General features: G+C 43.2%; 13 protein-coding genes across 15 annotated transcripts; 4 read left to right on the top strand and 9 right to left on the bottom strand.

Moving 5' to 3' along the window:
* Positions 1-8,597: 8,597 nt before the first annotated feature.
* LOC138602948 (uncharacterized) lies at positions 8,598-12,296 on the bottom strand. Its single transcript, XM_069674586.1, has 4 exons — positions 12,209-12,296; positions 11,786-12,118; positions 10,221-10,339; positions 8,598-9,103 (listed from the first exon to the last, which is right to left on the bottom strand). Exons 1-4 carry the CDS (start codon positions 12,285-12,287, stop codon positions 9,017-9,019), a joined length of 618 nt encoding a protein of 205 aa, XP_069530687.1. The 5' UTR covers positions 12,288-12,296; the 3' UTR covers positions 8,598-9,016.
* Positions 12,297-20,387: 8,091 nt separating this feature from the next.
* LOC138603091 (jupiter microtubule associated homolog 1-like) lies at positions 20,388-34,707 on the bottom strand. The gene is made up of 5 exons (XM_069674760.1): positions 34,475-34,707; positions 32,012-32,154; positions 25,493-25,641; positions 24,460-24,490; positions 20,388-20,918 (listed from the first exon to the last, which is right to left on the bottom strand). Exons 1-5 carry the CDS (start codon positions 34,705-34,707, stop codon positions 20,788-20,790), a joined length of 687 nt encoding a protein of 228 aa, XP_069530861.1. The 3' UTR covers positions 20,388-20,787.
* Positions 34,708-35,717: 1,010 nt separating this feature from the next.
* Positions 35,718-42,075, bottom strand: LOC138602848 (small ubiquitin-related modifier 2). Its single transcript, XM_069674445.1, has 4 exons — positions 41,995-42,075; positions 40,709-40,840; positions 38,431-38,502; positions 35,718-36,382 (listed from the first exon to the last, which is right to left on the bottom strand). Exons 1-4 carry the CDS (start codon positions 42,013-42,015, stop codon positions 36,320-36,322), a joined length of 288 nt encoding a protein of 95 aa, XP_069530546.1. The 5' UTR covers positions 42,016-42,075; the 3' UTR covers positions 35,718-36,319.
* Positions 42,076-42,862: 787 nt separating this feature from the next.
* On the top strand, positions 42,863-48,932 carry nup85 (nucleoporin 85). Its single transcript, XM_069674517.1, has 19 exons — positions 42,863-42,974; positions 43,400-43,490; positions 43,603-43,759; positions 43,880-43,950; positions 44,040-44,083; positions 44,331-44,400; positions 44,500-44,621; positions 44,785-44,919; positions 45,295-45,417; positions 45,575-45,706; positions 45,796-45,902; positions 45,995-46,078; positions 46,176-46,241; positions 46,506-46,657; positions 46,759-46,876; positions 47,187-47,287; positions 47,838-47,989; positions 48,543-48,644; positions 48,738-48,932. Exons 1-19 carry the CDS (start codon positions 42,942-42,944, stop codon positions 48,834-48,836), a joined length of 1,959 nt encoding a protein of 652 aa, XP_069530618.1. The 5' UTR covers positions 42,863-42,941; the 3' UTR covers positions 48,837-48,932.
* A 649-nt stretch (positions 48,933-49,581) lies between these two features.
* Positions 49,582-59,172, bottom strand: gga3b (golgi associated, gamma adaptin ear containing, ARF binding protein 3b). Its single transcript, XM_069674063.1, has 17 exons — positions 59,112-59,172; positions 58,182-58,266; positions 58,029-58,104; positions 57,850-57,948; positions 57,646-57,769; positions 57,453-57,556; positions 56,303-56,383; positions 56,082-56,219; positions 55,784-55,865; positions 55,569-55,694; positions 55,235-55,483; positions 54,002-54,084; positions 53,763-53,902; positions 53,378-53,655; positions 52,959-53,128; positions 52,440-52,550; positions 49,582-50,923 (listed from the first exon to the last, which is right to left on the bottom strand). Exons 1-17 carry the CDS (start codon positions 59,149-59,151, stop codon positions 50,813-50,815), a joined length of 2,097 nt encoding a protein of 698 aa, XP_069530164.1. The 5' UTR covers positions 59,152-59,172; the 3' UTR covers positions 49,582-50,812.
* Positions 59,173-59,375: 203 nt separating this feature from the next.
* On the top strand, positions 59,376-61,397 carry mrps7 (mitochondrial ribosomal protein S7). The gene is made up of 5 exons (XM_069674794.1): positions 59,376-59,433; positions 60,110-60,301; positions 60,405-60,468; positions 60,561-60,728; positions 60,817-61,397. Exons 1-5 carry the CDS (start codon positions 59,390-59,392, stop codon positions 61,036-61,038), a joined length of 690 nt encoding a protein of 229 aa, XP_069530895.1. The 5' UTR covers positions 59,376-59,389; the 3' UTR covers positions 61,039-61,397.
* A 242-nt stretch (positions 61,398-61,639) lies between these two features.
* On the bottom strand, positions 61,640-66,473 carry LOC138603118 (MIF4G domain-containing protein B-like). 2 transcript variants are annotated; one of them, XM_069674792.1, is made up of 6 exons: positions 66,383-66,473; positions 65,546-65,698; positions 64,697-64,806; positions 64,270-64,425; positions 63,850-63,942; positions 61,640-62,950 (listed from the first exon to the last, which is right to left on the bottom strand). In XM_069674792.1, the coding sequence occupies exons 2-6, from the start codon at positions 65,655-65,657 to the stop codon at positions 62,723-62,725; spliced, it is 699 nt and encodes a 232-aa protein (XP_069530893.1). In that variant the 5' UTR covers positions 65,658-65,698; positions 66,383-66,473; the 3' UTR covers positions 61,640-62,722. The 2 variants fall into 2 exon arrangements, with proteins under 2 accessions (XP_069530893.1, XP_069530894.1); XM_069674793.1 differs by having other exon boundaries at positions 65,579-65,698.
* A 606-nt stretch (positions 66,474-67,079) lies between these two features.
* On the top strand, positions 67,080-69,975 carry slc25a19 (solute carrier family 25 member 19). Its single transcript, XM_069674590.1, has 7 exons — positions 67,080-67,166; positions 67,748-67,909; positions 68,115-68,270; positions 68,373-68,543; positions 68,724-68,904; positions 68,986-69,116; positions 69,198-69,975. The coding sequence occupies exons 2-7, from the start codon at positions 67,778-67,780 to the stop codon at positions 69,405-69,407; spliced, it is 981 nt and encodes a 326-aa protein (XP_069530691.1). The 5' UTR covers positions 67,080-67,166; positions 67,748-67,777; the 3' UTR covers positions 69,408-69,975.
* Positions 69,976-71,584: 1,609 nt separating this feature from the next.
* Positions 71,585-128,913, bottom strand: LOC138602950 (cytoplasmic phosphatidylinositol transfer protein 1-like). The gene is made up of 9 exons (XM_069674589.1): positions 128,328-128,913; positions 94,297-94,445; positions 88,993-89,081; positions 86,462-86,469; positions 80,764-80,835; positions 76,543-76,638; positions 73,879-74,034; positions 73,333-73,396; positions 71,585-72,807 (listed from the first exon to the last, which is right to left on the bottom strand). Exons 1-9 carry the CDS (start codon positions 128,373-128,375, stop codon positions 72,497-72,499), a joined length of 993 nt encoding a protein of 330 aa, XP_069530690.1. The 5' UTR covers positions 128,376-128,913; the 3' UTR covers positions 71,585-72,496.
* Positions 128,914-159,943: 31,030 nt separating this feature from the next.
* On the bottom strand, positions 159,944-175,351 carry cacng1b (calcium channel, voltage-dependent, gamma subunit 1b). The gene is made up of 4 exons (XM_069674785.1): positions 175,111-175,351; positions 164,488-164,562; positions 161,796-161,933; positions 159,944-160,176 (listed from the first exon to the last, which is right to left on the bottom strand). Exons 1-4 carry the CDS (start codon positions 175,349-175,351, stop codon positions 159,944-159,946), a joined length of 687 nt encoding a protein of 228 aa, XP_069530886.1.
* Positions 175,352-185,781: 10,430 nt separating this feature from the next.
* On the bottom strand, positions 185,782-201,104 carry LOC138602903 (voltage-dependent calcium channel gamma-4 subunit-like). Its single transcript, XM_069674523.1, has 4 exons — positions 200,882-201,104; positions 188,891-188,974; positions 186,906-187,046; positions 185,782-186,499 (listed from the first exon to the last, which is right to left on the bottom strand). The coding sequence occupies exons 1-4, from the start codon at positions 201,102-201,104 to the stop codon at positions 185,973-185,975; spliced, it is 975 nt and encodes a 324-aa protein (XP_069530624.1). The 3' UTR covers positions 185,782-185,972.
* Positions 201,105-203,256: 2,152 nt separating this feature from the next.
* zbedx (zinc finger BED-type containing X) lies at positions 203,257-205,969 on the top strand. Of its 2 annotated transcripts, none has more exons than XM_069674674.1 (2): positions 203,257-203,359; positions 203,826-205,969. In XM_069674674.1, exons 1-2 carry the CDS (start codon positions 203,336-203,338, stop codon positions 205,536-205,538), a joined length of 1,737 nt encoding a protein of 578 aa, XP_069530775.1. In that variant the 5' UTR covers positions 203,257-203,335; the 3' UTR covers positions 205,539-205,969. The 2 variants fall into 2 exon arrangements, with proteins under 2 accessions (XP_069530775.1, XP_069530774.1); XM_069674673.1 differs by having other exon boundaries at positions 203,257-203,523.
* Positions 205,970-207,451: 1,482 nt separating this feature from the next.
* aimp2 (aminoacyl tRNA synthetase complex interacting multifunctional protein 2) lies at positions 207,452-212,167 on the bottom strand. The gene is made up of 4 exons (XM_069674513.1): positions 211,928-212,167; positions 210,542-210,760; positions 209,924-210,158; positions 207,452-208,299 (listed from the first exon to the last, which is right to left on the bottom strand). Exons 1-4 carry the CDS (start codon positions 212,054-212,056, stop codon positions 207,911-207,913), a joined length of 972 nt encoding a protein of 323 aa, XP_069530614.1. The 5' UTR covers positions 212,057-212,167; the 3' UTR covers positions 207,452-207,910.
* Positions 212,168-212,424: the final 257 nt, after the last annotated feature.

Below are 212,424 nucleotides of genomic sequence, written 5' to 3'. Positions count from 1 at the left end.
ATGTGCCGAATATTGCTAAGTGCTACTCATGGTGATTCATGTTGGGCCTCTCTTAACAAACAGTCGGTCTAGACCTGCTCTTTTTGTAAAGTGTCTCGAGATAACTCTGGTTATGATTTGGCGCTATACAAATAAAATTTGATTGATTGATTGATTGATGGGTCTGCCCGGACCCCAGATCCTCAAGTCCACTCAGGCCTCGGCCCTGTCCTTCTATGACTGCATGTCCTGGCTCTGTTTATCACATTTTTAAATCTATCTATTTGATCTTATTCATTTGTTGTGGGTCAGAAGGGGTGTAACTGTTTGAAGGAAATGTAACTCTTTTTGTAAAGACAACTGAAAGTGAACTCTTGCTGGCTGTAAAACCTCTTCTTCTTAACATAGCTGGCAGCGCACACTTTCATATGTAGTCCCATTTAAGACAGTGATAATCTGGATTTGGACATCTTGAAAAGTTTTGGTCTGGATCAGGCTGATGTTGCTTTAAAGAACCAGAACAAAATTAAGATGGATTTGCTTCTGGAGAGCGAAAAAGTCTTCAAACAACTGGAGACAGGCAACAAAAACAACCGTACAGGGAATGTGTGTGTGCATGTGTGAAACATAAGTCATGAAGGAGCTCGTGCCATCCCCCACACATCCCCACATGTGTATTGTGCGGGCTGGCTCGTGTGTGTGTTTGGTGTGGGGAACAATCTGTTTGCAGTATAAACTGTGTGGCTGGGTGGATCCACGTGCTGAGTTAGCCCACATCTATTCAAACACTCAGCTCTGCTCTCGGCCTTTAACCTTTTTAAATTCTGCCTGTCATCCTGCTTCTCCTTCACCGGACCTCACTTCACATCCTGCCACAGAGAGCCGCAGATCTGAGCTGCAGGGACCTCTTGTGGCTGCAGCTGGTAATGTCCTCTTCTTCTCATACAGCATTTTGAGCCCTGGCAGATCTCTGGTTTATCGGACATTTTTAGCCAGAATACAAAATACAAGAGGCTGAATAGATGGCAGTGATATCAGTCAAAGGGATGTACATGCATTGTAATCAATGATTCTGCTGTGTGTAGACCACAGACTGTATAAAAAGATGGCCGACATGACAGCTCCCAAAAAGTAAAGCCACACCCTCTCTATCGCCCCCTGCTGACTGGCTGCAGTATAGGTCATAAAGCCCGCCTCCTCCATGTTAACAGATGGGACATGAGTCAAACTATAAAATCAAAATACACGTCAAATACATTTTTCTCAAACATGGTTTCTGTCATTATAATTAGTTCTTATCATGCTGATTTATGTCCAAGTGACTGACAAATTTACTTTTAATTAGTTATTTGATGCTGTAAAAAGGGGGTGTGACCTCATGATTGACAGCTCTGTTGACAAATCAGGCTCCTGCAGCGTTCTGTTCCCGAGTAGCAGAGTAGAGGAGGAACGGCGAGAGGAGACGTAACTAACACTAACACTACAGTCACTGAACTTTCCATAAGCGTGAATATCTGCTTCAGACCGACACAAGGAGCTGCTCTGCTGCAGACTGAGCCCACCTGAGGGCTCCAACACGTCAAGGCCACAGGTTAAACGTGTGTTTTGGGCAGAGTAATGTCAACACTGCGGCTCCACCAGCCGATCTCTAATGCACAGACTCCAAATGTGCAAGATGGCAGCGCCCGCTGCGAGGGGTGTTTTGGCTTCATTTTTGTACAACGAGAGGAGGTGGAGACGTGTCGTCCATCTTTATGTGGTCAAATTCTAAACAGTATGCTACATTTTTCCTCCTTTTTACTATCCAGTGTCTTTGTGGCTAATGAATGATTAACCGACCAATACGGCCTGCAGATCTGGAAAACAGCAGTACTATATTATAACAGCATTTTAGCTTCCCTGGCTGAGCATGGCGGCAGAGGAACATGGCCGCTGTGTGAATGTGGTGAAAAGCAAAGTCTGAAGTGATGTAACTATTTAAAACCAGTGTGCAAAAAATGTTTGGTTTAGAGTCAGTGGTAAACCATGAAGAACTCTAATTCAGAGACGTGTCGTCCATCTTTTTACAGTCATTGGTCAAGGTTAAGCACCTTAAAGCAAGACTTTATGGGTCAAGATTAAAAGTTAAGTTGTAGCATAAAGGTAGCACCAGTGGTAAATAAAGTCAGAAAACTAACTCAAACTGTAACTCTACAGATTTACGTAACATGCTGACATGAGCTAACATTAGCTGCTGGTCGTATAAAACCCACACAGGACTGTTTACTGCTTTAAACACCTGTGCCTTTTAAAGGTCTCTTTTTTTTTAAGTAGAACAAAGTGCTTCCTCTGTCAAAAACGCCACACAGTTTTTCTCTTCAATATAGGTGTGCAGGGGAAGTGGTGAAGAAAAAAACATGCGTCATCTCAATTCTCAAGAACAAGATGGATATGCGTGTGTGTGTGCGCGTGTGCGTGTTAGTCGAGTGCTTGTTTCTCATTATAGAAGATGTACAAAGCTTTTTTCTCATGCAGAAGATTGGAGGCTACCTGAGGACAATTTTAAAAGCCCGTTTCATTGATTGCACTTATGTGGAACAAGAAAATAAGATCAGCCCATCTTTAAAGGAGCATTATGTAACATTGACAGCTAGCGTCTAAAAAGGGTACTGCAGTCCAAATTCAAAATGGTGGAGAGCGTTGTCTCCCCGCGCCTCCTCCCCTGATTCAAATGTAAGCCTTTCCTGCTTCAGCGTTCCGACTGTGGTCGGAAATCACAGGGAAGACTTATCAGTCGGCCCCGGGCCGAAGCTGCCGCTAGCTTTGGGGCTAACTCCCGTCACTTTACACACACAGCAGCAAACAGGATGTGAGACACAGGAGCACGAGAACGTGGCTTTATTACACACTCAGCCTTACTGTACAGTCGTATTTTCAGTTGCCGATAACACTCTCTGCTGATCCACTCCGATCCCTGTTCACTCTCGTAACTCATGCGCACACACTCACTTCCTGTCTCTCTCTCTCTTGCTCCACCACCCACACTCACGCTCCCAGCTTTTCCCAAACAGAGCTACCCTTCTTCTAGTACAACACGAAGCTCACGCGGGTTGCCAGGTTGAAGACACTGAACCTACTCAAGCACAAGACGTTCGCTTTGACAATGACGATCTGAAGCAACGAGTCCTGTGCGGCAATTTGTTTCATGTCTGGCAACCTGGGGTGAAATGAGCAGTGTGCGAGACTACAGATCGTTCCTTTAAAGTGTCGAGTGTTTGATGTACAGTTCAGGTCAGTAAAGGCCTTGTTCAGTTAGTTTCTGTGTGTTTGCGACGGTCTGCTCGCCTGCAGCAGCCAGAAACATCGTCAGGCTCCTCTGCAGGAAGATGATAACAACATGTATAACTGCTGATTCAGAAGCTCAGCGTGTACGTGCTGCAGATTTAGCAGACTGTAGTGGCTTTGAGGAGCAGGGTCCCCAGAGCCCCCCTCACAACGCAGGATTTCTAAGTAACTGCTGCCTCCAACTGCTGTTCGCCATCTTATCACTTTCCTTTTCGTTGTCGAAAGCTGTACTCCCCGTCTGTCTTACCCCCCTGTTCCTTTTCTGTCTATCATTTCAAAGGAAGAGAGAGGGGGCCCAGGCCGAACTTGAAGACGAATTTAATAAACAAAAAGACTAAACAAAACAAAAGACTTACGGTTGGAGTCCATGGGTAGCAGGTGAGAAATAAACATCCAAAACAAAAGGTGACAACGTGCAGAAGGCAGGTGGAAACTCTGGTGCAGCCACGAGGAACACGTCCGCAGAAGGAGCAGGGGGTAGAGACGTACTGGTGCAGAGAAATACTCTCAGGAAGTGAGGGTAATCAGAACACAGGTGAGACAATCAAGGCACAGGTGAGGCGGCAGGAAGTAAAGCTACACACAACAGAAAGGAACGTGACAAATTAAAACAGGAAGTGATAATTAAACACAAACATGGACCCATGACACCTTTTGATGAGGCCTAAAGACATATAAAATGTATAAACTACCAGTGTATGTTCATGTAATCTGTGGGGTCGACATGGTGTCAGATCTCTGTAGCAAGATGATGGTCCTACACAGTTTGAACTACATGTCAAAAAGCATCAAATCCAATATTGAGTGGCGAGCCTGTGGCCTAGTTTCAGTCGAGATCTGTCAGAGGAAGAGTGAGCACCGCGTCACCACAAACATCAGATAACCACTCTGTGTCCTGATCTTTGTGCAAGGGAGCACGTGTGGAACAACCTGTTTTCTTAAACCTGTAACAAAATGTATTACACACGTCACTCTACATTAACACGTGAGAGAGACATAAAGCCGACCTGGGCGTCTGACCTCAGCAGATATATTTAAAGGCCACAAACAGGATTTCACCATCAGTCGGTCTGAGAGACATACTGGCAACAAGAGATCACTAACTTCTAAACATCACATGACTCATATGGAGATCTACGGAAGCCCTTAGAGGCAAAATAAATCTGGTGATCGATAGAGACAAAGAAACAAATGGCTGTCCAGCTATCTGATGGTAAATAAATCCGGGGTGTGGAGAGGCAGTCAACAGGCATTCGAGGCACTCTGGTGTGGATTAAAAATCCTTTATTATAACATGGATTAAGTCAACGCGTCAATCTGGTGATCGATTCTTAAAGTCTGATCTAAATTACTCTTCAGTGCAGGATCATCTTAAACAAATGGATAGTGTCGGAGACAGGGGGAGGGAGAATGGGAGGTGACAGGCTGCAGAGGGCCGAGGGTGGGAGTCGAGGGCCGCCGCATCGAGGACTGTAGCCTCCGTGCACGGGCCGCCAATTTAACCGCTGAGCTAAACCCACATCCATTTCCACCTCTCTCACCTTTCTTTTTTACACGATAAAATAAAGCAAGTATTAGGGCTGTAAAACAAATATTCCAAATTTGAATATAAAACTGAATTTCTTCAAAACAATATTCAATATTAAAAAGTCAGCACTACCGCGGCTGACTCGTGAGCTCTCGCGTGTTCTTGTACGTCCTTGCTCGCACTCTCTTGGTTACCGAGTATCTTTGAATGCATCGCAACGTCACTTTATACTATGATACATTACTTCTAACGAAGTCTAACTTGACCCAGCTTATACAACAGCCGTGTTTTGCGTGTGGTAATGATGCCGGAGTATTCAAATCCCAGCCCAGCCGGAGAGGTGTAGAAAGCCTATGTTGATCTTTTTAAAGGCATGTTTATGTTTAAAGATCTCAGTTTCGTTCTCTTTGGCAGCACCTAATGGTGATAAAAGGCAACTGCAGGCGCATACGTCCCAGATAACCAGACATCCACGGTTGGCTCCGGTTGTAACTCCTGATTTTCCTGGCTGACGGTCGCTTTCCTTTTTAGACTGTTTGCTTCATCTGAGCGTCGAGTTTGTTTCTTCTTCTTTGGATTTTCACTTCTTGTTGAAGTTGTATCTGTAGTCATCCATCTTTTCTTTGTTTGTTCAGCCATAGTAGATTACTGTTTACTCGCAACACTAGCAGAGAGCGGAAAAGCAGCTGCTTACTACTAGCAGCTACTCCTACCCTCTCTGGCAGACCAACCACAGCTGGCTGGTGGAATGGGCGCTGCTTGTGATTTTTTACGTGAACGTTGCCACAGACACCCAGTCTGTAATACTGCTAATGCAAAGGCTTTCATCAGTTCATTTTTGGCCAATTTTGACAGCACAAATAAAAAGAATCCTGCAAAACATTGTTTTCTTCTGGTGAAACTTTTCCCCTACAAAATGGAGCAAAATAAAATGTAAGAATGTGGAACAAACACAGGAGAGGAAGAAAATGCCTCTCACTCGCCTCTCTGGGCTTCTGTAAAAACCTCAATCAGAAAATATTTTCAAGTTTGGTTCAAATCCAAACACCTACCTACAACCAAAAGCACCTGAATGTCACAGTTTCCGCTTTTACAGCTGCCGCCTTTTAAAAAACGTTTTATTACTCAGCCTTGATAAACAGCACCTGTGTGTGTGTGTGTCTGTGTGTGTGTGTGTGTGTGTGTGTGTGTGTGCAGGTGCGTGTTGGTTATCAAACCTGATACCGGGGCCCCTGAGAGGTTAAAACAAGTCAGAAATACAGTAAAAGTGGAACTTTCCGCTTTGTTTCCAAACATTCAGCTCTTTAAACGATGTCAGATTTTATCTCTGCACAGTTTTTCTGTAACTTATCATTTAGTGCTTCCTGTGACAAGTTATGACAGGTACTGAAACTGCTGCAGTTGCACACTACCGACTTTTCTGATCTGGTGCAAAGGAAAATCGATCTGAATAAAGACGAAATGGTGAATAAAATAATGAGGGTCTTGGCTGTAGATGTGCTGATGTTGTTTTTCTTGTAAGAGGGGCCTCGGTTTCCGTTGTGTTGCCTTCACTCGCAACCACAAGTTTCCACTCTTCGCTGGACCCTTCAAGGGCGCTCTTACTGGTCCCCCTACACACACACCACAGCTACAACCTCATAGCACTGACGCTTACCCTGCCTACAGTACAAGCATAACGCACTTTCACACTTAGACGCTCGGGCATCCGTGCAGCTCGGCGGTGAGGGGAAAGAGCTTGTGACCACATTCGCACAGTAAACATTGTGCTGCCTCGCGTGCTGCAACCAGAGGAGATTGTTTTTTATGGTGACATTTTAATGGTGATTCACACTGAGTGTGCACACAACTTATGCTTGAAGAAGCAGTGTTTGCATTATGAACATGTAAACTACGCTCCACCTGGTACTGATAATACATTACTGTTTATTCTGTAAGTTTTTATTGTATAAATGACTTGAGTGTCGGTATTGTGATCCGAAAAACGTCAGAGACAAATCTGATGTGGGGTGTCGGTGGCTTAAGTTCTGTTAACCATAAAATACTTTCGAGAGTTTTGTCTTGTTTGCTGCTGTGACATTTTCTCTTTTGCAGTAAGTGAATGTCAGTGAAAGATTATCGCAGTCAATGACTCATTTTCAGCGTGTCAGTGATCCACATTTAGAGATCAGAGAGATCTGAGAGATCTGAGAGATCTGCGAGATAGACCGTGAGGTAAAATTGTTTTTTTTCTGGCTCAGAATTAGACTTCATGCTTTACCACTAACTATAAACGAAAAAATGTTTTGCCCACTGGTTTTAAATAGCCACATCACTTCAGACTTTGTTCACCTCACCAGATCTGCAGGCCGTATTGGCCGGTAATCGGACAAAATGTTAATCATTCATTAGCCACAAAGACACTGGATAGTAAAAAGGAGGAACAATACTTTTTTGGAATTTGACCACACATAAAGATTGACGACGCAGTATTGACATCCGGCCCTTTACTCTACTCAAAACACACGTTTAACCTGCGGCCTTGATGTGTTGGAGCCCTCAGGTGGCCTCAGTCTGCAGCAGAGCAGCTTCTTGTGTTGATCTGAAGCAGATATTCACGCTTATGAAAAGTTCAATGACAGTAGTGTTAGTGTTAGTCACGTCCCTCTCGCTGTTCCTCCTCTACTTTGCTGCTCGGGAACAGAACGCTGCAGGAGCCCCATTTGTCAACAGAGCTGTCAATCATGAGGCCACACCCCCTTTTTATAGCATCAAATAAGTAATTAAAAGTAAACTTGTCAGAAAAATGAACACTTGGACATAAATGAGCGTGCTTGAAAAAATGTATTTGACGTGTATTTTGATTTCATAGTTTGACTCATGTCCCATCTGTTAACAAGGACGAGGCGGGCTTTATGAGCTATACTGCAGCCAGCCAGCAGGGGGCTATAGAGAGGGTTTGGCTCCACTTTAAGGGAGCTGTCATGTCGTCCATCTTTTTATACAGTCCATGATTTGAACTGATATTTAAGACAATTAGTTACCTCAAGACAACAACTTAAAGTTCCTGTGTAGATTTTTTTTATCTGGTTATGAAACAGACTGAAATTAATTCTGATGACTCTATATGAGCTACAACAACAAACCAGACCCTCAGCGACATGATTGATTATTTCTGTATAGTTATTTTTAATGCCTGAAACTGCTGACGAAGCGGTTAACTGCATGCTGCCTTTGTTTACATTTTACAGGGCAAAATTTTAAAGCAAGTGATACATGTGACTGTTAAAGAAAGCAGGATGAGACTGATTGTTAAAAAAACACGTCTTAAGCATGTACAGGACAAAATCAGCAAAGATATGAGAGGTACGGCTTTGTCCACAGGGGGCGCCAAAATCAGGACAAATAGAAAGTTCCTCACATGAGCTTTAAAATCAAACCACTGCCCATCTTATGTTACCGCTGAGTCACATGATACGATAGGAAAGGCTTACGTTCCTAGCTAACAGTAATGTTACCTAGCTAATGCTAATGTTAGCAGGACTTGGTTGATTGCTAGCTTTTGTGACTCCGCTATTACCATATTTGTTGTCAAATATGTTTTTTAAGTTAAAAATTGGCCCAGATTTACACTTAATTATGTTTTTTAAGTTAAAAATTGGCCCAGATTAAACTCATTTGGTTTGGTAAAACCACTGGAGTGTCAAACTGTGAGCCGTCTGGTTTTCTTAATTGAAAAGTAAATTACTTCAAACACAACAACTAAACAAATGTACTTTTATTTATGTTCACACATTTACAGTCATTATTACAGTATTATCAGTCTTTAAAATTAACTTGGCACTTAGCGATACTATAAATGATCGGTAAAAAATTACATGAACTTTGTACACAACAATTAAAAAAGACATATTTACATAAACAAAATACTCATCGCACCATCAATCTTAAGATAAGGCAAACTGACACATGTGCTTCCCCTTCTTTTAGATGCAGTTGTGTTGTGAATGTTCATACAAACCATTCAGTGGCAGTGTGTTCACAGATTGTTCCTTTTGTAATACATACCCTTGTTGTCTTAAACTGTCTTTCAGTGCAGACGCTCTGTCTGAACTTGCTGAGTTGCTACATTGTTTAACATGCATCACTTCCACCTCAGCGGTGCAGAGATGCAGTTTCAGGTCGGTGGCTTGCAGGCTGGTATCTTCAGCGCCTGATTGTTCCACGCATGTCCTCATAAACATCATTGTTGGCGACACGTCTCGGTTTTGCTGTGGTGCGCAGATTCTTGGTCTAAGTAAACACATATTGCGGTCAGCATCTTACACGTGTTACACAATAACCTACATTGTTTGTTTCATTTTTTCAACTTCTGTTTACTTTGTCCTGAGTTAGTGTTTTTTAATCAGGTCACAGTTCATCTGTTTGTTTTCAGACCTGTTTTAAGACCTGACAATGTAAAACACACTGTTATATATACTGGGTTTGACTCATTGATTGATGTTTTCATAATCACCTTTCTGACTGAGCGTCAAAGCTGAAAACAACCAATCAGAGTTTTATACGAATAACAAACGGCGTCCCACAAGGATCAACTCTGGGCCCCCTTTTATTTCAAATTTATATTAATATTATTGTCTCTCTGATACCTGAATTTTAATATCAATCTTTACGCAGATGATACTGTTTTGTATTTTTGCTCAACTTTTTTTGAGTGCTCTTCAGAATGCACTTATCAGCCTTAAATTTAACACAGGAACTACATTTGTGCTTTTTTCGAGAGCAGGGGTATTTAACAGTCTAATATGGAAACTGTGTGGGAGCATGCACAACATGTGTTGGTATTTCCAACTTCCTGTTGAGGTGAAGGAAAAGTTTGGTTTAAGCAGTTTTTCTAACAGTTCTGTGATATAATCTACAGCCGGGCTGCTGCTGCACACTTAGACACTCTTCTTATTAAGACTTCTTGTTATGCATAAAGAGCACTTCCTTTTTAGATCCCACAGGACCTTACCAATCTCTGGTCAGCCCTTACTGTCTCCTGCTTCCTCATGTTGCGCAATTGTTGAGTTTCCTCCTGTCTTTAGCTTCCTTTTTTTGTATCTCAACATCATTGCAAATTAGGGAAACGTAAATGATTTTCCAGGCTTAAATAAACGTTCGAATCAATCAATATAACAACTGTAAGTATCCCTCTGTACAACTCAACAGCAGCATAAACTACAGCCTCCGAAATGTTCGTACAGCTGAAATACTCTATTGAATAGTTTCAACGCAAGCTAAACATTTTAAATTCACGAGCCAGAGAGGTACTGTTCAGAGTAACAGGAACATGGAAACTTTCAGTCAAATGACGAAAAACACAGAAACACCTACACACACACACCCACATACTTAAACCCACATGTACCTTGAGGATCCATATGCAGAAGGTCACGATGATGGTAAGCAGCACGACAGCAGTGATCACAACAGACACCAGGACCAGACTCTTATTAGAATCCTCACATTTCTTCTCTGTATCTGCATCTGTTAATGATAAAATAAGATCACTTTTTTAATCCTGAAGAATATTCAAGTGCAAGACTGAACTATAACAACTCAAAAAGTATAAATAAATATATAGTGTACATGGGTTGAATGCAAAGAGACAGTGCCTAATAGAATAGCAATACAGGTGTCTCTCTGTCTGTCTGTGTGTGGGCGTGGCTATCAATCACCCTCCTGCTGCCAATCCACCTGCACACCTGGGATCCCCTCATCAGCTCCTGCCGCCAACATAACTCCAGATCCACTTCTCATCTTCACCTCAACTTCAAGTTAAATAAATAACTTTAAACTGTCTTCTTCTGTCTCTGCTTTTGGGTCCAACTGCTACACACCCTGGCAACAAGTATATGTTTAATACAAAGCTAAGCTTGGCAATTAAACTGAGAGTAGTATTATTACTATCATGTGCAAAATGACTTTCACGGTTCTTTAGAATATAACTTTGCATAATTATCATGAGTAGTAAATAAGTTAAGTTAATCAATAAGCATAATTACTCCCTGCTTACTTTGTAAATAACTTTCAGTTCTCCGTTTAGTTACTGTCTCTTTTGCATTAACCCACATCCGTGAATCCAGTAACCCAGTGATGATGAGGGGGAATAAAAAAAAGGTGCATTGCACCAGGTGAGCCCCCACCCCCGCTGTTCCACAGCTCTACATCACATCTGCACATGTCTTACTGTCACCCACTAATGTGGTCTGAAAAGCTTTGCTCTATGCGCCTGAAGACATGAATGCGTCTTTATATATTTACATCTATTAGTTGTGTATATTAGAATATATCAGTATTATATCTTGTATACCATATTATTTCTATAAATATAAATGTTATTATTATTATTGCCCAACATTTGATTATGTTTCTGATGCCTTTTCTTTCTTAAATGGTATCTATCTATCTATGATAATGAAAAGCAATATTAATATGCAGACAAGAGTGCACATGATGATGCACGCTTTAAATACGACCCCTGATACTGAACATAATACACTGTGTGTATTGATGTGAGCCTGAAGCTGTACAGGTTTCATGTTATTCACATCTTTCTCAACACTGTAATGTTTTCCCTTCCAGCTCTGTATCAAACCAGTCTCCTCATACAACACACTAATGGAGAAAGTACAAACATTCCACTTAAAGTTATATACCAAAACACAGGTAAACAACTTCTGTACACGTCTGTTTGCAGAGCAGTAAACCTTGTTATCTAATTTAAGAGACGTGGGTAAAAACCACGAGTATTATTTTCATTACATAAGCCACAATGTGAGATTAATACGTGTTTGATTTACACATCTTCTACCCTGAACTTCCTGGACTCTGTAAATAATTACAATGCACTGCTGCACTTCTACATGCTCGCTGGATGAATCTCTGTTATATGATAATACTGAAGATGACTTTAAAGAGAGATGGGCTCACCTGCCACCACCAGAAGCACCGACCCCGTGCCGATCTTTATTTCAGGTTGTTTGGTCTTCTTGTTAAACGTTTCGTACGTGCACCAGTACGGCCCCGTGTCCTCAGAGGACAAGTTTTTGATGAGGATGTCCAGGTTGGGGAATTTCCCGTACACCTGAAGTCTGCTCCTGAATTCGGCGGTGATGGTGTTCTTTTCGGAGTCTTTCTCTCTGTACAAAACTTGGTCCTCACTGAGACCTTTCTTCACGGTCAGGTTATCTGGGTCTCCCTCAGTAAATCTGCACTGGATGGTGATGGATCCTTTAAAATCTTTCCTAACCACTCCATTGCTCCCTACAAAGACACAAAGACATGCACAGTTCTTAACTTACATTTATTACAACACATTTCATTTTGAGGCATTATGCATGTAAGCAGTCTTACCTGAGCCGGTCAGGGCCGTGCTGCAGAGATAAAAGATGGTTAGAAGCTTCAAGCAGACGGCAGACATACTGACTGTCATACAGTGCAGTTGAACTCTAACTGTTGGGTAGGAAATGTGTGTCCATTTCAACCCACATTACTCATCACAGACAGCACACGTGACCTACATTTAAGGTGTCTGATGTCGGGGTGGGACGTTCACACACAGCTTGAGGAAACTCTCGTCTGAGCTGAACCACTCAAGACAGAAGTGAACACCAGACTGTGTGGTTCCTCTCCAAAGCATCACACATGAGTTTATCATTGTTTGGTAGATTTGGCAGGATTTCAGTCGTGCACCTGACGTGTTAGTGGAGGATGAAAGGCCCCTGATGTGAAGCTACAGTGCCTGCTAGTGGCAGAAGAACGAATTTCCATCCATTATCTACAATACTTACTCCTGCAATGCTCCTGTTCAGGGTTGCAGGAATCTGGAGGCTATCCCAGTTGTCATTGGGTGAGAGGCGGGGTTCCCCTCTGGACTGATCGCCAGTCAATCACAGGGCTGACACACAGAGACAGACAACCTTTCACGCTCACATCCTCGGCTCTCGGCAATTTAGAGTCACCAATGAACCTAAAGAGCATGTCTTTGGACTGTGGGAGGAAGCCGGAGTACCCAGAGGGAATCCAAGCATGCACGGGGAGAACATGCAAACTCCACACAGAAAGGCCCACTACGTCTGAAGCGGGATTCGAACCAGGAAAAGAGCTGAAAACAAAACTGGTAAAGAGGACTGTGACTTCGCTGGGGAAGCTACTTTGGAGTTCTTTCTTTACAAGCTACCAATTACTGCAGAAAGGAGGAAGTGATGTCACAGCAAAGCTTCTGTAAGGAGAAATATAATTTGGTGAACGAAAACTACTTTCGTTCTAAGACATATAAAATGCTCTGCTTGAAATAATAAATTGTGTCTGATGGTTTTTCTGCAAAATACGTTTAATTATCTTGTAAAAATCCTCCCAAAGCATCTCCTCCTTCTGCCTCATTAAAAATTCCTGAATCTACATAGGCCCCGCCCACTATGCACATTTCCAACTGCCCCCTCTGTCGCGAAAACAGAACACGTCTCTGCCATCGTTTAGTGCCGACTTGTTGAAACTTAGCTAGCTTGCAATGTAGTAATTAGCAGTAGTAACGTTAACGTTAGTAGTCAGTAGTGAGTTTGCAAAAATGACGATGACGGTTACAGCTGGCTCGCGCAACGACGAAGTGGTTGCCATAGGTTACACATAATGATTTGCATAGCGTCAACCCGTCCATTAATGGGATTGGCTCCTTAGGTTTGTGACGTCTGAAACCTGCCAATCTGAAAACGTGTTGTTCAGGCTGTCCTTGGTACACTGCAGTTTAAAAGCAGACAGGCCCAGCCATGGAGACGACTGCTGATGTTGTCCCTGATAAAAATAACTTTATAGAAATAATCAATCTTGTCGCTTGTCTGGTTTGCTTTTGTAGGTCATATAGAGTCATCGGAATTAATTTCAGTCTGTTTAATAACCAGTGAAAAACTCCTCACAGGAGCTTTAAAGCAATAAAAGTGATTATTTATGGGGTAGTGCAAGATATCAGCCTCGGTGTCGCTGTAATTCTTCAATAATTAACACCTATGACAAACAGACACCGAGCTTATTGACATTTAGTTTTAAAAATTCAGACTGAAAACAACAACAACAAATAAAAGGGGAATATTTATTTCACAGGTAGGCTCCCAAAAAACATCTTTGTGGTTAATTGATGTAAACCTCTGTTAAACAAACCATCTGGGCTTCACAACAACAAACCTGCAAAGGAATTAAATGTTGAAAACCAGACCAACCACTTATATTAAGATCTTAATCACAAAACAGGTCAACACAAAGTCTATTCAACTGCCTCAAAACTATTTCTCCCATAACTCACTCTCTGAGTGAAGGAACAGTTCCTCTTTAGACTTCTCTAAAGCATCAGTCATGAGGAAATATGAGCGCTCAGAGCGGTTACTGCAGTGGTACAGTGTCAGTGCATATCTCACAGCAAAAGTAGGTCAGAAGTTTTGTTTTAGTAGAGGGAGGAGGGTGTTTGCAGTGCCCTCTAGTGGCAGCAGAGGGAACATGTCTGGTTTGTCCCCCTACAAGTGTACCATCCAGAACCCACCTCCTCAAAACAGAGTCGAATGAAAACTATAAAAAAAAAAACATTAAATCACATGGACTCACAAAGAAAATGAGATTTTAAGCCATTCAAAGTCATAACATTATGACCACCTGCCTAATATTGTGCACGCCCCCTTTTTCCACCAAATCAGCCCTGACCCGTCGAGGCGTGGACTCCACTAGACCTCTGAAGGTGTGCTGAGGCATCTGGCACCGAAGCGTCAGCAGCAGATCCTTTAAGTCCTGTAAGTTGCGAGGTGGGGCCTCCATGGATCGGACTTTTTGTCCAGCACATCCCACAGACGCTCGGTTGAGATCTGGAGAATTTGGAGGCAAACACCTTGAACTCGTCGTCGTGTTCCTCAAATCATTCCTGAACCTTGTCTGCAGTGTGGCAGGGCGCATTATCCTGCTGAAAGAGGCCACTGCCACTAGGGAATACTGTTTCCATGAACTTGGTCTGCAACAATGTTTAGGTAGGTGTCAAAGTAACATCCACATGAATGGCAGGACCAAAGAACATTGCCCAAAGCATCACACTGCCTCCGCCGGCTCGCCTTCTTCCCATAGTGCATCCTGGTGCCATGTCTTCCCCATGTAATTGACACACACGGCCATCCACATGATGTAGAAGAAAACGTAATTCATCAGACCAGACCGCCTTCTACCATCACTACATGGTCCAGTTCTGATGCTCATGGGCCCATTGTCGGCGTTTTCAGAGGTGGACAGGGGTCAGCAGTGGCGCCCACGCAGCCCCAAACTGCGACCCCTTTCTATCAGAACCAGCATTAACTTTTTCAGCAACTTGAGCTACAATAGCTCTTCTGTCTCTCTCCCCATGGGCATCAATAAGCCTGTCCCACCCCTGCAGACCGGGAACACCCCACAAGAGCTGCAGTTCTGGAGATGCTCTGACCCAGCCTTTACAATTTGGCCCTTGTTAAAGTCGCTCACATCCTCACACTCGCCCATTTTTCCTGCTTCCAACACGTGAACTTTGAGAACAAAATGTTCACTTGCTGCCTAACAGATCCCAACCACTGATAGGGGCCGTTGTAACGAGATAACCGATGTTATTCACGTCACCTGTCAGTGGTCGTAATGTTCTGGCTGATCGCTCCCATGAAACGGTTGCAGAGTGCTTTTTAATTATGCATATTTACCTGTTTCTGTTAAAAACAGGAAGCCATAGGGAGGGAAGTAATCGGGGTATTGATTGCCGTTAAGAGCAGCCAGTGGCTTTTATTGTAGCACTAGCTAGCTCGTGCATCATGAGGGAGGGACATAAAACATATGTGGGTGCAAAATAAATATTCGCCTTGAGCGCAGGATGAGACAAAAACCTTATTTTATGTTTTCCAGGATTTGACAAACAAAATTGTTGGTTTACATGTTGGTGTATAGGTGATAATCAGTGCTGCATATGTGATTAAAATGTGGATTTCATGGGAACTTTAAAACAAAAAAGTCAAATTACAGTCAAGGTTTTTAAAATGTTGTATACAAGATATTGACTGTTGTATTTTGAAGCTGAAAAGACCTCCACAAACTCCATTAAGTCGTCACCGTCCCGAGAGAATTGTAAACTCAACATCAATAACATCAATAAAAGCTTTCAGCATCTTTGGGGATGAATAAAAAAAGGAACAACCCCCACCCCCTGTGCTCTCCGTCTCCCTTTGCGACAGGGTGAAAAAAAATGGTCTCCTCTCGTCCCTCCATCGGTGCCCCTCCTCCTGTCTCATCCACTTATGTCTGTGTGCATTAGCAGAAAGCAAGGAGGGGCTTTTACTCTCCCTTTGTGGCTTCAGAAACAGGCCTGTCCGATTGCAAACAGTGCTTCCTGTTCAGGGCTTCTGCAGGGTGGGGGCGTTTTATTTTTGGAGGCTGCAACATGATTAGGAGGCTCTGCTTTTGGTCACAGAGAGGACAGGTTTTTATTCCCCTAATACTACAGCAGATATGTCTTGGTGGTGGGTTTATAATCTCAGGTGCATGTTATATATTTAATCCTGCTTTCTTCTGCTGCAGCAACATATTAAACTCCTCCTTCCTCCTCCTGCGTAGATTACTTGCTGAGTCAGTGCAGAATGCCTGGACGACTTGTATTGATTGACTGATTGCAGTGTGCGGCGTCACTCGGAGATGACTCACCTCATTTCCCCTCAATTCCTCTCCCCGCTCACATATCCTCTTCCTCTCCTGGGAACACACAAGGCCTCATCTGGAGCCCACATGCTATTACAGAGCCGTCAATAAATTGAAGTTGCAAATGAGGGAGGATGCTCGCACATTCATCACAGGCATCAGCTGGATAAGTTGACATATGGCTGTGGGGGAGGAAAATGGTAATCTCCCGTCTTTGTAGAAAGATTAGTAGGATGATCAAGGGGGATCGACAAGAGTCTGTTTCTAATGTGGTTTTACTGATTAGCTGTTGACCAGCAGGACAACAGAGCAAGCTGCAGGGATGCATCTGTTTGCTACAGAGCAAAAATGTAGTAGGGGAGACCGGGGCCAATCGTGACAAGTTTTAGTTTTCATATCCCTACTCAGAAACCTCTCGGACTATTTGGATACAGTTTTTATGCAGATAACTTTGATCTTTGTTCTACTTATTAATAGTCATCAAACTATTTTAAAAGCTATGTCACAATATTCAGTCCCTCCAGGATTACGCCGGCATTTTCTGTGATTCTTGCGGCCTAAAATTTTAAAATGACAGTTGCAGTTTTGCAGTTTTTTTCAGTGTGTAACACGTCACACATCCACTGTGAGCGACAGGGACAAACGCTGCAACAAAGCATCTATTGGCCGAGCAGACTGTCTGTCTTCTGACGTCACTTCTAGTTGATTTCTTTGTCAGGACTCCAAATAAAAAGTGAAGATTTTCATTTAAATAAAAGTCTGTTAAGTCACTATCTCTCCCCGCATGAGGTGACACTGGGGCTGTACCCTAATCAGATTTCTTTGGTTTTCTATTCGTTCTTGTTGTTTTTTCTTATAGCAGTGTTATGGTACTCTGATTAAATATATAACAGCCTTAGGCCCTGTGAATATACAAGGAGCGCTGAGAGAGGGAGAGCACGAGCACAGAGGGAGGGAGCTGGCGATCGCGGACCGAAGTGATGACGTGAAGTCGACTGAGGGGTCACAGACACAGATTCGACTCGTTGACTTTCAGGGGGCAGCCCTAGGTAACACAAAGGTGATTGAGCCTATGGCCCACTGATGGAAGCCTTTGCATTTGCAGTATTACAGACTGGGTGTCTGTGGCAGGGTTCACAGAAAAAATCACAAGCTGCGCCCAGTTAGAGACGCATTTTCCATCAGCCAGCAGTGGTTGGTCTGCCAGAGAGGGTAGGCGGAGCTAAGCTGCTGCTTTTCCGGTCTCTGCAAGTGTTGCGAGTAAACAGTAATCTACTATGGCTGAACAAACAAAGAAAAGATGGATGACTACAGATACAACTTCAACAAGAAGTGAAAATCCAAAGAAAGAAAAATCCAAGGAAAGCGACCGTCAGCCAGGAAAATCAAGAGTTACAACCGGAGCCAACCGTGGACGTCAAACATGCAGCACTGTCTGGATATCTGGGAAGTGTGCTCCCGCAGTTACCGTATATCGCCATAGGTGGCGCCAAAGTAAAGGTGAAGGTAAAGACAGAATTAGAAAAATATTGTAGATTAAAAAAAAAAACCTTTAAGCCTAAAAAAATTGTCTTTGCAGACATAAAATGTATCAAGTATGAGATATTAATTTGTCTATCTATCTATTATCTATCTGTCTGTTACTCTAAACATTTTGAACTCAAACTAGATCTCAGTATTCACTTGTTTCTCATGTTTTTGTATGCAAGAAAAGATTGATTAAAGCTTGAGAGGTCCAGGCTGACCCTGTGTCTGAGAGCATAATGAAAAGCACAGGACTTCCCCTGTGGGTACAGCACTTACTGAGAACAAGCCTTCATTGACTGCGCTCCAACATCCTGGCATTTCTCCAGAGCAGGAAGTTCTTTTCCTGATCTCGAGTGACCTCTGCATGCCTTTCGCAGCAGATGAGAGCTTGAACACAACACCATGCCACAGCGCTTTTTCCGAACGGTGGACGAGCTCGGCTTGTAGCTCAAGAGAGAAGATTTACTCTGACAGTCACTTTTATTCAGGTCTGTGGCAGGTCAGACTTATAATGCAGGCACAGCAGTGTAAATAAACCGGTTAAGCCCAAGGTGAGCACGGTAGATCTAAGAGCAAGTGTGTGGGTGTGGTCGAAACCTGCAAATGGCTTGGATGAATACCACACCCAGAGGACTCATAAAAGGTTATACAAACACAGCAACAATTTCTTACAATGGTCATTACTGCTCCACACTGAATGTTTTTTGACAGCAGGGTATTTCTCAGTCTATGCTTGTATTCTCCTTAATTTTTTTTTGTTTAAAATATGTGAAATGAAGCATGATATCCATAGAAGTCTGTGTAACTGTTGCACTCGTGCTTCTCAATAAAAATATTTGTAAGAAATAGATGTTCTCTGTTATCTCATCAAATCTAAGGAGTCAAAGCAAGAGCTTTACATGGGTTCTGTTTAATCATAAGAGACCTTCACAGCTTTGTTAAGTGTCTTTTAAAGCTGCTTGTCTGTGATTTTATTTATGTTTTATGACATCTTAGTTTGTCTTATCTCCTTGTGTTTCATTATGTGTTTTATAATGTGTTTTAGCTCGTTTTATTCTTTATTGAAAGCACTGTGTAACTGTTTTGGAAGGTGCTAGACAAATACATTTATTATTCTGAGAGCACCTTTTTGCATTTCGCACATTAGGAAGACACCTGAATACAGCTGGAGTCCACTTTAAGATTATTACACAGCTGTGTTAAATACTTGAATGTGATTGGTTAATCACGGCATTCCGAAGTCTGCTATTTCTTGATAACGGACCGTTGTTATGAAGAACAGACCGTTGCCAGGGATGCGGCTCTAATCAACCTGGAGGACTAACTGTAATCATATCACTCCACCGAAAGAAGTGCAGTGAATTTGACGTCGGTCTGTTTACAGAGGGAACAAGAAAAGAGAGGGAAACAGCGGAGAGAAAGCGATAAAGGTTAAAATACAAAAACCTGAAGACCGTTGCTATCGCAGAAGATAACCTGCTCACTATACATTATCTCAGACTTGTTTAGTTTACAGATGTAGCAACTGAACTGTCCTATTAAAACCCACATGGTAAATCGTTAAATCACGGTGTTGTATTTTGTCATTCATATCTACGGTGGCCCTGAGGGCCAAAATACAACTTTTTTCACATTAGTCCTTAATTGCGATTTGGAAAAGCCTGATTTTTGGTTAGAAAGTTATATTCATGAAAATCTTATTAATTATTTTTTACAATAAGAACATTTATTCTGGGATTTAGCTCGGTGGGTCGAGCAGGCGTCCCATATTCAGAGACCATAATCCTCACTGCAGCAGCGGCAGGTTCGCCTCCCGCCCTTGTCCCTTTGCTGCATGTCATTACCCACTCCTCTCTCTTCAGCTGTCCTATCAATAAAGGCAAATATGCCCAAAACATAATTCATTTTTTTCTATAGGAAACTATTCTCTCTAAACATATGAAACCAATATTAGATCAAACCAGCAGCTGCTGTTAAAGAAAGATCAGTGAGCTGAACTAGTTTGTTCCTCCTGGTGCTTAAAGAAGGCAAATGAGCTCGGACTGTGAAGAGCATTTCCATATAAAGACATCTGCAGACGGAGGACTAAAGTTGTTTCATAGGTAACGTTACATCCTGCATGAATCTCTTCAAAAATCCTCACAAAGGCTCTCAACAAAAAGAGACCCATCTTAAATCAGACACGCTGGAGAGGGAGCCAAATATCCTGCAAGTGATGTCATGAACAGACAGATCAGTTTCCCTTTTGGCTGAAGGTGAGGCAGCGTTTGGTCTCTGCTCCAAACAAAGAAAAAAGGAAAAAAGAATCAGCCACAGCAAATTCATATCAATCTTTATTGTATTTAGAAATCCACGCATCAAATCTTTTTTAGTATTTTTTCCTTTACCATTTACAACAGGGAAGAATGAGGGACAAGCTAAACGTCATGCCTTTCCCAGCAGGCGCGATGCACTACAGGATGGGCTGAAATGGAAGGGCGGGACAGAGATACATAAAGTGCTTTTGTCAACAGTTTTCTTCTTTTAATAGAAAATAGGATCAAAACAAAAGGTTTGAGGGTGGAGGGAGCGGACGCGCAAGGTCCATGGACGTGACGGCATGAGAGCATGTGAAGAAGGTGAAGGAGGGAAGAAGGTGACAAGATGATGAAGAGGAGAAGAGTGGTGGGGGTATTTATCTTTAAAAAATAAAAAAAGCGTTCGAATGAAAAAAAAAACAAGCGGTCTCAACCCAGGATGAGGCTGGACTTGCCACCAGGAGGGTTTCTTCGGCCGCCAGAGGCAGCGTTGGCACCTCCCGACGGGGCAGAGGGCTGTGGCAGCTCCTGATCCTCCTGTTCCACGTCGTCAGGACACTCTGCAGACGCAACAGAAACACATCTCGTTAATCCAAAGTAGCAATTACTTACACTACTGTGGTATATGTGATTAACAGCTTACAAACCGTAAGACCAAAAGTATGAGCTAACTATTTTATATACTAGTACTCCCCCACAACAGCTGAGAGCAGTAAAATCAAATGCCTTTCAAAATTTCAATAAATCATTAACCATTGAAGTGAGGTCTATTTGTAGAGCAGTCCTGAAACAGCTGGATGACAGCTCTGTTAACGGGCAGACCTTCGTTCTGTTGTTCCAGTTACACACTCACACACTCTCCAGCAGCTGCTTTGAGGACCACGGTACGTTTTTCTCTGTCAGCATCTGTTAGCTGAGACTGTTAGCATTTTTAATGCGGTCTTTCTGGGCTTGCAGTCTTCAAAGATTGCGCTCTATAACACTGTGTTTCTTGGCTGTCTGACAGTTGTTTAATGACTCTGCTGCATTGATAACAATTAGCTTAAAATTGGCATCATAACTCCGCCTCAGCTGTTGGTTAACTTGGCCGACTTTTGAGCCATTTTGGTAGAGAGAGGGCAAGCTCAATTGCGTAGCGGTGGCTTGCTGTGGCAACTACTGCCAGTAGCTCCTGCCAGAGCTGTAGTGACAGTTCTGGTGGCTACTGGGACCTGTCAGGGGAACTGCCGTTATTTACCGTGACCTGCTGGGACCTCAAACAATATAAACAAACTTATCACAGATAAATGGCGCTTACAGAACTAATAACAGAGCTAATAAAAGTCTGGTAACCATCATTACTGCCGCAGCAGCTCTGGCAGTTCCCCTGGCAGGTCCTGGCAGCTACCGGATGTGGCACGGCAAGTTACCGCTAGTACAACTGAGCTTGGCCTTGCAGTTTTATTATGGTTGATCACCGTGTCTCTCCATCTTTCATCCCCCTGGCTCTGTAGCTGTGAGTGATGGCCGGCTTCACTAGCTTTACAGATAAGTAGTGCAGTCTACTGTTGTGAACGTACATTGGCATTTAAAAGTCTAGACCCCGAATAGAAGACGATCCCACTTTTTCAGAAATATGTTAAGGAAAAAAGAAATGACCTATATTCCGACTAATGCAGATATCCTGTTGTGTGGGAGGAACCCCAAAGGACAGCCGAGCACGCACTCTGTGGATTGTCACATGGTATCAAACGATAGCCAATGGGGAAGCAAGCTGACTGAAGAAGGAAGCGCAACAACCGCTGCCATGGCGACAAAAGGAAACGTGAAGCATAAAGTAAGATGGACATCAGAATTTCTTTTTTCTTGCTGAATTTTCAGTAAAAAATCCAAAAACTATCATCGCCAAATCTTCCTGCCGTCCTGTTGAGAGCCGGACTCTAGTTGTTGCTGAATTAATCTGTTACACTCCTTTCCCACCAAAATGTAGCGCGTTGACGCAGGTTTTTCAGACCCGGGAAGACCCGCTTATAGATGCCAATTGTCTCTTTTCCCATTGCCAGTGGAGTATCCTCCAGTCGGTCTCTTTTCAGCTGCGTCACCGTCTGACTTCACAAACGCGCCCGAGACAGAGTTAGTAAACAGTGAAGATGTTACGGTGGTTAGACGACAAATTTGGAACGATGTTCGGGCGCTGCTCGGACGGAGATGGGTGGAATTTATAGCTGAGATGACGAGGAGTCGCAGAAGTTACCGACGGAGCATAGCATCGTTCCGGAGAGGGGGTGGAGTATAGCGTGTCGACACGGGCTTTGTGTTCCCATCAATGCCGATCGCAGACGAGGCGATAATTACTCGGGTCTGCTGCAGAGTCATTTGACCCGAGTCTGAATGCTGATTGTAACGTTTCCCACTAAGCAAAAAAGCCGGATGCTAGCGGATGTTAGTGGGTTTCTGCGATGTGATTCTTTAATGCTTAAACTGGTAAGTCAGACTGAGGTCTTCTCTAAAGTTGGACTTTATATGTAGTTGCTGCATTTTGGCTTTGACAGCTGGAGCACCTGAGTGAGGTTAGCCAGGTCTGTAATAAAATCACAGTGGGCTCTTGTTGTCCATTAGAGCCTGAATGACTGCAGAATGAGCACATTCAAGAAGACTTTTTGACTTCAATGTTACAGATAAGGGCAACTTTTTAACATTTTTTCACTGATTTTGTAACTTTTTGTCGACGGAAAGGACACTCAACTATTCAGAGCATGACATCAAAGCGACTGAACGGGCTGCTGCATTAATTATAGGCGTCTCTGGGCAACATTTACTAAAGCTTTCACACGTTTTCCAGGTGCAGTTGTGACTCATTCCACCTCATCTGTTCATCAAACAGACGCAACGGGCTGGAGTCGCAGTTTGCATGACATTTGTGCGAGTGCCTCTGTCCTCATTGTACAAACATTTACCTGCAAATAAAAGGAGGCAGAACAATGACGTATTCGGCTTCGTTTACCGAGGTCACGCCATTTCTGCAGGGACAATTCTCAGCCTCTAAAAAGGAGGCGTAAACACGGCACAGACGGGAGCGAACGTGACCCATTAAAGGTTTAAGTGGCCGGAATGAAAGTGCATTAAAAGCAGGCTTACGTGCTAAAAACGAATAACACGAAGCACTGAGCCTCTTTATTAAGTCAAGACAAAAGTGGTCGGATATTGTCGTTTGTGTTCTGTGAAACTGCAAAATAATTTGTCCGTTTAGGTCACTTAATCTCCCTTTTGTTTCCAATGAATGTGTTTATTGCCTCCTAATGCGGAGTATTTATTTCTAGTGGAGTTGTACACGCCAAAATAAATATTTGAAATCCAGATCTCTGCTATCATTTCCTCTCTTTACTAAATGATCTCATAGAGATCCTTCCTCTTAAAGGCGCTTACGAGCTCGCCTTCTCTGCCAGAGTGTGTCCTGGAGCTTCAGTATCAGGCGACGGAGCTGACTGCGTAATGAGCTGCTTTCTTTGTAAATCAGACCCTGAATAGACTCAGATTGTGATTGCAAACCCGATGAAAACAGAGCACCTTTAAGACGCCCCGTATTCTTTTTAATCCGGCCTCTGTCTGCACCAAAACGCTCTTTGATATATGCTTGTTTAAAGTACTAACAAATTTAAAGTGCACATACATTCCATTACCAACAACAGGGCAAATAAGAGCGCTTTAATTTGTAAATGTTCAGAGATGAGCAGTCAAACCCTCCATTATCTAAGGAGCCAGCCACTCTCTGACAAACGAGCACCTGGAGGTTCATAAAAAGCTTTTCATACTAAGTGAAGCCTGCCATCAAAGAACAGCTGCTCGACTACAGACCATCACGCTGTCATGACAGGGACAAGCCACATCAAAGGGATCATGTGATGTTGACTTAGAAAGGGAGAACGGGTTTCTTAAAAAAGTTAGTGATGGTATGAGAGCAGAAAGTGGGACGAGAATAGTCTGCAGAATCAGATGTTTTCGAGGCAGAGTGGAGACCGTGGAGGTATTCACTGATAACCTAAGTCATGCACTGCTGTTTAGACATAGTGAGAGAACTTTTAAAGCCTCTTTATAAACAACTGAAGAGTTCTGGATACTCACCATCATTTGCTGGTTCTTGGCCATTCACAACCTGCAATATAAAAACAAGAGGATCAGATTACCCTGCTGGAGTGAAATGACCTTTTAACCTGTACATTTAAATGTCTCTCTCTGTCTGAATCTTATTATTGACACCACAGTAACATTTTAAAATATGCTGAAATGCTGAGTAACTTCAGGTCGTAATATCGAAGATCTCCGTTTCGTTCTCTTTGGCGCCACCTCTGGCGATAAATGGTAATTACGGGAGCACACTTCCCAGATATCCAGACAGTGCCGCGTGTGTGACGTCCACGGTTGGCTCCGGTTGTAACTCTTGATTTTCCTGGCTGACGGTCGCTTTCCTTTTCAGACTGTTTGCTTCATCTGAGCGTCGAGTTTGTTTCTTTTTCTTTGGATTTTCACTTCTTGTTGAAGTTGTATCTGTAGTCATCCATCTTTTCTTTGTTTGTTCAGCCATAGTAGATTACTGTTTACTCACAACACTTGCAGAGAGCGGAAAAGCAGCCGCTTAGCTCCGCCTACCCTCTCTGGCAGACCAATCACTGATGGCCATAGGCTCAATCACCATTGTGTGAGTGTTAGCTCATTCGGCGATAGATGGTGACAAAGTGACATTTATTTACAGGAAAATCTTCAAGTTGATCACTTTAAGTATAGATTTTTGTTGGGTAAGCCATGCCTTAATTCTCCAAGCCCTTGCTCTTGCATTGTTAATGCATGTCTTGTAATAGATCCAGTGTCTTTCTTTCTTTATCCCTCAATTAAATAAGAAAAAATTCCCTCTAGGCCGAGAGGACTGTCACATTCCCATATAAAATTAAACCTCCACATGGATTAAAAGTGGAGAATATCTATCAAACAGCATCCTGGGTCTGATTCAAATAGATGGATAAAGTCAGCCATCCCCCCATGATTTTCCACTGAACTGCTTGGAATTATATTTAATCTACGACCATGTGCTCTTCAGCACCAAACTAGGCTGCAGCTCTGTTTTGGAAACAGCTCCTGTCGGGCTAAATCCGAGACGTACCTCTGGTTTCTGGTTCCACACCAAGGCTGCACCCGAGTTGTGGATGGTGGTCAGCTCCGGCTCAGGGTTCTTGGGGAAGAGAAGAGGCTGCTGGCATCGCCGGAGTGGGGCAGAGGGCTCCCCGCACAGGGTTCCTGTGGGTGCCCCAGCTGTGAAGAGACAAACAACTATCAGGAAATTGACTTTAATAATAATCAATAGAAGTATTGCAATTTTAGTGGCTATTGGTCCAAAATAACAAAGAGGATGTTATTTAAAAATATTTACGTTCGGCAAAAGGCTGCTGATTGTTTGAGTTTGCTCGTACTCAGGCAACAAGACGCTAAACGTCAAAGCAAACAAACATTCCCACGCTGCCTCTCATTGACCTAGTAGAAACCTGCGTCCCCATCCTGGTGCATCACCTGACAGTGACACACCTGCTACTTTATGTGAATCCTGCCAATGACTGTCAGGTGCTCAGCGGCCTCCCACGCCCACAATGAAAACAAACTACAAAAAACAACAGATAAGAATCGACGAGTGAAAATAACTCCTAAATTGTGTCTTAAGTACAAAAAAAACCAACTAACTGTTTAAGTACTGCAAAATTACGATACACCGGTGCAACCAGTATAAAATGCAGGGAGAGGTATTTTATTGTGTTACGGTATTTTACCCAGACGATGGAGCTATATATTCTAGCTCTAGCTATTATGGCGTCATAATCGCCAACGCAGCCGCCATCCTCGCAACAATCAATGCTAACGTAGGCTGTTAGCTAACGCACCAGTAGCTAGCAGGATTGCAAACTTGACAAGGTGGGTACAACACCAGTAGGCTTTAATTTGTGTGTGTCTTAAATGAAAATAAATTGAAATAGTGTTGAAATAACTTGTATACATGTTTTTATTAATAAATAACTATAGAAAACCTTTTTACCCTCTGGGACAAAAACAGACTGCGTCTTATATTCTGGTTTTTACGGTAATGCTTTGGCTGGTATGGTTTTTATTTTGGATTATATGAAACAGGATTAAGCAAACAACGATCTCCCGCAGACAGATCGTAATCACCTCCTGCCTGTCTTCAATAGTTATCACCTGTTCTGTAATGTAAATCTAATATAAAGATGTCATCAACAAAACAATGTGATAAGACGAAAAAGAATGAAGTCTAGGGCTATTACGGTTTGTAATTTAGCTCGACTGAAACAGAGGTCATGTTTCCCCCCAGAGGTCTGTGTTTAAACACTAGCCATCATAACTGCTTCATACTTTTTCCCTTTCTGCCCAATGGATTATATTGAAGTCAGACAGGAAACACCAGAGACAAATGACAAAACATGACTCAGGCTTCAGAGAGCGGAGTCATGCCATATGGACGCTAATCCAATTAGTCACCCCAGGCCCAAATGTTTCAAACCAATGCGGCAACTGTGCTCACCACAAGATTCATCATCTCAGATCTGATAAAACATCATCTTTATGAGGGAATTTCAGTGAAACAACACAACACAAATCACTGAGAACCAACAGGAGACATCATCAAATCCGCTTGGGCGTCTGCAACAGACCCAGAAACACAGTGGAACACTTCCAGGCAGACAACCCGGGTGCCAAAACTCACATAACCCTGTAACGCCTGCTTTCTCCTTTAGCAGAAAGAGCATTAAAATCCAGTGTTTGGCTCACTGCGAGGACGCAGGCTGTGCTAACCAAAGCCACATAAGGTAACAGACGAGCTCCAGCCACGAGGGCCGGGGAGGGACAGACAGGCCGTCTTTGTCATGAAGGGAACAACGGCTGCCGGAGGAGTGGAGGAGTGGTCATTGTTGCTAATGGAGTGAAGTGAATCAGCTCAGTTGAGAGCTTCGATCACAAGCTACAAAAGCTCCTTCATCACTGGCTCCATTTTTCTGAAGCTGATCAATTCAACAAACAGCAAATGGAAGAGGATTAAAGCAGATTCATGGGCCAGACTGATGCATTACATTATCATCACTCCGACACATAGCCTTCTACTTAACCTTATAGCCCCCCCGGGCCCATGATAAACACAGTGTCTATGATAACGCTGACCTCACTGGCAAACAGGCCCGGAGACAGGAACAGCAATCATGCTGCTGCTGGTAGTCTTGGCTTCCTCTCTGATTACAGAGTGCTCGTCATGTGGCGAGAGGCTGAGGGCACTCCAACAAACCAACAGCTCTGGAATCTGAATGCCCAAAAATCCTGACGAGGGCGAATGCTTCATGAATTACAATATGATCATGTGTCAGCAAAAACAAAACATCAGCACAAAACAGTCAGAACTGTCTTTACAGGATTTTTTAAATCATAACCAACTCCAAGTGTTCACTTCTTACGCTTCAGTAAAGCCTAAAGAAGAGCAAACTCTTTCCTAGGGCTGCAGCAATAACCATGGTGATGAGATGGTTTCTTTAATTCTATATATAAAACTAATATCAGGATTAATTTAGTTGCTATGTTGTGCCACCCTAAATAACTGAAGGGGAATTTCCTTCACGGCTACACAGCACTCGTTTGTCCATTCAGTTTTCACTTCATCCAAATCTTAAAAAACCCATTTCCTGCTGAAAGACAAGAGGATACTTTAAGTTTCATCTACTCTGGTTTTGAGATATTGTTATTTAAAGTAATAATCTCGAAGACTTTCATGTAAATAAATGTCTGTTAAGTCTCTATCTATTGCTGGCACAATGGTGATTGAGCCTATGGCCCACTGATGAAAGCCTTTGCATTGGGTGTCTGTGGCGACCTTCGCGGAAAAAAATCCCAAGCGGCGACCAAGTTAGTGATGCGTTTTCCATCAGCCAGCAGTGGTTGGTCTGCCAGAGAGGGTAGGCGGAGCTAAGCGGCTGCTTTTCCGCTCTCTGCAAGTGTTGCGAGTAAACAGTAATCTACTATGGCTGAACAAACAAAGAAAAGATGGATGACTACAGATACAACTTCAACAAGAAGTGAAAATCCAAAGAAAAAGAAACAAACTCGACGCTCAGATGAAGCAAACAGTCTGAAAAGGAAAGCGACCGTCAGCCAGGAAAATCAAGAGTTACAACCGGAGCCAACCGTGGACGTCACACATGCAGCACTGTCTGGATATCTGGGAAGTGCGCTCCCGCAATTACCGTTTATCAGCAAAGGTGCCGATTCTCTTTGAGATTACAACTTTAAATAAACAACATGCCTTTCCAGGACTAATGTCCTTTTAATGCTTGGTAATCTCCAGACACGGCTGTGAACGGTTCTAACTGGAAATACTTTTTATAGAAGAAATAGTCCCCATGAGAACAGAGAGGTTCACTGCGAGGCCTTTGGATAATCCTGCATAAACACGACATTGTCTTGACATTAGCTGAGGCTAAGCTAGGAATTAGATATTTTAATTCTTAATATCCACAAACTACAAAGAAAGCCCTGCTTACAGTCGACAGAAACCTTTGATCATGAAAATTAGGCCTTCCCTTTGGCTGACTTATCTTAGATATGTGCTACTTCAATGTAGCCGCTCATGCAAATACATAGTGGGGCCTTTGCATTCACAGCCTTTTACATGTGTTCCCTGTAACTCCAATATAAGGAAAAATGATACAAAGAAGTATCTTTTGTTAGTGTACACAACACTGCAGGAGAATTTGTCATTATAACGAGGCTCAAAGCTAAAACACATTGTTCAGGATGGATGAGCACAGTATTGAGCATAGAGAAGGTGCATTTAAAAGGATCTACACAACGTGGCACGCCAAAGCAAACAAGCCTGCTCATCTACACTCTGAGTTCATCTCCAGGTCAGACAGCTCACACAATGCTTATAGAGCCTGTTATAGTAATAAAATTGCTCATTCTGGCAGAAACCAAATTTCCTCATCCAGCTGTTTCCATTAAAGCGGTAAACTATCAGACGGCTCCCCTAAAAACTTGACCTAGACCCAAGTGAGACAATGCAGGCAGGAAGAGGCTTCACTGTCAGCAGCTGCCGGCTGGAGAGGTCACAGGCTGAAGTGGTGATTTTAAGGTAGATTCTTCATTGTCCACACTCAGGAAATTTGATACAGCATGTAACCGGTTTTCTACAAAATGGGAAGTGTGAAAACATGTGACCTGGAGCTTGTGAGTGACTTCACGGCCTCGAGCTGAAATGGAATCCGTCTGCTGCAGGGCAAGTTTCTCTCAAAAGCTATTCTGAAATATCTGAGCCTTAAAGCTCCAAGAAATTTGGCGTTAAATACAAAAATGTTTATAAATGTCAAAGTTTAAAGACTAAAGCATCACCCCAAAACATGAATACTGAAAATAAATGTTCAGAGCTTTTGGAAAACTCAGTTTAAAAACAGCTAATTTTACTGTTTAGACCATTTCCCAAGACCGTGTGGGCGTGGCCAATAACGATTTGACTGACATCTGCCTGGCTCCACACACAACATTGGCACATTGACAGCGTAGGAACAGTTTGTTTGAGTCGTCCTAGTCAGTATTAGAGGAAGTATAAGTAATGCCATCTGAAGATATACATTTACAGTAAAATTCGGTGCATAAGACTTTAAATAGACTTTAAATACATTTTTGCTGCGTCAGATGTGACCAATATACCAGTATCAAAAGCGGAGGGAGGTATATTAATGTGTTTCGGTATTTTACCCAGACAATGGTGCTATAATCTAGCTAATGCTTCATCACGGATATGCACAGTCATGATCGCCACCGCAGCCGCCATCCTCACAACCATAACCATTGTTACCGTAGGCTGAGCTCGACTACCACACCGCTAGCTAGCAGGATTGTAAACTCGACATGGCGTAAACAGATGGAAGGATGTAATTTGTGTGTTTTGAAAGACAATAAATTGAAATAGTGTTGAAGTAACTTGTATACACATTTTTAATAATAAGTAGCTATAGAAAACCTTTTTCCCTCTGGGATACACCTAAATACAGCCTGCGTCCTATATTCTGGATTTTACTGTAATTTGTCGCCTTTCGCCTATTCTACATTCCTACAACACCCAGCGTGCATTGCGCCCCTCCCTCTGAAAGGAACGGCCCAGCGAGAGACGCTGGAGTGAAATACTACCATTTTCCAGTCAAGGACATTGATCGCTGCAGGCAACGGCTCAGAGCGGTAATGAATCTGAAATACGACGAGAATACACCGGTGGATCGTCTAAAACATCTTCAGGTCTGCAGTCTACATTTCAAACCTGACGATTTTGAACGAGACATGACATCGAAGGCGGGCGTCCTAGATTAAGGAAGTGTAGTTTAGCGAGCTCCCTGACCTCTGCCAGATGGGCGTTGTACATAGTCTGGTGGAGGTTTTCCAGGCCCCATTGGAGAAGCGGATAGCGTCCTCCAAAGGCACAGAGCCAAACTGCATTATTTTTCTACCATAACGGCATTAGATCCCCATAATAGCATGATAGGACTGAGGTCGGCGAACTGACCCTTTAATGATAGCCTCTTAGCCTTAGCTAGTGCTATATTATTATGGAGCTAAACTCCCTCTAGCAACACTCACCACTCCCCGCGGAAGATAGACAATAGTGTTCACACTTAACACCTGCGACAGTCAATACTTGGCCCTAAAGAGGATGCTAACGCTAGGTGTAAACAACCGAAGAGCTGCTCTGTCTTTTTACTGTGATTGGTTGGCAAAATTAGTCACTTAAATACCTGAGCGTAAACACGCCCAATTCAAACCCAATATCAGAACCAAAAACTTAAATGACAGTGTTTTGGTTTGGGATGCAAACTAATTCTGCATTCCCTTTAGATGTTTACTACTATGTACATAAAATCCTAAATGTGATGGTAAGAAGGTTACTGTGGATTTGGGTTTCATTAAACACCCCCTAATTCATAAAAATAAAATCCATCTTTAATTAAAAGTAATAAAGAGAGTGCACACTTAAGTGAATTATGTTTGGCTAAAGCTTTACCTGTAAAACTACAGACATACTGGATCACACAAAACGTTGGACCACATGCATTTTTCATTCATGCCTCTGTGGCTCGTGTTCCCAGTGACCTTGTCAACTTAAAGCGGTATACGCGGCCCGTTTCCTCTGCTGCAGCTTTTCTCTGCCTCTCCCTGTGTACTGAAAACTCCCCTCGTGTCTATACAAAGCCACGCATTTCACCAGTTGACACATATTTTATCTGACCTATTTCTTTCCATTGAGAGCTGCTCCTCAACTCCATTTAATAAAGCCTGGCTTCAAATTACCCTTATCCCTGTACTCCAGGGCTTTTTGGCTCTTACACTTGTGGGATGTTCTTTCTGACAAGCTAAATGGAAAAATACTAAATAACACCCCGATGTTTTCCTTGCTCGAGAATTAAATCCACAGTGCTTTTTGCTTACTTAAGAATTCTGGTAGTTCTGTCTTGTCTGAGCTTGCCCATATATAAGCAATTATACCTCCCCAGTGAAAAACACTGCTGATGTTGCCTTGTAAATTACAACAGTATTGTTTTCATTCCTTTAGCTCTGAACTAAGAGAGATGTTAGATTGAATTACTGGGTGGATTGTTCCTCCGATGAGCATGGGGGTCATCAGGTCCTGCGAAGATGCTGGAGGCCATCTTGCTCTTGCGCTGGGGGGTTGTGTTTTCATCTGTGCCGAGGGAGAAGCTGGAGTCCCCACCTGGCGGCCGTAGTACCCTAGGGAGCAACAAATAATGAATTATAATGTGATTGAGCTTCTGCTACATCCTGCTTAGGCCAGGATAAAACAGATAACCTTTGTGTCACATGCTACCAATCAGCTGCCCAGGGCAACAAAAAAGAAAATCAATAGTCAAATATAACATGAAGACGCCTCGAGCGACTTACAGCCTTCTCCCTACTCCACCCTAAACCATTTATAAACACACCACTCTCACAAAAACACACAGGCTAGCAGCAAGGTCTCTGCTCTCTAAGCCCCGGCTGTCAGCCGGTCAGACAGACAGTCACAATCTCTGCCCGGCAGCTGACTCGCCTCGCACATAATCACAGAGTTAGCTGGCTAGCTGCTGCCTCTCCTCAGCTCAGATTCCTTAGCAATGACACACGAGGGGCTGGTGTCAGTTCCTGGTGGCATTGTTGTACAATTATTAAATGAGTAAATCAAATTATATACCCCTTTGGGTCAAAAAAAGACAAAGGAGGTGAAAAGTCTGTGGTCCATAGCTAATATAGGTCAGCTAATAAATAGACCTTTCTAGAACAATAAAGGTGACCTGCATGCAGACCAGTGCACGGTGAACAAAGCCCACTCTGCTCAGACATTCCTCCAGCCACAAGCCGAACAAAAGGGAACCCGATAATGAGTAGGGAAACTGTTTTTCCTTGCTGCGCTGAAGGACGGACAAAAACTGATGTGTTTGCAGAGCCCCTGCTGGACCCCTCCCTCTTTTTCCCCAGCAAACTCTCCTCTCCTCAGAGTCCCTGAAGCCACCAGCTGACACACTGAGCAGCTGTCCAAGGGCCAGGCGGGCAGACGGAGTCCAAAAAACAACCCAGCTCTTAAAAGAAAGCGACTAGAGGAGGGAAATCTACACAGCGTGGACTGTGCCATATCTTTTCATAATCAATTCTTATATCTGCACACCAGTGTCTGTCACACTTGGCTGTGACAGTAATGCCTATACCAGACTTCACCTCCCGGCCAGAGGGGATGAGCTCATGCTTTCCACACGGATTGCGATGGGGGAAAAGCTTTAAGCTGCCTGGCAGCAGACCCCACCCTAGAATGAAACAGCAAAAAATATCAATAAAAAAAGCAACCATGTTTAGGAGCTGAGCGGCAGGTGGAGCCAGGGCAGACATGACCGAGCTCTGAAGCCAAAGATGGCACGTCTGATAAGGAAGGGTGGGAGGCTTTTGATGGCCTACTAAGATTTTAGCCTAATTCTGCTAAAGTTGCTGCTGTACGGATCCCTTTGGTCGGCCAGCAGCAGCAGAAATGACCAGCAGCTCGTAAAAAGCGCTTTAAGGAGCAAAAGCAAAGAGCTAAGGAAAAATTTACAGGCTTAGCTGGCTCAAAGCCCCCACCCAAGCCCCCGCATCATCAGAAAACAGCATGCGGCTTCAAAACGCTTAATGACTGACCGAGATTTGACTTGCTGACTCCGAAAAGGCTAATAGAACTAGTTTTCCTCAAAATCAGGATTGTATGCTCTGAAATCAGTGAGGCAGCCGTAATTTAAAGTCATTTTCCTTGCATTGTTTTCACTGCAATGGGGCAGGAATGCATGCAGACGAGACGCATCACTTACTGGAAAGATATGACTTCGTGCCTGGAGGATGAGTGGCCCTCTTGTTGTTTTTCCATAAATATAAGAATTTAACAATAATAGACTACAGCGTTTACATGCATATAAATCTGACAATATATAACCCTACATTCGCCCTAACCAACACTGACCCATTTCTGTGATAATGACATATGCAGACCCAAGTGTCTAGTCTTGGATTCTTTCTGCAATCGATCACATACTCAGACTAAAGCTCTCGAGTTATTCCTTTGCTGATATTCATATTAAATATCCGCCTCAAAATCGAAGTTTGGTAGAGCATTGAATACTAGATGCAACATTTTTCACCACTCCAAAGAAAAGCCCCTATCACCGCAGGAGACGATGTTTGACTTGAACCACAAAAAAGTTATTTTGTCTGTTGTCGAGAGCTAACGTTAGGTAAATGAGCGTTCACCAGTTTCACCAAGAAGCGACGGTTAACATCTTTTCCTTTTAGTTTCTCTTTTCTTTCGTTAACCCCTAATTATCCTACAAAGCCCACACAGGCCAAACAACAAACTTATATGGCGCATCAGTCACCCAATAAGATTAACTTAATTAGCAAGATGTGACAGTTGAGCTAAATCCAGAAGGATCTCTCGCCAGCCATCAGCAGGCTGCCTTAGAGCAGAAAAAGAGGCGTTTGCTCGCTGAGAGGCACTTCTTTTGTTCCTCCGCGAGACGTTTTCAGCTTCTATTACCTGGAACTGCTTTTAGCACCAGGTTCCATTCCTGTAAAGTGTTTTGTCGTCGTCATTTTTATGAAGTAATTTCGATGTATCGGCAGGAACAAATAGTCTTTGAAAAAGTAATAGAAAAAAAGTCCTCCTCCTTCCCCCGCAGAGATGCGACAGGATGCAGACTCCACCCGACACTGAAAAACATAACGAAGACCAGATCCGCTGGTTCTGCGGTGCCAGCCCACGAGACCCATCCCACCAGCGTTCGGCCCGCTCTGATTGGTCAGAACGTCACAGAACTCCGCTCTGATTGGACAGAATTGCACAGAACTCCTCTCTCATTGGATTGAACCTCAGCGATCGGCTCTCTTGTTGATGGCAGGTCTTGGCTTCTTGTCAGTGATCAGACATTAGAGTCCACATCCCCGAGGACTTGATTTCTGCTATCTAATCCATATGTATTGATTATTACAGCCTTCAATGTGTTTTAAACTGCAATGTTAATATGTAGTATAAAACTGCTTGAACTTTGACTTCCAGCTGCAGACGATCTTGGGACTAACCGTGAATCTTAGCACAATTTAGGTTACATTCTTGCTGTTGTTGTATGTATAGAAAATGTTTTTAACTGCCATGTTAGCGCAGAGAAAGTACATGGGTGAACTTTGGCCTCCAGCTGTGTAATATCAAGGATCTACATCAATCACTCGTAAAATAAAAGGTGGGCCACAATCTGGATTCTAGAACTTGTAGTTCAACAAATGTATAAAATGTTTAAAACTACCTATGTAATGATATAGGAAAAGCCTGCTTGAACTTTGACCTCCAGCTGCGGACAATCTTGGGACTAACCTTCAGTCTTAACACAAATTAGGTTACATTGTAGCTGTTGTCGTAGTTCCACAAATATATAGAAAATGTTTTTAACTGCCATGTTAGTACATGGATGACATTTGACCTCCAGCTGTGCAATATCAAAGTTCTATAACAGTCAGTCGTAAAATAAAAATAGGCTAAAATCTGGATGCTAACACTTGTAGTTCAATGAATGTATAAATTGTTTTAAACTGCAATATGATATAAAAACATTTGTATGAACCTGCTGAAGATCTTGGGATTCTTATCTTCAATCTTAAAAATAAGGCAACAACAATTTTGATTCTTGCACTCGACATAGTTCAGCTACTGTATTTTATATTGGATGTATTTCCGTCCAGAAGAAGGGGAGGAATCACAGTGGAAAGGCAGACAAAATGAGTGGAAGTTTGGAAAAAGACAATAGCTTTATTTTAACAGGCATCTCAATAGATAATACAGATGTTTATTTGACTGGAACACTTCTCCAGGCTTCCCAAAATGTGAAGCTTGGCCTAGTCAAACGCATATTCAAAACATTTCCCTACACATCCATTACTATATAAAAATGTATAAAATCAAATATCTTTTCAATGATAACAGAAACAAATGACATTCCAGCCCCGTTCCCAAACTGGGTGTGAGCCAGTCCCAAAATAGCTTTACACTTTAAGAATAGATTTGCTGGACACTGAACGAGCCTATCCCAACGACATTTGATCCGCAAAGTCAGTTTTATTAATTCTTACTCCATCTCCCTTCCTTTCCGTCTGCAGCCATGAAAACACAAAACCTGAACGCATGGTGATTTGGATTATATACAAAAACAAAAAGAAACCAGGGGCGAGAATGAAAATACTTTACAGCAGTATGGGTTAGCAGAGAAATGAAAACTTCTTCTGCATGAAATTCTGTTGAGACATCAGGACAAGTTGCAAAGAAGAAGCCGCTGTGTGACTGATTGGGAAGGTTGGCTGTGTGAGGCAGGAAAACGGTGATGCACGTGGTTGATTAAATCAGGCCTCCCGTCTGTTGCTGAAACACGTCAATTGTATCTTCGTCTTCCATTTCCAACTGTGGAGGGAAAAGAAGTTATTCAAAACACATGACTTTTGGTAAGACTGGAGTTTTGTTTCTGTATTTGCTTGTAAAAAAAAATCCCAACATTCTAAATTTGAATTTGGCATCATAAAGCAGAAAAATGTCAAGTGATAGGAGATAATACTTTCTATATTAAATTGAATTCAAAGCTTTATAGGCATAACAATTTCATGCCCAAGCCTCAGTCCTATCATGCTATTATGGGGAGCTAATGCCATTACGGTAGAAAAAAAATGCTATTTTGCTCTGTGTCTTTGGAGGACGCTTTCCGCTTCTCCAGTGGGCCCTGGAAAACCTCCGCCAGACTACGTAAAACGCGTCATCTAGTGGAGGCCAGGGAGCTTGCTAAACTACACTTCCTCAATCTAGGACGCCCGCCTCCGATGTCATGTCTCGTTCAAAATCGTCAGGTTTGAAATGTAGACTGCAGACCTGAAGATTTTTTAGACGATCCACCGGTATATTCTCGTCTTATTTCGGATTCTGTTCCGCTCTGAGCCGTTGCCTGCAGCGAAACGGTATTTCACTCAAGCGTATTTCAGAGGGAGGGGAGCAATGCATGCTGGGTGTTGTAGGAATGTAGAATGGGTAAAACCACAAGCTGTTTTAAATATTATTGCTTCAATCGATTACAGAGAACACCAGCTTTGGCTGACGGTAGCTTTTCCCAGGGGCGAACTGCTCCTTTAAGCATGGACAGGACAAAATCAGCAAAGAGATACGAGGTACAGATTTGTCCACAGTGGCACCAAAATCGACACAAACCACAAGTTCATCACGGGAGCTTTAAATATTTTGATACTCAACAAGTAAGAATTATGAGCAATATCACAACATAAACAGAAAAATATTAAAATATAAAGAAAAAATACGGCAACAATGAAACCATCCAAATGTATAAGCAGCTGTTTGTATGTTGATACATATTGCTCAGCAAGATATGCCTTATATCCTTCTCTTGGACTATTTTCAATTTTAAAAGCTTAAGTTGTTTGAAACCTGAAAAAACAGAGATGAAGTTGCCAAAGTAAATGTTCTGTTTTTGCTCCTTTATTTGACTTCCAGTTTGGCGTCACCGAGCCTGTTTGGTTAGGATCTGAGATATTCCTGCCAATTTCTAATCTCTTTTATAGGAAAGATAATACAATTTAGCTCTTACTTCCTTTACATTTCAGTTTATTTTATGTCACTCTGATGTTTATAGAGTTTGGTAGTTGTGAGGGTGGTAAGAGAGTGTCTCAGAAGTGGCAATTAGCCACAGCACCAACTGACATAGGGGAGTCGTTTCTTGGCTCAGCTCTTTGGCATTGAGGGCTTTGGCATGGACGGTGTCTCAGGGGCTGGATTAAAGGTGGTTACAAAAATGAGGTCTCTTTTCTGAATGGTTATTATCAGTGGGTATCTGCCTATTTCTCCTCTACATGTATTTATTGGGCTGCATTCTGCATGCTAAGATTCTGTTGGATTTGTTGTCCCAATGGCCTTAGCCAGGAAAACTTTCCAGCACACTATGAAGTACTTTGAGCCACATTTTAAAAGGTTATTGTGAATTAAAAAATGTTCATTCTACAGACTGATTTCGTTCCTCAGACTTTCTCACCGTACACAGCTCACTGTGGGCTGATCTCCTATATATTTAACTTTTTGATTGTTTAGTCTGTCAGTACATGTATGCCCTACAATTGAACTTAAAGACACTGATTTTAAATTGTGTGAGCACGTCGTCATCATGCACGTAGGGCAGAAAAAGAGAGTACCAATAATCAAGAGCACCAAAATTAGGTTCTCCATGTAAGGGTACACAAAAAAAACATTAAATATGTCGCCCTCACTTGTAAGAAAAAGATAAAAACGGCACAAATGCATCAGAACGAGTGATGAAGCATGTGGAATCACATGAAGCATGTTTAAGCTAGCTATAAACCCCAGGCAGAGGCGGCTCTGTGAATTTGTATTCTTTTAAACACACTATTCAGTCTGTTTTTTAAGCCAAAGTCAATGTTTCAAAACTTCAAACTTACCTGTGATGGTGTATCTGTCTCGTTTATCGGCTGTCCATCAAATCTGAACCTGATTTGCCTCATTGCAAGTCCCTGGAGAGACAAACACAAGTAGCTAATCAAGCCTGAACCACCTAATTTGTGCTCACAAGACCGACATTATCTGCATTTCTAAACTAAGTTACAAAATACTTTACAGTCATTAAAGGAAACAGAGTTTAAAAAACAGAATAATGGATATCTGTAATACGTTGGGCAACACAAAGACAAAGTCTGAATCATGATGATGCAAAATATTAGTCAGACAAGCCAACAGACAAAACGTCAAAATGCAAATATTATTTCTAGTCCGTTGCTGAAGTTTGAGGGTCACAGAGACATGTTGAGGTGTACGGTCTCTGCAGTGAAACAGGAATAAAGGAATAATGAAAAACATCTGGTTCTGCCTGTAGGTTTAAAAACGAGCTGCTTGCCCTGCTTTGCTCCGGGTTTCCTTTCTTCCAGAGAGTTGAACGCTCATTTGACTTTCAGATACGGAGGAATGTCAGAGGTTGCTTCTCTTCTGATATTCTCCTCTTTGTTTTTACTCTAGTATGTGAGAGTTACTGTCAAACCTCGGGATTGTTTTACAGCCCAAACAGTACAGCTTTAAGGACCGAACTGGCGCTCATCCAAATGTAAACTCATTAGAATAAGTCAAAAGAATAAGTCAGCATTCCTGCATCCCATTATAGCAAGCAGCCTGGCAAAGGACAACTTCACAAGTGATTCAGTTCATAACTGCTGATGGAAAAGATGAGATATCTTTAGTGATACACACGTGGAATCACAGACGAGTAGATAAGGAGGTTTGGTTTTGGGGGGATGAGAGAGAGGTATGCTATGTTCTGCTGTTGAGGGAAGATGTGCATCGATGCTGCAGCTTGAACTGCATTCGAACAGGGAGGGTAGAGCGATAGAGCAGAGCTGGATCATAGCCAGAGAACGATGAACAATCAGTCCTTCAGGGGAAAATGACAACAACTCTTTAATGACGATCATCTGGCTTTTATTTGAACTTCTGCGGATGTCTTCAGATGGCTTGTATGTCACCTTACTGTTAAGTAAATATCTGCAGTTAAATTTGTCTTTAAATCACATAAACACAATTTAAATCCTCATCTGTAACTACATGTTAGCTCGAGTTTAACAGCATTTTTCAGAACAATTTAAAACAAAAGCTCAAATTACAAGATACGCAGTGCATGCTTTATGAGCGTAAAGGGCTGACAAGGACTCTCATCAAAGCCTTTCTTGTCTTCAAACAAGAATAAACATGTGCATACCTCAAAACTGTTGCCTTGAACCATCAAGTAATTACAATAATTATTTTCATGTGATGTAAATGCAGCATAACTGGGACACATAACTCCCCTTAGCCTTGCTCCACACTCGCTTCACAGTTGGAAAAAAACTGCTAGATTAAATTTGCAAATATTCAGGCCGTGGTGGTATCTGCCATGGAAAAAATATTCCACTTTGAAAGGCCCTTTCAACATTTTGACATGTTACAGCAGGAAAAGCTCTGGTGTGAGTAATAACTTTCACAGTGGCTGCGTTACATTTAGGTAGGAGTGCCAGTTCAAATACTGTTCCTGCTAACTTGGACACTAAAAGAGAAGTTTTGCCATGTTTGTGTGGATGTCCGACAAACAAACAGAGCCATGCTTGCAGTGCCTACATCTACCAAATGCATTGTGCATGAGCAGCAGCAGCTATGCGTCTGTTCACTGTTAGTAGAATAAATAAAGCTGAATATACAGTCAGCTGAAACACTAAAATGTCTCCTTGTCTATAACATCCTCTGCACTGCATTTTTGCATGCCCTTCATTGTGTAGTTTTGCTGCTAGTTTGCAATTAAAGCAAAGGCAGAGGCTAAAAATCCAAGCAGAAAAAAGCCTGTAATTCTTCAAGGCCACCAACTACATCAAATGATGGCGCTGGTGGCCAGAGGAATAACGGATTTTGCAGCTGTGTCCTGCTGCACCCCAGAGACGAGGAGAACATCTGCAGATGCTTTTCGTGCTATATACTTAAGTTAAATAGACAGATTCAAGGTTAAATACTGGCTAAATTGGAGGGCACCATCCCTAATGTTTTAGTTACACTTGCACTTTGTCAAAATGTTGTGCACCACATATGAAAGAGGCATGTTAAGAGATAGTTGTTATTGACCCCACAAATTGTTCCCCTCCAGTTTGGGAACCACTGATTTAAGATATAAACCAGTAACATCTGCAGATATTGTGCTATACCCACCTGTCTCTCGCAGTAGGCCTTCATGAGTTTATTGAGAGGCGTGTGTCTTTTAATCTTGAACTGCACAACAGATCCATCCTGACCCGCCACCTTCAGGTTTATGTGTTCGTTGTTTTCTGTCTTAACTCCTTCCTGCGGGATGAAGTCAGAGAGACACAACCGTTAACAGAGGTACTGAGGAAGCTTGAGCCAGAATAATTAGCTGATTAATTAGTCAAGAAGGGAAAATGACATTATTGTTCCTGTCTGAGAGCCAATTCTTTTTTGTTTTTCTCTTGGTAAATGAATACAAGGCATAATAAAAGAGTGATGACTTATGACATATGACTTACCGGTAAACGCATGACAACACACAAATACAAATGTTGTTATAATGGAGCACAAAAATGTATGTTTTTCATATTTTAACAAACAAATATAATGAAATATATGTGTTTCTGAGTTGTTTATTTGTTAACAATATTATTATTATTATTGTGTTATTTTGTTAGACAAGTGGTATAGCTATTGATCTATCCTACTGATATGGCAGCATATTTCCATTGCTTCCTTTATTTATTCATTCATTTCTGGCAGATAATAAATCTTAAAGTAATCTATTACAACACATACTTAATAAAGCTTGATATTTTTATTCTTCTACATCTAATTTTTAAGAGTTTCATGCCAAAAATAATGCCAAATGATGGCAGTTTGGAAAACAAGGCTAGTCATAATTATATTAAATAATTTAAGAGATATTTGTGCACGCATAGGTCAAAACAGTGCTAAATTCGATGGAATTACAAAGCAGGCTGTTAGTGTTGTGCTGTGCCTAATAATTTAGCCCTCTTAAAAGACCTGTTACTCCATCACTAGTTTAGGTATGTATGTAAATGGTCCCTAAAACAAGTAAGCACAGACCATTCTAAAAAGAATTTACGGTATTTTTAGAGGCATATATCAAATATTCCAGGTACACCACTGCTGAGTGCCCAAACTTTCTCCCACACATACACAAGCCATTCAGTCACACAAACTCTCTTACATACACATTGGTACAGTGAAGCATGCACTGGGGAAGACACCAGCTGTGTGTGATCAGGCAGAAAGCGACCTGCGCGCCTGTGGATGCGCGTTCACAAACCTTCCGGTCTATCAAAGTAGGTATAGCTAGTAGTTAAAATTTAGCTCTGAACTTTAACAAGGTAAAACAGACCACTGAAAATGTCCGTTTTTCTATGAGCCACTGTGTCACAGAGCAGGTTAAATTATTTTCAATGTTGTTACAACGTGGAAACACTCACCTTTGGTTTTTCATCAGCCATGGTCACTCTTTTGGCGCTTCTCTACACTGCCACACAAAGAATACGAGTACGCGCACGTACTCGTTCCTGTTAAAATCATTCGAACCGAACGTGCGCGTCCACGAGCCAGTGCGCGTCCACAGTACCATTCTTTGAATGGCTGTAGGTGGTCACGTGGGAGAAAGCGCGGTCTTGGCATGGGCGGGAGAGTCCCAATGCGCGTAAACGAGGAACCAAGAAACACGTGCACGCGCACATCGATGTTTTTCCTATTGTTATCAGGATTGTAGACGTGCGGTTATACAACAGCATCAACCTCATAATCCTGCTGAGCTCTGATCGGTGTTTTATTGTTCAATCGACATCAGCATAGTCAGTCAGTGCGTTACACAACAATAAATCTAGTATTGGCACTTTTTTTTCTCCTTTTCCTTTTTTTAACCCTATAAATCCCAGCGGCCATCTTGTTTTTCTTTCTGGTGATGAAGCTGTACTTAAAGTGTTTTAAATGAATACTTTAATATATATATAAAAAAGTGTGCATTTGCACAAGTCAAATGAAAACACTGATTCTTGACGGATTTCAGCTAAAAGATTTCTATCCATAGTTTGTATGTGGATAACAGAAAACAATCTTCATCTGTGTGAACCTGGTTACCCAGGGTTTTAGAGTTGTTGATAACACGTGTTAATGTAATTATTTATCAAATTAATTTCGTATCTGTATGTGTGTTACGGGAAAGAAACCCACCATGAGCCAAACACAGCCGACGGAAAAACAGGCGGAGATAGGGCAGCCCTGCCGTGATGTCATCACACATGCGTCGTAAGGGCTTGAATGACTGAGGCGCGTAAGCAGGAACGCACCTGTAGTTCATGGCGTGAAGGGTTTGAAGCTGTACAGTCATTCATTTCATATTTAATTGTATTTAACACCATTTTCCCTGATGGAGGAGGTAGACGTTGAGCCGGCAGTCACCGTAAGTTACCACTGCAGCATAGTTTTCTCTATTTTTCAACTAAACTGCTAAACATTGCTAACAAGCTAACTACACCGCAAAAATAGTTCGTTATGTTTTATATATACTGTTTTTTTTTAATCATAGAAGCACATATAGTATGAGAGCGTGTGTCCTAAACAGTTACTAAACACATTAAAGGTTAATAAAAAAGAAGAAATACATCCGTCTTTAAACCAGTCAACACTGTCAAAACAGTAAGAAAACACAAGATTGCGTTATAATGGTGTTAAACTAACTGCAATGCTAGTCACTTCATTGTGAGCAGGGTTTAAAAGCAATTTAAGCAAATAAAAATAAATTATGATTGTTAAGAAATCTGAGTTGATGTTTAAAAGCTTGCATAATGTCACTGCAATAAACCGTCCTCTATTATTTAAATGCAGAACATTCCTGCAGCCAGTGATGGGAAGCATTTGGGATTTGCATGGGGTCCTGGTGATATCCTTGCCTATGAGACTCTTTACAATGCATCAGGTAAGTGCAGATAACACAGTTTATGGTGCAGATATTAAAACATGCTTCCACATTTTCACATTCTCTCCCTTAAAATCACAATTTTATCTTCTTTTTTGTCTTGTATTTTCAGGTGTTACAGGATCTGGCAACTCCTTCATCCACGAGGTCAGGAAAGACGAGGACATTTATTCCCCCATCTTACGCAAGCTCTTCAACGAGTCGCATCACATCTTCGTTGGCCTGCAGACAATTAGGGAGGACCTCCCCAGCAAGAACAAAAAACCCCAGTAAGACCAGCTGACTCTTTTCGTGCATGTCACAGAGACATAAACCTTTGTAACACAAGGGAGATTAAACACTTCCATAAATTATTTCATATCAGGAACCACCTCTGTCTTGTTCCACAGGTTTGTCAGCATCAGTAAAAACTATAGATCTGTGATACGGGCCTGTATGGAGGAGCTTCAGCAAGCTGCTGGTAAGAATTTTGATTCACAATTTTGACATGAGAGTCTTCATTTTCATTTCTCAGGAATAATTAAGTTGACCCGGTTTTTTTTTCTGCAGTTTCTACAAAAGTTGCAGATGTGGCTACACAATATGGAAATCAAGTACGTACTACTGTATGTTTATCTGTGCCACAACATGCAGAGACATCACATCTGTATTTAAAAAGTAGACTTAGTCTGTGTATACTTTTATAAGTAACTAAGCAATACTTCTGTGTAAACATTTATTATTTGCGCATAAGCTTGTCTAGGTTAAGGGACAACTCTTACTAAGGTGCCAATGCAGAGGAATACATCATCATTTGTGACTGACATAGTCCTAACCTCAGCCTTTGTTTTGTTGTGACAGGTGTCCATCCTGTTGGCCATAGAACTGATCTGGAATCTGTGCGAAGTGTTGTTCATCGATGCAGCTCCAGGTTAGAGTTTCTCATAGTTAATCTCTGTGTACATGGTATAGCCTAACAGACTGTGCCTGTGAAAGAACCTAAACAACATGTGTGTGTTTGTGTCCTCAGCCGGTTCCCTGTTGCTCCACCTCCTGGACTGGGTGAGGTTACACAAGGCTGATGTGGATGAGAAGGCCAGAGAAGTGCTGCAAAGTGAGAGCCCTGCAGAGCACCGAGACTACTGGGACGTGGTAGGTGTCACCAACACACGCACATTTATCTTTGAAAGTACAGTATAAAAGCTATATGCACAGATAGCTCTGATGTTGAGCTTTACAAAACCACATTACAAACTGATTACCATCATTTAACCCTTCATAGAGCATGGTGTGAAATGTCATTTATGTTTTGCAGGTGGTGAGTTATGTGCTGCAGGGCAGGTTGGAAGAAGCCAGACAGATGCTGGTGAAGCAGGCCACCCTACAGCCCGCTGCCAGGAACATGTACAAGCTGATGGACACTTTGCTCAGCAAGATGCCCTTCTACAATGTAAGACCATCTTTTAATGGCTTATCTTATTGTGTAGTTTTAGTCCACTATAGCTTACTGATTATGAGTGCGCACACATGATTGGAGCTCAGCTATAAATGGAATAGCTTTTTATTTGTCAAGTAGAAAGGTGCACACACATTTTACCTGGTTAACATGTGCAGGCTTATAACAAAGAAGAGGAAAAGGTTTCTATGTCCCGCCAAGGGCCACATTTGTGCAGAAATCACACACATGCATTGTCTTATTATGACTTAATTGCATTTCTGTTAGCAAGGCAATACTGTATATCACAATTATTTAAAATCTCAGTTTAGGAAAACTATCGTAGTATAAAGAACACGAAACCTTAAAGTGTCTCTGATCACCCCTCAGCCTGGAGGCACACAGACGCTGACAGAGTTTGATGTGAAGTGGAGACACTGGCATGAGGAGGTGGACCGCTGCCTGCAGGACAACTCGTTTGCTAGCAACCAACATCTGGAGCTCATCTGCAAGGTCAGTGACACGTAGCCCTTTATGTTGTCTGTTTACCTTTTATATGTACAGAATCTTTAGTATACTGTTGTGTTACTCTTGTGCTTTTAGTACACTGTGCTAATATAAAGTTTTAATCCTTTCATCTTTCTCACCTGTTCTTTCAACCTCATTTCAGATCCTTGTGGGGGATGAAGACACTTTGCTGGAGCACAAGGGACTGCTGAGCACCTGGTACCACTTCCTGGTCACTAGACTGCTCTTCTGCCACCCGACAGTCAAACCAACTGAGTTACACTATTATGCACAGGTATGCTACACTAACGGCGCCGCACGCATGCACACTGCTACTGCATTACTGTTAGTCACTGTGGGCTTGTGTGTGTTCACTTGCTGCAGTCATGCATGACCATGTTTCTGGACCCGAGGAGCGTCCCAGAGCCCCTGGACAGCATCTTACTGGCTGCCTTTGAGTTTGACATCCATCAGGTCATCAAGGACTGCAGGTAATGCATAAATACATACGAGCGACATGCATGCTAATCGGTAAGTCTATCGTCTTTCTTCCAACACGCTATTCTCTTATTTCCTTATTTAGCATTGCCCTCAACAACTGGTGGTTCGTGGCCCATTTGACAGACTTGTTGGACCATTGCAAACTCCTCCAGTCTCACAATCTACAGTAAGGACTTGGTTTGGCAGCGTTTGCACCTCTAATCTGAAGATAACAAGATTAGATCATCTAACAACCTAAATGTCTTTGTGCTGTGTGTTTTCAGCTTTGGCTCCAACTTGAGAGAGTTTCTCCTCTTAGAATATGCCTCTGGCCTCTTCACTCATCACAGGTATGGTCATATGAAAAATACAATGTTTGAAAATTCTGTTTGTTAGACTTTTTAATAACTTTTTAAACTCTTTAAGTTATAGACGAGATATTTTAACTTGTTCAGTCTTGATTCGAGGAGAACTTTTCATCTGCCAATGATTCGTTCTTACGTTAGTAGTTTATTTATTAATCACCATAGTCGGAGTAATGAGCAGCACCATTATAATCTAACTGGCTTCTATAAATGCCTCGTCTTATACGATGTTTTTGTGTGTGTTTAAAGTCTGTGGCAGTTGGCCGTGGACTACTTCGACCACTGCCCGGAGTTCGGCCGTGTCTACCTGGAGCTGCAGATCGAGCGTGTTCCTTTGGACACGGAGCGCAAAGCACTCAAGGTGCTCCGAATCTGTGAGCAGAGGCAGATGTCAGAGCAAGGTAGATCTTTCTTTCTCACACCTTCTGTTATCTCCAGTATCCTCCTTTTTATATACAAACACAGACAGACGTTCAAGCTCTAACTTCTTGTCCTCACGCAGTGCGGAGTATCTGTAAGATCATGGCTATGCGCGCCCTGAGGAACAACAGGCTGGGCTCTGCTCTCTCTTGGAGCATCAGGGCCAAAGATGCTGCATTTGCCACCCTCATTTCAGAGAGGTTAGTTCCCTTCATGATGCACTTGTTCTTCAGAAACAAGTCTGAGTTGGTTGGGTTAAAGACCCTCACTTATTTCCTTCTCAAACTAGGTATAGAGGAATTTTGTGGGATGGTAGGTCTTAAATTGGAGACACTGATCTGCTTGATTTGGCCTTATTTCATATCTTTTATCTGGGGAGGCCATTGATAAAACAGAAAAAATAGTGTATAGAATTACATGTGGGTGATTGAAAGCAAGTTGATGTTATGGTGTCTTTGTAAAAGAGCTTTGTTGTGAGGAACTGTCTTTCCAAGCTGTTGTGTGTGTCAGGTTCTTACAGGATTACTGCGCCAAAGGGAGCTTCTCAGATTTGGACCTGATAGACAACTTGGGTCCAGCGATGCTGCTCAGCGACAGACTTACTTTCCTTGGTATGAACAGGGAGCACACACACACACACACACACACACACACCATGTGGCACCATGTATTGATTAGTCATCATCATATCGATGTGTGCAGAAAAGAGATGCTGCAGTGCCAGTTTTTTCTAATATCATGCAGCTCTAGTTGCAGCCTGACTTGTGACAAAGCCACTGTTGTGTTAATTCCCACGTCAAGTGAGGGAACATTCAGTTGGACAGCTTCCCTTACAGTCTCTATTAGACTGTCACATGAGACTCAGACACAGAGCCATGTGTGCACAGAGATATAAATAAAGTTGTGTGCTGCTTAATGCAGCAGCATGTGACGGCATGTTTTCTTACTGGAGGAAAATCAGTAAAAATAGATGAACCATTTTCACAAGCCTTCTTAAGTTCAAAGAAACGGCTTTGTGAGTGCATCAAACACCGTGTTTATTAAGGTCATTATCAGAAGGTTTTTCGTTGGTAAAAGCAGATGAGTTGTAAATAAGAGTGTGAAACTCATTTTCCTTTGCCGGTGTTGCAGTCTGAAAAATAAGCTGTCTCTCATTTCTAGGGAAGTACCGAGAGTTTCACAAGCTGTACGGAGAGAAGCGCTTCACCGAGGCAGCTAAGCTGCTCCTCTCCCTCATGACGGCCAAGATCGCCCCCCGAAGCTTCTGGATGACTCTGCTGACCGACGCCCTGCCGCTGCTGGAGCAGAAAGAGGTGAGTCACCAAAAAGTGATCAGGGGGATTCAACAAAATGTAAGTCAATATAATCACAAGAAAGTGTCCAGTAAAGATATATAACCAAGTTACACCTATAATAAAACATGTGTTTCTAAATAAAGGCTGCAACTAACCAATACTTTTGTTTTATTTTATTTTCTTGATTCATCATTTATTCGGTGTCATCATAAATGGTGAAACAAAAATTCAGATACAATGTCAGAGAGCTAGAAAACACAAAAAAAATCAGCTTACGGTCATGAAAGAATCAAAGAAATCGAGCAAATATTCAGACTAAGTTTGAAGCTGAATCCAAAAGGCCACTGGACATGGTTACGGTTCTTTAAGGCTTCAGTTCTAAACTGGTAGACTGGTTGGCGGAGCTAGAAATATAAGCCTCTGTCGGTCATTAGTATGCTAATAGATGTGTAATCGAGGCTGAGTCGTTAACCTGGTCTGTTGGCCTAATGGCAACGAGAGTCGCTGGCACCCTCTGGTGTTGGTGGGTCGTTGGACTCGCATGCTCACTAATTCTCTGTTTTAATTTCAGGTGATCTTCTCGGCAGACCAAACCCACGAGCTGATGTTTTGTTTAGAGGAGCTCACGTCCTCACTGAACACCACACCTGGCAGCGCAGACAAACCTATGCAGGTACGTGCTCCTGGGACTAAAAGTTCCTTGTACCTTTGGTGAAAACACAGCTATACAGACCACACGAGTTCTTATTTGTGTTCTTCATTTCAGGATGAAGACATAGAGATGACCAAAGTGGAGCTCCTGAGACTCGCTCTGGCCAGGAATCTGGCTATGGCTATCGTCAAAGAGGGAACGGTGGAAGCATGAAACAAAGAAAGAAAGAAAGAAAGAAAGCTCTTCTTTTGCATTTTTGTACTGTATATAAAACTTAAGTAAACAAACGTGATCTTTGATAATAAAACTCTTTTCATGACGTACGTTGTTTTAAATTTGAGTTATTCTGTATTTAAACTTGTAATCTCGAAGATCACTTTCGATTCTCTTCAGCAGCACCTGTGGTGGTAAACGGTAATTGCGGGAGCACACTTCCCAGATATCCAGACAGTGCTGCATGTGTGACGTCCACGGTTGGCTCCGGTTGTAACTCTTGATTTTCCTGGCTGACGGTCGCTTTCCTTTTCAGACTGTTTGCTTCATCTGAGCGTCGAGTTTGTTTCTTTCTCTTTGGATTTTCACTTCTTGTTGAAGTTGTATCTGTAGTCATCCATCTTTCTTTGTTTGTTCAGCCATAGTAGATTACTGTTTACTCGCAACACTTGCAGAGAGCGGAAAAGCAGCCGCTTAGCTCCGCCTACCCTCTCTGGCAGACCAACCACTGCTGGCTGATGGAAAACGAGTCACTGACTGGGCACCGCTTGTGATTTGTTCCACGAGACACCCAGTCTGTAATACTGCAAATGCAAAGGCTTTCATCAGTGGGTCATAGGCTCAATCACCATTGTGTTACCTCATTCGGTGATAGATAGTGACTTAACAGACATTTATTTAAATGAAAGTCTTCTAGGTTATCACTTTAAGGTAAAAAACGTCAACATTTCAGACGTCCGTTGAAAGAACTATTTATTTTGTCATGCAGCGAACACATGGCACATCATACAGTATGTACACTCTCCCAAAATCTACGCGTCACAAGTTCACATAACTTGTCTTACAACAAACGGTAGGTACATAACATTACATACTATGTACATTTAACACACACTTCTGTACATCCCATGTCAGGACGAGTTGAGGACGAGCAGAGAAGTTATCTGAGGGACGATCGGCTGGACTGATTTTATGAAAACTTCCTCGCAGCACTCCATCCCACCGCTGCACGCTGCAGCGTTACGTTCCCTTTCACGCTACCAAATTTAAACTCAGATATTTCAGTTCACATTTTCTAGGTTCAGTGATGCACTGAAATACTAACAGAAAATAAATTAAATACCAATAATGACACTGGTAGAGTAAACATCTTTAAATACAGGACAAAAGTATCGAGACCCACGGCTAGAATGCGGACACCCTGGATACATCAGCCGTCATCACCTTTAAAAACTAACCACATAAATAAACCTAGATGGACTCAGTGGCTTGACTCATAACGGCGTGTTTAGAAGTAAAAGAACATCTGAGTTGGATGCCTTTAAAAACAATTCAACATTATTGCTACACTAATCAAAAACGGGTCTACACCACGTCAAAGGTTGAAATAATCAAGTGATAAATAAAAGTCAACTATCTTCCTGCAGAAATGATCTTTTTACCTTTTAATTGTTCCATATTAGCTCCGTTCTAAGACTTTTATTAGATCCCATTCCCAATTTCTGGATATATTCAAGTATATTTTCCGTGTGCTCAGCCGGAGGAATAAATAAAAGCACTACTTTTCTCTTAAACTCCGTTAAGTTAGAGGTAATTGTTTTTAAAAGAGTTTGTTACGCGGCTCTACTGCATTAATTATTTATAATACATTTAAATCTGTTATATTCCTCTTGGGTAAAATCTTTATTTTTCTATCACTGACCTGCAAACAGCTCGGCCGTCTTAGTTGCCAGTGTAAATCTTGTGTGTTGGCTATCAGCAGAGAAGTATACAAGCACTGTATAAATAAACGTAGCCTCTCACTGCCTGCAATAAATATGGCCAAACAAATTATAAGGAATGTGAAGCTGAAAGTTAGAGAGTGGCTGAGGTCCTTCACCTTCTTCTTTCTCTCTGGGGTGGATGCAAACGAACACGCCCCGTCATGGAGTATGAAACCCTCTGTCCCTGCTGAGTGCTCGCAGGCCGGCACGCTGTTATAGATGACCCCACATCTCCTGTGGGGGGAACTGGTCCACCTCTCCAACCTCGTTGCACAGGAGGTCGCCGAGCGTGAAAGCCAGCTTGTAGCGCAGACGCACCTTGTCCTGTGAAGACGCACGTACATAGATCTTTATCGGCATCCATCCACTGCTACGACCAAACACTGTTAGGCTACAATTCTTATTAATGTTTCTGTGTTTTATTTAGGAGGAAATCCTACGGAAGCCCTAAGCGGACATGCATCCATGCATTTTATTTACTCCGTTTTCCCGTGATAACAAGTCATTTCTGGTTGTTTTCTCGAGATCTCGACGAGTTGCAAAAGCTCAAAACAAACATAGGAACATACGGAAGCCCTAAGCGGACATGCAACATACATTTTATTTACTCATTTTATTCAGTAATTTCTGCTTGTTTTCTCGAGATCTCAACTTATTTATTTTTGATTCACTTGCACCAGAGTAACGTCAGATGATCATAACTCAAATCCTCAGAGTTTCAAAAGCTGAAAATAAACATAGGAACATACGGAAGCCCTAAGCAGACATGCAGCCATTCATTTTATTTACTCCGTTTTCCCGTGACAATTTCCGGTTGTTCTCTCAAGATCTTGACTTATTTATCTCGTTATCTTGAGAGAACAAAACTGGTTTTCCTGGCTGCTCACTGTGATATCACAGAGCAGGACATGCCATGCTGTCATTGCTCACACTAATGAGGTCAGTTAAGAATGTTTCTATGTTTGTTTTGTGCTTTTGCAGCTCTGAGGATACGAGTTATGATCGCCTGACGTTACCATGGTGCAGCCTTTTTATCTCGAGATAACGAGATAAATAAGTCGAGATCCCGAGGAAACGACTGGAAACAGGAGTAAATAAGATGGATGGATGCATGGCATGTTCTGGTCTGTAATATCACAGTGACCAGCCTGTTGTTTTGTTTTCTTGATCGCCAAAGAATTATCCCGTTATCACGAGAAAACCAGCGTTAATAAAATGTATGGATGCATGTCCGCTTAGGGCTTCCGTAACTATCACCAAAGGCCTAATGATTTGAAATGATTACAACATTTTCGCCAGGAGGTTGCAGTTTCAAACAGTTTGCTCAGCATTGTACGGTGGCCATGAAGGTCAAAACACAAAGAAATTTCACAGAACAGTACATTTGACAAAGCAGAATGTGTTGTGAAATGTCTGTCTGTGTTTTTTCAACTGCAAATGAAGTGCCCGAATGAAAAGTTTATCACATCTTCTCAAGTTTTTAGTCCATTTATCTCATTTCAATCATTTTCGTTGCATCAAGCTGACAGAAAAACATTTTCATAGAAGCCTGTGATTAAAGAGTCCAACTCCACTGAGGGCAAACGTGGATTACTGCAAAGGTAAAATTACTGTCCAAGAGAAATAATGAAATAATGGCGTCTCCATCATTGCTATGACCGAGTTCCAACAAAACTCAGCGTCATCTACCGGACATTTACTTTCTACTTTCTACATTAATATTTACAAAAATGTTTTCAATAAAAAAAAAAAAGATTGGCTTTCATGAATTCAAACAACATTGACACACAAATATTGTCACACTGTGCTCTATCAGTTTTTGTGTTATTGTGTGACCTACCTTTGTCGGATTGGCCAGCAGCATGATCTGTGTGATGGAGGCTGGAGGTAGGATTGGGTTAAATGGTGCCAGTTCTGCTCCCGATGGCGGCTGCAGCTTCACCTTCATCGACTGTAGAGTGAAAGGAAGCGTCAGCGCTGTATATTCATGCCTTAATTAAAAGGAAAAGTCACATTTTTCTTAAGAAATAAATCTATCTTTGGTTATTTGTTGTACGGACATTGTTTGGTTGCAGAGGGATAGGGCCACAAACAGTAAAAATGATATAAGATACATACTAATTAGATTGACTTGAATCCTTTTATCAACTGTTACTGAACTGAAGAAAAGCCAAAATACTTTTATCTGAATTCTTGGTTGTAAGTCTTTAAAACAAGGAAACAAGTCAGGTCAAAGGGGTCAGGTTATTATGCAAGGCACTGTAGAGCAGGTCAGGTCCGTATTCTTACAAATAACCGTCTGCAGGTGAATGTGAAGAAGACATGACACATGAGTGAACAGAGGAGTAAATATATCTACCTTTGGGACAGCAGCTTGCAGTACCACACTGTGAACAGGCTGGGGAGCTGTATTGAGCATGGACACCACCATTACCAACACATCCGGCCTGCCGGGGGGACAGTCCGCGGCGAAGTTGAGGAGCATGCGGACACCATCCTTATCGTAGGCCGTCACAGGCAGCACTTTACCTGAGGACAGACGGGGCACAGCCAATCAGGAGGAGGCTGACATTTTATCTCCTAAGACCTGCTCAGTCAAAATTGGAAAATCATCTGAGGGGTACCTCAGGGCTCAATTCTTGGCCCCATCTTCTTTATATACATGCTTCTACTTGGTCATATAATCTTTAAGCACAGTGCTTCCTTTCATAGCTATGCGGACGACACACAGTTATGATCCCAACTGCCAAACCTAAATTATTTCTGCTCCTTGCTTACTTGGTCTGATTGCCTCCAGAGGGACGTGCACGTTGCCCAGGGAGACGTCTGTGGCTCTGGCCGGGCTGCCCTGGAGGGGAGGGTGGCAGGGGGACAGAGAGCGGAACAGCGGGCTGCCCGGGGCTGAGCCCAGGCTCTGGGCCTTGGTATGGGACAGAGCAGGAGAGCCGGGTATAACACCCTGGAGAAGAGAGGATGAGCCCTGCCCGAGTACAGAGGGAGGCACTGCTGCAGGTGTCCCAAAGCTGCTTCCTCTGGTCGTCAACTGGCTGGACAAACTGAAAGTAACACCTGATGGATCACCTTGGAAATACACTGTGTCTGCTATTATTAAACATGTTAGAAAGAGCTGATTTCAACTTTTCAACTGTGGATGACTCTGTACCTCTTGTGATCCGAAAAGCCCATCATGGCCAGGTCTTGCAGGTTCTGCAGACTGTGTGTGGCAGCAGCAGGTTCAGACGGAGGCACTGCTGGACCTGAATAAGTTACACCGCCAAAAATATCCACACTTGAAGCTGGGGCCTGCAGAGGAGACGTGAGGACACGATGATTTATCTCCTGTTAGATATACAACAAGCTGCGGTTCGGTTTAGGAAGCTCATAACGCTATGTTATAGGTACCTGTAAGGAAGTCCACTGATTGGACAGTTCGTTCAACTTGGGTTTTGATTGGCTGCTCATAGAGGTAGGCGGGTCATTCAGTCCTGAAAGAAAGTAGAGGCAGTTGTTTGTCAAAATGAAGAATCTTCCATCTTTAATCGTTTTCAGAAACCGATTTGTTTGAGCAATAGTTTAAATATAAATATGCTTATTGGCTGCCTGGTGGACAGTGTAAAGAGAAGGTCAATACCACCTTTACATCTGTCCATTTAGTAAAAGGCACCAACTAGCTTAGCAGTTAGCTAAGTCAAGCTTTACAGAAAAGGCTCTGCCTGATGGGAACAAATCGACCTTCTAGCAACATGAAAGTTCACTTTTATGGGGGATTATATTAAAGACTATTTATTGGCAAGGAGCACCAGCAGCATGCTGTTGTCCGATGAACATTTATCATGTCTCCCACGATGTTTTGAAAGGCATAAAATCAGAGCGCAATCAGCACCTGCAGGGCGGGGACAGCGCCAAGTTTCTGTCCGACACGTCAGAGTCGAAGGGAGAGCTCCTCATTTAGATCAAACAGCAAAAACGAAATCTCTCTCTTGTCTTTTCCTTATCCTGTAAACCGTTTAGACCGTTACTTTTACCGTTTGTTTTACTTTGAATTGAAGTTGGACTTTATAAACTTACGGCTGCTCCATCCCATGCGTGAAAGATACACCCTGAAGTCTAACTGCTGCACAGGGTGTAATTTAAAGTCTGCTGTAATTTTCAGCTCTAGGTAACAACCAGGCGTAGGCCCAGCTGGTGCTCCAGGAAGTAAGTGCTCTGGATCAACCAACAAGATATCAGGGGTTTTAAGCACAGACTGTACTGAAGTGGATGTAGACTGCTGATTCTTAAGTGCCTTAAACCTGCATTCTTTCTAATCACCAGCAGGGGGCGACTCCACTAGTTACAAAAAGAAGTCTGATTCTATAGAAAAAGATGAGATAGTTCCGCTAGTTTGCTAGTTTCAAGTCTACAGAATGATGTTCTTTTTGCGAATTATGTTCCCAAAAAAAACAAGACGGCAACAGCAATTGACAAACCAAATGGTGATGTCACAGTGGCAGTATTTACTTCTTGTTACAGAAGTAAGGGCTTTTCAGGTGCTTGCAGATTCTGATGGCATTAGGGGTAGAGCCAGGAGCCAAGGTAACTCTTAAAAGTCAAATAGTCCCTTATATTTTATTAGTCATAGTGGGGACGTCCTACCCAGAGACAGCAGCTCATCATCAAGTAGAGAGAACGATGTGGAGGCCTTGTCGAGCGGGGGATGACTCGGGCTGCTGTTCTGACTGCCGAGGGAGCCGGCCGGGCGTTTGGGAGGAGGAGGCAGGACCGGGATGGGGGAGGCCGTGAGATCGGTGGAGATCGGTAGGTTTGAGAAGGAGGGAGGGGCGGCATGTTGAGGAGGGCTCGGAGTGTCGATGCCAGCCAGGTCGATCAGTGTATCTGTGGTGTCTGTCGTGGGACAAAGAGCAGCTGAATTAATGACGTATTTTATCTCCTTTATGCAAAAAAAGTGCATAATTCTAAAATGTCTCACCACTTTCACTTTGATCAGCTGTAGACCGAGGCTCTTCACTGTCACCGTTGATGGGCTGCCCCTCCACTATCTTCTTGTAGGAGTTGATGACCCTGGAGAGGTCATCGCTGGCCTGCAGGATGTCACCTGAGGGGTCAAATGTCACAGATTTAACACAATGAAATTATCAAAATGCAGACAGTACTTATTTAGAAGAAAGTACGAAACAAGCGGACCTAAATTGGTGTCGTTGTCCTCTGTCTCAGTGGCCATTTTGAAAGCAGCACGCCTCAGCTTGTCACAGCGCTCGTAGAGTTCCTAAGAGGAGAACACAGGAGCAGCTGGAGAGTCTAAGTGCAGCTGGTTTGTGTGCAGGTGTTGGTGAAATTTCAGTTTATTGATACAAATGTCAACTAGACTTTTCTTGTGTGCTATGAGAGGGAACTATATCTGTTTTTCCTTGCAGGTTAAAGAGCTGATTAAAGTTTATTATCTCATTTGTGTGTGTGTATGTGTGTGTGCACAGAAACACACCTTAATGATCTCCCTGTCTGAGTCCGTGGAGCTGTCTTTGTTGTATTGGGACAGCATCTCCGTCAGCAGCTTGACGTTGATGTTCACCTCCTCCAGCGTGTGTATCCGCTTTGTTACCTTGTGCACGCGAGCCTCGTCCTGACAGAAGAAACGAGACTCACAATGTGCTGTACACTATAGAAAACTAAAAACAGTGTCCGTATAGTTCTGACATCTCTCACCTCTTTCACCATGTTTTTGATCAATCTGTTGGCTTCCTGCAGGTCCTCTGGGTTTTTACTTCGCAGGAGCTCAGCAAGCAGCTTTACACACACACACACACACACACACACACACACACACACACACACACACACACACACACACACACACACACACACACACACACACACACAAACAAAAACAGACATATACACATTAACATCAGTTTGCCTTAGAATTGTATAAATGCACTACTTACTACTACTACCAATAATAATACATTTTATTTATATAGCGCTTTTCATAATACTCAAAGGCACTTTTCATGGTCAGATTGTAAAACAACAGAAGAAACACAGTAAGAGGAAACCAGACTATTAAAACAATGAAAAAAAAATCAGCATCAGAGATTAAAAGCAGTTCTATTAAGGTGGATCTTGATCATTGATTAACAATTACAAACTAATAACTAATAAAACTATAAATAATAATTAAAAAAAACCTTGTTCAACCGAGACTCTTTGCAGTAATGGCCTTCGTTTCTCCATAAAAAGTGCAACTATTGAATAGCCAATTAAAAGTAAATTAATTTCCCACTGTTTTATAAATTCATAATTTCATACATTTTACAAGAAAAACATTTGATGGTTCCAGGATCAAAATTATGAGAATAAGCTGGTTGCATTTTTAAATTTCTCTAGTTAATGTGAAGTATTTTGATTGTGCACTGTTCGCTGGACAAACAAAGCTAATTCAAAATGTCGCTTTTGGAAGTTGATGTGCATTGTTCACAGTTTTGACATTTGATATATTTATTTGGTTCATTTAAAGAATTACAAGGAGCTTCCCAAAGGCAACAAATTAAAACAGACATGTAATTGTTAATAGATTAAATTAAAAGTAAATAGAAGTAAATAGATGGATAAATAGATAATACAGTGTAAGGTAAGCAAAAACTCAAAAGAAATAGCATACAGGTAAAGGAAACAAAAATAAGAAAAGACACTCGAATAAAAGTGTTTCTTAAAAAGGGACTAACTCAGATCGCTGACTCAGACAACCTAACCTACTCAGGCAGAGAAAACTTCAGCAGATGAATTAATAAAGAAACAAAAGTTGCAGCCTTAATTTTCCCCACTGAACAGATTTACTTCTCCTTCAATCCCTCACCTTGCCCATGTCCTCGTTGTCGAACACCGGATGTTTAGGTCGAGTCGGAGGAGAAGGAACCAGCGTCCTGTCCAGCGGTAGCTCCGGGTCAGTTGTTACGAGGCCTGATGAAGACAGCGAGGACTGAATTAACGAGCTTCCTTTAAAGGGCAGACGTCTTTACACATGATATATTCTAATCATCTCAACACACCCTGTCTCCTCAGCGTCTGGTAGGCTTCACTGATCTTTATTTCATTTGGGAAAGCCACCGTCCAGGTGTACAGCATCTCCACAATCTTCAGCTTCACCTTCTCGGGCGCGGTTTCCCCCATGTACTGGAAACAGGAAGTGATTAAAAAGAGGCGGTGCACTAAGACATACAGTGAGTGACATCAAGAATTTTGACACTGCTCACCTTTGGAGACACGACTTTGATAAGCTCGTTCAAAAATCTGTATTTTCCGACTTCATTATGAAACCTTCTCCCGCAGTTCTTCATACACGCCTCCAACACCTGCACACAAAACCATTAACAATAAGCCAAAGCGTTTGCTTCAGTAGTTGACGAAAGGTGCTTATGTGTGTATTTCTTACAGTCAGAGCCTGAAGAGCTTCCCATTCTTGCGGAGAGTGGATTTTGTGGACGAGCAGAGTTACAGCTATCTGAGGACTGCAAGAGGAATTCCAGATGAGGAGCTTTTTCCGAGGTGACCACAATTTCAGAAAACATGTATTTCACAGACATACCCTTCCAGCTCCTTGTTTATCTGATCGCAGAAGCCTATGATGTACTCCCAGTCCTCCTGCCTGTTTGTTGGATGGGTGGCTTTATCTGTTACAGAAAGACATGTACACTAAATATAAGAGGTATGTTAGCAGTGCAACGTAGGGGATACCGGGGGGAATGGTACAATTATTGGTTTTGATGATACTCAAAAACCAAAATCTATTGAAACACTAGAAGTCAAATGTTATGTCTGCCCCCATGTGCAGGAGGAAATGTTACTGAATATGGGGCCACTTAAAATACTGCAAAATGGAAAGAATTACATTCATACGTAAAAAAATAAATGCAGAAAAAATCTGCATAGAATGAAATGTCAGTTTTTCCTTTGTCAGACAGAGAGGGATCATAGACCAGGTGCATAATGAGATTCGTGGTTTCATCTTGGTTCTGATCTGCAATTTGAGATGATAAGTGCCCCCTTGTTACGCCTGACCCTGGTCTTTCCTACATCTGAATGCACATCACATTCTGCTCCCTGTGAGACTGAACAATGCAGTAATTGTTATCATTCTTCCTTGTTGTAATTGCTGGTGTAGTGCTCATTGTATTAGCAGTTCTGCTCAGTCATCATTTACTCTGTGTTTTGTCCAACCACTGCAAGTAATAAGCTCTACAGAGGGACAGCTATCAATACAGCTTCAACAATCACTGCACACACACAGCTGTCACTGATAAATGTCATCCACATAGTGTGTAATAAAGCTCTCCACCCATCCTGCTAATGATGCAGACACTGGGCTGTCAACCAGGAGCCTCTACTAGCTGTGAATGAGCAGAAGAAAGCGGCTGACAGCGTCTGCACTGACGGATTTACCGCCCTGCCGTCCGGAGAAATGAATCTAGCTAATTTTCCATCGTATTTAATTCATAAAACGGGATTAATCACTCACTGAGCCAAGATTCAAGCGACTCCCCTTCCTGGTACGCCATAGCACATAAAACATCGCGTGATGTCACCAGCCTGTGCGCGAGAGTACAAAATTATTGTTCAAAATATTTTCGAAAAAATAAATTATCTACTGTTGTAAAAAATAAAAAACTTTATTGTTTGGGTATTTTAAGTAACATCTTATAAATAAAAAAACATATTTTCAATTCCGTTTATTTATTTGAAGGCATCTGCGAGAGATACTAATCCGGGGTCCTAACTGACACTCACATTTCCAAGATGGCTGCGTCCGTTACAGGATTACTAAAACCTTGGACGCCAAGGTAACTATAATTTTTTTAAAGACATGAACAATTATTCTTTTGTGTTGCTGTTTGTCTAATATTAACGTGACAAGGACGCACATTTAACTTCAATCATTAATGTAATTAACGTCGTCAAACAGTGAGCTAGCTCTTATGTTACAGATCATGTAACACGAATATAACTTTACAGCACAATACAGCTGGAATAAACTTTTCTTTTTCATTGTCGATCCGCTTATATTATGTCCAACAATTTGTTATTTCCTCTATAAAGGTTCTTAAATAATAATGTATTGTAATTACTCGTTAACAGAACAGAACAAAACTCTAACTAAGGTTAATATTCAACATCATAGAGGTTTTGTCGCTCATTTAATCTGTTAATCCGTTGTTTTTCTAGTAATGGTGGATTCATCTTTGGTCTCAAATAATAACCGGCAATTTTACCGGCAATAAATCTCTGAAAATAGCAAAGAAAAATGCGAATTAATATGTTCAGACGTCCAACTTCCTGTCCATATTGTCTGAGTACAGTCCAAATCAGCACATATAACACAAAATAGTACAAAACCGTATATATATTTTTTATCTTTGCAAACTGATCTTATTATGTAAGAAAACCTGAAAACTTACACAGGTAATCTACTCAAGTAATTTTTGAATTTCTGCCCTCCGTTGTGGATTTTGTTTGCAGAGTGTTCCTGGTGAGATGGAGCAGATATAACCCTTATTATTTGGAGCCAGAGGTCAGGAAGGAGGCGTACAGCAGACCGGAGAGGGAGCTGAGTGCTGAAGAGAAGGAGCAGCGGGAGCTTAAAGCACTCAGACCCATCAAGGCAGCAGCCAATGGAGTCACCAGCTCTGTTTTTCACGACCCAGTCCTCAGGTAGAAAAAAGGAACCAACATTTCAGCTCACTGCAGGAGGTGTGACGCACCTTTTAGTCAAAGCTGGATGCTTCAGATTTTTTATTTGTCTCTCTTCTTACAGTAAATTTGTCAACATGGTGATGGAACATGGAAACAAGGTTTTGGCCAGACAGATCTTGACAGATGTAAGAAAGCAAACTATTTTCAATATCAAAGAGAAGGTGAAAGATTTGACTTATAATGTACAAATCTGCACAATTTCTCCTTCTGCTTCCAGACTCTGGAGCACATCAAGAGGAAACAGGTGGAGAAATACCACAAATCGCCAGAAAGGGAGAAGGGGGAGATCGAGTGTAACCCCTACACCATTTTCCACCAAGCTCTGGAGAACTGTAAGCCTGTCGTCGGCCTGGCCAGCATACAGAAAGGTGGAAAATACTACCAGGTCAGTGCTTTCTTTTTGACAATCCTGTGCCAACAAAGCATAAACACAAAGTCTAATTACGCTCTGTGTGATTTCTGATCCGACCCAGGTGCCTATCCCTCTTTCGGAAAACAGGCGGCGCTTCCTCGCCATGAGATGGTTGATCACAGAGTGCAGGGACAACAAGCACAGGCGCACGCACATGTATGAAAAACTTTCCCAGGAGCTGCTGGCAGCCTCGGTGAAGGAGGGCAACGTCATCAAGAAGAAGTTTGAGCTGCACAAGATGGCCGAAAGCAACAGAGCGTACGCTCACTACCGCTGGTGGTAGAAGGAAACCACTCAGGACTGAACCTCTGCACAGATGTTGTGTCGTGGAACGAATCAGTGACACGTTTTGTTGGTCGGAGCACTTTTGTAAATACTGAACAGTGTGAGGATCCTTTGGTGGAAGGACTGCGCTGTAAGAAGTGCTGACAGTGAGGCTAACATGGATGGACCTTTTGTATTGACAGACTGTATTACCAGTAAAGTGTAACTGTATTGTTCATTTACACACAAACACGTTAAACTGAAAAACTTCCAAGATTTATTAGAACAAATAAATTTGCAGCACATGTACAACCCAACCATAAAAAATGGAATTCAGTAATGTAAAAATGTAACAGTTTAATAAAATATATAAACATAGATTGCAGTCAGATTTTTGCCCCGTAGGGACGTTTATCGTCTACATTCAGACTTTACCTCTGTAGGATCAGTTCTATGAACTCTGATTTTCGTGACATGTAGCAAAGCTTGTTCCTAAATATTCAAATACAACTAGAAAATAAAGGATTTTGGGAGATATGGTACAAAATGTCCTAAATCCTGACTTTTGCTGGCTTTTAATTTTCATTTCTATCATTTGGGATTTATCCTCTGAACCGCTGAGAGGCTGATTTGTCTGACTGCAATGCGAGCCTATTTACACACATGTACCAGCTTTAAAAGTAATGACATTTAAGTCAAAGAGGTGTCATATTTTGTCTGTCTGATTCCAAGGCACAGCTCTAGCTAAGGATCGCAAAGATTACCAACAGACGTAAAACTGAGCCTAGCTACATCGTGGTGCGAGTGCTGGTGGATCCTGAAATCAAGCGAGAGACACTTTCTACAAGCGTCATAGTGATGATGGACTGTATATGTCAAACTCCTCCAGTAGTGTAGAAACTAACTAAGCACCAAGATCATGTCACCTGTTCTTGTTCTATTGGCACAACTTGTTTCACAAACAAAAGTTATGAAGCAGGAAATTTATCTGTAGAAAGTTTTAAATTAAAGTCTTGGTCTTTTATTTGTAAGTTGAGCTGCAACAAGAAAAATGAAAAGAGGATCCCTGAATTAATCAAAATGCTTCATCGGACAAACCGAACAGGAACGCAGGAATCCTTCAGAACAAACTAGGCAGAAAAACCCTCTGAACTGCATCTCACACCTTCTGTAAAATTTAAATATTCAACTAAATAAGTAAGATAAAGATTTGGAATTAAATTAAAACGTTGGTCACACGACAATAAAAAGCAAATACCAAATCAGCTCGCTTCTGACTGGAATGTCTGCTCCAAGCACTCTGGATTTGGTTAAAAAATAAGTTGGACTCTGAAATGTTTTTCTAAAAACAGGAATGCCGGCAAGATAATAGAAAACAACATAAAAAATATCCTCAGCTTCTTACGCTGTCAGCAAACTTTAAAACAAAGTATACCTGAATGTGGCTAAACCTCGTTAACTTAACTTCAACTTCTTCTGAACTATTGCACATTCCACATCCACGGCACCACGTCTCAGTGAACTTATCAAACGCAGGGAGAAATCCAGCAGTCTTTTTGATCAGTCTCGTGTTTCGCCATCTTCACTGATTTCCTGGAGGATGTCGCTGTCCTTCATAAGATTGCTGGTTTTATAATCAGTGGAGGTATCCAAGGTGCTTGAAGGTTGGCCAGCACCCCTGAAAAGCAGCTGCTCAGCACATCCTAGTCGGCGATTTCGCTGTAGTAGTACTTGTGGGCGGTGCTGCTGAGCAACCAGCCACCGGCTCTGAACTCCAGGATCTCCAGCAGCAGCAGACGGGCCATGGAGCTGAGCCCCTCCTGCAGCAGGAAGCCGTCCCGCAGCAGGAAGAACAGCTCGTCCATGCGCGGGCCGTTCGCCTTCTCCAGCTGCTCTCCGATGCGATGCAGCTGCAGAACCAGGCAGTCGACCTGCAGAGAGAGGACGAGGACAAATCAGCATCTCTCAGTAAACACAAACTTGATAAGTTTGTTTCTTAAAGGGCCAGTTCACCAATTTTCACCCTCAGTCCTATCATGCTATTATAGGGAGCTAATGCCATTATGGTGGGGGAAAAAATGCAGTTTCCCTCTGTGCCTTTGGAGGACGCTCTCTGCTTCTCCAACGGGCCCTGGAAAACCTCAACCAGACTACGTAAAATGTATCATCTGGCGGAGGCCAGGGAGCTCGCTAAACTACACTTCCTCAATCTAAGACGCCCACCTCCGATGTCTGCAGTGTTTAGTTGAAAAAACCACAAACCGTAAAATGTAATAATTTGTTCCGTGAGGTGCCTTAAAACGCTGCCTGCTCTGCTGTTATTCCTCCCAGACATTCCACATTTATAACTGAGTCATGTCTCGTTCAAAATCAACAAAATGTAGACCGAAGTCCTGAAGATTTTTTTTAAACGATCCACCGGTTTATTCTCGTCGTAATTCGGATTCTGTCCCGCTCTGAGTCGTTGCCTGCAGTGAAACGGTAGTATTTCACTCCAGCGTCTCTCGCTGGGCCGTTCCTTTCAGAGGGAGGGGCACAATGCATGCTGGGTGTTGTAGGAATGTAAAATGGGCGAAAACCACGAGCTGTTTGTACAAATTTCTCCACAGCTATGGCGCCAATTTCAAATATTATTGCTTCTATTGATTACAGAGAACACCAGCTTTGACTGACATCAGCTTTATCCAGGGGCGAACTTCTCCTTTAAGATATTCCCTCTTTAAATGTGGCGTTTTTGCATCTACATTTACAGATGAAATGAAATGGATGTTGAATACAGTGTAGGACAGCCTTACATGAAGCCATGATAGACTTATTCACATTCCCTCACCTCCTCCTCATTCATAAGAGCGTCTGGTTGGGCCAGCCTCATCAGACAGTCAAACACAGGATGGACCAGAGCCACCATCGGCATGTTGTTCACCTGAGTATCAAGACAAATGAGGGGAGAGCAGGATTAATACTGTGATGACCTGCCCAAAACAACAGCTTGACTTAAGTGTCAAACACTATACGAGCAATGTGTTGCATTGAAGCAGCAACAAGAGAGGCACAACGTATACAGAGGTAAGGACTGTGAGGAGTTTCAGGAACGGTACATCCTGCTCTATTTACAACAAGAAGTAATCAAACAATCACACAGTAAATAAAAGAAAACAAGAACACTGAGTGAGTTCATCCAGAGTTATTTAAGCTATAGACAATAGGATAACGTGTTGACATCTCTTAATGTGAAACAACGGTGACTTACTTTGAGGTAGTCGAAGATGTTACAGATGAACGTGACGTAGCACACCCACTCCTGCAGCGAGCGCCCCCTCGTCTCCTCGCGGTCCTTGAACTCCTGCTGCAGCCGGTTCAACAGGTTCCGCCTGAACACGTTTCCGTTGTTCTGCTTGGCCTCGGCCTGCGCCGGGTGACCGGGAGAGGAAAGGGCGAAGGTGGAATACGGACAAAAAGTCAGGAAACAAAGAGGAGCAGGTAAGCTGGCTTAAGAGCCTCCTGTGGCTCGAGTGTAAACTACCAGTTAGGCATTAATAAGGTAAGAGGATTAAGAATTCGGTTAAACAGACTCAATCAGATATTTAGGTCCTGCTCTGGTTTCTTAAATCCCTCGGCCCCAGTGGTGCTCAGTGTGAAAACAAACTAAGATAGACAACAAGCAGCTCAGTTCAGACCTGCACGATGGTGTAGCAGATGCGTCCGGCCTCTTTGCTGAACACCTGATCCTTTAAAGACTGATCCATGATGATATTGGACACCTTCTCCAGGTTAACTGAACTTGGATCTGAGAGAATCAAACATGCATTGTTATTATAGATTTGTCCATTTGAATAAAGACAGCTCTACGGGCTGGCTCCTTTAAGAATGATGGGAGCCTGCTTATGTCTACAAGCTGATTCCCTCTTTGCTTTTACATATTGTATAACTTAAATATCCAGAATCTCCATAAGAGAGGGTTTATTTTACATGTGTGATCACATAAACAGAGAGAGAACATGAGGATTTAACCTGCACATCTGTATTTTACACATCAGGCCCTGTGTGAACTAAATAGACAAAAGGCTTTTACCGGCAATTTCTGATTTTAAAGAAAAAGTTATGTGAACAAAAACAGATGTGGTACTGCATTGTGCTTGTACCACCGCTGTATTTAGTACTAGTACTGTATTGCACGATTTACAAGTAACATTGTGGTCGTCGTCTTGGGTGAAACAGTCCCACACGCTGCTTTTTGCTCTCCTCTCAGGCTCGGCTCAGCTCAGCTAACGACAACAAAACATGCGTTTCCCAAATGTATATGTATATTAAAAAAAAGATTATTTAACCGTTTAACTGGTAGTATGAAGTGTCCTCGAGCAAGACACTGAACCCCAAATTGCTCCCAATGACATAGCCCTCGGTGCGTGAATGTGATGACTGATTGACAGTTGGGCACTTTACGTAGCAGCCTCTGCCATCCGTGTGTGAATGGGTGAATGTGAAATGTAGTGTAAAAGCAGCTTTGAGTGGTCGCGTCCATTTACCATAAAGCTCATCTAAAGCAGAGACACTCAAACCTTTCAAGGCTGTCTTCAGCAACATCTGCGTGTCCAGGTCAAAAGCCTGGATCCTGTAGTCATCAGAGGAGTTCTCCATTATAGATGGTAGCACGCAAATGACACCTGAGAGCTGTCACTCTATGAAATCAGAAAATAGATCATATTAATACATGTACAGAGGCTGAAATACATTGGGTGTTTGCAACAGAAATCCCAGCGTTCCACTAACAGGGTTCTGCAAGGCTCTGCTTCAAGCCTGGAGCACAAAATACTGACTGAGAGCACAGAACAATTTGTGTGACAACAATAAGCACAAAATCCTGTGCTGTCATCAAACTGGCTGCTCTTTCACTGAGGGATAGGAGGGATTACATGGGCAGGTCAACCAAGAGGTCACCCAACATCCCAAATCAACAGATTTTACACACAAGACTATGACACAGTATTATTTTAATCAATGAGGAGTTAATACTAAACTATCAGCCATACACACTAACACCGTTAGCTTAACGTAAAGTCAGGTAACGTTAACTTTAGAGCGAATGGGTAAACACAAGCAAATGTAACGTTTATTTGTACAGTTTTACCGTCCTGTTGTCAACACACTGCTAGCTAACCTTGACTCTTACTGAATTAGCTAGTTGGTGTGCTTCTACTTAATTGCTGAATCCAAACGTTAGCTTTATGTTAAGACGACTTAACGTTAGCGTCAAGTTTCACACCTAACCTACATTTTCCTTACAACCGCCCGCCAAAACAAGGAAACGGTTCCACGCTAAGATAGTAAGTTGTTACATAATAAAGATAAAGGCCCGTACTTACATTAAGAAAATAATGAGCGTCTAAATGTGTCTATAATATAAGACAATTCTTTACATCTAAGCTGTTCATACCACTTGGGTAGATGCAAGCAGACGTTGCTCGGCACAGCCTTTTAAAGATGAAGTATCACGGCAAGATAAATCCCTGCACAGTTATGTTTGAGGTAATACTTCACGTATGTTATTTCCGGCGTGTTGACGTGAGGCAGTGATACATCTTACTGCGATATTTCTGCTTTGGAAGGTGGAGTACCGCTGCGTTTACGTGCTACTTGGATACTCAGAAATCCTAAGTTTGTCCGACTCGTTAACGAGTTTTAAGCATAGGTAATTAATCGTTATGAGGATGTATTTTATTTTATTGCTCAGAACCAATCTACATCACTCTTTGTGTATAGTAACCAACGTTTATAAACCAAATACCTATTACAATTGTAATTCATTTATGAAAAATTGTCTTTAAAATTTACTTTCGTCCGTCATTTTTCTAATATATAATATGATGCCAAGTTCGTCAACTCGAAGTCGGGTGCCAACATTTTCTACTTTTTGAATTTTTGTTTCGACCAAAGGGGACATTCATGTGAGCTTTTCCAGCCAGATGCTATTTCTTCCGATTATTTTGACAGCACATGAATACAGCCCTTCTTTCTGACCCGGAAGTACTGTTAGCAGTTTTTGGGCGTGCAAGGGAAAGCTACGGTTCTACTGTTTATGTTGTATTGTACGTGGTGGTGTTCAGTACTGTAGCTGTAGTTGTATTTATGAAGGAATTATATCATACGGTAGGTGTGTTTGCCTCTGTACATAGCAAAAAACTTACACGTTGTTGATCTTAGCTTAGCTTAGCTACTCCCAAGGTCCCATTGCATGTCCTCTACATGTTGGCTGTTTTCTGATGTTGTCATCATAACGTGTCATGTTTTGTTAGTATTGATATTATATAATTTAATTGCCCATCTTGTTAGCAAACTTAAACACATCCACACCAAACAACCCTTTTGACCTTTTGTGCTCTGTACGCCAGAATATTTCAGGGTGTTGCTGAGCCATTTTTTATAGCATGCACTATGACACTGGTGTAAATGCATCATACTACAGTTCTGCAAAATTACACAGCTAACACAATCTAGTTTCCTGCTTTATGTTTTTTCAATCTTCCCGCGTGAATAGCCTGAGGGGAAAAAACAGATCTGAGGAGCTGAAAACTTTACTTAGTGGATAAGCAAGATGTAACGAATGATCCAGAGCCTTAGTTAGTTTTATTTAATATTTACTTGTGCTTTTTCTTTCAACCTGAACAAAAGCTGTTTTTAAATTGAGCTGAAATTATTAAAGACAAATAATTCCTAACTTCTCTCTGCAGCGTTAACAGGAAACCTGAGGCTGTGGAGACATGGTGGGCTACGACCCCGGGGCTCAGGGTGTTGCCCTCTCCCCAGAGGAGGCGGCCCTGGCTGGGTCAGCTGCTGGGATGGTGACCCGAGCCCTCATCAGCCCTTTTGACGTGCTTAAAATCAGATTCCAGGTAGTAATGTTACAGTGTACTTACTTTGAATTCATGCTGACTTTTCAGACATTTGAACTTAAGGAAAAGTGACGATGTAGATTTAAATCATATATATTCTGTTGCTGATTGAGCGTTCTCTCTCAATCATGGGAAATTGTGTTGTAGAAATTCTTGTAATTCTGTCTGTTTCCTGCATGTTTATTATTATTTCTCGCCTCCACAGCTGCAAATCGAGCGTGTGTCCTCACAGAAGCGGGAGGGGAAGTACTGGGGATTATTTCAGGCGTCCCGCTGCATTCATTCAGAGGAGGGACTCTCTGCTTTCTGGAAGGGACACGTCCCTGCACAGCTGCTCTCCATCTGCTTCGGGGCTGTCCAGGTAGAGTAACTTTAAACTGCACCTCACACAAACAAGTCAATCTTACAAACATGATACCTGTATGAGAAAGGTTAAAATAGTCATCTCTGTGCTGCTTTGCAGTTTGCCACTTTTGAGTTGATGACTGAGGCGGTGCACAAGACAACGCCATATGACAGCCAGACAGCAGGAGTTCACTTTGTGTGCGGAGGTTTGTCTGCCTGCTCTGCCACAGTGGTCTGCCAGCCTCTGGACACACTGCGGACACGCTTTGCCGCTCAGGGAGAACCCAAGGTAGGACCTGCCACTTCTGATGTGCTCTGCTGTCAGAGAGCTATTTATAGTACACATGGCTTTTCATTTTCACATAGCAGAGAGGGGAAACAGAGAGTTACTGCAGACTGGTGTTCCTTGGGTCCTTGTATCTCCTCAGTTGCCCTTTCCCACACTGGGCTGCTTCACCTGTCTCCTCAGGTGTACAGGAACCTGCGACATGCTGTGTCTACAATGTGCCGCTCAGAGGGAGTGCTGACATTTTACCGCGGCCTGTCTCCGACTCTGATGGCCGTGTTTCCCTACGCTGGGCTGCAGTTCTTCTCCTACAACATCTTTAGAAAGCTTTTAACTCCATCAACCGAAGCTGGGAAATCAGGAGGTCGGTGGAGATCAAACTCAGGACAAATATACGTCGCATTAACAGTTTGAAGTCTTGTGATTGTCTATGTTCTTCTTCCAGGTAACTTGAGAAGTCTGATCTGCGGCAGTGGAGCCGGAATGATCAGCAAAACACTCACATATCCCTTTGACCTCTTCAAGAAGAGGCTGCAGGTCGGCGGCTTTGAGGCAGCCAGAGCTCACTTTGGACAGGTAGGCTCTCCTACAACATGTTTTTAGACCACATGTCTTGGTTTGAACCTGTAAGTATCATCTCCTGTGTCTCTGGTGCAGGTGCGGAGTTATAGAGGCCTGGTGGACTGCATGCTCCAGATAGCCCGAGAGGAGGGCGCCCGAGGCTTCTTCAAAGGACTCTCGCCCAGCCTCGTTAAAGCTGCACTGTCAACTGGCTTCACCTTCTTCTGGTATGAATTTTTCCTCAACGCCATGCGTAACCTCAGGGAGCAACAGAGAACAAATGACCTCACCAGAGAGGAAAGATAACGAAGGAAAAGAAAAGTAACATTGGCACAATCATGCACTTGGGAAGCAGACTCTCGCTTTGTTCTTCGCTTGCTGTTTGACAAACGTTTCAACTCGGTCAAAGTTTTGTTTACATTCAGAGGTGAAAGTGTAACCTCATTTTATCGTTCCTGTGCTGCCATTACTCGTGTGTTGCTGTGTTCAAGCAGTGAATGTTTTAGAGAGTATTTAATATTTGTGGGTTTTTAAGGTTTCTGGTTGTGTGCTTTTGAAAGATAAATGTTATTTTATCGTTTTATGCTCAAACTGAACTTTGCACATTTTAAACTCAGCTTTTATTTCCTGGCATATCATTAAATAAATTAAAGGGGACTTTTTAGCTAAATCTGCTTTGATTATGTATCAACAAAAACATAAACACTCTAGTGTTGTATTTATTTTATTACGTATTGTGTTTGGCCAAACGCTCCGCTAACGAAGAGTTCACAGTGAGTTTGTCCTGCCGAGTGAAACTCTGATGAGAGGCTGTGGATGTGCCGACGTGTCTGTCCAACACTTCAACCTTCAGGTCATTATTTTTACAATAAAATGTTTTATAAAGACTCCGAGGTCTGCGTGCTCCTTTCACCAGAAGAAACATGTTTGTAAATCAGTAACTAGTGAAGGTTCATGCTGACGTCTGAGGACGGGTGTTTTTATTTAAAGGATGTGCTTATACTTTCAGCGTTTTTGCATACATCATTGATTATACAGTATTTGAAGGATGACGTGTAATGTTCACTTGAGTCACACACTAGGACAGGATACCTAAAGTTAGGACTTGGCTTGACCTGACCTCCAGACCTGGAACTGGACAGAAAAAACTCCTCAGTGGAGACGACGGACATTTTAAAGTATCACATTTGCACACACTGGAAACTCTAACAACTTAAGTTCACTTAAAAAAATTAGGAAACTGAGGAAAACCTGATCAGTTAGTGCAACTCGAACCATCTGAAGAAGCCAACTCTTTTATTCATTAAGGTCCAACCATCCATTATCTGTACCGCTGAGAGAGGCGGGGCTACACCTGGACAGGTCACCAGTTAATCACAGGGCTGACACATAGAGACAACCTTTCACACTCACACCTACGGGCAATTTAGAGTCACCAATGAACCTAACGAGCATGTCTTTGGACTGTGGGACCCGGAGGGAACCCACGCATGCACGGGGAGAACATGCAAACTCCAGTTTCGAATCAGCAACCTTCTAGCTACGAGGCGACAGCAGAACCCATTCCATTCAGTGTCTTGAACCTAGAACAAGTGAGTGTTTTGAACTTATCAAATAAAGCTCCTGTGAGCTTTGTGTTGATTTTGGTGCCCCCTGTGGACAAAGCCGCACCTCTTATCTCTTTGCTGATTTTGTCCTGTACGTGCTTAAGTGTTGGTTTTTAACAAAAGATGTCATCCTGCTTTCTTTAACAGTCACATGTATCACTCTAAATTTCTGTCCTGGAAAATGTAAACAAAGGCAGCGTGCAGTTAATCGCTTCATCTGACACCTACCCCCCCGCCAGCTGATGGTCTGGTTGCGTTTGTAGGTCTAATAGAGTCATCAGAATTAAAGTCTGTTTAATAACCAGTGAAAAACTCCTCACAGGAGCTTTAAGGAAGATCTCAACTTAAAACTCTCCTGTGTTGATGAGGAAACCTTAAACCTGTTGAGTCGCATTAAAAAACAAATACCCTAAATTTTAATACATTTTTTTTCATCTATTTATAGAAATGTTGTGTTTTTTTCCCCAATAGCTTCCATGTCACATGACCCAGTGTCCTCAAATCAGTGTCAGATGGTAGTACTCACTTGGACAAATAAGACACACGTCATTATATATTTCTATTTTATATTTCTATTTGAAATATTTAAAACAATGTTTTTCTATATAAAAACACATTAAAGTCCGAGTTGTCTGACTGTTCCTTGTGAAGCACTTTGGGTTGCATGCTTGTATGTGTGAAAGGTGCTGTATAAATAAAGGTGAGAGAAAAGAGACTTTCATTCAACTTCAGAAAAGTTGCATTTATTCAGGATTAGTTTGAACCTTCTAAAAACAGCATTTAACAAATATTATATACACTGTATGTGTCTCATGTGCAGTTTATGTGAAATTCCATTCAAATAAATGTTACCGACAAAGACTCGTCACACAGTCGTAGATACAACAGGATTTAATCTCATGTACTGAATACAAAAACCATCGAGTGACTCCAAAATGAACGCAAATAAAATCGATACAGCAGCCGAAGAAACGTAACACATGAGCGGTCTGTAAAAAACACAACATCGAGTGCGAGGCCGAGATAAACAATAAAACATTTAATACATAAAGATTTAAAGAGCAGCCTCTGGAGTCAAATCATGCAGGAACAGACAGAATGCACTACAACGAACACTTAGAGGAGACGGAGCGAGCCGTCCGTTTAAATACACAGAAGGCCAGATCATAGCAGCATCGTCACTGGATATGATAATCTATGGACTCATTAAATCATGTTCAGTATTTACAAGAATAAACACCTGACTGTGAAAACCTCAACACTCAACTGATACGGTGGCCAACAAGAATCCATCGAAAAGTCCCAACACCAAAAATACTGCAGACACAACAAGCTCCGGTTAACAAAGGCTCCGATGTTTAAAGGTAAAAGCAGGAAGTAAAACGAACTCTGTACATGTGGAGTTTATGTGCAGTGAATGGATCGTGTCACCCTGAGCTGGAGTAAAGTAAGGTGATGCTCTGTGGGATTAAACTTTTTGGAGGAATGTACGCCACGCTCAATCTGACTAATTGGACTTTTTGATGCAGGATGCTGGCTGGCTTTTTATCTGAGGATGTGGAGCCTCCGTCTGCTTTTGTTTGACGTTACCTGTAAACCTCGCCGGCTGTGGAGATCAGGCTGCCTGCGTGCACCTGTACAGGCAGTCGGAGAGCTTTGCTGGGATCACCAGGACAGTGAGAAGTCTCCTTCATGTCGGCTGGCTTGAGGGGGGCGTTGTGGGATGTGCTGGGCAGGCATCCTCTCTTGATCGAGGGCGTTCGCCGGTGGCCGAGCTGCGCCGCGCTCTCATTCCGGCTGCGGACTGGAGTTCCAGGAGAAGAAGCTGGGCAGTTTGAAGATCGAGTCCCTGCGGCCCGGATCAGGAAGCGTCAGGGTTTCTGGGGCGGACTTCTTCCTGGGACGCTCCTTCGGCACTGACAGGAACTCGGGTGCTTCTGTGGATAAGGGAGTGGACGGGGCGCTGTTAGGGCCGCTGCGGGTGCAGGAGGGTAGAGGGGTCTCTGAGATGGAGATGGTTGGGGGGAACGTGCCGATCTTCAGGTTGGTGGCTTCTTGTGTGGCTCGCTCGTACTCTCTGACTTCCTCCATGGTCATGTCTGAAAGGATGGAGATATTACACATTCAGAACAAGGGACGGGACTGTTTGTAAGCATGTTTGCTTTAAAGTGCCAGTAAGCAGCATGAACACTCCAATGTAAAAAACATTCGGCCTCTCTGTATCACTCCGCTACACCAAACATGCGCAGCAAAAAAGAGATTGAAAGGAGGATACTTCACTCGCAATGGAAAAGAGACAATCAGCATTTATTAGCGGGTCTTCCCGGGTCTGAGAAACCTGCGTCAACGCGCTAATTTCGGTGAGAAAGGGGTATGACACAACCTCTGCTTGCGCTCTGCTGACACAAGTCACGTAGAAGTCGCTGTGATTGGCCGGTTACATGGAAAGCTAACCCTGATTGGTTGTTTGATTCAGACTGGAGATGTTTTAACAAACTAAATACAAAGGGGCGGACGCTCACAGTCACAGATCAGCATCAATATTATTTCAATTTAATGTTGTTGGGAAATGCAATGATCAAAATGTGATCTATTAACCAAATTCGTATGAAATAGAGACTTACCGATCCACTCATCCACCCATGCAAACGCCTGCCTGTGTCCTAACAGCAGGACGTCTCGAATCACCTGAGAAGAATAAAAAAAATGAGAGGGAAGTGAAGCAAAGGAGGCAAGGTCACAGAGGAGGAGAGACAAAGTTCAAGGAGAGGAAGTGAGTCAGAACGAAGGCACTCTGAAGGCCGTCAACAGTATGGAAACCTTTTAAAGTTGTAAATGTTTCCGTTCACCCCGAGAGGGATGTGATTAATATGAGTCACCTTATGAGTAATGGCTCTGTCCGTGTATGTGTGTGTGTGTGTGTGTGTGTGTATGCCTCGGGCAAGGAGAGGACAGTTCACCCAAAGGACGGATGCTGCACTGAGCTAGGCGAAAGGGATTTGGCAAATAGGAGATACAAAGTTCAAACTGTGCAGCCAAGATAAAGGGAGGAGGAGGAGGTGCGGGGCTTTCCGGCGATAACAGAACATCGCAGAAGAAGAATTAAATGCCCCTGCAGTGACACGGAGGGGTCAAAAAGTTTGACGTGTAAGACTTTTTTTCATCCCCACCTTGTGCACGAACTGCTCCACGCGTGTCTGCAGGCCCCAGACCTCGAACTTCACGGTGACCAGCTTGTAGGAGCACATGATGGGGTCCTGGCTGTCGATCCATCCTTCCTGCAGGAGGCCTCGGCTGGTCTTCTTTGACTGAAATTGCCGCAGGTCCTACAAGACGATAAGAGACAACGTTCATGGAAAAAGCCGCTGTCAGTCAATGCTGGTGTTTTCTGTAATCGATAGAAGCAATAATATTTGAAATTGGCGCCATAGCTGTGGAGAAAGTTGTACAAACAGCTCGTGGTTTCGCCCATTCTACATTCCTACAACACCCAGCATGCATTGCTCCCCTCCCTCTGAAAGGAACGGCCCAGCAAGAGACGCTGGAGTGAAATACTAACGTTTTTGCTGCAGGCAACGGCTCAGAGTGGATCAGAATCTGAAATACAACGAGAATAAACCGGTGGATCTTCTAAAAAATCCTCGGACCTGACGATTTTGAGCGTCAGGCACCGGAGTCGGGCGTCCTAGATTGAGGAAGTGTAGTTTAGCAAGCTCCCTGGCTTTCCAGGGCACATTGGAGAAGCAGATAGCGTCCTCCAAAGGCACAGAGCGAAATAGCATTTCTTTTGGCACCATAATGCCATTAGCTCCACATAATAGCATGACAGGACTGAGGTTGAAAAACGGTGAACTGGCCCTTTAAGATTTGCCTGAGCGTGTCTGTAAAAAAATCCTCTTAAAAGATTAAAAAAGTGTCCCATCATTTATCCCTCACACACGTCTCCTCCTCCTGCCTATAGGACCGGATCACCTGAATTCATAACGAGCCCCATGCAGGGAGCCGCCAGGCAGCTCAGTGGGAGTTTCTAATCACAAGCTTTATGTGCATTAATCACGGCTCCCTATGGACTCATTATGCTGTAGTACTCATTATTCTCGGGGTCATGCATCCGACTGTGAGTGTGTGCGAGGAAAGCACTTAAAGCGGAGGTGGAAGCGGCCTGTTGAATTTGTATGAGCATAAGAATGTGTCATAAAGTTTATTGGCTGACAAAGAGGAGGAGGGAGGGTGTGAAATGCAAATGAGACTTAAAGTCCTCCTTATTTGCTGAACCATTTTGTCTGGAATGAAAATGCTGGTTTTAAAAGTTTCATCGTGAATATTTAATAATTTATAATAGCAAAGTTTGATTGCTTGCGTTCTTGCAGCGACTTAGAGGAGAGTTTCAGTCTCATGTCTGCAAACATGCAGCTGATTGAGCAGCTGTTGAGCTTAGCTTAGCATAAAGTCTGGAAACTGGGGGAAGTCCTGGACAAAGGAGCATCAACATTTAAAAATAAACGTGTTATATATCATGTTTGTAACCGAGGTTTAAAGGTCCTTTGGGCAGAGGCAGACGAGCCGTTTCCACCTGTTAGCTGTGTTGCTACCAGGGCAGTATCTTCATATTTAGCATCCAGGCATCACAGAGGGGTCATGACAGTCGCCTCACAGCTAGAAAGTTCCTAGTTCGAATCCTGATTCTGTTGCAGTGGGCCTTTCTATGTGGAGTTTGTATGTTTTCCCCCCGTGTGTGCGTGGGTTCCCTCCGGGTACTCCTGCTTCCTCCCACAGTCCAAAGACATGCCTGTTAGGATCACTGGTGACTCTAAAATTGCCCGTTTGGTTTGTCTCCGCGTGTGAGCCCAGTGATTGACCGGTGACCTGTCCGCCTCTCAGGGTAAGCGGTATAGATAAAGGAAGGGGTATTGTAAAAGCAGACTTATTAACAGCCCTGTGGTGTCACCATGGAGACATCTTTACAGTGGTCTTCCTGGAGCTGAGTCTCTCTTATGTCTCTCTTGGAATTGCACCTGGGCTCAGTGTGCTGAAGGTACTTAAGCTCCTGCAGCAGGCTCCGACTCTCTCTCTGCTCTCTCCACAGGCACACTGCATTTTGGTTTTACTGATTCTCATCTCGTCTTGTAGATATTTCACTTGGTTTAATCTGGTTAAAATAAAGGTTATTAAAGTGTTTAAACAGGCAGATCTCTTCTTCACTTGACAAAGAAAACCTGTGGTGCGTTCAGTGTCCAGCATGTAAAGCAAAACAAAACAGCTGCTTTAATGCTTTTATGTGACCTCCCTCTAACTGTGATTCATTCATGTGTGAATGAATTACCCAGAGGGCTCGGTGGTGTGTTGACAGGTGTCCATCTGTCTCTAAATCAAACGATATTTACAGCCGCCACGTGACTTCTATTTTTAGCTCTGCGCAGATTCTCTGAGCTATTTTTAGCTCAGAGAGGAGACCATAAATCCCGGCGGGAGGTGTGTATTCACGTGTGTGTGCGTGTGCGTGTGGGTGTAAATAATAAAACTCTGCAGTGACATCATGACCCCTCTTGATTATTAATGGCTCACCGTCACACCCTGAAAGACGGAGGTACACACACGCATACAAATGTCCAATCAGCACAGCGACTGTCCGTCTCCTCCCCCACACATAAACACACACTCCATCACCCTGGGGAGGCAGATGGCCAGCGGGTGGTCAAAACATGAGCTGAGAAAGATAACACTCTACTCTGTTTATCTGCCGTCCTTTCTCCTTCCACGTGAGCATTAGCTTTTCCTCCGGGACACACAAACAAACATAAACAGAGCATCCTGAGGCCAGTGACTCCTCTCACCTCTGAGTCCTTGTAGTGACGCTCGGGGATCTCATCGTAGGCGATGTCCACCAAACACACCTCCGTTTCCTCCTCTCTGGGCTCGCCGCTGAAGATCTGAGGAGTAGCAGACAGTTCAGAGGTACAGCTAAATTAACAATGCTGGAAAGTTGGTTGGTTTGGTCAGGAAAGCAGAGGTTCAAAGAGGTGAGGATGTTTGACAATAAGGTAACATCCTGTTGGTCTTTAAAGTACAGAGCACCTTCCTTCCCTCTGCCTTCACCTTCACTAAATAAACTGTGAGGTTGAATGTGACTCACGCTGGACATGACGTGTGGTCGATGATTTCTGTGTCTGACTCACACAGGAACCACAAAGCATTGTATGCCAGATACCCGCTCCTTTCACAACGATTTCTTTACTCCTGCATCACAGGAAGTTGGTCTGACTTCCTTTATACTTCAAACGTTTACACAGGTGTGTTATCTTTACTTTAGACAACTTTGTACTTTTATCTCCTACATTTGAACACAAATATCTGTACTTTCTGCTCCTCACATTTTCAAAACAGGCTCTTTACTTTGGTTTTGATGGATTTTGAGGAAATTACTGATGCACAGCCTTCAAGACAATTTAAACTAAATGTACGGGACAAACAAACTTAGAAAAAGACGTGTCTTTGTCTGACTACACAGACACAACATGACAAAACAACCTTAAACACATTTTTAAAAATTTACAGACAAATGTGGGAAGGTTTACAGGACAGACGAGGTGCCAAGCTGTCGAGGTGTGAGGAGTGAACTTGACGTCCGTGACCAACAGGGCCTTTGCATTTGCAGTATCACAGACTGGGTGTCTGTGGCGACTTTCGTGGAAAAAATCACAAGCAGCGCCCAGTTAGTGACGTGTTTTCCATCAGCCAGCAGTGGTTGGTCTGCCAGAGAGGGTAGGCGGAGCTAAGCGGCTGCTTTTCCGCTCTCTGCAAGTGTTGCGAGTAAACAGTAATCTACTATGGCTGAACAAACAAAGAAAAGATGGATGACTACAGATACAACTTCAACAAGAAGTGAAAATCCAAAGAAAAAGAAACAAACTCGACGCTCAGATGAAGCAAACAGTCTGAAAAGGAAAGCGACCGTCAGCCAGGAAAATCAAGAGTTACAACCGGAGCCAACCGTGGACGTCACACATGCAGCACTGTCTGGATATCTGGGAAGTGTGCTCCCACAATTACAGTTCATCGCCATAGGTGCGGCCAAAGAGAACGAAACTGAGATCTTCTTTATTTTATTTACATACATTTTATATACAGTTAAAGTAAAGAACAATAATAATAACTTTATTTGTATAGCACCTTTAAAAAGAGACGTTGACAGACAAAGTAAAAGCAGGAAGTCAGGAAGACAAGAGAATTTAATCAGTCAACAGTCGGCCAAACAGAGAGAAGCCTTAACGCAAAAGGTCAGCAGGAAAAAATGCAAATACAAAGGAATAAAAGTGATAAAAGGTCATTAAAGCAATACAAATAAAGAGATAAATATAAGAATATAATAAAATGATTATAAGAAGACGACATCACATCAGAGGGAAAAAAACAGATAAATAAAAAAAAAAAGGTAAATAAATAAAAGAAATAGAGGACGGTAAGGACACGATCAGTTAAATAAAAGCAAGTCTGTAAAAGTGAGTTTAAAGAAGAAGTCACTGATCCTGCACGCCGTATCTCCTCAGGTCGGTCGTCCCAAAGTCGAGGGGCCCTGACGGCAAAAGCACGGTCACTTTGAGATTTGAGAATGTGTGTACTTTTGCCACCTTTGTGTAGTGAAAGGAAAAAATAGGCAGAGAGAGATGTGAAATGAATAGTCATCAAAAGAGAAATAAAAGGAAGAAAAAAGAAAGTGTGTAAAACTGTTGCAGCTGGCAGAGGGAAAGTGTAAACACTCCCTCTCGTTACCATCCATTCTTAAATGTGAAATTATGATCGTGAATGAAACCATCACAGTGGGTTTGCAACTCCCATGAGCCACCACTAGGTGGAGCTGCAGCCTTTTGTTTTCAGAGGCAGCGTGGATCGAGGCAGGATTGCATAACCTGCAGATTTGTGTCGAGCTGACAGAAGGAGAGGTGAAGAGCAGCCGAGTGTCAACGAACAAGAGCAGCTCGTCATGTTGCTGCACGCCAACTGTTTTTTTGTCTGCTATATTTTCTGTCTATAATAAGTGATAATATAATAATGCATTTGTGCTTTAACTTTGTGCAATAAGAACCTTTAAGACCTGCAAGCTGATAACTTTCATTAAACCGAACTGAACTGAACTGAACAGGTGATTCTGGGATGTCTGAGACTTCTTCTTTGCAGGGAAGGTGCTGAAGTGTTTATAATTCCTTCATGTTTTTGCTACTTGCGTTTCGCCTTACCTGCTGCAAAGTCTCCAGTTTAGTCACAGGAATGTTTTATTAGAACTTTTTGGGGCCATTTTTGCCTTTATTGATCGGACAGCTGAAGAGTGACGGGACATGTGAGGAGAAGAGAGTGAGTGATGACACGGAGCAAAGGGCCGAGGGAGGGAGTTGAACCAGCGGCCGCTGCATTGAGGCCTCTATGAGGAGCACCTGCTCTACCCAGTGAGCCAAACTGACACGGCAGTCACAGGAATATTTTAATGAAAAGACAAAAGAAAGAATTGAAAATAAAGGCTGTGTGCGTCTAAAGAAGTGATTATTCATGCGTTAAAATAATAATATTAAGGAAATTCTTGATCACAGTGTAAAAACTAAATTATCTACAAGATTTGAACACAGTAGACTGATACTCTTTAGATTGTTTATATAAAGGGGGGGGTATTTTGCTAATTTCAAGCTTTATATTTCACTCTGTGATACCTGTGGAGTAGCTTAGCATAATTTACAGTTAGATAAACTCCTCATGTTTCTCACACTGGTGCTCTGTGCAGGCCCTCATACAGCCTCTGCCTGAAACCACTCAGTCAGTCTCTTTAAGAAACCCCGCCCCTACACGCCCGCTTTCTTCTGATTGGCCCGCTCTCCGAATCCTCAGATGCTGCGTCCGGATCCAGGGGCTGCAGCCTACAAAGGCCTCATTTGCGCCGCTTTTGTCAAAGCGGCGCGTCGAAGGCTGTCATGATTCAAAGGCTCCCTCAGATGCGGCCGACAAATGCGTCCTCCTTTTCCCGGGCCGCAAAGGATCCATCGGGTGCATCCTTCGCGGCCCAACGTATCCCAAGATGCATTGCACGCCAATTCAGACGAGATGGCGGACTCTGGCGGAAATGTTTTGGTTTCCACTCAATCGAATAGCTAGTGATACAAATGTTTACAAAAACTAAAGAGGCCTTAAAACAAATTACCTTTAAAATAATAGGTTAACTTTCGTGATGTTAGTTTTGCTAGCTAATTAGCCTGCAAGCTACCTGTTGCTAGGCGACAGGAGCAGCGTTTGGTGACGGAAGGGTAACAGCTGGTGACGCAAACAGGAAATCCTCCATAGACCAGACTGTCTCATTTCAGTTCGGCTTATGAAGGGAGCATCCTCCATAGACCGCCTCCTTGAAGGCTGCAGCCCCTGGATTGGGACACAGCAAGTGTTTGAGGCACGCCTCCTACCCTGTGGCTGTGTTACAGAGTTGTCGACAACAAGTAAACATCACTTTTTGAAATTTTAAAATAAATGTCTGGTGCTCTCGTCCTTTGGAAAATGTCTTTCCTTCACAGCCAAAGAAACACCAAAACATTCTCAACCAACCTGACGAGCAGAGCCGTTGAGCAGAGTGGCAGACTGAGCTGCTGGGTGGGTGTGTCCTTGAACTGTGTGTCCACTTTGTGACATCACAAAGTGAAGTGCAGGCTGAGACGTTTTCAGCAGGGGATCACTCCATACTTTTACCTACAGATCTGAAACTTCACCCATGTTTTGTCTGGATATCCACCATTGTAACATATATGTCTTCAGATGTGAAACAGCATAATACCCCCTCTTTAAGAACAATATTTAACTATGAATGGAGAATGAAATGATGCCACACTGATGCAACAACCCTTTGCCCTGGAGGATTCATCTCTTCTGATTTGCAGGGTTCAAACGTGAGAAGATCAAGGAGAAGGGAAATAATGAGGCAATGAAACAGACAGGTGTGCAACAGGAGACTGGAAAAGGGGAGAGACTGTGCAAAACATTTCAAATCAAAAAAAGGTAAAAGGTAAACACAGCGCTTTACTCACATTATCATTGCTCCCTTTGTTGTCCTCGTATTTGCTCTCGATGTGGATGGAAAACTTGGGCAGGAAGGAGCACTAGAGGGGACGAAACAAATGAGAGAAACTGATCTGTGCGGTGCTAACTTTGTCAGATGACGATGTGGAAGATTTCTGTCGACCGGTTCACAGGATGAGACGTGAGAGCGAGCGCGTGTCTGTGTTTTATTGCAGAAACCAGACGAGCGATAATGATTATTCTCTCACTGTGTACATTTACAACAGCACAGCACAAGCTCCCTTTATTACTGAGCACTACACACACACACACACACACACACACACACACACACACACATCAGGGCGACACTTTTTTGCCTTCGGCTACTGTTCGTCAGCTATTAAACATCGCTGTTTGATTGGATTAAAGCTTTAACACTTTGATAATTATTATACAGCCAAAGAGGGGAAGACTGGTTACATAAGCTGCTGATGTACAAGACTGTGTGTGTGTGTGTGTGTGTGTGCACAGCAGGTCGGAGCTGCAGCACAGATAAAGAAGAGCAACACGGCTTGATACTGAGAGCTTATTCTGAAGGCAAGCGTGAATCTCTACGTGTGTGTGTGTTACTCTTGATATTGCTTTTATCTCTTGTGGTAACTTTTGCTCTCATTCAAACACTTCTAAGTGAGACTAGAGGCCTTCTCATCCACGCACTCCTGACAAACTCCTGATAATCTCAAGACAGTCTGGACAGGCAGGACATGTCGTAGAGAGTACGCTGCGGCCCCCGCAACTGCCGAACCACGTCGGCCCTCGCAGCCAGCTGTCCTGGATCTCTTCATCTCTCCAGTTTCACATCTTTGCTGTTGTTGTCCTGCAAACAATCCTTCTTCTTCAACCGCAGAAGTTTTTATTCACCCTGTCATGTGTTGCTCTCAAAGCAGTCGCACGGTTTACAGAGTTCCCACAGTCGCACCCAGAAGGATCCAGACAGACCAGGTTTCATGGGACGCTCTCCTCGTGGACTGAGAATGAGACTTTTCCTTGCTGCAGGTCATCCAGAGCTGCAGCCGCCTGCCACAGAGCTGGGCTGAACCACTCAGGAGACTCTTTGAAGTTGGTCGTCACACCTGCCCCGCAGCCTGGCTCTTGCCCGCTCACATAAAACATAAATCCAGCTCCAGAATTCAGGATGAACTCTCCGTCGACTGGCAGCCTCATCTCACGCACCGCATGTGTGGTCTCCACAAACACAGACACTTTCCTCTGAGCTGCAACCTGAGCTGTGTGGCTGCCACACGGGACAGCATGCATTGGTTCACCCCGACAAAATTAACCAGGAAGCTAGCAGGAAAAAGTCTGCAAAAAGTCGGGGTGAGAAACTTGGCCGTTTTTCAGCCCACTCGGACAATGTCGGGAAATATTCAGGAGTGCAGCGCATGTGTGAAAGGTGCTTAGATTTGATCCAGATACACTTTACAAGAAGGTTGATTCAGTGGTAGAAGGGAACTGCACCGCAAGGAGGTGAGGGAGGGATTGGAGGGAGGGGCATTCATGGTTAGATGGCGGCACACCAGAGTCACGGCTACATGCAGCTATCGAGTGGCAGCATAATAAGGGGGCAAAGACGAAGCGACAAGAATTTCAAAGCTCCTCAGATAAATGCCTGATCATGCAGGTGGTTTAGTCTTTTTTAGCTTTGGAAGATTTATAACTGAGTGACCAAGAATGACTTAAGTATCAGCCATGAAAACTGTCTGAAGAGGTGCTTTAGTGCTTCTTTTCTTTTGCATTGAAAACAGCACTTGACCATCCTTTTGTAACTAGAAGGAGCTAACCGCATCAGCAACATTAAAGCGATGCAAAATGTAACACCACCAGGCTGACCCACGTCAGTAGCTTAGTGTAAGCACAGCTGTGCTCCTGTAGGGAACAAAGATGTGAACATTTGCTACAAACAAAGTACAACTAAGGCTGAAATAACTGTAATTTGTTTGGCAGATATTTGGTTTTAAATCAAGTCTAAGACATTTTGCTTTCAACCTCATGACGGTGATGACGAGTGAAAAAAACAAACAGACAATGTTGAGTTCCATCCATCCATTATCTAAACCTCTTATCCTGTTCAGGGTCGCGCAGGGGCTGGAGACAATTCCAGCTGTCATTGGGCGAGAGGCGTGGTTACACCCTGGACTGACTGCCGCTCAATCGCAGGGCTGACACATAGAGACAGACAACTCACCACACTCACACCTACGGGCAATTTTAGAGTCACCACTGAATGTAACGAGCATGTCTTTGGACTGTGGGAGGAAGCTGGAGTACCCACGCATGCACAAAACTCCACACAGTAAGGCCTCCTACATCCGGACCAGGATGGGAACTAGGAACCTTCCAGCTGTGAGGCAACAACGCTAATCACTGCACCACCGTGCAGCCAAGAAATGTTGAAATATTTGAGTTAATTGGTGCATCGTCTATGATAGATGGACTGCCCTTTTTACGTTGGCCGACAGGGGCAATAGCGCATTTACGGTTTCCATTGGAAAAACCAGGCTGCAAATTCAGAAAGGATGCAAAATCCAAAACACAAGCAACGATGGAAACACGCTGCAAATGAAAAATATGTGCTGCAAAAAGCCGAAACAAAAGCATAAACATCAGACATGCTGCAAATACAGAAACGATGCAAAGTCAAAGACACAGGCAAAAGAAAAAGGCTGCAAATCCAGTTAACACAAGGAGCAATCATAGCACTTTTACACACACATTCATGCACGGTAGAGGCTGCTATGCAAAAGGCCAGTCTCCATTCAGGATCTAGATAACCATTCATGCACAGTCACACAACAGGAGCAATTTGAGGTTCAGAGTCTCGAGACTGCAGCAGCCGGGGATCGAGCCAACGACCTTTTCATTTAGTTTGGCAGGTATTTGGTCATAAATCAAAGTCACATTTTGTTATCAACCTCATGAAGGTGATGATGTTTGGAAAAAGAAAAACAGATCATGTTGACTTATTTTAGTAATCTGGTGCATCGAGTGGTCTGCACCTATAAAGCGTTTTTGATGTTGGCCGACCAGGGCAATGACGCTGCGTCGGCCCAAACGGTTTCCATTAGAGGAAAGAGGCTGCAAATACAGAAACGATGCAAAATCCAAAACACACGCCAGGAAGGAAACATGCTGCAAAAAAATGTGCTGCAAAAAGCCGGAACAAATGCATTTACATCATCACGCTGCAAATCCAGTCAACATGACAGAAGAGCTCCAGGCCTGGAGGGGCGCTCTTGTGCCCCGTGCATTTTTAGTCTTAGAGCAATTGTAGCGCTTTTACACTGCATGTCAAATTCACATTTTTACACACACTATCAAAGGGCCGGTCTCTATGCACAGTCACACACCAAAGGGCTCAGAGTCAGAGTTGGGGTCGGGGTTCAGAGTCTCGTCCAAGGACACTTTGACTGCAGCAGCCAGGAATTGAAATCAATAACCTTTCCATTGAAATCAGCAGACTCTACCGCTGAGCCACAGCCGCCCCTTTGCAAACATCACAGTAACAAAGCTCCATCTTTATTCAGTATGTTTGGATGTTTACATTTTCTAATTATTGCAAAAAAAAGTAGAACTGAGGCTGATGCGAATGTCTTAAGTCTGGCAGGTATTTGGTCAAGTATAGGACACTTGTTGGAACGAGCATTTCAAGTGTTGCATCGACCATCAGACCAACAGACTGAGAGCCATTACCACCCACCTCTGCGCAATAATAACAAACATTCACGGGCTTAATCAGCGCCATGATGCAGGGAGACTACACAAGCACCATCAACACAAACCAAAAGACTTCAGTGTGCTTATTCAACTCATGATGGTAAAAACCTGTTTTTCCAAGTGAGGGAAAAAGTTCACTTTGGCATCAGCTGACACGACCTCCCTCCAACATCCAGATGCTCCGTGTGTCTGTGCTCTCTGAGGGGAAGGATCGGCCTGCTGCTGTTTTTATTTGCGCCTCATTGATGTTTCCTTGCTGCCTTAGACATAAGGTGAGCCGGCTGATGTTCCTCTGATTTCCCAGAGCAAATCATTAGTGCTCTTTCTCAGCGACAGTCAATTCAAGAGCTGCAGGGCTTCTTAATGACTTCAAAGGGAAATTTGCCTGATTAGTGGATATTGACGTGCGGGTTGGTGCGGCGGGGATGCAGGTGATGCATCAGAGAATCGGTGAAGAGAGATCAGGGCCTGAAGGTGACAAGTCGATTTTACATTTCAACCTCTGAATGGTAATCAGGAGGAGAAGAAAAATGAAAGAAGCTGATTTCAGATTGATGCGGCTTAAATTAGATTTCTTCACTGGGTGTCTGTGTTCACCCCGAGGGACCTGAAGAGGAGGAGGTGAGAGTAGACCTGGTGCTTCTTTGCTCACGATTCAGATCAGGATTAGTCCTGGCGTATAAAACCAGGAGGTGACCCCAGACTGACCCACAGCTCTGGGGTCAGGGGGAGCGTAAGATGAATGAATCAATAGTTCAAGCTCATTATTGGGTATCCCTTCTGATTGACTGAACAGAATTATGTACAGAAATAATCATAGGTGAAAAAGAAGTGTAAAACAATCGAGGTCTCAGATCGCACTTTGTTTTTTGACTGATGAAAATGAAATTAGTTTCAAAGCCTGTTGTGGTTAAATGTCACTGAAGTACAAAAATCTGAGACGAGATGTTATTTCTGTTTAGCTCTTAATCTGCTGTGAGAACAATCTGATCAAAGAAGGTCAGAAACACAGAAGCAGAATGTCACACACACACACGAGTCTCTCTCTCTCTCTCTGTCACACACTCACACACCTGAATTTGTAGGCAGAGGCGTGGATTTTTAGTACGGGAAGTGTTCTGGTTTCTGTAGTCCGAGTAGCATTGACCAATCACGTATCAGCAGGCTGCAGCGTATGCAGGTGAAACAGTCCGTGTGGAGAGCAAAAGCAGTCCATCAGCGTCACCTGACAACGATTTACCTTCTTATGAATCTCCATGAACAAATAGCAAGTTTAGCTAACAATCTGTTCTAGATCTAAAATTCAACTTGAGACAAATTCCCTGACGCTGTGTCACGAAAGTCGTTCAGATTTCCTGACTTCCTTGAATGCATCAGAAATGCTCGATCCGTCCTCCGTTCAACATTAGTAGTAGTTTTCTTCTCCTCTTGAGGACAGACCTGACAAAGCTTCATGTTGACTTGTTACTAATCTGCATCATGTTGTTGTTCTTTCAGCAAACTGAAGAGCCGTTAATTAAAGTCGATCACAAGAAAATCTGTTTCTGTTTGGGCTTCATCCCGCTGAAGTCAGCCAGAGTGCAGCCTCTGTGTAACTTGCTGTTTACAGTGAGACTGAGACTCAGCACAAACAGAAGAAGGAGAATTTCACTTCACTTTGATCTGAACACACGGCAACTTCTTGAGTTGCTAACTGGACTGTGAACAATGTAGCGCACGGAAAAAAGAAGTCTTGGTGGGAAGTCTTTATCGCTAACCACTCGCTAAAGCAATCATGGATGCGCAGCTAATATAAAAACTGTTTTGCACAGTGAGACAGATGGTGCATGAAAACATTTGTGTCCCCCTCTGACCATGAATTCATCTAGAGACTATCAGAGAAGGAATCTAACACACATTTATACCAGCAGCATTCATGAACCCCTTCCAAAAAGACTTGCAAGTACTCACCGTGTACTCTGACCGTAGTCCCAGCAGACAGCATCAGAGTAATGGACAGAAAAGGGAGGTGTGTGACGGACGCAGACACGTAGAAGACAACAAAAGGAATCAAACATGACGGGAGAGAGAAGAGGAGAAAAAATACTTCAGTTCAGAATGGAAAACAGGAGCATTAAGCTTCAGCATACTACCTTACAATAGAAAACACATTTTCTGAACTCGTCTTTATCTATAATAATTTTCTTAATTAATGCCCTGATCAGATCATTATGAGTTTGCCCCTCTCAGGCTGCCGTATGCTGTGTTGAGTGTACAGCAGCAGACCAGATTAGCATGACGGCATCTTTAGGTTCGTTTCCACAGAGCATATGACATACAGTATATGCCTGTAAGTATGAGTGATTATCATGTTGTTTGCCAAGTAAGTAAAATACATCGTTTCTCAAGTCAAAATTAACGCGATGCTTATTTTAGCCGTTGTTGGCACGTGTTTGGAAACTGTTGCAAATGTGATGCCGATGTAAAATAAACAGCTCTTGTCAAACTAAAGGCTAATGACTGATTGTCATCAATTATAAGAGTTATTTTTTAATCATCGTTTTTCAGGCTTCTTAGTCAGATTTATGTAAATTGCTTTATTTGTGTTGCTTTTATCCCAAAGTGAAATCATAACCACCATCTGTTTAAATGAAACATTAACTAATGATTCACAAAGACATAATTATGTTATGACTGTACGTGGTGAGGCACGATTATTAGCTCACTATGAAGTGCAAAGTGGCATTGGTTCATTGTGGCAATTTACACATGAATATACAGTTTTAATTAACACTAGATATTAAAGATATAATCTCGAGGATTTTCATGCCTGTTAAGTCTCTATCTCTCACTGACTGAGGTAACACAATGGTGACTGAGCCTATGGCCCACTGATGAAAGCCTTTGAATTTGCAGTATTACAGACTGGGTGTCTGTGGCAACTTTCATGGAACAAATCACAAGCGGCGCCCAGTTAGTGACGCGTTTTCCATCAGCCAGCAGTGGTTGGTCTGCCAGAGAGGGTAGGCGGAGCTAAGGCAAGTGTTGCGAGTAAACAGTAATCTACTATGGCTGAACAAGCAAAGAAAAGATGGATGACTACAGATACAACTTCAACAATAACTGAAAATCCAAAGAAAAAGAAACAAACTCGACGCTCAGATGAAGCAAACAGTCTAAAAAGGAAAGCGACCGTCAGCCAGGAAAATCTAGAGTTACAACCGGGAAGTGTCCTTCCGCAATTACCGTATATCGCCATTCGGGGGCGCCCAAGAGAATTAAACTGAAATCTTCAAGATTGTCAGTTTAATAGGAAATTAATCAATTAACAAGATAGAATTAATAGCAATTAATATATTACTCAGTCTGTTAATCATATCGACTTTTTATTGCTGATGTGGTAATCAATAAGGCATGTCTTAGTTCTTCAGGAATCATACATTAACTTGTGATGATCTGAGCATGATTTAAATTGTGAAGCAGCTGCATAATCATTTAAAATAAAGGGGCATTAGACCGCGCTTAAATGATATGCAAATGAGCAAGCCCATTACACAGTCTATATGTGGATATATTATTTATATATAATATTATTTCTTGCTCGTGAGGCAGGTTTGGATCTAGAAATATGATCGATTTTCCACCGAGTTTCATGTCTGTCAAATCTGTTATCCTGCTTCCAGACAAACAAACTGCACTGAGAGTTTAACCTCCTGTGCAGAGGTAATTCAACACTTTCCAGGAATCTCTCCACACAACAAATTCAAGAGGCTGAACTTCATACAGGTAAACAGCCATTTGGCAGAGTCTCAAATTCGGTGTCAAGTTTGTTGTGGAACCTTCAGACCTGAGGGATGTTTCGCCGTGCCACTGCCAGGTGATAAAAACACCACTTAAAGGTAACACATAAAGAGCTGCAGATAACGGCTGTTATGCAACACATCACTCAAAGGTTTGACACCGAGACTGGTGCCGTGAATGGTAATAGGAAGCTGTTAGTTTCTAGTGCAGGGTTGGCAGATACTTGGGGTGCTGCTGTGCTCGATGTGAGGCGCTCTGGATTAAAGCGGAGAAACGGGGATGCTCAAATGTCAGACCCAAACTACAATCATGAAGCGAGCTGTGAGGGGGTTTTTAGACTTCCTGTTCAGCCGTTCTTCACTTTTTATCTTTCAGTTTAACCTGCCTGTGCTCTCCCCATCACTTCCACCTTTCCTCCTGACCTCTGACCCTCCATCCCCTCTGCTCAGTGTGGATTTTATTGGACAGATTAGTGCTTTAATATCTTTTTACCCCCTAAATAATAAATCGGCTGCCAACAGGTGAGCGTTTGCAGAGGTCTGCATAAATGATGTGTGTGTCCTTTAGCCATGCTGTTAGAGAGGGAGCTGCTTCTTTAAAGAGACAGTGCACTACGCTGCTCATAATCTGATGTTCTGTAGGTAGTAATGACAGGATGAACAGTGTTACTAAAGCACATGCATGTATAATCAAAGTATTACCTGTGATAGTGTACGGGTAATAGTTCCAAGCCTTCTCTGTGACGTAGAAAATCTTGGGGACCACTGCTCGGGCCCAGCTCGGCAGCTTGCTGAAACACAGAGAGATAAAAGCGGCTGCATTTGTAAAATGAAGAAGAGAAAGAAAAGTGACGTTGCTTCACTCTTCTCTTTGACCCCATCACCTTGAGAAGTACTGACAAACATCCAGCTGTGTGAAGCCATAATGGACGCCGTCCAAGGCGGCCATGTTGGCCCCTGGGGGAGTTAATAACAACGATTACACCCTGAACCCTACAGTGGAGTTTCAGAGCGACACAGAAGCTGGAACGCGCTTCGAGCGAGCTATAACTCAGCACAAATTGATTCTTAGAGTTGCAGACGAGTAGGGGAGAACCTTATTAGGCCTCTAATCAAAATGCAAATGACTCTGGAGGAAAGAGAAACCTGGGTTAGATGGAGGGAAGCCGCTAAGTCGCACATTTCAGAGATGCATGAATTCAGAGATGAACGGAGCTGATTTCTTTTGAGTTTAGAAGTAAGTGAGCACAAATACTTTATTAGAGGATTCATTTTCACTTTCACTCTGAACCTAACGAGCATGTCTGTGGGAGGAGGCCAGAGTACCCAGGCTTTGACTTTTATACCGTGAGGACATTTCTACGAAAGTGCTAAGCGGTCCATATCGTTATTTACTCGTCATTTCTGGTTGTTTTCTCGAGATCTCGACTTATTTATCTCAAAATAACAAATAATAATAAGCTGGTTTTCCCATTATAAAGGATTGATTGTTCTTGTGATAATCTTGGTACGATCTAGAAAACAGAACAACAGGCTGGTCTCTGTGTTATTACAGACCAGGACACGCCATGCTGCCATTGCCCACACTAATGAGGTAAGCCTGTTTCTATAGCCCCTTTTTACACGGCCAGTTCAAGGCGGGATTATTACGCCTGCAAAGGCCACAGACCTTGGCTCTGTTTGTTTTCCTGCCTCTGTTTTCTCCTCCCTGATTGCCTGGCTCCTCCCACCTCGTTGAGCGATTGCGCTCACCTGCTGTGGCCTTTAAAAGCTTGGGGAATCAAAGATGGCTTTCTCTTTCTCCCTCCTAGCACCCAGCTTGGTTTTGGTTTGGTTTGCTTGTGTTTAGGTTAGCCTTCGTTACTTATTAAATGTTAGCTAATTGCTGACTCACCTGTTAGTTTTCTTTTGTTGATTTACACTTAATAATCCATTTGTTTATTTATAACGCTGTTACTTTGTGGATCTCCCTTCTTTGTTAGACTCTTCAGCAAGCTGGGCATAACAAACGGGGGCTCGTCTATCTTATAAATCTTGGATATTGGTTGTCTGTGACTGTCGATTCGCCTCTGAGGCAGTAACAGAGGCGAAACGGCGTCTGTGTAAACAGCAGAGCCACCAGGGCGGAACAGCGGCTTGTGTTTGTGTGTTGTGCATTTGAAACTATTGTTTATACCGCGCATGTTTTGCTTCCGCAATGCCGGAACAGTATTTAGAAACACACACTGGGGCGGCTTTACGCTGGCGTTGCTCGGTCCAATGTAAAATGGCAAAGGCTGCATGACGGCAGCTGGAGTCATAAAAGGGCTTCTGCTTTTGCAACTCTGGGGGATACGAGTTCTCGAGATAAATAAGTCGAGGACGCAACAAAACAATCGTAAATGACTTGTTATCACTGGAAAAGTAGTAAATAAAATGTATGGATGCATGTCCGCTTAGGGCCTCCGTACATTTCAGAGCCTGTACCCTCCTTCGACTTCAGTAAAGAAGTCTAATCAGTTCTTCTGCTTTATTACACTTACACTGTCAGCACTTTCTTGATTAAGAAAGTGTACTTTTGCCTCCTCTGGATGTCTTTAAAACTTTCTTACAACAGAACACAAATAGAAAGAAACAGCGAGTGCAGACGGTCTCATTATTGAGTCTCATCAGAAAATCAGTTAATCGCAAAACCCGAATCACAGTTTGTCCAAATTGTTGCAAACTGGATATCAGCCAGTCGTGAACAGCAAGCAGCTCCATAATTGAACACGAGGCCATCATTGCACTGTACCAAATTTCACTTTGAGGACGGTTCTCTTTTAAACCAGCCATTGATTTTTTAAACTCCCTAATCATCACCCTCTGCCCTCCTGCATTTATACCCAGCGGCTGTAAGTGAATGCGGAGATTAAAGTGTGAGTGTGTGCGGAGCGCCGGGACACGAGGCGGACGGCTCCCTGTCGTCTCCCTCCGATGGACTGTCAAACCACCAAGGGAGTGTCCAGACGCTGCACACTTGTCGCATGTCCTCACACTGCCTTAGCTACAAGACACACACACACGCACAGACTGCAGCTATAACATGGTAACAGGTGGTTTGTGGGCGGAAAGAGGCAGGCGCAGCGTCCAGCAGCGTCCGCTCAAATTATCCATCACTTACACTGACCTCATCTCTCTCTGCGCCCGCCCACGCGCACACACAGAGGCACTAAACCCGACTCTCCTCTGAGTTTCTCAATGACGCTCCACATTTCCCAAAGGCCCCCTTACGTGTCACTCCTGACCGCAGACTCTTCTCCCTCTCACTTTATTATTCTCCGTGCGGCTCTCGTCTCGTCTCTGTCTCGTTGTCTTTCTCTTGGCAGCGAGTGGCCTAGTTTTGTGTGACAGTATTTGACTCTTCTTAACGCAGGATTTATCTTATCAGTCATCTTACCACAACAAAAGACGACGTGTCAGTGAAACAAATTGAGTGTTTAAATAAAGTAGATGAGAGGAGCAAACATCACTTTCATATGAATAAACGGGGAAAACGAAAAAAACTTAGCTTCAGCAGGTACAGGACAAACAGGCAGGTAAAAGTCCACAGAACACACACTCAGTGATGCGTGTGGCGACACAGTGAGAGTCTCCGAGCCACAAGGATCCACAGGTAAGTGACTCACACAGTGGTGTCGTTGTAAGGGAACGCCAAACAGGCAAAAGGAGAGGCAGACAGAAAGTAGGAACGCTGAAGCAGAACTCGGCTGAGTGAATGCTGGAGAGTCTTGCATGAGGCGGTACAGAACAACCTGACAATGAGTGTGTGCCCAGGAGAGGCTTATATACCGGCTTGATTACTGATGAGGAGCAGCTGTGTGCCCAGGTGAGCTGGTGAGGTGGGCGTGGCAGGCAGGCAGAGTGGAGCATGTCGCTTTAAAACAAAAACTAATGAAGATCTAAATAGAATAAATAGATTTAAAGACTGGGGCAAAAACTAGTAATTATTTTCTTTACCTATTAATGTAATTATGTTAACGATTACGTAATTTTTACAGAGAATTATACCAGATAAACGCAGTGTGTTTTCATGTCCATATTATCAATTACCAATCCAAACAATTACTTTTTATTTGGGACTTTTAAGTGTATTTTCTTCTAACAAAACAAAACCCCGTTCCTACTTTTATCACACGTGGTTTGAGCGACTCTGACGCCCACATGAAAAAGTAGAGAGAGTTCAGGTGGAGCGACACGTTTCTTTATACAATAAATACAAACAGACTTGTGGGCTGCAGTTGTGTTACTTCAACAGGATGTCATCAAACGTTTGTAACGGAGTTTAAATGTCATGTTTAAAGCTCAAAGTCTCCTACTTCCTGTCGGGAAGGTTAAGCTGCTACAAGCTAAATACTAGGCTACTCCTTGAACGGTCTGTATATGTAGCCACAGCATTAACAAGCACGGGGACAAGGTGCCGTCAATAACGGGAATACACTCACTTACAAGCAACTTAGTGTAATGGAGCATCTGCCTTGATCATCCCGCTAACAAGATCTGTGACGGCAGCAGTGTCGCGTGCATGTTAAGAGTTTGCAGGTAAGTGACACACAGACTCTGCAGCACAGCGGTCAGTTCATTGTGTGCTCTGATGAAGAGCTGCACTTATGTGATAACAGAAGAACTTTTCCTGCAGATTAGTTTTCGTTTCGCACCGAGCAGCAATAAAGTAGCAGCTTGACGTGTTTCACTTAATTTGCCTCACTATGGCACGTCCTGCAATGAGACTGTTAAACGATCGTGCAGCCCTTATTGATAAGACATATTAGGGAAATAGTTTTCTTTCAATAGATTTATTGATTAATGGATTAATCCTTGCATCTCTGTTTTATTTCGGGTGTTGCTTATTCTGACGTGAGCTAGCGTATGTAAATGCCGGCCTCCTATTTTCCCTCTTGTGTTTTTTTGTGTGAAACACAGCCTGGTCCCTGCTGCTTCTTGCCATTTTTCGACAGTCTGATAGTCCTGGAAAGTTCTGGAAAGTTCTGTTAACATTGCAGTGGGATGAGTTAGTAAAAAAGTTATGTCAAAGTTGGTGGATTGTGCGCTGCAGGACTAAACTGAGCTGTCTGCAAGGTTTCAAGCAAGACACTGAATCAGCATATGTACCGATCGACGGTAGGCCTACAGTTTCTGACTGGCCATGAGATCAATTAGTTATAACTGTAGAAGTATGCAGTGATTGAAACATTTATGATTTAGAGTTTTTGAAACAGAAGAATTTGGTCTGTATGTCAAGTCTGCCGATGATGTTTTCATACAGTACACTCAGTTCAAAGATTTCAATATGCTCTAATGCTTTTAACTTCTCTTGCTCTTAAAAATCCATGTTTTTGTCGCCAAGCTTTAAATTTACAGATTTAAAAAGGAAATCAATGAGCTGCTGATTCAGGCTTTCCCCTTGATTCCCCTCAGCAGTGTAGTGGATTAAAAGTCAGACTGTCACATTTTGCACATAAACAAGTCCTTTTTTTGCATTGCAGGTGTGTGACGTGCGAGGAGTAATATGCCTAAATGAGACTGCGCTTCACAGCAGTTGTAATATTCATAACTCAATTTCACGCTTATAAAGTTTTACAAAGAACAGGGTGAGTTTAAATGAAAAAATGGGCCAGAAAAGAGAAGAAAAGTGGCACAAAACTACACTTTCTTCTTGCTCATTCCTGTAACAGCAATGCTTCATGCAGCTTACGATATCTGAAGTTTCATAAGACAGCGTGCAGATGTTGCACTTGAGACATCTAACTGAAGGTTAATCTATATTTTAATGAACAATTGAAGCTGGGGATTATTTCAGTGAGATTAACTTTTAAAGAATAAAAAGTCTTCATCATAAGATGTGGGCTTTGATGTTTCTCTGGACAATCAAGGACCAGTTTCTCCTTTTTGGATCAAAGGAGGATATGAAACGAACATCCGTATGCATGGTAAATAATTCATAAAATCAAAGCTAACATGTGTTACATGGTAAGAGGAGACACTCACTTGTTGAGGTAGATTCTTTTCTCTGTGAACTGGCCTGATCCGTGCTCGGGGTCGTCATACGGCTCGTTCTGGACCACCTCCACCCCCTCCCCACGTTCACTCTGTTCATGGCTGTGTTTGCTGATCATGTAGAGCTGGCCGATCCGGTACTGAAAGAAACAGGAGACAAAGAAAACAGAAGCTTGATATTAGATTGTTTTATTCAATCTAGTGAGCTACTTGCTGGGTAATGCACTTAGCAACAATAGCCTTGTTTCCACCTAAAATACCCAGGACTTTTACGGCCAGGAACCTTTTTTTTCAAGTGTATAAAAGGTTCCTCCAGCCGATAGTTGTTTGTGTTTACACCTGGGTCTAAAGACCCGTGAAGACGAGGCAAATTAGTCTGCTGGAGTCTGAAAACACACCTTTTACACAGGTTTACAGAGGTTACACCCATGCCATTTCTCATTTCAACGCATTAACACATCACCTACAATTAGGCATCAAGATCTTTTCTTATTTCTAACGATATTAAGTATTTTAAGCAAGGTAAGGAACACATCCACACAGTCAAAGTACTTGCTGCTTAAAGGCCCACGCCAGAAGTCCCTGAACTTTACGAAAGTACTACCATTGGAGCAGGGGCGTATTTGGGCTTAAAATAAAGTCCCAGAACTTTACTAAGTACCTCGTACCTGCAGAGAAAACACACCACCACAACAAACTTACTGTAAAAAGAACATGTGTTGTTGTTGTTGTTGCTCTCTTTGCCTGTCTCTATCCTGCATCTCCCTCTATCCCATTTTTCGGCCCATACAGTCGAGGCAGACGTTCAACATGAATCTGGTTCTGCTCGACATTTCTGCCTGTTAAAAGGAAGTTTTTCTGCCACTGTGCCAAATATTGCTAAGTACAAGTAAAGATTGATTGATTGATTGATTGACCAAACCTACCAAAACTCCCAAGCCTGTGGAGAAAGTTCCTGTGGTGGGAACACAGCTAATGCGCTTTTGCTTGAAGTCAAACATCTGACTCAACAGTGTATTTTTAAAGCAGTCATAAAAATAAACGCAGAAAGGAAAATACCAGGATTACTGCTCATATACTGGGCTGTCCTAACACCTTGGGACAGTCCCCCCATAGCGAAGGAAAGCTGGGGGCTTAGGAGCTGTCCGCAGCATAGTGGCAAAGGCCTCATATAGGGCCTGGACCAAGCAGCACAACAATAGCAACGGCAGCAGCAGCAACGACTCTATCCCACGGCCCCTGGGGACACATCCGTCAACACACACATCATTCCCTCATCACCGACTGACCCACTTGGCCAAATGACAATGTCACTTTTGGTCGCCCTGACAGCCCGGACCGAAGTGTAACACGGAAACTATTTTCCATACATTTGGAAAACGACAAGCCTCGGAGTGAGAGTGCTCCAGGTCGGAGATTTCTGACTGCTCGTAGCACTATTTCCGGGGCCGGGGAAATCGATCTGGCCCTGATGGTGACTTTTGCCACTGTGCGGGAATGCCAAGGGTTCATGTAGGACTCAACTGCCACACATAAACGCGCACACACACACATACACAGAGCTGTGTTAAGCTAATGGAAAAAAGCACTGACTTGTGACTCCACATCCAGCCACAAAGAGGAAGGAATGGAGAGAGGAGAAATGTGATAGTATAATGGGGAAAAAGCGGAGCCAGCGAGTACCAGTAATAAAGCTCACACTTCTTTTATCACAGTGACAATTTTTTCCATCCACCGACCAAGCGGGAAAAGAAAGAGGTTGAGACAGAGTATTCCCAGCAGGAATGTTGATGGCGGAGTGTTTCTGACTGAGCAGCTGTTGGAGTCTGGAATAATTTTCCGGTGCAATGAGACAGTCACGACCAGGAATGATAAAAGAGGAACCTGTGTTTAGTCTCACACACACACAAGAGAATATAAATATCTTAAGTGCAGAGAATTTTGTAAGTAATTGTAAATTTCTACTTTACATTTTAGACTCTTGATTTTAACAAATACGTGTGTTTCTTCTTTATTTACTGTCCCTCACTGTTCAAGGACAGAAAAATCAATATCAACTGTACAAAACGGCAATAGTGTTTAATATGGTTTGAGAAGATGCACAAGGGTAATAGCCTGGAAAACATACAAACACAACAGCTATAACAGAAATGCAGTCCAAGGTGGAATGAATCACAAGGGATATTCCGAGGACATAGCAGTATAAAGTAGTTTACCATGGGCAGCACCCATTTTCCTATGGGGACAAGCCCTGCTTGGGAAGCTCACATGCGGTTTTATTGTTGCTGTGTAGCATTTAACTGCTTCTGAATTGATTATCACCTGAACAGTTAATGGATATTGGAAATCTGGAGGGACATCAGGCTATATTTCAAGGAAAACAACATATTTACTTATTCATTATGTGCAGAAAGCTAAGCTAAGTCACAAAAGCTAAATGGTTAGTCCTCGGTAAAATCACTGCTAGTGAACATTCCTGCTAGCTAGCCAACATTAACAGTAGTTAGGAATTTATGTCTTTTGGATATTGTATCACTAATGTTAATGTTAGCTAGGATATGATACACTTAGCTGTCATCTAATGGTAGGTTACGTTAATGTTACCTGGGAAATGCTACCACTGACTGTTACCTAAAGATAGGTTACATTAATATTAGCTAGGGAATGCTACTGTTCGCTGTCGTCTAATGGTAGGTTACGTTAATGTTAGCTACGAAATGCTACCGTTAGCTGTCACCTAAAGGTATTGTTATTTTAATGTCTGCTTGGAAATGTTACCGTTAGCTGTTGCGTAATGGTAGGTTACATTAATGATTGCTAGAAAATGCTACTATTAGCTGTTGCCTATTGGTAGATTACGTTAATGCTAGCTAGGAAAGGCTACCATTAGCTGTCATCTAATGGTAGGTTTCGTTAATGTTAGCTCGGAAATGTTTCCATTAGCTGTCGTCTAGTGGTAGGTTAAGATAAAGTTCCTAGGAAATGCTACCACTGGCTGTTACCTAAAGGTAGGTTACATTAATATTAGCTAGGAAATGCTACTGTTAGCTGTCATCTAATTGTAGGTCACTTTAATGTTAGCTAGGAAATGTTTCCATTAGCTGTCGTCTAATGGTAGGTTAAGATAAAGTTCTTAGGAAATGCTACCATTGGCTGTTACCTAAAGGTAGGTTACATTAATATTAGCTGGGAAATGCTACTGTTAGCTGTCATCTAATTGTAGGATATTTTAATGTTTGCTAGGAAATGTTACCATTAGCTGTTGTCTAGTGGTAAGTAACAATAATGATTGCTAGAAAATGCTACCACTAGCTGTTGCCTAATGGTAGATTACGTTAATGTTGCTATGAAAGGCTACCGTTAGCTGTCATCTAATGGTATGTTATGTTAATGTTAGCTTAGAAATGTTACCATTAGCTGTCATCTAATGGTAGGTTACGTTCATGTTAGCTATAAAATGACCATTAACTGTGGTCTAATCGTAGGTTACATTAATGTTAGCTAGAAATACTACCGTTAGCTGTCATCTAATGGTAGGTTGTAAGTTACCAAACATGGTGTTTTAACTATATTGCATAATTTCCCCTCTCCATCCACTGTCTCTTCAGATCATTCAGTATATGAAATGACTACAATTTGAAGGATTCTCTACACTTTTACAATTTGTAAATATATGGAGAATAATACTACAGCAGTACTACATTATAACAGCATTTTACTTCCCATCCTTTAGTGGTGAAAATGGCCTCCGAGTGTGCCCCTTAATTAACTAGGTTTGTACTGCATTTCAACAGTTCTGTGTTTATATTTAAGAGCTGTTAGTGAGTGATTCAGAATGGGGAAGATCATGACATTCAGACAAAAGAAGAGGGTCGCAAAAATCAGTAATTACACATCCAAAGATTCCTGTTTGAGCAAAACAAAGAAGAGACGGCTGAGCGGCATACATAAATCTCGCTGTTAGATGAAAGCATCATGGCAGAGTACCCACTCGAGGGGACCTCTTAGCACCGCTCTGATGACTAGCAGCATTAATGTATCAACATTACGCTCCATCTTTCCTGCGACCCTCGGCTCATTCAGGGTTCACACATAGTGTGTAAACTCGGCAGCTGTTGTGATGATCTTCCTATACCTGCCTTTGTATTCAGGCCGTCTGCTGTCTACCTGAGAGCTGTGGTTAATGAATGAGGGATGTTTTCAGTGTTGTATTTGTCAGGCTTCCTTGAATATAGGGGGGAGAAGAGCCCTTGCTCAGATTAAAGTGGCCTTGAAAACTCTTTGTAGCTCTTAAGAAAGTAGAGCCACTGGCAGGATCAAAAGCTGCTGTGTGCTTATAGCCCTGGTGTGTACATTTCTCTTCCACTTATCATTTGATTTATCTGCCTTCTTAATAACTTAATTTTCCTCCTTGTCCTTCTTTCTTGCTTCTTTTTATCCACTACCCGTCTCTTGCTTTCTGCCTAATTTCAAACTTTCGCGAACTCCTCTCACTCTCTCTCTTCAAACTTTGCAACTGGCTCATGATGATGTATAGTTTAGTCATCTTCAACACTCAGAGGGTGTCCTCATGCCAACAACTCTCTTCACACCTCGCATATTTTCAGTGGATAACTTGAAATTGACAAGTGGCAGTGTATCATTACACATGGAGCTCTTATGTTGTGCTGCAAGAGCACTTTGGAGAGAGATACTGGCAGGGTAGGCGGATCCATGAAAAATGATCAACCCAAAAAGATATCTTGATTTTGGTCCCTTGTGCGAAACATGAGCTTTGACCAGGTACGAAGATGGAAGAGGCCAGCGGCACACTCAGAGGGGGAAGGGAACAGTTGAGCATGGCTTTCCTAAGGCCCGTTTTTTTGCACGCTGAAAAGAATATGCCAATCCCAGAGGGGGAAACTCTGCTGTTTGTCGGCGACTCAACCCGTTCTCCTCTGAGGTGTGTGAGGTCCGCTGCTTCCCATCGAAGGGAGCCGGTCGACAGCAGCTCAATTTTTATTACTTTGTTTCAGGTTCTATTTATAACCTTCGATTTTCTGAACCATGTTTTGTACTTAGGTTTGGCGTCGTGCACCTGGAGCGCTCCGAGTTCGGAAGTCAGAAAACTTCTACTGGGAAGTTCTCGAGTTCCCAGTTGTCTGGAACGCAGCACAAGACCGAACTGAAAAGAGATGGTCTGGTCTACGGAGGATTTCCTGCCCAGCAACAGGTAACAAGCATGACTTAACCTGTTATTTCAAAGATAATTTGTTTCAAGGCCCCTACAAACATTCCGAAGTGTATTCCTTGGCCGCATCTGATGGATCCTCTGTGGCTCGGGAAAAGGAGGAGGCATCTGAAGGAGCCTTCAAAATGGGACCGCCTTCGACGCGCCGCTGTGACGCAATCGGCCTTCAAATACGTCCTTCGAAGGATGCAGCTCCTGAAGTAGGACACAGCTTTTGTGTTTCCCTCCTTCTGCGCCAGTTCATCTTTTTCTCTCATGGAAGCGTTCCAGTATTCCTTAGTGTTGTTGTAAGCCTTAGATTCGACCCTTCTGTGCCGTTGGATGTTGATCTGACCTCCTGTGTAATGACCCCTGCTTTGATTAAACAGACTTTGATTTGGCATCCTGTCTCTGAGGTTTGCATTTGGGCCCTCGCCTTGCTTCAGTATCGACAAGCTGTTTCTCCCTGTTTCCATTCATTATGCGAAGCTTAGCTAACCAGCTGCTGGCTGCGTTCAATGGACAGATATGAGAATTGTATAATTTTGGAGCTTAAATTATGCCTCTCTGGAGAACACTACACACAAAAGAGGAGCTGACGTGCTCATCCAAAGCCGTTTTAAAGAATTTAACGGTTGTTATGTGGGGCTTATACAGAGACAAACATACATCAATCACATAAACCTACTACATACACGTATAAAACAAACTGCCTCCTACGACAGCACCACAAATGAAAATAGAACAACATGAACACATTTACAATTCATCCCACAAACGCGCCGGTTGCACTAATACTATTATTTAAAGATGAAAGCGTGGAGCGAACACTGTGATCAAACTCTGTGTCTCTTTCTGCCTCCCTGTTATAACACAGCAGCAGGTGGTGGGGAGCCGCGGCCATTGTGCTGCAGCCAAGGAGTGTGTTAGTGCGAGCGCGAGATAAGAAACCCTGACAGCGCACACGCACACACACTTCCGCACATAAGACAATTCTGGGCACAATGCGAACATGTAATTAAAATTCAACCACACAGGCAGTAATTAGTGCTCTGAGCGATCGTATTCTTGGATGAATGACTGAGCTCCTGTTGAGATAAATAGCGTCTGTGTTTTGATGTCTATTGTAGGGCCGTGTGTGTGTGTGTTTGTGTGTGTGTTAATGAGACAGAGTGAGATGTGAATATGCTCTAATCTATGTGGGCAGATCGTCCTTAATGTAACTCAGTAAACAAAGGGGGTCAATACAGTCTTACATTAATGTGGCAGTTATTGGCCCACTTCATTTGGCTATCATGGTGTAATTATTGATAAGTTTTCTTTTCATTAGCAGTTATTTGGTTGACAGTGTGCCATACATGTACCTTGACATCTGTATAAACTATATGTATAACTCAGTCCCTCCAGCAAGAGCAAATTTAACCAGTTGCCGCAACTTTTTCTCGGCCTTGCAATTTTAGCCAATTGCTGGTGCTTTTATGCAAATATGCATCCCCTGCCAGTCTAATTTAGGCCATCAAACTCACCTCTTATATATTCAAAACATTGATCATCTTTGGAACGCTACATGCTAGAGAAGTACTTTTTTTTGCTGTGAAGCAGAGAGCTGATCCGTGTGATCGTCTCTCTTTCATGAGCTTCCTAATGCGGCCTCCAACAGTGTCTTTATGGAGACTCTATACAGTGAATCCACAGTAACAAATCCCTTACTCAGTGTCCTCTTGTGATTATTAATCCATGTTTCTGTGCTGAACTCTAAACTGTCCACTTAGCCACTTCCTGGTGCCTTGTGTTGCGTCGATTGACCCAGTGTTGTGACCAAGTCATCTTTGCTCAAGTTCCAAGTAAGTCTCGAGTCATTTTGGGCGAGACAAGTCAAGTCAAGTCACAGGTTATGTCACGTCAAGTTGAGTCCTTAGTTAAGGCAAGTCAAGTCACTTTTTCCACCCAAGATCCAGCACTCTTACCTGTAGTATCCGGTCTTTATAAAGAGAAAAGACGAGGTGTTAGCAGCTCGTCTAATGATATTATCAGCCAGTTTATATAACCTGTTCAAAAAGTATGACAATGAATTGTATCTGTGTTATCTTTGCACAGACGCAGCCATGACGATGGTCTGGTCTGAAACAGTATTGAGTAGTAACGAGTACGACTGATGAGGCTTCTCTTTGGGGGCTTTGATGTTGAGTGTTGCCATAGCGAGGAGTTTGACTAATAGCCAGTCCTCCAGTCATGACAATCACATACGGGGGAGCTTTTTGAGTCATCCAATCATGATTCCCAGTTTGCGCTGCGTACATACTTGATAGTTAGACAGGAAAAAACGAGTCTCAAGTCTCAAGTCATCAAAACAGTGACAAAGTCTTGACAAGTCTCAAGTCCACATCTCTGTGTTGACCAATCAGAGGCTCTGTTACTGATGTTTGTGTCAGCGCTGATTTAAAAGAGTCATTGAACAGTGAGATAGTAACCCCCCTGTCTCTTATCAATTGTTTAACGAAATAAGGAGTAGAACAGCGTAAATGTAATATATAATGCGTAGATTCTCCTTTGCACATGTGGATAGCATTGAGGGAAAATGTCTTACTGTAGTGTCATTCAGTTTTTACACATTACATTTGGCATCTTGACACAAATATCGATCGGAAGTGATCAGAAGACAAGCAGCTTGCTCAGCCAATAGATGGCATGATTGGAGCGTTTGTTGCAGTGGATGTGTACAGCGTGTTTTGCAACTCTCTAAAAAAGCTGCCGCAAAATCACATTGAAAGGACAATCACAGAAAATGTCCACGGAATCCTGAAGGGGCTGATAAAACAGAAGGGTTTTGGTCCTTCCCTACAAATCACCATCATTTGTCATAACCTTTACACCTGGTGAAATCCATTCATATTTTTTTATCTTGTCCGTCCATATGGTGGGTGAATTATATTAACATCAGAGGGCGCACAGATATAAACACGCTGCCTCTCAGCAGATGCACACAAACAGTGGCCAAAGGACGATTTTCAATATAGAAACAGAGACATGTTTATTTATGCTGGCAAAGTTTGATCCGAGTTTATCAAAGCACGTGCTTACAAAATTAAATACCTGGCGTGAATTACATGGGGCTGCAGTGGTTAGCTCTGTTGCCTAGCAGCAAGAAGGTTCCTAGATTAAGTCCCGGTCCCGGGCCTGTCTGTGTGGAGTTTGCATGTTCTCCCTGTGCATGCATGTGTTCCCTCCAGGTACTCCGGCTTCCTCCCGCAGTCCGAAGACATGCTCGTTAGGTTCAGTGGTGACTCTAAAATTGCCCGTAGGTGTGAGACGGATTGTGAAAGCCCCCTGCGACCCTGAACAGGATACGAGGTATAGATGACTGATGGGTGGATGAATAACATGCAGCAACACATGGGTCTTTATGGGACACTGCACACAATACTACATTTGGAGAATCACGCTGTGCACTGCGGACATGTTCCATAATCTAAGCTCATACTGAGAGGTGGACACGTAACATATGGATCTGCAGCTGCAACAAACTGACTCAAAATCTTCCAGCAGGTGAAGCAAAAAAAAAACCAGAAACACACACTGCAGCACCGCACGGTGCCTTCAGGCAGCGTGAGAGAGGGCAACCTCCATTTACTCGTTCATCTCACAGACTTGATGAAACCAACCAGCATCCAGATAAAAACAGAGAGCTGCTGCACATCATACATCACAGAACTCCATTAAAAACACAACCAGGAGGCCCAGCGGTCCCTCTGTGCTGTAAATGACATTGTGCTCCAGCATGAGCAGAGGCTCTGTCAGAGGTGTGGGAGTCTCACACAAGAGCTCTGCTATATGGAAATGTGTGAACAGAAAGAATGCACAGACATAAGGAAGACTCTGGAGACTCTTTTCAGTCAGGCATTTAAGGGGGAAGTTGCAGAGGAAGGGGGAATAGAAGAAGAGTTGAAAGTGAATGTTTTTTCCGTCTTGTCTTGTCTTGATAAACCCATAGACCATAATCGTTGTCGTGTCAGGTGCATTCTTACTTCAAAAAGTGATAATGAACATCAGAACTTTTTCAGTCACGACTTCATCATTTCCCAAACGTTTAATTGACCTGAGTCTCTCCGCATGTTTTCAAAGGTATCCATAATCATCTGGACGAGGCATTAGTATTCCTGTGGTGCTGCTGCTTATGTTTATGCATCATTCAGACCAACAACGCCTGAGGACACGACTAAGAGCTCACATAGAGAGGTCTGATGCACTGCTAATAGGTCACTTAAGGTCATTGAAATTCTAATCAAAGATAATGATGAGACGCAAGTTTCAAAGAGAGATGTTCTTTGATGTCTTTGAAGTATTTCTTTAATATCCAAATAGCACATCGTTACTACCAGCAGATGATCTCAATCAGGACGCTCAGCCAGAGAGAGGGACACAGAAACACACACATTCATCATGTCCTCGAGGACAGCCTCCTAAGCCTCTCCCTCTCTTTCTTTAACCTTTAAGTTCTTTCCCCCAACCGCACACTTCTGCTCACCTTGACTCAGATGAGGTTCCCTCACTTTGCAAAAAAAATCTCCTCACTCTCCGCCTCTAAAACTGCGCCTTTTCATCACAAGGACACGCATCACACGGTGCTGTGTCAGCAGAACTCTAGGCATGCTGTTGAGAGCGAGCGAACATGATTGACTGCGTTTGCTGCGTTCATGCTGATTCAGCACAACGTGAAGGTGGGTGTTAACTCCCTGTAATGGTTTGATAAATCCTCATGCCAGCGTTGGTCGTATACGCGTTGTAGGGGATTGTTGGGGAAACCAAAGGATGGCAGCCGGCTTGTGGAAGCAATATCTTGTGATAGCAAGGAAACTGGTGTTGGCTGTGCCACACAAGTGGACTGTGGCCTTTAATCTATGGCCTCAGTGCAGCAGCTAAGAGCAGTGGAGCATGACGGGTCTGAGAGGAGGATAACTCAGAGTCAGGGAAGAACACAAGGATTAGATTCCTCCACGGATGCTCAGACTTCCATCTTGCATTCTTACGGTGTTTTCTAGACTCTCTGCACGGTCAAACATCTGTTGCAGGAATTCATTATTCCTCTTAAACAAGATTTAGAGAGTCATGTCTCTTTGGTAATGTAGTTTAACTTAAATGCACTTTAGCCTGATAAAGGATAAATCGAACCGGCCACTTACAAGTCTGTAATGTATTTGAATAGTTTTCTTTAAGGGGAAATATAGAGGAGGTCAAAGTGGAGAGTAAACATCCATAGTTGTCATTCATCTGCATAAAACTGCAAAATCTGTAGACGAGGAACAAGCTTCTTGGTGTCGTTCTGTCTTCAGCTTTTAGTCCCTGTTGTATCGTCCACTAGTCATTCAGCGGGCTTTGGTTGCATGCAGGACAAGAGTCCATGTGGGGGGCAAAAGAGGTGGATTGCATCATCAGATCTCTGCATATAAGTGCAGCTAACAACCCGCTTGCACATGTTGTCTCTGGCTGTAAATCATGACACGCACACAGAAAAGGATAACCGCCGGCTGCGCCTGAAGTAGCGACAACACCGTCGCTCTCAGAGGCTTTAATGCGGTGAGATAGTAGCTGATGGATTCTGTGATTGTTGTTTCATTAAATCATCCATTGAAAGACGTATTTCCATGATATATCACACACTGTATAACAAAACCTTCTTTGTTTTGAGGCAGGATTTCTTCCTCAGTATAATCAGGGTGAATGGAAAGAATGTGTGTCAAAATACAATTAAGGATAAAGTGGCGATGACACCAGCACTGACACACACAGCGAGGTCTCCTGTAGCTTCTTGCCAGGAGCAAAAAAAGCACACGACATAAAATGTGCCGAAGGCGTGTGGAGGGGTGTGACTTATTAATGCCGATCGCTGCAGGTGGTTCCCTCTCTCCTCCACCCGTCTTTTCATCCTGCGTCTCCGCAGTGTCCGAGGTCACTGAACCACAGATTACATAACATCATGATCGCTCACTACGGCTCACTACACTATCATCTTAACTCCCTGCCTGGCAGCACGCCGGGTGGCCTACTGAAGAGCTGTGTTTATGTGCATGCATGAAACAGGAGAGAGAAAAGGGGGAGGATGGAGAGAGGATGGGATTGTGGTATCAGGGAGAGGTAGAAACGATGAGCAGGAATACGAGAGAAAAGAAGGCAGTGCTGTAGAAGAAAGATGGGACTGCTGTGCGATTACATAAGAGGACTTGATTGAGGACTGCTGTCTTTATCTGCCCCCCGTCCCTTTTACCATTTATTTGATGCAAATCAATTCCTCCTTCAACCTTTCCTCTGCAGACATTTCTCTTAGAAAGATCCCATCTTCCTAGTTTTTCTCATTTTCTTCACCTCCATGTCTTTGCCGCTTGTCTCCATGTGGCAGGTTTGAGAGCATCATTATGTTCGCTCTTCTTCTGCCAGAACACCATTCCTTACTTCAAACCCTGCAATAACAACCTTGACAATACAAAAGACCCCGACTGGGCTCGCAGTGACAGCAGTACAAAGTCGTGTTTCTTCATAGACTCGTTCATGCAAGACATATGTCTGTGTAATAAGAGTGACATCTTGTACTGTTATGGATGATTATGTGTTTATATGCAATTTAAGTCTTTCACACCTGTGTCTCTGTTTTGTGTAGTGTTCAGCATGTTAGAGATAACAGAAAAGAGGATTCTTTAAGCGTTAAAGTCTCAATCAAAGCAATGTTACGGCTGTTTCATTTTAAGGTATGTACTGGCATGGCTGTCGGATGGAAATATACCTGTGAGTCCAGCTGGTGCAGACTTACATATCTCTGCAAATGTTGGATTGATTGCCAAGACACAGTTTATGTTTAAACACCTTAGTTCTGATAGTAAGTCAGTTAAAATCGCCCTAAAATCAGCATTGGAAAAACTATCATTGATCATCCTTTTTTGTCAATATCTGCGTTCATCATGCAGTCAGAACAAGCCGATCTAATTGTTGTGAAATATCTCAACAGCTACAGGACGTATTGGTGAAATACTGGTGAGACATTCATGATTCTCAGATGATGAAGCTGAAAAACTAAATGTCTGTTAAGTCTCTATCTATCACCGAATGAGGTAACACAATGGTAATTGAGTCTATGGCCCACTGATGAAAGCCTTTGCATGTGCAGTGTTACAGACTGGGTGTCTGTGGCGACTTTTGTGGAAAAAATCACAACCAACGCCCAGTTAGTGACGCTTTTCCATCAGCCAGCAGTGGTTGGTCTGCCAGAGAGGGTAGGCGGAGCTAAGCGGCTGCTTTTCCGCTCTCTGCAAGTGTTGCGAGTAAACAGTAATCTACTATGGCTGAACAAACAAAGAAAAGATGGATGACTACAGATACAACTTCAACAAGAAGTGAAAATCCAAAGAAAAAGAAACACACTCGACGCTCAGATGAAGCAAACAGTTTAAAAAGGAAAGCGACCGTCAGCCAGGAAAATCAAGAGTTACAACCGGAGCCAACCGTGGACGTCACACATGCAGCACTGTCTGGATATCTGGGAAGTGTGCTCCCGCAATTACAGTTTATTGCCATAGGTGGCGCCAAAGAGAAACTGAGATCTTTGAGATTATATCTTCAACTGTTACATGGATTGTCATTAAATTTAGGATACACACTCATGTCCCCCAAAGCATAACTTGTAAAAACTTTAAGGATTCCTTGACCTTTAACATTGCACCATCATGACGTAAAATTTGACCAATACTTTGACATTTGTGTTTAGTGCTAATAAACAAATGTTAGCATGCTAACACGTTAATTAAGGCTGGTGAACACGGTAAACATCATACCTGCTATCCTTCAGATTTGCCATGGTGAGAATGTTAGCATACTGGTGATAGCATTTAGCTCAAAGCTGCTAGCATAGTTTACTTGATATTCTTAGGTCCTAGTGCACGGAGGACGGGATACTTTCTTTGTGTGGTGAGAGAAGAGGATGAGATTCCCACATCCCTGAGACACAAGCAGAGATAACTACAAGAGTCATGATTCAAATTTGAAATCAAGCTGCCAAAGATTTTAGTTCCTGGTCAAATAATGATGCTGGAATAAACCAGTTCCTCATACTGGTAAACATTTGTTGTGATGTTCAATTGTTGGCAACGTGATAAACAAGTTGTGTTCAACTCGCATATCAAATGGTCCAAGTTAATTAGGAACAAATGTTCTCCTGAAGACCTGAAGAGCTTCATTTAAAGTCGGTAAAAGCAGGAGCATGAGGAGATTAATCAGCCGCCCTGCAGGGAACAAGGAGGAAGCAGAGCCCTCAGCTGAAGCTGAAGTGTGATTTACATTAACTGCACTGTGCTGTGATTGATGTCTTTTGTGTCACTAAAACGATATGCATGCGTGGGCGCCATAGAACATGTATAGGAGAAGTTGATGTAGCCACCGTCACATCATCCATTGGTTTGTGGACTGCTGTTTCATCTCCGTCCATTCTTCATCTCTATTTTTTCTCTAGCGAGATCAGGGGGCTTTTTCCGAGGCCAAGTTCAGTCGGTTGATAAACACGACGTCTTCCATGTTATGTAAGCCGTATGTCTCTTCTGCTCCACTCTGGATTTTTCTGGAACAAGTTGAATTTCAGGTTTCTTGGGGAAAAGCAGGTCATTTATTATGCATGGAGAGAGAATGGTGTACTTCTGACAGAACCAGATGAGATACAGGGAGGAAAGAAAAGTGAGCACGAAAAGGGATGAAGAGCGAGCGAAAAGCAACGACCAAGTGGATCTTGCATGCAATCGCTTTCTTCTACCTCACTGTCATGGAGGAGCCCGGTGTGACCTGGGAAAGCTGCATCTTGTATCCCCACTGTGAAACACCCTAAAAGGATGGCCTAGTGAAAATCATTAATAAAGACATGGTTCATTAGCTCATGTTTCAGGAAATGGCTTTGGTTGTTGCAAAGCTTTACTCGAGGCAGAATCTAACACAATACCAGCAGTAGCAAAATAAGGGCGGAGGCTAATGACTGCGCAAAGGGCAGACTTTGTGGTGTTTTGGGCATTGATGTGGAAGAAACAGAGGATGGTTGTGCAGCAAATATATCTGCAAATTAAAGGTTTTTATTTTCTTGGGGAAAACAGGGTGAAGCTTCAGCTGAGGGTAAAATGAAAGCAACGTGCCTTACAGGAGCTGTGAGACGAGGAAGGAATCGAATTTGGGATTTTCAGCGCAATAAAAAACAAATCATCAGTAAGATTGTTCTCCTTTTTACCTGAGGAACAGAACCCAACAGTTTTTGTTCTCATGGTGATTGTCTGTATTATGTAAGAGATAATGTATTGTGAGCATTATTACATGGCTATTTACTTTTGAAATCAATAATTTGACACAAATTATTGATGAGGAATCAGAGCAGCACCTGATTGAGGTTTTCTGTCTCGTCACTGTCAGAGTCTGTTGACATTTTCTATCCCACTCCTTCTATCCCACTTTCGGCCCATCCAGTCGAGGCAGATGGCTGTTCAACATGAGTCTGGTTCTGCTCGAGGTTTCTGCCTGTTAAAAGGAAGTTTTTCCTTGCCAATGTGCCGAATGTTGCTAAGTGCTACTCATGGTGATTCATGTTGGGCCTCTCTTTAAATAACTTAACAAAGAGTCGGTCTAGACCTGCTCTTTCTGTTAAGTGTCTCGAGATAACTCTGGTTATGATTTGGCGCTATACAAATAAAATTTGATTGATTGATTGATTGATTTTCTTTTCTATTCACCGTCTTTAAACACCGCCGTATCCCGCACTGTGTTCAGTTTAATGTTTAATCGTAGCCTTCAGTTGTTACATCGTTTAACCTCTCTTACTTTCTCTCCACTGTTTTCGTCTCTTTTCTTTTTCTCTCTGTAAACAGACCGCGGTTCAATTTACCGGACTTCTATTGGCGGATTGATATGACTACAGTTAGTCCTCCAGATTGTGTGATTAGACCTGGATCCCTAGCAACGGTCTGTTCATCATAGCAACGGTCTGCTATCGAGACATAGCAGACCACGGAATGCTGCGATTAACCAATCACAATCAAGTATGTAACACTACCGTGTAATAAATCTTCAGCCTTTACACTATATATTTTTTAAATAAAGTTTTGCCAACATAAATGACTTACAACATTTCCTGACTGAAAGCAATACAAACGCGCGTACATCAGATAGTTTCAGTTTTTCATTTGAATGTCCAAACCTGCTGTGTGTGTGCAAGCAGACAGGCTGAGTAACACTGTCACTTGTGTGAAACACTCGCCCTGATTAACTGCAAAGTTTCACACACTTGTGTTTCACTTACAGAGGGAGGAATCAAAAGCGCAGCCAAAACACAATCTCATCCCCGCTCCATCATTTGTCTCGTTGCACGTTAGGCAGAGAGGTTATACAGACTTCTACGGGACATTTTGTGCTGGTTTCAGTTTAAGTTGAACCATAGTGTATTTAATAGGAAGAGCATTATTATGTGCAATATCCCTTTAATCCACCACCTGACACAGTTGTACTTTCTCTGTCGGCTTCAGAGTGAATGGAGGAAGCAGAGACATGCACAAGAACTGTATGTACAGTACTAAGACTTACGTCACAACAGCTGCTGAAGGTTTTACAGCAACCTCTAAATCACACACACACACACACACACACACACACACACACACACACACACACACACACACACACACACACACACACACACACACAAGACCAGACTCACGTGGTCTTCACCGGCGGTGAGCCAATGATGTTTTACTATGGGAGCAGTGTCCATGACCTCTACGCCAACAATAGCTGTCACTCACATGAAAAGGGTAAGCTGCTAAAGAAGAGTGTAAGTCAATGAAAGGCATCCTAAACTGACGTGTGTGTATGTGTGTGTGTGAATACAAAAAAGTGTGTCCGACTGTGTGTAAAGCTTCTAAGCACAGAATGATTTTGGACACAAGGTCACCATGTGTCATGTTACAAACTACAACACTAGAACATTGGGGTTAAGAGGATTTTCAGATGGGATAATTTATAACAGGAAAATTGGACTTGAAATAGACACATCACTGCGATTAAATAGCAATTTGGAGAAGATAAAATAACAGATCACTGGAGTCTGCTGACAAAAGCAACAGATGCCACAGAGAGAGAGAGGGGAGGACTCATGCTGCCGGCCACCTGCACACATGGCACTCACTCGCTGCCCAGCGCTGAGTCACAGAAACAAAGCAGGAACAAAAACACACAACAAATTAGACAGAAAGTGTTGGTGGAAATACAGAAAGAAGGACAAACAGTGTGAAGAATGAAAATCACCTCATGTTCCACAAAATGTGACAGCTTTCAGATTCCTATTGAGTGGTGAAAAAATCTATTTCTCACATAAAAACGTATTCAATTCATTTCTTACTCCGACTCTTTGTGCACGTTTGTGACATGCTTGCATCGCTCATTTCTCGTACTTTATTACACAGAAAAGATTTCCATGATTAAACCATAAGTTTTATTCTTGTTTCCTGTTGCTTAGGTACAGAAAAAAAGCATTCTTTATTTATAAAATGTATTTAGAAGAGCTGTAAATACGTTTGTGAGTGTCCTAAATGAAGCTGATTCAACTCAGAAGAAAAAACTGGCCCATGCTCCACTCGGTCTGAATGTGTGATCGTTTGTTTCTTAAGATTTGGAGTCATTCAGAAATATTCAGACAGAAAGTGAAGCAAATATTCTTCCAATACTCTCGAAAGTTTGACTGCCAAAAATTTGTATTTATACCAGATTTTTAAACACTACCTGCGAGTATTCAAGTCCTTGAGTCTGGGTTCATAACTTAATTTGAAAGCGCACACTAGGCCTGGGTTTAAAAAAACGCAGCACGACTCAGCGCATCCCCCCGAAACACGGCAGCGAGGGAGACATGCCCGGACTTGTTCACTGCACCTACTATGGAGACATCAGTGATCGCAGACAGACTCTTTTTATCGTGTGTGCGTCCATGAATATGTAAGTTAGTTTTGCATTGATGTTTATGTTACTCTCTGTTAGCGCCGGCTTTGGCCACGAGTGTATTTTTCGGCATTGTTGTTATACAGTCTGCCTTTCCCCATATCTCTTAGTCTTGTGTGGTTTTGTTCTTCGCGTTGTGAGATCTCGTGGCCAAATCTTGCGCAAGTTGAAGCCCAGTTCGTTTGATCAAAACCATGAGCCAGATCTGAAACTGGTAAAAAGTCCATAAGCTGTCTGATTCATAAATTGTTAATATTGTGTTCACTGCTGTGTGTTGGTCATGTTGAATAAAAAGTACATTCTTGGTAGTAACTTCTTTGGGGTCAATTCTTATTGTAAACATAAAAAATTGAGCAAATTTAGATTTTCTACCGTGCACCCGAAACGCCATTTTGAAACAAAGTTTGGAGTTGTGCGCGCTACAACTGCTGTATTCATTCAAAATGTTGCACCATAATAATGCACCAGGTTAGAGGTGCATTAACCAAATCGATATTTAATCGAATCTGGACCTTGTGAATTCGAATCTAATCAAATTGAGAAATCCTTATCGGTAGCCAGCCCTAGCGCACGCAGTTGAGTAAAGTTCACCAACTTCTCCAGGGACTGTCTGGACTAACTTCACTTCTTTTTCCAGCTAAATGAGAAAAGAGTTTTGTTTTTCCATATTAAAATAATTCATTTTCAACCACCGGGTGCCTGTCCATCTCTGGTGAGTTGCAAGACACACATAGGCTGCAGTATGGCTTACTGCAGCAGTAAGCAGCCAAAATAAGCAGATTGTCATGTGAGGTTTATGAAAAGGAAAACGTCGTGCTTTGCCTCGTCTGCTTGCAACGTTTAAAACGCTGATGGAATCCACCCGAAATTTCTCGCATGCGTTAAATATTTTTTTTAACTGTGTGAAAATGCAAATGACAGACTTTTGCATATTCACTTATTTGCATTGCACTGGACAACGCTTATTCCTGTCTTGCCTTTGACTCTGTATAACACACTTTCAGGATGGGTTACATATCCGTTGTATGTAAATGTCTAATTCCTATGTAGTGTTAAAAAACAAGACCTGCAGTAAGGCAAAGGAACACACTCCAGGTAAGTGATGGTGGGCACACATCGAAGCAAACACATACTCAGACCATCTGGTGTGTTAGATGATGCTCCTTTGCTTTCTATCTACCAAGTTAGCGGCCCACTTTCAACAGTTGCTCAGCACATGTTCTAATCTTTTAAAGACAAAAAGTGAATGTTGCTTTGATTTGATTTGATGTGAGATTAATGCTTTTAATCGTGAGCCATTCAGAAAACTCCTCCTTTGTTGTTTCTCTGCAAAGCGAATCATCTGTGTGGGTCAATTGGGTTCAAATCTACACACATGCGCACACACATGCACACACAGAAACCTTGACACGTGTGCTCACTGCGCACACACAGGAAGCCACTTCATCATCAAAGAGATTTCTAATCAGTTCCTAACTGCTGATGTTCCTGTAGCAACCAGGGACACATGTACCTGTTATTCTAGTGTGCACACTGTATCTGTGAATACACCCACATACTGACGGGAACGGACATACGTTCGTGTCTCAATACATTAAATTCCTGCTGTGCTGCATCTACTCTCAATGCTACTCTCCAATGTGAAGGAGCCCTCTGACATGCAAGAAGGTTAATGTTACCTGCAGATTGAGCTCCATGTTCATGTTTTTTAATGTGGTCTTGGTGGTGACCAGGTTTGGAGCTGATTGGGTCTATGCCAGTGGAGTGTGGCGTGATCGTCTCCTAATTAGCCTTTGAAAGCGAACCCTTTCAAAGGATCAGATGATGATTATACAGCTCATTGACTAAATCGCTCGCATCTCTTGCTTTGATTTGCAGAAGGAAACATTTTGATCGGCGGCCCACACACTCGTTCTCCAACCCCGTCAGAATAAGAGCGCCGCAGTGATTACTGTCTGCATCTGTGTGATTTTACGTTATAGAGGAGAGTAGAACTAAGAGAACTAAGTTAAGCGTGGTAATGGCTAGAAAAGTTATTTTGGAAAACATAATGATGTCACAGTGAGGTTGACCTTTGACCTTTTGGATCACTCATTTATTGCTATAAGACATTTCAAATACAGTCAGGAAATGCTAAGTAATCACATATGAATTGTCAAGTTATGGCCAATAATGTGTTTTGTGAGGTCACAAAACTTTGACCTTCGACCCATTAAATCTAAACGGCTCATCCCTGAGATCAATTTTAGGTTTGTCACAGTGACCTTTGCCATCAAATTTATCCGAATTCATTCATAATTCATCCTTCAGTTCAGCTGGACATTTGTGACAAAGTTAAAGAATTTCCCTTGAGGTGTTCCTGAGATACTAAGAGTAGAGAAAACATTCAAACAGGAAGTTTAATCGACCAATCAGCTGGCTTGACACTCCTCTTTGAGCCACAACACCTTTCTTTGGTTCACAAACACGTTTATGTCCACTTAACAGAAGCAATAATTTCGGCCTAAGACACACACTTGGAAGATTTGTTCCTCCCTATCAGTGTTGGGGGTAACGCGTTACAATCCGTTAGAGTACTCATATTACTTTAATTTGTTATTTAGTTTCTTTGTGAATAATAAATTGCCGTATTTCTCTTTTCTGTTTGTTGCTACAAAAACAGAAAAGCCCCGAAGCACTGTTTCCGTTTCTCTCCTACTTCTTGGCAGGTAGCTGCGTATCACCGGAAGATAAACGCAGTTGTGTCAGTGCGCATACGTAGCTAGCTAATTCAGCTAGCGAGGTGGCAGAGAGGACAGTGTTTACTTTGTGGAAATATTCCCATTATTTTGAATGTTTAGGCGAAAGGGACGAGAACAACATGACGGTGAAATGTGAGCTGTGTCTGGAGGAGAAGTGCTTGTCAGCTGTGAAGAGCTCGACTTCTGAAGATGCATCTGCAGCTAACACAGCTTCACAACACTGGTGGGACTAAGAGCCTGTGTTGTATTGTTGTCATGGAAACAGCTTTGCCTAACACTGTATGCCTCTGCCCAGTTCACACTGTCAGATTGTTAGCATAATAAAGAGCTGTAAAAGTTATACTGCGTCTGTCATTCCTGTTATTAGGCTGCAGAGTTACAGATTATGGGCCGTAAACAAGGCGATGCATTCAAAGGTAGACGTACAGTAGGCTACACGCCGTCCTGATAATATAACCCCCATGTGTAACAAGTCGCAAAGGGGGGTTAATTATTGGTAACGCAAAAGTGCTACTTCCCCAGGTGGTAACGCAGTAACGTAACAAGTTACTTTTAAAAGTAACGTTATCAAACAAGCTTAAATCACCTCCTTCTTGGATTGGTCAGTTTATGTTGTATTTTTAGTTCTGTAGCAGTTACCTGGGGAGAGAGAGTTATTTTGAATACAGCAAATGATTGATTCATGCCACTCCACATTTCCATATAATGAGCATACAGTCATCAATCAGAGTGCACAATGCGTCCTGATACATTGTGATCACATTATAGTGTGTCACGTCCAGCTGCTCCCCTTCTCATGCTGCATCTCTCCCAACACCTGCCCCATAACTCCACTGACACATTCACACTGTGTCAGCACAGCGGCTATTCTCAGCAGCCATTGTGTCTCCTTGTTTAGACAGGATGTTGACAGTAAGTGTGCTTTAGGGGGAACAGGAAGAGCGGGAGGAATAGAGGCGATTAAGAGTTTCCTGTTCCGATAAGATGAATGATGTTAGCTTCACATTAAACTGCTGCTCTGTGGCACACAATCATATGTAGGCATTTTTCACATCAGAGTTGTGGTCACCAAATATGACTCGCAAATGCCTCAAGTCCCAATTGGGCTAACATCCAGTTTAGCACTCCACTAACATTAATGGAGATCCAATTATTTGTGCAGCTCTTCTGTTTGTTTTTGGACCTAACTGATCAATTTCTGACAGTAAAGCGAGTCATTTGGTGGGGTTAGTGGTGCTCATTTTCCTACGATTGTGTGCGGAAAAGGTCATTTTGTGCCCTGTTGGACCAGGAAGCTGCAATTACACGGTTTAACCACTATGTAATATAAAAGCTTGGCGCTGTTCCTGGGGACTCAACTGGTTTCAGAGCTGCCAACTCCAGTAAGTCTGCTTAACAGACGAGTGATGGGGGCTCAGTGTGTGGCGTTAAATTAGTGTCAAAACTTGCGCACAGGACAGCATCCACAGCCGTAAAGCCGATCAGCGAGCGCACAGGACAGCATCCACGAGTGTAAAACTGAATGGCGAGTGCACAGGACAGCATCCACAAGCGTAAAACTGATCAGCGAGGGCACAGGACAGCATCCACAGCCGTAAAGCTGATTGGCGAGTGCACAGGACAGCATCCACAGGCGTAAAGCTGATTGGCGAGTGCACAGGACAGCATCCATGAGCGTAAAACTGATCGACAAGCGCACAGGACAGCATCCACAGGCGTAAAGCTGATCAGCGAGCACACAGGACACCATCCACAGGCGTAAAGCTGATCGGCGAGCGCACAGGACAGCATTCACGAGCATAAAGCGGATCGGCGAGCGCATAGGACAGCATCCACGAGTGTAAAACTGATCGGCGAGCGCACAGGACAGCATCCACGAGCGTAAAACTGATCAGCGAGCACACAGGACAGCATCCACAAGCGTAAAACTGATCAACAAGCGCACAGGACAGCATCCACAAGCGTAAAACTGATCAACAAGCACCCAGGACAGCATCCACGAGTGTTAAACTGATCAGCGAGCGCATATGACAGCATCCACGAGCGTAAAACTGATTGACAAGCGCACAGGACAGCATCCACGAGCGTAAAACTGATCAGCGAGCGTAAAACTGATCGGCGAGCGAACAGGACAACATCCCCAGGTGTAAAACTGATCGACGAGCGCACAGGACAGCATCCACAAGCGTAAAGCTGATTGGCAAGCGCACAGGACAGCATCCAAGAGCGGAAAACGTCACAGCGAGGGAGCATTTCTGCTCAGTGCACACAAATGCAGTCTCGTGAGCACGGGGCTGTGACGAGCAAAAGTCAGGTTCAGCTCTCCAGCTCTGAATGTAAATGCTTAGTTTACCATTTGGCATTTATTAACATGGAAAATACTAAGCTTAATTTTGAGAACCCGAGAGTCCTCAGTGTTAATAAGGGGACCCGACAAGACCCGTTGCATTTTGCATACGTCTTATCTTTCACCTTGAAGGACACCGCAGAAGTCTGCTAATTCCACTGAAAACATTATTTATTCATTTATTTTATAATATTTATCAGGCTCTATAAGCTTTAGGCCACTTTGGCTTCTCCTACATCTTTAATTTAAAAGGTAAAAAGTAGTGATGAAGTTTTAACCTCAGTGGAGCTGACATGACGAAACTTTAAGTGCTCCAACAGAGATGGAAGAATTAAACTTCACCTAGTTTAGGCTACACTTGTATACAGAAGCCCTAAGTGGACATTCATTTTATTAACGATGTTTTTCGGTGATAACGAGTAATTTCCGGTTGTTTTCTCGTGATCTCAACTTATTTATCTCATTATCTCGAGATAACAAAGCTGGTTTTCTTGTGATAACAGGATCATTTCCTAAGTTAAGCCTGTTTCTACGTTTGTTTGGTGCTTTTGCAACTCTGTGGATACGAGCTATGATCATCTGACGTAACGGTGGTGCAGCGTTGTTATCTCGAGATAACGAGATAAATACTTTGAGTATGAACAAGCTCTGATCTTGGAGATAGGAAGGTTTCTGCAGTCAGCTTAGGTAAGACAAAACTGCTTTGAATTGATATTGGAATCGGTCGTTGTCAGGCTTTGTTACCGCTGAGCACTTGAGTTTCCCTCTCTGAGCATCAGTTTTATTCTAACTTAAACCACAATAATTCACAGACAGAGAAATTAGGCTGACTTGATTATTGTGGAAGAACCTGTTTAATGGTGGTTTTACTGTAATGTGCAGTTTCAGCAGGATGTTCTTGTTAATGAGGGAAATTATAAATAAAAGTAATGTCCAAGAGAGAAAGAAAGTTAGCTGAGGTGATTTGAGTTAAACCATCCTCACTTTGCCTCGATGAAAGCTGCTGCACATTCCACTACATCCTGCAAATTAAATAATTCATCAATGTGGCAGCTTTTTCCTGGAATTACAGCAAATGCCATGTTCTTTGGTAGTGTCAGCACAATTTGTATGCAAGTCTGTGATGTGTATGTGTGTCACTGCCTTCCCCCACCACCCCCCAGGGCCTCTTTTTGAAGCTGCAATGTGTGGAGTTTCAAACGGTGCTGGGGGCAGCAGCAACACATGTCAAGCTTTGGTGTGACACAGGGTGGACGCTGCGGACTTACTGGAAGAGATTAAAGTTGTTTTACAACTATATTTATCACAGATTCGTTGACTTCAGATTTGAGAGGGGGTTGTCGTTTATTAGGCTCAAAGTCTGGTTTGACACCCGAAAGTTTCATGATGTAGAAATAATAAACGAGTGTGCCACGCTCCCTTAGTTTGTACTGTACACTCTCCCCCTCCAGTGTCTATGTCTGTCTGTGTATGTTGTGTTTTACATGCCCTTTAATTAACGTATATATTGTGTTCCAGTCAACATTAAAGGGCCATGCATTACTGTAACCCAAGCAACACATGTGATTTAGCCCAATGTCACAGTCATGGACTCTGTCTCCTTCCCCCAGGACACAATCATTTCTCACCTGTCCTTTAGTCGCCCCCGTTCCCACAACCTCCAGTCACCTGAGCAGCCGTTTCTGCACGACTGCTCTTAATTTAGTCCTCAGCTCTCAGCTATAAATAGAAAGCGGTTGACCCTAGATGTTTACCACATCATTAAAGTTGCTGCACATAAATTGCAGTCAGGCAGTTTGTGCCCGCTTGTATGTTGCAGAATGTAACCTTGTCACGCCGCCTCGGAAACTACCCTGTCACTGAGGGGGATTCAGACATGTCTTTAAAGGTGGACTCCGCCCAGCTCATTTTAAAGACACAACTTTTAAGAGGATTATTCCTCTGATTCAGGACACATGGAGACGGGTGAGCGTGTCCTACGGTTCTTCTTGGTGGCAGGTAAAAAGAAAAAAGCTCGCAACATGTGTCATGGAGGTAATGCAGCTCTGGTTAAAGAGTCAGATTTTCAACCTCAGTCCTATCATGCTATTATGAGGAGCTAATGCCATTATGGTAGGAAGAAAATGGAAAGAAATTTGGCTCTGTGCCTTTGGAGGACGCTATCTGCCTCTCCAATGGGCCCTGGAAAACGTCGGCCAGAATACGTAAAACACGTCATCTGGTGGAGGCCAGGGAGCTCGCTAAACTACACTTCCTCAATCTAGGACGCCCGCCTCCGATGTCATGTCGCATTCAAAATCGTCGGGTTTAAAATGTAGACTGCAGACCTGAAGATGTTTTAGACGATCCACCGGTATATTCTCGTCGTATTCTGTCCCGCCCTGAGCCATTGCCTGCAGAGAAACGGTAGTATTTCACTCCAGCGTCTCTCGCTGGGCCGTTCCTTTCAGAGGGAGGGGCGCAATGCACGCTGGGTGTTGTAGGAATGTAGAATGGGCGAAACCACGAGCTGTTTGTACAACTTTCTCCACAGCTATGGCGCCAATTTCAAATATAATAGCTTCTATCTATTACAGAGAACAGCAGCTTTGACTGACAGCGGCTTTGTTCCAGGGGCGAACTGCTCCTTTAAGATCCTACAGTTTAACAGATAATAAGGCAGGACAAGGAGCGCAAATCAAAAGGTGGGAAAGTAAATGGAAAAACATGAAAGAAGAATGAAAGTTCTACTGCAAACACCAGAACTACTTCCTTTATTTAGATCACAAAATCAGATCACCTGGGAATTGTATCTGGTACCTTTCCCACTATCCACCTAACAGATGAAAGGGCCCTATACACACTGCTGGTCACGACTCTGCTTCACACTCCTACACTATCCAATTACAGACCAAGTCAGAAAAAAAACTCTGTAATTGCCTTTTTGTCACATGAAAAGTCTGCAGGTTCAAATGTGAGGAGAGAGAACGAGAGGGGAAACATTGTAGACACGGATATTTAAGAGACGTCGTTCAGATCATGAATGCAAACACGGCTTTGCAGACGTCATAAAAATGTTTCAGCTCTCACTGCTGCATTACATCTCTGTGGGGACGTAGCACTGCTTCACTAATCCAGTGCAGCAAAATCTTAAACCTCCTCCTTCTTCTCAGAGGATCAATAAATACAAACAGTGATGTAGTGCATTAAGATTTTTAGTTAGAAGCCTGAAGGAACACGTTTAGCGTTAATTCCCGACTCCAATTTAATGAATTGATGAATAAAATGCAAATGCTGCAGTCCAGGATAATGCATTACAGAGAAGGAAACAACAGAAACTCTCATAAAGCTTCTCAGCTGGAGAAGCACAGAAAATTAGCTTTAAGAAAATGACCTTAATCTGAGAAAACATTTGTAAGCACGACTGGAAAAAAATACTCCACCAGGGTTTCAATAATGTGCACAGCAGGAGCCGTCCTGTGAGCCAGCAGGCCGGCAGCTGCATACGCATACAAGTCGGGCCAATGGAAACAATACACATCATGGTATGCAGACAAATGATCAAACACAGGAAGAAAACTGATTCTACTGAACTGAACGCAGCACATGCAGCCAAATACAACTGACTGTTATTGGAAGATACAATGTTCCCTCCAGGATTTCACGAGCATTTCCTGCGATTGTTGCGGCAAAAAAATGCCTGATTTTGCAGCCGCTTTTTTAAAAAGAAGCAATGCAAGTTGCTGTGTTTTTTTTGTCAGTTTGTGTTCTGTTAGCCCGTGAAACATCCACTGCGAGCGAGTGGGACAAACACTCCAATAAAGCCAGCTACTGGCTGAGCGAGCTGTTTGTCTTCTGACATCATTTCCGGTCGATTTTCATGTCAAATAAAAAGTGTAAAAACTGAGGGCGAAAATCTTTATTATTTATTACATTTACGCTGTTCTCTTTATTTCGGCTGCTGCAGCAGTATTAAACAGTTTATAAGAGACAGGGAGAATACTATCTAACTGTTCAATGACCATTTGTTACTGATGTTGGATGTCAAAGAGGTAAGTTTGGTGATGTAAACGACTTCACACGTGTGAGGAATAGGTTGAATTTGCGTGAATTTGCAAGAATGCAACCTGCAACTTCCTGGAGGGACGGATTAATGTTTAAATCTACACAAATCTACAAAGTTGAAAAGAGTCACTCCACATCAGAACTTGTTGGGCAAGTGACATAAGGTTCATTTAGAAAGCGTACAACAGTTGTTACGATGCGTCTGCCCTGATGAGTTTGGAGATTTGACATTTTTTTCTGGCAGCATTGAAGGAAGTTAATGATGATCCAAGGAAATCTAAGTAGTTTAATCACTAGTGGCCGTAGAAGTCAGCTCTATTTCAATGACTGAGAGGGATGATTTAAACCACTCTCTTCAGCAAGTGATGATAGAAAACAGACCTTTGACTTTTACCGTAACAGAGCAGAGATGGTTCTCTCGCTCCCTCAACCAGTGCTCCACAGCTTTTTACTCAGGAGCAGATCAATTAAGCAGTGAGAGTACTTCAGCCGCCGCTCAGGTGCAGAAAAAGACGCTCTTTGTTCTTGAACCGGTGATGGTTAATTAATAGCAGAGGACACTGTATGGCAATAGATAAGGCAGTGAAAGCTCTGCTCGGTGCAGCCTGAAAGTGAACGTCAGAGTGAATACTCCACAGCTGCGTGTGAGACTTTAGCTCGTAGGTGCTGAAGATATTGTTGGACGATTAGGAAGTTGGAGAAACTAGTTTGCAGTGCTCTGGAAATAGATGCATCCATCCATCCATTATCTATACTGCTTATGCTGGAGCCTATCCCAGCTGTCATTGGGCGAAAGGCGGGGTAAACCCTGGACTGGTCGCCAGTCAATCACAGGGCTGACACACAGAGACAGACAACCTTTCGCACTCACACCCACACCTAAGGGCAATTTAGAGTCACCAATGAAGCTAACGAGCATGTCTTTGGACTGTGGGAGGAAGCCAGCGACCCCGGAGAGAACCCACAGGGAGAACATGCAAACTCCACACGGAAAGGCCAACTTTGCCCAAACCGGGGTTTGAACCAGTGACCTTCTAGCTGCGAGGTAACCACTGCACCGCCGTGCAGCCCAGAAATAGATGCTTTGAATAAAATAATGAGACAGACACAGTGTTTACATCTTAAAAAAAGGGCTTACTGAAATTTGTTAAACAGACTTTAAGGACATTTATTTTGTTTGGAGAGAGATATTTCAGTTGGTATCTTTGTGTCAGTGAAGTGATGATATTGATATGTTATCCTGCCTACAGACTAAATTTGCAGCTAGAGCTAGCAGCTGTTAGCTTAGCTTCAAAACTGAAACCAGGGGAGACAAAAATAAATCTACCTACCACACCTCCAAAGTTCAACAAATAACATGCTACATCTCCTTTGTTTAGTCTTTACGAAAGAAAGTTGTTGATGTAACAATAAGTTAATTCAACATATTCCCACGGCAGCCATTTTCCTCTGACATCATGCTGAGCATGGGAGGCTAAAAGGCTGTTGTAATGTCGTACAGCAGCTTTCTGTCGTATAAATGCTGTTACGAGACAAATTGTTATTAGAATTGTGCTGCTTCACGATCTTTCAGCAACTAAAAAGACAATGGAAAGTAAAAACGAGGAGGGACATCGGCCATATTTCAAGGTCAAACGACATATTTGAAAACCAATTAGCCACTGTTAGAAAAAACAGCTAACATTAGCATCTTTCACTTAGCATCTGCGCTACCTTTCTAGGCACTATAACTGTTTGACAGTGTTACACACTTGATAGGAAAGGTATGAATTCCTATGTACCAGTAATGTTAGCTAGCTTATGGTTATTTTAGCTAACGGTAATGTTAGCTAGTTTAAGGTAATGTTAAATAGCAGGTAGTTATCTAGAGTGAAGACAGAGGAGCATGGCCGATGAAGTGAGCAACAGAGCGGTGCTGGTCGAAAGATTCTGTATTCATTTGACAAATCCAGGCTAGCCATTTCCTGTCCTTATGCTAAGCTAAGTGCAAGCACATGATGAATGTTGCCCAGTGTAATCTGTGTATTAAAATGCTAGTCATGGTTTGGGGATGTCACGTCTAAAAGTAGCTCAATATCTGTTTACCTAAACAGTTACTTAACACAATCAATCACCCTCTCAGCACACATGCATTCTCTCTCTCTCTCTCTCTCTCTCTTTCCATCCCTGGCTCATCCTTTGACGTCTGGCAGATCATGTGAGTAAGCATGCTTCTTTCCATCTGGTGTGTGTGAGCAAGGTCACTGCCTGGCTGAGCTGCAAGATTCTCAGGGCGAAGGAATGAAAGAAACGGATTTGCAGTAATCAGAGCACAAAGTCTCCTCTCAGGGGGCGTAAACATGATCTTTTGTCTGGGCCTTGATGTGCTGCTGGGCATCCTGGTCTGTAAGTACACAAACAAACATATGAAAACCCACAGAGACTGACCTTACACTGTCTGTCCGCTTAACAGAAGCGGGTTACTGTCTGTCACGCTGCTCATGGAAGGTGTCTTGTATTATGAGCGCAGGCACTGCTTCATGCTGCTATACAGAGATCATTGCAAGAGAAAGCCCCTGAAGTACATATCTAATATGATTTTTAGGATATACATCATTTATATTTCGCTCGTTGGTTCCAATCTTGACAACCAGCGCAACTTGTGTGGATATGACATTAGCTGTGTCTAAATTCAGGGGCTGCATCCTTCGAAGGACGCGGTCTATGGAGGATGCGTCATTCGTAGCCTGTGTGGACACTAAGGCCGAACTGAAACGAGGCGGTCTGGTCTGCGGAGAATTTTCCTGTTTGCATCAGCAGCTGTTCCCGCCCTTACCCTTGTGTCACCAAACACCACTCCTGGCGCCTAGCAACAGGAAGCTAGCGGGCTAACTAGCTAGCATAACATTTGTCACATAACTTAACCTATTATTTTAAAGATAGTTTGTTTCAAGCCCCCTTCCGTTATTTCAATATCTGTAGTTCTAGTTATTTGACTGAGTTGAAATTAAAAACTTCTACATTTAAGAGTGTTCCTCGGCCGCTTGCGAGTCCGCCATCTTGTTTGAATTGGCGTGCAAAGAATCTCGAGATATGTTGGGCCACGAAGAATGCACTCGATGGATTCTTTGTGGCCCAGGAAAAGGAGGATGCATTTGTCGGCCGCATCTGAAGGAGCCTTGGAAATGGGACAGCCTTCGACGCGTTTCTGTGGCTGCCTTTAAAGTGTTAATCTCGAAGATCTCAGTTTTGTTCTCTTTGGTGGCACCTATGGTGATAAACAGTAATTCCAGGATCGCACTTCCCAGATATCCAGACAGTGTCACATGTGTGACGTCCACGGTTGGCTCCGGTTGTAACTCTTGATTTTCCTGGCTGACGGTCGCTTTCCTTTTCAGACTGTTTGCTTCATCTGAGCGTCGAGTTTGTTTCTTTTTCTTTGGATTTTCACTTCTTGTTGAAGTTGTATCTGTAGTCATCCATCTTTTCTTTGTTTGTTCAGCCATAGTAGATTACTGTTTACTCACAACACTTGCAGAGAGCGGAAAAGCAGCCGCTTACCTCCGCCTACCCTCTCTGGCAGCCCAACCACTGCTGGCTGATTGAAAACGTGTCACTAACTGGGCGCCGCTTGTGATTTTTTTCCGTGAAAGTCGCCACAGACACCCAGTCTGTAATACTGCAAATGCAAAGGCTTTCATCAGTGGGCTCAATCACCATTGTGTTACCTCATTCAGCGATAGATAGAGACTTAACAGACATTTATTTAAATGAAAATCTTCGAGATTATCACTTTAAGTACGTCCTTCGAAAGATGCAACCCCTGAATTGGGACACAGTTTATGAATGTTTCGTTGGATGTTTTTGTTTCCTTCCTGTGGCTGGAAGATGACATGATCACAAAGCATGTCAGTCACTGGGGTTTGTATATGATGTGTGTTCACATTATGACAGATAAATCCTCTTGCTTCTCTCCCCAATGTAGAGAGACTGAAATGTTTTCTCGGCACTCGGCTCAAGTGGTGGGAATCGCAGGGTAACTCACGATACGATACGCGATAACGATATCACGATACAGCGATTCTGCGATAATTGATATATTGCAGGACAATCATATAATGATTGCAATATCTGATTACCTTTTCCAGCCACGTTATACCTTAATGATGTCATAAGCGTCACCAGGAGGAGTCCTGAAGTAGTGACGCAGTACGTTAAAATCGCAGGGAAATCTGTTTAGAGCGCCAAATATTTGTACATTAAAATATCAGTATCTGGCACATGCCTGATAACTGAGGTTTGCCGTATTGATACCCCGAGTACTTACTGTGAAACAGAGAGAAACACTTAATGAATAAACTTCCTTTTAGCTGTGATAGCTAATGTACTCTATCTCTGATAATGTAGAGTGCATTACTAGAAAGCCTAACACACACACACACACACACACACACACACACCAATTACAGGAGAAAAAATAAACATCAATGCCATTATCTAAGTTTTAAGCAACTCTAAACTGAAATCTAACTATATGATGTCACATATCAAACGATAAACTTTCAGTGAGACTGGAATATAAATGCACACACACATCCACAACTCTGCATTAAATTAAAGATAACTGCAGACATGTTTTTGTGACGAGCATTTTTGCTCTTGTTATAAAACAGGCAAAGCACAAGGAGCTCATAATGACAGGGTCTCAGATTCTCTACGCACTGCAGGAGCTTAATGACCGTTTGAGGCAGAGAGTGTCCTGAAGAGCCTGTTGAAGATTGTTGGGGATACAACTCTTGTAGTCGTGTCTTTGTGCCTACAAGCTGTCCACTTCACTGATACACTCATACTTATCTGGAGAGGAGCCCGCTGCCCTTCTGATGAGCTCCATTCAAGGAGATTTGGATTCGTGACTCTTCTGATGTGTTGTATAAGCCAAACTTACGATACAACCAGGACACCTGAGCACGGATGAATCATAATTCGTCACGAATTCAGGGAAAGGTACCGTACACTGCACCCAATTTCACATATGCAATTTGCACCAGTTAGTTTCAGTGGTTACAACAGCCTTGAATTATGAACAATAAATGGTTTTCCTTTTATTTCAATTTGTTTGCACTGGAAAACCAAAAGGGGACACATTTATTTCTTTTTCAATGAGTGCAGCAAGGATGACCGTTTTTGTGGGCCAACCAGGAAGCTAGCATTGAATTGCTTCCTTTGACGATAGGACATATTTTAGCAATGCAATCAATTTTCTATTATTCTGATGTGTTTTTGAATCACGTTGGTGAAGTTAATTTTATCATTTTTCAGAGCCTCTCCTTCCTCCCGAAACGAACAAGCCGTTTTGCCATTCAAAGGTCAGACCTTAGCCACGATTAGCTGACAGTATTTGGAGTGACTGCGTAGTCCCTCCTCCACGTGTGCGAACCCACGTTGGGGAGCGGCCGCACTGCGCTGTCACTCCAAAGTTGGAGAAAACACGGCTGCTCTAGGATCGGTTATTCTGCCTTATATGTACGAGCCAGAATCGCCAGGAGGTGTCGGGATGGTGAGTTGAAATCTTGACGACTTGACAAGCGAGTGCAAGAAGGCAGCCTGAGGTGAATGACGGTGAATGACGCCTCATCATGGCTCTAGCAGCTGCTCTTTTAAGACACATAAAAGCTTCAGAATTGATGCTAGTTATGGAACTATCACACCATATTTGACGTTACTGTTGACAAGTGTAGCATGTTATGTAACTTCAGCTTTAACTTTACTTCACACGGGAATCGAACCCTGGTCTCCTGGATGATCGGCCAGGGTGAGTTTAAACCATCCATCTCACCGGGCCCTCCTACCCGAGTGGACTTTGGCAATATTCATACTGAGTCACACGACTTCAACAGCACGACAAAACGATAGACTAAGGAGAGGTGTCGTGTTATTGCTTAGAGGTAAGTGGGAAATCAACTGGGCTTCTTTTCAGAGTCCACAAATGATGCTAATGAGGTACCTACTGGGTCCTATTTTATGTGTAGGGCCACTGACCGTGCTGGGAGCTGGACTTGGGAGTGAGCACACACCCACATGCAGATAACTAAAGTGATGATGAATGTATGGTTTGTGTGTATTTGTGCAAGGGGTGTGTACTAACATGCTGCAGAAATTACTAGACTACAAATATTCATCAATAAATGAGGCAATGCCTCTTCATCATCATTACAACAACAGATGTGATAGCCTTTAATCGGCCTGACTGAGAAAAACAGTGTCTTCCATCACCACCAGAGCGGAGCGAAGCAGAAGAGCCAATCAGCCTGAGGACGAGCTGTGATAAAGCAGCGTCCTGGTAATTATAAACATGAAACTCACAGGAAGGAAGAGGAGGCAGAAAAAAAGGTCCAAAGCGAAACGAGCGAGGGAGATAAGGATCAGTGGATTTCAGGGGAGGCTGCTAGAGAGGGCTCTCGGATTAAAAGTACAGATGAAGAACACAATGTGCTTTGCTTGACTGCAGAGAAGGATTGTTTCTGCACAGGCTGAATGAGATTGGTAGTGATTTTGTGAAGCACTTTGGTAGCACAGAGCACCGACTCCCTGTAAGTGGCAGCTCATAAACTGGGTTAAATGGAGCGTGAAGCCTGTATGACAGTTAAACTCAATAAAACAGTTCAGCTGGAACATCTGCCGTTCAGGTTCAGGTAACACCGGAATGAATCATCTGGAGAGTGTCTGCTTTACATTAGGGGTTTAATAACAACTGTATGAAGGGAGTACATACAGTAACACACTCTAATTAAAAGGTGACAGTGCAGCTGAAGGAGAGCCAGGAGCTCCAAGCTAAATCAAACAGTCACAACTAAACCGAGCGCTGAACGTTCAGGAAACATTGCATCTTATTTGCATCCTAAAACGTCACAACACAGCAGCATCACGGGGTCGCGGAGCTGTTTCTGTGTCAGTGTGACCTGAGGGGAACTTCAGCCAGCAGACGCTTCTCTGCCTCATCCTCTCGCACGCTACCCATCCCATGACAGAAACGCTGTGTGTGAATGTGACTCTGCAAATGAAATGTGGACAAATGTGTGCATTAAATCTGCATTTATAGCTCTGAGACGGAGTGTGTGCAGTGGTCGCAAAAGCATTCAAACAAAACTAAGGAGTTCAAAGATAACAGCTCAGAGTCTTCGTGATATGTGACAATGGAATACATGAACAAGCAGAGGTTTGTTTGCAAGAGAGGAAGAAGGCGAGGTAGTAAGCAATTTGCACATTCCTCTCAAACAGGAAGCATGCAATAACGATCAAAACACTCAATGTAAATTAGATGCACAACTTGTCCTTCTCGACCTATGGTAATCACACTGTTCCCTCTGCTGCTGCTGCTGTACACAATCTCTCTAAATGTAAATTGCACGTCTTCTGTAACAGCTCGTGGCTGAAGAGAGACAACAGCAGCGCCACCCCGCGGTGGCTGCCGGACCGTGCCTCTGTTGTGGAGCTCACTGTGTCCTTTGTTGCAGAATGAAACGCGCATCGCTGCTAACTTCTCAATGATCGGTCTCAGAGTCAAAACAACAGCATCTTAGAGAAGACGTGCTCACGTGCAACAATATGGCTGTGAGCGACTACTCGTACTATGATGGGAGAGTAGACAATCAGCAGACAGCAGGATGCAAAACATTAGGATTAAACAGAAAACTTCACCTACCTCCTCCACTGTGAGAGGCATGCAGATGCGGTACTCCTTCATCAACATAGTCCTTGCACGATGGTGAACACAAAGAAAGATGCAGGCTGGCACACTTCAGTCTTGGGGGCGATCGTCCTAACAGCAAGTCAAATTAGCCAAATTAAATGAAGCCAGTGAGATGCAAAATGTCACAAAATCCTTGCACAGTTCTGCATCAGCAGCTGCTCCTGCAGCGATTCAGATATGCGTCTACGTGAGTCTCTGCACACACGAGGTCCGAAGTACAAGGGGGGTCTTCCAGGCTACAAAAGCCCTGCAGTGAACCAAACTACTTCAACAGCATTCATGTATTATCATTATGGGGTCAGCAGTGTAGAAAGTGCGCGGAAATCACAACAAACTCCAAAACAAGTCGCTCCAACAACAACAACCGCAGCTTGTAGGAGCCGCTCGCGTCCCGGACAAAGATCGAGTCTTTCCGTCTTTCTCCGTGTCTTCGTTGAACAGTGTGCACTTAATGCAGTTCTCCAAAATCTATCAGCGTGTCTCCTGCTCCTCCGAGTATTCCTGACAGCGATGCCAGGGACGCGCAGCCGTGTGGAGTGAAGTGCGTCAAGTGAGAGAGAGAGAGAGAGTGAGAGAGAGAGAGGGAGCGTAGTACAGGAAATACGAGCATTTAACCCTCAACGTAAATCGTCAGTATAAAACGATCCAATCACTGGCCTCCCTTATAGAATTTGTAGGTACGAGTGTTTTATAGCGCATTAGTCGGGATGATCCTACGCAGCTATCGATATGTTCGATTAAATGTCAAAAGTCAGATGTCAGATTTCTACACACTCACATTAATCTGATGAAAGGCAACAACAATGTGCAGCATTGCATAACTAAATGTTTCATAATACATCTGACTGATTTAGGATTATTTCCCGTCTTTCTTATGAAACAGAAACCATGTATTTGGCTTCGGAGAACCACAGACGGTTCGTTTATCAAAAATAGAAAACACATTACATAAACGGTCTTTAATACCAGATATCTATATTTATCTATATCTATAAATACACTTCCCCCATGATGCTCTCCTCTAAGCCCCATGGTTCAGACCAGAGTCTGCTAACAGTCTGGTGCTGATCCTGATGATTTAGTGTTAGAGCTGACCTTGGTTTTGAACCGGAGCTGGCCATGGTTCTGAAATTTAGCCAGGATTGAAAGTTTGGTGCTGCAGTAAAAGTTTTCCACATCCAGCTAGTAATATGAGCAAACTACAGACACTAGAGCTGCAGTTTTGTTTCAGTGTATGTCAGCTTTATAAAGAGAAACAACTGGCTTTGTTGGTGTATGCAGGTTATAAAATCTCACACTGACTGCTGAGTTGTAAGTCAGGACAGTAATAAAAGGCATTCTTCTTTCTATTAAGCAAACAAGTCCTGTTTGAAGTTAACACCGCGTTATAAACATCGATCCCCCACAGGCCTATTAAAGACAGCAGCAAAGCCTTGAAAGTCAACTGTAGTTATAAATGTTAACACCTCACTAATAAAGGTTTATCACAATAATCAATGTCTGAAGTTGAACAGTTTTGTGTTCATAAATACATTCTTAGAGAATCCAGATGTTTTGCAGCTCTTTTCTAAAAGGTCAGAGGTCAATCTCTCCAGTAGAATAAACCTTTTGATTTCCTAAATACCTAAAAAAGACACAGCAAGTGTCCTGGTGGAGGATAAAAACCTGCCACAATCTGGAAACCTCAAAGGCATTTATATTAATAAATATAACTGATGTGAAAAGCATTTATTAACAATTTAGACACACTGAATTAACTTTTAGCTGCAATTCACAAACCTTTTATGAATGGAACCATATTATATTGCATATTGGAAGGAGCGGGCATTGATAATAAAATGCCTTTATATATTCTAACACTTGCTTGCTCTAAAGTTTTATACTTATCTAGCTAACAGGCAGTCAATGCTACGTTTAGTTATGCTAGCTAGCTAAATAGCTAGCATGCCAAGACTTTTTTGAATCTGCTAAGCTAAATGTTGGGTCAAGTACTAGGACATGTAAGTTTTTAATTCCGTTTTAACCTTCCAGTTTTTCTTCCTTTAGGTTGTTTACCAGTCTTTTCTGTTTTGTAATTGTTGTCGGTAGTTGCAGAAAACTTCTGAGCAAAACGTTAACATAACTAGCTATCGTCACACATGCTTCCAAACTCAGATCTTATAAATGAATCAGAACTATTAGTTTATATTTGTGAGAAAAAAGGACCAATTCAGAATAATTAATGGCAACTCACCAGTATCTGTCTTTGTTTGGTCTCAGAGGAGGGTCAGAGGTCAGTCTCAGTAAGGACCTGCAGCTGTCGACCTTAATCAAAAAAGCTGTAACCCAGGTTTAATGGTAATATTAATACATTCATTCATCAAATATTGTTAGTCTGCTCAGGGAATTAAAACATGTTTGTTATTGTTTGTCAGACTCGGGGGCATTTTAAAAACGACTTCAACATGATCAGTGTGGCAGAATATAATAACATGCAGTACTCCTTTCTGACGACAGGTGTCAGCAGAGAGCTTTGTTTCAGAGTTGAAGTGAAGACGAGCACATCACGTCATATCATAAATTATTCTTACGGTTTGTTTAAAGGAGATCGCACTTTTCAAAGATGGATGGGATTTTTTTTTGTACTTGTAATTTGTGCTTTCTTCTTCAGGACTTCTGGTTCTTTAATAATTGCGTGCAAAATACAGTTAATAGCAACATAAATCAATTAATATTTGTCTGTTTTTATTGTTGATTTTTAAAATAAATTCCGTTATTTAGAGACTTGAGCATATGCTTAGTACGAATTAACAGCAAGATGATAGTAATAACATTTGGCAAGTTAGCAGATGGTGTACACATTGTATAAACGTATGTATAAATGGTAAAACTGTCTCAAAATGCTACTTTTTTTTATCTTGCAGTCACACATACATTTATTATTTTCACTTTAGTAAATGTTATTGTAAGATGTCAGTTATGCAAGATGTTGTTTTGCTCAGACAGTGAAACATCAACTGATATAATTAAATTAATTAATTGTTTACATTAACTGTTGTTTAAAAAAACATCCTCAGAAGAAGATTAAGGTTTTTTTTTACCCCTAAGATAATAAACAATATGGCATGTTGCGTTTGTTATTCCAGCAGCAGTTTAAAAGGCCGGGTGCTCTTCCTGTCAGGTTATAACTACTACCACACATCAGTTTTACACAAGTCAAGCAACTTTGGTCCGTCAGTGTTACAGCTCTCAGGATTCAGAGTTGTTAAATAAACCCTTCACTCGGTGTTGTAAAGGACGGAAACAGAAGTTCTTATGTCTGGACTCCAGAGGGCGCCGTACACTCACATTTGTATCTACAATATATTTCTAACACTGTTGGTGTCACAGGACAAGACAAGCCAGAGACACCAGCACACACATAAATCAGAACAGTGCATAAACCTAAAAGCATGCACACAACCACAAATATGAAGGTGCATATATGCTCAAATTTAAATTACTCTAACACCGTTATTTAAGCATGCATGAACCACTGAACAGGAACTCTGTGAGATGTTAGGGACAAAACTAAAGGTGAGATTTAAGGAAAAACTGCAGGTGATGATTTAATATGATTCAAAAGTAAAACAACTTCAAATAAATTTCACGTCATACTTTTGGTTTGGTTCGACTGATGAGGGAAATCAAAGCGGGAATGTTGTCCATAAGATGTGCACTCACTTTAACACACAATCCAACTAACAGAATACAGGAAGTGCACACACAAATACACACATACATGATGTTCTCTGTTAAAGAGTCCAAAACCTCTTCAATATACTCGTATTAACTCCACTTAATAACACACATGCACACACAATTATACAAAAGGGATATTTTGCCACAGAACATTATGCTGAGCTGTTTGTTGTGTCAAACTGGTGAGACCATCTAGACACATACATCTGCTCTCACACACACACACACACACACACACACACACACACACACACACACACACACACACACACACACACACGCAACTGTTTATTCCAGCCGGTATCAGAGTGTCGGCAGAGACGAGAAACTGTTGCTAAGAGACCTGGCTTCCTCGCCTCTTTCCGCTCAGCATCATTAGTTGGCCTTTACTGTCACATTTCTAACCTCTCAGCCCAGTCAGTCCGCTGTTACCGAGGAGAAAGGAGCTGGTTCCTCAGCTCGTTCAATAGATGGGGGGGGTTGGGCTTCAGACAAAATTAATAAGGGGTTTATTGGAGACATCCATCTGGGGAAGGAAAACACTGGCGTTAGAGGGGCGTCACAGGCCGGCGTAATGATTGCATTATATGCAGGTGAATGGACCGGGAGGGAAAGAGGGGGATGTGGACGTCTTTTACGCTTCATTTGTGTTAACATTTTATTTCTTGCCACTCTACTAAGGCTTGATTTAATCCGTGTTAAGTTGAACATGGAGCTTTCAGAATGAGGCCGTTTAGTGTGAATATGGAGGCTTCTGGTTTAGTTTTCTTTGATCCTCATTGCTCGGTGGAAAATTTATCCGTGGGATGTTCTGCTTTTCATCTTATTCTGCTCTTGCTGAAAGAGAGCATTACAGAGCACTGACCAACTGTGGCAGCACACATTTAAAAAGGCACCAAAAATATTCTTTGAACAGATTCCTACTATGAGTGAAGAGGTCGTACGAGGGAAAAAATATCTGCCAAACTTTTGGTTCAGTAAATTCTCAGGAGAGATACAAGTGTTTCTGGTTTTTCTGTGCGAGTGTGAAGAGGGCGGGGCTTAGTGGAGGCAAATTGCTGTCACATTCTTCGAGAGCCAATCAGGATTAAGCAACATTTGAATCTGCTTAGACATGTGAGGGGTTTTTATCTGTCCATCACTGTCATAATCTGCACCCCAGTTACCCCTTTTCTTGCCCTCCCTGTGTTTCCAGGAACGACTTCCCGACAACAGATGGGGCCATTTTTATTTCCTGACCACATGACTGCCCCACCCGTCCACACACCTGTCCCAGCCTGTCATCAGCTATGGCTCTCTCTCCAGCTGCCTCTACACGCACCTTTTAACCCTGCCAGCTCGTTAAGTTGTCTTATTATCTTCTTTTATATCGTTTATTTCTTTTAATCCTAAGGCTTGTATCTTACCTGTATTTTCCTACCTGGTCGGCATGTTAACAGTTTTGCCAGTTACTCATCTTTGGATTCTTAACTTGCTTCTATTAAATCTTTTTTCCTGTGTCAGACGCTAACCTGCCTCACCATCCTGTAAGCCGTTGTACCCCTGTTTTGTATTAAACAAGCAATTCGCCAGTCACAGCTGGTGTTCTCTGTAATCCATAGAAGCAATAATATTTAAAATTGGCGCCATAGCTGTGGAGAAAGTTGTACAAACAGCTCGTGGTTTCGCCCATTCTACATTCCTACAACACCCAGCATGCATTGCGCCCCTCCCTCTGAAAGGAACGACCCAGCGAGAGACGCTGGAGTGAAATACTACCGTTTTCGCTACAGGCAACGGCTCAGAGCAGGACAGAATCTGAAATACAATGAGAATTTACCGGTGGATCGTTTAAAAAAATCTTCAGGTCTGCAGTCTACATTTCAAACCTGACGATTTTGAACGAGACATGGCATCGGAGGCAGTCGTCCTAGATTGAGGAAGTGTAGTTTAGCGAGCTCCATACGTAAAACATGTCATCTGGTTTGCCAGGGCCCATTGGAGAAGCGGATAGTGTCCACCAAAGACACATTTTTCCTACCATAATGGCATTAGCTCTCCATGATAGCATGATAGGACTGAGGCTGAAAATCAGCGAACTGGCCCTTTAATAAATCATTGAACTGAATCCTGCTTAACATCTGTCCTCTGCATTTAGCCCCCTCCCCTGTTTTTTTCTGTTACCCTGCTTGTACATACCATGGCACTCACATCTGACAGAGCCACACAGTCCTTCTGAAGTGTTAAACTCTGAATAAATGAAAACCAAAAGATGAGCAATCTCAGAACCCATCGACCATCGTCTGACTAGGATACATTCCCGTTTACCAGCGTTTAGGAAAAAGGACTTCGTTTTCCGTGTGCTGCATTGTTCACAGTCCTGTTAGCAGCAACTGTGTGTTCAGATCAAAAGTGAACGCTGTCATCTCTTGGTTCCCGTTCATCTCTTTGTGCTGAGTCTCAGTTTCACTGTAAACAGTAAGTTACACAGAGGCTGCACTCTGGCTTACTTAAGCGGTATGAAGCCGAAACAGAAACAGATTTTCTTGTGACTGACTTTAATGAACGGCTCTTCAGTTTGCTGAAATAACCACTTCATGATGCAGATTAGGAACAAGTCAACATGAAGCTTTGTCAGGTCTGTCCTCAAGAGGAGAAAACTACTTTAAGATGAGATGTTTGTTGACGGAAGAGCCATCATTTCTGATGCATTTGAGGAAGTCGGGAAATCTAAATGCTGAACAGCTTGCGAATTTATCTCAAGTTAAAATTTTTGATCTAGAACAGATTTATAGCTGTTAGCATGCAGATGTCTGTTTATAGAGATTAATAAGTAGGTAAGTCATACGCCGAAGCCTGCTGATACGTGATTGGTCAATACTATTCGGACTACAAACAAACTACAAACAGAAACCCAACAGGACACTTCCTGAACTGAAATCTGGTCGCGTGCAGAGATCATACCTATTTAACAGTTTACCTGCAGTGATACAAAATGTCTCGATGTGCTGCTTATTCCTCCACGACCACAGAAAGTTGTCGGCGAACATATGAAAGGTTCCATAACTCAATTTGAAATGTAAATAAAGAGAAATACACCTGACACTCTCTTTCTAAGGCGTGCTGTCAAATGCACACCAGCGAGGTGGCAACTGAGAGTTGAGAGATGACATCAACACCTTTGATGTTTTCGTGAGGTGAGGTGACGGTTTATCTGCAGATAAATTGCTGTTGTTACACTGGGACTTTCAAAATAGCACTTTTCTTTTTCAGCCGATGCACCTGTTCTTCTTCCTCGAGGCCGGAAGTCGGAATCCTAAAGAGACTTTTATCATTATTGGTGTTTGAAAGAACATTAATTAGAATAGAGATAAAAGGATGTCTAATGAAAAGAGGCAGCTCTGTTGATTAACCATAAATACAGGAAGTAAAGAGGCATTTAAGGACTTTTCACAATAAGAAGACTCATGAAAAGAACCCTGAGAATGCAGCATGATGATGGTGAGGACGCTTTACAAACATCGCTCGCAAACGCGCCTCTTTTGCCACATCCACACTCGTCCTTATCAATCATGCACATGCAACCTTTTCCAGCCGTGATTGACGTTTCGATGTCAAGACTGTTTCCATGGATACACTGGCATCCAATCCACTTCTCAGCTTTGCCTATTGCTGGTCGAACACCCAAACATGCAGGGAGTGGTGCTGCTTCAGGACCAGAATTACCATGAAAAAGAAAATGTACCACTGCCAAAAAATGAGGTGCCTTTTTATCCAGGTAATTTCAGTCCTGCCGTTTCCCAATCTGGCAGGTCAGACAGCCATCGTGGTGTCATGCACATTTCATTTAGAGCAGAAGATTGTGTCTTGCATAATGCATAATGAAATCTGAACTTATTGCAGGTGGGGAGATATTGCTGTGAGAGATGTGGCATCTTTTCTCATCTCGAGGCTCAGCTTGCATTTCTCCTCCAAGATTAAACGACAACCGCTCAATAAAACAGCTATTAGTGTGCGGCGTTGGAAGAGAGGAGGGTGCTTTGAGATGTGTATGTGCACGTGTTTGTCTAGCGTACGTGCAAATACATACATTAGTGTGTGTGCTAGAATTTCTGTTACTTTACAGACCAATGTTTTTGCTGTGTTACTGTGATGCCGTGATGCATCTGAGGGCTGCTGATCCTCCTCCTTAAAGCCAAGCTGCTGCCTCCGTGTCACAACGAGACACTGGTTGCATCAGAGATTTTAAAGTTTCCAGTGATTCTCTGTGTTGTTTGGTTTGTGCTAAGAAAGTCGATCTGTCTCTGTACGTGTAAGCCTCTTTCTGGGTCTGTTGGTTCCTCTTTATTAACAGGTTTCTGTCCGTGTTTCTCCTGCATGGCCGAAAAAGTCTGCATCTGTATCTGTAATGAAAATCTGGAGGGACATTAGGCCACACTTTCAGCGCAAACACTTCCTCGCTAACGTATTAGTTAAGGATCAGTTGAATGCTAACATTTTCTGTTGGCTGACAGTCGCTAATGAGGTAACAAAGCATTAACATGCATCAAAAAGCCGTAGAGATGGCAGATGATACAGAAGCTTGTTTCACTTGAACGAAGCACGCTGGTTCAATACAGTGTCGGAGCTTGTATCGAAGAAGACACGTGACTGACGACGCCCGAAGCTTCAAACGTCACCAATGCTTCTGAAAGCGCTTCACTTAGCTCGACAGGTTAGAAAGTTTTACAGCTAAAGAGTGTGATTGGCACATTTCTGAGACGATAAGAGAAGAACTAAGAAATATAGCAATACACATAAGAAATACACAAGTTAAGAAGTTAAGTTAAGAAACATGAGCCCACAGCAGGACTCACACAAACTACAGCAAAGAGGTCAGAAAATAAATATTAAATATATATGCACAAAAGTATATGGATAGTTGTACGTGCATGCTTTGGGACTTTCACTAATACCTGGGAGGTGTGGTGGTGCTTCAGCCTGTCTTTAAAGTGCCATTAAAGCCCCAAAGCTTCATGAAGCTTCATCACTACGGAGCATTAACATACATCCAAAAATGGTCATGCGGAACAAAGAAAAACTCACCTAAATAAGGGCATCCCCACTTGGCAGACAAAGAGGCAGCATGTTCCTTCATCCATCCATAAAGTTGCGTCACTGCTACCTTCAGGTTTTACTTTTCCTCATTTTCCAATTACTTTAAATCCATTCGCCCGAAGACCAATATCCACTTTCTCCCCTGTGTACTGTCTCCTCTTTCTAAATTACTTTTGATACTGTTCTCTACTCGTCCCATCTGTAAACCTCTCATCATTTCGTGTCTCTTTCGTATATATATTCTGTGCATGTTAGGCTACCATGATATGTTCCACTGTCCCTAAATTGTTGCATTGTCTACATAACCCCGTTGGATGTTTTCCTATTAATTGAAGTTCACTGTTAAAGTTAGGAGGCAGCATGGCTCAAACAACAGCTTTAAATACTTCCTGCTGAAAACACTTTGCTACTATCAAGGGTGAAGTCAAACAGAACCTTCCAGCTTTTAATTATAAATATTAAATATCTCTGCAACATATTAATCAAGCTGGAGTTAATCTTACTTTAATCTCTATTTCTACATAGAAATGTACAAGTAAAAGTAGGCAGGGACGTGGATTTCCGGGAAGACAAGTGTTCTGTCTCAACTACGCTTGTCGTCCCAGTAATATTGACCAATCACGTATCAGCAGGCTGCAGCGTACGCAGGAAAAACAGTCCGTGAGGAGAGCAGAAGCAGGCGGAACGTATCCCCCGTAATGACATCCCGGCTCCCATCAACGTGATCTGACGACGATTTAGCTTCTTATTAATCTCTATAAACAGACATATGCATGCTAACAGCTAACAATCTGTTCTAGATCAAAAATTTAACTTGAGATGAATTCCCTTGAAGCTGTGTCACGAAAGCCGTTCAGCGTTCAGATTTCCCGACTTCCTCGAATGCATCAGATCGATCCGACCTCCGTTCATCAAACGAGCATTTTAAAAGTTTTCTTCTGCTCTTGAGGACAGACTTGACAAAGCCTCAATTTTTACTTCTTACAAATCTGCATCATGATGTTGAAATTTCGGCAAAGTTAAGACCCGTTAATAACAAGTAAATCACAAGATATCAGTTTATCTTTCTGTAAGAATGCAGCACGCGGAACAGGAAGTCTTGACGGGAAGTCGTTTATCGCTTACCGCCAGGCACGTTCACCGGTGATCCGAGATTGATCTTACTTTGACTGGTTTTAAACAAAATACAAAAAGAAAAGAAACATTCTCCCCCATCCTAACGTCCAACTTGGTACAGTCCAGATTGTCTGGTGGAGCAAGGGGCGTTCAAGAGAGCATCATTCTCAACCAGGAAGTGAGACAATGATTAGAAATCAGAGCAAACAAGACAACAAACACTTTAATAACTCTATACTAAATAAATCACATGTATTAATCAACAAAAGTGGATTCTAACATAACGTATAAACACATTTCACAATAGCACAGCTGTGTCTTTGGGTCCATGAGTCCAAGGTGGAAAGATACATCCCCTAGAATGAACTGATGTGGTTTCATATTGTCTAAGTTCGGTGTTTCTCCTGTTTCCTGTTTTAAATCGTTTTTTTTAACAACTTGTGTGAATGTTTGACTGCTCATGCTGCTCCCAAATAAACACCAGCTGTGTTGTGATGTGGCTTCGTCCCCAAGTCTCAGCGGGTAACTTAATAAATGACAATGAAAGGGCATTTTGCCAGAAAAAAAGACCACACTAAAACCAGAATTTTCTGACCATTAAGAGGATTATTTTTGTTTTTCAAGTGACAGGAGAGGACAATGCCCGAACGGCAGGAAGAAGCTGAAAGGAAAACAAAAGAGAGAGCGAGCGGATGGGGATGAAAAGAGAGGAGTGGGAAGAGTTCAAACAGGGAAGGACGCTAGAGAGAAAGAGACAGGAAAGGTGAGTTAATAATCCCTCACATGGAGGTTAATGAGTTCCTCCGAGGGGCTGGAAGCTGCTGTCTAGATCCTGATGAAACTTAGAGACACACACACCTCCCCTCGCCCCCCTCCTCAGGCTCACCTGTGGAGTGGGAACAAAGACAGAGCATGAATTGATGAGTTCCTTCCTCCGTGATACTGATGTTAACAGCTTGTCTCCAGCTGTTCGGGCTCAGGCTCTGACAACTACTGCATGTGGATTCAAGGTTAAAGGTTGAAACCCAGGTGAGACAAGGACTGCTTTGCTCTTGTTGAGGTTAAAAGAGAAGTTCGGTATTTTTAAACCTGGGCCCTATTAGTACAAATGTGTGTGTCCAAATGACTCATAGGAACAAAAACGGTCCAGTAGATGGCCGCCGCCGTAGGTGTGATACGGCCACAATGGCTGCAACATAACCCAACTGCGCCAGATCAAAGTACGTCCACTAAAAGTGCTTGTTTTTGCCACTAACAAGCTGAGATAGTTACCCCAGGTGTCCGACAACATTACGGAAATGATGCATGTCAATATGTTAGGTCTACTTACTCGATAGATAGTTACCCGTTTGGTCCCTGTGGTCTTAGCCGCCTCCTCCAGTTTATTTTGGGCACATGAAAGAAAGTCTGCAGCACAGCCTGTTGATCAGAGGGGGGGAATCCTCCGACGTGGTTACAGCGTTGTGTTCGAGGTATCGTCCCCGGACATTGAATTCAACCGCCTCATCTTCATCGTCGAAATCAGGTAAATATTCAGCCATGGCTTTTGAAATATATTCCTGCTGGCAGTCCTCTACATAAACAAATCCTCTCTCCAACTCTCACTCACGCTTCCACCGTCCTGTTCAGGTAACATCTCACCACCCGCGGGACTTCAGAGCGAGACTTCTGTTATTGCTTACACTAAAAGCATCTGACGATCTTTGTAGGGATCGTTTCTGTCATGTTGTCGGACACCTGGAGGAACGATCTGAGCATGTCAATGGAAACAACAAGCACTTTTAGTGGACGTACTTTGATCGGGTGCAGTTGCACTGGATTATGTTGCAGCCATTGTGGCCGTATCGCGGCTACGGCGGAGGCCATCTGCTGGACCGATTTTGTTCCTGTGAGTCATTTCAACACACAAATTTGTAAAAAATAGCGGCCAGGCATAAAAATACTGAACTTCTTCTTTAATGTGCTGACTGAGAAAATGCATGTCTTTAATAAATGCTTTTTTCCACCTCTTTTCTCTTCCTTTTGTATCTTTGCTTTTAATTTGAGTGTTAGACCAATGCACCTTTATTGATTTCCATTTGACCCACATTTCAAAGGCCTTGACTTGTGTTTATTTTCATTCAAAAGACACCCTGAGAGAAGAACATGTTCACAAGTCTTGCAAATAAAACATCTTTAAATGAGAAAATGTTTTTTTTCACAGCTACACACCACTGATCTTTACTCTTCGCTTTCCATTTGCATGTATGCAGTTTAGGGTTGCAGCCCTGCAGCCATCTCCCCTAATTGTAAATGGTTTGTTGTCTTTGATAACCAGACTCACTCACCTGTATCATTCTCAAATACAGCAGATTAATAATGCAGACGCCTCGCTCCTTCGAGGAAAACCAATGATTGGATGGAAATCAGGCTCAGTGTGCTCCGCCTCCTCCGGGCCTCTCCAATTAAACAGACTGTAAAGACACACACACACACACATATAGGTGATCATGCATGTATCTCACGCTCAAAAGTACATGCATAGAGATGTGAGGAAGTTAACGCACATGATTCACACATATGCACAGGTGAATGTGACGGTGTGTAATGTGTTAATTTCTTCATGCACGTGCTTATTAGTGGAAATAATGTGCTGAATAATTGTGTGGAATTGAGTTCTTTTCACGTGTCTCCATGCATCACCTTTAATATGATATGATAAAGCATAACAGGACAGAAGAGGTAGCCTTTGTTACAGCATGTGATCTCAGCCGCTAACAGACGACGCACAAATCAGCCCTTCAGTTAGATTTTGTAACTTGAGTTGATTCATCTAAGACTCTTAGCGCGTTAATAACTGTTTCTATGTTTGCTTGTGTCAGTCAGTGAGTTTTTAGGCGTACTTTAATTTCATGCTGCACATCATCAGCTGCAGGTGTAAACTGAACCCCTTCAGCCGGACTTATCATAAAGTCCCGGAGACACTGAAGAAACCAGCTGTTGCAGGATGTTTCCATGCAGCTGTTTCAGAATAACTTTAACTGTATGTAAGGAATCTTAAAGAAACATCCATCCAGATCATTTTACACGAGTCAAACATGGTGCTCAAATGAATTAAGATATAGCCTCAAAAAATTCACTATAGTCCGTAAAGTATGCACAGATGTGAAGCCCTTCAGTTATAATAATCTACGTGTAAAGGATTCAAACATTTTAAAAAGCATTCCTGGTATTTCAAAGTAAACACAGTTGCAGTCTACTTGCAGTTTTAATGAAGCAGTACCAATAAAACAGTTTAAAACATACTGTTATAGGGGGAAATCAGATGTCTGAAAGTTCTCAATCATCTAGGTCACGATCATTCAAAAGAAAGCTGGACTCTAGAAGACGTTTCTTCTCTCATCCCAAAGGCTTCTTCAGGACTTCAACCAAGCCCAGTTTCCTTTCGGATTAAACCTTGAATATCAGTAAACAATATTTCAGTCAGACAACTCTTGTTGTGATAGTTTGAAATGTTTACTGCAGCAGCAGAACACAGCTTGTGTTTGGCGTCTCGGCTCTGACCTCATCACTCCTTGCAGGTTTATTTTACATGCAGAAACTTGAGGAGTGATGAGATCATATCTTAAACCCCCCGAGCCGGAGCCCGCAGGTGGACACTGGGGTGGTGGTGGGGCTGAGAGTATGAGCGCAGTGCTGGTGCAGGGCAGCGGTGAAAATGACAGAGCAGAGGGAGAGAGAAAGTGGGAGGAAGTGTTTGTCAGGTGATTGTGGAGAATGACGCAGCTCGAGTTGCCTGCCTTAACTAGCTCACAGGCGTCGCTCCATTAGCAGCAAAATGTATTAGAGTATCAGAAGTTAAAGAGCGTTGCCTCTTTGACTAATTATGTTAAGTTTTTTTACATTACAAGATAGTTAACATTAGTCATTAGTCAATAGTTGTAGTGGCTGCAGGTACAGCTAGTATTAACTTTAGAAAGGCCTACAGTAAGTTGTTGGGTCCAGTGGTTCCCAAACTAGTCTTCGGTCCCCTGCAAAAGATCCTGAAGTATGTGGCCTGGTATGTTTAAGTTTTTGTCTCTAAAGTTGTATTCTCGAAGATCTCAGCTTCGTTCTCTTTGGCGACACCTTAGGGTGAAGAATGGTAATTACAGGAGCACACTTCCCAGATATCCAGACAGCGCTGCATGTGTGACGTCCACGGTTGGCTCCGGTTGTAACTCTTGATTTTCCTGGCTGACGGTCGCTTTCCTTTTCAGACTGTTTGCTTCATCTGAGCGTCGAGTTTGTTTCTTTTTCTTTGGATTTTCACTTCTTGTTGAAGTTGTATCTGTAGTCATCCATCTTTTCTTTGTTTGTTCAGCCATAGTAGATTACTGTTTACTCGCAACACCTGCAGAGAGCGGAAAAGCAGCCGCTTAGCTCCGCCTACCCTCTCTGGCAGACCAACCACTGCTGGGTGATGGAAAACGCGTCACTAACTGGGCGCCGCTTGTGACACCCAGTCTGTAATACTGCAAAAAGTAAAGTAAAAAGTCTTTTGTTAAATATTTTATGATGTAAAATGTTTGACTTTTGGAGGAACTTCTAACAATTCAAGTTAGAAGTTCACCTGTGACAAGCGGGCCAAAAGTAGACATTATATAGTATTATATTTCAGGCTTACCTCATATTTTAATGTAAATTTTAACTTGTCATACATCTACACCTCTAGGATAAATGTAGTGGCATAATAAGTACAGTATTAGCCTCTGAAATGTAGCGGAGTAAAGGTTTTTAAAAAGCCTAAAATGGAAACACTCAAAGTACAGGTACCTCAGTACTAAGTAAACGTCCAAGTTTATTTCTGCCGCTGAGTCTTTGATGTTCTGAAGAGCCTTCATTTGTGTAAATGTCATCACGCTGCAAATAGAAAGTCCGTTTAACTGTCACAGTTTAAAATAACTCATTTTGTCAGCCAACATTTTAAAAGTCACAAAACGTCTTGTTTGTCTCTTTTCAAGGTTAAACTGTTGAGATTTTAGGAGAAAAAAAGAGTGAGTGCGCAAACAAAAAGCAGAGTGACACCTTTAAAAAGCACTTTGACGAGGCAGGCGGACCAATGGAATCAAACACATGTGAAAGAAGGAGCAGTGCACACTAACTCTCACGGCTGTGACGCACTTCATGCAAATTAAGACAAAGTAAAAATAAAACCAGAGCCAAACCAGGATGGATCATAGGTGGGCGGACAACCGAGCAGGGTAATGATGGAGTAATGAGCCACAATTAATCCCGTTCGCTTTTCTTTATTGATTAGCATCCAGCTAACAACTTTTGTCAACCCTGACCCAGATATGCATGTTGCAGGGGAAATGCCCTTTAGCTACGGCTGCGAAGGACCGCTCACAGAGCCACAGGAGGCGGAGGAGCGGCTGATGGATGTGATGGGAGCACGTCAAGATGAATCAGTGCAGAGCTTTAAGAGACAGCAGCGTCGGAGACACAGCTCTGATCAGCTGCAGGCGCAGAGAGTGAAGTTTTGTGTGTAGAAGAAGGTGTCTCTCTCCGTCTGTTTATTGAACAAAAACATGCAAATGAATGACGCTCAAAATTTTACTTTAAAAATCCACCAATTAAAAAAATCAACTGACACCTCTCCGCCCAGCAAACAGCCTGATTCTCCCCCTCCCGCCCCTCCTTCTCTCTCTCCATGGTGACGACGAAGCCCAGACAGTATACGCTTGCTGTCTAATGAGGAAAATCTAGAATTAAAACTGGAAAACTTTGGCCGTACTTATGTGCTTTCCTCCCACGTCGCCCATGAGTGAGTCACAGGCCCTTGCATCATGGAGACGAGAGTTTTTACTGAGCAAGTGAGAAAAAGCGGTCGTTCTGCAAGCGTCATTCAACGGTGCAGTTAGCACAGGAGCAGCGAGTCAGCGCACTTTGTTCTTATTATATGTACCATCCTTTTGGAAATGCTGGTTATGCCTCTTCTTTAGCTTTGAGACAAAATTCAGACATGCACATCACAGTCACCACAAAGCTGAGCCTGCCTCAACTAACAAAATAAAGTTGACGGCAGATTAAGGACTTTTACTTTGAAATTCCACATTGGACGAGATCTCAAGTCAAATATTTCTGTTCATAAGCTGCAGCATTTTGCTCGAAGTTTGAATTCAAGGCAGAATGGCGACGCAGTGGTAAGCACTGTCACGTCACAGCAAGAAGGTTCCTGGTTTGAATCCATGGATCTGTGTGGAGTCTGCATGTTCTCCCCGTGCATGCGTGGGTTCCCTCCGGGTACTCCGGCTTCCTCCCACTGTCCAAAGACATGTTCGTTTGGTTCACTGGTGTGAGTGTGAGCATGAAAGGTCGTCTGTCTCTGTGTGTGATTGACAGAAGATCAGTGCAGGTTTAACCCCACCTCTCGACCTATGACAGCTTAGATAGGCTCCACCCCCCTGTGACCCTGAACAGGATAAGCGACATAGATAATGGATGGATGAATTCAGGGTTTTAATTCCTACATACTAACTGGCTTACTCTCATGAAACTGGAGTGACATAAATGTGTTTCTTGTTTATTTGGTTCCTCGTTGGCTCCTTCCAGGGCAGCACCTTCTCTCACACATGTTAGTAAATCATCAAAATGTACAATAATTATGCGAGCGTTGTACAGGACTGTCGTGGTGAAGTGGGAGCTGAGCCTGATGGTAAAGCTTTCGACCACTTGACCTACGTTCCAACCCTCACCTGTGGGCATGAGCTTTTGGGTAATGACTGGGAGGAGACCCCGCGGCAGACCCCGACACATTATATTTCCCGTCTGGCCTGGGAATACCTCTGGATCACCCAGGAGGAGCTGAGAAAACGTTGCTGGGGAGAGGGACGCCTGGGACGCCTGGGTCACCTTGCTTAGCCTGCTGGCACCGCGACCTGGCAACAGACACAATACAAAAACCATGAAATAAAACTTATTTTATTATGCTAATTTCAAGCTTCATATTTCACTCTGTGATACCTATGAAGTAGCTTAGCATAATTTACACATAAAAAAAACTCTGAGCAGGCCCTCATACAGCCTCTGCGTGAAACAACTCAGTCAGCTCTGTCCCTTCAAGAAACCCCCGCCCTGACACGCCCACTTTCTCCTGATTGGCCAGCTCTTTAAAAGTGCAACGTGTAGAAAAAACTGTGTGAAACCTGGCGTTCACAGCAGACTGCAGACTGAGCTGGGGAGCCTGGGAATTACTCCAACACACTTTCACCTACAGATCTGAGACTTCACCCACGTTTAGTCTGGACATCCAGCATTGTAACATCATATATATGTCTTTAAATGTGAAGCAGCATAACACCCCCTCTTTAAAATGATAGAAATACAACATAAAACAGAATGTAACAAATAAGAAGTGACCAAGAAGGTGATTAATGATCATATAAACACGTATTAGAAGCAGTTTGGACTCCAAATTTCAAAAGATGCCCCGAATGAGACTTTCTCCAAAAATAAATGACACGAGGTACAGCGCTGAAATTAAAAACAGCAAACCTAAACAAAGGGAAACAACAGTTGCAGTATTTCTGTTTGCAGAAAGCTCCACACAAACACTTCTCCAAAATAGTTTGTCCCGGTCGTGATTACCCGTCCCTGTCTCCGTCAGCGCGAGGACTCATTTCTGCTCTTCCTGTCTCTGCTCCTTTCTTACATAATCGCAAAAAAAAAACATTACGCCAGTGCTCATATCTATTATTCCACAAGGGCCGGGCTGAATAAAAACGCCTCCACGCTCATCATTTTTTAACAATCATTTCCGGTGCGTGTGTGCTGCGCGTCTGTGTGCGTTTCGGGCAATTACTGCCTGACCTTTTCTCCCTCCTCTCCTCCCTATTGATTGTGAAAACAGACTTGGATTAATAATTCACAAAAAAACAGTGGGAGTTTTGACTACTCTTGTTGCCCATGGCAGCAAGACCAGAGCATGTGTTTGCATATTTGTGTGTGTTTGTGTGTTATAGTGATGATTAGTGTGAACCTGCAGGTGTTGTTGTATTTGAAATGTAAATTTAACACCAACTCAAACTCTCTGAACTCCCAGGCAACGGATAAAACGACTTCTATTCTCTACATGACCATTTCTAGGCTTCCCTGTGATTACTGTAAGAGGAAATATACATGAGTACTTTCATCTACTCACTGACTCCTCGGACCACTCGGTAATTAAACTCTGGTCTCCCGGATGAGAGTTCAAAGTTTGTTCTACACACAGGCCGTATAAAAAGATGGCCGACATGACAGCTCCCCAAAAGGGAAGCCAAACCCCCTCTATCGCCCCCTGCTGACCGGCTGATATAGGTCATAAAGCCTGCCTCCTCCATGTTAACAGATGGGACATGAGTCAAACTATAAAATCAAAATACATGTCACGTCACGTCCAAGTGTTAATTAGTTATTTGAGGCTATGAAAAGGGGGTGTGGCCTCATGATTGACAGCTCTGTTGACAAATCGGGCTCTTGCAGCATTCTGTTCCCGAGTAGCAGACGAGAGACGTAACTAACACTAAGGCCGGAGATATTCCTGCTTTTTTATCTTGTGCGTTGTTGCTGCGTCATGAACGTAACTGTTCACATACTTGTCTCTGCACTGCACGTGTTACTGGAGGATACCTCTAGAGGGCACACCAGAGAGCTCAGGCTGTATGCAACTACCGTATGTGCGGGATGTAAACAACAGACATGGCGACACTCGAGGAGGTTACTGCGATGTTCATTCTGAGATCACGGCAGAAACAACGACAGCTTTTGTGTGTTCCCACTCCAACATGTTCCTCCGTGCACGGACGTAATGATCCCTGAATTGTTTCCAAGTCGACTTGTAAAATGGAACTTCTCCATCTCCAGCTGTTTTGAAAGGCGTGTACAGACACATCATACAGATCATTTCGGACTTCATCTATCAGCTCTTCATCAAAACGTTCTGCCATTGTCGTCCCTGCTGCTGTGTTGACCCTGTCACATCCCCACTGCCTCTACACTGCCCCTACTGCTCATGTGCAGACTGCATCTTGCATACACTTAGCGTTAATTTTTGTTAGCAGCCACCATGCGTACACGAACGCGTAGTTAAAAACAGTATCTCTGGCTTAACACTGCAGTCAGTGAAGTTTCCATAACCATGAATATCTGCTTCAGACCAACACAAGAAGCTGTTCTGCTGCAGACTGAGCCCACCTGAGGGGTCCGCAGAAAAGAATACCGCGGCTCCACCAGCCGATCTCTACTGCACAGACTCTGGCACCATATATGCAGGATGGTAGCGCCCGCTCTGGGGATACTTCGGCTTCATTTTTGTACAAAAAGAGGAGCAGGAGCCGTGTCGTGTCGTCCATCTTTAAATTCAGTCCAACCTCCACCCAGGCAGGCTTATACCCTCTTCGTACTACATCACCTTCCTTAACGCCACCTCAGTCATCAAGAAGTCTTTTGCAATAAATTAATAAAAAGTTTGATATTTCTTCCTGCTGTTTGAATATTTTTAACACTCATCATCATTAGTCTGATCCTGGTTAAGGTCAAACACTTCATCAACATCTGATTGTCTCAGTGGGAGAAAGATGCCAAAGCATTTCTCCCGTCCTGCTGCGCTGAGACGTCAATCAAGTCACTATTGATTGTGCGCTCGTCTGACACAATAAGCATCAATGCAGGTGAATAACAACACTTGTAATGTGTGATCAGCTATTGACATGAATTCAATCAGCTATTCAAGCCCCCTCCCCCACACCATCTGACAATTTTTTGTTTCTTTCCAGAAGCAACAATCAGACGGTCGTGCCAACTTTACACGGCAGAGAGCTAGGTGTGTGGAGGCACAGGATATGCAGAACAGCAGCGGAGGAGCTGCAATTGTTCCTGAAGCTGGAGAAGGATTTTTACCTTTCTTTTCATTTTGAAGCAACTTCTTTCATTACAGCATCTGTGTTCAGAAAGAAGCGAGTCCAAAAGCTTCTGTCATTATCCCAGTTTGCAGGATTTATCTCATCTTTCCTCTAAAGACTGGGTTTTCACTCTCATTCGACTTCAGTGCAAAACCAAAAACCAGCAGAATTGTGTCTTCTTATCTTTACTTTTGGACGTTTGAGAACCCTTACATCATACTTTGTTAAAAGCTCATCCTATTTAGAAAAACATTAGGCTGAAATGTTAACGTTTTTTACTGATCTGGTGAGCAACAGAAGTTTACTCTGCAGTTTCCGCATCGAAACATAGACGGAGAATTGTATCGCCTACGTTGCATTGCTGTTAAAGCTTTGCAACTACACGCAGTAACTCTCTTCATCTTCTGCAGCAACAAAAGTTCGATGCATCAAATCTTAAACTTCAAATTCAGGCGATGAACAGAGTGAAGAGACAGATTTGTTTTCCCTGATGATTTGCTCAGTCGCGTCTTATTATCAGAGGGTTTATGATGTGCTTACAGAGGACATGTCTCTCTCTCTATCTGTCATATTAAAGCATGTTTCTAACTTTGTATTGTCTTGTCACATTAACGTTACTAACCATGTGTCTTCCTGGGAGTTTAGGAGCTCCCTTGTCTCGTAGGTTCGTCGGGATCGTTGCTGCAGACCACCTGCTGCCGTGAACCTGCTCGACTATTAATATCAGTCTTCTCCATTATCATCATTATAGTTGCTAATGGTAATAATAGACCTGTTGACAACTGTTACAATTATCAATATCAGTCTATTTGTACTATCATTATTGGCATTGTAAGCATAAGTCTGTTGTCTCTCTCTCTTTCTGCATCTCTCTCTCTCTCCCACTCTCTCGGCTCATCCAGTCGAGGCAGATGGCTGTTCAACATGAGCCTGGTGGGTTCATGTTGGGCCTCTCTCTAGTACGGAGCGTCTCTTTTTGTATATAGTGTCTTGAGATTTGTTATGATTTGGCACAAATACAATTTGATTAATTGACGGATTGATTGAAATGTCTTCTAAAGTCTACACGCGAATAAGCATTTAGTTTAACCAAGAAATTCTTACAAGGTTTAATAGATTCATCAGTAAACTTTACTGGCTGGTGCCTAGTTTTTGAGTAATATGTGCTTCTAAAAAAGCTAGGTAACAATTTCCACATAAAAATTCTCTGTAATTTTTACTCTTAAATTCTCTAAGTGGTAAGCCATGGTAAGTAAACTACCTAGAGAATCAAACATTTAACTAGGTCGGGCCAGTTAAAAGCTTGGAAAATACCAAGTATTTTTTTAATGCAATTAGTAAGTAAATGCAGCGGTAGTCTGAGTAAAATCTACTGATGGAAACCAAAATTTGCTCGTAAACTTTCCTGATGAATCAAGAGTAAAATGTATTAATGAAAACTGTTTTTTGCTCGTAAACTTCACTAGAATTTCTGAAAAGAACCAAGTAAAGGACCCAGGCGCACGACTCAAAAGTTCAACCGAAAAAATACTCTTTATTTGAGTAAAAAAACAAGCCAAAGTATTAACAAAAAATCACAGTATAGAACTGGCATAAAAAGCAAAAGTAACAAAACAAAATCACAGCAAGGCTGAAAATCTAGAAATGTCAATGACGAACTGGTCTTTAAAAAAAAATCCTAAAAAACAACCTGACTGATCTGAAATCTCCCAACATGACAAGACGAACAGGCACAGGACAAAGTGAGACACAGACTTTATATACACACACCAGGTAATGGGACACAGGTGGAAACAATGAGGGCGGGGACGACAATCACAAAGGCGGGAAACACATCAGGACAGGAAGTGAAGTTTTCTGAAACGAGAGGAGAGACATTCCTACAAAATAAAACAGGACTGAACTGAAAGGTGAGAACTTAACATAAATGACCAGACATGACAATTTCTTGGTTAAACTAAATGCTTATTCGTATGTAGACTTCACTGAGAATTTCCTCTGGTAAATTTGTTAGGAATTTTTGTGTGGAAATTGTTACCTAGGTTTTTCTGAGTAAATCGCACTCCCAATTTTTTCAGTGTATACTGCAGCCAGTCAGCAGGGGGCGATAGAGAGGGTTTGGCTTCACTTTTAGGGAGCTGTCATGTCGTCCATCTTTTAATATGTCTATGATTTAAATCATGGGAACCTTGTGATCATAATATTATAGCTATTTTAGTTTCAATTTAAAATCAGACACTAAAGCTGTTTATTTAACTGCTTAATCACCTTACAGCAGACTGGAGAAGGTAATGCACGACGTGCTGCTGCAAGATTTGGATGTAAAAAATGTTTGTTAAAATACAACCCCCTGTTTGTCTCTTAAATCCAACCACTTGCCTTCTTCTCTTCAGTATCAAAGCATTAAACATTTGTGATTTAGTCAAGCGCTCTCAACCCAGTGGATGTTTCATCTCCACGTCCCTGCTCCGTCAGCTCCTCCAGGCCAGAGTGCAGCGCTGCGGCGTACAGCACACACAGAAGCACAGGTAGCACGTTACACACTTGCACCGGGCTGGATTGCCTTGTTACAGGTCTATCTCCTCTCAACAGTCGCTACCAATCCAAGTCATTAGGCAGCAGAGTGCCTGCTTGAGAGAGCACTGAAGCAGAAAGATAGAGGGAGGGAGGAGGGGAGAGACAGAGAGAAAAAGCTGATAAATAGAAGTTGGAGATGTACTAATGGCTCATTGTCACTTCCTCCAGAGGAGAGCGTCAAAAAAGGAGAAAGGAAACGGAGAGGAGGAGAGGAGAGGATTGAAGAAGACTTAGAAGAGGGGAAACAAAGCAACAGGGTGGTGAATGAAGGGAAAACGGAGGCGAAAGGTGGAGGGCATAATCCACTGCCAGGAAATAAAGAGACACACGATAAAGATGAGGAAAGTAGGGTAAAAAAGAACAAAATATATGTCAAAGAAAAAGAGGAGAGAGAATTGGGATGTGAGGTGAAGAGAGAGTAGGCAGCAGAGGAAGACTTAAAAAAAGAGACATGATGATGAGGAGGGATTGAATCTGGCAGAGTGTCAGAAAGAGAGAGAGCGAGAGAGAGCGAGAGAGAGGCAGGTGACTGAAGGAAATACAGTCACACACAGAGAGAGACAGAGAGAGGGTGAACATAGTACTTCAGGCTCACTTCAGTGGGGTGCCGTTGTATCCCTGAGGTGAAGCAGAGCTTAGTTCAGTAGCTTAGATCAGATATCTTGACAAACGCTGCTTTCTGGGGCGAAGAACGGATGTCAGACACTGATAGCAGCATGAACTGTGCATCACTTCCCTCCGCTATCTGCCCCCTCTCAAGGTCTGACTCACATAAGATACTGTGCCGCTGATAACGAGGCCGATTGTGGTAACTGTCTGATTGCAAATATCCACGTGGCAAAGTATAAATCATTGCTTTGCATCAAGAACACAGTCTGCAGGACAGTGTCTGTGAGACGCTCAGAGGCCCGGCATGCTTCAGCCTTCACCTCTGCTGACACGATCACTGTGAAGTCTGGATCCGTTATAAATGTCTGAAGACGCTAATCATTTTCACTGTAACTCTTTAATGTGGCTGTTAGCGCTGTTGTTAATGAATTGGACTTGCAATAAGGCTCATTTGCATAAGAAGATGTATGCACACTGCCTCATCAAAGTACAAGCAAACAGCACCTGGAGCGTCATTACTTTTATTATTCTTTTATTAAGTTTTTATGATGTTTTGTTTTGTGCATATTTAAGAATCTTAATTAAATCTTTTAGGCTGTACTTGATTCGTTTCTATGGCTGCCAGTCTTGGTGTTGCTGTGTTTGTTTTATGTTTAATCAAGTTGCACTGAGCTATATTATTTTGCACCTTTGCCCAAGCCAATAAAGTATATCTAATCTAATGTATGAGTGGCAGCACAATCAGGGCTCTATTTCACCCATAGACTGTATATAAAGGTGGTCGACGCGTCTCCACCTCCTCTCGTACTAAAATGAAGCCAAAATACTCCCCCAACGGGAGCTGCAATCTTGCACATTTGGAGCCAGGGTCTGTACAGCAAAGATCAGCTAGAGCCATGGTTATTGACGTCCCGCCCCTTCCGCTAAACAGAACACACATTTAACTTACTGATGAAACGGCCCTCAGGTGGGCTCAGTCTGCAGCAGAGCAGCTTCTTGTGTCGGTCTGAAGCAGATATTCACGGTTATGGAAAGTTCAATTACTGTAGTGTTTGTGTCTCCTCTCGCGTTCCTCCTCTACTCTGCTACTCAGGAACAGAACGCTGCAGGAGCCCTGTTTGTCAACAGAGCTGTCAATCATGAGGTCACGCCCCTTTTTACAGCATCAAATAATTAAAGTAAACTTGTCAGAAAAATGAACATTTGGACATAAATCAGCATGATAAGAACTAACTATAATGTCAGAAACCATGTTGGAGAAAAATGTATTTTGATTTTATAGTTTGACTCATGTCCCATCTGTTAACATGGAGGAGGCGGGCTTTATGAGCTATACTGCAGCCAGCCAGCAGGGGGCGATAGAGAGGGTTTGGCTTCACTTTTGGGGAGCTGTCATGTCAGCCATCTTTTTATACAGTCTGTGATTTCTGTCTTTAAGAATCACACTGTTACTATTTGTCTTATTTGTGTAGGTTTTTGGGTTTGTGTGTTTTTGATCGTTTCTGAATCTGCTGCCTGTTTCTCCTCATGGAAATAATTTGGGCCATTACATCACATTTGGCCTCATGGCCACCCCACCTTTCGACCCCAAAAAAAATTGTTAGAATTGGACAAAGCAACAAAATTATCAATATCATATAAGCATTAATAATTTCATCAACAGCATCATCTCAGGATAAAGATGCTGTATAAAGGGAAGCGACTAAATCTGTCTGTCCCAGTAGTTATATACATGAATCATTGAGATGGACCCAAAGGAAACAGCAGCATTCAGAGAAACTTACATTTTAGTTTGAATTACAAACCAAAGAGTCCTTCCCTTAAAAGTGTATTTCAGTGTGACTTTGGGTTTGGCCTCAGTGCTTTAGCCTTCATCGTTTCCTCTGTGCTGCTGACTGAGCTTCACGGCTCTTTGCAGGATCATGTTCTGTCGACCGGTCTTCATGGCCGAGCTGCGTCCATCTGTACATTTTCAGGGTGTTATGCGTTTCTCTGTAGCTGTCATCACTTCTGCTTCACATCACGTCAATCATTTCCATTTCATTTCATGTTCTCTTTCTTCCCTGTCCACCAGACTCAGAAGAAATCTAACCCTGTGATTTTAACCCGGCTCACACATTCTCGGAGGGGCTCGGCTGAATGGAAAATGCTGGTACTGTACTGCCGTGTGCAGAGAATAGTAACAGCTTTGACAGCACTCAGTCAGAGGTCAGGAGAAGGACTGACAGCTTTACATTGGTAGCAGTGACTCAAAGGACCGGATGACTCCTGCAAACATCAGCTTTGCTCATCAGCAAAGTGACACAAAGGTGAGACGAACCGGTGGACCCTGCAGGACTGCAGCCAGGTCACATGTTCAGAAACTGTTTTTGTATCACAGCAAAATATTTTCTTCTTCCTTTCCAGTTGTATTCAGCGCTCACATGGTTGCAAAAAATGGAAAGGAAAGTTATTTTCCATAACTGAAATCTACGTGCAGTGCGGCCCTAAACATGATTTTGTTATTAGTATATTTAAGTCGTCTGAGTTGATCAGAGGAGGAAGCAGAAGCCCTGCGATCTTAAAATATTCTTTTCAAATGGTCTCTGAATGGTGAGATACAAAATGCGTTAGCAGTTAGCATCCTACGAAAGCCGTGTCTGGTACGCAGCTGGATTCGTGAGATCACAAGATCATGGGAGAACTACATTATCGTGCGAGAAATGTGAAATCATGCGATAACATCAATGAGAGCAACACACAAACTACATTTCAGTTTGCACCTCCGAGGTTGATTATCTGCTCATCTGGAGATCATTCTGTGATTTTTGTGCTTCACTACTTACTTAAAAGTGTTCTTTTTTTAAGATTTCAGTGTGTTGATCTGAAACAAAAAAAACAGGTGTCTGTACCGGTCTGTACATGGTGTTTTATTTTGAAATGACCGGATGCTGTATGCTGCTTTTGTGTGTGACTTCCCGTTTAGCGGAACGTAGAGACGCTTCTGGGACGCACAGGAGATGGACCGCGGCGCGTGCTGTGGAATCATGAGCATTGACTTGAATGGGCGCAATCGACTTCGGAGGAATTTGAGGGTTAGGCTCTGATATTTTCTGCTGGCCGTCACGTTAAAGTTCCCTTTTTGTATTATCAGGCGCATCTGGACGCAATTTTGTGTAAGGACGCGTCATAGTAACGAGTCCACTTAGCCTCTTAGCTGCATTTTTACCATCTTAGTCGCTACAACAGGTTTGGACCTTATCTTGATTACTATAGAGGCTTTTGTGGGTTTGAGTAATGTGGGTTTAAGTCTTTAACAAAAATAAAACTCTTATTTTTAAGTTTAATTAAACCATACTGCTGAATATAATCCAAACATTGTAAAGTTTCTAAATAAATTCAGGTTTTTGTCTTATTTCTGTCAGTTTTATAATCTGTTATGCAACTTATAAATTCTTACAGACCCACCTGTGCACAAAGTTAAACTCAAGGTAACATTCACTCAAAATCATCTCAAAGCCTCCAGCATTAACAAAATGAATTCACTTCCAATTTACATATTTTCTACCAACTGTTCTGTGCTCAGACGTCGACGATGCACCAGGTAAGACAGGAAAGCCTGTTATCAGCCACGAGCACAGCATCTTAATAAGTGTTACTTTAATAATATTGATCTCACATGTATTGAAACAGGTAATGCGTTTGAGTGTCAATAAACCATGATGAGGGGATTCCAGGGATACAAAGCCGTGTGGGTGGCGGAGAGTGAACACAGCTGTGTGTGCTCTTCTCGTGGCTCGCAGGTAAAGGTCTCATGAATGATTCAGGCTGCTTCATGCATCTATTACATCCACTCCTGAGGAGCCCTGACCTGCAGGCCTGTGGAGCCTTTCCAATACGTTTGTCTCTCAAACCAAACACATTTTCTGGCTGAGCGGTTCCTGAATGTGTGAGCGCCGACACAAGGACAAAGTCTGACGCTCTCTTCAAAGAAATTATATTTTCATCTCCGGAATAAATGTGCATCCATTGAGTCTCTCCCTCTGAGAGATCCAATATGAAACCATAACATGGAGCAAAGGCTGCAAACCTGCTTTGTGCGTTTATGAAATCTCACATTAAATAAATAAGAGGGGATCTAATATGATTAAACAAAATAAAAGCATACGTTAAACTGGGCACAAGAAGTCAAACAAAAACATCTTTATTGACTTTTTTATTGTTAAATTTGATTGTAATTCATTTGAAAAAAGACAAAGTCAGACTTATACTTACTCAAAGAATGAACACATCTTAAATAGAATAAAAATCTCTACAGTAAATACTAAACTCAGGGCGTAATATACTTCTACTCCTTTATACTGTATTAAACATCCAACCAAGTCAGCAGCTGGTTCCTGTCCAGCTGAGTATGATGGTAGGATCCATTTAATCACTGAATGTTATATAAAATAATAAAGAAACTTACAGGCTTTGTTTACACGTTACAAACCGGTGTGATGAGAAAAATGGAAACCTTCCTGTCAGACTGAACTCAGGGCGAAACGTTCTCCTTTCTTTTTGTGCTCCTTTGTGAAACGACGTCGTTTATGGAGCACCTGCACCGGCTGAATGAACTCAGAGTGACTCAGTGAAAATAACATGTTGGCCGTCGATGGCTGTTTTGTTAACAACACACAGCCCTTAAAATCTGCACAGGAAAAAGAGCCAAATGAAAATGACTGCTGTCGGGCGACTTTTATTGATTGTGCTCGAATTGGAAAGGTCATCTTTTATTTAAGGGTAATTTAAAAGCCTCTTAAAAGGACGTCTGTGCATCTGAAGGATGTTTTTATCTGACAGCAGAACACAGAGAGATCTTAAAGCTTTACGGTATCATCGTACAATCATAGCCTGAAAAAAGAGGAATATAAAAGTGTCATCTGCGTCATACTTTCCCCTAATTACTGCAGCTTATTTTATACATCATTGCAAATGAAAAAAAAGGACACCAAACATCTATATTTTTTCTAAATTTCTAATAAAATCTCTGTGGATGTTTACAACGTATGTACGGTTAAAGTTTGCATCATAACACACGGTTATAACTGACTGTAGTCACAGTTACTGTTTTATGGCTTTCAAGCTCTCCGTTTACACACCAAACATCTGCACTTTACAGCATTAATGAGGGCAGATTTTCCTCTGTGTTCCCAGGTTCATATGTTGGTCAAATTGCCAAAAAAATAAAATAAAATAAAAGTTAAAGTCTTAAATAGGAAAAACAAAGATTTTTGGATGACATTTGAGGGTGTCGGTTTGTGGCTTTAGCTGATAGATGTGTGATTTCATCATATGGACCCATGAAAATATGAATTGAACATATAACATAATAAAGAAAAAGCATTGCTGAGGACAAAAAAAAGTCTTCATAACACGTTAAATTGAAGGGGCGGGGCTTCTGATATCAACTTTAGCTGTGTCTCTATTCATGGGCTGCATCCTTTGAGGGACGTTGTCAACGAAAGATGAGTCGTTCGTAGCCTGCACAGACAACTAACACTGAACTGACATGAGACGCTCTGGTCTACAGGATTTCCTGATTTTGTCACCAAACGCAGCTCCTGTAGCCTAGCAACAGGTAGCTAGCAGGCTAACTAGCTAGCATAACTAAGTAACCTGTTTCAAGTCACCCTTTGTTTTTTTATTTGCTAGCTATTTGATTGAATTGAAACCAAAAACATTTCCATATTCCTCGGCCGCTTGAGACTCCGTCATCTCGTTCCAACTGGCACGCAATGAATCTCAGGATATGTTGGGCCACGAAGGATGCCCTCGACGGATCCTTCGCAGCCCGGGAAAAGGAGGACGCATTTGTCGGCTGCATCTGAAGGAGCCTTGGGATGGGACAGCCTTCGACGTGCCGCTGTGCGGTCTTGAAATTCGTCCTTTGAAGGATGCCGCGCCTGAATTGGGACACAGCTTATGTCAACATCAATGGCGGAGGAGAAGCTAATCCTTTCGTTTTTTTCGAGGGTACATTTTCCAGGAGAGCTGCTGCTAATGCCAGGACACGATTGCTTTCCATTGTAATCTTATGCTTCCTTAAAACGATTGATTGATTGATTGATTGATTTAGCATCTTACAGCCGAGCTGAAAAACACTGTTTAAACTATTTTCACACTGTTGCACCTTTATTTTGGTTTTGGAGCTATTTAAAGAAGAAGCCACCATTTAATATACTTACAAAAGCATGTGTGTAAAACATGCAGGTATATCAGGCTTACTGATATACCTGCTGAATTTAGTCTTACTAAACTATGATGGGACATTGCTTGTTTAGTGTATGGGTTTACCTCTCTCTCTAAATGTGCTTAAACATATTGTTCTGACATTTGTCCGCTGAAAGCAGAATACATTAAAGCATAACTCCGAGGCTCAGCTGATGCTACGGACAATATTACAGATCGGAGCTGCTGGACGTAAGCCACCAGGGGTCATGAGCATTGACCTGAAATAATCGAGTGAGTCAACCAGGCAACCAGGCAAGTGGCCTCTCTTCAGGAAATCGATGGCACAGATTGACTGCCGAGAGTCCCTGGAGAAAAGAAAAGACTATTCATGTTAATGATTCAGTATTTACCTTTAAACTAAGATGCTGTGTTTTTAATTGGTTTGGTCTCGGTGCAGGGTTAGTCTTTTTTCTAATGAAGCAGAAAACAGCAACTGAAAGTCGTTAACGTTTCATTAAAGGGACAGTTAAAGTAGGAATCGCTGAGGTTGTCGACAGTGAAAAAGCTGTCAGATTGAACACAAACGAATACAGTTTTACATTATATTTCTCGTACTGATTGTTCAACAGCATGTCCTAATTTTCACTGCACTTTGTGAGTCAAACACTCATTACATCCAGGTCTAAGCTTTTAATGCAATTCAGGTGTGTTTGCAAGTTTTTTATAACCTCGTACAAATGATTTGCAACGTTACATTTTCATACCATCAGTGACCGTTTCACAAAATGGTTAGGTTTCAGAAAAGTCAAAGGTTTGGGTTAAAACGACATCCATCTAAATGTTATTATGCTTCAGCACTATGAAGTTGTACATATTCTCCAGTGTAACGTTATTTATCAACAGTCAGAGACGTCTCGTCGCGGTTGCAGTTACGAGTAGCAGCCACTCTAAGGCCACGTCTACATGTACACGGGTACTTTTCAAAACAGAGTTTTTCCCTCCTTCATTTCCTAAAAACCCCGTCGGTTATAAAAAAGTCCCCGTCCAAACGAAAACACAACAGAAACGCTGTCATGATAATGTCACACCAACAGGTGGCGATATAACCCGGTCATGCAAAGAACAAAAAGAAAGTCACAGCCAATCAAAAGTGTGAAAAAATATAGCGCCGGATGTAGTGCATCCTGACGCCTCTGTTCCTCAGTATAGTGGACGAGTAACTCTACATATGTGTGTAAACATGTAGAAAGTCCTGTTAGCGAGGTTAGAAGCATCACAGTTTTTGTCACGACCGTCATTTTGCAGGGAATGTTGCCTCATCTGTGACGCCTCACAGAGGAGATAACGGCGCACAGCCTGACTTCACGAGCCAGAAACGCTGTTTACACCGTCTACACGTCTCCGTGGAAACAGAGTTTCTCAAAGTCTCTTTCTAAAAGCGTTTTCAGTGACCTCAAATGGCGTTTGTGTGCGGACGAAAGGCTGTGCTTTGAAAAATACCCGTGTACATGTAGACATGGCCTCAGTGTATCTTAGTAAAGTTGATGATCACAAGCAAATACAAAATCATCACTTGTTGAGGTTACAATTAGGAAGTTAAATCTTAGGAGGAGGGCAAAGATTAGGTTAATGAACTATAATTTAGCTGCAGTTTGTCAAAAAAAAGTGATGTGACGATAATGTGCTTCAGGCACAAAACACTCAGTGACATCCCGGGTGAAATGGCGTGTTTTCAGGAGTCACTTTATAACACATGTAGCACAAAGAACTTGTAAAAAAAAAAAAGATGTGATTTTGGTCAAAAAGGTGCTTTTTTGCAGATAACTGTATCCCTCAGCTCTTAAATACGGAAGCCCTAAGTGGACAATCATCCATACTTTTTATTTACTCCATTTCCCTGTGACAACAGGTTACTTCTGGTTGTTTTCTCCAGATCTCGACTTATTTATCTGGTTATCAGGACATGCCATGCCAAGGACATGTATCTGCGGATACAAGTTATGATGATGAGTTATGACGGTGCAGCGTTGTTATCTCGAGATAACGAGAAAAATAAGTCGAAGTTACTCGTTATCGTGGGAAAACTGAGTAAATGAAATGTATGGATGCATGTCCGCTTAGGGCTTCCGTACGAACGAGGAGGCAAGATTTCAGTGTGGGTATCTAACACAAGTCTCAATGTTGATTTCATATTTTACTAACATGAACTGAAATCAATGGACAGGTGGGAAACCAGCTAAAAACTTAAATATTTTAGAAAACACCTCACAGTATGGCGAGACATGTGGGACAAGGTAAGTTATTAAAGGGTTAAAAGATGCGAAACAGAAGTATTTTGTCATTTTATCAGGTTTCAGGTGTTGCATCCCCGTGTGTCTAATCTAAGGTGTCGGGCTCAGCGTCCATGCAGGTCTCCCAGGGGTTGCGCGGCATGTGGGGCATGGAGATGACCAGCAGGGCGGCTCCGCTGAGGATGAGGAGGGTGAAGGAGGCGCAGGCGCAGGTGAAGGACCAGGAGTAGTAGTATTCAATCCAGATGGTCTCATCGCTGTCAATCATGCGCTTGACAGACTGGCGCATTACCTCGACAGAGATGAAGATGCAAAGGCCTGCGTGCCAGAACAGACAGAAGAACAGATGCTTCACTTCCATTCACGGTGATTGTGTTGCATAACAGCTACATCATATTTACGCTGCAGGAGCTGAAGTAGTCGAGTCTGTGGCGATAAATGTGAAGCTACATGAGAGTTCACAGCCCTCAGAGTTAGCCCTTTAACAACTGGGACTCTATAACCACTAGACTATCTAAAGCAGTCATTCTGACCATTCATACATTATTACTTCTGATGAATGAGAACTTTTTTTATTCCATCAAAAAACCACAGAACCAGAAGACACACGTTCATTCCTCCTTGGATTTTATCACAAATATCTGTAATTGAATTAGAGGTCTTCACGGGTCTATCCAAACCTGAGGACCCGGGACCCGACCCAGGACCCGGACGGGTTTGTCAGATCCCTTTAACTTCTCATAATTTCAGTTTGCTTATTTTTTAATGTCAAGGTTTTTGTGGGTTTAGACAAGCTGGACAACATGCCCAGCTTTCAGGACACTTTTCTGCGCAGTAGCGGCGTCTCCTGCGGTAGAGGATACTCTCTCCGAAAAGACGCTAGTGCCAGGAATGCACAGGAAACAGCCGACAGCTAACGTTAAACAACTCGTTTGTGGTGCGTCGTTTGCCGTTCCATTAGCTGTACATCATCAGCATGGTGGCTTGCTAAGTGCGCTCTCAGATCATTGTGTTACCTCAGTATTTGACTTTGGCACGGGCCACGGCACATTTTGCAAATGGCATGGCTCTTGCATAACTCCTTAGTACCTTCTTTGTGGTGGAAGCCCATACTTAAGCTCTGCACGCCGCGGGAGCTAGTCTTGGATTCAGCCATCGGTTGAAGTGTTTGCTAATGCTAGCGGAAGCTAGGGATGTGGGCTAAACTTTTTGATGTCTCACTTGACGTTGTTGTTACGTTGGAGAGTCAAATAGCACTAGAGTCATCCAGTGGTCGTGGATTTAAACAGCACATCACAAAATGAACCACTGCCACAGATCGTTGCACGTAAACAACACAATTACAAAATCGATACAGCGTTTTTGAGAATTGATACGGTATCACAAAACATAAGGTTGGGATATCTAAGTGTATCAATATTTTCTGACACCCCTAGTGTAGAGACCTGCCCCCAACCTCGACCCTCAGGTTCCTGATGGCTCCAGCTGACTAAACTGCTTTTATACCATAACAATGGCGTGGTGTTGTTAGTGAACAAGGCATCGGGTTGATTTCGGGCCCAATTTCAATGGTAGCTCATAGCTACAGCTAGCTTTGCAATAGCATCAAAAAACAACTACAAGGAAAAAACAAAATCAGTCACAAAAATGATGCATCATCTGTAATGCATTATGACTGTCATGGCCATTCAAGGCAGAAATACAATGAGCTCTTATCTGTCTGTAATTTGAAGCACCTGCCACCTACAAAGAAAGTTTCCAATGAAAAATCAGCTCCCTAAACTCTTTTGAATAACCTGACTAAGTATTATTCATCACCAAAATAAAAGCCACTTACACTCACACACTTCATTTTAAGTTGAGCTGTGTCACAGAGATAAGAGCTCCACACAAACACTGATCCGTGATTCATTCATTCATCATCCGACGCATCTGACCTGCAAAGGCGAAGAACATCCCGGCAGGCCGGAGCAGGTAGTCCCGGCCCTTCCCGAAGGAGAAGATGACACAGAGGGTGCCGAGGATCATGAAGAACAGGCTGAAGATGGCGATGGCTGCTGCTGAGATGTTGTACTCTGCGGAGAGAGGGTGGGAAAGTGCAAGAAAAAGAAAAGAGAAGAAGGAAGAGGAGGAAAGCGTGTTTGAGAAAGTGATGGAGGGAAAAGGGAAAGCATAGTTGTAGCTATCACAGGAACAGAAGGGGAGGCTGCTGTATTGTTATTGTCTCGATATTGCTCTCAGGCGAGTTATGACACGGATAATTAGCTTTTAAATTAGCCTCATGTTAAAAACAACCGACATTTATCCAAACTGGCAATAATGCCATTAGCATGACAGATAAGATGCTGCAGGCTGGTAACAAGATGATGAGAACATCTCTCTCCTCCCGCCCGCCCGCCCGCCCGCCCTCCAGTCTGCCTGTGAGGCAAAGATCATGTGGTCTTTTCCTTCTGTCTGATGATCAAACTGTGAAAGAAATTATCCTTACAGCATCTTTTTTCCCCTGTTAGCACCCTGACTGTGGAGAGCACCAGGTGCAAAGTAACCATAACACTCATTCTGTGTCTGTTAGGACTGTTGGTCTGTGTGGCGTCCGGATGTTTCATGGATATAATTTAAACTTGTAGTCAGTGCACTTCTCATTAAACCCACCGTATGTCTTTCCCCCTTCTAGGAGTCTGGAAATCAAAACAGTAACAAAAGATGTCGTTTTTTTATTAGTGTGGGATCATGGGAGTTGTTGTCTTCATCTTTCTGATGTGGGAAATTGTCCATAAAAATGTAACCAAGGTAACTCAGAGAGAATTACAAATAATGTAATGTTTTACTCACATTAGGTTTATTCACTGATTAAATAACAGCAATTAACTTTAGCTAATACAAACACTTCCTCAACAGGTGTTTCCCTGGAGAGCAGGGGACCCACTGAAATGCAACATTACCTTAAAGTAATAACCTCGAAGATTTTCATTTAAATAAATGTCTGTTAAAGGAAGGAATACATATTCATAGGAACACAAATGTTTGGAATCGGTCCAGGAGGTAGTTTCTGCCTTAGCCGCGGTACGAACTAGGGCAACTGCGCCCGATCAAAGTACATCCACCAAAAGTGCTTGTTGTTTCCACTGACAGGCTCAGATCGTTACTCCAGGTGTCCGACAACATGACGGATATGATCCCTACAAAGATCGTCCTTTTTTTAAAGAGTAAGATGCTTTTTGTGTAACCAGAAACAGAAGTCTCGCTCTGAAATCCCACGGGTGGTGAGATGTTACCTGAACAGGACGGTGGAAGTGTGAGTGAGAGTTGGAGAGAGGATTTGTTTACGTAGCGGACTGCCAGCAGGAATATATTCCAAAAGCCATGGCTGAATATTTACCTGATTTCGACATGTCAGAGGATTCCCCCCCTCTGATCAACAGGCTGTGCTGCAGACTTTCTTTCATGTGCCCAAAATAAACTGGAGGAGGCGGCTAAGACCGCAGGGACCAAACGGGTAACTATCTATCGAGTAAGTAGACCTAACATGTTTACATGCATCTAATTTTCTCATTTGCGGTCACACAAAAAGGATCTTACTCTTTAAAAAATGTTGTCGGACACCTGGAGTAATAACTTGAGCGTCTGTTGCGACACTCAGTCTGTATGAGTTTTCCATCAGACAGCAGTCATTGGTCTGCCAGAGAGGGTAGGCGGAGCTAAGCGGCTGCTTTTCCGCTCTCTGCAAGTGTTGCGAGTAAACAGTAATCTACTATGGCTGAACAAACAAAGAAAAGATGGATGACTACAGATACAACTTCAACAAGAAGTGAAAATCCAAAGAAAAAGAAACAAACTCGACGCTCAGATGAAGCAAACAGTCTGAAAAGGAAAGCGACCGTCAGCCAGGAAAATCAACAGTTACAACCGGAGCCAACCGTGGACGTCACACATGCAGCACTGTCTGGATATCTGGGAAGTGTGCTCCCGCAATTACAGTTTATCACCATAGGTGGCGCCAAAGAGAACAAAACTGAGATCTTCAAGATTAGCACTCTAGATGAAATTATAGTTTAAACATTGTTGAAGACATTGCATATAACACAAGTACACAACTCAAGTCATCTTCAGACATTCTATTGCCAAGATGTTACATAATATACCCAAAGCTGTCATAGCATCTTATTGTTATACTTTTACCTCTGTGTCGCACATTTTTATTTTCCTTCTGATATTTAATGCATTCACTCTCACTCTCACTGTGCTTAGTAACAGACTCTTCAATCCTGACCACAAACATGAAACGGTCTCTATGATTTTCCATGTAAGACGTAATAGGTACTAAATATCTTCTGCAATCTATTTAAATCTTTGTCAGAGATCTGTTCTTGCCTTTACGAGAATCTATGTGTGTTCATCATGCTTCTCTGTGTGTTCTTGTGTGCCAACAAAAGAACACAGGAGCTGTTTCCTTTAAAAATAGAGATCATTCTGAAGCAGGGAAGATGAGAAGATAAAAACCAGAGGATATTGTAACAGATTTCTTTCTCCTCCTAAACCAGCTGGCGTTAATGTTCCTTTTGCTTTAAGTTGTGTGAGGCAGGAATGTGTGGAAAACCTGGTTGTTGTGTTTGTGCATTTTACACCCACCTTTCTGGGTCTTGACTTCAAAAACTTCAGCTTCTTCCCCCGAGGTGAAGTGTTTGAAGTAGGAGCAGTTTTTTGCTGCAGAGTAAGACAGGGAGAGAGAGGTGATGAGAGAGAGGGAGATGAAACATGAGGGAGAGAGCAGGTGGCTCAGGTGGTGTCTGTGAGGCTGCTCTACTCATCAGTGAAACTTTAATCTCCAAATGCATCCCATTAGAGAGCAAACAAATACACAAACATGAATGCAACGCACAGCTATTAGGTAAATGTTTTATATTATAACGTATATGTTAGCCTGGGATGCTGGCTTGAGGTGTCACTAAAAGGCTTTTTATTTCGTACCTTCAGTTACCCAATTGTCAAGATGCAAATGATTATGACTTTATTGTACTTATTTGAAGCCAAAATACCCTCGAGCTGGGCGCTGCCATCTTGTGCTGGTCAAGTAATTTGGAGCCAGAGACTGCGCGGTAGAGATCAGCGGGGGTAATGATGTCCCGCCCCTTTCGCTAACCAAAACACACATTTAACTCACCGATAATCATAACTTTGCAAGTTCTCCCTGTCAGTCGCAGACATCCCATTTACAAGACTCTTCTTCCTGAGGTTAAGTTTCCCTCTCTTGTCTGTTTCCTCTTGAAACAGCTGATGGATACACCGATGAATCATTGGAGCCTAACGGACTTCCAAAGTCTGCTCTTTGGTTGAAAGACATTCTTCATACTGTGACAGAGACTGAAGGACAAAGTGTGTGATGTGAAATCCAACCATAAACCTGCACTTCCTCTCTGGCTGTTTGATCACATTAAACGCTCCTCGTCTGTCGTCCATGTTTACCTCTCAGAAATGAGTTCACACCCATTCCTACACAGCAGTGATACATGTCTGTACGTTGCTCGGCCAAACTCTGCTCCTTCTTATCACAATCTTCAATAAAGCTCCATGTGGGGAAGCAATTCCTGGGTGCAGCCATCGCTCACACATCAATCAATCTGTTTCCTGTCTGCAAGGGCGGCCTGTTTGGGGGGGGTTGGCGTAAAGGCCAAGCGAGTGTCCCCTCTTTCCTCCTCTCAACAAACCTTTCTCTCTGTGATTAAACCCATAAAACAGACACGCAAACAGGCACAATGTTTGGGTGTCCGTGTGTGTGTGTTCATGTATGTGTGTGTATCAGGCGACAGAGGAGCTGTTTGTTACCCAGGATGAGAAGGAATCACTACAGAGGTAACCTAGCAACAGGCTGCTGCAGGTCTTGGCTAGTCCGATCTATTTACCCATGTAGAGGCAAATCAAGAGGAGTGTGTGCGTATTTGCATATATGTGTGTGTGTGTGTGTGTGTGTGTGTGTGTGTGTGTGGAGGGGATTGACGGGCAGGCAGGAGAGGGGGGGGGGGGGGGATCACAGTGCAGCCTGGATCTGTAAATATATTATTTTCATTAGTCTTCTCTCATTAGGTGCCTTTACCTCTGGGGCTAAGCTAATCAAAGCTAATGTGTGTTACTCCAGTCTCTGTGAGGACAATTATCTGCCCGGCGCACAAAGACGAGGAGCCAGACGGACCTTTGAAGGAAGCTTCAAAACGGCCTCCGGTTGTCTGCTCCATATCGATGAAATAAGACGGATATTACAGAGAGAAGAGGAAGAACAGGAGTTAGGATAGTGATACTTTTGTCACTGATGCTTTGTTAGCTCAGCTGTCCTTTTGGTACTTATGTAGTTTACGGGTAAAAATGGTGGCAGATTTAGCAACAGTAGGTCTCAAAATGTGCAATATTTTAAAATAATGCATCTTTGATTTCTTTTCCCTGATTTCAGACACACAGAACAAAGAACTGACTTTAAGTTGATGTTGCAAATTCGTTAGCAAATAGTAGCTTATTGACGCATCCAGCAGCCTAACTCATCATTTACGTATGTTACGTAAAGCTTGACATGCAGCGTCATGACCGCCAGAGCAGCTGCCTCCCTCACAACGATCGAGTCCTTCTGTAATAACAGATGATATTAGCTTGAAGAGTGTGTCTGTGTGTGTGTGTGTTTGATGCACATGCTAAAGTGGTGTATGGGAGAGGTTTGGCTTTGAATTATTCAGTTTAAGGTTTTAACAAGATGCAGACAAGGATTTATTTTGACGAAAAAAGGAAAACAAGGCAAAAACTAAAGCTGAATGTTTTGAATCCAGGCAACAAAAATCCAGAGCAAGAAAACAACAAGGTCCAGCAAAAGGTGAAAACACAGGGAGCCACGAGGTGGGTGGAAAAGTTTGACGAAAGACAAACTGAACCCTGACATGTTTCCATTCTGAAGATCACTTAATATAGATGCTTGTGAGACTAACCAGACAGCAACACGGGTGGATCTGCGATATAATAGTATTTGGTTTTCACCCAGAGCTCCAGAACCGATGCACCGGTCCTGAATGGCACATAGCTTTCATACTACAGACAACAAACAAATTCATTGAATATATAGACTACAAGAAAAACGTACAAAATCTGCAAAAGAATGAACGTAAAAAAAACGCTGCAGAGAAAAGGTTTGAATGAAATCTGTCTGTCGTAGCTTCAGTGGACGCTCACAAAGGAGAAGGCCGTGTGGGTGCGTTTAATTGACCTTGCAGTCTGGCTAATGGGCGGATTCAGTTCCGGGGAGAGAGTGATTACAACGAGGCATCGCCTGTCATTTTAGTTTCGCCTCTTTCCATTAAACTCTGCTGCCACCTCCTCTCTTTATGCAGCTTCTCATTTACCCTCTCCATCCTTTCCACCTGTCAGTATACCCGTCTCTCTCTCTCTCTTTCTTTCTGAACTTTTTCTTTCATTCGTCTTTCAGTTTGGTGTTTTTCTCTTGTCTCTTCTTCTGCCTTTTCTATCCTCGAACATAAACAAACCAACTTTTAACCAAATGAATATGCTTCTACCGATGACATTTGGTCTTGACAATAGCTTCTTTATCTTCTGTTACAGACGACAGGGTTTTTAGGTGTTGGATGGGGGGCCTGTTCTTTTTCTAGCCAAGCAGAATGACCGACTAATTCTGGGTCAATGTGAAAAGGATGGGTGGTGGTGGTTGTATTTGAATGTCTATTCCGCCAGGAGCTTTGATAACTGGGACACAGCAGCACAGGAGAGTCATCACAGTTTGATCCTGTGTGTGCACGTACAGTACGTGTATGCGTGTATGGGCTTGGGGAGTAACGGGGTACAAGTAACGGCGTTGCGTAACTAGGATACAAAAAGAGAGGTACAGAGGTAATTAGATTACAGATGCATTTATTAAAAATGGGGATAACAAGCAGGACTACAATTTTAAAAAACATTTTAAAATGAAGATGATATAATACCAAAGACGCTCCGTAACATCTGGAGTCTCATTTCTAAACCGTCCGTCTGACCGTCTCTGAAAACACCATGCACCTGAGCACAACACCGCTCCTCAAAGTCACCATCCACAGTCTCTGGCTGTCTTCGAAATGCCACACTATACTCGCAGTACGTACTGATGTGGCCAAAATGTAGTCTGCAGCATGCAAACAAAAGCAAAATGTGCAGGATGCCAAAAATACCCGGATGTGGTACTGATTGAGAAAAAATCTCCAGTATGCATCGGACCAGTCTACCGCGCCTGCTGTATCCCACAATGCAAGGTGCTGGAACGTCACAACAGCAGTTAAAATGGCGGAAGCGGGCGCTACAGCTAAAGAAGAAGCTTTTTGCTTTTGTTTGGCTATTGTTTACTTTACAAAACCGGAAAAAAATGAATTTAATCAGCTCCGTACAACATACAACCGCCGAATATAGTATGTAGTATTCCATTTCAAACACAGTCTGTGGTTGCGGTGGCCTGTGCTGAAAACAATGCTTTCACTGGGTGGAAATGGGAGGAACATCGCAGTACTCGACATCTAAATTAAAGAAACGTTTACAGGTAAGACCAACCGCTAACGTTAGCTGCACAGAATTCCAGTTAAAATGTTAGCTAACCCGTCGTCGTCTTCTGCTACTGAAATATAGTTTGTGACTCTGGTGACGGCCGCGGCTGGGATGGTTGTGGGTAAAACCACGCAGCCCCAGACTGGAATACATTTATGGCGGTTTACTTGAGGTTTGAGAGCGAAGGAGTGTGAACAGCAGACTTAACAAAGTACATTTAAATGCACATAATTACCTGTAGGAGGCTAGGATTATACTGTTTCTTATATCCTGCTCCTAGAATGTGTACATTTATGTAAAGTTTGAATTTTTGAATCTTAGGAGTTAACTAATAATAACTAATCAGTATGTTTTTATTATACTTGACTTTAAGTCTAATATTTCATGTTTAGGTGTAGAGCAGCCTATTTCATACATTTTTGATAAATACGTTCTGTCGCTTTAAGAGAGCGCACCCTGCACGTACTTCTGTGAAGCTATTGAACTGTAGAACCTAATGGAGGCTAGACTAGCTGTGTTTATGTGTTTATTCTATGTTATCCAGCAAAGAAAATTCAGTAGATTAACCGACTTGTGACACCTGTGGAATAAAGCTGTTTGTGTGTTCTCAACTCTACAACGGACGTCGAGTGGATTTGTAAAAGTACAGCAGTTGGACACGTGTAAGCCGAGGCTACCAGCTAGGTCGTATTTTCTCTTGTCTTTATTTGCAGATTTAGTGTTGAAGTCATCCAAAAGTAACTGAAAATTACGTTACTTTAAAATTGTGTTACTTAAATGAGGTTACTGATCACATTTTTAACAGTTAATTAGAAACTGTGTTTAATACATTTTTAAAGTAACCCTCCCTGCCCAGTTTGTGTGTGCACGCTTGGCCTGACTTTTAACATTAAATTCAAAACATTGACGAGTTCGACTGGCACCTCAACAGTCAGCACACACTTCTTTGGAGCATCTCGTTCTGTCAGCGATGGCAGAAGTTGTCTTTGAATATGTATTTTCTGTTGAATTTACATAATGAAGCGTGATTCATTCACAGTTTGAACCTGTTTTCTGAATACTAAATCAGCGGCACACCTCCACAGTTTCGGCTCTGCGACCAAACACGGAGCTGGCAGACAAGGCAGGAAAATTTCTGGCCATGTTGAAAGTGAAAATGGTGGCTGAAGATGCTTTTGAGGGGAGAAATTTGGAGGCATCAGCCAGGCATTGTTTCTCTGAAAGATGCAGAGGACAATGAGGCTTTATTTTCAGAGTGCTGTTCGTGACATCTTTCCACTCTAGAACCAGAAAACGTTTTGCTTGACCACTTGGCTGCTCTGAAACATCTCCAATAATCATCTCCTCTCCGCGGCCTCTTTGCAAACATACGTGTCGGAGCACATGCACACAAAAGCATCATTTAGGTGCTTTATTTCCCAGCCGAGCATCATGATGTGATCCACAAAGGGTTCGCTTGGTTTTTTACAGCACTCAAGCTGTCATGCGTCATTTGTGGGAAGCTCATTTCAAAAGTCAGTTGGGTTCACCGCTTTGCTTCCGTTGTTACACAACGCCGCTACAAAAGCCGTGTAATTGTGCCGTATGTGAAACAGAGCTTGTGTACGCGCCTCTTGCTGAATAACTCCCCCTCTGTTTGGGAAAATGCAAATGTGTGTTATTAAGTCCAATCACCGCTGCTTGCTTGGGTATTCTGTTCATCAAGGATGTAATCTGTTATAGTGCACTCTCCATCAACCTGGGGGTTTTTACACCGCTGTGCTTTGGTTATGTGCTAAACACTCGACCTGCAGCGCACATTGGATTAAAAATCAGATGAAGAAACGCGGCTGTGGTGTTCTTAGCCACTTCATTAGGCTGTGAGCTCAGTTGCTGGTCCTTTCTTGGACGCATCAAAGCTTTAAAAAGAGTTCTCTTTGACTCCAGAGCCTCACAAGCTCATTCATCCAATGACAGAGCAGATGAGTTTGATTTGCCCCAAACACAAATTCACCTAAAAAGTAAATCTATGTTCTGAACTGTCCGGAGATCATGTTGGTTGATTCCTTGAGTATAAAATCTGTGCCTCAGTGTGCCAAAAACTGTATTCAAACTTAAAATTACCCCATGACATTTCATTTATCATGTGAAACACAACAACAAATGTGAATGTGCAATTAGGGGCGAATTTCAGCCAATGAAAGTATTCATAAATACTGGGCTGCAGCTACCAATAACCCTCTGGAGCCGAGTGCACCAGCTGGGCGTAAAGAAATTGGTCTAATCTCTTACGTCCAACTTAGCCACGACCGACTTCTTAATTGGAATTTACACCGAGTGCACCATGCCCAACTGACACCGGTCGTAGCTGCGCCCGGTCTCATGATGCGCGTCCACGTGAACATTCGAAAAGCGGTGACTGTTGCCAAGCAACACGTCTCTACTCGCTAACTTCTCTCATCAAATGATCGACAGAAGACGTGGATAACAAAACAAAAGTAAAGAAAAATTGATTTTACGGATAGTGAAATGAGGAAACATAAATAAACAAGCATGCCGTTGTCCGGTTACATAATTTTATCATGTCTCCCTCTGCGTATTGAAAGGCCCTACTGGCACAAAATCAGCTCAATCAGGGCGGGGACAGAGACGCGTTTCTGTCCGACACATGCTGCAGCTGAGGGGAGAGATATTTAATTAGTTCAAAAACGAAACCTTTCGATCAACTTACCGTCCGATCACGGATTTCACTGTGGATTTAAGTCTGACTTTCTAAACTTAGGCCTGCTCCATCCTAGGCATAAAAGATGTAAGTCTAACTGGAGCACAGGGCGTAATTTAAAGTCCGTCGTCACTTTCAGCTCTGAGTCGGACGTAAGGTTACGACCAGGCGTACGCCCAGCTTAGTGCACTCGGCTCCTGAAGACTAAGGGGAGAATTCACAGCATTGAGCGGCTTTTGCGCCCGCAAAACCTGTGCAAATGACACAAAAAAACTCCACCTCATTCTCCAAGCACACGCAGAGGGTTGAATGCACCCTAAAGTGGGCTGAAGAGCAAACAGCGTCTCTGTGCTCCGATGCCATTTGTGCACATTTAGAGTAATCATTATGCTGCTATTCGGGGCAAATTTGGCCGCTTTCTATGCAAATGAGCCTCGCAGCAAAAAGCAACTAATTCTAACTAAAATCTGCAGAGAGCTGCTGGTTGCTGCTGCACAGACGTGAGACGGAGCAGATAGCGGGTGCAAATGATGCGCAACTTATGGTGCTGTCAGCGGCCGCAATTCATTGTTAGTGAATTCCCCCCCTAAATATTTTCCCTCTGACTGTGTCTGGTTATAAGCACCAGTGTTTGTAAATAGTATGTTTTTGCAACAATGTTTTGTTTGCATTAAAGGGGCCAATTTTGCTGCAGATGAATGCACGATGGCTGATTTAAACAGCAATGGAGCTCCAAGACGCTATTCACTCTACAGCGCAGATAGGGGTGCACTTTGTCCTACGTGTGTGTGCGTTACAAGTTTCTTCTTGCCTCATTTGCTGAGGTTCAGCAGCTGCAAAAGCTTCCTTATTATTTTGTTAACACAACCGAAGGTGTTTTATTAAGCAAAGAAGAGCATCTGTGCTCTCTGGTTCTCTCTGCTGTCAAATTAAACCGACCTTGCACACTGAGCACCTTACTAAGCCTTTATATTTGTCTGTTTGTGATGGTGATCAACCACTACCTACCAAATGTCTCTGTCATATTACATGATCTAAAAGTCAGCGCGGATGACTCGGACTGTAGGGACACACCAGCACACTCACAGATCCCTTCCTGGCGTGCACCGGGACCACAAATGGAGAGAGATGGGCTCGCGTAATCAGAGCCCTGGCGTGGCAGCAAATGGCAGCGCTGTGTGGTCCCATTCCAAATCACAGGACCTCCTCAGGTAATATGAGAGAATGACTCATTTTCCCCTTTTAATCCTCATGTGGAAACACTGTGATTGTGGGAATGAAGCCGGAGGGGGGTCTCTGGCAAACCAGCTGCACGCTACAGGAGGGTCCGCTGAGGTGCACTGTCTCTGCTGCTGGAGGTGAGACAGTCGAGATGCTGACAACATCAGACTCTGTGAGATGGCTTTTATACGGTCATGCTGTCCATCACGTCTCTTAGCCTCAGAATGTGACGAACTAGGTGCCAATGTAGGGTCAGATTGGCAAGTGCATGTTAGCAATGGTCTCTTAAATACAAGTCTAATGTTTGCTTGACCCATCCATCAACCCTGACCTCCCGTTCAACACCACAGTTCAACACCACATCAAAACTAGAGATCAGCGTCCAGAAATGCTCAATATTTATACCTACAGCATCATATGTTGACACGTTGGGCCAGTTTTGACGCCTTTGGAGTGAGAACAAGCTGTTCTGTCTACTCCAGGTTGTGTTGCTTATCCCAGAAGCAGCTGGGACTCTGCTCTGATATGTCACTCCTTCACTCTTTCTGACAGGTTGAGGAGGTTATAACTGCATCGTTCCTGAGTCTGTCGGCAACAATATGCCCTTCACTCACTCCACAGGCGACTGACTCGCCCGTGGAGGAGTAAAATCTCCAACCACTGGTCTTAACAGATAAACATTTCTGTCTCTGTTCACATCGAGTAGGTGTTCTGGAGGACCTTGATGTGGTCACATTTCTCTGACAGGCAGCTGTCACATCTCTCATCTGTCCTCCTTCTCTTTGAAAAGCCCCCTTCTCTTCTCTGGACACTGTAAAAGTGTTCCCCTCGTCTCCTGTCAACACAGGCATCCCTGCCTCTATCTCCCCGAGCAGACGTCTGCTTTCTTCCCCAATCCCCTTCATCCCCCCCCGAGTCTCCCAGGTGTACTCTAACTCACGAGCTGGAGAGGGAAGCCACACTTCATTAAGGCCTGTACTTATCCCGAGGAGCGGCAGCCGGAGGGTGAGCCGATGATAGCGTCGCAGTGAAATCTCTCTGTTAGGCTGCGAGGCACGCGCACACAGCCGGAGGCCACAGAGACACTGTTCACACCGGGGCTGGCCCTGTTCAAACAGAGCGGATAATTAAAGCTACAAGTTTACTTTGAATACTAAACCAAATACTTTGACTTCCTTTTGGGAATCACTGTATGCTCTGGTATGAAAGGAGGGGAGAGAACATCCACAATGGACTTTCAGCCTTTGCATTCGCAGGATTGCAGACTGGGTGTCTGTGGCGATCACAAATCACAAGCGGCGCCCTGTTAGTGACACATTTTCCATCAGCCAGCAGTGGTTGGTCTGCCAGAGAGGGTAGGCGGAGCTAAGCGGCTGCTTTTCTGCTCTCTGCAAGTGTTGCGAGTAAACAGTAATCTACTATGGCTGAACAAACAAAGAAAAGATGGATGACTACAGATACAACTTCAACAAGAAGTGAAAATCCAAAGAAAAAGAAACAAACTCGACGCTCAGATGAAGCAAACAGTCTGAAAAGGAAAGCGACCGTCAGCCAGGAAAATCAAGAGTTACAACTGGAGCCAACCGTGGACGTCACACATGCAGCACTGTCGGGATATCTGGGGAGTGTGCTCCCGCAATTACCGTTTATCACCATAGGTGGCGCCAAAGAGAACGAAACAGAGATCTTCACGATTATCGCTTTAAAGCTTGAAATAAAATAAAAAAATTAGTTGCGCTTCCTTAAAGCTGCTCTCTTTAAACGTCTTGCATCTGATGTGATCAAAGCCAACCTCACTCTGATTTGTGCACAAGACTGAAAAAGACATGTAGAAGTTAATGTCTTATGATGTTACATATTAGCATAGCGCGTCAGTATGCTAACAAATGTGGGAACGTTACAGGAAATGTAAATAAATGTGGGCTAAAGCTATGAGGTAAAATGATTTCTCCTCTTACATCAGACCCCATCAGCCCAGAGAGAACAGATTTGTGTTTTAGTCACGTTAACTGTGAAGTGTAGCAGCGATTCTCCTCCATTACGCTCTTAACGACAGCTGCTCGACTCTGCCTAATTAGCTTAATTGGCTTCCTCTCTGGAAGATAATGATAGTTCAGTGAGAAAATGGCCACAGAACTGTTACACAATCAGCCCAAAGACTGACATACTCGTCCCTGTATGTGTCAGTGTGTGTACATGCACAAACTTATGCACATGCAAACATACTGTAGGTGCAGTTAAGAGGCCCCTTTAATAATCTTAAAGGGATTTTTTGTTTAGCACTTTAAATTAAACCAGAGTTAAAAAGTGCACATGAAACCTAAAAATGAAATGATGTATGAAGAGAAAAGAAAGATTTCTAGACGTCAAAGTAAAAATATCGGAGAGTTATTGTGCACAAGGAGTGATGAAAATGTGCAGAAGTGCGCAGCTGAAAAATATACCTGCATATACAGCTCTAAAGCCCATTGCTTTCTGCTGTTTTCATTGGCTGTGACCTGAATGTTTACGCTGATAAAAGCAGAACTACAGGATAAATATATATTTACCAAGGTTGGTCTTGTCCCTCTAAATCTGGGCAAGGAAAAACTCCTCATTGTGCATCTACAGCCAGGATCATTCAAGACAGAAGAGTCATCAGCTCCCAACAAATAGAAATGTTTCACCCTGAAATTTGACCTCTAAATCGGTCAAAACAAACCATTCTGTCGCCTTAACTGTGACCACAAAAGTAAATCATCCAGCAGCAGAAGGATTGAGTGCCTCCATACCTCCAGGTAAGCTGATGGGGCCGCAGCCTTTGCCCTGAGGGTCCTCCTCCACGATGAAGATGCTCTTCTTGCAGAGCCTCCAGAGGCCGAAGTGGGCCGCCTCGCAGGTCGCGTTGAGCTTCTCCACCCGCGGGCTGAGCACGGCCCAGTGGTCGGTCACCACCGCCGCCAGCATCGCCGACATGCCCACCACGATCACCACCGACGTGAGCTTCACCTTGGTCGCCTGCTCCTCGAACATGTTGCTCCAAAGTTGTGGGTGTGTGTGTGCGTGTGGCAGGAAAAGTGTGTGCCTGTTGTTTGTCTTCAGCTCGTTGACGTCGGGCGTTGACTCCAGAGGTTCCCCCGTCTCGTCTCCAGCTTCACTACACTTGTGATGTCCTCGTCTCTCGTCTCTCCTGTCCTCAGCTCTTTCTTTCTCCTTCTCTGCCTGGTGCCTGCTGGTTGGTGAAAAGGGGCCAGATAACAGTGCCCTAGTTTCCTCCTCGCTCCTCTCCTCCTCTCCCTCCCTGGTTGCCTTTGGTGAGGTGAGGCCATTTGGCTACAGGGAAGATGTATTGCAGTGTTTACACCTATTACACCTATTACCTGTCATGATGTTAATGCACTCTTTTATCCAAATGTATGAAACAGTATATTGATTGTGAGCACTTCACTTCTAACTACATCAAAAACAATCTTAAGAAAACTTTCCGACAGTTCTTTTCAATATTTCATCAGCATACCAAACACCGACGTTATCAATCCGTCATTTATCTGAAACATTTCGTCTCATCTTTCGTATCTTTATTCAGTCTGATCTGTTTCCAGCTCGATTGTCTCTCAGGCGCCGTGTGCCAGGGGACTCCTGGGGGGGGGGAGATTTCCTTTATTAGTTGTCGTCTGATCCACTTATTCAGCCAATCAGCAGTTAAGCTCTGAGACAAGGGTCCCACCTGATACCAGAAGCTGATCCAGATTCAGAAAGACGGAAAAAGTCTTCGACATAAGACCTCTAAAATGTCAAATTATAAAGTTTTAGATCTGCAGGCAGCACAGAGGAGAAACTTTATATAACCCTGTGTTGACTGATTGCATCTGGAGCAAGTATATCTTTTCAAGTCACGGTTGTTTGATGAACCTTTTAAGACCTTAAACACAAATAATATTGATGATTTTTTTTAAAAAGACACCACGCAGTTTGAGGATGAAAACATCTCAAAGGCACAATCAACCTTTCCCAATGAAATGCTTCAGTAAATGGGCATGCTTTTTATAAACCTCTGTGCCCCACTTTAAACAGGACTCTGGCCCATTTTCAGCCCTGACGACGCTCACGCAGTGCTGGCTTTTTAACACGCTAAATGCCGAGACATTGAAGGAAGAGCAGGAGGTAAAGGGGGAAGTCTGTTTGGAGAGTGCTTGATACTGGTCTAGTCTGGATTGGATATTGCAATAAAACAGTAAAACAAAACACCTGTCTGTGTGAAAAAAGCCATCACAGCGAGTCTGACGTCTGATGCTTCTCAGAAAGAGAGGTGCTCTCTGTAAACACCATCAGTGGAGAACTGAACCAGGAAATTGATCATTAAAGGTAAATCATCTCGCTCACTAGCTCTAAAGACAAAGGGCCCCACTGTGGGCGGTTTGGGAGACAGGTTGTGTTCATTATCATGTTCCACCTGCAGGCATCCGCAGCAAAACTGCCTGTTCTCCCCCGAGGACCTCGCCGAGGTGGTGAGAGCGACCGCCCGTCTCTAAGTGTGTAATAATGGCATCTTTTGGCACCGCCCGCCTCACTCTGTGACCCTCTGACCTGCTTCATTTCCTCACGTTCCCCCGAGTGACTGCAGGGAGACCAAAACACCTCACGGCTGCAGAGCCTGTAAGCAACAGCTGGCAGTGTGAATGACCACGGTAACATGACAGAGACGATGTGAGTGTGTCATTGGAGAGGAGACGGGATGAGAAACACCGAAGCGACATTTTGCAAGAAGGCATGTCTGACTCACCTGTGGGTGCCGCCTCAACATCACCTGAAGTATCACAGACAAGACCAGAACTGTCAGAGCGAACGGGCAGTGAGACTTTTTTGTCTGTAAAGTCCTCATTACTCATAACTGTCGCCTCACAAAGGAGGTAACGGCGCACAGCTGGACGTCAAGAACCAAAAACTTTGTTTACCCCGTCTACACGTCTCCGTGGAAACTGAGTTTCAAAAAGTCTTCACCCTGGTCGGAGTTTCACATGAGATCTGTTTTTAGTGTGGACGAAGGACCAAAACGCAGAGGAAAAGAGCTATGTTTTGAAAAGTACCCGTCTAAGTGTAGTCTGCTTCACTAAGTGATGCTTTTCCTTCTGAGCATTCTCTTAGAGCATTTGCAGTGGCTGCCCCGAATCTCTGGAACAGCTTAACTAGATCCTAGAACCCTTAAAGTCACTACTGACGACACACCTCTTCTCGTTTGCGTTCGACTCGAGTTGAGTCTGACACCTTGACTTTGTTTTTCTTTTATTCTTACATGATCGATAGATAGATAGATATATGTACTTTATTGATCCCAAACTGGGAAGTTGTGGAATTGTTGTTTGTACTTTGTATTCTTTTTGGGCCCGATCAGACAGAACACTTTTCTGTTGAAGCCTACGGTTAAAAAAAGAGCAGTTCGCTGCACCTTTTTTCTACTGTTTTTAAGGCAACCACCGAATCATGAGCTGTCATTAACCTAACCGTTATATTGTAAACTGACAGAAGGCCCGCCTCTCCTTTCATCCGATTGGAGCATTAAAAAAAACCGCAAATGACGTCAATTAACTCGAGGCTCTCAGGGCGTTTCTTCAAAAACGCGAGGCGCACAGGGCGGAAAAACACAACGCTCTCTCCAACGCAAAAGCAGCACGCAAAAAGCGTCCCATTGAAAACAATGACAAAAAAGCCCCCAGCTGCTGAAACGCGTTCTGTCTGACCGGGCCCTTAACCTGTTTATATTCTTTGAGCCTGTTCAGCACTTTGGCCAACTGCAGTTGTTCTAAATGTGCTATACAAATAAAGTTTGACTTGACTTATGTATAGTTAAAGCTACAGTTTTTTCAATAGGCTACATGGTTTCCCCCCCAAAACGGAAGCCCACTCCCTGCCTAGGCGACGGGTACTCCGGCGAGCACCGTTGGATGCTCCCATTGGGCAGTCCCCCCTCTTAAACATGTACTAATCACCTTCTGTGTTAAAGCACTGACAGAAAGATACAAATCACCTCGGCTGAAATCAGGATCGAGACATCTAAACTGAGCAGTAATGGGCTTCAATTACTCCTGCCAGCTGCATGTTCAAATTTTAATCCAGGATAAAAAACAACCTTTACTTGTGGCTAATTTTAGCATGATGGCAGAATATATCGCACAGCCTTCAGAGGGACCCGGCTGTATGCGTCTGCTAATGACAGGCAACATTACTCAAGCTAAATTAGATTGCCCAAACCCTGAAGCCATTTTCATGAGGGTCATGTTCATGTTCTTCACGAAAACAGGGGATCCGTTTCCATACGCGTTAGCCTGCACTCATCTGACCTGCTCTGCAGCAGCTTCGGCCATCGATCAACAGGAAGCAGAGGTAAGGTGATATGGGACAGTGAATGAGCACACACTCAAGACGAGTGAGACTTGCTTTTCTTTGCAGCTTAACAGCCGTCGTAGAGCTCTGAGGATGAGGACTAAAATAAGTCTTTACTGTAGCGTTGAGAAGCCTTCATTCTGCCTTGAGAAGCAGCTACACTTTGACCTGACAAAAAGAGTTTACTCTCCTCTGAATAGCCTCTCTCTCTGCCCACAGGCGGCGGTGTATTTGTATGATTCACACACTTTGAGAAAAGCCTGAATCAGCTGGGTGACTGTTGAGAACCAGAGAAAAGGTTTCATTTGGTCAGGTGGCATCTCTCACAGCGTTGACAGCTTTTTAACGTTTCGATGTAAGAGCGCTGCCACGCAGACTGATTTATTTCTTTGCCAAACAAAGCGGAGACTCAGAGGCTGAAGAGGCTCGCGGCTCGTTCTGAGACGACGGTGATTCAGTCTCATGAAGAGGCATTCAGGACTCAGTGAAGGTCAGCCAGTGAAATCTAAATGATGCTCTGCGATCAGATGTTGTCAGTGGAAATCAACCTCATGGCTCTGATTATTTGATACAAAAGCTGGAGGGTTGTAGCTTTCTGGGTTATTTCTTGAGGGTTGTTTTATGAAAGTTGTCTACGGACGGCAAAGTCAGAGTTCAACACGTCTGGACTTAAGTACCACTCGCTGGATGGATTAAAAATAAATATATATATATATATATATATATATATTCAAGTTCTCCAGGGCTCAGGTGTTCAAACGGTTTAATCCAGAATTAATATAATAATAAGAATAATGTAGATTTGGAAGTCCACTTTTTTCTATCCAGGATCAGGTTATCCATCCAACGTTTATCCCGGTTTTTGAATAGGATTAACTTTATCCAGATACAGACTCTTATCTTATCTCCATGTACTGTCATTTTACGAAATTAAAGCCAAAATAGCCCCCGTGACGGGCGCATGTCCCACATGTCTGCGTATTTAACAGCATCTTGTGTTGGTCTGAAGCAGACGTTCACAGATATGTAAACTACAATGACTGTGTAGTGATTGTTTTAGTTACGTCTCCTCTCGCCGTTCCTCCTCTACTCTGCTACTCGGGAACAGAACACTACAGGAGATTTGTCAACAGAGCTGTCAATCACGAGGTCACACCCCCTTTTTATAGCATCAAATAACTCATTAAAAGTAAACTTGTCAGAAAAATGAACACTTGGACATAAATCAGCATGATAAGAACTAACTATAGTGACAGAAACCATGTTTGAGAAAAATATATTTGACGTGTAATTTGATTTTATAGTTTGACTCATGTCCCATCTGTTAACATGGAGGAGGCGGCTTTATGAGCTATACTGCAGCCAGTCAGCAGGGGGCGATAGAGAGGGTTTGGCTTCACTTAGGGAGCTGTCATGTCGTCCATCTTTTTATACAGTCTATGAAGGGACTTTATACCACATACTTTGTCCACAGGGGGCGCTAAACTCCACACAAAATAAAAGACTCTGACAGTTGCTTTAATGTGAAGATTTTAGTTTGAAATTGAAGCTTGGTGAAATATTTTATTGGCCCAAATCCTTTATTTTTTCCACAACTTTAAAGTCTATTTTATCTACTACGTCACCAGCGATTCAGCAATTCAAGAGCAAAATATAAAAATGTTGTTCCTCTAATCCGGCCTGAATCCTCTCCTCTGCTTGGATCAGGGTAATACTGATACTTGTATTAAAGATTTCCCAATCTGACTCAAAAGTTTTGAACAACACAAACTGGAGGTTTTACCCGGATAAAAAAAGAGATTGGATCACCGGATCTTATCCGATAACGTAATCCTTCTTCTCTTTTGAACAACCTGTTTTTAAGATTTGATCCTATTCAATCGCTTTAATCTGATCAGATTACCTTTGACCAACCGGGGGATGAATATAGCACAGAAGAACAAACAGCGGCCATTTTTCTCTGGAATCAGGGTGTAAAGCTTGAATGCTGTTATCAAAAGATAATGTACTGTGTGTTCAAAGTTTCTGGCCAGATAAACAAACAGAATCTGACAAAGCATCATTCTTGTACTCTTCGTGTCGTCTTATTATTGTACTCTTTTCTGCATCGTCCCTGCTCGGATAAAGAAACATAACAAGTCACGCTTCAATCAAATATCAAAAAAATGAATATACTTTTTTTTATTCACATCCGTACTCAACTGTCAAAGTAATTTCTTGAAGTAAACTGAGTGTGCTTATTTCACAACAATAGTAAGCCATAAATCAATATAAGCACTTACAGTAGAATACAACTGCCAAAATAAGGTTGAGTTTTACTTATTGTACTTCAACTTACAAAACAGAATACGTTCGGGCCTGTGTCCACGAATGACGCTTTTTGTGCTGGCAGCGCCTGTTTTCTACTCAAAACCAGCGCAGCATGGGCGCCGGTTTAGCTCAGCGGTTAAATCGGTGACCATGTACGGGGCTATAGTCCTTGATGCGGCGGCCCCAGGTTCAACTCCCGCCATCGGCCACCTGCCACATGTCATCCCCCTCTCTCTTCCCCCATCTCCGCCACCATCCGCTGTACTCTCTGTAAATAGCAGGCCAATAAAAAAAGCAATGCAACGTTTTCAGGACTCACCGTCCTCAGCACTTAAACTCCCTCAGCTACACCCGTTTTATGTCACGGCGCTCACAGCACTCTTAAGGTCTTGTCAGATGGGGGCCGATTGACGCGTTCATTTTCAATGAGAGGCGAGCGGGCAGGTAGGGAGGTGTGGACAATCAGCGACAAGCGGTCGCAGACCTGTGAAATTGTCGCGGCCATGCCCTTCTCTTTTTTCTACACGATGCGCAGTGGTAACCACAAAAATCACAATCTGTATGCGAGTTAACCGGAGATATATAACCACTTTGTAACAGTTATCGGGACATAAACAGCAGAGCATCGGCGAATGACTGGATGCATCAGGTTATGTAACGTTAGTTTTAACTTAAGGCAGGCTATACGTTACGTTAGTTGGTAACAGAGTAGTTACAGCTATGCTAATTTAGCTAGTTGTTATAGCCTATAGAGAAAATACAGTTGTAACGGCAGGGATACAGTGGCGCACAGAAGCCGTTTCCATGGTTACCACGCATAGAGCGCCTGGCGTTTACTCGTGGAGCGCTTGTGTGCCTGTCAATTCACACGAGGAGAGCAGTGAGACCCCGTGATCCAAGCGGGTACGCAAGCAGAGTGTCACCCCCGTCTTAAGTTAGAAATAGTTCAACTTTTAGTCAATGTCACTTTCGATCGATCAATCAATCAATTAATCTAAAGAGGAAACAATTTCCAGCTGTAGAGCTGCTGCTAACGCCAGGACACGACTCCTCTCCATTGTTTTAACGTTTCCTTTGCAAAATTCCTTTGAATAAAATTAAATATTAAGCAAACAGAGAAATTTAAAACAGACTTATTGGTTACCACCGAGGGAAGTGGAAGTGCTGCGATACGACTTCCGTATCCTAGCAACAGTAAGCGCCGATGAGGATCTCTCTGAAATTGAGGTCGCTGCCAGAGCAAAAAAACATCATTAGTGGACACAGGCTGTAATAAATGAACTTAACCAGTGTGTGTTAACCTGAATACAAAATGTTTCATTGAGTTGTCTGACCAATGGCATATAGCATCAAGGCATTATATCCTCTGTACATGTCTCAGCACATTCAGTGTTTGTTCTTTTTTTGTCACTTTTATTGTACTTTATATACAACTTTACAGCTTTACATTACAAACACGCACATTTCTTCCAAACTGTAATATAAAAGAGAAAAATCTACACTCATATTGGGTCATACTGATGGCTTCTTTTACATGAGCCTACCTCTAATGGAATATCAAACACGCTAGATACAATCAAATACGTTTCTGTGGTTGAGTGAGCTCGCTTGCCAAACATGAACCAGCTGAATAGCCCTAAGACTGAACAAAAAAAAATCCCACTCCAGCTGGTTCTTGGAGCAAGCTCAAGCAAAACCCTCACAGCTAAATACAGTAATGGCATTTTCTTTTTTTAACTCTACAGGTTTATCTTTATCACTGGTCCATTTCCCAGCACTGCCACGGAGTAGGGAAGGACCTCAAAGTGTTCAACCTGTCAAAACAACACAGTATTTCCTGAGAGAACTAAAAGACAGCACACACACGCACACTCAAATGTCTGGTTAATAGAGCCAAATCCTTCAGGGACCCAGTGGCAGACAGCTCCCTCTGCTTCTGTCTGGGTCCTCTGTTTGACATGGGAGAGTGGGGGGAGAAAAAACCAACCAGATGGACTCACAGGCGGATGTGACAGATAGACAAACATTCTCCGCCTGGCTCTGATCCTTATCCATCAAACACTCTGGATGCCAGGGCTTCATTTAGCACAAAAGGAAGTCCCTGACCGGGGGAAGTTTTCACAGCTCTGGGCACCCCCTTTTTGTCAGCAGCTCTTCTCCTGTGACAGGCAGTGTCACGTCCATCAAGGGAGGAGTGGTGGAAGGACAGAGGACTGATATGGAAGTGAATGAAAGGGGGCCATTGAACGGAGGTGTTCTATTGACCAAAACTGACATTTTGTTCCACTGACAAATGTCAGAGAAGAATAGGATTATGGAAGAGACAGCGAGGGAGACAAACCTTTCATCTTGTTTGGATGACTTGACATGAAATACTTAAAATTCAGTACATCACTCACAGCAAGGCAGTCATTTGAAAAGCCTGACAAACTGTGCCTTGTGAAAAAAGATGCGTCCAAAATATTGAAAGTTGAAATCTGTTCAGAAGGCCATTTGTTTTTCTAAAGGGCAGTGCTGAGACATAGAATTGCCTGATTCAAACCTATGATTACAGTAAGGGCTGCCCCCTAATAGTCGACCAAGCATCAGGCCATGAAAAGGGCCTTACACCTGGACTATCTATGTCCGCCGCATTCCATGTGCGCCGCGACCCCCGGGGTTGATCACGCCCACTCAAGTCAATTCTCGTCTTCCACAGCACATGCCACGTCACTCCGCTCCGCAAAAAAATACTAGCTTCCGAGTCTATCTCTGACGGAGGCCGCTTCAAGTACGTGTCAAGCTGGATGGAGCAGATCGTTCCAAACAGGAAGTCAGACACGAAAAAAAAGCACTGAGCATCCAGTCATTTCTAAGTACCATGTACAAACTCCCGTTTTTAAGTAGTTTTTAATTAAGTAGTCCCATGGTAGAAGGACAAAAATAACGATATAATATATCGATAGTTCGATAGTTCTAATCCTCACTAATCCAGCTGCTTGGGCCAGCGCTCTGCTGCGCTGCGGTCCATAAACACCTCCTGTGGGGTAAAGCACGCGCCATCTGATGGACCAGAACGGCGGCACACACGGAACGCAGCGGACATGGATCCTGTGGGGTCCAGGTGTGAGTCCATCCAGGAGTTGTGGCCATGTCTGTTGTCTGTGCATCTGTTTGAATAAAATTACTCTCTCCTTTGTGTCTGTAAGAAAAGTACAAGGACGCAATGTGCAGGCTTTTCATGGGTTGTTAAGTAACAGGAGTCAGAAGAAAGTGTCCAGAGTAGCTCAGGTACAAGAACACCGCTCATGAAAAGGACTGTGTATGGTGTTAGCTTCAGTGAATGAATAAAGCATTTGTTCGATGGCCCTTACCACGATGTCTCACCACCAGCTGAGCTGTGCCGGCTCAGCTGTTTGCACTGACGCCGTTTCTCTACTCGTTTCTCGCTACTACCACCGATGCCGGCTCAAAGGCGAAACGACTTTGCCCCCCAATCTCGCCTCTGTGCGTTTTACATGCGTATGAGGCGTAATAATCCCGCCTTGAACTGGCAGTGTAAAAGGGGCTTTAGTTCCCCACACATTCAAAGACTTTAATGTTACTGCTTTTGCTGTTAGCTTTGTCGTTAGCCAGCGGTAGCTTTGTGCATGAGTTGTAGAATAACTATTGGCTCATTATTATGGTTTTCTCTGTCTATCCATCCATTTTCTTCCGCATATCTGGGGCCGGGTAGCGGCGGCAGCAGGCTAAGCAAGGTGACCCAGGCATCCCTCGCTACGTTTTCCAGCTCCTCCTGGGGGATTCCAAGGCGTTCCCAGGTCAGATGGGATATATAATGCCACAAGCAAGCTCTGGGTCTGCCCTGGGGTCTCCTCCCACTTGGACGTGCCCAGAAAACCTCCAAAGGGAGGCGCCCAGGAGGCATCCTAATCAGATGCCTGACCCACCTCAACTGGCGCCTTTCCATGCAAAGGAGTAGCGGCTCTACACCGAGCTCTGAGGTTGAGACCAGCCACCTTGCGGAGGGAACTAATTTCAGCCACTTGTATTCTTTCGGTCACTACCCAAAGCTCGTGACCACAGGTGAGGGTTGGATTGTGATCGACTGGTACATCGAAAGCTTTGCCTTCAGCCACAGCTCCCTCTTCACCACAACGGTCTGGTACAACGCCTGCATTACTGCTGATGCTGCACCGATCCATCTGTCAATCTCAAAATCTATTTTACCCTCACTCGTGAACAGGACTCCTTCACTTGAGGCACCTTTTCTCCTTCTATGCAGTGTGTAAACAAAGTTCTTTTTCAGCCCTGAAACTAAAACCATTTTTCAGTTCCTTCAAAATATACATTTAGATCAGATGTCACATGTGCAACGACTAGTTCACTATTGGCTTAAACTAACGACTACAAGTCAGAAAGCTGTAGCTGGGGGCAGCCCTAATTAGAGTATAAGGCAGAACTATACTGGTTATGAGGACACAATACAAACCCTTGAGATCCACACTGTAAAGAAATGTAACACACAAATGTAACACTGAAGAGAACGTTTCATTTAGCACCTTGTTCAATAAGTTATAGTTAGGATACTGCTGATTGGCACATGTCCACGCTTCACTTTCACTTTACCCACAATGTTTAGTGACCACGACACAAACAAGGGTTGTGATCCATACGCTGCTCATTTAAGCATTTCCACAGTTGAAAGATAACACTGATTTCGCATCGGCTACGGCACAGACAAAGAAACTCTACTCTGCTTTGATGATCTCCAAAAGCAGATAAATGACTGTCGATGGCTCATCGTCTGTCCTGCTGACTCTATTCTGTGTTTGTCTTCTCAAGAGGGAAAGTCTCTCTGAAAACTGGGTCTCTAAGATGGCAGGCTATCACAAGCACTTGGGATCCAACATATTAGCCCGTTGATTTTTAAACGTCCTGCTCATCCACATCCGGGTGAACCTCGAGTCCAGCCACGTGCCTCTCACACCGGTGTGGTCCTGCGGTTCACCCCGTCCTTTAAATCATTGGGGAAACAGTTATGGACCTGGAGGAACTCGGCACTCGCCTCATGTTCAGGGCTGTACGTGTTATCCGTCACGCTGTCCCTCGCCAGGGCGTACATGGACAGCTCGTCCAGGGGCCCACTGGAAGATGGCACCCCTTTCAGATTGGTCACGGGCGAGTTCTCCCGAGACGCTTCAGTAGAATGAGAGCTGGCTTGCGATGTCCGCCGGCGGTAGCGGAAGCTCGGTATCCTCGAGTATGGGGAAGAGGAAGAGAGTGAACGGATGAACTCGCGCCGCGCCCTCCAGCGGACTTCCTTATTTTTCTCGATGTAGATGTTGATGGCGAGGACAGCCACAGTCTCGGCCACAATGAAGGAGAGGGCGCCAAAGTAGAAGGACCATCCGTAAGAGTAAGTGTACTTCCTGTCATCATCACGTTTATCGCTGGGGTCTCCTGCGTTGCTAGATATGTAGACGATGATGCCGATTATGTTGCTAAGACCTGCAAAACAAGAGACAGAAAGTCAACCAAAGCAGGGAATAGAAACAGGAAAACGGGATGAAGTGATTAAGTGAAAGGGCCAACAATCATCAATCGTCCCTGACTTCATCGGACACAATGATGAAACCCAAGAACTCCCACTGTGTGAAGTTGCTCATCAGCCAGTGATTACGGGACTGCCATCACTTCTGAGACCTTTAATGATATTTGTCCTTATCACTCGTGGTTGGGTGTGTGATGAATGGAGTCCCTGACCTTCTTCGGTGGGGAATAAGGTTCATCTTCATGATTGCACCATTGATAAAGTCTAATACGTGACCACAGGTGCCACATCAAGCTGCCTCAGAAAGCCACATGATTGCTCCTCTCTGGGAGCACAGCTGAAACTGTAATCCTGCAGGCTCACCTGCAGCCACGAAGAGGATCCCTGCGCTGAGGAGGACGTTGTTTGTCTTGCTGTAGACTCGGCCCAACCCGACACACAGCCCGCCAAGCATCAACAGGATGGTGCTGAGGATGGGGAACACACTGGAGGCACGGACTATACCTGCAGGGACGTAGGAGATGGAGGACGACATGGTGAAGAGATCATTAATGGGGGAAATAATAAAAGGGATTGTTTGCTGATCTCTTTTTGTCAGGTTTTAAATGTGCTTACATACATACAGTTGTTATTGACGTTCTCTGTGTCACCGTCACAATCTGTTGTTCTAATGGCATCCTTTGACGTAGTAAGTGGCCTTGACTAACTATAGACTGTTTCAGCTTGGATTTCTCGTGTCTGCCTTCGCTTGCATTTCAAACTAGCTACAAAACAACGAAGCCACAAACAGCGAGAATGAAACAGGAGTGCAGAGGACAAGAAAACATTTTAGTGTTTTTGTCTGTCCGGATATTCGGCAGTATTAGTCAGCCAGAGTGTACAGCCAAAGCAAGGCAGCAGAGAGGTAGAGGTTGCAGCTGCTCCTGTGCAATGCACCCTGGTACATGTAGGCTCTGCAGGAAAGACTCAATAAGCAGGAAAACTCCTTTTTGTTTTAATCAGCTTCATTTACCACCAACACTGATTGGACATCCACATAAAACATGGCGACTTAAGTCATTTAAAATGGTTTTAACACAAATCCTCATCAGATATTTGACTGGACGATAGAGAGGCCTGTGAGAAAAGTCAGTAGATCAAATTATAAACCATTTTATAGATTAAAGTGGAACATTTTTTAAGTGAATACCAGGTGCACCAATTCTTTAAACCACACGGCTGCCTTACTCTGCAGAGCCCTCGTCGATCCAGCCCCTTCCCGTCTCCCATCCTTTTTATGAGAACTCCATTATCTTTCATACTTTGGGGCCTTGTTGTGACAAAGCTTTGCTAATCAGCTGTGGGATGTAACAAGAGCTCTCACTGACTATCACCTCCCCAGAAATGAATCACTGCCATTTTTCAAGCGTAGAAGAATGGACGAGCTTATTCAGCTGTCCTCCTGCTTAATGGACTCAGTTTGGACTTTGTCCAAAGTCTAATAAGTCTTCTTTGTCCTTCTGCGCGTATTAGGCGGATACTGAATTGGCTGTGTCTTAAATGAAGGTGCTTTGCTGATTGAATATCCCCATTTTGTATGAAGCTAATCAAAAACTATGTTGAAGCCTTATGGTCACTTTCATTTAAAGAACATTTCCTGGGATTTTCGGAAGGGAAGAGATGCACACAGGCAAACGTTTTTTAGCTGCAAAAAGACTCTCGAACAATCTGCATCATGTCATGCAAATAGGCTGCTGACCCTGCCCCGGCATCACTCAGAGTAATTAAGAAATAAAAACAATGATATGTGGCCTTGAAAAAAAACAATTTATTTTTACTAGGGACATTTTAATGAGCTCCTTCTACGGTGCAGCTGAAACAGTGTGGGTCTATCGTTTGTGGTGTTGGAGTTAATTAATTTGCAAGAAAAGGAACGTTTCATTTAAGTGTGAGTCAATTAAAACTCTCTTCAACATTGTGTGAACACAACTCAATAAATTAAAGCTGTTTGCAGACAAAACAGATGCAGCACTTTGCAGTCGTGTTGAGCAAAACTACCTTTAATTTTGCTGTTAAATTTACACGATTTATTGCTCATAAATTTGCAAAAATAAGTCTGACTTTCAATCATAAAAGAACTGATATAAAGTTAAGACTTATCTGAGATATAAGCCACATTTCTTAAATCCCCTCATCGTGTTATTCTGCATTTAATCCATCTCTTTGTAAGAATATTTCCTGTTTGGAGGCTGCTCTTTGTATTCAGTGATAAAGAGCTGAAGGTCAGCGAACTTCCTGTACGCCTTAAGAAATAAAAGACCCAAACTTTTATCAATGCCAGACAAAGAGGACGAGAGAGGAGCACTTACGCAGCAGGTATTCGGAGCTGTCTGTGTCGTAGTCGTTGTCGTCGGGGAAATGGTTGATTCTGTAACAGCTGCCTTGATTGATGCCTGCAGGACAAAGACAACCAGAAGGGAACAAGTCTCAATAACGGTCCCAAAATTAGATGGGTTTGACTTTTGGCGTGAGTCTCTCGGCCTCCCGTTGGTTTCATACTGAACCCTGAATTGCTCCCGGGCTGATTAGTGACCTTGTATGGCACTAAATTAGTGTATGAATATGTGTATAAAAGGGTGAATGCTGACTTGCAGTGTAAAGCGCGTTGAGTGGTCAGAAAACCAGAATGGCGCTATGTAAGTGCAGTCCATTTAACACTTTAATGGGAAACATTGGATCCATACATATAGCACACAAAAGCAACATATTCTAAAGGATTAACTCGTAAAAGAGACCCAGTTTTGAGGGAACAAATAAGGTATGAACAGTGTTGTGCCTGAACATGCTAAAAGAGCCTGTTCATTGAACGTGCATTTTCGATGAATAGATTTGCAACTCATGAACGAGATTGTGAGCGTAGTTCACTCTGGAGACAAAGAACAGCCGAGAAAAACTGAGAGTTGCCGATGACTGTGTTTTACGTACAGAATCCAACGGGAAAAATCTCACATTTTTATGCAGATTGTGCCACCAGGTCTAAAAAAACAAAACAGGTCCGTATATCAGTCACACCAGCAACCTATTTGAAATGATACATCAAGTTGAAGCATCCGATCAGTCTTGGGAAATATCTGTGAGTGAATGATGACGACAAGAAATGATTAAAGGGCCAGTTCGCGACGATTTTCATCCTCAGTCCTATCATGCTATCATGGGGAGCTAATGCCATTATGGTAGGAAGAAATGCAATTACACTCTGTGCCTTTGGAGGACGCTATCCGCTTCTCCAATGGGCCCTGGAAAACTACATAAAACGCGTCATCGGGCGGAGGCCAGGGAGCTCGCTAATGTACACTTCCTTAATCTAGGACGCCCGCCTCCGATGTCATGTCTCTTTCTAAATCGTCAAGTTTGAAATATAAGCCTTTTTTAAACAGTGGTTGCACTTCAGCGCCGTAACGAAGCTCCGTCCTCATGACACATTTGTTATTCTACATTGGACCACGCAACGCCAGTGTATAGCTGCCCCAGTGTTCATTTTTTAATAGCCTTCCAGCGTTGCGGAAGTAAAACGTGCGTGAGATGTAAACAAACAGCGCGTGCTTCAAATACACACTCTGTGCTGTTCCGCCCTGCCGGCTCTGCAGTTTACACAGACGCCGTTTCGCCTCTGTTACTATTTCGCCCCACCATTCCGCCTCTGTGCGTTCTACATAAACGACGGAACGTAACAGAGGCGTAATAATCCCGCCTTGAACTGGCGGTGTAAAATGGGCTACAAACTGCAGCTCCGAAGATGTTTTAGGCGACCCACTGGTATATTCTCGCCGTATTTGGGATTCTGTCCCGCTCTGAGCTGTTGCCTGCAGCGAAAACTGTATTTCACTCCAGCGTCTCTCGCTGGGCCGTTCAGCGTTATTTTAACTCCCTCCGACGTTTTTAACCTCCAACCATAAATGAGACTTTGACCTTTGACCTAAGCTTTTTAAAAGTTCACTGGGGTTAGAAAGAGATTGTCCGTTTTGTTCAAAGCTCCCTGGATCCAATGTTCACAGCTCACTGCACACACACATATATTGGTTTTGTGAGGAGGTGTAGTTTGTGTTTGGCGGATCAGTGCGTACCCTATACTGTGGTGGGATTAAGATTGTTTTGCCCGAGGGATTTGGTGGGCTGCGGCGCGTGTCCAAATGCAGCTCAGGTGAATGGTTGAGTGCGGGGAGGAACAAGAAGCCTATTTTAGCAACAAAGGAGCGCGTGCTGGAAGCTTTTAACGGCGAGCCGAGTTAGAGCGGGAGGATGGAGTGGAGGGTGTGAGCGAGGCAGAGAGGTTAACGCTGAGACACGCCTGTAGCTGTAATTGAGCCGCAGTATAAACACACCTTGTCTACAGAAAAGGAGGTTGGGGGTGGGGTTAATGGATGTGCTCAGTGCAGTGGTGGTAATGGTGGGAGCTCTTTGGCTATTCATTCACCATTTGGACTTTGAAAACCCTCAACGCTTTAGTTACTCTGCAAACAGCACCCACAGAATGAAAGGTGGACTGGTTTCATTTGCATGTCTGTGCTTCCCTGTGCAACATGTGTTCATGTTTAGTGTGTGTGCATCCATCTGTATCCCAGAGCAGGGAGAGAAAGGGACCATTTGTTTAGCTTTAGCCTTAAAAGCTGTTGCTACATCTGTTTAGCATACGTTGCTCGCACAGTTTACAACATTTACAGTGGACCACTTATCACTTCAAATCTCTGAGGTTTCTCTGAGGAAAAGGAGGCTTCACTTCTCGAGGTGATGTCCTTAATTTCCCTAAAATAACAGCTTTTTACAGCTGTAGCTAGCTTGCTTAATACGCTAATCTTAGCTCCAGGGGTTGTTTTAGCTTCAGGCTAACGTCTTTCTCCTGCGTATTGACAAAAGAATGTAACGTGTAACGTGGTATATATACCAGAATGAATGAAGGAGCAGCATTGCTCTTGTACTGTAGAGCGAGTTGCTTAAAGTGTTATCAGGAAGTAAATTTAAGATTACACTTTTCTTATTCTGACATAACCACCTTTAGCTGCTTAGCTTAAATGAGTTCACACATTGGATGTGCTAGATGTAAACAGACTATTTTTAAATGCAACTTGTAACACTGTAAATAATTAACATGCTCCCATGCCTTCATGGAAATATATTCGAAATTGGCACCACAGCTGTGGAGAAAGTTGTACAAACAGCTCGTGGTTTCGACCATTCTAACATTCCTACAACACCCAGCATGCATTGCTGCCCTCCCTCTGAAAGGAACGACACAGTGAGAGCGTCCTAGATTGAGGAAGTGTAGTTTTGCAGAACTCATCATCTGGCGGAGGTCTTCCAGGGCCCATTGGAGAAGTGGATAGCGTCCTCCAATGTGCCTCAAATTTTCCTACCATAATGGCTTTAGCTCCCCATGATAGCATGATAGGACTGAGGTTGAAAATGGGCAAACTGTCCCTTTAAGTTCATGAATGAGTGAGCTATGCATGATAGCAAATAGTAAACACTATTTAGATCCTTTTTATTCTTGTGTCAAACTCTTTAAAATACACTCAGTACACTTGGTACATAATTATGGGGATTGCGCCCTCGCGAGACCAACCTAAAGAACCATTATCAACATGAGACTGTGGGGGTAAGGGAAGTCCTGCCTTCCCCTAGGACTACAAAACACCCTGTGCTGTCTCTGCTCCTCAATCTTTTTGCACTTTACATCGCAAAACCTGACTCCTGCCTGCCTGGAGGCGAGCTAGCTCCCTGCCCAAGGCGCTAACAAGCTGCTTGCCACCTTTACCCAAGTTAATGTACACCTGATGAGCAAGCTAACTGGTAAAGTGGAATGGCACCTCACAGAAAGAAAAGCTGTGAAGGCGAAATATCATCCAGTTTTTGCTGCTAAGCTGTGATTGGCTAATCACAGTTTAGGGGGAGGGGTTTTGTGAACAGTCTTGGGCTAAATCTCTGTTGAGCTTTGACTATCTCCCAAAGGAAGACGACCTTTTACCTTAAAACTTCCCTTTCATCTGACGGCCCATCAGGCAGCAGAGATGAAAGGGACCCACGTTCATATAAATCATAAGCTTGTTGCTCACTGACAGACACCTGTCATCTCATTGTCTCAGGTGCTGAGGGGTCGATAACCATCACTGTGTCTGTGCCACAGTTTTTAAGGGCGCGCTTCCATTAACTAGGTCTGCTGCTTAACAAGGGACATCAAATTAATTAGCGTCAAATCAGTCGGTGGAAATGGAGCACAAGTTTCTGTGTCTAGTCACTGATGGAGAAAAAGGGCTGTGGACTATTTTAGGCGGCGATGTGAGACTTTGTGCCGCGTGGAAGAGAAAAACACACACGTGGCTCCTGTGGTTCGATCAGAAACAGTGAGGGGAACAAAAATACTGACACCACTGCTGTGCTGTTAATTGCTGTGTAAACACTTAATCATGGTGCAGCTTCGGGGCTTGAAGGAGATTTTAAACGTGCATTTTTATAAGTGTGTGTGTGTTTCCTCTTAAAATGAAATGTCAAAGTGCTCCTGCACAAAAACACACCCTCTCCTGTGAGCCCAGATCGCTACTATTCAATTTTGACTTGTATACAATATTTTTCATCCTCTCCTCCAGTCCAAACCCAAGTGATTCCAGCCTGTCTGACGCCTCTGTGTTGTCCCTGTGTGTGTGTGTGTGTGTGTGTGTGTGTGTGTGTGTGTGTGTGTGTGCGTGTGTGTGTGTGTGTGTGCGATAAAGAAATAAGACAATATTGCAACTGATTGGGAATCTGATTATAAGCGAAGGCCTGGGGGCTCGTGATTTATGAGTGACAGTTATCAGCTCAACGTCTACATTTATTTTGTGTGTGTGTGTGTGTGTGAGAGGGATGCACCCTTCATGAAATGAAATAAAGTCTGAATACTGACTAGCTGTGATGGGGTGGGAGGGAGGGGGGGAGAAGAGATTAAACAATGTAGGAGGAAATGAAAGAACAAAAGCACGGGGAGCAGAGGAATGATGATGGTTATGAAAAAATATTGGAGGCCACATTAAAGAGGGACGTTAATGTGGGGAGGAGAGCGAGAGAGAAACCAGGGAAGGTTGACAGTAGATTGTGCTTTAAAGGTTTGAGGACAGACGAGTAGACGCGGAGAGGCACCCAGCCGGTCATCTGGGTAAACGATCTGAATCCGGTCTCGTGATCCAGATAACAAACTATCCAATCTTCACATGCGCTTGCGTTTATTGTATTTTTAACGTGTTCTTGTTATCCTCAGTGAGATCTGCTTGCAGTCAGAGGCCACAGCAAAACGATGAAGTAGAAACGAGTGCGAGCATGTTGCACAGATTTCTTTTAAACCTCCGGATGTGGTCAGGTGATCTGATCACATTCCAGATACCGACCATTTACACCGTTAACAGGTTTTTTCACATGGCTTGTATAAATCATGGACGCCACCATGATGTCCCTCATTGCCTTTTTAAAGTGGTAATCCCTAAGATCTCAGTTTCATTCTAAACGGTAATTGCAGGAGCACACTTCCCAGATATCCAGACAGTAGATGTTTTTACACTGCGGTTCCACCTCAGCGCCGTAATGAAGCTCCGTCCTCATGCCGCCTTTGTCATTCTACATTGAACCACGCAACGCCAACATTAAGCCGCCCCAGAGTGTGTTTTTAAATAGCGTTCTGGTGTTGCGGAAGCAAAACGTGTATGAATTGTGAACAAACGCTGCGCTGTTCCCGCCCTGTTTGCACAGACGCCGTTTCGCCTCAGTTACTACCTCTGATGCCGGCTCAGAGGTGGATCGACTTCGCCCACCATTCTGCCTCCGTGCGTTCAACATAGAAGACGGAACGTAACAGAGGCGTAATAATCCCGCCTTGAACTGGCAGTGTAAAAAGGCCTAGTGTCACATGTGTGACGTCAACGGTTGCTCCGGTTGTAACTCTTGATTTTCCTGGCTGACAGTCGCTTTCCTTTTCAGACTGTTTGCTTCATCTGAGCGTCGAGTTTGTTTCTTTTTCTTTGGATTTTCACTTCTTGTTGAAGTTGTATCTGGCAGACCAACCACCTTTCATGCACGGGTCTCCTCAAATAAATAAAGGAGAGTCACCAGGCTGTAAACATGTTTATTTCTGCCGTAAAGTTTGGCATTTAAACATGGGGCCTAATGGGGACTGACTCACTTTTGGAGCCAGCCTCGAGTGGCCACTCAAGGAAGTGCAGTTATTGGCACTTTACTATAGGCTTCATTTCTCCGCCCTGGATGTTGCTGTTCGGTTCTTCCTTATCCAGACAACATGTAAAAATACAGATCACATTTTAATACTATGTGGTCGAAAAGTACCACAAATCAGGGCGACGTTAAAGGTGATTGTGTTATGATTAAAAGAGAATAAGGCAGTCACCACATCACATGAGATATAATGGATTCCCTGAGCCTGACTGGAGTTACAAAGCCCCATGCTGAGCATCTCCTCCTCTTCTCCATGGCAACCCCTGTAAGTCTTTAATAAGCTCATTTACATAAACAACCCTGAAGGATGCGTTTGATATCTGCATTGTGCTTTGATACCCAACAAATTAGAGACAGCACTTCCCCGGTAAACCCCCTTCACGTTCACACGTTCATCTGTCAACACTTAACAGCACGAGCACGAATGGACACATGTAAGCACACAGACACGCGCTCACACGCTGCATCGGGAGCATCTGTCACAGCTGTGGTGCCACAGGCAACAGGGTGATGCACATTGTCATTATTGTGAATTAACGCTGCTCAGCCAATAAAGGAGCGGACTCGGTGGAATACACCAATCGCAGCGTCTCATTGGGCCCAACACTCGCTCACTCTGGTGTCTCCAGGAGCGTTTGTACACCATTACAACGAGCTCTGTGGGACTCAAGCCCCCACTTCCTCATTTTCACACCTCAGTGGCTCTGCAAATAGATTGATGAAGGAAACAATCAAAAGTGACTTAAATATTGCATTTCAGTGGAGCTGCGTGGCCTCCAGAGAAACACTTTGAGTAAATGTTGCACAAATCAGATGTACAGTAAAAAGGAGCAGCAGCGCCCTGTTCTGCTTCTTATTCTTCCCATCTTTGTTGTTTTTAGATGTGCGACGAAAAGAGTGTGAACACTGCGGAGGGAGAGCGCTCTGAGGTTTCCAGCAGGTGGGATGATGAGGTTTTATGAAGCTGTAAACACATACAGCACCGTTTCTGGGGCTTGATATCAAACGCAGACATGCACGGCTCCCGCAGACTCAGCGACACATACATTTATTACTTTGGAAGCAGGGAACGCCTGGACAGAATATAAAAGCATCTGTGTAATCAAACAAACCCCTCCGATGTTTTTTTTTTTTTCAGTCCAAGTGAGGATGAAAGAAAAGCAATTTGGCAACGGCCCCAGTGATTCAGTGTTGATGTGACTGACAGTTGGTTAATTAAATTGTCACCAGGCAGCAGTTTCTGCTCCGGCTAGACTGTGCATCTGATTCCACGATGTCGGAGGAAAGCTGAGATCTATCGCCTCATGTTGTGAAGGCTGGCATCTCTTCCTACATATATAATAGTTACTCCACAGCAGGCTTTATAGTGTGAGCGCGCTTTAAGACAAAATATGTTTCACCTTTGTGATTTAAAACCTGAGACTGTCTCGAAACAAGGAGGAGAAGTGTCGCTTATAATATTTGCAGGAAATGACGACTGGTTAAGAGACAAAAATATGTTTTTCAGAGCTTGAATAATGCAGAGAAAACACGTTCATGTTCATGTTTAAACGACACAATGTTTTAACTCAGGTAGAGCTCAATATCTGGTGGAATAACCTGGTTTTTAATCCCAGCTTTCATGCATCTCTGCATGCTCTCCACCAGTCTGTCACAGAGCTGTTGGGTGACGTAGCAGCTCGGCTTTGTTCGATGGCTTGTGATCACCCATCTTGATCAAATTCAGGAGGTTTTCAACGGGGTTCATATCTGGATCTGATCTGGACGTTTGGAGTGGTCTCTTAAATTTTTCAAACTGCTGCATATATAAAATTGAAGTTCTTATTGTTTCTTATTTCTTGGTCATTCGGTTACGTTCCACTCTAGTTTGTCATAAACCCTAAAATTGCTGGTTGCAGCCTTTAGAATGTTCCAGAAACCAACTGTCAGCTCCACACTGCCATGACATCAGCTGACAGGACAGAGTTTAGTTGCCTACTTTTTCATGACGTGCATACTAATGTTCCACACACGACTACAGGCTAGTTGTCAAGGGAACGCACTCTCAGAATGTTGCGGCACACCTTGGTCTGACTTTCCACGACTCCACCAAACCCAACTGGACATGTCAAACTCCATCCAACCAGCTCCAACCAACACAAACTGTCGGTGCACACTGACCCAACAGTTGGTGTTGGTTGGAGTTGGTTGGCATTTGTCTGGGTAGTGTGCAGCCACCTTTAAGCTAGCACAGGAGCCAGATAGCTTGGCTCAGTTAGCTTAGGAAGGTTGAAAATAGCTAGCTTGGTGCTACCCAAATATAACGATATCATGTTTGTGTATCTCAACAAAAACAGGAGAGGAAAACATCAATTGCAACATGTGGTCATGTGCGACAGACAGGTTTTGTTACCTTTGAACAGAGACGATTTCCCCAGTCTTTGAGCTAAGCTAGGCTAACTGGCTGCTTGTCGCGGGGGGCTGGAGCCTATCCCAGCTGTCATTGGGCGAGAGGCGGGGTTACAACTGTCAATCACAGGGCTGACACATAGAGATGCTCACGCTCACACTCACACCTGTGAGCAATTGAGAGTCACCAATTAACCTAACGAGCATGTCTTTGGACTGTGGGATGGAAGCCGGAGTACCCGGCGGGAACCCACGCATGCACGGGGAGAACATGCACACTCCACACAGAAAGGCCCACTACGTCTGAACCGGGAACCTTCTAGCTGTGAGGCGACACCACCCTGCAGTCCACCTTCAGGCATAATTTCTAAAAACATCTAACTGTTCCTTTAAGGTACCCCATGTTTAAATATCTATCATCATAGCTAGCAATAAAAAAAGGGGAGGGGAGAAATTAAATGCATCCAAATAAGGGCTGAAGGTTTGTGGGTCTGACGGGGTGGCAGAGGTTCATTATCAGCAGAAATAGAGAAGTATGGCCGTGACATTATAAAGAAAAGAGAGAAGTTGTCCATCACTCAGAGGACAGAAGACGGAGTTGAAGGCCTGCTGGCTAATGGGTGCCCCCGCATGGCTTCTCAGTTGTCGCGTTTTAATTACAGATTTGCGGAGCATGATGGGAATGACAAAGTGACCCCCTCCTCACAAACACACTCACACACTGTCCCCCACACTGAAAACAGCCGCCTCGCCTCTCACGCCGACCCCCACGGCTCGCTGCTTACTGTAATGCACCTGCTAATTGGATGAGTCATTAGGTTATTCCTCATTGTCAGAGTTGGTTTTATCTACTCGAGTCACACGTAAGTAACAGCCTCTGATGCGTCGCCGATTCTGATGCAAATTAGGCGCACTCACTGCTACCCCGGCCTCGCATATGCATGAGAGAAATCAAAACAGCTGTTGTGAAACGCGCAGGGCTCCGTAAAGGTAGCGCTGACCTCAGTGCGAAAAAGCCTCACTAGATATATTTCCCTCCTGCTCCTTAAATGTCACGCCGGCCTACTGAGGCGACCGGAAACACAGAAACACATTCATTATGCGTTTGTGAGAGGAGGCTGAAGAGTGTTGTAAAAATGTTTTTGTCGCTGAGAGAAAGACATGTTGTCGCCGCAATCTGTTCAGCCAAACGTGGTGATGTTTCTCACACACAGAGCCGTCCCCGTCGATAACCCGGCGTGTTCGTCATTATGACCACACGCCTGTGTGTGTGTGTGTGTGTGGAGGAGAAGGGGTGTGTGTTGCATCTTCCTTCCTTGTCTTCTCCTCTATACTTATGAGTCTCCATGACAACAGAGCCACCGTCCAGCATGTTGAAGTTTTGAGCTGAAGCACAGAGGTGAAACTATTAGCACAGCAGAGAACGCCGTCATAGTCTGGCCTTTGTTTTTGCTTTAAGTTAGACCCTCATTGCACAGAGACGCTCTTTGTCCCCGACGCCATCCACATCAATCCAGCCTCCACTTTTATTATTCACTTCAAAGCACAGACGGGAAATCAGACGCGGCATAATAGTTGGCTGGGAATTGTAATTTATATCAATTCCTCAGAGTCTTAAAGGATATAAGGTAGACTCTGTGACAGGTGCCCAGCCACGCATGCCTCCCAGTAAATTACAAGTGTCATAACATGTTTTTCACGTGTCTAAAGCTACATCTTCACACCAGGGTGAGGCCACAAACAGCTTAATCATTGTTGATAGCTGAATCACTGCTTGTATGTGGGCTCTGGTGACATTCAGTCAAGAAAATGCGATAAAAAAAACAAGCTTAAAACACTGGAGAATCAACTGAATCGACTGCAAATATGAAAAAACAAGGCAATAAAAGTATCTCATGTCCAGGCAGAAAATGTTTGTTTTCAGTGTTTGGGGATAAAATGTGAAATATTCAGCTGCTTGGAGAAGAAACGTATTTAAATCCCTTAAAGCTCCTGTGAGGAACTTTTGGTTTTTGTTGATTTTGGCGCCCCCTGTGGACAAAGGGGTACCTCTTATCGCTTTGCCGATCTTGTCCTGTACGTGTATAAGAAGTGTTTTGGATTTTCTTTTTCCAAAAAAACTCATTTCTTTTAACATTTAAACATGGAGAATATAGACAAAAGGCTGATTTAGCAGCACACGGTTAATCGCCTCGTCTGACACCTACCCCCCAGCAGAGGTTACAGGCATTAAAAATAACTTTAAAAATACAATCGATCTTGTCGCCGATGGTCTGGTTTGCTTCTGTAGGTCATACAGAGGCATCAGTATTAATTTCAGTTGGTTTCATTACCAGCTAACAAGTCCTCACAGGAGCTTTAATAAAAGGGTTTCCACACAAAAGATCACAATTCTATTTTTCCAGCCACAATGAAGCTCCAGAAATCACAGAGAGGCTGTCACGTCTCATAGCTGCTCCGCTGTTCAAGCTACAGGAACACAATGTGCTGCGTTTAGGGTGGACACCTCCTCCAGTGTACACATTTGTCTACAGCTGAAGTCCCCGCCTCGAGCTTAATCATTCTTTATTCTGGTTAACTGAAGTTTAAATAATATTTTGAGGAAGAGTTTCAAATTACAGGTTATAAAAATGGAAACAAAATTCAAATTGGTGTGCACATTCTGTCTTTTGACACAGCTCAATATGTGTGGGGCTTAGTTGTATGCAGTATGTGATGAATTTGAGGATATATCAAGTGAAGTAAGATGGCAGTTTTACGTCTTTTTTTTTTTCCTGTAGGAGGATATGTATTTGGAAATGTGTCTCTGTAAATCTCTGCGTCATGACAGGCGTCTGTGACATGAACAAATCCTTCCAGCAACACCGACTCATTCATTGATAGCTGAGACGAGAAGTCAAGGGGTGGCCGGAAGGAAGATTGCTCCATGAATGAGCGTCTGTCTGCCTCTGAAGTGAGACGTCACCGCCAGCGCAGCTTCTTTTCAAACATCAGATGCGTAAAAATAACTAAAATCACTTTGGAACAGGGCGAGAAACGGGCGATGTTTACCTCATTTTCTTTTACAATAAATGATTTATGTTTTGCTCGGACATGACGTGAACTCAGAGTCATCTATTTTTAAATCACCGGGCATGTTTCCATAGCGATTTCAGTGATGTTGCCAAGCAACAGCATCGGATACAATAAAGACATGAATGAAAGTAGACTAACCGCGCGCACATTTCCTGGCAGCGACCGATTTAAAGTGAATGAGCTCAGACGTGCCGGCTTGGCATCGTATTGTTTTGCAGACTATATCACAGACGTGTTTGCTGTGCTGGCCTGTGCTGTATAAAGCGATGTAACAGTTGGCGGACAGCTTGAGTTGAGCGCGTAACGGGACTCTGGCCATTTGTCTCTCGTTAATCTGCTAAAAAAAAATCCGTATATGTGCGTATTGACTCTTTTTCAACCTGACATTTACCCTCTGAAAGTTGTTCCACCTGTATGGTCATGATGATCATGATCAGATGAGACATTCGGCGTGCGTAAAGGGGGTGCGTCCTTGCGCGCTCGAGTGTCTGTGCGCACTGAGAAACACAAAGATTCTCTCTCGGAAAAAGAGAGAATTCAAACTATCTGTTGTGTAAAATAAAGAGCAGGGAATAGTGCGGTCAGTGTGAAATAAACACGCAAAGCCCAGCATGTGTTGACGGTTTTTTGAGTTGGAGCAGGCTTACCTTCAATACAGCAGATCCTCCACAGCCCGGAGTGGGTGAGATCGCCCTTCTTGGATTTGGGCTGCGGTTGGGAATCGTCTGTTGTGGCATTGGTGCTGTTGCAGATGTACGCCCGCGAATAGAGCCAGTAGTCCGTGCCGATGGCGATGGTCATCAGGCTGAAGGCAGCGAAAGCCCCCACGGTGGCCAGAAGCGTTTGAATCCCGCGGTCACACCAACCCATGGCGCTTCATACTATTCCACACTCTCAGCGTTCCAACATGCACTCACCGGAGCGCGTCAGGGCGCGTATCCTCTTTGGTCATACTGTTTTGGTGCGTAAACTCTTTCTCTTATCCTCTGCTAGAAGAAGTGTTGCCCAGAGAAGGAAGGGGGAGAAGTAGGAATACTGCCTGAAACGCTCACCTGATGCTCAAAACCAACTGGTTGCTGCTGTGAATATGAGAGGACACCAGTTGTGCCCACTCCAGAGGCTCCACACAGGTTTGAAGCGCGCAGGACAGCACGACAGTAACATCGTGCGCCAAATCAGAACACTTCAAACCTCCTCACCACTTCACACTTCTGTTTCCCCCCATTTATCTTTGTCTCAAACACTTTTCTCTGCTCGTGCACAGACTGCGCCTCTGTTAAAACCCAATGCCAAAGCGGGCTACGTCAATGGCTGTAAAGTGAGACCCCACCCTCACCAAATCTAACCAATGGAGATGTGCTGCTGTTGAAAATAGAAGGAAAAAAACTCCACGTGACATTATAAATTTCAATTGGGTCAGTAATGCTTTTCAAACATGTGAATTCTATCTTTGTGCAAAGATTAATTAGCCAAACAATGTGTCTCTCTCCACTTAATCCAGAAGCTGTGAATATTTCCAAACTCACAGTCAGCTGTCACATGGGTGAGGCTGCGAGGATGGGGGTGGGGGTGGGGGAGAGAATTAATGAGACTAATTGACAGGAAGGTTCCGTCTTTGTGGTGCACTAACGCCAAACAACCAATCCCCGCCATTCCCCTAATCCCCTGATGAACAGAGAATTTAAAAAGCAATTAGATGCTTGATGAGTTTGCAGATAGATGACATAAAAAAAAACATTGTTAGAGAGAAAGGGGAAGAGATGTAAGAAATATATGGACAAAATCTGCATTTGTGTGACACACTCGAACGGACTCCTTCCTTGCCTGCTTTGATCATGCGGTTGATAAATTTGTTCATTAAACACCCAAAAAGTACCTCTCTTTTTTAAATATCAGGTTGCTTTACTAATTCAATGTCATCATATACATGATATGTAAGCTGGGATAAAGGGAGGGATGAGTTCAGGACATTTTGGTGCTTTAAGAGATGTTTCTAAACTTGCTTTAGCAGCTGCCAGCTGACACCATGAGGATTTCATGGTTAACATTATACAGTAAGAGATGGATATTATCTGCCTTTCATAAAAGTGTTCGTGACATATATTTTTTTCAAAGTTGCCTCATAAAAAGTTCTTAAAATTGCATCACCTCCTCTCTGTCATTCAGAAATATACATACTGATTTAAAGACTGTAACTGCAGGGGGGAGTCTCAGCATGTTTCCTCACTGTAGAGTCCATCATCAGTGTTTGAGCTCCCAAACCATCTGTGATTACACAACATGATGCTATTGCACCTTCCTGTTTAAATCAGATAGCGAGCACATGGGAGAAACAGCCGTTTAGTGACAAGCTCTGCACACACATCATTCTGGACAGTGGAGCCCACAGTGAAACACCAATCGACAAACGTATTCTGATTGGAGGGGGACTTTAAAATGAAAATAATGTTTTAGGTGCAATGTTGTGATGTGATGTCTGACATGAATATTAAAAGAAAAATCAGCCCAACATTTTTTTTTTTTTTTTTTTTTTTACATTTTAAGCCATTTTATACAATTAATTAATTAATTATTAATTAATCTGTGTTAGATTATGTTAAGCAAATGTGATTTTAAACTTCTTTCCGTGTTTCTGTCTATTTTTCTTTGACACAAACTAATACATGTATGTTTCTATCTGCCAAAACATTGTGATGTTTTACTTCCGCGGCCCAGCAGGTGGCGCCAACTCGCTCTACTGCTGAAGAAAAAGGAAATACTGGTAAAAGTACTACCACGACTATGAGTAAAAATCCCAAGCAGCGGACAGTGACACTACAGTGTAGGTGCCCATCTGTGTCTGCACATGCGTATTGCTCACCTCTCCCTATTCTGTGGATTTTGCTCACTGTAAATGCGCATGTGCTTTAGTTTAGCTGTGACGACGCTGTCCGCTCCTTGTATCTTTTCTGAGCAACATCTGAACAAAGGCCTGCCCCTTTTCATGAGGCTATATCCTCCGCCATCGTTACTTTACGTGTAATCACGATTACTAAATCGGATTACGATACTTTTATCATATTTCAGGACGTCAGTAACAGTAGAAATAGCGTCCGAAATGGATGCGGAACAGCAGGACAGCTACGGTGAGAGCAAATCGGCAATGCACACTTGGCGTTATCGCCACCATTTCACGTACAAGGCAGATCAAGGAAAAAATATCATCGTCCAGTGTAATCTATGTCTGCCGAGGGTTAATCTGCTGTCCACGTCGAAAACATCCACATCAAACCTAAAGAAGCATTTAGACGTAAGTTACAGAGAGTAATTTCCCTGTAATGCTCCCTTTTGTGCGCCAGGTTAATGTTTAAACGAGTCAATGAATGAACAGATACCCTGCTGATAAATAACGTTACATTGTAGCTGCATGCTGATTACAGACCCACAGCGCTGCAGGCTCTTTTTCTTTAACTAGGCTTTAAAAAAATTCTGCATAAGTGACATTTTTAGTTTGTTGCACCTGAAGTTTGCAAACTAATGGAAAGTGTTGAAAAGAAATTGCACACACCTCCAACAACTAACAGCAAGCTTTGTTTTTGATCTGTGTTTCAGAGAACACACTTGGGCTGCGAGGCCAGGCCTGACGCCAAGAGAGGGAGGAGGACAGAAGTGCAAAATGGTGAAGAGAGCAGGCACCTGCAACTCAAGAAACTTAAAGCAGAAATCATGGCCAAGTGCATGACCCAAGCAAAGACTGATGATCTCATTTTCAACTTCATTGTGGAGGACTGTCAGTCGTTTTACGTGCTGGAGCAGCCCGGCTTCAGGAAGCTGATCGAAGGCTTAACTGAGGGGCTGAAGTCCATGGACAGGGTGACCTTGTTTACAAAGGTGGACCAGGGCTTCTCCAGGATGCGGGAGGACCTGATGACCAAACTAAGCAGCATCCAGTATGTGTGCACGACGGCTGACATCTGGACCGCCAACAACAGGAGCTTCTTCGGGATGACCTGTCACTGGATCGATCCCGCTTCTTTGGAGAGGAAATCTGCCGCTCTGGGGTTTTCACGGCTGCAGGGCAGAATCACATATGACAGCATCGCTGGGCGGATACACGACATCCATGTTGCGTTCAATATTGAGAGCAAAGTTCAGACAACAGTTACTGATAACGGCAGCCCCTTTATGAGCGTGTTCAAAGAGCTCGTAGTGGACAGTCAGGAAAGTGACGACGACATCGGCTTCTATGAGAATGTGAGCGCCGTCCTGGAGGGTGAGCCCGAGCAGGACATGCTGCTGTTCCTGCCCACAGTGCAGCGCTGTGCATCACACACCCTGGAGCTGATTGTCACCGAAGACTTCTGGCAGGCGGTGTCACAGGGGCCCATGTGCCAGCTACATTACAGCACCATGGCCAAGGTTTACTCCATATGGAGCAAATGCCACCATCTCCAGGTGGGTATGGATGCAGCAGACGAGATAGGAAAGATGGCACTTGTTGTCCCGGCTGTCATCCGCTGGAATGTGGAGTACTGTGCTGTGCAGAAGATTGTCTCCCTCAGTGAGCGCGAGCTGACGGAGCTGTGTGCCCGCCTGGAGGTGCCGCGCATGCAGCAGGAGGAGATGGCCTTCCTGAAGGAGTATGTGACCGTTTTCCATCCGCTCGCTTTTGCACTTGAACTTTTCCAAGCGGAGCAGAAGTGTTACCTGGGTCTGGTCATCCCGACTATACTCAGCCTAAAGAACAAGTTAAATGAGCAGAAAGATGCTGCTAATTACTTTGCTGATGTCATCAATGCCATTGTTATGGCCATTGATGTGCGGTTCCAGGATCTGTTTGCAAGCACCGAAGCAAAAATAGCCACAGCCACAACGCCTCAGTTTCGTTTGTGGTGGATGGCTGCCTCAGAGAGGGAGGAGATGTGCTCCCTGCTGGCTACAGAGGCCTCCCAGATGGACCCCTGTATCATCACCGTGGCGAACACCAGCCGGAACGTGTCGACCATTGAATCAGAAGACGACTTCTTCAGCTACGGGTCCGTGAAGCCCGCCATTCAGATCCAGCAGCGGGGGGTGATGGAGGAGGTCCAAAAGTACATTGAAGGAAAGGGGAAGAGCCTGGAGTGCCTTCAGGACTTCCCCAGAGTGAAGCAGCTCTTCCTCAAGTACAACACCACCCTGCCCTCCACCGCCCCCGTCCAGCGTCTCTTCAGTCAGAAAGGAAACCTGGTCACCTCACAGAGAAACTTTCTGACTGACGACTACTTCGAGCGCATTCAGCTTTTGCGATACAACAGCAGCGTGTGCTCTTTGTTCACTGAGTGAACAGCCTGTGACTCTCTCTCTCTGCCTTTTAATTGATGCAGAATCAAACCGCATTGTGCTAAAACCATGACAGGAAACCCCTTAGTAAGATGTTATTTCAGACGATTAAGCTCTTTATGTGTGTCTTGTCTTTTTTTAATATGTCCCCCTTCGTGTTTTGACAACATACGTCTCACTGCTGAATGGCCTGATGGGAAAAAAAAATAGATTGACAATCAAGCCACGGGCAGCGGCATTCAAAGACTGAAAAAACTGACAAAAGCATCTGTCTATCTGTGCTATTGTTGTGATTTGAAGTAGCTACAGGGTTAAACTGAAGTGATTTTGTCTTTCGGTTAAGATCGTGTGTTTTTTCTACGGCTGTTCTATGAGAATGCATCTCCTGTCTGTATGTTTTATATCATATATAAAATGACATGGAAAGAGCCTTATTTCCGTCTGCGCCTCAGCTTTTTTTCATCAAGTAATTAGATTAGTGACGGGATGGGAGTGTTGCCTTATTTGCATGCAGCAGCGGCTGCATCAACAGATACTGATTACCGTTTCAAAGAAGCTTATGTGCGTGCCGGAGAAACACAGAGCGCACAAAAGGCAGAATTCCAGTCCTGCGGATTCCCAAGTGTTTTCCCTGCCATGTGCCCACACGTCAGTCTTGTCAGGCAGCTGCCTGGAGACCAACAGGAGGCTGTCAGAGCATACAAACACGCTCGTACACGGGCTCTGTCCAGACCCGAGCTGTCGAGAACATGACACTTCTGAAGATGCAAAAGCAAACCCAGAGAGAGCAGCAAAGGCCCTGGGATTTGCTTTTTCTTCCTTTCAACATCATCACATGTGATTCTGTATGTATGTATTCTAGTTGTCAGGTTTTCTGTGACTTTCCTGCAGCAGCCAGAGATGAGGCACAGATCTCAAACTGCCCTCACTGCTCCAAATTCTGCTTGTGGGTGACAGGATTTTATTCAGCAAAACATCAGATGAAGAAAAACCACCCGAGCTCTGCGAGAGCGCTGTGTGTGTCACCTGAGGGACTGCTGCACAAAAATACACAAATCAAGTTACCACACAGCTTCAACCAAGCTGGGATGAAACAACAAAATGCTAAAGTAGTGGATGGCTAGGGTTCAAAATTCTGATTCTGAAGGAAGCATCAAGAAATTTTAAATTCAATTCTCCTCATCGATTCCGACACAAATGTAGGTCAAAACCTCGTATGTGGCTGACCGCATCAGGTCAATGTGTTACAAGGACTGTCCTTATGAGGCCGATCACAATGATGTGTTTGAAAGCAGGTGCGCGCTGTGGATGTAGGCGAGGACAGCGGATGAGCAGCCTCAAAAAAGGTGTTCATTAATTTAGTCATTTAATGAACATAATGCCAGAGATAACATTTATATCGCCTTCAGATAAAGTTTGCAGACATCACGCTATTTAAGATCTGCTATTTGTTGCCTTTCCAATAATCCAATTACGAGGCCCTTATATCACTCACACTGCTAGATACTGGCTCGCTAGCATTAGTCAGACTAGTACTGGAAATTCTTGTCATTTGAAACCTTTTCGGCAAACATACAGAATCACGTGGGCTGCACATTTAGTGATTACCCATAATCATGTCCGTCGTGTGGTCGTGTGCTTGTTGGATGATATAATCTGATGATGCAACTTTTTGTGTTAACTTCATGCTGGAAGAACCACCTGTTTGTGTTTCCCTACCTTTCATTTCTTTCATCGTGGCATGAATTGCAGCCATGTGTCCCTCTGAAGTTACTGAATGGCAATTTATAGGCAGCAATCCTGCCACCTGTTGGACACAGATGTGCAGTGAACGCCACTTCTTGGTTGCGTGAGGAAATTTTGTTTGATCGAGCGGTTAAATCAAACAAACGTCAGTCCCGAGTGCAAAGTTTGATCCAAAGTTTTAATGAGTTCAGAAAACAAATGGTACAAAGTATTACCTTTGAAAACACCCAGTAATACCCTTTACCACACACACATTTAGAACAGGATCATGTTAGGCACAAAGTGGGTGGAAGGTGAACAGTGTGTGTTAGAATAATTCTGTCAGTACCTCTGATTGAATCCATCACCGAGCCCTCGTCTGTACAGTCCTCTCATGCTTCCCTCCTTGCAAAATATAGATAAAATTAGAATCTCTTAGTGTCACAAAAGCAGCATGGCGGAGACAAATACTTTAACCGTTAACCATATTGCTTCTGCTGAGGCTGTGTTGGTTAAGTGACTTACTACAGTAACGAGGGAAGCATTAGAGGGTGTTCCAGACAGGGCTAGCATAGTTAGATATTCTAATGCCTTTCTCTCACTTTGTTTGGGTAAGAAACCCTTCTGGTGTCTGCTCACGGAGGCTTGGGTCACTTCAGGAGTAGCTTGGCAGGACTGAAGTGTCCCAGGTTCTCACAGGACTTGAGCCAGCGTTGTACATGAGCCGGAGTGGAGGAGGCCGAGCCACTTTGTAGCACGCAGCAGTAACAGGCGACATCCGCGAGGGAGAACTCTGACCCGGCCAGCCAGGGGTTACGACCCAGAGCAGAGTTTAGGGCCCGCAGGACAGCGGTGCGCTCCTTGGCACTGCCCTCAGCCAGCTGGAAGAAAGCCGTGTCCACCCAGTTGTCCACCAGCGTGGCAAGAGCGGGGTCGCTGGGGTACGGAGCCAGCAGCTTGAAGAGGAAGCGTGCGACGTTGGCTTCACCCTCGACGGGACACATGTTTCGGACGCTGAACTTCATCTGCAGTTTTGGGACTGTACAGTGGACAAAGGATAACGTTATGGTAAAGCAGTGCAGTTTTAAAAATCTGAATCATAACATGAATGTAAAGCTTGTTATGACTATAAATAGCATTCTTAAATCAATGACATAAATTTGCAGCTTTTGGCGGACCAAAAGTTTTGATGCGCGAGAAAACTGCTCTCTGATTGGTCAGAATATCTACGTGGGTAAACTCCCTGAAGGAAACAAAGGGAGGAGCACACTCTCAACACAATGGTGGACTTCAATGTTTTGTGGTCTGAGTTTATTTTTTACTTTTAACCGGATTGTTCCACAGCTCGATCAGTTCCATCTCCTTTAGTTCCTCACTGAACACTTTGAATGCCTCCGTGTTCTTGTGTGTTTCCTAAAGCATTTGTGAAATTGTTTGTTCAGCCCATGTTTCCATTTCCTCGTCGCTTCCTCACGTCTGTCCTCTTGCTGCCTGGCCGTGTGTCTGTCTCTGCCAGTGTCAGCACCCGTTAACAACCCACAATGCACAGCGTTGTGGTTTGCTTCCTGCATTAGGTCCTACTTAAAGTCAATTTATGCTGTCACCAGAACCGAACCGGACTGTGGATAGTTTGTAAACGGACCAAGACTCGTCTTTTCTAGCCGACCATGGTCCGGTGGTTTGGTTCTGCACCAGAGTTTGAATGCGTGTTCACACCTGTCCAACTGAACTGGACTTTCAGAGTAAAGTCCGAAAGTCCTGTTCGGTTGGACAGGTGTGAAAGCACCCAAATTTAAAATACATTACCGACAGTCAAAAAGGGAAAAGGCTGCAAATTTTATTCTACTGTTATGTTATAAAGTTTCTTTCGCAAGTACGCTTTGAAATCTTTTATTGCACTCAACCTGCCGATTAATAAAGGACAGCGATGAGCCACCTTGGCCAGCTATAATGTCACTGAGGTAAGTATGTTCAAATAAAAGGGGGGCTCTGTATATTTTTCCGCTTTTTGCCCGTTTGCTGTTTTAGCCTCGACTCCCTGGAATCATCTTCCACAGTCCATCAGATCTGCTGAATCTTTGGACAGTTTCAAGAAGCTGCTAAAAGCTCATTAGTATACACACGTCTTCCTGTAGCTCTCCGTCCCCGTCTTGTGTTTAAGTTTGTTTTCGTTTTGCTTGTTTCTTTTTCGCCTTGTTTAACCTTTTGTTTTTGTTTATACGTTATATTCCTGTGTTTGTTGAAGCGCTTTGTAACCTGGTGTTTTTAAAAAGTGCTCTACAAATACTTACTTACTATGCCAATCACATGCCTGTTAAAGCTTCATCTCTTTATCACACACAGTAAAAGAGCTGAGCCCCCACTCACATGCCTGATTACAGTGTTTGTTGTAATTACCTTGGCAGGTTGAAAGGTGTTGTAATTACTTTTCTAATCTTAGAAAAAACAAGTAGCGAGCCACCTACACACACTAACAAGAAATTACATCCAGATTTAACCGCATAACCACAACCGTTACTGTTTGTCAGGCCTGCATGGCATCAGCATATTAAACAGGTACAAGCAGATCATGTTTATATTGTGTTTTCCCTTCATTCTAAATTTAAACAGTTTGTTGCAGCTCTCTTCCTCCTCTCTTTCTACACTCTCTCTCTGTTCCTTACCGTCTTTCCAGATGAGAGTGAAGCCCAGCTGGAACATGTTGCGGGCGTAGCTGTCTGCATGCCGTGGACCGAGGCAGGACAGGAGCTGTGGCGGCACACCGCTGGCCGAGGAGTGAACGTGGACGGTGGAGAGCACCCGATAGCGTTGACACAGCAGGCTGTGGAGCACCAGTAGGCTCAGAGGGGGCTGTGCAGGGTTGGCGTTTATGACGATGTCACGCAGAGCACCGAGGTCCTTGTGACATAATGAAAAGAAAGGAGGTAAATAGATGCAGCATCCAAAATAAATAGTGTTACAACATTTGTCTGTTATAACAAGGCAAATACAATCTGCATAATCGGGCTGTAATCTGTTCACACCCTCATCTTAGCTTAAAAATAAATTCCAATGCGAGCAGGTTGTTCATGTTAGAGGAGTACTAATAACTTGTAAAGACAGGAACTGATGGGTGTGATCAGGTAAACACCTTTACTGCTACACACAGAAAACACAGTCAAACTGTCAGCAACATCCCGTGTATGTCATTCCCAAAACAACGTAGTTTAAATGTAGTATAAATCCTAAATTTGTCTGATGCCAGACTGTAAAGCAGACTTGTTTAATCCCCTCTTTCTCACCTTGCCCAGTACAGTGTCCAGGTCTGTGATGCCTTTAAAGGTTGTGGAGCTGAAGCTTTGTGAGGAGAGGCTGCTGCTGACTGTCAGGTCCAGATCTGCATCAGGTGTTGTCACGGTCTTGGCCAGGCCCTCCACGGCTGCTTTCAGCTCGTACAGTTTTCTCATGATCTCGTCCTGCCGGGCCTCCAGAGCTCTGACTGATGGGTCCACCTCGCCATTCTGCGGAGAAGAAGAGAGGATTGCTTAGTCTGGTTAAAACCACACATGGGAAAATACAGTTCTAACTATTTAAGCACAGTCAAGCAACAGTTTTACATCCAGGGTGCAAACTGTTTATTCATGTTTAGCATATTTCCAATCATAAAACAACAAACACAAACAAACAAACAATACAGACACAAACAAAAAGACAAGACCATAGACAGAGAGGGTTTCAGTCCTGTTCCATCTTTGTATGTTCTTAGTTAGCTCTGATTTTAATTGTGTAAAGCACTTTGAATTGCTTTATGCATAAATGGTGCTCTATAAATAAATTTGCCTTGCCTTGCCTTACAATGGATACCTAAGATAGAAGTCAACAATGTACACTATGCAGCTGTGCTGGCTTCATGACGAGTAAATGTTGTGCACTGAAAATATTACATAAGGATAAATAATATCTAACATTAGCAAAATTAACAAATATTAGAAAAAGTACATACACTCAATGCAGAAAAAAGTTAGTTGCATCAATACTGCTGATAAATGAATTTACTCTTCTGTAGTTAGACCTAATACAATGCTTCATATTTTGCAAGTTCAATATGTAGTGTGTAAAGATAGTGCGCAGATATATCTGTCAGATCAATGCAGTGCGGCAAAAAAAGTGCAATATATTCAACTAAAATAAAGTAGGGCAGAGGTACACAGTGGAATGAAATGTACTTAAGTACCATTAAAACTGCATATTAGTAAAATATTTGGATAAAGGTTATTTGTTAGATTCCACTACTGCACAGCTGCATTAAGGGTCTCACATGATCATCATAGTATGCAGTTTGATCATTATTATTTATGACAGATTCAGCCACAGCATCAGGAAGGGAACTACCCTAATAGTATAATAAATGCAAATAATTTTATAATTTTAAAATGTTGGAATAAAATGGAAAGGGCAAGACGTGTAGAAGTTGTTGCATCAGCCTCTAGTGAGACTTCTCACAGAACAGACAAGCTAGCTTCGCTGGCTAGCTTGTCTAAAGTAAGCTAATGCTAAACCAACCGCGCGAGATACACATAATGGAGCATAGCATAAACTAAACGATCGGCAAGCAACAACAAGAGTAAAACACAAGCTAACCAGTTGAAATAATCAACCTAGGCGAAATTAAATTAGTTAACAGTTACCTGAAGCGCGTGCTCATTGATGCAGCTGTTCCCTTTCGGCGTGTGGAAATTTGGTAACTTGTACATGCACGTTGGCAAATCAGTCGCTATGCGACCCCCACTGATCGGCTTTACCTGGTACATGGGCATGTCGGAGGACAGTTATTGGACAGTAAACAGTTAAAAAGCAAAAATCCCGACACAGATGTCTCTCTGGGCTGTGAGATGTTGACAGGCAGCAGCAGCGGCTACCGACGCGCTCGGTCACGCAGGAAAGAGGCCGAAGTGACATCATATCCGGTAATGGGAACGCTGCATTCAAGTTGTGTCGGAATAATCGTAAACATGAGCCATCCACTGGAAAAGTTCACATGAACGCACCCTCAAATCAGAACAAAAATCTCGGAAAGTCGGAGAATATTTCGGTATGCGTACTTGACGTCATATTACGCCGAAAAAAAGGCGGACGGAAGTAAAGGTTGTGTTGAAAGCAAGCAACTTTTAATCAATCAATTGCG

Source organism: Semicossyphus pulcher, unplaced genomic scaffold (assembly GCF_022749685.1).
Source record: "Semicossyphus pulcher isolate SPU_LCO1_2020_fin unplaced genomic scaffold, fSemPul1.0.p SCAF_23, whole genome shotgun sequence".
NCBI classification, from domain to species: domain Eukaryota; kingdom Metazoa; phylum Chordata; class Actinopteri; order Labriformes; family Labridae; genus Semicossyphus; species Semicossyphus pulcher.
This window is presented reverse-complemented; position numbering and strand designations above follow the sequence as displayed.

Bases quoted from the DNA above. Each gene is read 5' to 3' on its own strand.
- LOC138603091 (XM_069674760.1), bottom strand. From the start codon at position 34,707: ATGGGTCTCGTGGGCTGGCACCGCAGAACCAGCGGATCTGGTCTTCGT. The intron at 25,642-32,011 runs GTAATTCAATCT...GTCTCTTCACAG, and splicing joins TCGGAGGAACAATCCACCCA to CTGGGGCACCCACAGGAACC. The intron at 24,491-25,492 runs GTACGTCTCGGA...TTTATATTGCAG, and splicing joins TGTGGAACCAGAAACCAGAG to GTTGTGAATGGCCAAGAACC.
- nup85 (XM_069674517.1), top strand. From the start codon at position 42,942: ATGGAGGAGGTAGACGTTGAGCCGGCAGTCACC. The intron at 45,418-45,574 runs GTCAGTGACACG...ACCTCATTTCAG, and splicing joins ATCTGGAGCTCATCTGCAAG to ATCCTTGTGGGGGATGAAGA. The intron at 45,903-45,994 runs GTAATGCATAAA...TTCCTTATTTAG, and splicing joins CAGGTCATCAAGGACTGCAG to CATTGCCCTCAACAACTGGT.
- gga3b (XM_069674063.1), bottom strand. From the start codon at position 59,151: ATGGCGTACCAGGAAGGGGAGTCGCTTGAATCTTGGCTCA. The intron at 53,129-53,377 runs GTAAGCAAGGAG...GTCTGTCCTCAG, and splicing joins TCTGGAGGCAATCAGACCAA to GTAAAGTGCTGCCTGTGACG. The intron at 50,924-52,439 runs GTAGGTCACACA...GCGTCTTCACAG, and splicing joins TGCTGGCCAATCCGACAAAG to GACAAGGTGCGTCTGCGCTA.
- zbedx (XM_069674673.1), top strand. From the start codon at position 203,332: ATGGATGCGGAACAGCAGGACAGCTACGGTGAGAGCAAATCGGCAATG. The intron at 203,524-203,825 runs GTAAGTTACAGA...TCTGTGTTTCAG, and splicing joins ACCTAAAGAAGCATTTAGAC to AGAACACACTTGGGCTGCGA.
- mrps7 (XM_069674794.1), top strand. From the start codon at position 59,390: ATGGCTGCGTCCGTTACAGGATTACTAAAACCTTGGACGCCAAG. The intron at 60,302-60,404 runs GTAGAAAAAAGG...CTCTTCTTACAG, and splicing joins TTTCACGACCCAGTCCTCAG to TAAATTTGTCAACATGGTGA. The intron at 60,469-60,560 runs GTAAGAAAGCAA...TTCTGCTTCCAG, and splicing joins CCAGACAGATCTTGACAGAT to ACTCTGGAGCACATCAAGAG.
- LOC138602903 (XM_069674523.1), bottom strand. From the start codon at position 201,104: ATGGGTTGGTGTGACCGCGGGATTCAAACGCTTCTGGCCACCGTGGGG. The intron at 187,047-188,890 runs GTAAGTGCTCCT...ACGTCCCTGCAG, and splicing joins CAGCTCCGAATACCTGCTGC to GTATAGTCCGTGCCTCCAGT. The intron at 186,500-186,905 runs GTGAGCCTGCAG...CTTGTTTTGCAG, and splicing joins GATCCTCTTCGTGGCTGCAG to GTCTTAGCAACATAATCGGC.
- LOC138602950 (XM_069674589.1), bottom strand. From the start codon at position 128,375: ATGTTGATGAAGGAGTACCGCATCTGCATGCCTCTCACAGTGGAGGAG. The intron at 89,082-94,296 runs GTGAGTGTCTCC...TCTGTGTTTCAG, and splicing joins AAAAGAATCTACCTCAACAA to CAAGCTGCCGAGCTGGGCCC. The intron at 76,639-80,763 runs GTGAGTAAAGCG...GCTACTCCTCAG, and splicing joins ACAAAGGGAGCAATGATAAT to ATCTTCAGCGGCGAGCCCAG.
- LOC138602948 (XM_069674586.1), bottom strand. From the start codon at position 12,287: ATGACAGTCAGTATGTCTGCCGTCTGCTTGAAGCTTCTAACCATCTTT. The intron at 10,340-11,785 runs GTGAGCCCATCT...TATCATTAACAG, and splicing joins GGTGCTTCTGGTGGTGGCAG to ATGCAGATACAGAGAAGAAA. The intron at 9,104-10,220 runs GTACATGTGGGT...GTGTTTACTTAG, and splicing joins TCTGCATATGGATCCTCAAG to ACCAAGAATCTGCGCACCAC.
- slc25a19 (XM_069674590.1), top strand. From the start codon at position 67,778: ATGGTGGGCTACGACCCCGGGGCTCAGGGTGTTGCCCTCTCCCCAGAG. The intron at 67,910-68,114 runs GTAGTAATGTTA...TCGCCTCCACAG, and splicing joins TGCTTAAAATCAGATTCCAG to CTGCAAATCGAGCGTGTGTC. The intron at 68,271-68,372 runs GTAGAGTAACTT...GCTGCTTTGCAG, and splicing joins TCTGCTTCGGGGCTGTCCAG to TTTGCCACTTTTGAGTTGAT.
- cacng1b (XM_069674785.1), bottom strand. From the start codon at position 175,351: ATGTTCGAGGAGCAGGCGACCAAGGTGAAGCTCACGTCGGTGGTGATC. The intron at 161,934-164,487 runs GTGGGTGTAAAA...CTCTCTCCGCAG, and splicing joins TGAAGTCAAGACCCAGAAAG to AGTACAACATCTCAGCAGCA. The intron at 160,177-161,795 runs GTCAGATGCGTC...TCTGGCACGCAG, and splicing joins GATGTTCTTCGCCTTTGCAG to GCCTTTGCATCTTCATCTCT.
- LOC138602848 (XM_069674445.1), bottom strand. From the start codon at position 42,015: ATGGCTGATGAAAAACCAAAG. The intron at 40,841-41,994 runs GTGAGTGTTTCC...TTCATCCCGCAG, and splicing joins TGGCTGATGAAAAACCAAAG to GAAGGAGTTAAGACAGAAAA. The intron at 36,383-38,430 runs GTAAGTTTGAAG...TTCCCTCCACAG, and splicing joins AGACAGATACACCATCACAG to TTGGAAATGGAAGACGAAGA.
- LOC138603118 (XM_069674792.1), bottom strand. From the start codon at position 65,657: ATGGAGAACTCCTCTGATGACTACAGGATCCAGGCTTTTGACCTGGAC. The intron at 64,807-65,545 runs GTAAATGGACGC...TGATTCTCTCAG, and splicing joins TGCTTTAGATGAGCTTTATG to ATCCAAGTTCAGTTAACCTG. The intron at 62,951-63,849 runs GTGAGGGAATGT...CTCTCTCTGCAG, and splicing joins CTCTTATGAATGAGGAGGAG to GTCGACTGCCTGGTTCTGCA.
- aimp2 (XM_069674513.1), bottom strand. From the start codon at position 212,056: ATGCCCATGTACCAGGTAAAGCCGATCAGTGGGGGTCGCATAGCGACT. The intron at 210,761-211,927 runs GTAACTGTTAAC...TCTTCTCCGCAG, and splicing joins TCAATGAGCACGCGCTTCAG to AATGGCGAGGTGGACCCATC. The intron at 210,159-210,541 runs GTGAGAAAGAGG...TTATGTCACAAG, and splicing joins TGGACACTGTACTGGGCAAG to GACCTCGGTGCTCTGCGTGA.